Source organism: Hermetia illucens, chromosome 1, assembly GCF_905115235.1.
Source record: "Hermetia illucens chromosome 1, iHerIll2.2.curated.20191125, whole genome shotgun sequence".
Lineage (NCBI taxonomy): Eukaryota > Metazoa > Arthropoda > Insecta > Diptera > Stratiomyidae > Hermetia > Hermetia illucens.
Genome location: NC_051849.1, coordinates 189,091,774 through 189,380,131, shown reverse-complemented (window position 1 = coordinate 189,380,131; position 288,358 = coordinate 189,091,774). Strand labels below are relative to the sequence as shown.

The 288,358-nt window shown below is 42.2% G+C and overlaps 3 protein-coding genes across 6 annotated transcripts; 2 read left to right on the top strand and 1 right to left on the bottom strand.

Moving 5' to 3' along the window:
* Positions 1-56,826: 56,826 nt before the first annotated feature.
* Positions 56,827-178,274, top strand: LOC119646221 (atrial natriuretic peptide receptor 2-like). 2 transcript variants are annotated; one of them, XM_038046607.1, is made up of 8 exons: positions 56,827-57,556; positions 160,718-160,922; positions 161,030-161,305; positions 161,383-162,227; positions 166,811-167,109; positions 167,173-167,271; positions 174,999-175,118; positions 175,178-178,274. In XM_038046607.1, exons 1-8 carry the CDS (start codon positions 57,388-57,390, stop codon positions 177,179-177,181), a joined length of 4,017 nt encoding a protein of 1,338 aa, XP_037902535.1. In that variant the 5' UTR covers positions 56,827-57,387; the 3' UTR covers positions 177,182-178,274. The 2 variants fall into 2 exon arrangements, with proteins under 2 accessions (XP_037902535.1, XP_037902536.1); XM_038046608.1 differs by lacking the exon at positions 56,827-57,556 and having other exon boundaries at positions 160,822-160,926.
* Positions 178,275-184,446: 6,172 nt separating this feature from the next.
* LOC119653194 (integral membrane protein 2A) lies at positions 184,447-212,275 on the bottom strand. The gene is made up of 4 exons (XM_038057757.1): positions 211,971-212,275; positions 200,982-201,283; positions 185,627-186,045; positions 184,447-185,563 (listed from the first exon to the last, which is right to left on the bottom strand). The coding sequence occupies exons 1-4, from the start codon at positions 212,067-212,069 to the stop codon at positions 185,436-185,438; spliced, it is 948 nt and encodes a 315-aa protein (XP_037913685.1). The 5' UTR covers positions 212,070-212,275; the 3' UTR covers positions 184,447-185,435.
* Positions 212,276-220,354: 8,079 nt separating this feature from the next.
* LOC119661611 (cytoplasmic protein NCK1) lies at positions 220,355-288,119 on the top strand. 3 transcript variants are annotated; one of them, XM_038071028.1, is made up of 8 exons: positions 220,355-220,641; positions 275,962-275,969; positions 276,070-276,528; positions 276,596-276,800; positions 276,915-277,036; positions 286,197-286,420; positions 286,560-286,988; positions 287,081-288,119. In XM_038071028.1, exons 3-8 carry the CDS (start codon positions 276,198-276,200, stop codon positions 287,288-287,290), a joined length of 1,521 nt encoding a protein of 506 aa, XP_037926956.1. In that variant the 5' UTR covers positions 220,355-220,641; positions 275,962-275,969; positions 276,070-276,197; the 3' UTR covers positions 287,291-288,119. The 3 variants fall into 3 exon arrangements, with proteins under 3 accessions (XP_037926956.1, XP_037926954.1, XP_037926955.1); XM_038071026.1 differs by having other exon boundaries at positions 275,962-276,528; XM_038071027.1 differs by lacking the exon at positions 220,355-220,641 and adding an exon at positions 220,657-221,254 and having other exon boundaries at positions 275,962-276,528.
* Positions 288,120-288,358: the final 239 nt, after the last annotated feature.

Here is a 288,358-nt window from a genome sequence, read left to right as displayed (position 1 = left end):
CACAAACATCATAAACCGTGGCCAGGCGGTAATTCCTTTGGGCGAGTTTTTCGTTTTCCGTTCAAGGGAAAGCGGGCGCGAGCAGAGTTGCGCGACACAATCTGGGCTTGTGGGACTTTCCGTGGTCTTTACTGTTTTACTTCTTTGCCAGCCTGGCGAACATTAAAAGTCGGGGACGTTTCGAAGGATCCTCTCGGTGGCGACTAACAGGTTCAATTCAACACCAAGCGATCGGTTGAGCCCCGGTTCGGGTTGGTGTCAATGCGGGCGGCAGTTTCCACTTTATACTCGCTCTGATCGTGCGAGTTTCTCGGGGTCACCAGTTTAGTATTTTGTACTGCGAAAGAAATGCTCAATATCCTAGAGTGCATTAACTTACACTTAACTGTAAGGTAGGCCCCCAACGGCATACAACTGGCCTCCAAGCCTATTTTTGCTAACACCAGCCGGTTTTATGAACATTTTTACGCTACCCAGTTAGTATCCACTCCAACATAGCACTGATTAACACGTTTTCTATTCTACTTTTATTTAAAATTATTTCAATTACAAAATGTGGTCACTAGGCGTGTGTACTCGGTGAAGGTTGGAGACGAAGAGAACGGTTGGTTTTCCACACGGGCCCTCTGTCTCCAACCAACGGCACTTCTTCACCGCTGGCTCTCCACTCCTGTGGCGAGTTCTAATAAGTGCAGAGAGCGCCGGCGGCGTCATCTATCCGCTCGCATATTCGAAATGAATTTCGAATGTTGCCAATCCTGCTGCGCCACAATTTATTTACGAAATTTACTCTTTTTAAGGTTTTGTTTTGCAAACATGCAAAATCGGTTCAATATCTGTCTGCCTGTCTGTCTTTTTTTTTTGGCTGGGGGAAATCCATCATGAATACGCATCTGGAATCTAGGACACGCATCCCGGACTCTTACAGACTAAAACCTCCCATATTTTCTCCAAACTCTCCCCGCGGGACCATCGTTTCGATATTGCTTCGCGGGGCTATTCAGTTCTTAGCTGTTCAATCTAAATAAGCTGCTACTGCTTTGCGTGGCTTTAATTGCAGTAGCTTCCCTTCTATGTCTCTGCTGCTTTTAGTTGCTGGTGGATCCGTTTCACCATTGAAACTACCGCGTTCCATGCTGTATTTGATTGCACCATGTACTTTATCAGATTTTCCATCGTTAAACGGGTATATAGTTCTGTTTCAAGCTTTCTTTTTGAGCTTAAATCTGGGGCAAGCGAAGAAAACGTGTTCTGCATTTTCGGCTGAAGCTTCACACGTAGGACAATCGGACGATTCCTCTAGACTGAACCTGTAGATGTAACTTCTGTATCCACCGTGTCCGGTTAAGAATTGAGTCAGATCGTAACTCGTCTCACCGTGGTTCCGCATAGTCGACCGGCCATTCTCCGCCTGGTCCCATGCTGTTTGCCATGTAGCCAGTGACGCTCACTTACAGACGACTTGCCTCATCGGTTAGAATATCTACCGGGATCATCCCCGCAATCACGCATGTTGCCTCATAAGATGTTGTTCGGTAGGCGCAACATGTTCGGAGAGTCATTAATCGATATGTAGCTTGAAGCTGTCTACGATTTTCTCATTTGGAAGCATTGTCTGTCTGTCTGTCACACGCACTTTTCTCAGAAACGGCTATACCGATTGACACGAAACTTGGTGAGAAGGTGGGAACTGTGAACGCTCACACAAGCACTGAGTGATATCCTTCTATGTTGAGATTTAGAGGGGTCTCCATACTACATGGAAGGGGACACCCCTAAATCTAAAAGGGGGGGGTGCAACATTTTTTTCACCGAATATAGTTATGTGGGATATCAGATGAAAGGTCTCGATTAGCACTTTTCGAAGCCGGTCTTAGTTTTGAGATTTGTTAAAAAGGCGGGGAGGGGGAGGGGTGGAAAGTGATGATTTCTTTACCGGACCCATTCTCAGAAACTTCCTAACCGAAATTTGGTTTACTCGAAATTGTTTATCATAGTTTACTTGAAGTTAACAACTGAAATTTTACAGGGTAGCACAACCAGTACTGTACTAAAAGTATGTTTTAACCGATCGACAGGGTGTAGGAATACCAATTTTGTTTTGAATAAAGGAAGAAATTCTATTCCTGTTAATGCAATAGTGATCGCAGCTATTATTTCACATTGTTAGACAATTGTAGACACTGTAAGCAATAAAATTTGTGAATTTCATTTGACATATTTAGTACTAATTTCGAAGAATATCGGAAAAAGTCGTAAAATGTGTAGGGTACGAATACGGAGTTTGCATAGTGTATATGGAAAATTTCATCCATTCAATCCGCTGCGCAAATTGGTAAGATTGACACGAAAGGTGAACTAGAGCCAAAGGTCGGAGCTCTCGAAAAGGCATTCGATACCGCCTTTAAAGTTTCGTACCCTACTAAGGACAGCAAAAAGACCCTGCCACCGTGGTGGAATGAAAACCTCTTTAGCCTCAGGAAGCTGACCAGAGAAATCTTCAACATCTGCTACAGGTATAAATACTGGCAGCCATAGAAGGACTGCCTCAAGAAGTACAAGCCGGCCATCAGGAGGTCTTGATTGGACTATTGTCAGAACATCGAAAGCACAAGTGAATTCGCGAGGCTCAGTAAGATTCTGTCCAAGGAACATAAGAGTCCATCCTTTCTTAAAAAGTCGAAAGACTCCTTGACGGAATCTTCTTGCGAAATCCTGGAGCTGCTGGTTCAAACGCACTTCCCCTCCAGCGAGGCGGACTGTGAGTCGGAACCTAACTTGGAGGGTTTGCGGCAACCTCAGCTGTGCGAGACTTTCATATCGGTAATTACCGAGGATGGGATCGGCTGGACTATAAACAGCTTCTCCGCATACAAATCTCCAGGCCCAGATGGAATAATGCCAGTCATGCTACAGAAGCAGCAAGAAAGGGTTGTGCCGAAGCCTGTTGAGATTTACCGGAGCTGCATCCCTTTAGGATACGTACCACAGTCCTGGAGGCTCGCACGAGTGGTTTTAATACCGAAAGCGGGCAGGCGCGATCATAAGTCCGCGAAGGACTTTCGACCAATCAGCCTGACCTCTTTCGTGCTGAATACCCTAGAACGCGTCCTAGACATTAACTTAAGGACGATTACTGGGGCTATGCAGTCCTGCCCGGCAGATGCTCACAATGTATCCTGCATCTCCTCCCCCTAGACCTCCACATTGAATATGTTGCAGCGTGCAGTGCCGTCAGACTACGTGAGTCCGGATACTGGGCAGCGAAGTCCTACGGCCATAGCAACATCCTAGATGAAATACCTCGGGAAATCTGAGCATCCCCCACGGATTATGCCGCACGCAAACTGAACTTCACCAAAAACTTTACTGTGGACCTTCCAACCAGGGCAAAGTGGAAGACCAGCGGCGTGTTGCAAGATTATGACACAGTATTCTTTACGGACGGCCTGTGGAGTCGGCTCGGGGATTTTCTCAAATACACACGGTGTATCCAAGTCGTATGGGGTCACAGATTTCGCCAGTGTATTCCAGACGGAAGTACTGGCCATATTGGAAGTCTGTCGATGGCGAAGACAGTCGGTGTTCCCCTGGGGACTGTCGGGGGACGAGTCTACTCGGACTACCTAGCAGCCGCAGGCCAAAAATGGTGAAGGCTTACGAGCTGTGCCAAGTCAAGGAGAATTTGGCCCGCTTATAACATAGCCCAATCACGAGAGCTCCTGTGCCAGACGCGTGCAAACGCATTCAAGATTACGGCGGTCTGCACGGGGCACCGGCCCATAGGGGACCATGCCGCTAGGCTCGGCATACCCTACGATTCGCATTGCTGAAGCTGGGAAGAAGAAAGGAAAACCCTCATGCACTTTCTCTGCGATTACTGAGCTCTGGCTAGAGTCAGGCTGCGGACACTGGATAAACCATTCTTTGGGGACTTGAGAGAGATGTGGTGGGAAAGCTGCTTTCTTTCGTGAATGCTACGGGCTGGCTCTGAAGATCCGATTCGGCTGGACTCTGTTTCCCTGCTCCCATAACAACAGTCACGGTCTTAGGAGTTTGTGGCACCAAAGCGCTAATTGGGCTGCTACCTACCTACCTACCTACCCTTGAAAAAAATAAAAAATTAAAATTTGAAACCGTCACGTCCCCTTAATTTTCTTCGTATACTATCCAACGGTTGCACTTTACGTTCTTGTAAAAAAGCAATACATACAACTCGTTTAACGCCTTTCTGAGCACTTATGGCTGAATGAAATAAGCCATTACGACCATTGTATAGTATCAACTTCCGTGTATTGTATCCGATTTGTAAAGCTGCCAAGCCTTTCACGTTGTCAAAAACGATTTATTCTTCGAGCGCGCTTCGAAACGATAGGCAAGGTTTCACGGAATTCTAATCATCTCTCTTATTGTATATACTTGACTGCTTTGAATAGTCAATAAAAAAAATTACACAATCAAATTCGAAAACAACATCTTTAGTTTGGATCTGTCCAAAGCCTCGATCCTCCTTACTATCTTCGTCTCGTCTCCTACAAGATACCGTATTTGAATATGGCTGAAATCTGAATACATCAGACAATCACTGCTAGACAAAATTCCGCATTTACCAACAGGAACACCAAAGCGACATAGCCTCTTACTTCCTCATGCATAGTCTGCAACCTGATCCGCACGTTTATCCATCGTCCGAGGGTGTTTTATTGCATCTAATATTTCATTGGAGCATTTGTCTTTTGGCAACATGCACTGCGTGAGCTCTCCTACATTTGTCCTTGGTAATTTGAATAATTCAAATAGGTTTCTATGGCGGAGTCAACAGCATTCAAGAAAACCCGTGCAAAAAAATTTTTAATCGGCCAGACGGAATTCCAAGCCCCAGACGATAAATAAATAGTTTAACGCCTTGAGTTCCGTGCAAAAGAATTAGAATGGTGTGTCGGGGGCCAAAAAGATATAAATATTAATAGCTCCATGAATAACATAATTTTGAGGAGACGGCTATCATCCATTTCCAGCTATGTCTTGGCGAATGTCTAAAGAATTTTACACGATATCCGCGAATCTTTATCTTTTACTAGTAACCTTGCTCTTCCTTATTTATCTGTGTTGTGTCTGCGTAGAAGTTGCAAGAAGAGAATGGAAACCAACCAACTATAAAAGATATTTTTAAGTGATACATTCACCAATTAAAATTGCTCACTCTGTCCGCCACTTAACCTTTTTATGTTGAATGGTAGCAATTGTAAGATGCAATTCAACACAAATGGATGAATCTGGAAGATTCAGTTGAAAGCTTTCAATTAGACGTTAAATAAACCTTCGCTAAGAAAAGATTTTTGGGCAAAAAACTGGTTCTATTTTAACTATTGGAACACCTTCCGTTTATATAGCCAAAACGCAGTTCGCAGTTCCATTCGCCTCTGCTGTTGATGGAAAACCGCAATTTATAAGCGGATGTTTTCAGAAAGTGAAATCAGCAAATTAGGAGTAAACAACTTTATAGTTTTCCTTTCTTTATGCTCTTACATTTCCAGAGATATTCTTCCAAATTAATTATTTTTAATTTATGCTGGACCGTGGCGAAGTAAGTCAGATAATAATGTCCCATTTGACCGCGTCTTATATTCAATTAACAAAAGAGCAATTATTTTAAGTGTGAGCAATTTCAGTGAACTATTTGGGGAATCTAAAAATACGCTGATAAGCAAACTACGCATAATCTCGAGCGGAACCAAACATATGTATAACTTTTCCAGCAACTTAATTAATGAGATATGCTTCGCTGGGTTTTCTGTGAGAGGTCGTTTAGGTGGAAATGTTGAGATCAATTTAGAAAGGAAACAGATGGGTGAATGAGGGTATTCTGACCTCTGTCTAATGGCGATATCTTCGAACGATGTCATGACATGTCATGAAAGTTCTGAACAAAACCGGGCAAAATAGGCTGCGGTAATAATACATATATATATATATTTTTTTTATGGATTGAGGTGGTAATCTAAGAAAGACGCTGCTGCGCGAGGTTGCAGCAGTGTGTGGGATTCGCACCCACTAAAACCACCCCACTCTTCCGCCCCTCTCCGCGGGGCCACCGTGAAGTATTACTTCGCGGGGGAGTTTGCTACACCAGCTCGTCCATGTCGCATGTCCGTCGCGCCGCCTTCCCAGCTCGATCCACCTCCAGGAGTTTTGTCTGCACCACGGCTACTGCTTCATTTACCACCATCCAGCTTTCCTCCGACTTCAACATCTCTTCTACCAGGTTGGAGTGCTCGATGTCCGCCCCCAAGATGGTGTTCAACCTCCTTTTCTGCTGCAGAAATCTGGGACAATGGAATATAAATTGATCCGGGTCCTCGGGTGTAGCACTGCACTCAAGACAGTTGGGAGACTCGTCCAACTTGAAGCGATGCAAGTACTTCCTATAGTCGCCGTGTCCCTTAAGGAACTGTGTCAGATGGTAATTCAACTCTCCGTGCTTTCGGTCGACCCATTTCTCGATACACGGGATCAATGTATCAATCTTGTCGGAATTATTCCACCGTTGTTGCCACTTGCCACATAATTCTCTCCTGATGGCTTTTCGGAAATCCGCATTCACCTCGGCTAGATTTGCCTTCCGTTTTTCGTAGAACCAGTGTGCCTCGCTCGCTAGAAGATCTATAGGGATCATTCCCGCAATGACACACACTGCCTCCGTCGACGCCGTCCTAAATGCGCTGCACACCCGTAGCGCAATTGGTCGGTATGCCGAACTTATCTTCCTCTGGTTTACAGCGTGGTTCAACGCTCCCGCCCATACGCGTATAGCAGAATCGACTTCACCACTTGCGACTATACTTCGGCCCTCCCACGTTAGGCATCATCCTTGCAAGGGATGAGCTAGCATTTGCTACCTTCTCTCGCGTATAATCCAAGTGTCCCTTGAAACTCAGCTTGACATCGATCATCACTCTCAGGTATTTGACAATTGATTTTGAGACGACCTCACGATTACCAACCCGGATATTAATCGTGTTGTTCTTCCTGCGGTTGGTAATGAGGCCCGCCTCCGTCTTTTCGTCGGCCAAGTCTAGCTTGGCCATTCGTAACCATGACTTAATGGCACGAATGACTTCATTTGCACAAAGCTCCACATCCTCGGAATGCTTTGCAATTGCAACTACCGCCCGGTCGTCCGCAAAACCAATTCGCGTTGCCTCCTCGCGTAGGCCAATCACTCCATCGTTCATTATGTTCCACAGCAGTGGTCCCAATATAGAACCTTGAAACACTCCGGCTGTCACAATGTACTCCTTCGACCCGTCATCCGTATCGTACCAGAGAAGTCTGTTCGAAAGGTAACTCTTGATTACCCGAGCCATGTAACTAGGAACACCCAATTTGGCGAAAGCGCCCTTAAAAGCATTTTTGACGTCCAACGTCACCAGAGCACAGCATTTGCCCGTGGCCATTGCATTTCGAGTCAATTTCACGACCTTTGTTATTGCATCGACTGTAAAACGGGCTCGCCCAAACCCATATTGCCGCTCTGAAAGACCACCCGCAAGCTCGATGAACGAGAGCAGTCTGTTGTATATCACCCTCTCCAACATCTTCCCCATGATATGAAGAGGGCACGCCGGGTGGTAGCAACACTAGCTTCTGCCACTGGGCGGGAAATACTCCTTCCGCCATGCACGATTCGAATGTGCTTGCGATCCACCTTGGTCTGGCCTTAACCGCCAACTTCAGAGCCTTGTTTGGAATTCCGTCCAATCCCGGAGCCTTGCTTTCCCCAGTACATCCGCTGATTTCCCGAAGTTCTTCTTCGGTAACACCAGCGATCGAGAAGATGTCCTGCTGAGCTGCCAGTTGGGGTTCACTTTCATCCTGCTCCTGCTGCGGGAAAAGAGTTATAATTATTTGCAACAAGAGCCGCGGGTATGTCACTTGAAGTGATTTTTGGCCGCGGATCTTGTTCATTACAACTTGGTAGGCTGTACCCCACGGATTCGTATTCGCCTTTATGCAGAGCTCCTGGTAGCATTCCCGCTTGCTTCTTCGTATGGCCTTCTAAAGGTTGTTTCGCAATTCCCTGTATTCCTCCTCACGCTCTTGGTGCTCCAGTCTTCCCCTTGTTCTGTGGGAAAGTCTCCACGCTCGGAGACAAGAGGATCTCAAGGTAGCGATCTCCTAGTTCCGCCAGTAGTTTGTCTTCTTGCCGTGGTGCATGAGTTCCTGAATGGCCTGTCTTCTGCACGCCCAAATTACGGCGTTGCCAGACGCATCCACCGCCCAAGTCGCACTGCCGTAGTTTCTGTACGGCTCGCAAATTACCGCGACATCGACTCTCGAATGGTTTGCGAGAGCAGGTCCTAAGCTGCCTCACAGTGATTGAGATTGATTTGTATCAATCTCATTTGCCTGTGCGGTATATATATATATGGTGCCTGGCGCACCAGGTTAATCCCGGCCTGAGTGGGTTGCGGATAAGAAAACATGGCCTACCAGGTCAGCTACGAATAACCCAAGTTAATCTTGTAAATAAGTAGCCGCGGACGAACAGAACGTTTCCCTTTATATTTGTCCTCCCTTGCCGATTCTTCCCTTTCACGGGGAGTGAACTTTCTTAACAAATCCGTAATCCGGGGTAAAGGAATCGACGCGTCTATCGGATGAATTGCAGTGACGTTACACTGTATTTCACCTTTTATATTTGTACCTTCCCTACCTTTGGAGGTAACCATGGGGCATTGCAACATTGGGGCTCTGTTTCAGGGTTGACTGCCTCCCCAACACTCGTGGGAACAAAATTGGGGATAATATTTCAAATTCTTTTGATAGGACTCCAGGGACACGAAGACAGTACCCAACATGGTTAAGAGTCCCTCAACAACATCAGAGCGGCTCTTCACCCTTGGATGTTTTGACGGTTATGGCGTCAACCATCAGGGGCGGAAGACCTAGGCGTCATATGGTTTGGACGAACCAACTCAATGAATTTATGGTCCGCGCCTATTACCGTATCACTATTTTGGAACGGAATCCATCAGGGTACAGGCACATGACGCGTTCGTTACCCGATTTCCGGAGCTAAGTCATGTTCCCGAACAGAACGTCGTCAACCAGTACCGGATGACAGTGAATCACAACCGAGTTGCCCTATCAACTAGGCAACCAATATTCCAAGAGTTTCCACTTGAGCTCGTTCTGGGGTCATCAAATTACCGGACTAGTCAAAGGAGCAACACAAGTACTCCACCTGTAAGGCACTCCATGAACACAGTAGACAGAAGAAGCTTAGTAAGGGGATTTCGACCTAATTTATAATGAGACTTTCACCGCATTCCCGTTCGCATTCACGGAAAATGCTGAGATTCTACCAGACGCTAGGCCAAAAATCCCAAAACTAAATTTTACTTCTACTAAAATCACTGCTGCCGTTGTTAAAATTTTGGCTGATCGTTTGGGTAGCGAGATTACTGCTATAGAGGTTCACAACCTGATCTACGTTGCAGCTGCCACGATTATTCGCCTCCATAATCAACATCTTGGAGCGAATAGCAGGTAGAACTTTACCGTTCTGGGTATTTCGGCTCAATAAAAGAGTCGAAAAGCTGAGAAAAGAGATGGCCGTGTCACGCAAGCACTTCGTGGAAATCCATCACCAAGAGTGCACAGATGCGTTGCGAACTTGATTGGAAACTACCATCTCTTCATTGATGTGCCAATCGAAGAAATCCTCGAGGTGTTGAAGCAGAAACTTGCGGTAGGCTCAGCGAAGGACAGACAACAACTTGTTCTTCCAGAACCAACGGGGATTCTACAAAAATCTCACCAACTCACAACAATCTCACCCTGAAATGACCATGCCTGACGTAACGGAAGTCGACGCGGAAACAGCCCTTGACAAGGCAGGTAATTGGAAGGCGCCAGGAGTTAAGATTCACAACTTCTGGCTAAAGCAGTTCAAGAGCACTCACAGCCTCTTTGCAAATCATTTTAAACAGATGATTGTCGATCCGAAACTAGTTCCACAATTTTTCACCAAAGGGAAGGGAAGGGGAGGAAAGACAGCCGCATACAAGGGACTCGCCTGCTCTTTGCTGTAAAAATAAGCGCCCAGCGAGTCGACTTGACGATGATGTTGTGCCGCCATGTCAACCACGCCCCTACCTCCGATGTCACGAGGCAGCTTCAACCGCTGCACGGCAGACTGTGGATGATGCATTCGGAATTTGGATATAGTTGTCCGTATCCCCTGGACGTTTTCCAGATTGGTCTTCGTCCACGGCAATATTCCGAATGCATAAGCCAGTGAAGGGATAGCGAATACATTCAACGTGCTTATTTTATTTTTCCCGCTCCATCTCAGGCAGGGTATGCTTCGTCTTCTTTTTATATCATCTATCTATCAATATTGCCTTTATAGACTTTCCGTCCTGAATCATCCTCATCCATACGGATTAAGTGACCCGCCCACCGTAATCTATTAAGTCGGATTTTATCCACAGCCGGACGGTCATGGTATCGCTCATAGATTTCGTCGTTATGTAGGCTACGGAATCGTCCATCCTCATGGAGGGGGTCAAAAATTCTCGAACGCGGCCAAGAGCTCGCAATTTTTCTTGCTAAGAACCCAAGTCCCTGAGGAATACATGATGACTGGCAAGATTATTGTCTTGTACACTAAGAGCTGACCCTTTGGTGTCACATTTCGAGCGGAACAGTTTTTGTAAGCTGAAATAGGCTCTGTTGGCTGACAACTACCGTTTCGCGGATTTCATCGTCGTAGCTGTTATCGGTTTTGATTTTCGATCCTCGCACATTGGTCAGGGTCAGCCTAGTCAGTCTTATTAATTTCGTCGGGATACCGAATTCTCTCATGGTTGTAAACAGTTTTACCCTGGATATGCTATCATAGGCGGCTTTAAAGTCGATGAAGAGGTGGTGCAACTGGTGTCCATATTCCAACAGTTTTCCATCGCTTACCGCAGAAAGAAAATCTGATCTGTTGCTGATTTGGCTGGAGTGAAGCCTTTTTGGTAGGGCCAATGATGTTCTGGGCGTATGGGGCTATTCGGCCTAGCAAGATAGCGGAGAATATCTTGTAGATGGTACTCAGCAACGTGATACCTCTATAATTGCTGCACTGTGTGATATCTCCCTTTTTATGTATGAGACAGATAATGCCTCGTTGCCAATCGTCAGGCATTGATTCGCTGTCCCATACGTTGAGCACAAGTTGGTGAACCACTTGGTGTAACTGGTCGCCTCCATATTTAACCAATTTGGCTGTAATTCCATCGGGTCCTGGCGACTTATGATTTTTTAGCCAATGAATTGCACGGACTGTTTCTCCTATACTTGGTGGTCGCAATATTTGTCCGTCGCGTTCAGTTGGCGAGACCTCCAACTCGCCGATGTTCTATCATAGTTATTCAGTAGCTCATCAAAGTACTCAACCCATCGCTCTAATATGCCCATTCTGTCGGAAATCAGATTTTCCTCTTTGTCTCGGCAGGATGAGAATTCGAGGTGTATAAAGCTTCGTCCTGCTGACTTGTTGATAAAACTTCGGCGCCTGATGCGGTTGCTCCCTGTACTTTTCTAGTTCACAGACTTGTTGGTTCTCCCAGGCTTTCTTTTTCCGTCTGTGAAGTCGCTTCTCCGCTCGACGGAGTTCGTGATAAGCCTCTGCGCGTGCCCGCGGTTTTTGAGAATGCAACATTACTCGGTATGCGGCATTCTTCCAGCCGTTCCGACTCCTTTTGCGGCTGGGGCCAAGTATATTTGTGGCCGTATCAATCATTGTCAAAAGAGGGAATTTTACCGTTCTTCACGGTGAGCCACCTCTTTTCAGTCTTCTCCATCGCGTTTCTAGACTTACGTTCCTGAAAAAAGGGACAACAGGGATCTCTCTGGTTGATAGTGCCGTAGGAAGACGCCACGCCGAGAGTATTAGTCCATATCTTCGCACTGTAGAGCAAAACAGGCTAGGATCCCCCGAAACCCCTTTTGCAGCTTTGCCCGTTGCTGCTTCAATTTACTCGGAAAAGTTCACGTTCCAATGGAGCGTCAATCCAAGGTTTTGAGTCTATAATCAACTCGCCGATCGACATGGGAGGCACGGCCCGGATTCACCTTTTGGTCAAGATGGCTAGTTTTTTTTTCCATTTTCAAGGCTGAAACCATGTGCAGTGATCCTCATTTGCATCTGCGCAACAGTGAGTACAGCAGCAAGCAGCGTAACGTCATCAGCCACGACTTTTCTGTCATGTGGAATCTTAGCAGACTATCGTAAGAAGTATTTCAGAGATTTAGAAAATATCTGTGTTCTACTTTTGACGTTACCGCTGGGCATTTACGCTTGATGGCCTGTTCCACTTCAATCTATTCTGTTCTCGGATTTCGAGAGGGCACATATGCTCTAGGTTAGAAAACAGAACTTTCTATCTTCGGGATTCATCTTATAGAGGATCTCACTAAGAACTTCCACAAAGGTCTTGCCTTCCGTTGGTTTTATGAACAGAGGTGATGGTCTAGTCGCCCTTCCTTCACATTTTCTGTTGCTGTCCATGTCAGGAAATGCGATTCAGGAGTTTTTCCAGCTTTTTTTCTCTTTTTCAACTATTTGTCCAGAATTAGGTGAGCATAGGTTAAGCCTCAGGAAAGTGTTCGTTACATTGGCGTTTACCCTGTGAAAAAAGTTTGGGTTGAAACACCGGGAAACTTGCGACCAAATACAGAGGGAGTCTCGTATAACAATACAGCTGCAGTCCTGTGGACTGCAACTCCGGTATCCTCTAGGGATCCAGCTCCGGAAAGAAGACCAAAGGAAATTATTGAAACTGATTAGAAAAAAGTTTCCGGTTGTACTGTATATATATCGTTGAAAGTTTCGCATACATGTGTTGCGGACAAAGCCAGCACTGACGAAGGACACATGTTGTGCCACTCACGGTTCGCTCTCTACCGGTCTCAAGGCTATTGCTTTGTCATAGTACTCTAGCCCAATGTAATATAACAAAGAATTCCTCCTATATTCAGCCCTAGCACCTTCTCCCTTTCTTGTATGGTGAGACCAGATTTGGTTGATTAATAGGACACATTTTGCAATTATTACAATCGTTTTCGAAACTGTCCAAGGTTTGTCATCAAAGATTCCACTCCTAAAGTAGCGTTAACCATGCGAAAATATCGGTAGCCTCAGTCAGCTGGATTAGTCGATAAAACACCAATTTAATCGTTAAAATACAAAAGGTCGGGGTATATTTCCATTTTGTGTGTTTCTTAAAAATAGACACTTAATTTGCATGAATTCGAAGACATTTCTTGTTCAATCACTAACGCTTTCTGATGATAATTTCACTGAGTTATTGGACGTTTTAAGTGCATTCACGAATAAATCAGAATTTTACTACGCAACCTGTCAATGACTCTATTCGATCAAACAATCAGTGGAAGGATGCGCTCTCTTGGGCTTATTGAAATTCAAAAATTAAAAAGCAAAGCTGTAACCTTATGGGGACAAAGCGCTGCATTTTTTCAGCGCCATCAGGTTATCGCAAAAAGTCAAATGTCATCCTGTCCGTGGGTTGGCTTTGTTATTTCTTCTAATTTGTTTCACTGATAGAAATGACCAATTTATTGTTTCTTTATTAAGTGGAAGTCCGGGGCTTCTTGACTTTCGCAATTGGTCCGTATAATAATCACATCATCCACTCCCACATATTTCACTCAACAGTTTAACATTTGGCTCCTAAAAAACAAACATTTTGTTAAAAATAAACATTTCTGTGAATATTCTTTAAATGAGCCATTTCTCTGAGGAGTCACAGTATTTATTGAAAAATATACGGTCTTCCGAATGAGGAGACAGAGCTGGTGTTTTGAATCTGTTCTCATTTTTGCTGCGATATTTATGAATAAATATGCTAATCTGCCGGAAGTAGTAATCATATGCAAGCATTAACGAAATCTGACATAATGTAAATATAAGAAAAGATACTAGAAAAGGAAACTGGTTTGTAGACCGGATTAGCGAAGGAAACAAAACAGATTGTTCGAGTCGACAAAATGAGCATCAAAATGTATGGGTCATGGTTTAAGGATGGGCTAGTATGCAAATTTTGTTAATGACCTAACTGACCAGAAGGACCGCCGGAATCCTGAGCCTGCCTAACACAGAGGCGTGCAAACGCTTGTTGACAGAAAATTGCAATTACTACCAATCACAATAGTTTTTACAAATCGCGCCCAACGTGGGTCATATCATTCGCTAAGTTTAAGGCCAGACATTTGTTTGATCTTTAAGTGAAGATAGCTTTTCCCGGCTGACATCCTGAGTTCATTTTGGTGTGGCGGATAGATAGGCATCAGTTTCTCAATTTACGTGCACTTAACTTAGTTTTTCAAGCTTTGGGTTACACACATTTTACCCGACAGCAAGTGTTCCTGAAACTTATTGACTATCTCATCTTGTAAATTAGAGTTTCCTACCTTTTACTAAAGGGCATACCATGAAAGTTGAGTCTTTCTGGTGAGTGTGTTTAGTATTGTTTTAAGATTGAAATGTGGACTTCGCAAAAGAAGCCTCTCAAGTGTTGTTGGAGATACGTCCAAGCGCTTATAAATGTCTTGCCGTGACCTTCATTTGTGTTGCATTTGAGGCTTTAGGTCTCGCAAAGGAACCGACCTTCCTAGGTTTTCAGAATACGGCTCTTGTCGGCTGGAAGCCGAACAGTTGTACCATGTACACTTTTCGGACCTGTTCCTCCTTGCATTTATGTGAATGACGATTTTTTTTCTAGCTTTCGGTACTCCGTTTCTGATTCTTTCTTTCATATGGTGTGTCTGCAAGTATTTGACTGTAAACGAAGAATTATAGTGAAGTAAAATGGTTGGCCGTCCCTGTTACTTTGCATTTGGATAGCGTTTTGAATCTAAGCAAGAAAAATAGGCGAAAAATTAAGCGCTTCTGAGGAAGCAGGGAGAACCCGTTGAAACTGAAGGATTCTAGCGAAGTGCTATGCTTGGCCGTCTTGGTGTCTTACATGGAAGTGAAGATGTTGGTACATTGATCCTCATAATGTACGAATATTGAAGATTTGTTTTTTCTTCATTGTCGGGGTAAGGCCGTCCCCACGTACTCGAAGAGGGCAATCAGACCCAAGTCTTCTGAAGTGGCTCTGCCACGAAGCCTCACCATGGTACCATGGCAACCGGGATGGCCCTCTGAGAGCATATGCTCCAGGGGAATTTCCTTCTCGGCCCAGTTATTTGCAGTTGGCCCCCTAGTGGGAGTTTCATGGTGGTTGTGGTTATGCCTACATCGGGCAGAGCTCCTCGGATCTCAAGCGTGGAGTTGCGCTGTACAACTCGCGTGCCGTACCCCTTAGTTGCGGAAGAGGTGTTAGATAGGCCTCGCATCTACTGGTATGAATGCTGAGCCTGCACTCAGTATAAACCAGTACCGCTGTGCCAATCATGGCGGGGCTCTGATTGTGATCCCAAAATCAATCCGTGTCCGAAGAGGACCGTGGGATTATGCCTACACGGCAGGTACTTACATTAAACCCACAGGACTTTCATGTCGGGGTAAGGCTGAGTCTACCGGTTCCCAATTCTTCACTGCCGGTCAACTTTTCGACTTCAAACAACGAATCAGGTCATCTCCAATGGTCTGTTCCCGTCTCGTTGTCTGATTCCAGACAAAGAAGAGTGGATTTTCGCATTTTTCTCTCTTGAGTTTTGCTTATTCTATCCTATTATTCTTCGAAAAGATCAACTCTCGATGTTCCTTTTTAGTGTGTATTGCGTGCAATGATGAGGTTGTGATGGCACACACAGTTAATTCTCTTAAATGGTATTAGTAGAATCTTTAGAAGAATAGCTATTAACTACTACAGTCGTCTCCGGGCAAGCGATTTGTCCTGGCTGCTTGGAACTAGTGTTGGTAGAAACTCCACCGTTCACGTAGCTAATCTTTGTCTTGTCTGCCGTTCCTTGTGTACCTTTAAGGGTTTATGGGAGCATCTCACCGGAAGGACTTCTCGTGCCAGCCTAGATAGTACGTGCGGAACCAAACAGAATGATCTTCTTTATCTCTGCGCTCCCAGTAGGAAACATTGACCGCCGATACCGAAAACGTCAGTGAAGCCACGGGAGCCACGTTGACCTCGTACCTTGACTCAACTTCTCTCCTTTCACTGAGACCAGGCTAGCCTTGTATGACCGATTGAGGTTAATTTAATAGCTCAGCTGATGACCTTTTCTACACCATCCCTACCATTCACATTATCAGACTGACAGGATTATGCACATCATTGGTACCTGGAATGTGAAATTCTCGGAGCCGGGGGACACTATTCTAGCGGAGTAGTTCTTATTGCAAATCGACTCATTAGCACGATTCAGATTGGGCGGTAACATACTATTTGGCAATGCGGTCATTGACTCGTACCACCTGCGTTTAGGTTTCTGGAATCGCTACTCCCTCGTGGTCTACTTCGACCAACTCCAATGGTCTTTTGGCGATCATTCAATTCTCATAAGATATTATCAGACCTGAGCTAGCTGAAGCAGAATTGATTTTGTTTTTGTATTGACGAAATTCTGCGCTATAATCGTCATGATTGATGCATCGGGAAAGCCAATCGTTTGTTGTGAGTTCTACACTACCTGGGTTCATCTCACTTATTCTATTTCCTTTAAACTAAAAGCCGAACTAAACAACACAACATCCCCAATCATTAGTTCTTACATGTCTCTGGTGCGATGTAAGCCATAGGGTGAGAACCAAAAGCTCTTAAATATTGAAACTCTGAATGTACGCCTCTCTGTGGTAATGTGTTGAAAACATAAAAATAATTTCCTTTATGATTTGTGGACTAACTGCTCCGGCAACATCCCAAAGTCAACTTTCAAATGATGCTGATCGGATTCGGATTGAGCTTCAATATGGGTTTGAAAATTATAAAAAAAGGAACGAAAAAAAGTAATCCTTGGCGGTTCCCATCCAAGCAGATAAATGTACCGCTCGAAACATTTGAAAATAGGAAAGGAGACGCATCCAACAGAGCCTTTCTACCACAAGTTGAAAATACCGCCTGCCACCAGTCCACCATCCACCGATATCACTAATAGCTGTCTGGCGTCCTGGTCTACGCCATCATTTCACCTCAGGCAGGGTTTTGCCCCGTCTTGTTTTTCTGCCATAGATATTGCCCTTATAGACTTTCCGGGCTGGATCATCCGCATCCATACGGATTAGGTGACCCACCCACCGTAACCTATTAAGCCGGATTTTATCATGGTATCGCTCATAGATTTCGTTGTTATGTAGGCTACGGAATCCTCCATCCTCATGTAGGGGGCAACAATCCTTCGGCTAATTCTTCTCTCGAACGTGACTAATATTTCGCAATTTTTCTTGCTAAGAACCCAAGTCTCCGAGGCATACATGAGAACTAGTAAGATCATTATCTTGTACAGTAAGAACTTTGAGCCTATGATGAGACGGAACAGTTTTTCTAAGCTTAAATAGGCTCTGTTGGCTGCCAACAACCGGGTGTGGAGTTCACCGTCGTAGCTGTTATCGGTTGTGATCTTCGACCCTAGATAGGAAAAATTATCAACAGTCTCAAAGTTGTAGCCTCCTATCTTTATTCTTCCCCCCAGTGCAGTTCGATGTTGCTGGTTGGTTGATTTTTGATGCTGACATTGCCACCATGTACTTCGTCTTGCCTTCATTGATATGCAGCCCAAGATCTCACGCCGCTTGCTCGAGTAGTTGGGAGAACTTAAAGAGGATCGTACCCCTCACATTTACCTCATCATCACGAATCACTTTTTCCAAGGCCAAGTTAAAAGGGACGCATGATAGGGCATCCCCTTCATAGCCTTTTGTTGATGTTGAATGGTCTCGAGTGTGATCCTGCTGCTTTTATCTGGCCTCGCACATTCGTCAGGGTCAACCTAGTCGGTCTTATCAATTTCGTTGGGATAACCAATTCTCCCCCCATGCTATCATAAATGGCTTTAAAGTCAAGTGCAAGATGATGCAAATAATGTCCATATTCCAACAGCTTTTCTATCGCTTACCGCAGAGAGAAAATCTGATCTGTTGCTGATTTACCTGGGGCGAAGCCTCTTTAGTATGGGCCAATGATGTTCTGAGCGTATGGGACTATCCGGCCTTGCAAGATAGCGGAAAAATCTTACAGATGGTACTCAGCAACGCGATATCTCTATAATTGCTGCACTGCGTGATATCTTTCCGGCAAGGCAGAGTTTGTCTTTGCAGTAAATTTCTGCTACCGAATGCCCTCAAATCCCAGGTGATCAGAAGCACGTCCTCTTCTTGTTTTTCTTCAACTTTTGTCCCGTTCATAAGCAGGGCCGACTTCGTGATCGGTGAGAAGAAGCCCGAATAAATTGATTGTGCGGTTGGTGGTTTTGCTTTTTTTATGAATGAGGTTGGGAATCTTAATCTCACCCGTTTCCTCGTGGAATTAGTGTAAAGTATTATTTTGCAGGAAGGGATCGCGTCCGGGCTCATTCGACTTCTTTGAGTTTGTTTTGAACCGTGACTATTGCGGAATTTACTCCAATCCGATTCGGGTCACCCCTGGTCCTGACCAAAGTTTGCGTTGAGATCATCGTTCAGTCTTCATTTTTTCTCTATGAACCTCGGGCAATGGAGCATACCGTGTTCCAAGTCCTCCGATCCAGCGGGGCATTGGCAGATACATTCTTCCCATCTGAAACGGCGCAAATAATTCCGCGCGCACGTCACTTACGGTGACTTTTGCTCATTTATCTTGTTCATTACTATTCCGTAGGTAGCCAACTACGGGTTCGTGTTAGCATTGAGACACAGCTGCCGATTTCCCTTTCACTTTGGCAAAGTATACTCGTTCGCAAACACGTTGATCCCAACAGCGAGATTTTGTGGTATTATCAGTGATGAGTTTTTCTTCTCCGGTACAAACGCGGTCGATAGCTAACCTATTACTTCCATCACTATTCTTTTCGGCACGTTGCCTCCTCCTAAGGCCACAAGGAATCTTGTCCCCTGTGTTTCCAATGTCAAGAAAAATCTCTCTCGCCAACGAGGTACAGTGATATGTCAGATCGCCTATTGAACCTAACCCCTCAATGAGGATTTTACCCGTCGCTTGGCTTTCCACTCAAAGACTCACGCATTCAAATCACCAGTAATTATTTTAAGGCTATAATCCCCTCATATGGTGTTATTATGGTATTTAGAGGAGCGCAGTAGTCCTAGATATGGAATCCGTTGGTTTTTACCCTAACAATACCGATTCCCGATGGTGCTGTTGTTGACTTGTGTAGTTAGTCTTCTGCATACGGAAATTTCGATGTTACAAGACTGTCCTTCAACCAAGCCTCACTACCACAATTTCGGGGTAGGCCAAAAATTACCGACGCATCTATATCAGACCCTCGAATGGTTGCTATAGACCCCTACATGAAACATTGTATAGAGAATGCGATCTGAGGCAGCTGTCAGCAACAGTCCGATACTGGATTCACGTCAGCTATAACTTTGTGCCCCAAATATGAGCAGGCGCAATTGCGCATTTACAGGGTGTCCAAACTGGCGCCGCGCATACTAGTGTGAAGCAAACCACTCCGGCCACAAGTAATCTTCGACTGTATCTTAGGCCTCCAATGTTAGACATCATCCGCGCTAATGATACGCTGGTATTTGCCACTTTCTCACAGGCATAGTCCAGGTTTCCCTTGAAATTGATTTTAGCGTCAATCATCACCCCTAGGTATTTCATAATCGGCTTCGAACTGATGATGTACGCACCAACACGACTGCCTCCGTCTTTTGCTCCGCAAGGTCAAGCTGAACCATGTGTAGCTACGCTTTTATGGTGCTAATGGTTTCGTTAGCGTACACTTCAACGTCTTCAAGTTGTTCCGCGGCGACAACCACAACTAAATCATCTGCGAAACCGATTACCGTGACCTCCTTTCCGTCCCTGTGGTACCCCTGCAGTGACGGTGTACTGCTTGGATCCCTCATTCGTATCGTACCAAAGCGTCTTCTCCGAAAGGTAACTTTCGAGGAGCTTAGTCAAATAACTAGGGGCGCCTGTTTTAGCCAGTGAGCTTTTTATCCTCTCCCAGTTAGCGGAAGTGAACGCATTTTTGACATGGCCCATATTCGAACTGGAGGTAAATTGCCTGGCACCGCTCTTATTATTGCGATAAGGCTCGCTGATTATGACAGCTTCAATTCCCTTCTCATAGATGGTCTGTGAGAGAAGGTTGAGGTTGATTTGTATCAACCTCATTTCTTTAATACATTCAAGGCTCTCCTAAACACCAGCCATCTGCTGCTGCCTGCAACGTGCCGACAGTCGACACCCTTTTTCCCCTTACAAAGCATACATTCAGGCACAGCCTTGCGCTCCCTGAACATTTGACCTTCCCCCCATATTTTCTGGAACTTGTTGACTTCTCACAGTCATCGTGCGTTTGCGTGTCTTTCTTAGTCCTCTGATTACGGAATCTTGCAAACCAAATGGTCCGAATTGCTTTCCTAATGTATCACGGATAGCTTTCTTGGTCGTGATTTCATCAATGTCCTTACATTGTATAACAATCTCCTGCTTTCTGGCTCATATTTGTACTTCTTCTCCTAAAGACTTCTTCACTTTATCGAGGAAATTTTCTTCAGCTCCAGAATCAAATCTCCTTTTTGGTGGCGTCTGATTCGGCTGACGTTTTCTCCAAGATCCATCAGCCCAAGATCGGATTTAACCTTCCTGAGGATATTGGCATAAGTCATATCACCTTTTTTGGGGGACGATAATTAATTCGGGCCGTAATCTTTTATCTGTCGCATTTTTCTTTCCGCCAGCCTTGGTCCATGCTTCCTTGGTTCCTTTTTGGGCACATTGTGCTTGTACTTTATGAATTCGGACAACTCTATTATGTTTCCTCCGAGTAGGGCAAATGATTCGTCCGTATTCTAACACTGCTCCTCTGCTTGGTTTTTCCAATGGGCACTTCCGTGTTTATTAGCCTTCCGGGAACTTGATTTCCATCCTTCATCAACGTTGATTTCGAAAGAGATCGCAGGATCGTCAGCTTCTCCTAAATGGATCAAACACTAAGTCCTGCAACATGTTCCGACCAGGTGCAGTTACCCCACTATGGGCTAACGAATAGCCAATTTGTGGGGCATATTTCCGTGTATTTTGAACAGGCGTTCTCGGGAGTGATGTACTCCTTTTAAATGCCTGCTCCTCCTCTAATCCACCACCAAGGCACTTCAGTCGAGGGATATCAACGGCCGGGAGCCTGTTTGCGCATTCCCAAAAGCCGCCGGTACTGGGGTTCCGAGTCCCTGCACCGTAATTTTTTCTCTCCTTTCTTCTTCCACATTGGTTTCTTGTTCTGGGTGTCCTTCCAGAATCATGTAGTTGAAAGAGGCCACTTTGTCTGATAAGCGTGGTTCGAATTGTTGGGGATAACTCGTTTGGTGTCCGTCGGTTTGCTGTAGATTTCCAGGTCTACTTTCTTTTGCCTGGCCTGGTAATTGATCTTCCTTTTCCATTGTTATGGTGAATTCGATACTGCAGTTTATTGAGGAAGTCGAGCGTTTTTTTATATCATTTTTCTCGATGACAGCGCAGATAATGAATGAATGGACCATATATGTACCCATAGGCATGTTAATTAGCAAGCCAAAGTAACAGTGAATAGGTCACACATTAAAAGGGTGACTGCATGATGCAGATTGATAACTATATATAAAGTATCTCATTTTTGACATCTGTATATTACCTCCAAGCGATAATTTCAAGGGGTAAACTTTTCAACCAATCGCAATGAAAATTGTCAGCTCTAAGTGAAAGGATTAAATCGCCACATTGGACTAAAAGCGCTAAGCGAAGCGGCATCTGCTAATTTACGTAACAGTAATAAATTAGATAATAAACTGGACCGTGATAATCACATCGCTAATCTACATCTCCTATATGCAAATTCCCTTACGTAAAATAAATTTGAAAGTAGCCTGAATGGCTGATGCTTAAAAACATTTTATATTTTGAATAGAAGATCAGCTGAGGGGCTGGAATAATAGGAGACATTTTTTATTCATACAATTAAATCGATTTTAATCTCTTGTCGTGAAATCCAGCCTTTCAGTCTTCACGGATATAAACATATCATCTATGTCGTTAAATAAAATTGAATGGCTCATCATATTTGTCATCCTCCTATTCTTTCCAGGAATAAATGGTTTTTCCTCTCAGATAAATGCATTCTGTCGCACCGTCCTTGAACTAACAATTTTGCAATATTTTGAAAAACAACACTATTTGTCACATTTGCAACGCAATTAAATACATTTGCATCTAAATGCTTTGATTTAGTCCAATTTTCCGCCACTTTTATCTACAATATATCTAATTCTCCCAGAAAAAATCTGACATTCAATAGGCTAAATTGATTGAAATTGTTAAATATTTGAGAAGTTTAGTTTAGTTTTTATTTCAAGTGGTGGAAATGAAAACATTAATTTTAATAAACCGCCATGAATGCAAATGTTTGTTTGATATATGTATCAACAATTCGAATGATGAGATAAGAATTAGTTAAATATGCAATTCCCCTTTTATTATTTTCCCATAATGTCATCATAAATATTGTTGGATGCTTAAAACGGTGGCAAAAATTTAGTGGAGATTATTTCTTGGAAAATATTGAGAATTTATTATTGGCAAAAGAACATGATTTGAACGAGAAAATTTAAAAAGGTTCCCAGTTGTGCAGTCTGAGCCGCCATAGATATATGAGCAAATTAAGCCAAATAAAATTTCATAACAGTAGTTTTAGTTTGGAAAACATGAAAATGTGAAAGTCCTGAAGAGAATTTCAGGGTTGAATGCTATCAACATGAATGTAGCAGTTTAAGAAATAGCACATCACATGTCATTGGCAACACCAACGGTGTGTCATCTGTTATATTGTCACCCATTGTTCCCTTTTTCAATAAGTGTCACATGATATAATTGTAAATAGGTATACTGTCGAACCTCTCTAATCCCGAAGATTTGACACATTAGTAATTAATTAATAAATACTGCTGCAGGTAATACTTGTTAGTTCCACTTATAAAATGTATTGGAACCGCCAAGTACCTGCTAAGCGGTCGCCACATACCACACAACAAGCCTGACGTGCTGTTGACAATATGGGTCTCTCCGCATATATTATTGATGTTACTATCCCTCATAATAGCAACATTGAACCGAAATACGTGAAGAAGAAGGTGAACTATGAGCCACTGGCTCGGGAAATCAAAGAAATGTGGCACTAAACACATTGAACTTACGAGATTTAGATGGTCAAATGATTATCCTGAGTAGCCAAAATGACCTAAAGGGAAGAGCTATCCCAAAACCTAAAAGAAATTGGCTAAGTGGACCGTGAAGGTCTGCCCACAAATACTGAAGCTCCATCAAAGCATTAGCTCGACACGTTCTTGCAAGCCTCTGTGCGAGCCAGGCTCGAGAATGTGAGGTGTGGGGTGGTCCTTTGACTGCTTCGATTCATCACGTGTCATTATACAAAATCAACGTGTCTGTACCGATGCGTGCGTCTGCATCGGATCTGAAAATAGCCAAACAAACATGGTTATTCGCGACGGCCAAACGAGTTAAAACAGCTCGACCGCGCGCATGGAGCCGAAAACGTCCGAACCCGAGTGCCGGGATCGTGGTGTAAAAGACCCCCGGCGGATCACAGCCTCAATTATTGACTCCTCTGCCTCTGTTTCTCCCTCCCTTCCTCGACATCCTCAGGCCATTATTTGGAAGGAGGCCCCATATGTGTGAGATTGGGGTCCTCACATCAAGGAAGCCTAATTATACTTCCTGATCGCATATATTCTAAGTCACAAATGACAAATGATAATTAAAATAATAAAATACAAACTGAAACCGATAATCTGAAGAATTTTTCGCATACTTTACTATGAACTTGGCACCCACAGAAAGGGCGGATATAGGGGTAATTCAACATCCAAAATAGCAGTGACTTTTTCTGCCAACATCCAGTCGAAGACCAACTAATTTGCACCAAGTTATTGTTCGAATGAATTCGGACACAACTTATCGTACTCACGATTTAATGAAGTTTTACCGTCCCACCTATCTCCATCCTCCGGTTGACGTGTTCTGAAATGGTCCAATTACGTTCTGCAAATTCTGGTAAGCCCAGCGCTTAAAATTTCATGTTGGATTTCTTTTATACTTTGTTGATATCCCTATCACCTCCGTCCATATTCGCCGAGGTAAGTCATTATGGTTGCCACTCTATAGATTAATGCGGGGGGAGGGGACTAATTGTTATTTACCATCCAAAATATGAAACATGGTTGAATTTTTATAGGAGTTCTTTCTTCACTAGTGTAATAACCACTTACTTGCAATTAATTCACTTCTGTGCTTGGTTACTAGTTGAGCAACAACCCCAAATGGAAATTTGTCCTCTTATTCAGGTTGGATTTGGTTCCGATACAGATTTAATCAACGAAATCACATTTTACTCTATCAGCCAACAAAACACCCCCAAACACTTCTACTCTCTTCGACCTTCAAAACTTCACTCTCCGAAAATATTTTCACCAGTCCCCGGCAGTCACCCCTACAACGGCAGTGGACCGGCCACTGCCGTTGATCAGCTGTTCCCAATGAACAGCTCCCGGTGCCGCTCACATTGCATGAACTGTCAGAGTTCATGTTGCCAACAACAGTGCAATACATTGTCACGATTAATTCGCCCGAATGCATTCAATAGTGCGCAATATACAGCGAAATTTAAGATAATTGCACACTATAGAATGCATTATTTGATTAAATTAATTCCGAAAAAGGCAAAGAAATTCCGCTCTGGTCGCGAAGCCGCGGACACTACATATTGTCAGCTACAGATATTGTACCTAAATCCCACCTTAGATGTCCTGGAACTCTCTCACAGAGGTTCAAACAATGCAGAAATAGAACATTCTACACACGTGTTCGATGATGCGGGGAGTTCTCGGCGGATTCTCCCACTAGCCTGTCACTGGCCAACACCACCAAAGCCCCTTTATTTTTTAAGTAGGTAGGATCGTCCGAGCCTAAATGCTTGGCACTTAGTGCTAGGATTAAGTAAAATCCGGCATCCGCCTAGATTGTGATAACTCGGAAATAATCGTTGGCGCGACAATTCAATTGGGTCAGGGACTTGAAGTGTGTTAAAGCACGTCATTTGAGATCGTAACGGTCGACTATGAAATTACAGTACTCCGTAGGAGGCAACGTGGTCGGCATTGCGCCCGCCCATGATAATTAACCCGATTTGACTCAGATACTCACTCACAGTTGAGTCAACTAGTATCCGCCTTCAAGTCACGATACAAATTCCATTCATACCTTATAATTCCTTAAGTCGAGGAGTCGATCCCACGGTGCAAATCTCAAATATCTCTCTATATTCATGTATATATGTGTATGTGTACAACCCAATGGGGGACACATAAATTTCATTGGGAAAAGGGATATTAGTGGGGCCCGCATAATTTTTGCCCAAGGCCCAGTACACGATTTTCACCCTGAGCCCGGATTTTCTCTCTACGGGCCTGAATCTCTGTTTAGAGTGGTTTTATCCATAGTACCTACATGAACGACACCTACTTTAGTTTTTTGGGATAAGGAAACTTTGCTTTTTCTACAACAATGCGACCGATTGGGCAAGTTGCATGTGTCCAAAGCGCACCATAAAAGAACTTACATGTGGTCGCATATCTTTTAATGGTCCTGTGAAGAACGTTACCGTTGGACTCCTCATCAACGATGACGAGCAGCTTAAGAGGTGGAAAGAACACTTAACCTCGCTTCTTAACCGTATTACATCCGCTGAGATACTTTCTCTTGTGTGTGATATGGCTACTCACCGTAACATGTGGATTCGAACTGTTTCTCCAAGCACACGAAAAATCACCTCGGCCATCACTGCACTCAAACGGAGTAAAGTTTTTGGGCTTGACGGTTATTTATCGCTGCAGAATGCGAGACATTTCCCAGAGAGTGACAGAAGGGGATCATCGTTAAGATTCCAAAGAAGTGCACCCGTTTTGACTGTGACAATTGGAAGGCGTGAAGTTGCCGCCGCAAAGGTGATAACTAAATTAATCCTGAAACGCATCAAAAAAATATTGATAGCAGGCTGTTTTCCGCTCCGGATCCACCTGCATTGACCACCTCAACACCTTACCTTACCTTACATTTTGGATCAGCAGGAGAAATTCAGATCTACGCTTCACCTGCTATTTCAATTTCGAGAAAGCTTTCGACAATATGAACAGGGACGTTTGTTATGCTGCCTTGTTCGGAGGACGGGGAGGAATTCAATGGACGATGACATCTTTTCTCAAACGCTTCGACTACGCTGATGATTTGTATATCTAGGAAGCGTGGTTTTTGCGGACAGTGGCACGGAACTGGATGTTGTCCGACCCATAAACAGCGCTACATCCGCTTTCGCTGCATTGTCTAAAATCTGGAAATCCAATTATCTCACCACCAATATCATGTTGAGAAAGTTCTCTGCCAGAATTCTTTCTGTGTTGCTATATGGGAGTGGCAAGTGGAAAGTGAACTCGAACATTCCTCAACCTTCGTCAACACCTGTCTGCAAAGTATCATAAGAGTATGCTATCACAAACGAAGAACTTGGTCGGCGGATAAAAATGGCAGTGGATGGGACATTAAACACCAATCAATTTCCTTGCTGCAGTAGAATCCACTCTCCCAATATGGTCAATCCCATTGCCGTAAATGCAAAAGGGGAGTGCTCATATTTTTTTAACCGAATTTACATTGTGAGGCATCAAATAAAAAGTTTTGATTAGAATTTTTTCACATTAGTTGCAAGGCGGATGAGTGCGTGGGTCCGAAAGGGTGCAATTACTGTAAGGACCTAACACAAAAACTGAAAAAAAAATTATAGTGGTCTATGCACATCCACCCGGAAAGTCTATAAGGGCAATATCTATGGTAGAAAAAGAAGGCGAGGCAGACCCTGCCTAAGGTGGAGCGATGGCGTGGGTCAGGACGCCAGACAGCTTTTAGGGATATCGAATTGGTGGATGTCTGGAGTTCCTTATTAAGCCAGGCCTAGACCGGATACCGGTTGTTGCGCCGTTGATGATGATGATGCACATCGTACCTATGTCACAAAATACCTTCCACACCGATATACGTTTAAATAACGTTAGTAAATGTAAAGTTGGTTAATAGCAATATACTATATATTGCCATATTTACTATTAGTATATTTGTTAAAATCGGCACACGGTTATTGTCAGCCAGCAGAGCCTATTTCAGCTTACAAAAACTGTTCTGCTCGCCTAAATATCTCATAGGGTCAAAGCTTTTACTGTACAAGACAATGATCTTGCCAGTCCTTATGTATTCCTCGGAGACTTAGGTTCTTAGCAAGAAAAATTGCGAACTCTGGGCCGCGTTCGAGAGAAGAATCCCCTAAAGAGTTTTTGGCCTCCTACATGAGGATGGATGATTCCGTAGCCTACATAACGACGAAATCTTTGAGCGATACCACGACCATCAGGTTATGGATAAAATCCAGCTCAACAGGTTACGGTGGGCGAGTCATTTAATCCGTAAGGATGAGGATGATCCAGCCCGGAAAGTCTATAAGGGCAATATCTTTGATAAAAACAAAAGACGAAGTAGATCCTGCCTGATATGGAACGATGGCGTAGGCCAGGACGCCAGACAGCTTTTAGGGATATCGAATTGGTAGACCTCGGCGCAAAACCGGGATGTCTGGAGTTCCTTATTATTAAGGTAGGCCTAGACCGGATACCGGTTGTTGCGCCGTTGATGATGATGAAGTCAAAACTTTAAATAGCTTTGAATCACACTAAAGTCAATAGTCTGACAAACTACTATAAATTCATAAACATTACGAGCTAGGTACTAATAGGACAAACGAACACTCAAATATTCTTATATAAGGAAAATACAAAACTTTTCATACCTGAAGCATTCTTAAGCATTATTAAAATCGGTTTACTGTCGGTCTTTTTTTTATAAGAAGGTGGAAATCACAAGAAGGAGGTGGAAAGTCATTGGCCTGAACACGACAGCGTGTGGTATTCTTCCCCACTAAAACTCCATTGCAGTATGGGCAATCGGGTAAGGTATCTAGTTTAAACCTGTACAGGTATTGGCAATATTCTCCATGTCCCATGAAAAACTGGGTAAGATTATGATTAATCTCAATGTGCCGTCTCTCCAGTCGTTCCTTGATGGCAGGGATGAACCTATGTGTCCACCGATCATTTTCCAAATGTTCTCCACGCTCTTGCCATCTATTTAGAGATGTCTCCCTTTCGGCGTTCTTCGTTTGCGATAAAGAATAAATAGACTTCGCATTATCTATTTTCGTCGTCTCGTCTGCCAAGATGCAAATGGGCATCATTACCGACATGCATCATCGGAGATAGTCCTGAATACAGAGCACCTTCTTATGCCTGTTCTTCTGGAGACTGCACTCAGTTTGTTAGCCTTAAATGTAACCTACAATGCCTTTTCTCAAATTGGAGCAGGATCAAATTCACTACCCTATCCATAAGTACTGGAAGCATGATGTAGCCCTCCCATGTTCAACATCATCCTTGCCAGAGCCTCACTTGCGGTGGCTGCTTTGTCATAATCGTACCGCCCGTGCTGCTTATAGCTGAGCTTCTCATCTATCAGCACTCCCAACTATTTGATTGCAGGCTTAGAAATGATGATATGATTCTCAATTTGAATACACGCATATTTTCTTTTTCGGCACTTGGCGATGAGAACCGCTTCCGTTTTTTCCTCCGCAAGTGTCAGACCTAGACTTTCTAGCCCTCTAGCCGTTTCGCATGGGTATAGCACAGTATCTTCGAGATGCTTTGTGACTACATCCGGCGCTATATCGTCGGCGTAATCGAAAGCTTAAGAACATCGTTATACATGGTGTTCAACAGCAGTGGGCCCAATACAGAGCCCTGAGGGACACCCGCAGAGACAATGTACTCCTGGGGTTCGTCATTAGCGTCATACCAAAGCCTCCGTTCTTGTAAATAGCTGCGAAATAGACAGGAATACCAATCTTCACCAGAGATTCCCGCGCTAGGTTCCAATTGGCTGAATTGAATTCATTTCTCATGTCCGGTACTACCCTTTCCGTGAATTGCATCTACGGCCAAGCCAGTAACCATTTTAATGGCATCAATACTTGATCTGGTTTTACGGAATCCATACTGCTGATCTGAGAGGCCTCCCTGGCTCTCGACAACCGAGAAAAATCTATTCTAAATTACTCGCTCTAGCATTTTTCGCACAGTGTCCAAAAAACATGTAAGTCTGTAGGAGGTTGTCTCACCTGGAGGTTTACCAGCCTCAGGCGGCAGTACTACCTTCTGCCGCTTCCATGATGTAGGAAATATTCCCTCGAAAACGCACGCTTCGAAAAACTCAGTGGACATATCCGGTCTGCATTTCATGGCAAGCTTAAGAACCTCATCCGGTACGCCATGCAGACCCGGCGCTTTATTATCTCCGTCTGTCTGTTTGTCCGTCGCAAGGATTTTTCTCGGAGACGGTTATAGCCATTGGTACCAAATTTGGTGGAAAGGTGGAAACTATGAATGCTCACGCATACAGTGGGTTACATCATTCTATGTCGAATTTATGGGAGGTCCTCATAGATGCAAAATTAGGGTGTCATCAAATGAAAGGTCTCAATTAGAACTTTCCGAAGCCGTTTTGAGATTTGTTGGAAAGATGTGGGGTCTCGAAAGTGATCATTTCTTTCGTGGACCCATTCTCAGAAACTACCCAACTGAAAAATCTGAAAAAAATGGAGAAGCTGCCACTATATGCTGCCCAGTCTCCGAAATACCCTGCATACCGATATCTGCTTAAATAATTAATAACAGTATATTACTATTATAATTTTTAGTAATTGACTGCAGTTCCCCTAAGTTCATCCTAAAATCAACAATGTAGGCTATAATATAGAGCATGAACCAGCCAAGTTTGGTGTAAATCGCAGTATTACTAACAGAATTATCGCTTCTGCATATATTACGTGCTAGGTACTGACGGGACAAATGTGCACTCAAATATTTTAATGAAAGAAATACACAAAACCTTTCATACCTGTAAAACAAAACCTTATTAAAATCGATTCACTGTCTGTCTATCTGTCACACGCACTTTTCTCCAAAATGGCTAAAGCGATCCGAACGAAATTTCGTGGAGAGATGGAAACTATGAAATCCCACGCATATAGTGAGTGGCATAAATTTAATAATAATAATCGTTGGCGCAACAATCCACGTTGGATCAAGGCCTGGAAGTGTGTTAGAGCACTTCATTCAAGACCGTAACGGTACACTAGGAGGCAATGTGGTCAGCATTGCGCTCGTCCGAGATTACTACCCTGATTTGACTCAGGTACTCATTCACAGCTGAGTCGACTGGTATCCGACGTCAAATCACGATAAAAATTCCACTGCCACCAGTGAGATTTGAACCACGACCTTCCGTACGACAGCCTTGCGCTCTAACCACTCAGCTATCCGGACACTATCCGAAGTTTAAAGGGGGGCTCCCCATACATGCAAAAGGGGGATTCAAAAATTAGTCGTGTAGGGTATCAAATGAAAGGTCTCGATTAGTACTTTCCGTAACTGATATTGATTTAGTCGCGAATTACAAAGCGCGCGATTGAGGAACCAAAATGTACGCACCTAAAGTGAGATAGGACTCATTTTTGGAAACTACCCATCTAAAAATCCCGCTTAGATGAAAATATGTCCCATTCCGATATCTGCTTAAATAAACTTACTATTAGTATATTACCAACTTTTAGAAATTTACTGAAAAACGCCCCTTAAATTCATCCTAGGACTTCCGAATTTTGTATCAGCATAGAGGACAATATTTCGTATATACTTGCTTAAATTTCATGGAAATCTGGCTATTAACGCCAAAATTATAGCAGTTCAAACTTATCAATTTCGCGTGAATTGACTGCTTCCAAAGCCATGCAAATAAGATGCTGACGTCATAATTAACATGAATAATTGACATTCGCGAGGAATATTAAAGTCTCATTTACGATGAATCTACTTCTCCCTAGCCCTTTTTAAAGTTTTGTGTAAAACACTTATGTGATATCTAATCCTCGAGAGATGCCCCATTCCGGTATCTGCTCAAATAAATTTACTAATAGCATATTAATAACTTTTAGAAATTGACTAAAAAACTCCCGTTAAGTTCATCCTAGGTGTAGTAAATTTTGCACCGACATAGAGGACAGGCTCTTGCATACACATGCCAAGTTTCCTGAAAATCCAAAATGCAAACAAAATCTTATTAAAATCGGTTCAATGTCTTTTTGTCTGTCACACGCACTTTTCTCAGAAACAGCTGTACCGATTGACACGAAATTCGGTGAGAAGGTGGGAACTGTGATAGTCCAGGCATGCAGTGAGTGATATCCTTCTGCGTTGAGATTTAGGGGGGGAGGGTCTCTATACATGCGCAAGGGGGTGTAAATTTTTTTTCACCAAATATAGTCATGTTGGGTATCAAATGAAAGGTCTCGATTAGTACTTTACGAAACCGGTGTTAGTTTTGAGATCTGTTAGAAAAGCGGGGAGTGGGAGGGGTGTAAAGTGATGATTTCTTTAACGGACCCATTCTCAGAAACTATCCTAACTATGCTCAAATTAAGTTAATAATTGTATATTAAGTTTATCCCAAAGTCATTGGTAGTAGTATAAAATATAATATGAAGCATATTATCCCCAAGTTTAATCAAAATCATACATCATCAATGTAACCGTTTCTGGGAAAAGTGAGTGTGACAGACAGACAGTAAACCGAATTTAATAAGGTTTTGTTTTCTATGAAAGCTAGAAAATTATAGCAACACAAAGAGAAAAGCGCTCACTTATTGAATTTTATCATTTGTTTATTATCATCTTCCCAACAAATAAAAATTCAATTTAATGAAAAGGATACAAATATCGGGTTCCCTTAAAGGTGTCATCATCCTATAAACATTCATAATTATATCTTATGTAGCATTTACCTATTTGCGCTCCTTCCTAACCCGGATAGGTTTTACATCAATAAATATCTTATGAAGGGTCTTCATCATTGCTTTTCACAAGAGCCTCCTTGATCCTTATTTCTAATATCTGCACTACCCTTGGAAAGTTAAGAAGCGTAAAAAATGTTTAACTTTTTTATCACTACATGAAATTTTATGTCTTCTTCGTTTATCGAAAATATTTCATCCAGCTTTTATGAGTTTTCAACGCGACGCCATGAGCACGTGAGCTGCTTCCTTATGTCCCACATAAATTGTTAATTTATGTATGCATGGCAACTTCAAGCATTTTCATGTGAATCCAACGGATATACTTTGAAGCTTCTGCAAACACATAGTAGAGAATACAGTGTGAAATCTCTATTTACAAAACAAAAACAAAAACAAAAGTTGGATACATTAAAGCGGATACAATCTAAACCATGACATCATGTAAATTTGTTGACTTTCGTTTTGTTAGGAATTGTGAAGGCTTTGCCATTTCAGAGAAATGTTTATCTATTCATAGAGATGAAAGAATAGTTTGGACTTTTGGAAGTGTCTACGCAAGCCTACAATCAGACTAGTTTCTACCCAGCACGGCATTGACCCTCTTGATCCATAATTTGTCATCAGCGTTAAAGAAATCTTGATTCAATAGATGAAAAGAACTGTTGCGACCTGTGGTTCAAAAGTGGCGAGATCTTATCTAAACATCTTTCATAGAGTCAGACCATATTGGTTATGTAAGCAATGTCTTCATTGCTATCAAAACTAATCCAAGATGCTGGGATCAGGGAGGTGTATCTTATTGGGACAATTTTTCGCTGTCGCACAATAGCCTGGCACCCATGCTGTTTATATTGAATTCAAATCTATAATTTAAAAGCGATTTTCTCTGAGCTTTTTTCTAAAGTGGTGAATTCTTAATGATGTTTGGATATCGCAGAAAATAGCTCCAGCAAAGATGTGCAAGTCACTATGGTCAAGAAATCGGGAAACATATACATAAGCTGGTTGGCTAGCTTGTAACACCTACTATAAGTTGAGAATTAAGAACGCGATAAGCAGTATCTGAAATAAGCAGAATCACATTAATTAAAAATTTGTACTTTAGGAAGCTCTTCACAAGGCAAGGGATTACATTCATGTGGATGGTTCAAGGACCTCATGTATAAATTCCTATGCAGATTAGATTGCAAAGCATTGTATACAGTGCTGCGCACGAACGAAACCCATATTTAAGTGAACATTTATCCCATTGTACCTAGCTTGTAATGTATGTGCGTATATTATGTCAGACTATTCACTTCCATGTGATATTGAAATTCAGTTTTAGGTTGCAGTAAATTTGCACAAAGGCGACAACTTTTACCCATTATAACTTTGTTGACGATAGCGCGATTTCCACCAAACTTGGTAGTATCAGAGGAACTTAAATGGAGTTCCCAATAAATTTTTAAGAAACATGGTAATATATGCACTATTATGAAAACTTATTTGAGCAGGTGTAGATATGGAGGGTGTTTTGGAACCTGGACACCATCTAGTGGCAGCTTCCTGATTTTTCCCAGATTTTCGGTTTGGGCAGGTTCTGAGAATGAATTCGCGAAAGGAATGACCACTTTATAGCCCCGTACTCCTTCTTCTGTAAGACACTAATCTATACCTTTGATTTGAGACCCCACATGACCATATTCAATAAAAAAAATTTACACCCCGAATCCTTTCCGTCCTTAAACTTAACATAGAACGATATTACGCACTACATGCTACATGCTTTGTGGTTCACAACTCCCACTTACACCCCGTACCAATGGATGCACTCGTTTCTAAGAAAACGTATGACAGACGGACAGATGGACAGACAAACAGACAGACGGACAGAAACCCGATTTTAATAAGGTTTGCTGCACACAAAACCTTAAAAACAGACTAAAAAATATGCAACAGCAAGGAAAGGAATGTTGGCACTGAATTTAAGGATCACGAATTTTTAAGGTTTTGTTTGCAAATCGATTTACTGTCTGTCTGTCCGCCATACGCATTTTTCTCATAGACGGTTGTAGCGATTGACACCAAATTTGGTAGAAAGTTGGGAACTGTGAACGTTCACGCATATAGTGAGTTACATCCTTTGCAAAAGGTGAGTGTACATTTTTTTTCATTTAAATATAGTCATCTGAGGTATCAAATTAAAGGCCTCGGTTAGTACTTTTCGAAGCTGATCTTAGTTTTGACATTTATTTGAAAGGTGGGGAGTGTGGGGGGTTGAAAGTGATCATTTTTTTAACCAAATCATTCTCAGAAACTACCCAACCGAAAAATCTGAAAAAAATCAGGAGGCTGCCACTATATGGTGCCTAAGCTCCGAAATAACCTCCATACCAATACCTGTTCAAATAAAGTTAATAATAGTGCATTACTATAAGTTTTAGTAATTGTTTGCAAAACATCCCTGAGGTTCACCCTACAATTACGAAATTTTGCAGCAGTAGGCTGCAGTATAGAGCATGATCCTACTAAATTTGGTGAAAATCGCACAATTACTAACAAAGTTACACTAGGTCAAAGCTGTCGCTTCGCTGCAGATTCAAGACTATGAATGTCAATATCACTTGAATAGTATATTTTCGCATAATATATGCATATGTTACGTGCTACATACTAATGGGCAAATGCACACTCACATCTGTTTATAAAAGAAATACACAAAACCATTCATACCTGAAACGTCTAGCTTCCGGTTTCCCGACCTGTTTCAAAGAACATATGATCAATTCCGTTGTACGTTTGTCCATCGAGTGTTATCCACGTCATTGGAAAGCAAGTGTAGATTACGACAAAATTTAAGTTGTTGGTATAGTCAATGTCTTTAGTGATTATCTTTCATTGTATCACGCGGAGTATATCATCCAACAATGAACTTCTGAAACGGTTTATTGCCAACTTTAGCCATGAAGTCCTATTAAATTAGGTATTAGGTAATGCAATCAGACCCTAGGCGCGCAGTAATTATTGCACCAAATGTTAAAAAGCTTTACTGTAATATACATAGATTAAGTAGATTTTTTTATTGATTGGTTTGTAGGATAAAACCCCTAAGTGTTTTAAATGTTCTCTGCTTTCTGGGTCCTTGATGCCATTAGCATGGAACTATAACTTAGAACAGTTTCTATAATAGGTTTGTTCGCATATGCAACATATTCTTTTTTCATGTTTTAGACCCCTTTACCTTCTCCATTACACTCCTTTCAATTTCCTATTTCTTATCTTAACATCCACTTATGTTAAGAGTAATTTTTATTTTCAATTTTATTTCAAAAAATCTTTCACCTTTTAACTTCCCACAAAACCCTTCATTTTAAAATATTCAAGGTTAATGAAGAAAGTTTCTAACATTTCGAAAACGACCATTTACTTTTCTTTTGGTTGCACATAGATTTAATAATGTTGCATAAAATGAAATGCATTACTAACGTTTGTTTCTGGTCAAGGCGAGATCTTGTGCGAATGGGGCTTCTCGCTGAACTTCGAGTAGAATCGAATTTTGACCGGATTTCCACCTGGATTCGGAAACGATCGGAAGGAGTTCAGTGAAGTTTTGACACCTAGACAGTGTCCATCAAATGTCATTACTCCGACAAATATAATAAGAAATTGACTTTTTAATCATTTAGGGTTTAAAGTTAATCCTGTAAATAATGGGTATCAATGTACAAATCCTCCTATGAAAACATTATTAGAATCGAGTCGATGTCTGCCTGTCTGCCACACCCGATTTATTCGGAAACGGCTACACCGATTGTTACAAAAATTGGTGAGAGCATGTGGTCTGTTGTTCCCCTTACATACAGCAAGTGGCGCCATTTTGTGTTAAGTATAAGGGGGGCTTCGCATACATGTGAATGGAGGGTGCACATTTTTTTCACAGAACGTAGTCATGTGGGGTATCAACTAAGAGGCTGAATCAATACTTTTCGAAACTGGTCCCATTTTTCATATTAGGTAAAATGTAACAGGTCTCGTTTTCAGAACCTATCCAACCGATAAACCTGAAAAAAAATCACAATGGTGCATCTAAATGAAATCTAGGCCTCAAAATACATCCCGTTCCGATATCTGCATAAATAAAGTTGATAATAGTATATTAGCATATTTTTTAAATTTAGCCTCCCCCTTCGAGGTTGAGGCTCTTCTGGAGGGCCTCCCGTGGATAGTACCTTAACCTCATCAAAAGGTGGTATATGGTTCTCATTTAGACACTGATGAGGCAAAACCATTTTATGTGCGTTTTCATTGTTAAGGTTTTTTGTAAAACAAAACCTTATTAAAAGCGGGTCACTGTCTGTCTGTCTGTCTGTCACATGCACTTTTCTCCAAAACGACTAAACCGATCCGAACTAAATTTGGGGGACATATGGGAATTATGAAATCCCACGCATACATACGGCTCCCCATACGTGTAAAGGGAGGATGTACAATGTTTTTTTCATCGAATATAATCATGTGGGGTAAAAGGTCTCAATTGGAATATTCCGGATCTGATGTGAATTACAAAGCGCGTGAGTAAGGAGTCAAAATGTACACACTTAAAGTGAGACAGAACTCATTTTCGGAAACTACCCAACCCAAAAATCCGAAAATCCCAGGCAGGTACGTTTGGATGAAATCTAGGCCTCAAAATATGTCCCATTCCGATATCTGCTCAAATAAACTTACTAATAGTATATTACCAACTTTTAGAAATTAACTGAAACCCCCCTTAAGTTCGTCCTAGGAGTACTAGATTTGTCACCGGCATAGAGGGTAGTATCGCGCATACGCATGCCAAGTTTCATGAAAATTAGGCTATTAGTGTCAAAGTTATAGCAGTTCAAACTTAACAATTTCGTGCGAATTTACCACATCCTAAGCCATACAAATAAGATGCTGACGTCACAATTAACGAGCATAATTGACATTCTAGTGAAATATTAAAATTCCATTCCATTCATGAAGAATCTAGTTCTCCCCAGCCTTTTTTTGCATCTAATGTTCTTCACATTTGCTAATAATATTAAACTCAGAGTGTGAAGCGTATGAGGTTGACTATTATCAACACAGGGCTTTCCATCAAATGGTTTATTTAAATCGCTTTCTAAAAAATAGAGGGCAATAGAATTTTCAACTATGTGGACACGAAACTGTCATGCACTCGTCGCTCCTCACATTTTCTTCATTTTCTTAAGTTTTGTCCCGTTCACAAGCGGGGTCGGCTCGTCATGATCAGTTTCGCCATTTTATTTAATCAAATGCCTGATCTTGATGTAATCGCGAGGCTTTTCAATCCTCATCCAGCGTATCAAGCCGCCGTTACCATCGACTTCGATATTCAATCTTGGCAAGTGAATTATTGTTAGCGTGAATTATGTGACCATACCATCAAAGACGCCTCTCTCGCAGTTCTTCCACGATCTGTGCAACCCCATATTGATCGCGGATATCCTCATTTCGGATGTGATCAAAACGTCTTGGTCTCCATTATCGCACGGCACCGTTCATTGTCTTCTATATAATAGTTGGCCAACTCTCAGAACTATAGAGAGCGACAGGACGGACGACATTGCGGTAAATTTTAGATCTAAGACGTTCGTTGATAAGTCGATCACAAAGCACACCAGTTGTGGAACGCCACTTCATCCAGGTTACGTTAATGCGTGAAGCAATTTCATAACGCAGTTCTCCATTGGCTGATAGCATTAACCCTAGATATTTAAATTGCGCAGTTCTGGGCAGGTCACTGCTGCTGACAGAACTGAGCGATTAAAACACCTCGAGTTAATGCTATCAGCCAATGGAGAACTGCTTTATGCTCCTCGCATAGGGAAATACAAAACCATTTATACCTGAAGCGTCAAGCTTCCAGTTTCCCAACTTGTTTAAATTTGGTTTGAAGATCTTACATTCGTCATTTGGATGCAGCCTTTTTGCGGATGAGGATATGATAAATTTGAGTGAGTGATTAGCGATTTCCTTAGCGCACACCGGATATCCGGCCGTTGATAATGATATTCATCTCAACCTTGTTGTTTTTCCAGGGAGTTCTGCGTCTTCTGCATCAACAGTCAAGGATATTTGACTATTTCAAATAGTGGCGACTGTAGACATATAATTTGAGTGTAAGATGCTGACGTTATTTTCAGTGGGCGTTTCTCAGCTTTACTGCTTCATCCTACGGCTTTTAGTATTATTGACTTCACCATATTATGAAACTGAGACCTTCGTTCAAGCTAGATATTTAACCGGTTGTCTTTTAGACGGAGGTATAATTTATAACCAAGCTCATATCTGATCACAAATGAATTTATGTGTTTCCAATACATCCTGTTGGAAATTGGAACTGACATGACCAAATTTGAACCAATTCCTCAATTCTTATAACAATCAAGGCAACCAAATAGCACTTTTTTTATTGGAATTGCACAAAAACTGTAACTTCTGAAGCCAACCTTTTATCAATATGCTTTCCGAAGAGAACACACACTGTATTTCTCTCATCATCAGTGTACTCCTTTCTCAATTGGTTCCCGAAGTACAGCATTTGTAGAATTCCTATGGTGATTTTTCGCCAAAACTAGAATAGAACGAAAGCATGGGTGAAAGTGTTTTTCCTCTTTTGTCACTACCAATTGAGCCTAGTTGTCCTGTCTACAGACTACAAATAAGGCAACGCGTAGAGGAAGTAATACGACATTAATAACAAGTGAAGTAAGGACGAAGGATATTTTAATAAGATAATAATAGTAAATACAATAAATAAAATTTACTGTGCCCTAAAATAATTTCGAACCGTCCTTTTGGCAGACTTTTACGCAATGATATAGTAAAAGTGCAAAAAGCAGGGGAAAAGTCTCATTCTATGAAAGAATTTTCCCTTTATCCCAGAACACACTTTATATTGCAAATCCTCATCTCCTTGTGGTAAGACCGTACTAGTGGTACCTAGAATATTATTACCAAGGAATTCAGGCTTGAGTTAGGTCACATACCCGTCAACTGGTAATAAAAGTTAACAGACTTGTTTAACGCGATACGGTCTATAAAAAACCTATCTTTAACCTTGTCAATTGGAGTTATAATGAATTAAGCCAACATTTTTCAGTCTTCCCATATATTGATGACATTGCACTTCCAAGTGTTGACTCAGATATTACGGAACTTACATATCTGACGCTTAACTACTGAAATATTTATTATTTATTGCGGATTTATCTTTTCACAACAAAGATCTGCTCAAAAAACAAAACAATTTGGATAAGAATCATCTTAAAAGTAACTTGATTGGTTGCTAATTGATTTCAAAGGTCGGCTGAGCTTGTTATTGTTATTGAAATGAAAGATATTTGTTACCTATGTATATTTACAGATAACTTTATAAATATCATAAGCTTATCACAAAGAAAAGATTGGTAATGAAATAGATAAACATGTGAGATTGCACAAAACATCTGCTTTAAATGGTTACAGAAAAGTGATGATAACAACCAGAATATCAACTGTTCTTACGTAGGAGTTACATTATTTTCTGTTTTATCGCTCGTTTCGATTGATAAGTCAGACTATCGAGTATAGCTTCAGATTGACTATAGCGAAGCAGTATATTTGTACAATACTATTTTCATCCTTCATTATCTGAGTTATTTTTATAAATATGAGGATCAAAATAACTGAACTAAAGATTATGATCGGATAATCTTTCATAGAATCCAGTAATCATTAAATCATTGGAATTAGAAGATTATTTTTTAATTAACGGACTAGGACCGTGTATTTATCTTCTGAATAGTATGGATATTTCAGGAGCCGAATATTCTTCAATGCGTGTCCATCTAATGTTTTAAATGCGCTGAAAACGGAGCTTCTGATTCCTGAAACATCGTTATATTCTAAGAGCAAATATCTGGTGTTCGCCTCCCAATTAAAAAATTATAAATATTCGACCTTATCAGATGTATCTAATACATTCCTTTATGGAGTGCAAATCATCCAGACAGTCCCAGTTTTCAATCAGATTGTGCCTCAATTCATATATAACATATGCTGTCTGAGGCAGTACTTATCGTGAATAGAATAGTAACGAAAGGACAGGCCAAATTCCAGGAAAGACGGGTGAAAATTATGCGGAAAATGGGACCCAGAAAATTACGTGGGCACCCATTATTCCCTTTTTTCCTTGAAATTTCTAATCCGGTCCCCCGAGAAAACTTCGACTTCGAGGGGAATCCATCCTGTTCAATCCTTTTGACAGCGAAGTGTATCCAGGCAATTTTTTCTTTCTTACCAGTTTGTTTTTCATATTTCTTTGCCACTGGTTTAATCTTAGTAATCAATCACCAAAGAGAAGCCTTATTTTGAAAATAGGTACCATGCATGTTTGGTCAATAGCTCAACTGATGGATCCAGACAGGCTCCAATGCAGAATGTATGGGTATGATGGCGAAAAATTAGGTTCCGATTGAAAATGTCATCAATTGTTGAAAATGGCAAAAGAAATGTTTTCTTTTCTGATGCTGAACTGCTGGAAAAATCCATTTGATTGTACGCAGCACCCCTTCTACATTTCATTCCATTCCTTACCATTTTCATTATGTAATTTTTAGTTTCCTGAACCCCTTCCCAACTCTACCTAAATAAAAAAAATGACACATTATAATCAATATACATTTTCGATTATCGTTATAGTTTTTCTTTAAAAATTCTAATTAAAACTCATTCACCTTAAAATTTCCTACAACCCTAAACCCTATTTTATTATTCTACCATTGCGTATGCATTTCTAAAACGCTAAAAGAGTCATTAACATTTCATTCACAATCTGCATCGGAATGCTATTTCCTTTTGCACATGAACGTGCAATTAGGTGCATTTCTACCTAGCGAATCCATGCAAGCAATACATTAGCATTTTTGTATCTCATCACATGTTTTGAAGTTGAGAATGCACGCGGCATTATTTGCAAGCACCAACGGCTGCCTAAAATGGTTGTTGACATGTTAGAGTAAACTTAATTTAAGCCACACTTGTAGGGCTCACGGACGTGGTAAAGTTAACGAGCTGTGGATAAGAAAAATTAGTGAGCATATAAATCATTAAACGGTGATGAATAAGTTGGAGGCTCTGAGGTTCTGATTTTTGTAGGCAAAAGTCGTCATTAATTTATAGAGAGAACAATGTTATCTGTGCCTAAGGAAAAAAAATATTGAATGGAGGTATAGGTGCCTCGCAAGAAGCGGAGCGAAGGAAAGCTTTCGGGGAGCGGTTTTGGAGAATATCGACACCGTCCGAAATATCCGCGGAGGATAATATGAACGTTCCTTTGTGATTCCGGCCCAGGAGATTATAGAAGCGATCTTAAAATTCGATGTTCGAAAGACAAAACCATCGAAATTCGATGCTAAGCAAATGACATCGAGTTTTCCCAGTTTCGTCAGAATTGTTCCATAAGTAGATATCATGGATATTGGCATGCACACGATCCAGATGATAGAATTTCTTCCTTTATTACTTGTATCATAAAGGGGTCCATTACCGTCTACAGTTAATTTTAGCTGAAGACGTTGGATACATTTTCGTGTTCTGGCGCCATCAAGGCTATTAGTGTGACAAACCTTGTAGCGCAAGACATGTCAGCATTCCCCACGTAATCGTTGACATTGTGGTTCGTATTTGTCCGTGGAGAGTGGCAACATTAGACCCCCCCTGCCGTTGGCGAATGAATATAAGGCAAAATACGTAAAGGCAGAGTTCACATCATATTGCCTTCCCGGAGTAGACTCAATTAGAAATCCTCCTAGGTACCCTGCCTTTGTCCTGTGAAACACTCATGAAATTGTTGTTCTTCTTTTTTCAATTGCTTATCATCTTTGAAAATTTGTTAGGCTTTTATGAAAAGGCTTTCTGCGTACGTAACGATATTTATCATCATAATCAACGGCGTAACAACCGGTACCCGGTCTAGGCCTACCTTAATAAGGAACTCCAGATATCCCAGTTTTGCGCCGAGGTCCACCAATTCGATATCCCTAAAAGCTGCCTGGCATCCTGACCTACGCCACCGCTCCCTCTTAGGCAGGGTCTGCGTCATCTTCTTTTTCTACTATAGATGTTGTCCTTATAGACTTTCCGGGCTGGATCATCCTCATCCCGCATGGATGTGATTAAGTGATCCGCCCACCGTAACCTGTTGACCCGGATTGTATCCACAACCTGGTCATGGTATCGCTCATAGATTTCGTCGTTACGTAGGCTACGGAATCGTCCACCCTCATGTAGGGGGCCAAAAATTGTTCGGAGGATTCTTCTCTCGAACCCAAGTCTCCACGGAATACATGAGGATTAGCAAGATCAATGTCTTGTACAGTAAGAGCTTTGACCCTATGGTGAGACGTTTCGAGCGGAACAGTTTTTGTAAGCTAAAATAAGCTCTGTTGGCAGTCAATAAATGTGCGCGGATTTCCTCATCGTAGCTGTTATCGGTTGTAATTTTCGACCCTAGATAGGAGAAGTTATCAACGGTGTAAAAATTGTATTCTCCCATCTTTATTCTTCCTATTTGACCAGTGCGGTTTGATATTGTTGGTTGGCTGGCTTTTGGTGCTGACGTTGCCACCATTTTATTTATTTATTATTTTGTTAAGGGAAAGTCGCACCGCGTCCTTGAAGAACTATTGTGCCCCTTTTACTGGTTATAGTGTACCTGTTGATCATAGTATCTCAAGCAGGCCAGTAACCGTTAGGAACTTTAGTATGTTCCCCACTTCCAGAAGTTTCAGCTTTGCATCTGGTATTAAGTGTTCTCCCAGATGTATCGACCTACTTTGCACAAGCGCTGGACACTGTCCCAGGACGTGCATAGAGGTTTCGTCCTCCTCCTCACAGAACCTGCAGGCAGTGTCCGTAGATATCCCTAGCTTCCCTAGGTGGTAGTTCAGCCGACAATGACCAGTGAGAATTCCCACTATGATTCGGAGGTTCTTTTTGGTGAGGTTTAAGCAATCCTTTGTGCGCATGGGTTCGTATCCCCCAATAAGCACCCTGGACTGCTCCATCCCTGGTAGGCCCGCCCAATATAGTTCCCTCAACCGTTTTTCTTCGTTTCTTAGATTCATAGCCATGAAACCGTTTCCGATTCCACAGAAGGGTTCTGGCCCGTATAAAGGCATCCCTGCTCCCTTCTTGGCTAGTTCATCCGCTGCCTCATTGCCCTCCAGCCCAGCATGGCCTGGAACCCAAAGTATCCAGACCTTGTTGGACGAGCCGAGTGTATTCAGTCTCTCAAGGCATTCCCATACCAGTTTAGAGTTCACCTGGTTGGACCTAAGTGCCTTGATCGCTGCTTGGCTATCGGTGAGAATAGCTATGTTCTGCCCCCTGTACCATATACTTTGCCCAAGATCTCGCGCCCGTCGCCCCCTGCTCGATCTGGATGAAAGCAGTTTGCACGTCTTGGTTGGTTCTTCCCATGATGTCGATATCGTCAGCATAGGCCAGTAGTTGGGTGGACTTAAAGAGGATCGTACCTCTTGCATTTACCTCAGCATCACAGATCACTTTCTCCAGGGCCAGGTTAAAGAGGACGCATGATAGGGCATCCCCTTTTCATAGACCGTTGTTGATGTCAAATGGGCTTGGGAGTGATCCTGCTGCTTTTATCTGGTCTCGCACATTGGTCAGGGTCAGCCTAGTCAGTCTTATCAATTACGTCGGGATACCGAATTCTCTCATGGCCGTGTAGAGTTTTACCCTGGTTATGCTATCATAGGCGGCTTTAAAGTCGATGAACGGATGGTGCAACTGATGTCCATATTCCAACAATTTTCCCATTGCTTGCCGCAGAGAGAAAATCTGATCTGTTGCTGATTTGCTTTGTTGACTGGAGTGAAGCCTCTTTGGTATGGGCCAATGATGTTCTAGGCATATGGGGCTATCCGAACTAGAAAGATAGAGGAGAATATCTTATAGATGGTACTCAACAACGTGATACCTCTATAATTGCTCCAATGCGGATATCTCTCTTTTTATGTATGAGACAGATAATGCCTCTTTGCCAATCGTCAGGCATTGATTCGCTGTCCCACAACTTGAGCGCAAGCTGAAAAACCACTTGGTGTAATTGGTCGCCTCCACATTTAACCATTTCGGCTGTAATGCCATTGGCTCCTGGCGACTTATGATTTTTAAGCCGATGAATTGCACGGACTGTTTCCTCTATACGTGGTGGTGGCAGTATTTGTCCGTGGTCTTCAGTTGGCGAGACCTCCAACTCGCCGATGTTTTGGTTGTTCAGTAGTTCATCAAAGTACTCAACCCATCTGTCCAATATGCCCATTCTGTCGGAAATCAGATTTCCGTCTTTGTCTCGGCAGGATGAACATCGAGGTGTATAAGGCTTCATTTTGCTGACTAGTTGCTAAAACTTCCGCGCCAGGTTTCCTTTTTTTCGTCTGCGAAATCGCTTCTCCGCCCGACGGAGTTCGTGATAAGTCTCTTCGCGTTCCCGCGTCCTTTGAGAATGCAACGTTACTCGGTATGCAGCATTCTTCCGTTCCGTAGCTAGCTTACATTCATCGTTAAATCAACCGTTCCGACTCTTTTTGCGGCTGGGGCCAAGTATGTTTGTGGCCGTATTTATGATAACGTTCTTGAAGTGGTTGTGAAAATCATTTGTTGATGCTTCATCTCCAGGATCTCTGTTTACTGCGGTTATTGCGGCATCCATTTCCCTCTTAAAGGTGTTGCGGAGGGCTGTGTTGTGGATGGCTTTAGTGGTAACTCTCACCTGGTTGTCAGAGGGGATTCTGGGTGGTGTTGTTAATCTAGCTCGGAACACCATGCCAACGAGATAGTCATCCAAGTCTATATTGGCCCCCTATATGTAGTGACATTCATCAAGGCTGAGAGGTGGCGGCGTTTGATCAACACGTGGTCGATTTGGTTGAAAGTGGTCTCGTCTGGAGAGGCAAATGTATGTTTGTGGAGTGCTTTTCGCGCAAATCAGGTACTTCCAACAACCATTTCGTGTGACCCTGCTAATTGGATAATCCGCAGTCCGCTATCATTTATATTATGGTGTAAGCTATGGGAGCCAACGTATCGCTTGAATATAGGCTCCGTCCCTACTTGGCTGTTAAAATCCCCAAGTATGATTTTGATGTCATATCTCGGACAGGGTTCGTTCTACTGCCTCGTAGATGGTATCTTTCTCCGACTCTGCAGTCTCCTCTGTAGGGGCGTGAACGTTAATGAGGTTTATATTTCTAAACTTTCCTCGCAAACGCAGAGTTCATAGCCGTTCGCTTATGTTTTCAAAGCCGATAACAGCAGGTTTCATTTTTTTGGCTGACTAGGAAACCTAAACCTAAACCCCTATAATATATGGTGTAGCGTCTCTTCTCCAGGAAACTGGTCCCTGTCCAACGCGTCTCCTGCAACGCTTTTACATCAGCCCTATATTCGGACAGGGTATCGGCTAGCTGCTTGGCAGCTCCATCTCTGTAGAGGGAGCGCACGTTCCATGTGAAAATGCGCAAATTGTTAATACGTTTTCCTTGCCGAGTTCGTCGTTGTGTTATCCGTCCAGCCAGTCCGAGGCTCCTGAGGCCCCCAATCTTGAGGACCAGTTGGTACAATTTATCCCGTTGTTAGGCACCTTCATCCTTCTCCGTCTGCAGCTTTTCGTTTCGTTTTCGCTCCCAGCGGTCACCACGTGGAGGTGGAGATATGGTTTGGTATTAGAGCTGTTGGTGTTGGTTCAGCAGGCGTTTCCCAGGTTTTATGCGCCAACGTGGGTACCAATCCACGTTTCGCCTGGGACCTATACTACCTTTTGACCACCGCATTAAATTTACTTTTCTTTTAATATTCTACTGTCAGCGGAATCTTCTGTATTATTACTTCCTCTACGTTAATATGGTAACAAATTGCAACATTCTCCACGCCGGAAGATCGAAAACCTTTCAGAATTCACAACAATAAATAACAACACTCTAATATGATTTATTACAAAAAACTAGCACAATGGACAGAAAAAAATTGTTTATGTTTCCAGAATTATTTAGCATCTTACCAGCAATAGCCGCCATTGAGCATCTTGAAATTGGATCGGAAATGTCAATGCACCTGTTTTCATCGAGTCTTGCTTAACTGGGAAATTCTTTCCTTTTTCAATATTCTCGTATTATTTTACGCCGGAAAAGCAATTCACCACGGGATAGACGGAGACGTAATTTAATGCCGGCATGATATCTTCTTTCAACGTCTTAATTTTCTTCCTAAATTGTTCGAATACTTTCGGCCAAGTGGCTTATTGTCAAAGCTGTTTAGAGGAAAACGTGTTGATTATCTTTAATTTGGATAATGTGTTTTATATTGATAACCGAGACAAGAAAGAGTTTAGTGGTTCAGTGTTGAATTTCTAGTTGGGATGATGCAAGACGTGGATGGAAATGAAACCAAAGTATGGCGTCCTACATTCTGGAAAATTATGGAGATATTTCAAGTAGCATTTTCATCTGATTAATTATTTTCCTGGTAATCTCTCCAAAAGTTAAAATATTGGAGCAATATTTCACCTTTCACATACAATTCCCAAAACATCATGTTCAGGAGTTGCATATTATTCTGATTATTTGAGCGCTCACAAATATATAGGCAAACTCAACTTCACATTTTCAATCTACCAGTTCTGCAAATTCAGAATTATTTCTGAAAATAAGAATTTTCTCAATCAATTAATGGCTTTCACTTCACATTCCATTAAGTCAGAAAAATGTGGGAAATTTAAATTATTGCTTCGCTTTCAAATATATGAATGGAGTATTTATCCTCGTTTTCAACTTAGCATCCACTTGGTCTTAACATTCCTCCCTTTCCCGCTTTTTTCTGGACTGAAGACAAAGATTGAAATAAATTGATTTAAAGTAGCGTCCCCTCCTTGAAGGGCTTTATAAAAAAATAAAATGGAATGTGAAAAGGAAAAATCACAAATCTACTACATAGAAAATACTTCAAGGATTTTCCAATAAGGATTGAGGAGGAACTGAGTGTTCGATACGCTAACATCTACTATTCTTCCTTAAAAAAGAATGGCATACCTCTTCCCGGTTTAATATGAAGGCTAACCAGCTGGAACACTGGTAACAGATTATGAAATTTCACCATAAAATGATCAATCACGTGAAATTCAATTTGCTAGAAAATGATTGCAAAGGATACTATCTAAATCACAGCAGCAAAGTATATACCTCCACATGGACACGCACGGCTGGAAAAGCAAGCAATGGCTTTTATCTTTAGCCTTCACCTAAGGATACAGGCAATTTATCACGTTTTACCTATTCGTGAACCACCCACCTTCTACGAGTAGTAGTTTCCGTCATGGCAAGCAAAAGGACATTCGAGGCACAAATTGAATTTTAAAAATCTCCCCGAATAGCAAACGAATGAAAATCAATTCCCATTAGTATATAAGAAATTCTACCCCCAATGGTGTACACCGATAAGTACTTCAGAAGTAATTGGAAAAATTGCTTCATCTTTACGGATGAGGAAGGCCCTGAAATCATACTTCCTAAGAAATACGTCACATACTCAAGTAGGCACTACCACCTGTATTATGTTTTGCATATTACAGTGTTTATATTTTGGAACATCGAAGTCGATGGTAAACGACCAAAAGGCAGACCTAAGCAACGGTGGCTTGATACGCTGGACGGGGATTTGAAAGCCTCGAGATTGCACCCAGATCAGGCATTCGATAGAGCCAAATGGCGAAGCCGATCACGACGAGCCGGCCCCGCTTGTGAACGGGACAAAGGCTGAAGAAAAAGAAGAAGAAGAAGTGTTTATATTTTGGAAGTCGCACATATGGACCAGGTCAGGGCGCAAGCAGACAAGTCCGAGCCACACATACCCGTGCCTACAGGATAAATGTTAGTACACTCATTGGTAAACCGAAACAACTTACAAGAACCTTTGCGAAGAGGTGTATCAATAGCTGTACTCTGCTAAGAGCTACGACCTAGTACATGAACACGGCAAAAATGGCTATAACCTTCATTACTTTGGTAGACCACTAACTCAATATGGCATTGGTATCGTCACCTCCGCAAGATGCGACGTATCAAAAAAGTCAGAAGAGTTTATGACCTGTTGGTTAAGCTCACTATCATCCCAGCTGACTGCATTCCTGCATTCCTTTGCCATACACCCATCACAAATAGGTCGACCCAATGCCGAAAAAGACGACTTCTGGTAACTATCTACTGCGAGCGAACAAAAGGTTGCAATACCTCTACAAAAACATCAACGAACATTTCACAATTCAAAATCTACCGCTGGGTCGTTACCCCCGTCGCTCTCTATACTTCTGAGTGGCCGACTACAAAATGCAATAAATGTGACTTTTAGAAAATGAAAAACGAAGGCGGCCAAAGGTTTCGTCCAGAGCAGAGGTAAGTCATCAGACGCTGACTCACCTTCGCCATGCGAGTAGCGTAACTGAAGCGGTTCGCAGGTGTTGAGCGCTCTTTTTTATAATTAGCAAAGTATAATGTGAGCGCGAATTATATCGACTGTAAATCCGGCGTAGGGACCCTAAACCACAGAAGTGAAAGCAAATGGCTCTTCATTTGGTCCGGTCCGACATCAAGTCGATGCAAACTTAGGAACCCTCAGTCCTTAAACAAAAAAAACCTCCTCGAGGCATTGAAGATGAAAATGCTACAGGTTATGACCACACCCCCAATGAGAACATCCACGATCGATGTGGGGTTAGCGCCTCCAATTGAATGGTCATGTAAATGGGCTTGAAATTCGAACCCGATTGGAAACGATTCAAAGACTGACGGAAACAGCGATAGAACCTCTTGACTCTACCCGGACTAAACCTATGACTGACACTGAATGATACAAAGGGTGTTGAAGAAGATATTGATAAAAAATTTGAGGGTTTTTTAATGTTTAACTTTAGAGCTCAGTTTAAGTATGACCCTAGTAAAAAGATTTGATATTTCAAAGAGAAGATGTTTTCGAGTTTCCAGGAACAGGATGATCACATTTTGATATTTATTGTGTTGCTACCAAGGCGATACTTACCTACCTTACCTACTTCGGAAGGGAAATGAATTAGGAACGATGTTTTGTTTGAGTGGAGAGACATACTGGGCATAGGGATAACGGCTTGTGTAGAGGACTACTCTACTTTCACTGTAAAACAGACGGTTATCATTATAGAAAAAGATTAGGAGTTGAGGGAATTGGTTTTTACAGAGGAATTTTTCTTCAGCGATTTCAATCCCCATACTTGGTGACTAAAAGGTTGGGATGTGATAAGCACCTTTCTAGGAATTTCACTATGTATCGAGCCATGATGGTATCGATGCGCCGCGTTTGGGCGGAATCATAAAGGATTTGGTTGGCAATGTACGGATGTACGGATGTACGATGTACGGATGTACGATGTACGGATGTACGACGGTGCAATGGTGGAGGATCTCTCTCTCTCGTTGATGATCAAAGGTTTAATTAACGGCTTGTAGCAGAAAACTTTGATTTTGCTGGGTGGGTTTGTTGAAACGGATGATGGGCTGCAGTCACCGTTTACACGGCCTAAAGCCTTGTTGACAGGTTGGAGGTCATTGTAACACCTAGATAAACAACTTGTTTAACGGTGGGGATGGGAGCTGAAATGAGGGAAGAACAGATTTGTGGAGCGAAAGCCATTTTCCAAATCATCCTCATCTTGCTGCCACGAAAAACGATTGTCAGTCATTTTTGGAGATTAAAGGCAGGTTTCCACTTGGGAATGTATCGGTAAATCTCATCCAAATATGAATTTAGGCGAGCTTGACCACGTGCAATAGCCTTCGTGCAGATGTAAGCTTTGGCTTAGCTTATTTTTACAATTAAACCAAACCACTTTCACTTTTTCATAATAATTCACCTTATTTTATTACATAATTCGATTATTTTCAATTAAATTATTTCAATCTTCTCCAAATCTATTATAATTTAATTATTATTAAATTAAATTATTTTCTCTTGATAGCAGAAAATTTTTTCTTTCGTTGTTGACTGCAGACTGTCTTTCTGCCCGGTAGCTCCGCCGTCCTCGTGACTATCAACCTGCTACCAACAAGTAGGCCAGCCACTCAGGTGGGTGAGTTTTCGATCCTGGAAACTCTGAATCTCCGCGAAGCGGCTCCACACTACAGCGCCTGTTGGGTTGAGTAGGTTTGGCCCGAGATAAGGGTCGTTTTTGTGCGTTCCTTCTTGCCATAATTTGAGCAAAGGTGGGGTGGCCGCTTGCCCCGCAGTTCACGTATTTGTGACTTCCGTCCGGCGTGTTGCAGCAATCACCACACCCGTATGCGCCGTCACATTCAACCCAACGATACTGGAGCTGGCAAATGGGTGCCGCGTGATCGACCCACCCGCAGTTTTTGCACTGCAAAATTTCTTTATTCATGATCCGCCTAAAGCAAATCAAAGTGCGATTTATCGTCTTTATAAGGGCGACGTCAACGATCCCGAAAAAACGTCAAATGTCATAAGTCATAGACTCATTCTACGACTTGGTAGTGGCGTGATTGCGGCTCCTGGTGTGGCTTTGCTGCGGTTGCTGACGAGTTTATGGCACCGATAGGCCATCGGTTGCCTTCGGGATCGATCCCCCATTGCCTCCAGGGAGGCTATCGTTGCTTAGAGCCCCCAACCACCTGTTCCACTAGCTTGTGGAGGAGGCTCACGATGTTTTTTTCTATTTTTCACTATCTAAAATTTGCCCTTCATTGAGGTCAATCGCAGTTTTCTCGTAGCCTTTGCTTCCTAGAAGCCTTTTCTTTTTGGCTTTTTGCTCACTTTTTCCCACAAACCTAAGCATTTCATGTCTTAGGTACGATAGTCTACTCATTCATTAATTTCCTGAGAAAGAATAAAGATCTGCCACAATGGAAACGAACAACCTGTAAGCCACGTACGAAACGCGTGTATACCAAGAGCAAAACTTTTCAAGTCGAGCCTTGATTTGAAACTACCTCTGAATTCAATGGCTATCTTTACATCAACATCTTCAACTGTTGAATTGAATGATTGGGCTAGTTCCCTCTCGTACCATTCTGAGCAATATGTACTTCAGAGCATAAAACGATAGATGGTTCCCAATCTCAACTTACACAATATTAATAGTGTCCGGGCCCGAGTATTGGTTGGCACGACAAATTATAGGGAAGAATTCTTGGAAGTTCCGCTGAGAATCAGGTTCTGACATTTAAATTGCTTCCAATCAGGTTCTGATGTTTAAGGACTCACAAGTGTTAAGGACCCTACGAATTGACTGGTGTGCACTGTTTTGTGCCATTCGTACACACTTCCTTAACTCTTCCTTGATTGAGTTTATTATTGGCAAACTTGATACCAGGGTCGAACAGCTTTCCAATATTTTTCTACTAAAACTCCTCCTTTTCTACACTGAACTCCTAGAAAACTTTCAAATGAGATCCTGAAAAAGAATGATTTCCATAACCTTTATGTTATGTACCGCTGCTATTCTCCATTAGCACGCTGTGAAACAAATAATCTTGATTGTTTTCATCATCTGATTTGTCAGCGGCCTAGGAAGTGTGGCGCGGCAGGATAAATAAATTTCGAATGTCGCGAATACCAGCGGACTGATGACGTCACCAGCGCTCTCCACTCAGTTCAGACCTCGCTGCAAGAGTGAAGAACAGAGTAGGTGACGAGAAACGTCAGATAAAAAAATAATAATAATAAGAGAAAAGATAGTTCGCAGTCATTGTGAGAAGAGCGAGTTTCGTGCAGAAAGAAAACAGTTACAGACGGAAATTAGTATAATTTCTAATATCTCGGAGTTATAATAAGAGTACTTTCTTGAAATTGTGTATTGAACTTTGTAAAATACGAAAAACCTATTTCGAAGAATAAAAGTTCTTAAATTTGTCAGAAACCTATTTCGAAGAATAAAAGCTCCGAAATTTGTCAAAAAGGAAAGAATACAAGCTCCTAAAGGAGAATGGAGTTTTTGACATAATTTCTCAGCGTTGAATTTGCGCAACGGAAAATAGGTCTCTTTGCTGCCCATGTGTACTCCGGATGCATATCTTGATTTATCTGCATAGAGAATATTTTTTAGCGCCATTTTGTTCCTTCATTGGGGCAACCCTACCGAAAGTCTTTATTTCATTCTACAGTCTCCAGTCAAACCTACGGGAGTCAAAATATCCTCGGTAGGCAAATGAGTTAGATTGGCGACACCATAAGGAAGAGCTAAGAACTGGTATAGAGGAATTTTCCATAGAACGTTTTCCATAAAAGGTCGGAAAATTTCGACTCTGCCCGGGGACTCATCTGCAGTGGCAATAGGTCACGAAACCTTACCAGAGGTATACTGGTACCATTGGAACCGGGACAGCCCCTGAATTCACATACTTCAGGAGGATTCTTGTTGTATGTGCGTTCAGCTCGGTTGTTGCGGTTGGTCTCCTAGTGAGAACTTCTTGGGATTATGGTTACGTTCAAGCGAACAGAAACCTTCGGGCTTGGACGTGGTGTTGCATTTCAACGGGGGAGCCGTACTCCTTAGTGCGGTAGAGATTTAGGTAGGTCTTGCATCCACCGGTATGAATGATGAGTCAAGTACTCGGTATAGCCTGATACCGTTGTAGCGTGATACAATTGTAGCCTGCCGCAGCGGGGCTTTAATTGTGGTCACAAAATCAATCCGTGTCTTTAGGAGACCGTGAGATACACCATAGAGGCGTAACTGTCTGGCTATGTTATGTATGGTGTCCGACAAATATTAATAACAATAATCGTTGGCGCAAAAATCCAATTGGATCAGAACCTTGAAGAGTGTTAGAGCACTTTATTCAAGACCGTAGCGGTACACTACTATAGGAGAAAATGTGATCCGCATTGCGCTCGCCCTAGATTATTACACTGATTTGAGCAGCCTGGTCAAAGCGATTCACAGCTGTTGCTCATGTAAATCCGCCTATATTTCAGACCAAAACTTGGGCAGAGCTGAAATATTTTATTTAAGGATTGAGCGATGCTAAGTCCATTCATTTTTCCGAAACCGTAAAGCCGACTTTGCTTATTACTTTTTGAAGCTTGGGTGCTAAGCCCAAAACGAGGGGTCCGTGAACCGAAAAAAGATGGAATTATTCCCCATTTGGGCCGGTCCGGTCAAGCCGGTCAAGTAGATGCAAACTTAGCATCCCCCAGTCCTTAAACAAAGCACTTTCCTCGAAACATGATTTTTTACTTGAAAAGTGAACCACATCTTCACAACAAAATTTCGAAGAAAATGACGTACGGAATTTTCTCTAAGTTTATTGCAACTATTTTAGTCAACGGTAAGTATATGTTGCCGTACGCCATACTCTAGCTTTACTGATGTAGATTAAAGAAAATTATTTTCTTTTGTCTAGCTTTAAATTGTTACTAGTTATACTGCGTACCGCAAAGCATCTCAAATTCGACAGGCTTCAGGAGAATTCCTGCAGTGCCGTCTTTACATATATCTTTACAAAAATTTACTGCAATATACATAAATATAGCCGTGATAATCACCACCGCTTGTATTCCTCTATGGCCTTTTCTTCCACCGCAAAGAAATTTTCAAACCGCCCCTTTTTTTAGGCCTTCACAATGATGTTACCCCTTAATTCTCCCTTAATTCTACTTTCTCCCCACACTAAAGCACGGGTTTGCCGCTGTGTATTGTAGTTCCTATTTTTAACTCTCTCGTGTATAACTGAATTAAGTTCTTTCGATAGGTGTCTGCCAAAACTTGATTACTCGTCTGCATGCCGTCATCCTAAACAGTATTCTACCCAGTGAATTTTATAGTATGTAACTGCGAAGATAGGTCTTTGAAATCCAGATCAAACATGACTTCAATGTGTTGAAAAAAGGTTTGACAGACAAATATTTACAACAAAACTTAGAACTAGATATTCCAAAGTAATGATTTGGCCCTATTCATTTTGAAATTCTATGGATTAGATGACCGGTGGGGGATAAATGGCGCATTTTTCCATGGGTTCTAGTATCTACTGTCCGAAGTAAGAACTATATGCCCTTGTGGCGCCACAGGATTCGCGAAATTTATTTCGAATGTTACAATTGCGAGCGGTTAGATGACGCCACCGGTGCTCTCCACACATTTTAGAACTCGCCACAGGAGTGGAGGGCAGGCGGTGATAAAGTGCCGTGAGTTGGCGGCAGAGTGATGGAAGAAAAAACAATTGCCTTCTTCTGCCTATAGCTTTTACTGCAGTCAGACGTGTGTTTTTCCTTGTTATAATAGAAGGTTGTAATATACAATTACTTTGAAAAGCGGATGTATTCCAATTTGAATTACGAGTTGTTGAAACTTACGTTTAAGTTATAAAACGTATTTATAAAAGTTTGAAAAGAAGCATGTCAAATAAAGACGAGTTAATGCTAAATTTTGAAGCGTTTATTCGGTGTGACAAGCTATTCAAGAGGTCGATTACAGGGGCGCTTTTCGAGGCCCTTTTAGCTTAGCACTTTACTCGGTTTGGTTGTGTGATTCTGGACGTCTTACAGTTTCTTTCGAAGTACAAGCAGCGTGACAGTTTGTAGGAACATCTTGAATCGTAACTAAGTCATGAAATTACACCCTCTCCAGAAATTGTATTTTCTACCCCTTTCTAGACGGGCCTGGCGACTGCTTATTTACGGCCATATTTTTTTAACCATTGCGAATCACATCCGCCAATCTACACCTTTATAAGCAAGGTTTACCCGCTAATTAGACAGGTGAACAACCGGTTTATAATCGCAGAGTGATACTACTCCCGTCGAAACGAATTGTGCACTATGAGCATGGACTTTACTTTACTTAGCAAACCTGAGTACTACCTAACAGTTTACATGCTGTGGTAGATAAATCACTGCATTAGTTCTATACTTTTAAATTTATAAAAAATAATTCTCTGCTGAGTGTACTACTCCTTAGAATTGTTTTAGGTCTTCACAGCGGAATCAGATTTCGCTATCAACAGTTCTGATCGAAATTCTGAGTAAGGGTTTCTTCATTCTGGCCCCAAGTTTCAGAATTGTCAATTGTCAAAAGCAACTGCAGTCTGAGGCACTGATTGTCATGTATGAGCCACATTGCACAGCATGTATACCTATCTGTCTACTTTTATAGGTATGCATCACACATCAACGACCTCTGAATTTGAGATGAAGCCGTGTTCAAGCATGAAGTATGAAGTCTGTCCAATTTCTTGACCCCTACTTGTTTCGTGATTTTTTATTACCGGATACGCATGCCTCGCAATTGAGAAAATTATATTTCTAGACGGAATATATATATTATACTTATTCTTCTACACGGTTTGGAGCAGTTACGAAACCAGGTGGTAAAGGAAGCAGAAACTGAAGATTTATTACTTATGGGAATGTGTATAAAGGGTTTTGTGGTTTTCCTATACCACAAAAGAATCCGAAAAAAGTTTTAACATATCTAAGGTGTCTAGGATTACTACAAATTATCAAATGGATATGTCATGTTAATCATTTTACGGTGTCTGAATAGGGAGAGAATCCGGGCGCGGAGTAAAAATTATGCAGTCCTACTGTTATCTTTTCTTTCATAGGAATTCCCATTTCGACCACCAAAGCAACTTTGGACCGGGGGGAATCCCCTCTTTCCTCCAATTTCCTAAGACCTCTGTCTGTTAGGCTTTATACATTGAGGAAATATCGTGACTCTAGGATCAACCGGTTTATAGTAATTCATGATTAAGAAATAGTTTAAGTAACGGACATTGAATCCACTTGACATGTAGGATATTTGCGCTTCTCTACAAAACCCCAGCACATGGGAATATGAGCATGTCATTCGAACAAATGAGCGAGCATGTTATTTAAACAAACCCCATGAGTAATAACGCTCTAAATCCAACCTGCAACTGACCCCAAAGTAAGAATTAAGATTTGATAGCATATTCTAAATGAACAGTGCAAGTTGTTTTTGCCTCCTTCTTGCAATTCAAGTTTACAGACCCCAGTCCTCCATTTGTTTATTCTTTTGAATATTTTATTAGTGAAAAAACTAAGAATGACCACTTTTTATTTGGTGTCTAATTTCAGGTAGAACCGGTCACCGCTCCCTGTTATTGTTATTATTTTTACTTCGCCCTGCCTCCCCAAAAGACGGGGGTCTCGTGTCATCCACGAATAGCAAAAACAGATTATTACAAATGCGACGTCGCCGCCACAAACATCCATCGAATGGGGAATGTCAGCGAAAATACAACTGAAATGCAACAGAAAATAAAAATAATCTAAAATCATAGGGAAAACGTGTCTGGGGGGAAATAACGAAAATAAAATGAAGCAGAAAGAATAAAAAAAAAGTGCACAGGTATGCGAAAACTAAGCGTAATATAAAGAAATATAGTAAAAAAGATTATCAGTGCAGTCGCGAATGCGAGTGCATAAAAAAATGCATTTTTTCACATAACTTTGTCGATTAGTCGTAAAGCATAACGGAGACCAGCGAAAAACCCACGAAAAACGCAAAAATATTCGTAAGCAAATTGCCGCATTCGATGCGGAAAAGTGGGCGAACTTACATCAACCGCCATTAATACGCGAAACGCGCGAATATACAATGAGTGGCGCACAGTGAAAATAAAAGTGACAAATCGCGGATTTTGGTGTTTACTAGATTTTTTACGGGTGGCCGAGCCTCTGGTATTTCCAAAATATAAACTTTATTAGCGAGTGCAGCGTTCGTCAGAGCTGTAAACAGTAGCCGTGACGCACTGCAGCGGCTTCTATGCAATTTGTTTACTCAACGCTTTTCCACTTTGTCGTCACTGCACGTTGCACCGAATACCTTTTGGGCGGGAAGTGAGCTTATGTAAGTAACTGCAGTTGCACTCGTGAAATTGCACCAGCCATAAACATTCGTTGTACGATAGCTTCTATCGCGGCGGCCAGCGGAACACATAGTACAAATCTACTCATTAAGAAAGTATTTGTTATTGCATTTTACCGCGAACAATCACTCCGACGCTCATAGTACTTTCCTGTGCTTCTGGTAAACAAGATACAACGATCCGCGGTTGCGAGAGTTAATCATCGATTGTGAAGTGAATGCAAGGATATGCTGACATGAAACCTACCAAGCTGCTCGCAGTATCCATATTAGTTCTAAGTGTACTCACTGCATTTACCGGACACTGTCTACCTGAAATCGCCGAGAAACATGACACAAACGAGAGCGAGCTGTACAACTTCCGATGCTTCAATGAGAATGATCCAGGTAAGTGTTTTTGATAGTACTTACTACGATATTACACCAAAGGGACCTTGGGAATTTTCGCGGTCTGAATTTGAATCTGACTAAACATCCTCCCACGGCGCCAATAAAAGATATGAGAACCCTTAAGTGCGCAAAGCCCATATCTGGCATATCCCAAGGATGGTTCGACAACAATTTGTTTAGGAGACTAGGTTTGGTATCTAAAACCATAATATTTTTCAGCATCATCCTTTGAAGATCAAGCACGGATTCATATCCCTAGTTCCTCCCTGACATATTTGGCTCCAAGGCTATCGTCGCTAAACCTTTGTGTGTCCGTCTGAAGAAAAGAAATTAAGACGAAAAACAGGGTAAGGAGGAGCAGGACTTAAATTCCTGATGGAAAAACTACTATGTCTCAACCAGGTTAAGGTCCTTCTTCATGGTCGCTGCAGTATTCATTCCCCAATTAATTCCGCTACCTACAGCCTTTGCTGTCTCCCGCACTTTCACTCACTTATCAGTTCGTGAACTTTGCTAGTGTTATGGTTTGTTTTTGATTGTTTCCATTTAATTGCAATATTACTCCAGCCTACTCTAGGAGAATTCAAACATCGTGTCGAACTTTAATGGGGGTTCCCTTTATTTAACAACTTTTATCCATAAATTATATCAGTTCAACTGTGGGGGAGGAGAAGCTCTCGCTGTTCCATCCTTCTTTCATCATGGTGCTCAAATTCCTTGATCCTCTGCTGCTCCTTAAATTCCTTCAGGTCGATTTCCGCCCTTCGCCGGACCTTCTCACTACTGGCGTTCTCCTGAACCAGGAAGAGTACCTGTCGTTATAATCGCCTCGTAACCCTCCATCTTCCTCATGGCGAGAGACGGTAGTACAAACCTCCGTTGCAGGGGGCGGTACTTCTCAAGAGTGATTGATGATTATGTCTTCCAGGACTGTTCTACTGGTTCAACGCAACTTCTTCGACTCGTCCTGTAGTAACTGAAAGGAAAATGATCGCGGACCGTCCGTACACGCGGAAGCCGGAAAGGCTTTTAGAACTCCGTGCTCGATAGAAGATATGATGTTATCTTGAACCGGAGAGAAAATTGGCACGACCCAGACGAATGTGTGTCCGGATATACTGATGTCTTCAACATCGATGGCTCAAAAAAAGAAAATAGTTCTGGAGCAAGAGTCTACCTCTCAAATAAAAACGAGAAGCGGGCTTTTCTCTTGGGACAATACACAACGGTCTTTCAGGCAGAAGTGCATCCGTTCCTAAAGGCGGCAACCTGGATCATTGACGAGCGGTTGCTGGGCAGGCACATCGCAATCTGTAGCGATGGTCAACCTACACTGAGGGCATTGACTAGTACGTTGATCACTTCAAAAATCGTTCAGGAATATAGAAACCGATTGAACACTGTTTCTACATTCAATACGGGGGAATTAGTCCGGGTACCTGGTCACTGTGGTGTCGAGGGAAATGAAATCTCAGATGCCTTGGCAAAATAGGCTTCAACTTCCCCCATACCCGGACCGGAATCAGCAATTGGGATCTCAATAGCATTGGCTGATACTGCTATCAAAAACTGGGAACAAGCTTTCCATAATGACAGGTGGCAAAACCTTAATGCTGCTAGACTCACCAAACTTTTCGTGTCAGAACCAAACAAACATACTGTAAAGTTTATCCAGTCGAAAAGCAGGAAGACTAGCAGAAGTATTTTGGGCATTCTGACTGACCATAATTCGCTAGCTGGGCATATGTTCAAAGTAGGAATATTCCAAGATGATACGTGTCCATCCTGTAATGAGGAACCGGAATCTACAGAACATTTTCTATGTGAGTGTCCCACCCATGGATGCATCAGACATCAGACTGTTGGTACTGATGTGCTCCAACTGCAGCGAGTAGCATCACATCCACAAACGGAAATCCTGCGATACATAAACAAATCGGGGTAAATTCGTTGCTCAGAGGCTTTGCCCCTGCACCCTGTGGAAAAACAAAGGGAGAGGGATTATTTCTCCTATTCTGGGTCTTCCGGAACCCCATCGAAGTTTGGACGCTTACATGAGATATCCAATTTAAACTAGTAAAAGTACTGACGGTATCCTCCGTGACCTGAGAGAATGACAGGATGAGATTATAATTTACCTCTCTATGCGTTTTCCCCGATAAAACGGATCTGCATGTGTCGAACCACCTGACTGGCTACATCGCTGTTGCTATCTATTTATGGACCTCTTCCTTTTAGCTTTTTCGCTTGAGTATCACTCAGCGCTACCAGTGCTATGCCGTCAACGTAACCCACAACCGTGGCCTCCTCCGCAATCGAAAGATTAAAAGCATCGTTGTACATGATGCTCCACAATAGTAGACCTAGTACGGAACCCTGTGTGGACAGCTGTTAATGTGAGTTATACCGCCAGTATGCACTTTCGGACGTCTTTCCCAAAGTGCAGCAGTACATCTATGGTTTCGCTAGCTTCTCTAGCTTATAGACTTGTACGGGTAGCCCCCATTCTCATCTGGATTTTACCCTGTAGTTTCACTGTGTCTAGACCAAAGAAGAGTATATGTAATATTTCTTTTTTTTTCAGCAGAGCTCTGATGGCTAGATCTATTTGGTGTAAGGTCTAGAGATCCAGAGGCGTCACGTACGGCTCTTCTGCACCCTCGGCACCAGTTGCTTTCTAATGCCCCAACAGGTTGATTGCTCGATCAGCTCGTCGTTCTGCTTTTTCTAATTTCTGTTTCCGCTTCAATTCTCGAAAATCCCGTCCGATCCGCTGTTTCATTTTCGGCCCCCCCTCCCTATTCTCCCGGAGTAGATACAGCATGGAATAATACACATTATCATTCCGACTGTAATTTCGGGAAATAAAGGTCCTTAAGGACAGCGGGACTAACTAATTGCTGGTGTCCTAGAATCCCCGGCTGATAAACACACGAGGTCCCTCAGACAAAAGCGCAGCAACTACCCTCGGCTTAGGGCCAACTGGAGTTGCTACTTTTTTCCTAAAATAGAGTCTCCGGCATGAAGCTAGCGGAATTCTATCCTAAGGGGAGTCAGAATCAGCTTGCAACCAACTAATAACCTACCTGTCCAGTGTATTAACAGGAGACAGCCCCTTTTCCTATTCTCGACTATTTCAATGTTGTGTTTAGTAGAATCAGCAAAAATCCGTAATTACCGATTCTGCAATTGAATATGAAAAGTTCAGACATCAATCTTCCGTAGCAATAAAAAAACCCAATTCATCAATATGCAAGAAGTGCATAAAAATGTATATACAAACCACAGCTATTACTCCGAGCACATGGTGTGAAATGGTGTGCGTGATTTAGGTGGGCGTGCGAATACTCAAGGCGAAGCATCATGACAGGTTCATTCGCTGTCTATGCTGACTCAGTTCGTGATAATACTGCTGTTACGTACCAAAAGTGTTTGAAGCTTTTGGCATGAACTTTTCATATCATAACACTGCTATCAACCTAACTTGGCAATTCCCAAAGTGGTGACCCCGAGTTCAAAAGGAGAATTGCCGGATTCAAGGTAAAAGTAAAAGCAGTAAAAACAAGAATGCCAAGAACAAGCAACATGCCTGCAGACAAGAGAATGACTCCGACCGCGGAGAAATTGGGTACCAAGTTTCCAGACGTCAATCTCCACCACCCCCGTCATAATTACAGAGTCCGTATCAGGCAGCTCATATAACTGCTTACGCGAGGAATTAATAAAGCGGTTGTGTGCAAGCCAGGAGGAGAAAACAAGGCAACTCATGGAGAGCACTTCCATGGGTGGCGAGAAACGCTCCCAACTTCTCCGCCGCCTGCAGTATATCAGCGGTACTGCAGTTCCAGTGCCACTTACGCGTAGTCTATGGGTAAGACTCCTACCATCTACTCTTCAACCGATCATAGCGACAACTGATGGCCAGCTACTACAAGCTGTAGCCAACCTAGCTGACAAGGTTTACGCTGCACTTCTTTCGACACCATGCATCACGGAACGTCGTCAGTCATACAAACACAATCGCTTCCAGCAAGACAAACACGTCTAACACAGCTGGTTCAACAATTTTTAAGTCAGTTCGCGCGAAAAGTATATGTTGGTACCACTCGAAACCATCAAATGCACGAAGCCATGTAATTGAGCATCGGGAAACCATCGTAATAATGCCATCTCGAAAATCTGCCAAACTCACCTTCAACAATTTGTAATGGTAAACTCAACGCAATTTAACAGAGGAATTGGATTTACTGATGGTTACCAGGCAGAACTTGCAATTTCGAATGAGAAGCAGGATCGATATTGGATTTAAATCTTCATATCGCATAATTAAATACGGCTTTCATTCAACTTCTTCCATGAATCTAACCTGGCAATTCCCAAAGGAGGATGTCCACCTGGAGGTTTACTAGCTTTAGGCAGCAGCGCCAGCTTCTGCCGCTTCTATGATACAGGAAAGATCCTTTCGGGCATGCTGTATATCACTTCAAGTTTGATGGCCTTATTCGGTATGCCGTCCAGACCTGGGGCTTTACTGTCGCCTATTCTACGACAGATCTTCAGTAGCTCGTCTCTGGAAGATGTTTTGCTGGGAAAATAACCCCGGGATGATTTTAAACAAGGAAGTGGGGCACATGATCTACAGAATGAATCGCCTCTGAATAGTCTCGTTACGATTTTGTAGGCACGTTCCAGGGGGTTTTCGTCCTACTTAAAACATTCTTCCTTGCTCCGCTGGACTTCCTTATAGGAATGCTGCTTACCGCTCTCTGAGCCGCTTGTCTGGCTCATTGGCAAGTCGATCGAAGTTCACTATTCCATCAGTAGTTGGGTGTTTTAGTGGGGAAGGAGCATCTTCTAGGCATCGATGCGTTACATGTTTTAGCTATGCATTGTGTGGCATGGGAAGCTCTATCCATGGAGGTGCCTGCTTTATTAGGTTTTTCTAGCCACACCTCTATGGATGTTTGCTCATCCATTGCCTTTCGGCGTGTGGGTGCCTTGTCCAGTGGCTGCGTACGTCTATCTGTCTGTCATGCGCACTTTTCTGAGAAACGATTACACCTATTGACACGAAATCTAGTACAGTTGAAACTGTGAACCTCCACATATGCGATAAATTTCATTGTTTTTCTTTGAATATTGACAAGTGGGCTAACAACTGAAAGGTCTGGATTAGTATTTTCCGAAGTAGACTAGTTTTGACGTTGGTTGCAAATAGAACAAGTCCCGAAGTTGAAAGTCCCCTCCTCAGATACCATCTAACCGAAAAATCTGGCCTAGTTATGGTGGTCCATGCCCATAACATCTTCAAAATATTCTCCGTTGCGATATTTTTCCAAATAAGGTTAATAATAGTATATAATTACAGTCAAACCTGTCTAATTGGACTACTGACGGGGCCGAACAAAATTAGTTCGACTAGCCGATTAAAAAGGGATAAAAAAACAAAAATAAACTGTACATATGTATATAGATATTTATCCTTCTTAATTAATAGTGCACACATATTTTTGAAAAGTTTCCTTTAAACTTGTCAACTAAATCTGATGGGACATCTTTGGCTTCATCATTGAAAAACTCTCAAACCGAATTCGATTTGAATACGTAATTATCGACCAAACAAAACAAAACAAATGAACAGAAAAGGGAATGCTGGGAGTCCTGAATCCGCATCTACCTCATGATAGACCGGACCACTTGCAAGGCAACTTACGTCCTCTATTGTGCTCCACGGACTCCTCTTTTTGGGTTGAACACCCACAGTTTATCAAATCTTGACTGACGCATCAGGGCAGAAGTGAGGCAGCGTCTGATTTTTAACCTTAAAGATGTGATTGCTATTCACAAAAAAGGGCTTGTAAAACCTTTATCAAAAACCTGCCTCATGAGGCGTTTGTGTTCTGCGGCGATGAGAAACATCTTTATCTGTCAAGATGTGTTAATAAACAAAACATGCGATATTAGAGTGGCACGAACCCCCGAAGACTTCACGAGCAGCCCCTGTATGCAGAACGTGTGACTATTTGGTCTGTATTATCGAGAGCTGGCATTTTCGGAACCTGTTTTTTTTTAAGAAAACAACAAGGCAATTACAGTTACTTTTGACCGTATATCCAGATAATTGAGGAATTTTTCCTTCCCAAACTGCAAGAAATAAATCTGAGGGATTCACACGGTATGAACATTAATGACTCTCTTGCGGAAACATTTTCCTGATTCCTGAATGTCTTATCTCCTTCAAGGGTGATTTTGAATGGCCACCATGCTCATCAGACTTATCACACTGTCATTTTTTTAATGGGGTTATCTCAAATTCTTGGTATCTACTAATCGTCCAAAGACCCTGGTTCTGCTGAAGACCAATATTCATGCTGTTATTGCTAACACCGACCCGAATACCCTGGGCAAAGTGGGACAAAACCTTCGATTTTGACTCTTTCAATGTATTGACCATAACGGAGGTCACCTTCAAGATACTATTTTCAAAACGTAATTTGAAAAAACCTTAAATGTACTTCTATGTAAAAAAAAAAGATTAAAATGGCATTTCCAGTAATTATTGTTTCTTTTTTTTTCAAATAAAAAAGCTTCCGCGCCGCTCCCTGTATAACATATGTGCATAGTACACCATTTACTCTCCAATAGAAAAAGTCTGTTGGTCTGATTTTGGAGGCTTTCAAAGAACCATTCCAGCCACATTGTGTCGTCTACTTATGATCCATGGTCCGATTAGCAGGTGGCCCGTTTGCAAAGGCTATTTTGTATCCAAATCCAATGAAAATTAGGAATGGTGGTCCGATTATAGAGTGGTCCTATTAGGAGATTTGACTGTATATTTTAAATATTTACTGCGAACCGTCCTTAAGTTCACCCGAGATCCTAGATGCAGTAATATTGGCGTTAATATGAAGCATCACACTGGAAAGTTTGGTGGAAATCATACTATTATTAACAAAGCTATAATAGGTCAAAGTTGCCTCTTTCGCACAAAATTACTACTCCCATAAAAAATGTCAGTACCACATTGAATTAAATATTGGGTATATTCAACGTATATAGACTACGAGCTATATATAAATGGAAATATCATGTGCCCAAATATTCATACTTCATCAAAAAGGGAACATTTCAAAACTACATATCTTCAAAACCTGAGAAATGTACATAACTATGGCAATAGAAGCAAGTTAATTTCCAAGTTCGTTTCGTATCTCAATATGTATGTACTAATGTAGTCTAATTTAGTTAAATCATCTCAATCTAATTTAGTTCGCACTAAATATTTATACTGTTCTCGGTTTGTTTGAAAGTGCTGCTTCCATTTAGGAAATGATAATTAGAGGGGGTTGCTCCCAGGTGTGTTAGAAGTAAACATTTAGAAGGCCCTGGTTTCCCACAATTAATGGAACAATTTGTTTTCTAATATTTGAAGTAAATATTTCTCGCCGATTGTGGGAAGATACAGCGTACAGGTCTACGCACATCACAATGTTGACCTCTGGGGTCAATGGTAAATTCATGCTTGAGTTTTTTCTGTTATAGATCATTTTACGCACCCAAATCTTCGTAGGCAAGTACTTCATAACAATTACCAGAATGACCACCTCGTTACATACTGATTTAAAAATTACTACTCGAAATTGGGTTTGCACTGATGGGAATCAATCTGTAGAAGCCAAAGACTATGTATCTAATGTTGGTGCGCATAAGTTCATCTAGAAGGTTAATTGTCATTGCGCACTCTTTGATTTCATAATATTATTGTTGGTTCAGTCTGACCGTTGCCAATATGAAAATTGCCATCGATGCCGTTTGCAAACTGCTCAACAATTATTTATGAATAAAACCTATAAAAGATAGAACCATCCAAATATTCATTTCTTCAAGGTTAATAATTTTACACTTTCATGGATGAAATCAGCTAAATGGCGAGAAAAAAAAAGATTCGTGCAGAATTTGAAACGTACAAAGCGTAGGCACATATTGAAAGTAAATTTCGCTTGGTTAGTGTTTACGAATCGTAAATTTTTCTAATCATTGCGCCAATCAGTGCCGATTGTATTGTGAAAAGTTACGTGTAGTAGTTTACGTACGGAGCAAAGTCGAGTTTTATGGGAAAAGTGTAACATTCATTCAGATTCACATATTTAAAATGTATGTAAATGTTTAGTTTCCATTCGTACACACAGGTGCATCTGGGAATGTGTAGATACATATCTATTGCTATTACGAAACCATTTGATTTTAGCGTAAATTTTCCCATTAAGATTTGCCAGGGAGGTAATTGTGTTGACTATGGCACAGAGGAATGGATAATATTCTTCTTTTTATTTTTGGTTGAATTTTTTAGGTCACTCCCATCCTTACATTAAAGCTCATTTTCAGTTATGACCTTAGGCAATCGATTGTATGAGCAACTTAAATAAATAATTCGTATAGATTTCATTAGCGCATAAACAGCTTGCCTAGAGGGCAACTAAATAATGGACGCCTCACTGAAGAGTGTTTTCTTTTTGTGAAATAATTAGAAATTTATTGATTCTTATACTAATTCTAAAAGAATGCCATAATTAACCTCCACCAGACTATGAGATATTTACTAACCCTACCGGGAGCCAGTTTGATAAAAACGGTTGAGTCAAACCCTTAAGGGAGGGGTAGGGTCAAGCGTGCAAAAAAAAAACACTTTTTTTACAAATTTTGTTAGAAGATATAGTTAACGTAAATTTATTTTACTCTTTTGTATGTTATAAAGTAACATTTGAACTATATTCGGTAATTTTTTTATTCAAAAATATCGATAAATGAGCGAATGGCAGTGAATTTTCGATGACGTCTTTTTGAAAACTTGATTTGCGGTGTTCAACGTAATTCAATTCAGGATCATTTGAAATAAAAAAAGCAAATGAATTTCGTTAAAATATGATATTTTTCTTCCCCCAACGATGCTTTTTTTATCATTTTTTGATTTTTAAATTTTTTCTGATTGTTTTAAGTCAAAATTGCGATTTTACACGGTAAATTTCGCCATTTTGGGGGTGGAAAACACCCTTAAAGGGGAAAAAAAATAAAAAAGCATCGTTGGGGGAAATAATTTTATATGTAGAAAGCGTGTGCCAAATTTGAAAAGATTCGGTCGAGTAGTTTTTTCAGGCAATTGAACACGGGAAAAAAAAAATTATTTCGAGAAAAACGCGTTTAAAGTTTGGAACTACAAAAAACTAAACAATAATGATGGAAAATTTTTTTTTTCTTTACCTTACACCGAGTCATCGATTCCAGCACCATAAAGGACAGTTCCCTCTGCAATATACTGATCTTCCTTCATTTTCTTGTCAAGTCTTTCTTGAATTCTCGCCTCTTTTGTCTGCCTAGTTGCATTGAATTCTGCCCTTCCAATTCGTTCTGCGTCAACTTCTTTTACGTAGGCGTGTGCACTCGGTCCAAGGCCGATTCCCAAATCATGCATACAACTTAATAGAGCTCCTGAACCCTCATTGAATGTAACAGCTGCAATATTAGCTGCGAATTCAACGATTGGAAGGCTGCCAGATAAGTCGCACGAGCCGCACAAGTAAATGCCTAACGACAAACTGATGCTCCGGTTTGCTCTTTTTGCTCCGAAATGTGTACATATACTATATTATACCTATACTAATACCTACTACAATAGATTCACAGCTTCGGCTGCTTCTCTCGAATACCAAAGGAACCGTATCCCAATAGTAAAATGGAGCGAAACAGCTATACACAGTATACCTGTTCGACAGCTGCTCCGCGCGCTCAGCTACGGCAGGTACGCTGTTAGAGTAGAGGGGACTAAAACGGCTATAACTTTAAGAGTTTTGCTCCGTTTCACTTGAAATTTTGACACAATATTTTTGAAATGTTTATCTACAAGAAAATGTAAAACAAAAAAAATCGATTTTCTGACCCTACCCCTCCCTTAAGGGGTTGTTTAGTGTGAGACTACTTTTTAAGATTTTGTGTAAAACAAAACCTAATTAGAATCAAGTCGATGTATGTCTGTCTGTCTGTCATACTCGATTTAGTTGGAAATGGTTAAGGTTATTGACACGAAATTTGGTGAGAATATGTGGTCTGTGAATCCCTTTGAATACAGTAAATGGCACCATTTTCTGTTGAGTGTAAGGGGGCTCCCCATACGTGTGAAAGGCGGGTTTATTTTTTTATTTGGGAGAATATAGTCGTGTAGATGAAAGGACTCAATTAGTATTTTTCGAAATTGATAATATTTTTGATACCGGGTGAAACATAGCGGGGTGAGGGCCCAAAATGTGTGTCCCAAAAGTGTGAAAGGTATTGTTCTCGGAACCTATCCAACCAAAAAATCTAAAACAAATCACAATGGTGCATCCATTCAAAATCTGGGCGACAAAATGCGCCTTACTACAATATCTGCTTAAATAAAATTAATGATAGTATATTACCATATTTTCGAAATTTACCGGAAAACACTCTTAAGTTCTTCAGATGTACGGTTATAAGTAATAATATAATGCACAATTTTGGAAAGTTTGACAAAAATCCAACTGTTAATAACAAAGTTATAAAAGGTAAAATTGTGTATTTTACGTGAATTCATCAGACTTTAAGACGTGTATGACATCATCATCATATACAGTACTGGGCAAAAAAATCCCCCCAAAAAAATCTGATTTTTGAGAAAAAATATCGAGCTGATAAAAAAAGTACATATGAGGGTTTTTGTGTATTGATATTTTACTCTAAAAATAGTTGTTGGAGAAAAAAACTATGTAAAATTGTTCAGGCTTCTCGGCAGCTTTCCTTTTCTCCATTAGTGTCCACGAGTTTTCTATGGGGTTTAAATCCGTGCTGTTCCCGGAGCAAGTCAGCTGTTTTACTGGGTTTTCGGACAGAAACTTGCGCACCTCCAAAACAAAAAAAATTAAATAATTAGTAAACCTTCGATATTTCTTATAAAACACCTGGAGAAAATAAAACAAAAAATACTACAATATGGGACCTGTGAAAGGTCGCAGAATCGTCGTGAAAGACGACCCCACTTAAATACTGATATTGCTCCTCAATACAAGATATCAGATCCTCCTCCATTCGTTTATAGGCTGCACCATTGACTGCTCCATCAATTAATGAAAGTCCTTTCACACCATAAAACGAAAAGCAGCCCCAGATCATCCCGCTCACCGGCTAGTGTACTGTGGTCTGAATACACTCCCCATTGAATCGCTCACCTGATCTCCATACGTGGTGAATCCACTGATGCATCAATTTCTGTCCCAATGGAATCCTTGAGCTCTATTTTAATGTCCGATGAACTTTTGAACCGATCTCGCAGACAGAATCTCCGCATCGGTTGATATAGTCTTTCTCGTCCTTTCAGAACCCTGTTTTCGGGCAGTAGACCCAGTGGCCCGGAATTTTCTCAAAAAGTCAGCTACAGAGGGCTGACTAAAGCCTACAACGACCGGTATTTGTCATGTGCTATATTTTTTATGAAATAAGGTAATTATTTCTCCTTGGTCGATATCACTCATTTTACGTGTTTTTGTCATTTTTTTCAATTAGCGCACTTCAAAAGCCACTTTGAGAAACTACAATCTAACGGTACAAATACGACGATCGATGGAAAATGCTCCCCTTAAATATATTTTCAATCGATCGTCACTTTCGGTCACGCTGCTCCCAGGGCAGAGGTGAGGCAGCGTCTGATGAGTTGCCTCTGCCCTGGACGAAACCGTCTGTCAACTTTTTGTCTTTTGTTTTTGTAAACTTGGGTTTTACTCAAAAAAGAGGAGTCCGAGAACTGCAAAAGAGGGAGTAAGTTGCTCCCCAAGTGGTTCGGTCCGTCACTAAGTGGGTGCGGACTTAGGACTCCCAGCATCCTCAACAAAAAATATTATTTCATTTCAGGTTTAGCTCGCGTGATGTTATTTCGGTAGACTCGAGCGAATCCCCCTGTTTATTTCTCAGGATCTGATGCAGACCTACGCATCGGAACGTGAATTTTTGTAAAATGACATGCGAAAGATCGAAGTATTCAAAGGAAACAATAGACGACCCCTTAAGACGTTCAATCATATAGGCAGGTTCTGTAGATAATACAGAGGGAAATTCTAATATGCAAAAGTTAAAATCTTCTTTTTCTTTAGCCTTTGTCCCGTTCAGAAGCGCGAATAGTTCGTCATGTCAAGCACCTGATCTGGATGCAGTCGCGAGGCGAGGATCCAGCATATCAAGTCAATTTAAGTTGATACGTCGATCATAAAGAATACCAGCTGTGGATGAAGATCCAAGTTGCAATAATGCCTGAAGCAATTTCATAACACAGTTCTTCATTGACTGATAGTATTGACCTGAGAAATTTAAATCGGTCAGTTCTGGTCAGATCACTGTCGCTAACAGTGATAGTGCCTTTTTCATGGGGGTCAGTCGATAAGAATTCTGTTTTGTTCAGATTCAATCTAAAACCGTACTGCATAAGGCGATCATTGGATGTTGGATGTTCCGTGAGACAGTGTCCATAACAAAAAGAAAGAGAAGTTGTGAGAGGCCGTTTCGTTGATGAACACCAATAGAAAAACCAGCGGTTTTGATACACCCGCCACACTTCGAACTTTACTTTTTAGATCGTGGTAGAACAATTGAATCTAGCGCACCAGCTCTTCTGACTCTAGATATTGTCCTAGAACATACCAGATGAGTTCGTATGGCACAAGGTCAAACGCTTTTTCTAGATCCAAGAATGCAATCTAAAGAGGGCAATACGTCAGTCCGCCCAAACTTGACGCTTATGATGAGTTCCGAAACGGAAGACTTTTTCAATGCACTCCTTCAGACAACGAAAATCCCTGCAAACTCTAAGCTGTCTCTTCGGTCGCCTGTCAGCACCTCGACCCGCGTGCTGCTGAAATGCACTTCTTGAAAGGTATGCAACCCAAAGGGACAGAGAACAAGTCCAGTTCGAAGAGCTTGAAAATTGTCAACAATAAATAGTTACTGCAATGTCGGTTTTGAACTTTCCAACGATTTCCCCACTCAGCGTTTTCACAGGACATAGCATTTTAGATTTAATATCGCGGGGGAGAACGGATGCACACTACTACTGTAGTTTGATGAGGCGGCCATACTCCTTAGCAGGAGGATCGAGAAATTACGTGAGAAAAATTTCACGTGTGATATTGCTAATGAGTAATCTTTTACCAACGACAAAAGGGATGGAATCCGTCAGTACCTGCCGTGTAGGTATAATCCCATTTTCCTCTTCGGACATGGATTGAATTGGAGACCACAATCAAAGCCCCGCTATGACTAGCACAGCGGTACTGGTTTATACTGAGTGCTGCCTCTGCCACAACTAAGGGGTATGGCATCCGAGTTGTACAGCGCAACTCCACGCTTGAGCTCCGAAGAGCACTGCCCGCGATGTAGGCATAACCACAACCACCATGAAACTCCTACAATGGGGCCAACCGCAAATAACCAGGTCAAGAGCACATCCTCCAAGAATTCTCCCAGAGCACATGCTCTCAGGGGGCCATCCCAGTTCCCATGGTACCAGATAACCTCCGGTGAGGCTTCGTGGCAAGAGCCACTTCAGATGAGTCCCTTGCAGACACACGTCTCATCGCTCTCCTTGAGTACGTGGGGACGGCATACAATGACGTGACAGCACATTTTCTTTTTCACACTATTTTTCTTCTTAAATTTCTTGTCCTATTCTGTATAATTCTCCACAATACGTGCCCTCATTAAGCCTCCTTTCCTGTTATGTGTATCACAAGCGAACTATAAAGCCTTGAATACTTACGATTTTCAGGAAAATGCACTTTTAATTATTTCACGCTTTCCAACCCAGCTTTATTTCCAACCTTTATTACAATAAATCCCACAAAACATCCGAATACCACTTGGAATTATCTTAATATGTATACCGTGCAAACGATTTGTTCATGTCTGATTACCAAATACAATTCATTCATTCAGTTGGATTTGTTGATAGACTGCCAAAACAAAGAAAGTGAATAAAAATGTCTGCATTATGTCATTGAGATTTTAAAGCATTTTTGATTTTTTGTGGAATCCAGTTACCAAGCAATTTAAAAGACATTTACATGCACAAATAAATTTCGGTAACGTAGTAACTCCGTCCTAAATTGCAGTAGAAATAGCAGAAAAGTTGTTTGTCTTTCTGTTTATAGTTTACTTTATTTGAATAAAAAAAATGGAAGACAGAAAATAAAGAGAGCCGAAGCTCAACAGCTATAAATATCGTACAAATTTGTCATTTATATTCAACGTGGAGTGGAATCAAAAAAGAAAATTATGCTCGAAAATCAGTACATTTTTTCTGTATAAGGTTTTTTTTACTGTACTGTATTCATAAGCAAAATTTATCATCAGGATCATAGTGTTGGTCTTCACCTTTGACCATCAAGTCCAATTACGATTGTATGCGGGATGGCTGCATATGACCTGAACATTTTAACATAGTTGGCAGCACCCAAGTTATCGAAAAGTATATCCCCACATTAGTGCATCAACTGACAAGCTTGACGTAGCAACTGTCAAATGCGATATAAATTACTTCTTAAAGATGAAAATAAATAATAATTGAATGGAAAATGACATCTTTCGTGCCAACAACGTATTATTTTCTTATCAAGAAAAATGCAGCTGAAGCACATCGCATATGCATAGATGTTCACGACGAACATTGTGCATCAGATATGACTTGCACGAGGTTTCAAAATGGAGAATTCGGTGTGGGCGATAAAGAAAACAGAAAGCCACCAAATAGATACATTAAGGGAGGGAATTGATTGACTAGCGATTTGATTTTTATGAAAATCTCGGAAAATAGTCAGGTGAATACATTCTCTCAAGGAACAGCTCTTATTGCTCGCAGAATTTGCTTTTCGCTTGATAGTTGGGGGAATGAAATAGGTTTAGGTGATTACTACATTGGATAAATCTTTTAAAAATTAAAAAAAATGCTTCTATGTTAAAAACATTCAGATCAAGCCTATGAACTGAACGAACGATAAGTCTGTATTGTGTTCAATATAGTCACTTGGGACATAATTATCTATTATTTATTTTTGAAGGACAAGAAAGGACAAGGAGAAACGCTAAATGTAGGAAAGGAAACCTTATCAAACGAAGTAGATATCGCTACTATCTACGATTCCCGTTCAGATTTTGATTGAATTTCATTCACTTAGAATTTGATTGATTCAAAGTTGAAGAATTTTTCCAGTGTAAGTCAGACCTACCCAATTTTACTCAAGCACTTACTATACTATGTAGGAAGTAACCTATCGACCTGAACAAATGATAATCACTTAGAGCGTCTGGATTTGGGCTCTATTATTTTTTTCCCAATCGAGTTAATCAATTTTTGTCTACAATTTGGTATTATCTTGGTGGAAAAACTCGTCTGGGGTTGATGCCTTTATTAATCAATTTTTCAGAAACTTTATCAAACTTAGTTTAGTTCCGGATGGGTAAGAGGTTAAAGCACTAAGCTGAATGACGAATATGAATCAACTCAGCTGTGAATGAATGATTCAAATCAATTCTGGACAGAGTCTCGAATGAAGCGCCTGAAAAGACTTCAAGGACTCAGTTCATTGAACCTCAATTAAATGGTTGATAGTAAATGTGAGCAGGAATCATTTTATTGCGAGGAAGAACCTTTAAAGAATATGACACATTCAAATTCCTCAAATCTACATTAATTTTTTTGGAAAGTGCATCCTGCAGATAGGTTTGGAGTTAACCTCCGGGAAATCAGCTTTGTGCCAGTGAGTTTCCATGCAACTAAGCTGTGAGCATGTGAGTTCGTATTGCGTAGATGACGGGAAATGCAATAGACCGTTTGAAAGCAAGTGGCCTAAACGGCTATTACTTGCCTGCTACCAATTCCCAGAGATACCTTTTGAAATGAGTTGGCAAAACCATGAAGCCAATTTGAATCATTACTTTGTGTGTTCCTTTCTAAGGTTTAGTGTAAAATAAAACCTTATTAAAATCGGTTTACTGTCTGTCTGTCCGTCTTTTTTTTCGGCGTTGGAAGGTGCAAATGTTCAAACCCTACTGCTGGCTCCTGCCACGCAGTTATGTGAGACTTCTACTCACTAAAACCACCTCCTTCACATTCTCCCCACGGAACTTCTATAAAGTATTGCATCGCGGGGCTGGATCAGCTTTTAACTGCGGCTCATTATGGTTCTCTCCCTTCCTTGTTTTCGTCGTAGTTCTTCCTGCCTCAGCTGTTGATGAGTAGCTTGCAGATCCTTTACAACCTGGTTCCAAGCATCCGTTGACCCCAGCATGAACTCCACAATGTTTTCGGGTGTTAAGCGCCTGTCTGCGACCGTTTCCATTCTTATTCGGGGCGCGGTGAAGTTGGCCTCAGACACGTTACCCCATCTTGGCCAGCATGGTGACCCGTCGTGACCAAATCTATGTATGTAAATAAGCACGGTAACCTCCATGTCCATTTGAGAATTGCGTTAACTCGTAGCTTAATTCCCCATAGCTTCATTCAAACCATCTCCAAATATTCGGAATGATGCAGTATGTCCAACGACCAGTTTGTGACTCGTCCCATCTCTTTTGCCACTTCTCGATAGACTCCCACCGTGCCAACTTTAATTTTCACAGTTGTGTTCTTTCTTCTATTGCTAATGACAACTATTTCTGTTTTATGTTCAGCAAGTGAAAGGCCTGAGTTTCTCAACCAGGAATTGATCTCCCATATCGCTTCATTTGCATAGATCTCGATCTCGTCTTGGTGCTTTACAACCACTGTTATTCCGATATCATCGGCGAAGCCAATAGTTTTCACATTATCCGGAAGGTGTAGCGTCTACACCTCATTATATATAAGTAGCCACAGCAAGAGACCTAGAACAGACTCCTGTGGCACCCCGCAAGTTGTCGGAAATATTTTGAGCCCATCGCCCGAGTCGCAGTCTTCTCCCAAGAAGAAACTCAACAACAATGCGTACAATGTACTTCGGGGCCTGTAGCTTGTGGAGTGCTTGAATGATTTTTTTCCATTTTGTACCATTGAACGCATTTTTTACGTCGAGGGTTATTACTGCGCAGCATTTTTCTTCTTGTATTGCCGCCTGAGCCAAACCAGTCACCATGCTGATTCCGTAGACAGTTTATTTCGCCTTACGAAATCCGAATTGTTTGTCGGAAAGGCTTTCTTCCCTTTCCGCAACAGCAAGCAGTCTATTGTATAGTACTCGTTAAATTGTTTGCCAATGGTATTGACCAGACATATCGGTCTATAGGAGGAGAGGTCATCCATCGGAATGAGTATGAGCTTTTGTAGCTTCCATTGCTCGGGGAATCCTCCTTCCCTAAGACATGCCGTGAAAACTTAGGGATTCCATCCAGTCCTGGAGTCATTTTTTCAGTCAATCTTTTCGCTGCGTCTAGAGCCTCCTCATTTACCACTACCGGAACTTCGTCGGGATTTAAATATACTACAGGAAGACTTGTACACACACATGGGAACAGAGTGTTCATTATATTCTTTAACAACTCTGGACGCCTTTTAGTGATGACATCACCAACCTGTATGCGCCACGCCATGGGTCAGAGTGAGCTTCGGTACACATCTGCTTGAGATGTTCAGAAATGCTCTTTGTGATAGCTACTTGCAATTTTTGCCTCTCATTTTTATATTGCACGTGTAGCTCCCCAAACTAAGGTCGGTTTCTTTTGCGCTGGGAGCGTCTCCTAGCTTTGAGGCACTTTTCCGGGATTCCTCAATTTCTGAATGCCACCAGAAATTAGGAATCGTCTTCGGAAAGTGCTACGCCGAGTCATAGCGGCAACGCATGCCGGCTGCAGTGTTTCCACGAAACTTTTTTTGTGCTCTTCCCGATAGCAATGTATCTTCTAAAAATACCTCCTTAACATTTCTGCGTCAAATTTCTTGGTTACGTTATTCTCTTTAATTGCTTCATAATATTACTTTGCGAAGTTTGAAAGATGATAGCCTGATGATCGCTGTGTGTGTACTCTTCGCTGACACGTCACTGCGAGTCTCTGATTAGAGTATCACTAACGAAGGTGAGGTGCACCGATTGCAATTATCCCCTCCGAAATGTGTTGGCTCCCCCAGAGTTGGCAAGTACCACGTTCAAGCGCAAGAACGTCTCGAGCAATATTCGTCCTCTTGCGTTGGCTTCTCTGCTACTCCATTCTTCTGCCTATGCGTTGAAATCGCCGGCTATTTCTTTGGGATTGTAGCGACTTGCATTGAAGGATAATTTCTCCAGCAATGACGTGAATTCCTCTAATATGAAGCTCGGTGCTGCGTAACAGCTGTAGATGTATATCCCTCCTATCTTGGCACGGGTGAACCCGTCCTCTGGATGTTTTTTCGCATCTACTATAGCTTGACTTCCGCAGCTACATATCGCCGGTATGTCCGTCTGTCTGTCTGTCCGTCACGGTGCTCAGAGGTGGCGGCGAGGAAGATGGGGCGGCAACCCTTTCGGCCAAACCAAAACCAAGTGGCCGAGGAGAACCTCCATAGTGGTGGCACCGGGAGACGCTGTAATCACTTTGGTTTGCCGGCCGTGATTCAGTAGGCGAATGCTCCAAAGGCCTAATTAAGGCGATCAGACCCGAGTCTGCACGGGGACTCATCTGAAGTGGCAAATTGGTCACGAAACCTTACCAGGGGTATACTGGTACCATGGGAACCGGGAAAGCCCGTGGACTCACATACTTCGAGTGAACTCCTGTTATATGTCAGGACAGCTCGGTTATTTGCGGTTGGCCCCCCTAGTGGGAGTTTCATGGCGGTTGTGGCCTCGACGTGGTGTTGCGTATCAACACGGGTGCCGTACTCCATAGTTCGATAGAGATTTAGGTAATTCTTGCATCCACCAGTATGAATGCTAAGCCATGCGCTTGGTATAGACTGGTACCGTTGCTGGTTGTCTCAGCGGGGCTCTGATTGTGGTCACAAATCAATCCGTGTCTTAAGAGGACCGTAGGATTAAGTCTCACGACAGGTACCTACGTAAAACACCATGGGCTTCACTGTTTGTCCGTCACACGCATTTTCCTCGGAGAAGGTTGTAGCGATTGACACCAAATTTGGTGGAAAGGTGCATACAGTGAGTGACATCTTTTTACGTTGAATTTAAGGGAAGTCCCCATATATGCAAAAGGGGTGTGTACATTTTTTTCCACCAAATGTAATTATGTGGGGTATCAAATAAAAGGTCTCGATTAATACTTTCCGAAGCCGGTTTTAGTTTTGGCATTTGTTGAAAAGATGGGGGAGTTCGGAGGTTGAAAACGATCATTTCTTTAATGGGCCCATTCTCAAAAACTACCCAACCCAAAAATCTGAAAAAAATCAGGAGGCTGCCATTATATGGTACCTAAGCTCCGAAACACCCTCCATACCGATATCCTTTCAAATAAAGTTAATAATAGTATATAATAATAATATTGCCGGGCATATTGCCGACTCGGAATGTATATAATCATACACATTCCGGTATGTCAATGGCGGGCCCTAATGGGCAAATACCTTCGCATCTGCAAATGCGACGTATTTTGCTCGCCTAGTCAGGTCCCAGGACGGGTGTCAACAGGGTTTCTTTGAGGTAGATGAAAGATCTACGGGCAAATTGTCCGTAGACACCTCTTCCCTGTGTCCCATATTAAAGGGAACCGTCTTGGACGGATAGGAACTTGGTACCCACCGAATCGGCAGGTATAAGTCCCTCCCCTCCTGGGAATCCAAGAGATGGCTTGGGCTGTTGTTATAGCCTTGTCCGTGGGGGACTAATCCCTCACGAGACCACCCCTAACACTATACACGAAATAACTCCGCAACTTGCTGAGGTCTCGGTATAGGTAAGAGCAAAGCCATCGCGACAATACTCCCTCGATATTATTGAGGGAGTGGCCCGCTGCGAGCCGGTGAGTTCGCAGCAGATGCCTTGTCCTTGGCAGGAGTCTTGATCTGTCGATGTTCTGATAGATCAGGTCGACCTCCATATACAGAATTTCTGTTTATGGTGGCCATGTCGCCTGATCCCAAAGGCATGGCCTTTGCGAATACAGGACCCAGCCTGGAGGGGCAATGCCCCACCAGGCCGGGAGGACCGTTCGGTAATCTATCCTAATAGGATTCTTTACCGTTTCGGTCCTCGACGCGACCTAAGACTCAGACACTCCTGACTGTGTCGTTGACCGACTGTCATACGACGACCGTCATCCGGCCCATAACAATGGTAATCCGGACGCGATCCTCGGACACTCGGTCTACTCGTAGCGTTACGAGGAAATTCCTCGCGAACGGCGAGTATTTGGTCAGAGCCGATGGTATGGCTCTACCCGTCCGGGGGCTGCATCGGTTCGATTAGCCTCAATGCAGCCTGCGGCCGAACTCCGCCGAAGCCAGTCCCAAGCCCGGTTGTGAAAGGAGGAGGGATGGATAGTTTCAGTATGAATGGCTGTACGCCACCGCAGCGTCTCAGGGGGTAGGTAAGGAAAGTGCAGGAACTTTGCAGTCTTGTAGATTACTCACTAAGGAAGCTATCTCAACACCTGGCAACTAGGGATAAAATGCACTACCAAAAATGAGAAGAAGGAGAAATTTAAGGTCCGGTACGGATAACCGGCGGGAGTCGTCTGACTTGGTGACTGGGTCGGGCTCTCGTAATGGACAGCACGGCGTCGAAACCGCTAGTCGTGGAGCGGTTCGACGTCTAGGCGCCACGATGACCAGGAGCACAGCTCCGCCTGCTGCAGCTGTTTCGCCACAATCTGTGGCGACCACTTCAGCAGGTTCGCGTAGGAAGCGGATGAAATGGACTGAAGAAATGAAGTTCTTCATCATCCGCTCCTACTACGAAATAACGGCGGGGGCGGGTACAACATCTTACCGCCCCTTGTTGCACCAGAGATTCGTCGAGCGCTTCCCGCAATTCGCGCACGTGACTGTGCAGCGAGTCGCAGACCAGTACCGCTTTATTACTCGCAGCGACACAATCCCGGCCACCATCAGGGAGCGTGTTCGACTTGAAGTCATTGGGGAAACTGGTGACCGAGAGTTGATGGGGGCAGAAGCGGCGGCATCAACAACACCACGCCGCACTGCAGGTAATAGTTTCATTACTCGCCGAAGCACTCTGCTCCACCGTCCAGCTGAGGTTTCCGCTGGGGTTCGGGACGAATTCCAAGAGCGTGTATGGAATTCTCGGATATGGATCCTTTGCATAGACCAGGTATTCCCAGGCTCTATGCATCTCCAGCAACTCCGGGAATTCTATCTGAAATCAATGATGGGATTGCATCTCGACTGTGTGCTGATATGTCGCTGCTGCAACTACAATCACTTGTGAATTGTGGTGCAGTTGCGGCTATCAGATTGCACGGTCAGAAGATTCGCTTTCGTGTTATTGGTTTGAGTGACAAAAGAAATCCACCATGGAAAATTCGTCTGGAACGTCGGCGGGACTCACTAAGGCAGGACATTGCCAGACTGATTCAGATCAGCACTGGCAATGCCAGCCGACGGGTGAGAAATAAAGTGCAGAGGGTTTACCGGAACTATGCCATCCCCTATGAGACACCCGTTGTTGAAATTCTGGACACACTAAAACAGAAACTTTCTGTCATATGCAGTCGGTTACGACGGTATGGCGAAAGTTATTCCAGACATCTCCAGAATGCAACATACGCGAGGAACCAGCGGAGCTTTTTCAGATCTCTCAACAAATCCCAGCAGAGCGCCTAGACAATACAGTTCTCGGTGACGGAAGCGAAAGAGTATTGGGGTGGACTTTGGGGGTTACCTGCCCAGCATGCTGAGCATACTGAGTGGATCACCGGCGAAGGCACCCGCCACACCTATACACCTAGCATGAATTTTGCGGATGTTACCGAAGAGGAAGTTCGACGAGCCATAAACATCTCGAAGAACTGGAGGGGCCCAGGTCAGGATCAGGTGCAGAATTTCTGGTATAAGAAATTTACCAGCGTACACAGTCGATTGGCATGCAGTATAAATGAGGTCATGAGTCGGCCGGAGGAATTTCCACCTTTCCTCACTGCGCGGATTACCAACCTTATCCCTAAGAAGGACACGGTGCAGGACCCCGCAGACACAAGACCGATCACTTGCTTACCAACCCTCTACAAATTCATCACGTCCATTATTAGTGGAATGCGCACCTCGAGACCAACAACATTCTGTTCGAGGAGCAGAAGGGCTGCCGAGTTGGGTCAAGGGGTTGCAAAGAGCAACTCATCATCGACTCGGTAGTTGTAGGACAAGCAACTGGAGGCCAAAGAAACCTCTTCAGTTGCTATATCGATTATGCCAAGGCTTTCGACAGCGTTCCGCATACCTGGCTAATTGATATCCTACATCTGTATCGCATTGATCCGAAACTAATAAAGTTTTTGGCGACAGTCATGGAAGGGTGGCATACCACCTTATCAGTCCGTACATCTGAGGGTGCTAATACCTCAGAGCCCATCCGTATACGGAGGGGCATCTTCCAGGGGGATTCGTTGAGTCCCCTCTGGTTTTGTATGGCACTGAACCCCCTTTCATGGCTACTGAATTATGCTAGAGGGCATGGTTTTGCAATAAAGTATGGCCTTCGTGCTAAGTGCGAACTGACACACTTGATGTACTTAGATCACATCAAGTTGTATGCTGGTACTAACGACCATCTTAGAAGTCTGTTGCGAATAATAGACATGTTCCGCAGCGATATTCCGATGGAGTTTGGATTAGACAAGTGTCGAATCCAAGCCATCCGCAAAGGTCATCACGAGCCGCATGCCGGACATAGCATTGGTGACCTCCACATGGAAGCTATGACCGAGACAGACTTCTACAAGTACCTAGGAATTCTACAAGGAACCCATGCTCAAGTTGGTGATCTGAAGGATGCTCTGTTGTCCGAATTACTGCTACATGTAAAAATAGTACTGAAATCGTATCTCTCGGGGAAGAATAAAATAAGCGCGTTGAATGTATTCGCTATCCCTTCACTGGCTTATGCATTCGGAATATTGCCGTGGACGAAGACCGATCTGGAAAACGTCCAGCGGCGGATACGAGCAACTATGTCCAAATTTCGAAGGCATCACCCAAAGTCTGCCGTGGAGCGGATGAACCTGCCTCGTGACATCGGAGGTAGGGGCGTGGTTGACGTGGCGGCACAACATCATCGCCAAGTCGACTCGCTGCGCGCTTATTTTTACAGCAAAGAGCAGGCGAGTCCCTTGCATGCGGCTGTCTGTAAGGCGGACTGTGGACTGACTCCACTTAACTTGAAGGATCGATCTTTCAATCCTCTGAGTGGGGTGAATTCGGACCAAGAACGGATCGATGAATGGAAGTCGAAGGCAATGCACGGTAAACACGTGAATTGTCTTTGGCAACCATTTGTCGATTTGCATTTGTCGAACAGATGGCTGTGTGCTGGGGAGCTCTTTGCTGAGACGGAGGGGTTCATGTCTGCTATTCAGGATGACGTGGTCGCCACCCGAGCTTATAAAAAGCTCATCATGAAAGAACGGGTGGAAAACGACCAGTGCAGAATGTGTCGTTCGGCGTTAGAGACGTTGGACCATCTCATTTCTGGCTGTACTGTTATGGCACCGGTACAATACATCACCAGGCGTAATGCTGTATGTAAGGTTATCCATCAAAACCTTGCATACAAGCATGGGCTGATCACGGGGACATGTCCGGTTTACCGATATGAGCCGCAAGCAGTACTTGATAGTTCTGCTTACAGCATGTATTGGGACCGGCAAGTTCTCACTGATCGCCACACTCTACACAACCAACCTGACGTACTGTTAGTTGACAAGACGGGTCGCTCCGCTTATATTATTGATGTTGCTATCCCCCATAATAGCAACATTGAACGGAAATACTTGGAGAAGAAGGTGAACTATGAGCCATTGGCTCGGGAAATCAAAGAAATTTGGCGTCTCGAGCGGGTGGTTGTAGTTCCCATAATATTGTCAGGTACAGGTATTGTACCTAAATCTCTCACGGCTTCCCTTGATGTCCTGGGACTTTCGCACAGTCTGGTTCAAACCATGCAGAAGTACACCATTCTGCATACGTGCTCGATGTTGCGGGGAGTACACGACGGATTCTCCCACTGACCTACCACCGGCCACCAGCACCAGCGCCCCTTTAGTTTTTAAGTAGGTAGGATCGTCCGAGCCTAAATGCTTGGCACTTAGTGCTAGTATTAGGTAAATTCCGGCATCTGCCGAGATTGTGATAACTCGGAAAATAATAATATAATAATTTCAAAATCATCTTAGTACCACGAAAGTAGTAATATAGGCTATAACATAGAGCATGTTTCTATCAAGTTTGATGGAAATCGAACTATTACTAGCAAAGTTTTAATAGGTAAAATTTTTGTCGTTTCTTTGCAAATTCACGACTATAAATGTCAATAGCATCCAAAAGTGGATAATCTAACATATGCATATGCATATATTACGGGCTACGTACTAATGGGGCAAAGGCACACTTAAATGTCTTTATATAAGGAATACACAAAACCTTTCATACCCCAGTTTCCCGAATTGTTTCGTACTAGACCCCCCACAGTGAGGTCCTAACGTATGTAAACGGGCACTTCAGGCGAGCCTTATCAATTGTTTGTCTAAAATCACGATTGAACCACTTGCAGACCATAGAATTATTCAACAATTCCGAACCTTATTAAATTAATATACATTTCTTTATATTAAGTTCCCTGAGACATCTGGCTTATAATTGATTTCTTGTCTTATTCGTGCATTGTTCTGTCATTGTTTAGTTGAGTAAACTGCAGTTGGTTGCAACACCTGTAAAAAATAAAGATAATATGTCAAGAAACTCAAAAGTTCACACAGAACATCCATTATACAGATACTCGCACAGATATACATATCTGGATATGTGCCACGGTTCATTGACCATTCCCGAGAAAATATTTTATAAATTGAGTTATTGGGATTATTTACCTTTCATAAATTCTACGTTAAATAAAAAATAATTTCAACTAAATAACAAAGTCAATAACATGTTTTGATTCATTCGTAAAATTGAATATTCCGTCAATGTCGAAACCAGTTCAAGGAATTTGTTTTTGAAAGGACGTGAATACGGTCATTATCCGGCGTCATTTTTTTGAATAGCGAAAACAACATTTTGATCTGCTCATAAAGAAGTATCATCCATAAATTAAATTAAAAAGAATTATAAGATAAAAATCTTTTATGGGGAGAATCCATTTTTGTCGATTTTTATAAATTGGAACCAATTAAAAATGTCAGACTGCATTAACTAAATATTAACTAATAATTCAACAGAACAGATGGGGAGCACTGAACAGGTTTATAGCTTTTAGCAACAGTGCTTTCATGCGACTATGATACGTTTGACAGTAGCCCCAGATCGCAGATAAAACCGTGCGTACGTAAGGATGTAGGATGGCAAAATAATTAAAAATAAAAGTATGATCCCACAAATGGACCCGAACCCCTATGTAAACCCGGACCCCTTGGCCAATATAAGTGCACACACGGCGGATTGGAACCTCATTTGATTCACCCTTAAGTTCGCCATCCACGTTCAGTTAGGCCTGTCAGTTACCCCTGAAGGGCCCGCATTGATCAGTGGTTGTAACATGGGTGAGGTGCAGTTGGTCTGTCAGTCTTGACGGTTCAGGCGGCCGACAATTCAATAAAAAATGATTCGGAATTCCTCAATGTAAGAAAATGGATCTCTTTGGACAAATTAAACTTGTACCAAACGCATTTCACATCGGCAAAGCAAAAGGTCCCATCTCTATTTTTGGTGATGTGGATAGAGATAATGCTGAACATAATTTCTTCAGGTGCGAGAAATGGAAAAAAGAGAGAATAACACTCGAATCATAAATAAGCGCATACAATGCTAGCAACATTATTGGAAAGGTGACTCTAATCGTAAAGCGCAACTAAGTCAACTAAACCAAGATTTCGGAGAAGAAAATTGAAATCGAAGACTTCAACAAAGCTTTGAAAGCCTTCATGCGGGGTTGGGCCTAGATGCGTTAGATTCGAAGACATAATGATAACCTGGCAAATGGTGATTTGGTTAACGGTCCTTCAAGCACTTCACCGGCCTCATGCGTAACCCAAAAATGTTGCTTGTATACAGGCCATATCTTACTAAGACGAAAATAAAACCATTCCATTACCATCGATATATATGCGTCCAACAGGAACTGCCAGTCCCCCGTTTGTTTGAAACGGGCATCGGGTATTTTCCTCAACCTACTTTGCGCTAGTACCGGACACTGTCCCAGAACAGGTATGGAGGTTTCCTCACATTCCTCACAAAGTCTGCAGATAATGTCCGTAGATCTCCGTAGCTCCCCCCGGTGATAATTAAGCCTGCAGTGACCAGCGAATATTTCCACTATGATCCGGACTCTCTTCCCCGTGAGATTTAAACAGTCTTTCGTGCGCTTGGGCTCGTATCTCCCCATGAGTACCGTACACTATTCCATTCCTCATAAGTTTGTGCAATGCATTTCCCTCAGCGCCGTAGTCATGAACCCATTTCAGATTCTACAGAGAAACTCCCTACCACGTAGCCTCTGCTTCGTTCCTAGCCATCCGCTGCCTCATTGCCTTTTAACTGAACGTGGCTTCCAACCCAGAGTATTCAGATCTTATTGAGCGAGCCGAACATATTCAGTCTGCTAAGGCTTTTCCACACCAGTTTAGAATTCACTGTTTTGGATCTATGTGCGTTCATCGCCACTTTGCTGTTGGTTATAGTAGCAATGTTCTGCCCTATATAGTTCCTTCGGGATTAAAAGAGGCAATGTTACCTATGCCCTATACTTCCGTCCGGGATATACTAGTGTGCTCACCTATTGGCTCAAAGTACCTTTTCCCTGGACAAATGACCTCTGCTGTCTGCAAGTAATCAGTTGCTGGTTTTAGACGTAGGTCACTGTCACGTTCTTCCAGTTTACCTTGCTACTCTCACTTGCTTTAAATTTCTTGCCGAAATGAAACCTTGCCATGCCAATAGTTTGGAATATTGCCTAGAAAGAATATCCATCTTTCATCTATTTAGGCAGCTTCCCGCCTCACTGACATTCCCGAAAAACGTTCCTCAAAAACATCTTTCTTACCAGCATGGAAAGGACTCAATCTGAGAAGAACCTCTAGGATTATCGTTGAGGATACCCTCATTGCCTCACTGATACTCCCTCTCTGTTGTACAGAGTTCATATCTTTCTGCCCAGATTACCACCCTTGACCTTACTATGGCAGTGTATAGTATATCCACTGCAGCGTTTCCGGGGTTCATCTCCATTTTTTCCCTTCTATATACCTACAAGTCATTAAAGCCCTTATCGCTCTCCAACATATGCTTACAATATGTGTCTCCCAGAGTAACTTTTGGTCTAGTGTAATTCCCAAATACTTTACCCTCTATTACTCGTTTTGCACCTATATTTCAGGGTTTCTCGGCTAGGAGTTCGTCAACTGTCATACTCCATATTAGCAGAAATAGTACTTCACTCTGTGGGCAGCCTTGAGTGGTATTCATGGCAAAAGATTTTGTACTTGTCTGCAGGCACGCATCTTGTCCTCCTCATCCTAGGTGAATGTCCCATATTCCATCTTGGTACAGACTGACGATATTGCCCTGTCTTTAGCTATAGCTTTATCTAGCCTGGATACTTCTGTGATTTGTTTGATTTCTTCATAGAATTCCGTAAACATGTTTCGTTTTGCTTCCTGATCGCGTTGCTATATGTTGTCAGTGCTTTTTTTGTACCTCTGCCAGGCCTCGGTTTGCTTCGCCGGTTAAACAGTTTTCGGATCTCCGCCGTTCTCATTTTGACTAGGTTCTTGTTCTACCAACTTACATCTCTTGATGATGTGACTGGCTTAGTCGGACTGGGGACTTTATATGCATCAATGACAACTTTGTGGTGATTTCGCACTGCTGTTTCCAGCCTCAGTTCGTTCCTGATATCCGCCTGTATATGAGCCATGTTGTCACTCAAATATTTATATAGGAGTCCCAATCCTCTCTCCGTGGATTCCTAACTACTCATTCTACTTCTGATTTGAAGGCAGGCGTGGATTCCTAACTACTCTTTCTACTCCCGATTTGAAGGCAAATATCGAGTCTGATTATTGTTTGATCCAACATAGAAGACTCATCTGGCAATTCTGGACCAGTCCATTCATCGAAGCGTTCCCTAGAGTTATGTCTCTTGCCTGGTGCTGATCACAAATATTGGTTTGGTGGTATTCCCTACATTATATTTTTCTAGCTTGTTGCCAAGGATAAATTCAAGAAAGTACTCACTCGATTGGTATCGCTGCCTTCTCATGGCCGTTAGTATAATCGCCGGGGAGAAGTGGTAAATTTTCCTCTCGCAGTCTAACAACGAATTCTAATGCCATCTCCTGGGAAACATCCGGATTCCACAACTGCTTCCGGCATTTTCCCCACGACCCCGGTAAGACTTGGACACCCACGGGGTCTCAGAAACTCTAAAAGCAAGCTCTTGGTTTCTCGCAAGAGAAATTTCAAATTACCTGCATACTTCCTCTATGCAGATCGAAAATCTGTTTCCGGTACACGCAGGGTTCTTAAAACAGCATTATTTCAGTGTTATCCTGGAAAATCGCCCTTGTAATTACTGTTGATGCATGTATAGGCTTACCTGAGTTATCTTAGTGCTAGCCATTGGCTTCATTAGTGCTTGGAGCCTCCTCCGATATGGCGTTCTTGCACATCGCTGTCCGCCTTAAGTCTTCGAAGATCTCGGTCTAGGTCGTTCAATTTTTCCTCTTCTGTGGGCAGCAGGCCACTTCCCTGCTTGGTCCTACCCTTTCCCCCTCTATGGACTTTCGGATTCCTTCTGCGATCTCGGTAAGCTTTCCACCTGATATGTTCTCCAAAGTATTTTTCCTCGGTTTGTCCTTGTACACATGCCCAAGTACTCGTATGTTGCAAATATGTAATTGATGGGCAGTTACGTCGTTTACTGGCTTCCATCGGTCATCTACCCCCATCGTGAGGAGTTTGGCTTTGCGCTCCTCGTTGCTTCTAAAAACTCTACTTAATGGTGTGTGAAGATATTTTGAGTGACTAGAAAGTGCAGAAGCTTCTCTGTCTCAATCGCTTCGTCTTTAGGATACAGTCACCATATATACCCCCGATATATCTCCCTAGCACATGTCGACAGTTCTGTTCACTTCCAGCCTGGCAATTTAGGGGCTTGCACATTTTCATGACGATGATGTCTTCGATAATTCTCTGCTCCTCACGAGTGAGTCTTCTTTTTCTTTTTCTTCAGCCTTTGTCCCGTTCACAAGCGGGGTCGGCTCGTCGTGATCGGTTTCGCCATTTGGCTCTACCCAATGCCTGATCTGGGTGCCATCTCGAGGCTTTTAAATCCCCATCCAGCGTATCAAGCCCCCGTTGTTTCAGCCTGCCTTTTGGTCGTTTACCATTGACTTCGATGCTCAGACCACTCTTGGCAAGTGAATTCTCGTTAGCACGAATTGTGTGACCATACCATCGAAGACGCCTCTCTCACAATTTTTCCACGATCGGTGCAACTCCATAAAAACCGCGGATATCTTCATTTCGGATGTGATCAAAACGTGTCACGCCACTAGTCCAACGCAACATCTTCGTCTCCATTACCGCAAGATGCCGTTCATTGTCTTTAATAGTTGGCCAACACTCAGAACCATAGAGGGCAACAGGACAGACGACATTGCGGTAAATTTTAGATTTGAGACATTCGTTGATACGTCGAGCACAAAGAACACCAGTTGTGGAATGCCACTTTATCCAGGTTGTGTTAATGCGTGAAGCAATTTCATAACGCAGTTGTCCATTGACGGATAGCGTTGATGCAAGGTATTTAAATCGTTCAGTTTTGGGCAGATCACTGCCGTTGACAGTAATTTTGCCTGTTTCATGGGGATCGGTCGTCAACAATTTAATTTTGTTTAGATTCAATCTGAGACCGTATTACATGAGGCGATCATTCCATTTTTGGATAAGTTATCCCGTCTGACGGTGTCCATAACAAGAATAAAGAGGAGTGGTGAGAGGGCGCTCCCTTGATGAACACCAACAGAGATATGAAACGGTTTTGATACACCCGCCATACTTCGAACTTTAGTTTTCGGATCGTGGTAGAGTAATTGAACCCAGTGCACGAGTTCTTCTGGCACTAAGTGTTGTCGTAAAGCATACCAGATGAGTTCGTATGGCACACGGTCAAACGCTTTCCCTAGATGCAGAAATTCAATGTAAAGAGGGCGATGCTTCTCACGGTGTTTCTCCATGAATAACCGCGCAGCATGTATTGTGTCAGTAGTTGCGCAGTTTTTGACAAATCCGGCTTGATTCATGGTTATTTCAACGATTTCGCGAGTACGGTTGTCAAGAATGCGTTCAAAAATCTTCATGGTATAGGAAAGTAACCGGATCGGACGGTAATTTGAACATTCTGCTGGATTACCTTTCTTTTTCCATATTGTAACAGTGGTACTTTTTTGCCAGTCAGATGGTGTTCTTCCTTCCTGAATGACCCGATTAAAGAATTCACTGAGACACAGTGTTGGGTCCCACCTCTTCGCTTTCCAGAGCTCCTCACGAGTGATTATTTACTATGGAAATACTCTCGGCGCTTTAGCCAGTCGAATCCGCGTCACCGCATTAGCGTAGCTAACGACGGGCCTCTTACCCGTGATTTCCTTGAGCGTATTTCTCTCTTATGGGTTGGTCTCCCCTGACCCCCGCTTCCTTGGCTCTGCTGTTGAAGGCTTAGGTATATCTTGAGCCTTCTTCAGGGACGCTTCTTGCCTCAAAATTTCCTTCAGATAGCTCAGAGACCATTTAGCACCTGCGCCACTGAGGCCTGCCTCCTTCCTGACCCCTGATACATTGACCTCGGACGTACTTTTGTTGGTTCTTGCTATTTGAGTAAGCACCTTTGTTGGTTGCTTACTGTGAAGCCAATTTTGACCTTGACTCTACTGATTGACTACCCTCTTTTTGGGTATAATCACCTGGTTCTGAATATTGCGGAGACGTGCCTCCGCCTGATGAACTAATTTGTTTGCGGTACGGGGTTCGGCTTGTTTGATTCCCACGAGTATGGAAGTTAGCAGCTCCGTCATCCCACAGCCCTACGAAGCATGCCAAGGTCAAGCCTACTCATTGAGGCGAACATGCATCAGTGAAGATCCATTCGAATACAGTTAGTTACCCCAGACTGCAAAATATCCAATGAACACGGTTCGCAATACACCCTGGATTTGGAGAGGACTCTATCGACTCCTGAGTCTTGATCCCTAGCGTTTTGTTAATAGTAGAGTCACCTTGTCCAGGGTGTGGCTCTCACCACCCACTAACGGTTTTGGTAGACGAGTGGTTTGACACAGGGAGAGCCACACATCTATCCTACAGAAAGAGAGGTTGGCTCCCAGGGGGCTATATTCTCCCTAGCGTTTTGTTAATAGTAGAGTCACCTTGTCCAGGGTGTGGCTCTCACCACCCACTAACGGTTTTGGTAGACGAGTGGTTTGACACAGGGAGAGCCACACATCTATCCTACAGAAAGGGAGGTTGGCTCCCAGGGGGCTATATTCTGCATCAATCTATTGTGCAGTCCACTGCCTGACTCCTTCGTTATGTATGGAGTTTGTTTGTTCACCAGCCTTCCTTTTTTTGCATTACCAAATATACCGTTATAATGAAATTCCCTTGGTATACCCAAACCTCCTTTTAAAGCATATTTGAAAGCCGCATGCTCTTATGGATTGATATTTTCGAAATTAGCACACCTTAGAAGGACCTCATTTCCTTAAAATATCACCCGTATCCATACATAGATACTATGTGTCATACTGCCCATATATGCGTATATATCTTATAAAAATTGTATCAGCAGAGTTGGATTAAGAAACGTAATAATTCTCGTCCTTTTCTTCTTTTCGCACCCCCGCACAAAATCATAAAATCACACCATTCCCTATATGAAGGACGTTTCATAGTCCCGACATTTCCGCTAAGTGTCCTTGTATGTAACACTTGGTGCAGCCATTTCGAAATAACATAAATTAGTTGGCTGGCAAGCAAACAAACAACCGGAGGCAAACAGAAAGGTTGCCCTTGGAAGCAAAAAAAAATGTGGCCACCAAATGCGACATAATATTGAGGGAAAAGATAATGTTTATAAGGTCCAAGTTTAGGTTTGCCATTAAGTAAGCCAAAACATCTCATTAGCGACCCGCAGTTGTTCACTTGTATGAAGCAACATTATTCAACATTGTCGGGAGATATGTAACAAACGATGTTCATATTGCTGAAAGCATGAATACCACATGAAAAGGTGTGTCTAATTTGGTGGAAAAATTGGTCCTGGAGTAATCTCTCCGGAGATATTCAAGACATACATACGAATACTCGTATCTCATGTATATTTGCACGTTATCTCAAAGGATTATTATTATTAAGGTCCTGCTGGACAGTATATTCCACTGAGCATGTCAGCACCGCTGCTGAACGAAGCAAACAGAAGAGAAACATTAAAATAATGAAATAAAATTCCACAGAGCTCTCCTCCCAGCATCAAAGGACTCCCGACGGGTGCTGAAAGGATTGCTTGCAAATGGCTCAATTGAAAGTCGGGAAGCCTAGAACTTGATCCTTTCAAATTTGCATGGTACATTAATTTGTAATTACGTTCAACAACTGCATGGCGCAAATAAGTTGAGTGAGTTATTCAAGAAAATATGTGGCCTTCCTAAAGATTTCAAGTTGAAATAAGGAACTAAGGAAGTAAGGAAAGTTCATTATGTTAATGGTTTCTTTGGAAGAGAGTTGAGTTCGGTGAGGATTTAATTAATTTTATAGTGAAATGAAATTTGATCCAGGAAAATATAGCCATGGACCTCTTGGGGTAGTAGAATTGTATTATATAACACAGTCACGTGGAACCGATTGAGCTACTGCTGCTATGATAGGCACAATGGAAGCAAGTACTCTCGACTGAAACCCATTAGGATGAATGTCTGTAAATACTAAATTGAAATCCTATGAAATCGTGTACAAGTAGCGAATACCCAGATTAGGAATAGCTCGCTGAGTCTCTCCGAATTTGTCACTGACCGGAATTTGACAAGGGTGTAATTGAGGCCTACAAAGCGGGTTGGTTAAGCGTTGAAAAAGTTCACCTTCACTTACTCTGACGGTAACATTTCAGCATTCATCATCATTGCCTGAACTGCGTCATTAGAACATAAACATGAATGACCTTCATCATGCCATCCATTTTCCTTGGCTTTCCGGCTTGCTTAATATGAGGAAACAGGAAACATGAACTCACCTATGTAAATACCTGCAGACCACATTCTCGGCAACAAAGTGACGATGGTTCCTTTTGAAAAATATTATTCATTTCCTTCATACTTGGCTTTTATTATGCTTTAGGCAGATTTTATGCTTTTTGCGAGATAAGAGTCTGCTGTAGATTGGTGCCTCCTAGGACACGTAAACAATCTAAATATTCATCCGGCTGAATCTTAGCTAGTATTAAGAATGGTGTTGCACTGGATTTGTATTTTTCGCGGAATTTCAGTAAAACCACGAACATAATATTTGATATCCTTCCTGCAATATTTCCTTGTTCTGTTTTTCGTGTCCTTCAATTTTATTACATTGATCTTCTCAAATCCTTACCTCAAGCTCTAAATAGTAAGTAAGTAGCTTTGTACTGAAGAAGGGTCGGCTGTCGCTCTCGAAATACATAATTATACATTAAAAAAAATTGTAGTTTAAGGAAAGCTACTCCTTGTCTATTAATTTGAGCCTGGACTGCAAGTAGCAGTCAAATAGGGTTGACAATTCTTCTCTTTTGCAGTCTGTGGGGTTCGAAGGATAATATCACACGGTGAGTTTTTTTAAGCAGGATTTTGTGTGAACCATAACCGTCCGTCTGTCCATCTGTCCGTCTTTCATTGTTTTTTTTATGAAGGTAGAAATCTTCGAAAGACTCTGGCCTGGGCTCGCCAAAGTGTGGAATTTTTACCCATTAAAAGCAACCCCACTCCCCCCTACCCCGTGGCACCACCTTTAGGTGTTACATGACGGAGCGAAGTTAGCCAGATTTAGTCAGGTCTCCCTCCGTCCACCCGGGGAGTTCGTAGCCGCGCCTTCCTAACTCCTTCTGTTTTTCGCAGTTTATCCTGGATTGTTGCGATCATGGAATTGTTCGCATTCCAAACCTCCTGGAAAACTACTATTCTCCGGACAAAATTTTCTGGTACTAGCACTTCACCTAGAATTTCCTCTAGGTTCCTTATTTTTTCCACGACCCTGGCACCTCGAAAGAATACGTTCGCTGCGTCCCCTTCGCAGTCTGGACAACTAGGTGAGATGTCCAATTTAAACCTGGCCTCCAATTTAAACTTCTCCTATAAGTCCAACGACCCTTTTCTGACTGGTCCCATCGCTGTTGCCATCTGCTTATGAATCTCTCCTTTTCACCTTTTTAAGGTTTTATGTAAAAAAAACCTTATTAAAATCGGTTTACTGTCTGTCTGTCTGTCTGTCCGTCTGTCTTTTTTTGCCAATGGAAGGTGGAAAGCTTCGAAAGCTACCGCAGGCTCCTGCCACACGGTTATGTGGGACTCTTACCCACTAAAACCACCTCTTTTTCCTTCCACTCTCCCCGCGGGACTCCCATTTAGTATTATGGTATTACTTTCGGATGAGTTCTTCCTGCCTAAGCTTTTTTCCGATGGCTGAAATCACCTTTTCGATTTCGGTCCATATCCCCTTTGCTTTCACCATAAGTTCCATTCTATTTTCGGGTGTAAAATGCTCTCCGGTTGTAGCTTCTAATGTAACCCTTCGAATCTGGGGCAATGAAAAAATACGTGTTCTGCGTCCTCTGCAATGTATGGGCACTTTGGGCAATATGGCGAATCATCATGCCCTAATCGATACGAATATGCTCGATAGACTCCGTATCCGCTCAAGAATTGAATTAGGTCGAAACCTACTTCGTCGTGGGGTCGCTCGATCCATTTCCGGATATCTCATATGATTTTGTGAGTCCAGCGACTTTTTTCACACTCATCCCACTTCTCTTGCCATTCCGTGACAGTTTTAGTTCATGCGAACTGTCGCCGACGGGCAGGGCATTTTCCGGGAAGAAACGTTCGATCGTAAAGTCATTGTATTTCTTTCGCCAGAATTTCCATTCCATTCCTGCTATCACGTAGGCTGCTTCATTGGATATTGTTCTGTAAGCGCAACATATTCGGAGTACACTTATGCGATTTCCAGCTCCAATATTTCTCTTATTTGCTATATTTTTCAGTGCATCTGCCCATACTGGGGCTGTATACAGTAGGATCGAACTGACCACCTTCGAAATAAGGAGTCGACGGCACGGCCTTGGGCCACCTATATAGCATTCTCGCAACCAGCGCTCCGATCTTATATGCCTTGTTTGCTACACCTTCCACATGCAATCTGGAGTTTAGCCTCTGGCCAATCATTACGCCTAAGTACTTAAGCGCAGGCTTCGAATAAATTGTTTGCGTTCCAACTTTGATCATCATGGAAGTTCACTTTCTCCGCTTAGAAATTACTACTACTTCCGTCTTATGCGAACTGTAGACCAACATTCTCTAACCAGGATTTAATCTCATAGACTACTTCATTTGCATAAAGCTCGACTTCTTCAAGAAGGCGTGCAACAACCGTCACACCAATATCGTCCACGAAACCAATGGAGGCCACACCAGTAGGAAGGTCTAGGGTCAGTATCCTGTTATACATAATAATCCACAAGAGTGGCCCTAGGACAGACCCTTGTGGAACTCCGCATTTCATTTGGTATGATTTCATTCCTTCATCTGATTCGCAGCACAGAATCCTATCGATTAGGAAGTCGGCAACGATACGCACCAGGTACTTGGCCACGACTAAGTTGATTAGGGACTCAAGAATCTTGCTCCATCTAGCGGAAATAAAGGCGTTCTTCACATCAAGTGTAATCACTGCACAACATTTGCAATCGTCAAGTGCGGTCTTAGTCGTGTTAGCTACTAGGACAACTGATTTTCGGAGATACCGCCATCCTTTTCGGCAACTGGAAGTAATCTGTTACAGATCACTGGTTCGAATAGTTTGTCCGTCTGTCTGTCCGTCACACGCATTTTTCTTGGCGACTGTAGCAGCGATTGACACCAAATTTGGTGGAAAGGTGGGAACTGTGAACACTCACGTATGCAGTAAGTTACATTCTGTTATGTCGAATTTAATGGAAAGTCCCCATATATGTAAAAGAGGGTGTAAATTTTGATGTGAGGTATCAAATGAAAGGTCTCGATTAGCACTTTTCGAAGCCAGTCTTAGTTTTGACATTTGTTGGAAAGGCGGGGACTTCGGGGGGTCGAAAGTGATCACTTATTGAGCGGGGCCATTCTTAGAAACCAAACAACTGAAAAATCTGAAAAAAATCAAGAGGCTGGCACTATATTTTGACTAGGCTTCGAAATACCTTCTATGCAGATATTCCTTAAAATAAAGTTAATAATAATCCCTTAAAATAAATAATAATAAAGTTAATAAAAGGTGAGATGGGCCTAGTATTATATATGTTCAACACGTCGGTTGCCAGGATGTCAAAGTGATGAACGATTCCCAATTTTAATAAACGCGTAATTTCTCTTGCGGCGCCTAATGAGGGCCGCTTCCGCCTTTTCCTCCACGATTGTCAAAAATGTGGAAACCGTATGAACTCTATTTCTAGGTTCAATACGGTAGAGAGAAGAACGATATATTGGACTATAAAGGGTTTAATTTCTCCTATGCCAGGACTGGTAGCAGCTATTGAAGTTCCAGTAGCTTGGAAAGTGGGGTCTTCTGCCGATTGTACCTCTCTTTTCCAGTAAGTGTTGACTTCTTCAGAGCTCGGAATAAGCAAATTCAAGCATCATAATATTTCTACCAATATCCATCCTCTTGTATTGTTTCTTTTCTGCCCCATTTTTCTGCCGATGCGTTAAATTCACCGGTTATTATGTTGGAGTTGTAGCATTTGATGTAAATTCCTCTAACTTGGGGCTCGTTGCTGCGTAACGATTGTAAATATCTACACCTTATATCTTGGCATCCGTGAATCCTTGCTCATTTTGACCACCGCAGCATCACCTAATGACACTTCGATGCCTCTTCCCAAATCTCCACCTTCATCTTTACCCAATTTATGGTCAAATAACAGGTCGCATTTCAGTGGTCATTCTATACGCGTGACGTGTCCACTCACATCCATCAGGGAGGTAGCTGCTTTGACTTTACGTGAGATCTCTTTATACATCTCTTTTACAATCGTTTCTTACTTTCTACCCTAGTCCACATATAATCGGTGCGTCTACTGGCTCTTTCGATTGAGTGGTTGGATCAATTTAGCGATCCTTCTAAATAGACTATTCGTATTAAAAGCCACCGGTGGGATTGGGGGGGTTTTCATCAAATGTAGCCTTGAGTGATTTCAAATGAAAGGCCTCGTTTTGAACCGTTTCAAGCAGTTTTTAGTTTCGACATTGGCTGGGGAAGGTGAGAAATAAGTCACATAAATTAAAGAACCCTTTCGGAAAAATCTAAAAAATTCATTCTGATGCCTGTATATTACATCTAGGCCTCAAAATAGAACCCATTTCGATCAGCGTATTACTATTTTCCGTAAATCCACTGAAGATACATTTAAGTTAACCATAGAATGATACACGATATCAAGCACGATACTGGAAAATTTGGTGGAAATCGTACCATTATTAACAAAGTTATAGTAGATTAAACCTATCTCCTCCGCGCAAATTTGCTGCATTCTAAGATATCATGTGTTAAATGACAAAATCACGTACATGGTATACTTTTTGCACCGAAATATTCATATCTAAGAAATTCACAAAACCATTCGCGCCGATCTTTCCGACTTGTTTCAATAATTTTTTGGAGAAGACTACAAAAGATACGTGCTTCCATTCTATATGCTCTAAGTTTCATTTTTCCCCGAAACCAGTAGAAATATCGTCATTTTATATTAAATGATTCGTTAGAAAAATATTGTGTCAGTGGAGCGTAACATCTGCAGAAGTATCTCTCTAAATCCTCTCCACTAAGTTAAAATCAAAGCCGAAATACGCTATTTAATTCATAATTATTTACAAATTTTCAACGTTGATTATTTCCACCGGCAAAAAAAAAATAATCTAGGTCCTACTCTTCTTCATTTATGTTATGTACATTATTCCTGTAAATTCTATACAAATTGTTTACAGACCTTGAAATAAAATCTATCCTTGGCCGCCTTCCTGCTTTCCTTGTTTGCATTTTCAATTTCGGCCAAGAATATGGTGAACCATTTTTTTACTTCTACGCTTGATTTATTACCAAATTATGTTAAACATTTGCCTAATTGACAAGAAACATTAGAAAAACAAAAGATCGGAACACCTAATCCATTCTATCTTTGGTACCAACGTGATTGATGAAGTCTTCGCCTACCACTTTCATGCCAGCACTCCTCGATGAGTGCTCCACATTTTCAAACGATGTTTTAACTAAAAATTAGCATAAATATATCCAAGATAGAGCAATGATATCATATTCATGCTAGTTAGGTTTAGTTTGTATAAAGTTGTCGTATTTTATCTAAACGAAAAGCGAATCTATTAATACTTATTACCTCTGTCAATCAGAGGGTTTCAATCCTCAGAGCTGTTGCCATCGCATTTCTCGCTTTACGTAATGGTGGACTGTTTTGATACGGAACTTTGCCAAATATTTTCCAAAGACGCACGGCAAGATTGCTGAAAGATCATACGAATGATATTATAATATTCCTGGGATATTGGGTGAGAATGGAGCTGATTATTCAGTTGATGTCTTTTATAAACAAATGCATCATAAATTGTGTGGAACGGTGAAAACCGTCAAGGAAAATCTCAAATCTCTAAAAAAATATAAACTTTGAATCTTTAAAATACGACAAAATGTATAAATAATTACTTTGTTTCTATTTTTATTCCTTTCCGTCTTTATTTCTGAACAGCCTTTCAGATTTATCTGACCATGAAAATGCTCGCTATTGCCACTTTGCTATTGAAAACTAAATCAATATTACTGATTAGTCTTGTGGAATAAATGATAAATAATTAAGACGAATAAAAGTGGCACCATTAAAAATAAATAAAAGCAACAGATTTTTTATTCCATACAAATAAAAAATGTTGCCTTTTGTTAAAGACAGATCCTACGAAAATAGTCAAGTAAGAAATAAAAGTCAAAAAGAAAAGATAAAAGATATTTTTTTCTATAAATAGTAATTAAATACCAAACATCAATTTCTCTCCACGCATTTTCGACCGCATTTGTTAACTCTTCAATATTTATTCATTTATTTAAAACAGAATAATATACGTCCAGAATTCAGTTACATAAGGCCCCAAAAAGGAGATAAGAAAAAACAAGTCGGGAAACCGGAAACTGGACGCTTCTTATATTTCTTATATGAAAATTTAGAGCCTAGCACGTAATATATCAGAGTGAAATTATGCGGTATTTCCAACGATTAATTAATTGAAATAATAAAAGTTCGAACTTGTTTGCACTGATGAAGGGAACAAGTGGTTCCCGAAATATCGGTATTTGCAAGAATAAATGCCCACACCAACGAAAAAGAAACAACAAGTTTTTATCATTTCAACGTAATATATGCATAAATTATCTGAGAATACCTACTTTCGCATGATACTGACTTTCAAAGTCTTGGATTTGTACGCGTACGTAGTGCGATTTCCACCAAACTTGACAGGATCATGCTATAGCCTACATTGCTGCAAATTTTCATGGTGCTAGGAGTTTTGCAGCGAATTACTAAAAATTATAATAAAATACTATTATTATGTAACTTTATTTGATAGATATCGGTATGGAGGGCATTTCGGAGCCCAGGTGCCACATAGTGACAGCCTTCTGATTTTTTTCAGATTTTTCAGTTTGGTAATTTCTAAGAATGCGCCCGTCAAAGAAATGATTACTTTCGGCCCGCCGCACTCACCACTTTCCCACCAGATGTCAAAACTAATACTGGCATCGGAAAGTACTAATCAAGACCTTTCATTTGATACCCCACATGACTATAGTCGGGGAAAGAAGCATTTACACCCCCCTTTTGCATATATGGAGACCCCCCCCCCTCCCCCCTTAAAGAACGACCTAGAATGATGTATGGCATCCGTCAGAGAGCTAGCCTGGAACCGTTTGTCACATTACTTCGGGCTAGTCCCCGAATTCTCTCGCCTTGCTGCTGCTTTTATTCGCTCAAAAAAATTATCTTTGAGTAAAGAGTCAGCCCGAGGTACTTTACCTCTGGATTTAACTCGATTATCGACTCGCCGAACGATATGTGACGCCGGGTTGGAATACTCATTTTAGTCAAGATGACTACTTCGGTTCGGCTTACCCGTCGCATCAATATGTCGAGTCTGGTTTGCGTCTGTTCGACAATGCGTCCAGCAATAAGCACCCCGACATCATCTGCATAACCGACTCTTCTGGCATGTGGAGTTTAAGTAGACTATCGCAGGTAGCGTTCCAGGGGTCCGGCCCTAGGATGGATCCCTGTGCTACCCCCGAAGTGACCTCAATCCTCCTCTAACCCTCTTACGTTTCATAGATCAGGTAGCGGTTCCTTAGATTCGGCACGTGGAAAGTATTGTCTAGTGTACCTAAAATGTCTTTCCATTTTACGGAATTAAAAGCGTTTCTGACGTCAAGCGTTACGAGGAGCACGATCCGTCAAGTTCGGTGGCTATGTGCCTCCGCTCGTCGAACGGCATCCACCACTTGCATGACAACATCAACTGTGCATCTCCCTGCTCTAAAACCAAACTGCCGAGGAAATAAATCTCCAACAGCGAATATCGCTTCAGCAGGTCTACTTCTGATGAGCTTCTCGTGCACTTTTCCAGCAGTGTCAAGCATACATAGTGGGCGGTATGAAGACGGCAACTCGGGGTCGCCTTTCCCTTTGCTGATCAGCGCAAGCCTCGCCACCTTCCAACGAGCAGGGAAACTGCCCTCTTTCAGGCAAGCATTGAATGCGCCGAGCAGTAGGTCTGACCAGTATTGGAATACCAATTTTTATATGTCTGCTGGAATACCATCGGATCCTGGCGCCTTCTTGCTTTTAATAGAGAGGCCTGCCTGTTCCAACTCTTTTATAGAGAAAATTTGACAGTCCTCCACGCTGCCCACGCCGACGTAATCATCCTATACAGGGTGCGCAGAGAATAGTGCCCCTACAATGCGGTCCATCTGCTCGGCCTTAAGTGAACAGGATTTTCGCAGAGCCCCGATTTTTCGGGCTACCAGTTTATAAGCGTGTCGCCACGTCGTTGTCGACCAGATCCTGCCAGCAGCGAGCTTTGCTCTTATTTATTGCGCTGCGGAGTCTCTGATGGCTGGCTGATTTGTACTCCGTCATTATGGTACATGCCTCCTCCCGGTCGCTTAGACGTTGTGTTCAGCGGCGGAGCCTGTGTATCGACTAGTGAATACAATTAAGAATGGTTATCAATCCAGGACTAGCCTCTGTAAAGACAAAAATGAAAACATCATCAGCGAAGCCGACGGCATCAACAAACACTAGGCGTCCTACTTTGAAGAGGTTGTAAGTCCGACATCTGACGCCCCCAAATCGATAATGGTATTGGTGATCCTAGCCCCACTACACATCCTCCAGCAGCAAAAAAAATTGATCTCGCCATGCGATGAAATAAAACCAAGTTCCGGGCGCGAAAGAGATTCCGGCAGAGCTGGTAAATTCCGGCAAAACGGATCTACCAAATGCGATACACCAACTACTGCTATGAATCTGGGAGGAGATACCAGATGACTTGCACAGGAGCATCATCTGCCCCATCCACAAAAAGAGAGATAGATTGCATTGTGAAAACCTCAGAATCATCTCACTAGTCTCTTCGTCCTGTTACTGACGAAAATGCAAGAAAAAGTTTCAGGCCGAGTCGCTCCACAACCGACCAACTTTTTACTGTTAAACTAATCCTGCAAAAGCGCTGAAAATCTAATGTTGACGTGTACCAAATCTTTGCCGACTTCAAGCAGGCATTGTCGTATGCCTGCTTGAAGTCGTAGATCGTGGAGTACTGTACAACATAATGCTGCAATTTGGTATACTAAATAAACTACTACGACTGACGAAGATGACTATGACCAACTCCATCTCACAGGTCAGAATCTAAAACTGGTTAACACATCCTTTTGAAACAGTGCATCAATGAGGACAAAACGAAAGTAATGATACAATCAAGAAGCAGGACGCCAGCTCATTCAAGCATCAATTTCGGGGACTTCAACATAGAATTCGTAGGCAGCTCTATATATCTGGGTAGCAGCCAGGACGCCAATGAGGCGGACGAGTGAAGTGATACAAGTAGCGAATGAGACGTTCTTCTCGATCCTTCCCATCATGAAATCGAAACATGTGCACAGAAACACGAACCACTGCGTATACAAAACCATCATACGACCAGTGCTACGCTATGGGTGCGAAATTTGGACCCTAACTCAAGCCTCCGAAAATTTGCTAAACACATTCGAAAGGAAAGTCCTTCAGCGAATATTCGAAGCAGTTCGCGACCATGCTGGATGCCGCATCCGGTACAACCATGCCTAAAAAGGTTATGACCGGGCGACTTGTCGACGAAGCGAGACTACGAGGAAGATTGAGAGGAAGGTGGGAGAACACAATATATATGGACGCCAAGCAGCTGCTGGGCTTCCAACATTGCAGGATGCATTCACGTGACCGAGACAATTGGAGGATAATGACCCAGGCGACCAGGGGCCGACGTCAGGCTGTAGTGCCTCGATGATGACGATGGTACCGTAGGTGACTTTTCGAAGATGTTAACAGAATGTATATGAACCATCTTTGCATATGAAAAAACACATTTTCTCATTAGCGATCAAAAATAGAACAATATTATGAAGAGATTGAATGATAAAATAAAAATAAACTCACGGCACATGAAGAAAAGAAAGCGCTCCATGACCCCATAATGAACCAACTCATACATCTGGAAAAATAAAGGCAAAACTGGATGGCCACAAGTACGAAAATCTTGCCCAACCACCATACAGCCCAGATAAGACACCTTCGAGCCCACTGAAGAGCTCATTAGAGTCATAAAAATTAAGTACATTCTGTGGGTGAAATGTGGGTGTGTGGGTGAATGAATGAGACCTGCAAATGCGTTGCAGCACTGTTGCAACTGCAGCCAAGCTAGCCAACCTGCGAGTTATCGTGAGTGCTCAGCCTACAAAGAGATCGTTGACACAAGGGAGGCTGCCTAAAATCTAAAAACAACCGAAGCCTCCCGTATCAAGCAACTGTTCCAAAGCGTGACAAGTCTCGAAGTCTCTTACGCCCAAGTCGTAAAACGAGCCCCGGTTCTATTGAAAAATGGACATAAGGAACGTAAGGACGTAAGGAAGTTAGTCCGCGCAAAACATTCTGGCGCCCAAACTAGAAAGACCGAGTAACTCACAAAAGCCCTTCGGAAAAGGGGCATTGATATTTGCGCTTTACGAGAAACCTAATGGTCTGGTGCCAAAAACTGCGACCTGGAACGCGAATGCGGTTACAATGGCTATAAACTTCTCTATTTTGGTAACCCACACACTTAATACAGTGTTGACACTGCCATCTCAGAGGGTTGCCGTGATGCCATTAAAGAAGTCGAACGATTTGAAGAACGGCTGATAAAGCTCACCATTATATCAGCTGATCGCACTATTCACTTCTTCACCACGTACGCGCCACAGACAAGTCGCCTTGATCCAAGAAAGATACCTTCTAGCAACTTCCCGACGCAAATACCTGCAACGTACCTTAGTAGTCATGTTGGTGAAAAGGGAAATGGTAACAGGAAAAGGGTTTAGAGCGCGCAATCATGGTGGCGAGCGTATAGTCGATTTTGAGGACACCCATGACCTTCTATTTATGAGCAGATGCTTCATCAAACGATTGCCTCATCTTCCTACATTTTGTAGTGCGAATAATAAAACGCAAATCGACAATATTGTCCTAAGAGAAGAAAGAAGAAAAGATCTCACTTACGCGATTACCAACCTTTACGAATGTGGAAGAATCGTGGAACCAAATTAAAGACACGATCCACAAAGCGGCCTCTCCAACCCCTCAGGGTCACCAAGCCAGGTAAGTAGTTCATAAACCGAGATACTTAGCTTTGGAAAGACGATGTTGAAATGAAGGTCTGTGAAAAGAAGCGCCTTTACCACAAGTTTCTCGACGATAAAATACTCGCCAATTGACAAATAAAGCGATCGCTGTCACCCGAGCGGCTCATTACAAAGATTTTTACGATAAACTCAGGGATACTCGGGATGGCGAGAGAGATCTATATCGACTTGCCAAAAGCCGATAAAAACGCACACAGGATATCGAATACTTCTGTTAAGTAAATGAAAAGATCGGTACTTTGCTTATCCACTGCCGAGCCGCGACGGATAGATCATCGTCATCAACGGCGCAACAACCGGTATCCGGTCTAGGCTTGCCTTGATAAGGAACTCCAGACACCACGGTTTTGCGCCGAGGTCCATCAATTCGATACTCCCAAAAGCTGTCTGGCAACCTTACCTACGCCATCGCTCCATCTCGTCTTTTTCTTCTAAAATAGATGTTGTACTTATAAACTTTCCGGGCTGGATCATCCTCATCCATACGGATTAAGTGACTCGCCCACCGCAACCTGTTGAGCCGGATTTTATCCACAACCAGATGGTCGTGGTATCGCTCATAGATTTCGTCGTTATGTAAGCTAGGGAATCGTCCATCCTCATGTAGGGGGCCAAAAATTCTTCGGAGGATTCTTCTTTCGACCACGCCAAGAGTTCGCAATCTAAGAACCCAAGTCTCCGAGGAATACATGAGTACTGGCAAGATCATAGTCTTGTACAGTAAGAGCTTTGACCCTATGGTGGAAACAGTTTGACCCTATGGTGGAAACAGTTTTTGTAAGCTGAAATAGGCTCTGTTGGCTACCAACCACTGTGCGCGGATTTCATCGTCATAGGTGTTATCGGTTGTGATTTTCGACCGTAAATAGGAGAAATTATCAACGGTCTCAAAGTACTAGTCTCCTATCTTTTTTCTTCCCGTTTGACCAGTGCGATTTGATGTTGTTGGTTGGTTGATTTTCGTTGGTGACATTGCCACCGCGCTACCGCGTTCGAGAGAAGAATCCTCCGAAGAATTTTTGCCCCCTGCATGAGGATGGACGATTCCGTAGCCTACACAATGACGAAATCTATGAGCGATACCATGACCGTCCGGTTGTGGATAAAATCGGGCTCAATAGGTTACGGTGGGCGGGTCACTTAATCCGTATGGATGAAGATGATCCCACCCGGAAAGTCTATAAGGGCAATATCTATGGTAGGAAAAGAAGACGAGGCAGACCCTGCCTAAGATGGAGCGATGGCGTGGGCCAGGACGCCAGACAGCTTTTAGGGATATCGAATTGGTGGACCTCGGCGCAAAACCGGGATGTCTGGAGTTCCTTATTAAGGCAGGCCTAGACCGGATACCGGTTGTTGCGCCGTTGATGATGATGATGATGATGACATTGCCACCATATATTTTGTCGTAGACCGTTGTTGATGTCGAATGGTCTTGAGAGTCATCCTGCTGCTTTTATCTGGCCTCGCACATTGGTCAGGGTCAGCCTAGTCAGTCTTATCAATTTCGTCGGGATACCGAATTCTCTCATGGCCGTGTACAGTTTTACCCTGGCTATGCTATCAAAGTCGATGAAAAGATGGGGCAGCTGATGTCCATATTCCAACAGTTTTTCCATCGCTTGCTGCAGAGAGGAAATCTGATCTGTTGCTGATTTCCCTGGAGTGAAGCCTCTTTGGTATGGGCGAATGATGTTGTGGGCATATGGGGCTATCCGGCCTAGCAAGATAGAGGAGAATATCTTATAGATGGTACTCAGCAACGTGATACCTCTATAATTGCTGCACTATGCCAACGAGATAGTGATCCGAGTCTATATTGGGCCCCCTATATGTTCTGACATTCATCAAGGCAGGTGGCGGCGTTCGATCAGCACGGGGTCAAATTGGTTGAAAGTGGTCCCGTCGGGAGAGTCCCACGTTTGTTTATGGGCCGCTTTCCGCGCAAACTAGGTACTTCCAACAACCATTTCGTGTGACCCTGCTAGTTGAATAATCCGCAGTCCGTTATCATTTATATTTTGACGTAAAATATCAGAGCCAACGTATCGCCTGAATGCGGGCTCCGTCCCTACTTGGCTGTTAAAATCCCCAAGTATGATTTTAATATCATATCTGGGACAGGCTTCGAGGGTTTGTTCTACTGCCTCCTAGAAGGTATCCTTCTCCGAACCTGCAGTCTCCTCTGTAGGGGCGTGAACGTTAATGAGGCTTATATTTCTAAACTTGCCTCGCAATCGCAGAGTGCATAGCCGTCCGCTTATGTTTTCAAAGCCGATAATAGCAGATTTCATTTTTTGGCTGACTAAAAAACCTACTCCCAGCACATGGTTTACTGGATGGCGGCTATAATATATGGTGTAGCGACTCTTCGCCAGGAAACCGGTCTCTGTCCAACGCATCTCCTGCAATGCTGTTACATCAGCCCTGTATTGGGACAGGGTATCGGCTAGCTTGGCAGCTCCATCTCTTTACAGGGAGCGCATGTTCCATGAAAAAATGCGCACATCGTTATTCCTCCTTCGTTGTTGGGTTCGCCGTTGTAAAATCCATCCAGTCCGGGGCTCCTATTTTGGCTTCGTAATAAGTTTTTTCCGTTTAGGATTGTCAGCCCTACCCAACCCTCAACCTGGAGGACCAGTTGGTACAATTTGTCCCATTTTTAGACGCGGGAGACTCGCTTTCATCCTTCTCCGTCTGCAGCTTTTCGTTAAGAAAGAGCTCCCATCGGTCACCAGGTGGAGATGGAGATAGGTGTTAATTCAGCAGGCATTTCCCAGATTTTATGCTCCATCGTGGGTACCAATCCATGTTTTGCCCTGGGACCTATACTACCCTTTGACCACTTATCAATAAACATATGGTGAAAAATTTGCATCATCAATAAACTTATGGTGGAGAATTTGCATTTGTATCTTTAACCAGTTCTTCACAAATTCCCAGAAAAGCGAAAAAACGACCTTCATACGAGATGACCCCTTCGCACGTCGCTGAAAGTATATCAAAGACCGTTTTTCTTAGAATTTTTTTATGAATGTAATATTTCTTTTCCCTAGAAACCTTAATAAATGTATATATATCTTTTTATCTACGAAATACGGTCCCTTGAACATTTCAATTCAAGGATTTTTTTCTAAAATCACAAAGATAAAAAGATAGGAATGTCATTTCATTAAAAAATAGGCTGCTTTTAAGTACGTCCTTTTCTACTAACTATCTCTAATTACACAAAGGAATATTTTTTTTAATTTGCTAATTCAGATTGTTTTTTTAAGCACTGAAATTTTCACTTCAGATTTTTCAATCTTCTTTCCGTGGTAGCCAAGGAACTTTAAAAAGAAACATTGGTTCATTTTTAAGAAAATCGCATAAGGAGGGCAGTGATGATTTCGAGAGAAAGTACGCCAAAACAGCCAAGGTTTGTTTAGCTATTTTTTCGTGGTCTAAATTAGTGCTCTAACTTCTCTTGCATAATTTCCACTAAAAAGCAAAGAAGTTTCTATTTTTACTTTGTCTGATAATACATAATAATCTGTCAAAATATTCGGCGCTAAGAAAACTAAATCATTGTTCCATATCCCAAACGCGTGAGGAAATACATCTGTTTCTTTGAACTATGTTGACATAATTCAATTTTTATGACTTTCCTTAATATTATAGAACTAATCAATCAGCCACACTTGTCTTTCTCTCCTTCTGTATGTTGAAAGTTATGTTTCGTTACTTTGTAAATAGATACAACCTGTTGATAACGAAACTGTACATTGTACCACGCATTCGTCAGTTTTATTATGATTTATAAAATTTGGATGTAATTTATTTGTTCTTTCTTTGCGAGGGCGTAGATACATAGATTACTGGGGGCCTTTTTCATAGGCAACAAGACTAGCCTCGTTGAAGATTATTTGTGTTTATTCAAAATATGAAAGTATCTAGCCAACGATAGCTAAGGCTCGGCATCAGTTCGTTACCCGGTTTTAGGTTTCGATTATACTCAAATAGAAAAACTTTCTCCTTCTCCTGACAAAAAGTTTTAAATTAAATTGGTACATCCGAGAGTGAGAACCGCCGTAATCCCAAGCATAATATGTCCAAGTGGGTCAACAGAACGTTGTCTGACTTAAAAGTATTCGTATTCAAGATGAATGATAATTGACGAAAAAAATAGAATGCGACTTCATTTTGTATTTTCATCCATATTTTAAACATCAACTAACAAGAGACACGGGTTGAAAAGGAAAAAAAGATTTAAAATTTCATTAATTCGGGGGCTAGTCATAGAACAGCTTCAAAATAAGCCGCTAGGTGCGTCCCAACGTATTTACTAAAGTTGCTACCAAATTCGATTTACAGATGCATTTACAAATATGTTAAGAGCTAAGAATAATTACGTTGCAAAAATTCGACCGCCCATCATCCCTTCTTCATTAGGTGACACTTTCCCCCGCCTTTTCTGAAGCGATCAATAGCGCTTGTACATGCTCTTACAAAATAACTATACACCTAGGACCTCTCTTACTAGAGCTCTGATCAAAAAGATAGGGGACGACCCATCCAATGCAAACTTCTCCTCTCTCTTGTAAATTATATTATATTTTACTCTTAGGCTATGCCTCTGCATCACCATACGAATTTTTTATGCTCACAATAATAAACGCCTCTTGTGCATCTGCCAATTTCTTGCCTTAGATATCAACTAGCCTAAATAAACGCTCCTGTGCATACACATCAGAATACTATGTAAATTATAATATTTTTTTAACTTCGCTGGGAGAACCTTCAACCTTTCCCTCACTAGACCTTTTCAACTCAAACAGAATATCGCCTTAACGACACCCTTCCTCCTCCTCTCTCTCCTTATTATAAATTGGATTTAACTTTCACTTTTTATAGTATGAACGTATTTATACGTTTACGTAAAACAAACAGCTTCCACTGTAAGTGATAATGCGTCATAGCATTTCTTAATCCTTTCCATCTTTCTGTTGCCTTATTTTGGCTGAACAAGCATGAAATGAATAAATCATGGCTATCTGGCCCACAGAAACACCCGACGTCTTCGTGACAAAACTTCGCTTCCGACCATTGATGAAAATACCAAAGTCGACCACCACGTGTTCCGACAAAACATTGACGAGCCTAGGGTACTCTTCTGGATCTACAGCTCTTCATATGATTGCTATTTACCCCTTGGTGGAGTATAGCGTGTTAACCAAACCTATACGTCATCGTTCGCGGTTACCTGAAATGTTCTTCAGCTTCCCTTAGAACTTCCCGAACCGCCCGCACTTCTCCTCTACTGTACTGCGCCAAGTGCCCTAGGGCGACCTACTCATCAGCCATCTTAGGAGACTAGATTCCACTGCGTGGCGTAGTCCGAAATGTAATTGTCGCCCCTCCTTAATGTGCGACCTATCCACTGCCACTTTCGTCTTGCGATCACAGTGCATACGTGCCAAGCCTGTGCGCCGATCAAGTTATTCGTTCGTGATAGTATCAAATTAGCTCTTAATACGAAGCAGACAGGTATTGACGAAGGCTTGGGGACTTTGAGTGACAGTAGGAGTCACTCTCCATGTGCTACTTCCATATAGCAACACAGAAAGAACACTAGCACAGAACAATCCCAACTTGATTTTCAGAGAGAGCAGCGAAAGCAAATGTTAATGCATCAGGCGACATCCAGCTCGGTGCCACCGTCGGCAGAAACCACACTTTCTATATATACAAGTTGGTTGCCGCCTTCGATGCTCTGCCCATGAATGCAGATGGGGAGATTACGATGATCCGGTACCCTAAGAACCTTGGTTTTGTTGGTGTTTATCTTCAGTCTAACTGCACTTGCCTCTCTTTCCAAATCCAGTGCTGTTTGTCAGCCATTTGTGTCATTTTGCGCCATCATATGTCACTCTAATAATGACTTCGGAATGTCCCTCCTGCATAGAGAACCTCAGATGAACTTCACGTTCACACCATCGATCGCTGCCTCGAAATCGCTGAAGAGCATGTGCAGCGAAGAGTTCCGGGTGTTGATGTAGTCAATGCAGGAGCATATCCCTCCAATTGTCAGAGTCAAAACGGGTCCCTTCTTTCCTCCACTCCCTGGGAAAGGTTTCGGGTTCCCGAGATTTCCGTATGAGTTTCGAAAGCAGATACAGCGATAAATAACTCTGCGGAGAGACCATCAAGCGCAGCACCTTTACTTCATTTGAGTGCATTGATGGCTGAAATGATTTCTCTTCTGCATCTGCATGCTACGATAACTTACCATTTCATCCCGAAGAGGAGGAATCTCACCGAATGTCATACTGTTAAGAACCATGGTGAAGTGTTCTTTTCACCTCTTCAGTTCATCATCATGGATGAGAAGTCGACCATAGACGTCCTTCACAGGACCATCAAAAGATTTGCGACCACATGCAAGCTCTTTCGTGATGTGGTATACACTTCTGAAATCATTGTTATCTGCGACATCTTCCGCTTCCCTGACCAGCACAAGAGCAAACTCTCTTTGGTCGCAGCATACACTATGCTGAATTTCTCGGGATTTCGCTCGGTTTCGGAGTTTGAGCAAGCGGTCAGTTAAAACCTAACTTATCTTTTCACATTCTCTGTACTCGAACAATGTGCCACCAATCACCAGGCGGTGGAAGTTGCAGAAATCCAAAAACCTCCCACCATTACCGTTACGGTTGCCAAAACCGGGTTTCCTCATCACATATCCGAACAAGGTGTTGTCAAATTCCACCTTGGCATTCAGATCATCCAGCACGATCAAAATCATAATGTCAGTTTTAGAAAGCTCTTTGGCAATGTAGAATAGAAAATTTTACCGCACAACAGACTGGCCGGTCTAGGATTTCATTCTCAATCCGTTGGATTACTACAATAACTGCGGCCGATTGTTGAAAATTGTATAATGTCTTCTTGACTCTATATTCGGGCGGGCATGACCACTTCGAAATGGCGATTTGTCGGCCTAACTGATAACCTACTCGGTCGACTACCCACAATGACGAAATCCAGGGTACCTCTCCGGAGTGCTGTGTGTTATGTACAGCATATCGGTCAACGCCTAGCGGCGACAGAAAAACTGCGGCACTTAGAAGTTTCATACGGATGGAAAGAGAACAGAAGTGAAAGGAATGAACCCCGCTTCAACCTCCTGTCTCTCCGGGACTCAATTAGCAAAACAATCATCACCATGATGTTAAATATTAAATGAGATGCCATAACTTTTTAAGCGGAGTTGGTCTTCGCGAATTTTCAACGGGGTTAGATAGAAAGGAGGCTTCTTTCTCTATACCCTTCGTACCTTCTCCGGGGCCCATTTTCAAGACAGATGACCGCCGAAATTCTTTCTTCATAACCTACCCTGAATTCTCCCAAATACCCCAATTCCTAGTCTCTGCGTTTCTTATTTGCATGATTTAACCAAATGAACATAGCCAGCATTTTCGTTAACGTTGCTGTTTTGCTAGCGTGCTGAAAAAAACAGTGAATTTCGTTACAAAATAAAAAATTGTGAAGTTAATCCTCTTGGATATAATTTAGTTATGCCAAAGTTTATCTACTCCCCGAAGTATACTAAAAAGTAATGTCCAGGTATAGCCTTCAAAGCACTAAGCGATTCGCGTTCAATTTCTCCTGTAGATTCAAAACGATGTCCTCGGTTTGGTTAGTTGAGTTTGGGAAACAGCCAGAAGATACACGGAGCTAAGCCAGGTGAAGAAGACGGTTGCGGAACGATATGAGTGGAATTTTGGATGGAAAATTCGCTAAGAATCGACGCTCTTTTTCGAAAATATTGAAAGTTTTTGGCACAACGAGAATTCTTTCTTTTGGAGCCGAAATGATCCTTCAAAGTTGTTTCACTTCATCCACTTAATTCTCCACGCATCGTGAACTTAATTTCACCTGCCCTTCAATCAGGTGCGTTGGAACAGCACCCGAAAATATGTCCTCGAAAACCCTGGAGAAGTTTCGAAAAGAGGAAAATTTATATGCGAATGAGGAAAACTTACATATATGTTATGTACATATATCCGCTGCGAAAACATTACACGGCAACGATACTTGGATTTCATTTGATTTCTACGTCAAATTGGAAAATTGATATTAAAGACTCCCAAGAAATATGTCTTGACGTTCATAAAAAAATCTGCTCGATACAATCGCAACGGTTCCTTTCTCTTTTTTCTTCTCACCGAAAACCTACTATCAGATCAGAATGTTCACAGCCTTCTCATACGTGCTTCTTCTGCTTCTAGCCCCAATCTACAAGATGTCAAAAATACAACTACCCGGTCAAGTTATCTTATGACCACCCGAGAACCAAAACGCCTGTTTCCTCGAACAACAGGCCGAAAATTTTCAATTCCCACGCCCAAAAGAAAATCCAGAATGCACTCATCATCATACGAAGATTGCAGCGGACCTTTGTAATCCTTGTAGCACGTAGAAATTTCTCCATTGCCTACATCAACCCGTTACGCAGACTGCATATATTTGCATGCTGACATGGGCATGCATTGCGATGCTAAATGTGTAAAATAACCATCAATGATCACCTTTATTTCGTAAAGTACGTTCATAAACATATGCACATATAATCGTTTAATGATTAAATAGGGTTTAGGATCGTGGGAGATTTAATGTTGGTGGACTATCCTAAGTTAACTTAAAATGTAAAATGAATATTCAAAAAACATGAATTTTTAAAATTTAACGGATTTAAGGGATGGAGTACAGGAAATTGCAAATAGGATAATTAAAGTGACGAGCTCTCTATTTATCTATAGAAGCATTCTTTCCAGATTCCGAATGATAAAATCCTTATCTTGGGAAGGTAACTTTTTAGACCGGGTCTTCCTTGACTTGACTTTAAAAAACACAAAATTATTCCATAAACAGTACTTCACCTTGGCTTACTCAATCGAATATGATTAACATATTTATGCGGCTAATTTCATCATGATTCAAACCTTTTTTTGCTGCTACATTTCACATCTCCTGTCTTCCTAGAAACGTGGCCATACGTAGAGAATACCTATAGAGTTAAATATCTATAAACTTTTTTTTGCGTTTCAATTTTTAGGCGTTTAGATTTACCAAGGCCGCATTTATTTCTTTTTTTTTTTGTGCCGATTTTACCTACGTGTTCGTTCAAGTTAACATCAAAAATTATATTTTTCCCTTGCTTTGTATCTTATTTTTCTCTGCGATATCTACTTACATATTTTGCTCATTAACAGTACAACTATTTCTGATATTTCATAATAGCTAAGAAATAGGGAAGGATTTTGTTTTCTTTGCAGAAGTTATATCCTTTTGATGGACGTTTTCTCTTTCCGATCGGAATTACTTTTGTTTATTTTGGCTTTACTCGAACACTCGTGTATTTTACATATTTGTATCACTTACATATATTCTGTAATACTCTATCTTATCTTTTTATCAATTATTCTTATCAGACATAATCGAACGTCTTCGATAATAGTCAATTCGGATTATCATCCAGCAAACACCTGGTTCATTACATACCCATTTTTACTTTTTTGAATTTTACTAAATTATAAAATTTAAGTTATGTATATCCGTTATTTTGGAACACCCTCCAGTTTTTATTAAGGTTTTATGCAAAACAAAAAAGGGGAGTCCCCATACATGCAAAAGGGGGGTGTAAAATTTCTTTCCCCGAATATAGTCATGTGGAGTATCAAATGAAAGGTCGATAAGTACTTTCTAAAACCGATATTAGTTTTGACGTTAGTTGCAAAAGGTGAGTGCAGGGGTCCGAAAAGGAAAGGTGACTTCAAGGACCCGTTCGCAGAAAGTATGCGGCCCAAATATCTGAAAAAAATATGGTGGTCCATGGTCCGATACCTGTTTAAATAAAGTTAATAACAGTGTATTACCATATTTAATTGTCCGAATAGCTCAATAGTTAGAGCACAAGGCTGTCGTATGGAAGGTCGCGGTTCGTAATTTGGCGTCGGATACCAGTCGACTCAGCTGTGAGTACCTGAGTCAAATCAGGGTAATAATTTCGGGCGAGCGCAGTGCTGACTACATGCTTCCTACACACTATCCTGTAGTGTACTGTTACGGTCTTGAATGAAGTGCTCTAACACACTTCAAGGCCCTGATCCAATTGGATTGCTGCACCAACGATCATTATTTCCCAAGTTGTCACAATCTCGGCAGATGCCGGATTTTACTACTAGCGCTAAGTGCTTGGACGATCCTACCTACTTAAAAACTAAACGAGCGCTGGTAGTGGTGGCCGGCGGTAGGTCAATGGGAGAATCCGTCGAGAACTGCCCGGAACATCGAGCAGGTATGCAGAATGGGGTACTTCTGCATGGTTTGAACCAGACTGTGCGAAAGTCCCAGGGAAGCCGTGAGGGATTTAGGTACAATACCTGCAGCTGACAATATTATGGGAACTACAACCACCCACTAGAGACGCCTAATTTCTTTGATTTCCCGAGCCAATGGCTCATAATTCACCTTCTTCTCTACGTATTTCCGTTCAATGTTGCTATTATGGGGGATAGCAACATCAATAATATACGCGGAGCGACCCGTCTTGTCAACTAACAGTACGTCCGGCTTGTTGTGTGCAGTATGGCGATCAGTCAGAACTTGCCGGTCCCAATACATACTGTAAGCAGAACAAAAGTACTTGTTTAGGATATGCGGGATCCTAAGCCCACATCTACATGATGGTGGACCGGACCAAATGAGGAGCAACTTACTCCCACGTTTTATAGTCCATGGATCCATAGTTTGGGGCATAGCACCCAAGCAGGATGTGCACTTAGGATCCCGCATATCCTAAACAACTACCCAGGTTTAGTCTGTTCGACAAATGCAAATCGACAAATGGCTGCCAAAGACAATTCATCAATTTGGATCAATGTGATACAGATGTAGGACATCGATTAACCAGGTATGCGGGAAACTATCAAAAGCCTTGGCATAATCGATATAGCAACTAAAGAGATTTCGTTGGCTTCTAGTTGCTCGTCCTACAACTACCGAATCGATAATGAGTTGTTCTTTGCAACCCCTTGAACCAACTCGGCAGCCCTTCTGCTCCTCGGACAGAATGTTGTTGGTCTCGAGGTGCGTATTGACACTTACACAAATAATCGACGTTATGAATTTCTAGAGGGTTGATAAGCAAGTAATCGGTCGCGTGTCTGCGGGGTCCTGCACCGTGTCCTTCTTAGGGATAAGGTAGGTAATCCCCGCGGTTAGGTAGGGTGGAAATTCCTCAGGCAGACTGATGACCTGATTTATGCTGGGTGTAAACTGACTGTGTACGCTAGTAAATTTCTTATACTAGAAATTCTGCACCCGATCCAGACCTGGGCCCCTCCAGTTCTTTGAGCTGTTTATGGCTCGTTGAACTTCCTCTTCCATAACATCCGCAAAATTCATGCCAGCCGTATTGGCATGACAGGTGCCTTCGGCGTTGATCCACTCAGCATGCTCAGCAACAATTGGTAACCCCCAAAGTCTATCCCAGTAATCTTTCGCTTCCGTTACCGAAAACTGCACTCTCTGGACGCTCTGTTGGGATTCGTCATCAAGTTGATGGGGACTTAGGATCCCACAGATCCTAAACAACAGACTATATTAGAACTAACGTTCTAAAGCGTGATCCCTTACATCACTGTCAACAGGCTTGCCGGGAAGGACGGTCAACTGAAACTGCTCTGTATCTGCTGGCGGATATACTACGGGCTGCCATAGAAACAAAAGAAATAGCACTGTGTACGTTTTTGGATATCGAAGGAGCATTCAACAACACATCACACACAGAGATATAAGATGCCCTGAGCCGCCGCAAGGCAGTGGGAAACAGCCCGGCATTCTGGATGGGCAAAATGCTAGAAAGCAGGCAAATAGAAGTACTGACAGGAAAAAATTCCATTCTCATCAACACTACTCAAGGTTGTCCACAGGGCGGGATACTATCGCCGCTTATGTGGAGTATGGTAGGAGATGAACTCCTCGACGTGCTAACTAATACTGGAATTCAAGTCCAGGGTTACGCGGACGACATTGTTTTAATCTGTAGGAGCAAATATGAAGATACCCTATGTGATTGAATCGTAACTGGACTAAGGGTTACTAGTGTCTGGTGCAGGAAGGTGGGACTGCAGATCAATCTAGCCAAAAGCACCATAGTACCATTCACTAGGAGACGTAAGCTTGATCACCTGAGAGCCATAAGGTTACATGACACGGAGGTGTAACGAGAGACAGAGGTTAAATATTTAGGAATTACGCTAGACCAAAAATTACTCTCGAAAACCCATGCCGGAAACACTTGTCGAAAAGGCACGAGGGCTCTGATGAGCAAGAAAAAAGTGGGGTTGACGGCTTTTCACGGGCCAGATCCTTTCTGTAGAATCGGAAACGGTTTCATGGCTATGACGTTAATAGATGAAGAGGAACGATTAAGGCAACTATACTAGGCGGGCCTACCAGGAATGAAGCAGTCCAGGGTGCTTATTGAGGAATACGAACGGATGCGCACAAAGGATTGCTTACACCTCACCAAAAGAACCTCCGAATCATAGCGGGAATTCTCACTAGTCACTGTCGGCTAAACTATCAACTAGGGAAGCTAGGGATATCTACGGACACTGCCTGCAGGTTTTGTGAGGAGTGTGATGAAACCTCTATACACGTCCTGGGACAGTGTCCGGCACTTGCGCAAAGTAGGCGGAAGTATCTGGGAAAGGTCTCGAAGTAGGGAGTATACTATACTTCCTGACGGTTATAAGGTTGCTTGAGACACTATGATTAATATGTACACTAGAACCGGCAAAAGGGGCACAACAGTTCTTTAAGGGAGCAGTGTAACTTTCCATACTGCATGGACGTTACGAGCTAGGTACAAATGGGGCAAATGGCCACTTAAATATACTTATACGGAAAATATACAAAACCTGAAGCGCTTAGTTTCCGGTTTCCTGACTTGTTAGTAAACAGCTTCCACCAACAAAATACCTCAAGAATGCTTGGAAGCTGAAAACAGAAATCACATGTACAAATACTCAAGTTCAGATTTCCCTTACTAAAAGTAAATGGCTAAATAGAAGATGATGATGATTCGTTGTTGACTTTAGTATTTTTCTGTATCTTTTGTTCCTTTATAAACAGTAGCTAGTTAAAGATGAGATAAAGATTATCACAAAAGTTTCATACTCATATAATTCAAACCCAAGCCATTTGCAACGAATCATAAACAAACTCATTATGAAGTTTAAAGATACAAACAGTATCTGAGATTCAAGACTAAACTCTGGAAATATCAAAATATTTTGACGGGAAAATTATTCAAACAATAGAAGAAAACCGTATATCAGAATTTGACCTTTGGAAATTAACCGCCTAATCGTTTCGTTTTATCTTGAATCTAAGAAATCGTGGAAAAGAAACTTCGTGCAGACGCAACCAACATTAGCACGTGTATAATTTATTGGAGAAGTGATAATTATACGCAACAAAGGCCTCTCTCCTCTAAAATATGTTTGTTAAGTGGTTTTTTAATTTAGAGTAAGCATGTAAAGTATTTTCACGCGATCTCTTCCCCATGGGAAATGTAAAATTATGGCAGCTTAGCTAAAAGGTCTTTAGGCTTTTAGATAATTTTTTTGGGCAATCTGTTACTTTACATTTTTATGCAATAATCTAGACAAAAAAGAGCACTAAATTAATGAAAGCAGTCATTGAGCGGATGAAATGAGAAGGTATCAGGAAAACATAGAAGCGTTTAAATAAATTCCACGCCAACGCTAGACTATCGTCGGAAATATCGTTGTGGCAGGAACTTGTTTTCAGTGTGTAACAAATATGTTTTTCGTCACTAATCAAAAGCGACCAACGCCGCCAAAAATGTAAACAAAATAATATCAATGTCGTTGCGAAGTGAGAGGCGTAAATTGCTTGGACAGATAAAACTTGGAATTTAGTTCTAGTCAGTGGCAACGCAGAACCTAGCATGGTGTAATGACGGTCCCAAAGTTGAGTTTATTTTGGGGATGTTTGTCAGAGCTTACGCCCCCAACAATACCAAATTCCTGCAGAAAATCTATAATTCTAGCCATATTCTCAGGAAATACTACTTCACTGACCTCTCCAAATTTTAAATAGTTTTTTTTTCCATATTATGTATTTCCTACAAATTGCAGCCACAAGCCGGAATATTCGAAGAGAAATCCATTTATGTCTACCATCGAAAATAATTTAGCAAATATTTATGCGTAGACACGACGAATCAAATGAACTTTTAAGTTGAATACTCTCATTCTATGCAGTTTCCATTATTATTATTCGTATTATTGCAGCCACTATTGTTGTCTAGCTTCCCCGCCATTTAAATGAAGCTGTTTTGAATGCTCGAAACGTACTATTTTTGCCGGACAAATACTATTCGTTATTCGAGTTCATTAGCACCCAAAACAATAACGTTTCCAATTCAATTACATCGAAATTATGTCTAATGATTGATATCAATCGGCTCGTGATTGAAATTGAAAATGAAATATCATAAGTGAATCAATAATTTAATGTGAAGTGAGAGATATGGTCGAGAATTGTCCATTCAACCATTCTATTGACTCAGTGAGTCTTTATTGAATGAAAGACAAATTATTCAACTAACCATTTATTAGATTCAATGTACAGCTGTCGACAAAAACGGATCATACTAAATAAAGTTAAAAGTTGTTTGATTCTATTTGGAGCTGAAGGAAATCATCAATTAATGAGAGTAAAATTCCTTTTTATTAAAAAAAATTGAATTTGGATACAATGATTGAACATTCTGCATTTGGAAAATTTGACGATTGGAAGGACAACTATATGAGGGGTATCATAAATGCCATTTTATTTCACTGAGATTTTATTAGTCATAATAGGATTCGCACTAAAACTCTCAATTTTATTTATTTGAAATTTTGTCAGCCGATCGTTCGCCTTAAACTCTTTCAGAGATTTTGTATTATTAGGGTGAAACTTCTCTCCTTTGTAAGGGATTAGGCCTCCACACTACTATTTTCAAAAAATATTTCTGTTTTTTGGCGAAAAGGTGACGGAAGCTCGCGCTTGGGATATAAAAGTTTTGTGTTCATCTTATGTGAGAAACTTCTACGCACATTTTTACATCCGTATATAGCTACATATCCAAAATATTCCTTCATATTTTTCCAAACTACAAGGCATACGTACATATTACAGGCATAGATATTATCCTTATTCTAAACAAACAAACTGCCTATTTCTGAATACTGTACATATGCATGCACGTTTTGTACTCATATTTCCGATTTACTTCGTGCACAAAAGTATACATATGTACACATATAGTACACGTATTAAATATGGCTGGTATAATGCATAAATATATCTATCTGAATTAGACACTACCCGCAAAATTCATTAGCACGCATATACTATATACCCACATACACACATCTGTGTTTGTTTGGAATATTTGATATTCATATACAAATTACTAAAAATATAAAACAAAATAATTCTTTGCGACACCATTCATATGAACTCCCTTCGTTGTGGTATTGATAAATTGATATATAATGAAGCCGTCATACACCTCGAAGAATGCAGGGAATTCACAAAAAATGGCAAAGTTTCACTTCCTATAACTTTGTTAATAATTGTTGAATTTTCTTCAAACTTATTATATAAATTGTGCCTTACGTTATTCCTTACACCTGTGCCAAATTTTGTACTTCTGGGATGAAAATAAGGGAGTTTGCTGGGTAAATTTCTGAAATGTGGAGATATACTATTATTAACTTTATTTGCGCAGATATCGGAACCGGATGTATTTTGAGGTCTAGCTTTCATAGAGATGCACCGCTGTATTTTTTTTCAAATTTTTCGGTTGAATAGGTTCTTAGAACGAGACCTGTTACACTTTCTGATGGTCATATTTTGAGCGCTCCCTACGTTTCACCCGATATCAAATATGGGATCAGTTTCGAAAAGTACTAATTGAGCCCCTTTATTTGATTCCTCGCATGACCACATACTGCGAAAAAAATATTGCACCCTCCATTCACACGCGTGGGGAGCCCCCCTTCAACTCAACACAAAACGAAGCCCCTTGCTATATGTAAAGCGAACAACTGACTACACACTCTCACCAATTTTCGTCGCAATTGGTCCAGCCGTCTTTGAATAATTCGGGTGTGACAGACAGACAGATGCCAAATGTGAAAGACTATTTAAAAGTACTAATCCAGTTGGGACTCATGGAGAGCAGAGGCCTGAAGCAGAGGAATCACCCTTCACACAGCTTGGTGCAAAAATGGGTGAGCTATCAAGGACAAGCATAACGTGCACCAAGCCATAAAAATATGGTTAGAGCTTTTAGAGTGCTCTACAACAAATCACAGTAGGAGGAACGAAATTCCAAGGGCAAATGGAAATCTGCTGACGCAACGATGTCACGGGCAACCCAAATGACACCTAATCATACTGCAATCAACCTGCCACCAAACAAGAGAGTGCGGGAAAAAGATGTGGATCCTCTGGGAAATCCGCAGTCGCCTAAGAGGAAAAAGACCATGCAAATAGTTCCGAAAAACGGAACTAAATGCACCGAAGAGAGAAAGCAGTGCGATTTCCGGCAATCGAATCGGCAAAATCCAAGGGGAATGAAAACGGTACAAGGACCAAGGTAGTTAATAAAAAGGCGAAGAAAAAGGCAAAAGTGCGATTTCGCCCAGAAGCAATTGTGATCTCATTGGAAGTTTATCCTACGCGGAGATATTGAAAAAGGTCAAAACTGACCCCGACCTAAAAGATCTAGGTGAAAATGTCTCATATTTGAGCTGAAAAAAACTAGCTTTGGAAAAAGTGATAACTTCCGAACTCAAGTTGACAATTCACTTGGGGAAAATGTCAAAGTACGGACCCAAAAACATGAGGTCTATATACAGTGCAAGGATCTCGATGAAGTGACATCGAATGGAGAAATTTGCACTGCCTTGATGGAACAGTTCAAGTTGGAGAAACTTGCCGAGGCATGCTACCAGATTGCTTATAGCTAGGGTAGTGAATTCGATCCTGCTCTATGCAGCTCCAGTTTGGGGAAATGCATTGCAGGCCACTTTTAACGCTATCAAACTGCGTGCAGTCTACAGAAGAATTGCCTTAAGGGTATGCTCGGCATTTAGGACTATCTCAGATGCAGATGCTTCGTCATCTCGAGAATGATGCCCATTGAGATCTTGGCAGATGAGATGACGAACATACACAAGGCGAAGTCTACGTCTCTTTTATCGCAGACGAAGAATGCCGAAATATCTCTAAATAGATGGCAAGAGCGTTGGAAACGCTCGGGAAAGAGTCGGTGGACACACAGGTTCATCCCTACCATCAAGGAATGGTTGGAGTGACGGCACGGTGAAATTAATTATAATCTTACCCAGTTTCTTATCGGGCATTGAGGATTGAGGATTATCTAAACTGCAATGGAGTCCCGGAGGATGCAGAGCATATATTCTTCCATTTTCCATATACCAGCTGGGCTGAAAAGTTTGTAGACCAACATTGAAAAAAAAAATTTCAAAAAATTTGATTTGATTATTCAATATAGCTGCCTTCAAAGGCAATACAACGATTATAGCGGTGATACAATTCTTCGATAGCATTTTTATAGTACGATTTGTCTTTAGCCTCAAAATAGACCTCAATTTCGACGATTACCTCTTCATCGGCGCTAAATTTCTTTCCAGCGAGCATTCTCGTCAGATCTGCGAACAGGAAAAACTCGATGGGCCCATCTCTGGAGAATACGGTGGATACGGAAGCAATTCGAAGCCCAATTCATGCAATTTTCCGTCATTTCCACCGATTTGAGACACTGAAATAGCACTTTCTTTTTATTCAAAACCGTTTTCCGCGATTTCATCCTTTAAACGTTCCAATAACGTTGTGTAATAGTCATTGTTGACAGTTTTTCCCTTCTCAAGTTAGTCCATGAATATTATACCATGCGCATCCCAAAATACTAATATCATAGCCTTGTCAGAACTCAGATGACGATCGTTTTGATTCTTATGTGAAATAATAGACCTATGTTTTATCCATTGTCACATATCCACGCATAAATTCGGGTTTTTATGGAGGCAGAGCTTCAAACATTGTTCAGAATCGTCAACTGTTGTTGTTCTTGGTCGATTGTGTGCTCGTGCGGCACCCACTTCGAACAGAGCTTTCGCATGTTTTTCGGACAAGATTTTGTTATAAGTTATCGTAAGGGGAAGGGAGATGTTCGATTTACATTTTTTTAGAAAGAGATTCGGAATAACATCGGGACCGCAACCACCACTAACGTCGATATTTCCAAAAAGGAATTCTACAATAGAAAGATTCAGAAGTGGAATGGAGGGTATACTAGCTGAAAAGGAATCAAATGTGTAGGAAGAGAGGTAAGATGAATGAGAGTAAAACCGGAGGAGAAAAATAAAAAATAAATTGCGGACGTGTGACCAGAAAAGTTTGAATTCCCCTCGTTCAAGAGAGACTTCGATACTATTTAATTATTGCGACATTCCCTTATTATTATATATATTTAACCCCTTTTTAACAGAATTTTCCCAGACAAACATAGAGTTACAAACTTTACCCTGCCTTCAGCATTACCGAAACTTTTAAACCTTAGACGTGCTTTGCGTTTCTCACGAGGAGTATTAGAGACCCCTACAGTGAATCAAGTAGTATATGCGCAATCTAGGATGAGGGAGGGGAACGAACGGGGAAGACGGTTTCCCAAAATATCATTTCAGTCAACTGCTTTAAGAAAATCATTCAGTTCTCGAAAATCCCCCTTGTGAAAGTTGAATTTGGGCGCCTTGTGAAGCGGATGGTAAGCATCAATTTTAAGGTAAAGCGAATCGCTAGGAAATAACATGAACCCATTGTCCGGAATGTTGGTCAATATCAAATCGAGAATGTGTTGATTGCGATTAACATTGAATTGGGAGACGGAACAGGAATTCATGAACGCGATCAGAGGATATCCGAAAGTACCTCGTGAAATTCCTTGATATGATAGGCTGGGCATGAACAAGGAAAGTAGATACATTATATTATAAACGGAGCACTTTTTGGAGGAGAAATTAGGGAAATGAACGACTCGTAAGGAGGAGCACTTAGGGATATGATTGGAGTAATAGAAAGATTTTGCCAAACGGCAATTAAAACAGCACTCGCCGTGAGTTTACTTGAAACTTGGAAATCGCGATCGTAATGAATCAGAGTATCCATTGAAGAACTCTCGATTGTGTACACTAGATTTCAATTTCAATCGCTATAACCGTTTCCGAGAAAAAAAAGCGTGTGACAGACAGATCGACAGACAGTAAACCGATTTTAATAAGGTTTTATCTCATGCAAAACCTTTAAAAGGTAATCACTGCAACGATGATTGCGGCGAGTTTTCCGAAAATTTACAGGGTAAGTTTGTCGCTGAAAATCCTTGATGAAAACGCCAGGAAGCCAAAACGACAGATGAGTTAATCCCTTCAAGTAATGCGGGTAGGTAATTTTGAATGACGCTATGATTCGGCCAGGATTGTTATCCCTCGTTAACTTAGTACAAGCAAACGCTGTCGGCAAGTATCCTAGTATATCTTTAACATAGTTAAAGATGTCATCCGAGAAGGTGTCGAAAGTAAACCTCGAGACAAATAATTGTTTGGGAGCTATAACGATGCGTAAAGGTAAATCAGGGGCGGACGTAGGAATAGGATAATATCTTGCCAACTTATCCTTTGAAGACTGCTACACCGGTAGTGTAAAACAAATTGAAACATGATTTAAGTAAGGGGTTATTGGGGTCTACGCCAAGCAGTAGGTCTAGTCGATGATGAAACTGTCGTGAACCGGTGCCTCTTCCAGCTTCTTTATGGTAAAAAATTAGCAACCCTCTGCAATTTCCACGCATGCGTGAGAAGTAATGCCCGTATAATGGCCATTTAGCTCCGGCACTGTTCGCTGATATCAATAAATAAGACTTCGCTGCGAATTGCACTAGCAACACGTGAGCAGTTGCATGCCCGTGTATGTGGATGTGTAAGTTGTCTAAGATACGGATCATATTGGCCATTTCCGGTTCCCAGAAGTGCAAAGTAATGTATACCGTGACAAGAAAGAATTTGCTATTGCAGTGGTCAGCGAAGCGAAAGATGCCGCAGAACACAGTGATTTCAGAAGTGTACACCGCATCACGAAAGAGCTTGCATGTGGTCGCAAATCTTTCGATGGTCCTGTGAAGAACGCGAACGGCCGACTTCTCATCCACGATGAGGAGCAACTGAAGAGGTGAAAAAACACTTCACCATGGCTCTTAACCGTATCATATATCACACCCGGTGAGGTTCCTCCTCTTATCGCTGAAATGACTAGTCACCTTAACATGCGGTTACGGACTATTTCTCCAAGCAGAAGATAATTCGACCATCAACACACTCAAACAGAGTGAAGCCGCTGGTTCTCCCCGCAGGGTTATTTATCAATAATAGGAGGGATAATAACTAAAATAATCACCGAACGGTTGCTTTCCGCTCCGGATCCTCCTGTATTGACCACTTCAACACCTTACGGATCATTTTGGGACAATGCGCGGAATTTAGATCTTCGCTTCACCTACTCTCCATCGATTTCGAGGACGCTTTCGATAGTATGACCGGGGAGTGTGTCTGGAATGCTCTACGTCGGAATGGCATTCCGGGGAAATTTATAGCTTTTATCTGAGCGACAGATGATGGCACGAAGTGTCGCGTGATGCACCGAGGTAAAATCTCGGAGGATTTTGAAGTTCAAAGCGGCTCAACCTGTCAGGGTTGGATCCTGTCGCCAATACTATTTCTTTTTAATATCGGTGACGTTCTTTATGCTGGCTCGTCCGGAGCAAATGACGCTGGATTTGGAAAGAGAGGCAAGCAGATTTGAACTGAAGATTAACCCCTACAAAACCAAGATTCTCAGTCTCAAAGGTCATCGCAATCTCCCTGTCTGCATTAATGAGCAGAGCATCGAAGACATCGAGCAATTTGTATATCTAGAAGGCGTGATTTCTGCCGGCAGTGGTACCGAACTGGATGTTTCCCGATGCATTAAGAGCGCTAGATCCGCTTTCGCTGCCCTGTCTTAAATCTGGAAATGCAGTTATCTCAACACCAAGGTCAAATTGAGACTGTTCTGTACTAGTGTTCTTTTGCGTTGCTATATGGAACTAGCACATTTAAAGTGAACTCCACTATTACTCCCAACCTTCAAGTCTTCGTCAACACCTGTTTGCATCGTATGATCGGAGTACGCTGGCCTGACATTATCTCAAACCAAGAACTTGGGCAGCGCACAGGTCTGGTACTCATACGCCCTGTGATCGGAAGAGGGAAGTAGCAGTGGATAGGTCACACGTTAAGGAGGGGCGACAACTGCATTGATGGATATGCCATTTAGTGGAATCCGCTCTTCCAAGATGGCCGACGAATGGGTAGTCCCAAGAGCACTTGGCGCAGAACAGTAAAGGAGGAGTGCGATCATCTCGGGAAGTTGTAGGGGGAGCTAAAGGGCATTTCAAGTAACACGAAGCGATGGCACGTATACCGATAAGGTCGCCACCACCACTTCTCATATACGTGAAAATAATGCTTCCCACGGCACAACTACAATCAACCTAGTGTGAAAAACCGCTGCTAAACTGTTATAGAAGGAATGTTCCACTCGCACCCGGAATAGTCACTATGCAAGAGGGCATGAAGTCCTTGGCCTTAAAACCAACTTCCAGTAAGTATATATATCCTTTAAAAGTACTAAACCAAACCACAACCACCGCACTTCACACAAGGAATTTAGATTTCATTAAGAATTCGAAAACACCATTTTGGCAAACACTAAAATGTAAATTAAAATTCCTTTGTTTCTCTCTTTTCGCTATCTAACCTAACCTTTGAATTATAATAATTTCCCAAAAAAACGTTGACAGATGAGAACGGTAGATGTTGGGTAGATGAAAATATTAATTCCACTTCCAATACCTCGAAAAAGTTAGAGATGATTTTTATGTAGAAATTGTGATATCACATAATCGTTCAATGCATAATAAATGCATATGCAGGTGCCATTGGTTAAGTCAAAATCGGCAATAAACTCACCATTAAAGAGCAATATACTGTCATCTAAAACGTCCATCTTACTTAGCTACTATCTTATCGTAAAGTATCTTTTCATATTCACTTGCATGTTTCAATCGAAAGTGTATCCATGCTCGTGTCTATAAATAATACTCATTATTACCCTTATTTCACATTCAATTTGACCTGATACAAATTGGCTCTCGTGTTTTTTAAACTGAAATACAAATATTTGAATAATTTTCTATTAAAATATTCCGTTATTCATTGAGGACGAAGCAAACGAGACTGAATGAGTATCTACTGGGCATTTAGTCTGTAGAAAATATGTTAATTGCTAGGCAGTTAAGTTTTGGGCTATTGATTATTTATTCTGAAGGAATAAGTTAATTAATTACATTCTCATGAACGGAATTAAAATATTCAAAGTGTCTGACGTTCGAAATCAAATTTAGAGTTCTCAGTATCTTAATTGCTTTACTTTAGATATTGTTAAATGTTATGGCTTCATTAAAGGTGAAAGGATCAAAGTAGTTTTGGGATTGGATACATCTTACATATAATTGCCATAATTCCACTCGATATATCCAGTTGAAAAAGATGAATCAGGAGCTTGTATAGTATAAACTAACAAGCAGAAAAACGCAAGAATGGTGCAGTATGAAAGCTTCTGTCGATTTCAGATTTAGAATATTTGGGTTCAACATGATTCCACTTGCACAGGCGGTAGGGTATTTGCACTGACTATGTCCGGCTATGCACGTTACTGATATCATGAATCAAGCTTCAGCTTGCAATAGAATTACACGGAGGAGACCATATACCGAACCGGGGGAGAACTAGGATCCTTACCAATTGAATAAATCTTGTGAGACTGCCTGCATCAGCTGGTATCACAGGTAGCAACAAAGAACTAACAGATAAATATCGTAGTCCTGATAGATGTAGCAAGAGCTTTCGATAACACCTGCTTTGGATCAATGACCGCCAGGCACGGTATAGAAGGCTAGCTCAACCGCAACTTTATCGTGAAAATTTGTATGCCGTCATATACAGGGGCACACGTCCCATCACCTCCACTACTGTCATCATCAACATCATCAACGGCGCAACAACCGGTATCCGGTCTAGACCTACCTTAGTAAGAAACTCCAGACATCCCGGGTTTGCGCCGAGGTCCACCAATTCGATATCTCTAAAAGCTGTCTGGCGTTCTGATGCATGGTCTGCCACATCTTCTTCCTCTATCATAGATATTTCACTTATATACTTTCCAAGCTGGATCATCCTCATCCATACGGATTAAGTGCCCGCCCACCGCAACCTGTTCAGATGGATTTTATCCACAACCAGACGGTCGTGGTATCGCTCATAGATTTCGTCATTATGTAGACTACGGAATCGTCCATCCTCGTTTCGAGCGAAGCAGGTTTTGTAAGCTGAAATAGGTTCTGTTGGCTGCCGACAACCGTGCGCAGATTTCATCGTCATGACTGTTACCGGTTGTGATTTTCGACCCCACATAGGAGAAATTTTCTACGGTCTCAAAAGTGTAGTCTCCTATTTTTATTCCTCCCGTTGCGGTTTGATGTTGTTGGTTGGGTAGTTTTCGGTGCTGACGTTGCCACCATATATTTCGTCTTGACTCCATTAACGTTCAGCCCAAGATCTCGCGTCGCCTGCTCGATCTGGATAAAGGTAGACTGTACATCTCGGGTTGTTCTTCCCATGATATCGATATCGTCAGCGTAGGCCAATAGTTGGGTGGACTTGAAGAGGATGGTACCTCTCGCATTTACATCGGTTGAAGAGGACGCATGATAGGCCATCCCCTTGTCGTAGACCGTTGTTGATGTTGAATGGTCTTGAGAGTAATCCTTATTGCTTTTTTCTGGTCTCGCACATTGGTCAGGGTTACCCTAGTCAATCTTATCAATTTCGTTGGGATACCGAACTCTCTCATGGCCGTGTAGAGTTTTACCCTGGCTATGCTATCATAGGCGGCTTAAAAGTCGATGAAAAAATGGTGCAACTGATGTCCATATTCCAACAGTTTTTCCATCGCTTACAGCAGAGATAAAATCTGATCTGTTGCTGATTTGCCTGGAGTGGAGCCTCTTTGGTATGGGCCAATGATGTTATGAGCATAGGACTATCCGGCCTAGCAAGATAGCGGAGAATATCCTATAGATGGTACTCAGCAGATAATGCCTCGTTGCTAGTCGCCAGGCATTGATTCACTGTCCATACTTTGAACATCAGTTGATGAACCATTTGGTGTAATTGGTCGCCTCCATATTTAACCAATTCGGCTGTAATTCTATCGACTCCTGGCGATTTATGGTTTTTAAGCCGATGAATTCCATGGACGGTTTCTTCTATACTTGGTGGTGGCAGCATTTGTCCATCGTCTTCAGTTGACGGGACCTCCAACTCGCAGATATTTTGGTTGTTAAGCAGTTCATCAAAATATTCAACTCATCGCTCCAATATGCCCATTCTGTCGGAAATCAGATTTCCCTCTTTGTCTCGGCAGGATGAGCATCGAGGTGTATAAGGCTTCATCCTGTTGGTAAAACTTCCGCGCCTGGTGTGGTTGCCCCCTGTACTTTTCTAGTTCACAGACTTCCATTTTCCGTCTGTGAAGTCGCTTCTCCGCTCGACGTGATAAGTCGCTGCGCATGCACGGGTTCTTTGAGAATGCAACATTACTCGATATGCAGCATTCTTCCGTTCCGTCGCTAGTTTACATTCATCGTCAAACCAGCCGTTCCGACTTTTCTGAAAATCATTTGTTGACGCTTCATTTCCAGGACATCTGTTAGCTGCGGTTATTACGGCATCCATTTCCCCCTTATAGGTGTTACGGAGGGCTGTGTTGTGAATGGCTTCTGTATTCACTCTCACCTGATTATCATGTAGGTGGTGTCGTAATTCGAGCTCGGAGCACCATGCCAACGAGTTAGTGGTCCGAGTCTATATTGACTGAGGGGTGGCGGTGTTCGAACAGCACGTGGTCAATTTGGTTGAAAATGGTCGCGTCTGGAGAGGGCCACGTATGTTTGTGGACCGCTTTCCGTGCAAACCAGGTACTTCCAACAACCATTTCGTGCTAACTGAATAATCCGCAGTCCGTTATCATTGGTATCCCTATGTAAGCTATGGGAGCCGACGTATCGCCTGAATACGGGCCCCATCCGTACTTGACTGATGAAAGCTCCAAGTATGATTTTAATATCATACTTGGCTTCAAGGGTGCGCTCAACTACCTCGTAGAAGGTATCCTTCTCCGACTCTGCACTCTTCTCTGTAGGGGCGTGAACGTTTAGGAGGCTTATATTTCGAAATTTGCCTCGCAAACGCAGAGTGCAGAGCCTTTCGCTTATATTTTCAAAGCCGATAACAGCAAATTTCATTTTTTGGCTGACTTTCTTAGTCATCATATATTACAGCAGCTATCCAGTAAACCATGTGCTCGGAGTAGGTAAGAAACCTACTCCGAGCACATGGTTTACTGGATAGCTGCTGTAATATATGATGTAGCGACTTTCGTCCAAGAAACCGGTCCCTGTCCAGCGTTACACGTCTGAGACTTCTCCCATAGCTTCGTAACTTTGGTTTTCCGTGTAAGGTTGTCAGCTGTACCCAACCCCCAACCTGCAGCACCAGTTTGTACATTTTGTCTCATTTTCAGGCGCGGGAAACTCGCCTTCATCCTTCGCCGTCTGCAGTTTTTCATGAAGAAAGAATTAAGTTGAAAAAAGAGAACTAGGGTTTTTTCCTTATCCTGTAAATATTTTTATTTTTTCCCCGCATACGATCATTTCGAGGCTGATTGTCGTATAATATCAATTTTTCATCACATGTCACTATTCTGTGCAAAAAGGGATCGCTTCTGTTGTTGGAGAATAAAAAACGGCAAATTTCCATTCGAAGTACCATGTTTTGCTCTGTAAGGGCATGCCCATTTGTCGAGCTTTTTCACCTTTCCAAGTTGTTGCAAGTGCCAGCTCGTCATTGTCAATCGGTGGTCTTGGATATCTACGTGGCTCACTTTAAAGGTTTACGTCGCCTGACCGGAATTTTTCAAACCACCGCCGTGTGGTTCGTTCGTTTAACGTATCAGCTCCAAATGCGCTGTTAATGTTCCTGATCGCCTCCGCTGCTTTCTGACCGAGTTTGAACTCATACAGAAAAAATATACGTTCTTGGCTCTTTTCCATCCTTTTTTCCTTTTTATTCACTGTTATCACAACGATGGTCAAAACTGAAATGGCTCCTTGATTAAATGTAGGAGTATTTATACTTCATTATCCGACGCCAACAGCGCCAACTAGTTGTGGTTTGATACAGCAAAATCGCAACTAACTTCACTTGATTGCCAAATCGTCCATTTCATGTGCAACAACCTAATACTAGCTACGTGCAAACTTAAGTGGTCAACCAATATTATCCTTTCATATGGAATATATCAAACCTGTTATACCTGAAACACCTAGCTTAATCTGAACGCATTTTATAAAATTCGTCACTACAAGACAATGAATTCTCTAATGCTGCTTTACGGTTAACTTCGAAACTTTCAATTTAGTTCTAGTCTAGTTTTAGTACCGCTTTTGTTCAATATGAATCAATTTTGCAGTTACTGAGTCCATGGCCCTCAGCATTGAGCTCCCTGAAAAGAGAGACTTTAAGGATTGGAATATTTCCAATCTACAACATTCACTTTTCTCGGCAACCACCAAGGATCTACGCAATAACTTCGTCCTTTTTAAGGTTTTGTGTGAAACAAAACCTTATTAGAATGGTGACGGTGTCCGTCTGTCCGTCTGTCCGTCTGTCTGTCTGTCTGTCTGTCTGTCTGTCTGTCTGTCTGTCTGTCTGTCACACCCGATTTATTCGGAAACGGCTAGACCGATTGTCACGAAAATTGGTGAGAGTATGTAATCTGGTGATCCCTTTACATGCAGTAAGTGGCGCCATCTTGCGTTAAGTTTAAGGGGGGGCTCTCCGTACATGTGAATGGAGGGTGCAAATTTTTTTTTCACAGAATGTAGCCAAGTAGGGTATCAAATGAAAGGTCTCAATTAGTAATTTTCGAATCTGGTTCAATATTTGATATTAGATGAAACATAGGGGAGTGAGGGTTCAAAATATGACCCACAAAAAGTGTAACAGGTCTCGTTCTCAGAACCTATCCAACCGAAAAATCTGAAAAAAATCACAGTGGTGCATCTCTACGAAATCTAGGCCTCAAAATATATCCGGTTCCGATATCTGCACAAATAAAGTTAATAATAGTATATTTCCACATTTTAGAAATTTACCCGGCTCCTCCCCTTATGTTCATCCCAGAAATACAAAATTTGGCATGAGTGTAACGAAGAATATAATGCACAGTTTGGTCAAGTTTGAAGAAAATCCAACTATTATTAACAAAGTTATTGGGGGTGAAACTTTACAATTTTTTGTGAATTTCGTGCACTCTACAACCCGCATGACGTCATCATCACATATCAATTCGTCAATACCACAACGAAATGAATTCTTATGAATTGGGTCGCAGACAATTATTTTGTTTTAGTTTTTTAGTTATTTGTCAACCAGACATGTGTATATGTAGGTATATAATATATGCGTGCTAATGAACTTTGCGGCTAGTGCCTAATTCAGATAGATATAAGACGTAAATCGGAAATATGGGTACGATAAATTTAGATACGTGCATATATGTGTACAGCAGGTAATAGGCAGTTTGTTTGTTTAGGGTGTGCATGATATCTATGGCTCTAATATGTACGTATGTCTCGTAGTTTGGAAAAATATGAAGGATTATGTTGGATTTGTAGCTATATACGGACAGAGAAATGTGCGTCTCTTACATAAGATGAACACAAAACCTTTATACCCGAAGCGCGAGCTTCCGGTATTCCGACTTGTTTTATTTCGTAACAAATTAATTTAATTTTTCCTCATTTGCCTTTTTCCCCTTCTCCGAACATAATATTTCTCTTGTTCTAATAGTCCTAGTTCCCTGATTCCATGTAATAAAAACAGTAGAAAGTAATACTTCTTGCATAATTACTTGCACATGCAATTACAAGTTAATAACCGGATTTAATTTCCACCATATTCTCTTGCATTTGCTCCTGGCGATTCCGGTCGGCAGACCGATGGCTAAGCGGGGAGTAATTACGCGGAATTGGCTCTATTTGAAAATGGGGTCATGTGAAATTATCTACATATTTTCGAGAGGCTTGCAGTGCATACAGGAAAATCAAATCCAACACTCGATTGGGAAATAAACGAATTTGGGATATTTGTTACGGGTGTTACCTTTGGCCTACGTGAAATGAATCAGAATTGAATTATTAAATTATTCACGATATATTGATAACTGGGGTAATATAGTAATATGGAAACACCCTGTGAAATTGGAATTTTTCATGTTGGATTTAAAATCGGTACAGGTACTTTCTGTAATCACGTCATCCTGACAGGAATTGTCGCAAGTGGTAGTTAATCTCATCGGGTCATAGCTTAATCCACTCTTTAATACGGGGAATCAGTTTGTGGGCCCAGCGCTAGGTGTCATCGCATGATTACCGCCACTTTTCCAGTGACTTGCCGCTCTTCGGTATTCTGTCCTCTTTTCTCATACAAACAACGCACCTCACTTGCCAGAATGTCCGCCGGACTAATCCCGCAAAAACACATTCCGCTTCATCGGAGATTGTCCTGAAAGCGCCGGTAGTAAGCGGTAAGTCATGTTCACCCCCTCTGATTGCTCTCATACGCCCCAGACCAACTTTGGATATGATAATAAGAGCAAATCATTCCGGTAACAAGTAATTTACAGCTGTATCTCGGGTCTCGAATATTAGACACCATCTATGTTAAAGTCACGTGCGCCGCAAGATCTAACTGACAGGTGGAATTGTCGAGGCGGACCGATAAACGAAGGGGATTGAAGGCTTTATTGACAGCTGCAAGTGAAGTCAAGTGTGACGCGCTCAAAACCCCAAGAAGTTCAACGTAGTTTGCGCCATGACAGAAAGGAATTTGTTATTGCGCTGGTCGGGGAAGCGGAAGATGCCGTATAACGCAATAACTTCAGAAGTGTATACCGCATCACGAAAGAACTTGCATACGATGGCAAATCTGTCGATGGTCCTATAAAGGACGTTAATGGTTGAATCTTCATCGACGATGACGAGCAGCTGAATAGGTTGAAGGTACGCTTCACCACGGTTTTTAACCGTATCACATCCGGTGAAGTTCCGTCCGCTGGCCACCGTAACATGCGGATACGGACTGTTACTCCAAACAGCATCCAAGTCATTCCCCAGACAATGGAAAAAGGGGATGAAGGCTAAGATTCCAAAGAAGGAGACCCGTTTTGGTGTGACAATTAGAGAGGTATCTACGTGGTCCCTGCCGTTGCAAAGATAATAATTAAAATAATTCTGGAACATATCAAAGAACATCTCGAAAGCTTGATTGACAGAGAGCAGGATGGTTTCCGCTCCGGAACCTCCTGCGTGGTCAATGCACCAACACCATACGGATCATTTTGGAACAGTGCGCGTAGTTGAGATCTTCGCTTCACCTGTTCTTCATCGATTTCGAGAAAGCTTTCGAGAACAGGAAGTGGGAGTGTATCTTGAGTACTTTACGCAGGAGGGCCCTTCTTTCCTCATTCACCTCGACTACGCTCATGATGACCCGGGATTTGGAAAGAGGGGCAAGTAGAGTTGGACTGAAGAAATACTAATTCTCAGTCTGACGAGCCATCACACCCTCCCTATCTGGAGCGCAGATCAATTTGTCTATCTAGAAAGCGTTGTTTCCACTGACGCTAGCACCGAACTTTCGTTGCCTTGTCGAAAATCTGGAAAAGCTGTTGTCTCAACACCAAGATCAAATTGAGACTGTTCTGTGCTGGTGCTCTTTCTTCCTTTCGTCTCACTGTCACTCCAAGGCCATAAGCATTCGTCAACACCGGTCTGCGTAGTATGATCGGAGTACGCTGGCCTGATATTATCACAAACGAAGAACTTGGTCGGAAAGGGCGTGGCACTCGTACGCACTGCGATTGGGAGACGGAAGTGGCAGCGGATATGCCACACATTAAGGATAGGCGAATATTGCATTGATGGCTATGCTATGCAGTGGAATCCACTCTCCCAAGATGATGACGGTTCGGTCCCCCAAGGGCACATAGCGCCGAGCTGAAGAGAAGAAGTGTAGGTGTCTTAGGAAATCGTGGGGGAACTGAAGCGCATTTCAAGTAACCGCAGGTGTAGGTGTGGTTGACGCCACCAAGAAGTAAATGGCAACCATATCATTATTATAACCTTTCAACGAGGAATGACCGCTACAATTCTTCAACGGCATTATAAACGGGTGACTTCTTTCTTCCTGCATGCCTCTTCATTGGCCCCCTCCAGGATGGAGCCCCCATTTGAAGCCCCGTAACTTTTAGGATAGGGAAGGGTGAAGTTCAAAGTTAAATTCTACCCTTTTGGTATGAAAATAGTCCCATTTTGGGACACCCTAACTTTTTAAGTGGGATGGCCGCAACAATTTTTGAACGGGGTTAGAGAGAAGCACCCTTCTCTTTTCCCCCCTATCCTCTCTCCTTTGGTGGGTAGGGGAGCTCCTCCTCCTCCTCTAAAAACTACTCACTCCGTCCGAGGATGGGGTTTGACATTCAACCTTAACCAAAGAAATTATGTGGTATATAACCGAATCTGAAATATTCCATTAGACATAGGAGTCGAGTACAATAGGTTACAACAGTCTGAGTGTTCAGAGCCTATATCTTTCTCGTACCCCATACACACCCTTGTAATTTCTCACGAAGCAAATCAGACTTGCCGGGAGTTCTGGCGATTGCTATCCGAATTGCAACATCACATGCCCTCACAACCTACGGTCCCTTGAGCCAACGCAACTACCTGGTTGATACAGGTGTTGAAGTTCTTCCCGTATCCCGGCACCATAAGTTAACACCGCAATCGTTTAAGCTCGCGCCAGCAAACTCTTCGTCGATCCACACGTATAGCCACACCCAGGTAAACTTGAGTTTAGGACTTCGACGAGCGTTTTCTTGGCGTTCCATTATCGCGGACATCAGCATTTTCATATTAAGCGCAGATTTTCTGTGCCACTATGGTGTACTAGTAGATAATCAAAATATTATAGATCCCTCATTGACCCCACAACTTCCCTTAGGTCATCTGAAAAAAAATCATCCTGCCCACCCAACACTCTTTCCATTGTTTTTGAAGGCGTTACCGACGCAAGTATTCGTGCACTATTTCAAAACTACCGCAACATCACTACCGAGCGTAGTCTCCCCGAGCCCGTTAAGCATGATGTTCAGCTGCACATCAACACTACTGGCTTCTCATTTTTCTTTAAATTGCATCCATTATCACCACGAAAACTCGCAGTTTTTGCAGACCTTCATACAGTTGTTGGTCTTCGCTACTTCATGTGGTCCCTAAATCCAATGGCGAATGGAGACCTTGTGGCGACTACGATTCCAGAGCGTTATCCCGATTAGTCAAGGCATTACATCAGATTACTATAGCTCCCAAAGACATTCCGAAAACGGCAATATGCACACCTTTCGGACTCTTCGAATTCACCAGGATGACTTTTGGACTGCGCAACGCAGCGCAAACTTTTCAAAGATTTACCCACTCTGTGCTGCGAGGCCCAGATGATGTCCTGGTCGCGTCTTCCTCTGAGTTTGAGCATTTAGAACACCTGGAGTGCATTTTTCAACGTCTCCTTGAGGCCGGTCTAGTACTCAACGTTGAGAAGTGCAAATTTCTACTATGGCAGGTGAGATTCCTCGGCCACCTGATTACCACTGAGGGTATCGACCTGGACCCAGTCAAGGTGCAAGAGATTTCCAGCTTCCCGCTTCCAAAAACTGCTAAGGATCTCAGAAGGTTCTTGGGCATGTTAAACCTCTATCGTCGTTTCTTGCCCAAGGCCGCCCACCATCAATGGATCCTTAAGGCCTTCTTAACTAGGCCGAATCCCCAAAGATTGCCGTCTGATTGTGTGGTTCCCAGAGGCTGTCCAGGCATTTGAGACTATCAATCAACAGTTGGTGGATGCTAAACTTCTGGCATTTCCTCAGCAAGATGCACCCCTAGCCGTATTCTTCGATGGCTCAGACATTATCGTAGGTGCTGCTCTTCACAAAAAGTGTCCTCTCGCCAACTTCGGCACTTGAGCTTTATCAGCCAGTTCATTTCCGACATCCAACATGTGTCTGGAAAAAATAATTTCGTTGCTTACACTTTTAATTTTCCGGCAATCACCGACGCGCAGTTCTTCAGAGCTTGAACTCTAAATCCACTTTTAGGGAATTTCCTATCTTCGACTCAACATCCAGTATATACTGCGAGATTTCAAACAAGAGGCCAAAGCTATATATTCCGGCCAATTTCCAAATGGAAGTATTTCACGCCGTTCATAATCTACCGCTTCCAGTCATTCAGACAACGAATCAGTCAATCACTGTAAAGTATTTCTGACCATCCATGAATAAGGACATTAATTCTTGGGCCAGACAGTGTATCGCATGCCAGAAGTGCAAAACAACAAAGCATGTCAGGAAAGAGGTGGGAGTGTTCGTTCGGTCCACCAAGCGTTCCCACACAATCCACCTCGAAATTATTGAACCGCTGCGAGACTCGCACGGTTTCAAGTATTGCTACACAGGATGGCCTGAGACAATACCTCTGAAAAACATTACTGCATAATCCTGCGCAGAGGTCCTCTTTCGAGAGTGGACCTGAGACTCCCCAGCGATCCTGTTCTCGACATCAGGTCGGGACTCAACGGTACCGGTCTGTTACGTCTGCTCAAGGGCGTAATGCCAAAACTAAAGCCGCCACTACCCACCAACCACGCGAAAACCGTGGCTGATATGCGCAGGGATTTCGAATCCTGTACGCTGCAGCCGCCTTATGAACACCTGTTCGAAGTCCTCAAGCGACGCCGGCATCATTTTAGCCTCGACATCGAGAGACCGTGTTGCTTGAGGCGATCATTCCATTTTTGGAAGTTGCTCGGGATCATTTTTGCTATCAGATGCTAGGAAAACATCATCTGCATACAGCAGTGTGTAGGCCGCTGGACATTGGATACCCCGTGTGACGGTGTCCATAACAAGAGAAGTGGTGAGAGGGCACTTCCTTGATGAACACCAATAGAGACAGGAAGCGGTTTTGATACACCCGCCATACTTCGAACTTTACTTTTCGGATCGTGGTAAAGCAATTGAACCCAGCGCACGAGCTCTTCTGGCACTAAGTGTTGTCGTAAAGCATACCAGATGAGTTCGTGTGGCACACGGTCAAACGCTTTCTCTAGATCCAGAAAGGCAATGTAAACAGGGCGATGCTTCTCACTGTGTTTCTCCATGAGTAACCGCGCAGCGTGTATTGCGTCAGTAGTTCCGCAGTTCTTGACAAATCCGGCTTGATTCACGGTTATTTCAACGATTTGGTTGTCAGGAATGCGTTCAAAAATCTTCATGGTATGCGAAAGTAACCAGATTTGACGATAATTTGAACATTCCCCTGGACTACCTTTCTTTTTCCATATTGGAACTGTGGTACTTTCTTGCCAGTCAGATGGTGTTCTTTCTTCCTGAATAACCCGGTTAGAGAATTCACTGAGCCACAGTGTTGGGTCCCAGCTCTTCGTTTTCCAGAGCTCAGATGCGATGTCGTCAGATCCTGTTGCTTTCCCCGATTGGATTCGTTTTATTGCCTCCTAGACTTCAATTGCGCTGACAGTTAAGCCCTGTTTGACGTGGATACCTGTCGTGGAGACTTAATCCTACGGTCCTCTTCAGACACGGATTGATTTTGTGACCATAATCAGAGCCCCGCTGAGACAAGCAACAACGGTACCAGTCTATACCAAGTGCATGGCTTAGCATTCATGCTGGTGGATGCAAGAATTACCTAAATCTCTACCGAACTATGGAGTACGGCACCCGTGTTGATACGCAACACCACGTCGCGGCCCGAAGGTCTCTTCTCGCTTGAGCATAACCACAACCACCATGAAACTCCCACTAGGGGGCCTACCGCAAATAACCGAGCTGTACTCACATACAACGGGAGTTCACCCGAAGTATGAAAGTCCAGGGACTATCCCGGTTCCCATGGTAGCAGTATACCCCTGGTAAGGTTTCGTGACCAATTTGCCACTTCAGATGAGTCCCCGTGCAGACTCGGGTCTGATCGCCCTAATTAGGCCTTTGGAGCATTCGCCTACTGAATCACGGCCGGCAAACCAAAGTGATTACAACGTCTCCCGGTGCCACGGCTATGGAGGTTCTCCTCGGCCACTTGGTTTTGGTTTGGCCGACAGGGTTGTCACCTCTGAGCACCAATTGCGCTGACAGGTGGAACTGCTCCAAATGTCGGGAATGATTGTGGAAGTGGAGGATGAGCAAATTCTTCAGTTGAAATCTGCTCGAAGTATTCTCGCCATCTATCCGTTGCGGCTCGACGGTTGGTAAGCAAAATACCGTCCTTGTCATTAACGCAACAGAAGCGATCGACATCCTGTGTGCGTTCATTGCGGCTTTTAGCAAGTCGATACAGATCTCTCTCGCCATCCCGAGTGTCCAGTTTATCGTAAAGCAATTACAGATCAAAAAAGAAAATGTCTACAGATGGAAACAACTAAAAAAAAAAGATTTTCTATTTAACATAATAACAACAGTATGACGTGATATATTCAAAAGGATCAACAAATGGAAATTATATTTGATGAGTGGAACACTGAAACCTTTCGACAACACTAGGTCCAAAGGTCAACAAAAATAGTGTCCATTGAAAGAATTAACATTGAAATGGAAATGGAAAGCCAGAAATTAGTCATCATTGAAAGTGAATTATAGCTTACACATCCATAAAATACAATTCGATAATAAAGTCCTTGGAAATTGGATTGCCGAGTCAATACCATATATTCCAAGTGGCAACCTTAATCATCTATGAAAGTAAGAGTATTGATCAGATAGTAGAATGGAATATATCACTTCCAGTAATAGGATTGTTTGGGTGTAGATTCATTTGAATATTTCAACCCAGACCAATCTAATTACAGGTGATTTATTTTGATAGATATTGTTCCCGTCTGCAGTAAATTATAATACCGTAGCACCACTTACATAATTTGTTTGCAATAGACGGTTCGAGGGCTTTGTTCAAACAGTTCATACATATAAATGGGAACCAGGACGCATATTTCATAAGCCACAAACTATACAAAATGTATTTCCTTAGAAACATCCAACCTAACAAACGACAGTCTATGAATCGTTCGGCAAACATGACGCTAACAGGATCAATATATTTCCGTCTATTATTATCCTTGGCAAGTATAAAATACACATCCAAGACATCGTAAATTCCTCATAAATAGTCTCAAGAACATACCCTCGTGCATTGACATATGGGAAGATAATAAAAATTCCAATAAATCGCCCAGCAAATTTGCTAAGGCTGCATATGTAGAAAATTTCACCATGGCTTATTGGGCAAGCATAACGATTAGGACTAAGAGTCCTTTTGTAGACGCGACATCATAAGAGAACAGTCTGGTATCGAATCCATGTAACAACCGAATTGAGGATATTTGGTATTCACTTATTGTGAGTCTTTTATCCAATTATTTCGGTTTTCGGCTTGGAATAGTAACAAACCCTTAGCATGCTAGATGGAAAGTTGTTGAATCGAGCCTGATCCCACATATAAATGAAAAGTATTAAAGTTAGACCATGGGAAGTTTTGCGGAAATTTTATTACATATATGAGTCGTTTTATTTGGGGGATGTGATGTTCTTGTTATTCACTCTCACGTACAAAAAGTGGAGAAAAGGCACAATCATTTAATTAATGCTTGCCATGATGTAAGAAATATAAGTTTAGGCAGCGTTCAAGGTCCTTGCCCACTCATGTCTCTCATATCCCGCATCGCATTTCCGCAAAGTTGTATGTCTAACATTGTCAATGAGGTATACTGAACTTAGACACAAGAATGAATGAATAAATGAAGAGAGAAAAAATCGGGGTATTCACATAGGAAATGCTCCGTGGATTCCGCTTCCTCATTACAGGAGGGACACGTATCATCTTGAGTAATTCCTACTCTGAACATATGCCCAGCTAGTGAATTATGGCCTGTCAGAATGCCCACAATACACCTGCTTTTCAGAATGCCTTCTGCTCTTCGACAGGATAAACTTTGCTGAGTGGTCAAAGGGTAGTATAGGTCCCAGGGCGAAACGTGGATTGGTACCCACGATGGAACATAAATAGCTCTACTACCAAACCCTATCTCCACCTCCACGTGGTGACCGCTGGAAGCTCTTTCATAACGAAAAGCTGCAGACGGAGAAGGATGAAGGCGAGTCTCACGCGCCTAAAAACGGGACAAATTGTACCAACTGATCCTCCAGGTTGGGGGTTGGGTAGGGCTGACAACCCTACACGGAAAACCGATGTTACGAAGCCACGAAAGGAGCCTCGGACAGGATGGATCTTACAACGACGAATCCGGCAACGACAACGGATTAACGATTTGCGCATTTTCTCATGGAACGTGCGCTCCCTGTACAGAGATAAAGCTGACGAGCAGCTAGCCGATACCCTGTCCTAATCTAGGGCTGATGTAACAGCGTTACAGGAGATGCATTGGACAAGGACCAGTTTCCTGGAGAAAAGCCGCTACACCATATATTATAGTGGCCATCCAGTAAACCATGTGCTCGGAGTAGGTTTCTTAGTCAGCCAAAAAATGAGACCTCCTGTTATCGGCTTTGAAAACATAAGCGAATGGCTATGCACTCTGCACTTGCGAGGCAAGTTTAGAAATATAAACCTCATTAACGTTCACGCCCCTACAGAGGAGACTGCAGAGTTGGAGAAGGATACCTTCTACGAGGCAGTAGAACGAACCTTCGAACCCTGTCACAGATTAGATATTAAAATCATACTTGGGGATTTTAACAGCCAAGTAGGGAAGGAGCCCGTATTCAGGCGATACGTTGGCTCCCATAGCTTACACGAAAGTACTAATGATAACGGTCTGCGGATTATTCAATTAGGAGTGTCACACGAAATGGTTGTTGGAAGTAAATGGTTTGCGCTGAAAGCGTTCCACAAACATACGTGGGCCTCTCCAGACAGGACCACTTTCAACCAAATTGACCATGTGTTGATCGAACGCCGCCACCTCTCAGCCTCGATGAATGTCAGAACATATAGGGGGGCCAATATAAACTCGGATTACTATCTCGTTGGCATGGTGCTCCGAGCTCGAATAACAATACCACCTAGAATCCCCTCTGACAATCAGGTGAGAGTGAACACTGAAGCCATCCACAACACAGTCCTCCGCGACACCTATAAGAGGGAAATGGATGCCGCAATAACCGCAGTCAACAGAGGACCTGGAGATGAAGCATCAACAAATGATCTTCACAATCACCTGAAGAACGTTATCATGGATACAGCCACAAACATACTCAGCCCCAGCAGCAAAAGGAGTCGGAACGGCTGGTTTGACGATGAATGTAAGCTAGCAACGGAACAGAAGAATGCCGCATACCGAGTAATGTTGCATTCTCAAAGAACGCGGGCACGTACAAAGACTTATCACGAACTCCGGCGAGCGGAGAAGCGACTTCACAGACGGAAAAAGGAAGCCTGGGAGAACCAACAGGTCTGTGAACTAGAAAAGTACCGGGAGCAACCGCACCAGGCGCGAAAGTTTTACCAGCAAGTCAGCAGGATGAAGTCTTATACACCTCGATGCTCATCTTGCCGAGACAAAGAGGGAAATCTGATTTCCGACAGAATGGGCATATTAGAGCGATGGGTTGAGTACTTTAATGAGCTACTGAACAACCAGAACATCGGCGAGTTGGAGGTCCCGCCAACTGAAGACGACGGACAAATACTGCCACCACCAAGTTTAGGAGAAACAGTCCGTGCGATTTATCGGCTAAAAAATCATAAGTCGCCAGGAGCTGATGGAATTACAGCCGAATTGGTTAAATATGGAGGCGACCAGTTACACCAAGTGATTCATCAACTTGTGCTCAAGGTATGGGACAGCGAATCAATGCCTGACGATTGGCAACGAGGCATTATCTGTCTCATACATAAAAAGGGAGATATCACCAGTGCAGCAATTATAGAGGTATTACGTTGCTGAGTACCATCTATAAGATATTCTCCACTATCTTGATAGGCCGGATAGCCCCATACGTCAAGAGGCTTCATTCCAGAAAAATCAGATCAGACAGACAGATCAGATTTTCTCTGTGCGGCAAGCGATGGAAAAACTGTTGGAATATGGACATCAGTTGCACCATCTTTCCATCGACTTTAAAGCCGCCAGTGATAGCATAGCCAGGGTAAAACTGTACACGGCCATGAGAGAATTCGGTATTCCGACGAAATTAATAAGACTGACTAGGCTGACCCTGACCAATGTGCGAGGCCAGATAAAAGCAGCAGGATCACTCTCAAGACCATTCAACATCAAAAACGGTCTACGACAAGGGGATGCCCTATCATGCGTCCTCTTTAACCTGGCCCTCGAGAAAGTGATCCGTGATGCTGAGGTAAATGCAAGAGGTACGATCCTCTTCAAGTCCACCCAACTACTATCCTATGCTGACGATATCGACATCATGGGAAGAACCACCCGAGACGTACAAACTGCCTTCATCCAGATCGAGCAGGCGGCAATCGGGGCGAGATCTTGGGCTGCACATCAATGAAGGCAAGACAAAATATATGGTGGCAACGTCAGCACCGAAGACGAATCAACCAACAACATCAAACCGCACTGGTCAAACACAAAGACGAGGAAGAATAAGGATAGGAGAATACAACTTTGAGACCGTTGACAATTTCTCCTATCTAGGGTCAAAAATCACACCCGATAACAGCTACGATAATGAAATCCGCGCACGGTTGTTGTCAGCCAACAGAGCCCATTTCAGCTTACAAAGACTGTTCCGCTCGAAACGTCTCACCACAGGGTCAAAGCTCTTACTGTACAAGACTATGATCTTGCCAGTCCTCATGTATTCCTCGGAAACTTGGGTTCTTAGCAAGAAAAATTGCGAACTCTTGGCCGCGTTCGAGAGAAGAATCCTCCGAAGAATTTTTGGCCTCCTACATGAGGATGGACGATTCCGTAGCCTACATAACGATGAAATCTATGGACGATACCATGACCATCAGGTTGTGGATAAAATCCGGCACAATAGGTTACGGTGGGCGGGTCACTTAATCCGTATGGATGAGGATGATCCCACCCGGAAAGTCTATAAGGGCAATATCTCTGGTAGGAAAAGAAGACGAGGCAGACCCTGCCTAAGATGGAGCAATGGCGTAAGTCAGGACGCCAGACAGCTTTTAGGGATATCGAATTGGTGGACCTCGGCGCAAAACCGGGATGTCTGGAGTTCCTTATTAAGGCAGACCTAGACCGGATACCGGTTGTTGCGCCGTTGATGATGATGATGATGAGAATGCCTACAATACACCTGCAAGTCCTCCTCTTTTTCGACAGGATAAACTTTGCGGTACGGATGTTCAGTTCTGGCAGGAAAAGTTTGGTGTGTCGAGCAGCCACCTGTCATTGTGGGAAGCTTGTTCCCAGTTTTTGAAAACAGACTTAGCCAATGCTACTGATACTCCAATTGCTTGTTCCGGTCCCGGCATAGGGAAGATCGCTTTCGCTAAAGCATCCGACATTTCACTTCCCTCTACGCCACAGTGACCAGGTACCCAGAGTAGTTCCACCGTATTGAATCGAGAGATAGAGTTCAAATGGTTTCTGCATTCCTGAATGACTACTCAACGCCCCCCATGCAGCTTGGCTATCACGGCAGATTGCGATGCGCCTGCTCTTCAACCGCTCGTCAATCACCCAGTTCGCCACCCTTAGGATCGCATAAACTTCGGCTTGAAAAACCGTTGCATATTGTCCCAAAGGAAAAGCCCACTTCTCGTTTTTATTCGAGACGTAGACTCCGGCTCCAGAACCCTCTTCTGTTTTTCAGCCATCTGTTTAGAAGACCCCCCAATATCTCGCCACGCATTCCTCTGGGACTTCCCAGTTCTCTCTACGCTTCAGGGTAACTTCGTATCTTCTACGAAACAGATGTATGGGGACACGAGAATCGGAAGGCATTGTAAGAACTGGTTTCAGTCCTCCCAGTAACTCTTCCAATGCTCTGTGCACCCCACATCCATTGTTACCCCATAGATCTAATTAAATTAGTCTATCAGCTGCTCTCATTTCAGTGCTTTGAACAAATATCATATATCCAGGGGGCTGCAAATTGAGTAGCGCATTCAGAGCTGCGCCGGATGTCGTGCTCATGACACCAGTAATACCCAGACACACAGTTATTTGCAGTGCGGCCAGTTTACGGTGAAAACCTTATTGTCTCACCTTAACCCACCACACTACGGATGCATATACGAACATCGGCCTAATGATGGCAACGTATATCCACATTACCACATGAGGCCTGAGTCATGTTGAGGCAAAGGTCCGTCTGCACAGCCCATAAGTTGTGAGAGCTCGTTTCATCTTTACCTCTACATGTTTGTTCCAAAGAAGTTTTTGATCTAGAATGACCCAGATATTTCACTTCTTCAGAGAGTTGAAGGGTAGTATCCCTCATCTCAGGGAGGCAAAGTCCATCCAGTTTTCTACTTTTTGTAAATAATAACATTGTGGTTTTATTTGAATTAGCTGAAAGACCATGTCAGAGGCACCAACTGTCTATCAAATCAACGGCACGTTGTATATTCCTACACACCGTTTCAAGATCCCGATCAACAGCAAGCATAGCCACGTCATCAGCATAAGCTTAAGCGTGTATTGGCCAATTTTGCAGTTCGCATAGTAGTGAGTCGATCAGCATACTCCACAGAAGTTGTGAAAGCACACCTCCTTGGAGGCAGCCCTTCGTTGCTTCTGCAGTCACATAGCGATCGACACCCGCCTCAGCGCACAGCAATCTCTACGTTAGCATAACATGGATCCCCTTAATTAAAGCATCATCATCACCTTCAATGTCCACGAACACTCCCATCGCGTACTCACCATTCAATGTTGCGTCCTCTATCTTTGTGACCAAAGAATGAAGAGCAGACTCACAGGACTTTCCACGCTGGTAAGCATGTTGGTTCGCATTAAGTGGGTGTGACCTAAGTGCGTTTCCACGAATGTGACGCTCCACCAGTCTCCCCAAACCTTTCAGCAAGAATGAAGTCAAGGTGATCTGTCTGAAGTTCTTCGGATTAAAATAGTCATTTTTTCCAGGTTTCGGTATAAAGACTACCTTCACCTTTTGCCAAGAGGAAGGCACGTAGCCCAGAGAAAGACATTCTCGAAAAATATTTCTTAGAGGTCACTCTAAGTGTTCCATACCCTCCTTTAGCCTTGCCGGATAGATGCCATCCATGCCAGGTGCTTTCAAATGTTCAAAGGATAGTAGCTCTCACCTTTTCATGAGTAGCAACCGCTTTCGCAGTGTTCCAGTTGCCCTTGCAGCACTTGCATGTTAAAGGGGTTGCAAGAACCGTCAACCCTTCTCTCCTCCGTTCTCCCGGGTGGTGTACTTCCAGGAGGGTTTGTACTGAATCCAGTCTGCAGCTCGTGAAAGTACCGTCGGGTTTTCTAAGAGAGTCCAACTTGACCGACTTATCCCTTTTGAGGACTCTGCACAGCCTTGAAGTCTCTCTTTCGCCTTCCAGTTCCTCACAATACGCTCTAAAGGAGTCTCGTTTCGAACACCTAACGAGCGTCTTATATTCACACCGTGAGTTCCTGAAATTTAACCAGTCTTCGTTCTTATTACTCTTGCAAGCACGGTTCAGAAGTCGCCTCGTTGATTTCCTGAGTTTTTTCAGTTCTCGGTTAAACCAATGAACCGTTTTATCGCTTTGGTTTCGGGAAATAGGACAAGCACTCTAAAAGTGTGCAGTTCAAAGTTTTCAATTCATCTTCCAGCGCCAAAGGAGTCCTTAGTCGGTTAGGGAACTGTACTTTTTTGCCAAGAAGTTTATTGAACTTTGTCCAATCCATTTTCCTAGGGTTCCGTCTTTGTACTACAGACTGTTCGCCCGCAATAATCATATTGAATTCTAGGTATCGATGATCTGAGAGTGAGACCTCTTCTAGCACTCGCCACTCTAACAGTTTAGAGGTACAGATTGTTAGATCAATTACTTCGTTTCTTCTCGGTCCCATGAACGTAGGGACGCACCCTACGTTTGAAGTCATAAGACCAGCTGAAGTGATGAAATCAAATAGCTTGTCTCCTCTTGGATTGCATTTGCCCCAACAAATATGTTGAGCATTCGCATCGCAACCTATTAAGAGCTCGAGACTACTTGATTTTGCATACGCCACTAGATTCCTAAGCTCTTGCGCCGGTGGAGGATACAAAAAATCATAAGCAGGAGCAACTATGATGTTTTTCCTCTCGCCATTTATCTAGCATTGTATGACGACCGTGACTAAGTCACAACAATACTGTCTCAGCTTGGTTGCCTCTAACCGTCTTGACATCAGGACACAAGCTCTCGGCCTTATGGATTTTTCACTGTAGAAGATCCTAGCTCCCTTTACTGATCCAATGCCACAGATTCTGTTACATCGAACCCACGGCTCTTGCAGCAGAAAAATATAGGGAAGATCCTACAGCTTTGCCATTCTCGCTGCCAACAAGTTGATTTGACCAATCTTTATGTTTTTCGACATAAAATTAGTCTATTGTGTTATGGAAAACAGTTAGAAGTGTATGCGGCAGTCCGCGTGTTACGGGGCTTCCCTTACACCGTATCGCGAGAGACTCGATCCCCTCGTATTTTATTTCTTTGAGAAAAGCCGCACTTGGAGGTACCGCAGTTCCCATGTTCTCATCCATGAAAAGTCTCATCTCATCCCGTAGAGCATTCGTCTGTTTTCCACTTGGCACCTTAATTGGTTTGTGGTGTCCGGTTTGCATAGATTCGATCACTCGAATGGCGATCAAGTCAGCTCCGTTCACGTCTCTGGCTTCCCGTTCTTCCGCCTGTTCCTTGGAAGGTGTAGGAGAAATTAATAGCAGGTAAGATTCACTCTGTTTTTCCTTCATTAGTGCGAATCTCCATACAGGAGTTCCGCCCCTATATGCGCTATCTTCCGCGCGCAGCTCCATTCTGGGAGAGTGCACCGAAGATGCTGCAATTTGCTCTATATTGTTTGAGTCAAAGACCATCATTGTTCTTGGCTCTCAAAATGGAGATGATGCCCTACAGTTTCCTGATATGACTGAATTTCAGTCTATCTAGGAAAAAGTGGAGCACCATATGATGACTTCCCCTGAGAACATTCAGACACTTTTGGTCTAGTTCGAATACCAAGTTGAAACCCTCCACGTTTGTAGATTTGTCCTTCCTGGCATTCATGAACCTTACCCTCCAGTATCCAAAGTCCATGCCCGGGTTCTGTTCAACCAACATGCGGATTATGTCCTCTGCCTTCCTTCGAGGATCCAGTAACCAACATCCAGACATATTCTGTCCTGCGTAGCTCAGTGTTCACAATAGTGAACTTGTGCCGACCGCCGAAACTCAAAGCCGGAATTGCCTGCTGAAGCCACTTTAAGGCAGCGTCGTCAGTGCACTCCAAATGGAGAAGCCCATCGCGAAAACCTTGATTCTTAAATCGTGGCTTCGTTCCAAACTCCAGCATCTTTTTCCACAGGTATTCCCGGAGGACGGTAAATTGTCCCTCTGACATTTTGCCATCCTTGGAGGAAACTCCCACGGCAGCAGTCAGAAGAGAGGCTACAGCTTGCACATACGTCCTCTTTCTTGCCGCCTTCCTGTCCGCATTCCTATGGGAGGGACCAGCTTGATCAAAATCTCTCTTGCTGATTTAATCACCTCCCGGCACACCGGTCCTAATCCCCTGAAGATGCGTAGATTTAAGCCCTGGTACGGAGTACAATAAAGCGTTGGCCACAGCATATGTGTTGGTCTTATGCTTCTTGCGCGCATTACCGCTGACAGAAGAGTCTGGTGCCTCCAGTTTGGATCTTACCGGGGTTTCGAGTTTATCCCCACCTTCCGCCGGAGATTCCGCTTCCTTGTGTCCGATTTCTCTGAACATTACCACACCTAGAATTACAGCCTCGTGTATGTCCGCATTCCCGAGGTACTTCATTTTCCTTCGAAGTGGTCTCTTCTGTCGCCGGGTTGGGACCCGGCCACGGTGTCCAGGCCGCTTGGATCCATTTCCACATACTGGCGTTAAACCAGTAGCGTCCACGTTACCATGTTCCCGTTCTTCCGCTCCTCCCGGTAAGGATGAAGGAGAAGGTTCTGACAGGCAGGATTCAGCCTGTAGTCCCCCTTCCTTAGTGGCCGAAGTTCCCTTCTGCAAGCCGTCCTCTTCCGTTTGCGGGTAGATTTGGGCTGTAGCATCGCGGACGGGCCGGCCGTAACCAGATTTCCAGTTCCTCCCAAGTTGAGAATTACCGTACTTTCCTTTTTGGCTAACTTCACCGTAGTTCCTAAATGCAACCTTTCCACTGAGTCGGAAAGCATGCCTTCTACAGATTTATCTATAGGCGGGTATGAATGTGGTGAGGCCTCCAAAATCCGCGGCATGCTCATGGTCGATTCGAAGTCTGTTACTTCTTACCACTTCGAGAGTATCCTTCGTTTCCATATTCATATTTTGGACACCCTTAGTGTACTAGTAAACTACTACAGGGTCCCCCACCACGACAATGGGGTGTCCGAGGGGGATACTTAATATACCCATAGATAAACAGAGATGAATGTAAAACTTTCAGATACTCATTATAATTTTCTTTTTACTGAAGGCTAATTTCAGCCAACACAATCCATCGGAGGACAGAATTCTTGGAAATTTAAAAAAAAATTCCTCGAGCTCTGTTATACTGTGATAAGCTTTAATTTTCATAACTGACTAACAACAATTCTACATTAAAAGTATGGTAATAGCTAAACCCAGATAAATCGCCTTGGTTTCAAGAAGAGTATCGTGGTCGCAATAAGCCTAAAATATAGAGAAATATAAAATGATTTTAATGAAAATCAAGTCTACTGTGAGATATAAAATGTAATTCCATGTCCATATCTAAAATTAAGGTGAGAAATAGTACTTCCAAATAATAACGATGAAATACTACTTAGCTTACAGCGACAAAGGATCAGATTCCAGCTTAAAACCGTACCAGGATTGTACTTCTTTCTAATATAAAATTCTGTGACTACATAAAAAAAAACTTTTCATAGAACTGAGTACATAAGAAAAGCCCCAAGGGCTACTTTGGGACACATTTTGTTTTCCTTCGTTTTGGAGATAAAAAAAAACAATATCATGAAAATAATGACCTACACTTTCGGTGACTTAAGACTCAGGAGAGATTTTCAGTCCATAGATTGCGTGGATGCATGCCATAGCTGAAATTTAGATTCACAATTCTTTCGCCAGTTTTCCCCGTATTTTTGAAATGGATGACTTTTGCACCAATTGAATATAAACTTGACACCCTCGCTACTCGGGCAATATCTTGATCAACAAAGGATAATCAATAAAATTGTCAAACCATATATTAATATGTCCTGTGAATTGAGGTTTAGGAATATACTCATGCTGTTCCCTTCTTGCCGTAAAAGACGATTAAAAGGGATAGTAATTGTGGGTTAGCAACCTGCAAATTTCGAAACGTCGGCTATTGAAAAAGGTTTATGAGTGGATACGGTGCCTGCTGGAAGTAGAACAGACCGTCAGTCACCCAAATTCAATACGAACCACCTCCGTCATCCGCTGTCGTATAGTAGTAGAAAAATTTTCTTGTTGCACAAACGACACAAATACTAGACAACCCGCCACATGAGCACTAAAGCGCCATCAAAAGTGCCTTTATCTCTGTGGTGCGGATGGCGTTGTCGCAGCAGGCATAACGTGCAATTCACCGGGTATAATATTATCCGGAATGACAACAACACTGGCGCTGCCCTTTTAGTCAGGAAAGACTATGAATTTGAGAAAGTCGTCATTGAAAACCTGCTGACCTCTTCCGCCGCGGCGGCAATAGTAAAAACCACTGATGGTAGACGGATTTTGGTAGTTTCCGTCTACATCAAATGCAACTCTCGAAATGAGCAACTGGGACAAGATCTTAAGATCTTGAGCAATCTCCAGTTAAAACACAAGTACCTCATTTTCGGTAGCGACTTCAACTCTAGGCACACCTCCTGGGGCGATACGGCAGTCAATAAAAATGAGGAAACCCTGCTTAAATGGATCCAAGACCCTTACTCGCCAGCCTATGTCGATTTGGTCTTGCCAGACTCTCCGACAAGACCCAGTAGTCAATCAACCATTGACTACTTCCTCCTTTCGGAGGAAACTTCACTGAACTTTCAAGTGATATCGTGCACTACTCTACCAGGCATGTCTGACCATCTCACAGTACTACTTAAACTTTCCTCGTCCTCCCAACTGCGAAAGCGAGTGATGACCACCGTAAGGTCCTTCGCCCACACTGACTTGCACCAAGGCTGAACTTGAAAAAACTCGCAACTGACCGCAATCTATCGGACATAGAGATCGACGAAGCCATCACCTTGGCCACTGATGCCATTAATACTGCTACACGCAGAAACACAAGGCTTATCAAAGTCGACGAGTTACAATATAACTCAGTCCCTCACGATATCATGCTCCACTTGAAAGTCAGGCAAATATGGCGTAGGCAACTCAAACGGATTTTCCACAAACACGGAAATAAAGTTAATGCTGAGTATAAAGCATTACTTTCCCGGATTAATTGTCTGAGTACAATAATTCGGCAAATAGTGGCAATTTTCCGCAACAAAGAACTAACAAGGAAACTAGCAGATATTAAGCCCGGCCCAGATATGTTTCAGCATATCAATAGGCTAGCCGGCAGACACAAATCCCGTAATATCGCTCTCTCCAAGAGAGACTCAGCTCAATTCCCCTCCGCCTCAAAACAACCCGGCTATATCATCGATTGTTGATTCAACAATCAAGGCCTTCGTCTCTGAGAACTCCCAGACACTCACTAAATTCACCACAACCAACACCTCAGTCAAACCAACGGAATCGCAACATTTTCTGAGTTTACCACAACTCATCCTTAACCCAAAACCTCAACGGTAAAAGGTCAGCGGGACCTAATGAAATCCCGAACTTTGTAATAAAGAATCTGCCCAGAGCCTCATTGAAATTCTTATTAGCAGTTTTCAACAACTGTATTAATAATGGCTACTTTCCATCCACGTGGAAAGTTGCAAAAATAATAGCGATCCGTAAAAAAAGGCATTTCCAACGAGCCAAGCAATTTTAGGCCCATTTCTCTATTATCCAACCTTGGCAAACTGTTTGAGAAAGCATGGACTAGTCCAGCACTGCAACCTCAACAAAATTATCCCTGACCACCAGTTCAGATTCCGCCCCAAACACGGAACCCAGCACGCACTGAGCTACCTTCACGACACTGTTGTCTCAAGACTTAACGTCAACAACAAACCCACAATAGCATGTGCGTTAGATTTAGAAAAGGCCTTCGACTCCGTATGGGTAAACGGACTTATATACAAATTAATAGACAATGAATTCCCAGTCCCGATAATTAGACTTCCGTTAAGTTTTTTCGAAGATAGGCACTTTTATGTCAGCGTGGGGAATGAATTCTCCGATCTCTTGCCGGTAACGTCGGGTGTACCGCAAGGATCCATTTCTGGGCCAACATTCTACAACATCTTCACGGCTGACATTCCGATCCCCGATGATGGCGACCTCATCCAATTCGCCGATGATACGCTTATCTTCACTTCAAACCTCCACCCCAACAGGGCAGCCAAAGCGGTTGAGAACTACATTGTAGTCCTCTGCAGGTACTACCGTAGTCGGGGAATCAAGATAAACGAGGGAAAAACGCAAATCTGCACTTTTAGGAGAATATCTAGATACTTAGGTTCTAAAAGCATCCACAGGAAAGCTAAACGCTTGAAAGTGAGAATCGGGAACACCACAGTGAGCAGATCTAGTTCAATCAAATACTTGGGAGTAACCCTGCATGAACTCCTCAAGTTCAAACCCCACCTCCAGCTCGCTATCAGCAAGGCACGCGGTGCAGTCAGTGGCATCTACTCTCTTCTTCGCAAGACAGTAGGTCTCAGCACCAAAACCAAACTGACACTGTATAAGACCCTGATTAGACCCGTTATCTGTTACGGAGCACCAACTTGGATCTCATGCTCCAACCAAGCCATGGCAAAATGCGAGTCATTCGAACGCCGAATCCTTAGACATTGCACAGGCTTGTCTTACAACTGGAAAACCAGAAAGATCGGCAAAAACTCCGAAGTGTATAGGCGAGCCAAAGTCAAACCACTTCGAGAACACGTTCTCACAATAATGGAAAGGTTCTTCGAAAGAATGGAGGACCACCCCAACCCATTAATTCGACATCTCTACCAACAGGGTAAAACCTACCCATTGGCCACATTCTTAAGGCCCTGCCAAATCGTGAGTTCATCCCACAGACCGAAAATCCGCACCCTTTTTGAAACTCCCTGCCTGGTAGGAGTGGATAGAGGCTAAGCACAGTCATTTGTAAGTGCTTACTGTATGTATTAGATTAAGCTAGATTAAGTTAAAATAAGTTAGGTTAAGTAAGTAAAATTCAACATTCTCGCGTCTTTAGTCTTTTTCTTCAGCCTTTGTCCCGTTCACAAGCGGGGTCGGCTCGTCGTGATCGGCTTCGCCATTTGGCTCTATCGAATGCCTGATCTGGGTGCAATCTCGAGGCTTTCAAATCCCCATCCAGCGTATCAAGCCACCGTTGCTTAGGTCTGCCTTTTGGTCGTTTACCATCGACTTTGATGTTCAGACCAATCTTTGCAAGTGAATTCTCGTTTGCACGAATTGCGTGACCATACCATCGAAGACGCCTCTCTCGCAACTTTTCCACGATCGGTGCAACCCCATAACGATCGCGGATATCCTCATTTCGGATGTGATCTAAACGTGTGACGCCACTAGTCCAACGTAGCATCTTCGTCTCCATTACCGCGAGACGCCGTTCATTGTCTTTTATGGTCGGCCAACACTCAGAACCATAGAGAGCGACTGGACGGACAACATTGCGGTAAATTTTAGATTTGAGACGTTCGTTGATACGCCGATCACAAAGGACACCAGTTGTGGAACGCCACTTCATCCAGGTTGCGTTAATGCGTGAAGCAATTTCATAACGCAGCTCTCCATTGGCTGATAGCGTTGACCCGAGGTATTTAAATCGCTCAGATCTGGGCAGATCACTGCCGCTGACAGTGATTGTGCCTGTTTCATGGGGATCGGTCGTCAAAAATTCAGTTTTGTTTAAATTCAATCTGAGACCGTGTTGCATGAGGCGATCATTCCATTTTTGAACAAGTTGCTCGAGATCATTTTTGCTATCAGATGCTAGGAAAACATCATCTGCATAAAGCAGTGTGTAGGGCGCTGGACTTTGGATATCCCGTGTGACGGTGTCCATAACAAGGACAAAGAGGAGTGGTGAGATGGCACTTCCTTGATGAACACCAACAGAGACACGAAGAGGTTTTGATACACCCGCCATACTTCGAACTTTACTTTTCGGATCGTGGTAGAGCAATTGAACCCAGCGCACGAGTTCTTCTGGCACGAAGTGTTGTCGTAAAGCATACCAGATGAGTTCGTGTGGTACACGGTCAAACGCTTTCTCTAGATCCAGAAAGGCAATGTAAAGAGGGCGATGCTTCTCACGGTGTTTCTCCATGAGTAACCGCGCAGCGTGTATTGCGTCAGTAGTTCCGCAGTTCTTGACAAATCCGGCTTGATCCACGGTTATTTCAACGATTTCGCGAATACGGTTGTCAAGAATGCGTTCAAAAATCTTCATGGTATGGGAAAGCAACCGGATCGGACGGTAATTTGAACATTCTGCTGGACTACCTTTCTTTTTCCATATTGGAACAGTGGTACTTTCTTGCCAGTCAGATGGTGTTCTTCCTTCCTGAATAACCCGGTTAAAGAATTCACTCAGCCACGGTGTTGGGTCCCAGCTCTTTGCTTTCCAGAGCTCAGATGCGATGTCGTCAGGTCCTGTTGCTTTCCCCGATTTCATTTGTTTTATTGCCTCCTCGACTTCAGTTGCGCTGACTGGTGGAACTGCTCCAAATGTCGGCAATGATTGTGGAAGTGGAGGATGAGCGCGTCTTTAGTGTAGGCGCAGTATTGAAAAGTCAAGATTGTACAACAAATTGTCAAGATCCATGTATGTAAAAAATTATATACTAAGTAAAGTAAATTACAGAGAAGGTCGGGTTGGCCAAACAATGTAATAGTCACCCGTTTGATAGAGTTAAGATCAATTAGCCATTATTTAAGCTAGCATTAAGTAACCATTGTCTAGTTGTAAGTCACTATTTAAATAAATGAATAGAATTGATTTGAATTGGAGTTGTCGGCCACACTTCAAAAGGACATCACCACTCCTGGATGCCTGGAGAAATCTGGAAGCAGATCAACGAATGTAAAAACTTCTGTTAACAGCTACGAGCCGGGATGGACGCACCGCCTTGGAGATCCGTTATCGTAAATAATTGTGAAAAGTGAAGCACAGTGTATCCCCTGGCAAAAGGAATTCCACCATTGCGCTAGTGAAGGAAAGAAAAGTTACCGCAGATAGTAACTTATAATAGCGTGCCATCGCAGCAGGTGCATCATTTCGTTTGCTTTATCCTGTGATAAAATGATGAGAGAATTCATTTGCTTGTTTTTTTTTAAGAACTGGAAATATTCAAAAGATTAGCCCCAAGGTTCACGATCCCTGTGAATGTGAAATTTCTGCCCACTAAAACCACGTCTCGCCAAGCTACGACTGAGTTTTCCCCATCCAGTAGCCTTTTTAGCGTATTTAAGTTTCATTTTTATTGGGAGAAGACCCAGCCCTTTGGTTGGCTTCGCTGAAAAGCTGGCTGTTCCGCAGTAGCTTATATTACTTGGTATCCTTTATGTCAGTAAGCCATTTGGTTTTACTCGTTTCAATCGTCTCATTATATTAGAGATATCAATCAATTTTCGAATTTGATTATTTTCGTGCGATCCTAGTCAGTGACTATGCTTGATTGCTTGGTGTTTGATGACTTCACTAACCAACTGTACTTCTAAGTTCCTATGCAGATCCTCGTTACGAGTGAACCAGGAAGCGTCTTCTGTGCTTCTAAGCACTTTATTTTGGAACAATTGCATGAGCTTCAAGTTTGATTCTTTGGCACAGCCTCAGAGCTGGACGCCGTACATCCATGTGGGCCTTAGGATCTGCTTGCGAGCAACATGTTGTTGGCGGTCAACTGAGAATTCCTCCAAAAAAAAAAACAGCCAGAACATCTATCTTTATCTGGAATTTTGCTCGTCTTTCTTTCTTAAAATGTGTCTTTACCAGCTGAGTTTAACATCGAGTGTCAGACCTAAATATTTTACCCTAATCGTCTGTAACGCAACTTTTGTTTGTGTAGTTAATGTAGGTTGACTTTGATTTTCCATTTTTTGGTCCATTCTACAATATTGTCAATAGCTGTTTGTAGCTTTATTTTTGCTTCTTCCGTAGTTTTACCCGTGGGTAAGGAAGGATAGCAGTGTCGTCCACAAATATCACTATTTTGGCTTCTTCACAGCAAGGCATATCATTGGTATACAACAGAAATAGTGTTGGGCCCAACACACACCCCCGAGGTATACCAGTTGCAATTTTTTCAGTTCAGAGTAGGTTTCGTCGTATTCCACTCTGAATAGACGCTCTGATATATATGATTTAAAGATATCGAAGGAAGGTCCTTATGCAAATTATACAACAGACCTTCATGCCACACTTTGTCAAACGCCTGGGTGACATCAAGAAAAATGGCTGAGCACAGGTGCTTGTTTCCCATTGCATTTTCTATTGGATTCGTGATCCTGTGCACCTGTTGGATTGTGGAATGCTTTTCGCGGAAGCCGAATTGGTGAGGTGGTATTAAATTTCGACCCACAATGATAAGATCCTTTTTTCTAGCAATTTGTTTAATATTCTCCCTGCAATAAGTGCATAGGTAAGAGCTTTGTTAGGAGGCGCATTTGTTTTAATTTCTGTCCTCAACTCATTTAGTCTTGGTCCAATTTTCTAACTGGCGTTATGCATGTAAACGCTTGTGTATCTAGAGGCTGAAGGTGATCCTGTGCGGAACGATCATCCTCTTTGCAAGAATGAGCAAAATACGGGCGCGTCAAACAGTTTGTATATCTGGGATGTGTTGTTCCTGCCAGCGGCAATATTGAACCTGGCATTGCTCGATGGAATGTCATTTCGTCGATAGAGCCGCATGTGCTGTTTTCTCCAAAATGTTGAAATGCACCTATCGCAAAACCAAGATCAAGTTCAAGCCATTCCCGACAATGTTTTCTCAGTGCCGCTATATCAAACGCCACTGATCCCTGATGGTGATCTTGGTCATGGTTCGGGCCAGATACCCGTGAATATGTTGATCAGAGAGCAAAAGTACCATTCCCATTACGTCATGTAATAGAATCCACTATCTCAGGAAAAGAGTGTAAGCTTCTTCATTGTGAAGACATCTGGACAATAAATATATATATAAACTGAAGTTGAAAATATGCCCCGCTTGCTAACTTCAATGCAGTCCAGTATCAAGTTCGCCTTGAAGATTGAAAAAAAAAGTCAATTACCTTTCTTTAAAGCTGATACCAAACGAATTATCCCCAGAACTTTGAATCGTCGCTCATCAGCATAAAGTCGTCTTTCCCATTTCCTCCGAAGACGTAGTAAAAGAAACAAAGTACATTTTTGAAGTCGCCTCACCGGATAGGTACACCGACCCTGACCATCGGCAACTTGACTCCGGACCTACAAGCCAGACAGAGAATAGCTTTGGAACTTAACGAAATCTCCCTTTCGTTGAAAGAAAAACATGATTGTGATATCGTTTTCACAAGTAGGAACAGCAAGCACAAAACCTTTCTGGGATCAAGCAAGGATCCACTCGACAAAATGGCCTAGTCCAGGATATATGAAATTTCGTACCCAGATTGCAAAAGATTTGCTGGTAATAATGTGAGTTACAGACTTCAAATCGAGGGTAGCGGAACAAATCATCTTGAGTAACCACATCGTTTTCCAAGGAGAACGTGAGGTCGGTGAAACACATAAGAGATATAAGAAAGGTAGACGTGACTGAAAGTCTAGGAATTCATAGAGCCCCGAAAGATACACCTCTCAACAAGGATCAAGGCAACAGATACTCCTGGCTTTTCTAATTGGTTAGGAGGCGTGAGGACGACTGTAATATCCATGGTCCATTAGAGATCAGATTTTTTCAATATATTCACAGCATCTAGGATCTTCAAACCTTCTACAATGTCGTCTTTTTAACACGTGGGTGTGGTCGCCCAACCATAGCATTGAATTTGTTTCATGTCCAGCTTTTTCGAGACGGCTCTGTAGTCATCTGCGTTCACAGTATGTACTTTCCAAACAATGTTGTTTAGCGCAATTATTGAGTACTTCTTTACCATGGCTGCCGACAGTAGGAATTTTTAACCAACCAAAAATAATCATTAACCTTTTTTTTTAAAAATTTATTAAAATCAATTCAATGTCTGACTGTCCGTCCATCTGTCATCCGATTTACTTGGAAACGGCCGAACTTATAGTCACGAAGTTTGGTGTTCTCTGAATCCCTTCTCAGATCTCAGAACCTGTCAAAATGGAAAATCTGAAAAAACTCACAGTTATGCATCTGTAGCAAATCAGTTTCAAAATACAACCAGTTCCGATATATGCTCAAATAAAGTTAATAATAGTATAATACCATATCTTAGAAATCTACCCGAAAATCCCCGTTAAATTCATCCTAGAAATCTATATATACGGCGAAGGACCTACTCTTTCAAACCATCTGCGAGAAAAAAAATGTATGTCGCTATAATTAAAGAAACTCTACCGAAATAAAGATGGTGGCATTTGGGTCAAAGGCCAAACAGGCCAAGCAGACTTGAGGCGAACAATCTGCAACAAGGAGATTGAGAGTCAGAGCAAAAGTGAAGGGAATCCACATACAACAGTTGGGCTGAAAACTTTGTTAGCTAACATAGACAACAATTTTTTGGAGAAAATTTGATTTTATTATTCAATATAGTTGCCTTCGAGGGCGATGCAACGATTATAGGGTTCATATAATTTTATTTATTATGATTTCTCTTAAACCTCAGAATAGGCCAAAATTATTTTGGGGACTTTTTGATGTTTTCATCAGTAACAGCCTCGTTGAGACGTCCACTGCAGGTATCGTTCTCGGTGCTCATTTTGCCTCGTTTAAACTTAGTAAATCACTTCTCCATGGTTGCTTTTTCTGGTGCAAAGTCCGAGTCACGTTTATCAATCCAAGCCTTGGCTTCGACAGAATTTTTTTTTTGTCAAAAAGCAATGCTTTTTTACCACAAGAAATTCTTTTCTATCCATTTTTTTTCAAACAAACAAAAGCTGCTTCACTCAAAATGCTCTATCCCACAAACTAATAGTCCGACTTCTGCCAAATTTATACACGTTCCCTTTAAAGGTTAGAGTTAACTAGAAATCATATGGATTTACTACTAGTAGCGACATCTACATGTCTTCGAAGTTTTCAGCCCAACTGTTATTGTTGCTATGCTCCACCCAACGCAAGACTTGCCGAGCGCTCTGCTTCTGGGCGCAAGAGGACGTTAGCTGAAAGTCATAGCCGGTAATTTTAATGCGTGGGCTCTTAAATGTAGCAGTCCGACAACCAATGTGAGAAAACGTGTTCTGCTTGAAGGGTTCGCGGAGCTAGACGTTGTACTCGTGAATATCGGATCCTCATACACTTTGATGGGAAGAGGCCGAGGGTCTATAGTGCATTTAATTCCGCCTTAGCCAATAGAGTTGCTTGGCAAGTCAGTGCGTACTAATCTCACAGTGACAGACAATCTGCATGGAAACCAAATGCGGATCGAGCTCGATAAATACAGAATGCCGAATGGTTTGCTTAAAAGAGGAAATTCGGAGGAGTAAAAAGAACTGCTCCGAGCAGTTATGCAACCATGCCGATATAAACCTGAGGTGAGCTACCTGCCCCTCCTGAAAAAGATTGGTGCCACTCTGGTTCCTCACCACGAAAACAGCAGAAGGCAAATGGCGATCCATTCAGCGAGGCTGGTTGAAATTTATCTCTCAGAAAAGATCCTCTGGTACAGGACGAATGAGGGCCACAGAGAGTACATCGTCACAGCGGGAGTACCATAGGACTCGGTGCTGGGTCCCGTGCTTCGCCTGACAGAAGGACCCACCATTATCTGCTTTACGGATAACCTGGCTGCAGCTGTTACAGCAAAGCATCCAAAGGATGTGGAGGTCTACGCGACGGAAACAGTGAGAGCGGTAAAGTCCTGACTAGAAAGTCGGGTTGACCTTAGCGGATGAGAAACCGGAAGCGGTCTCAAAATCATAGAGGAACACTGTGACGGTGGAAGTCAGTGGACATTCGACCGGAAGGAAATGAAATGGTTAAGGGAGCTATACTAAACGAGCTTACCAGGAATGAAGCAGTCCAGGGTACTCATGGAGAGATTTAGGGAGATCTTAGAATCATAGTAGGGGTATCCACGGGATACTGCAGGCTAAATTACTATCTGACGAAGCTAAGGTTGTGCAAAATAGGTTAATGCACTTTTTTTAATGAGGTCGAAATCTTCAAAAGACACTAACTTGGGCACGTACGTGTGTAGAATTTTTTCCCACTAAAACTACCTCAAATTCTCCCCTGCCCGTAGAAGCACCTCTAGGTGTAACATCAAAGGGTAAAATTAGCTTACTTTACCTAGGTCTAGGGTAAGTAGCATTTCACCTAAAGCTTCCCCTAAATTCTTCCTTTCTTTCACGAACCTCAAGCATCGGAAGAATATATGCGCTGGGTCCTTCGACATCCCATCGCAATTTGCACAATCAGGTGGAGGTGGAAAAATGTACACCTATACAGTTTGGGATCTGTGTGTCCAACGACCTTTTCTAACTGTTTTCACCTACGATAGGAGAGATATGGACTTCGTGTTATATACGTCCCCATCTCATCTGCCAAGATATCAATCGGTAACAGTCCCGAAATAACGAACGCGGCACCATTTAAGACGGTCCTGATGGCAGAATATACCCTGAGAGTTGTTCTTCTGTAGATCTAGCTCAGTTGATGTGCTTGTGAGTTTTGCATTAACTAGTGTTATGTCGTCGGCGTAACCTATTACCGCGGCCTCTTCCGGGACACTCGGGGAGGCAAAATTCTTTTGGGGTCCACTATGGGTGTCATACCAGGACCTCCATTCTTAGCTATCAACAATGACAGCGAGATAGGACACCAGTCGTCGCAAGGGACTTCTGTATAAGGCTCTAATTGGCCGAATTGAATGCATTATTCACGTCCAGGGTTACTCATCATCATCATCATCAAAGGCGCAACAACCGGTATCCGGTCTAGGCCTGCCTTAATAAGGAACTCCAGACATCCGAGGTTCACCAATTCGGCGTCAAGGTTTACTACCACACAAAATTTTTGTTGGTATTACCCATTCCGTGAATTGCATTTTCGGCCAAGCTAGTAGCCAATTTGGTACATTATAGCCACCAAAGGGGCACAATAATTATTGTAGGACGCAGTGCTTCTTCCATTGATACCCTTATTATTATTGTCTTCGATTTTCATTCATCAATCCGCTCCTGGTCTACCCCATGCAGAAATTTAACGTTAAGTCAAGGCAGCCTGTAATCTATCTCTGTTTTTTTTGCAACAAATCGACTCAACGCAACGCCAATCACGCCCCCTCCAACGTTACGAGGCAGGTTCATCCGCTTCGTGGCAGAATTTGTGGGATACTTTCGAAAATTGGGCATTGTAATCCGTATCCGCCGCTAGATGTTTTCCAAATCGATTTTCGGCCACGACAGTACTCCGAATGCATATGCCAGTACACGCTAGGTAAAGTTTTATATGTAACAGGACTTCGGATAGAAGAGCATCCTTCAAATTATCCACTCAAGCATGGGTTCCTTGCAGAATTCGTAGGTACTTGTAGAAGTCTCTCCTGGTCAAAACTTGGATGCGGAGGTTAACAATACTATATCTGGCATGGGGTTCGTAATAATCCCTGCGAATGGCTTGGATTAGACACTCGTCTAGACCAAATTCCAACCAAATCTCACGCTAGAATATATCAACTATGCCCAATAGATTTAAGATTTAAGATGGGCACCAGTACCAGCATACAACTTTATATCATTTAAGCACATCAAGTGTGCGAGCTCGCAATTAGATTCATTGCACTTCCATTATTAGCTCCTTTTTAAGTTTTGTATAAACAAAAAACCTTATTAAAATCGGTTTACTGTCTGTCTGTCCGTCACACGCATTTTTCTCGGAGACTGTTGTAGCGATTGGCACCAAATTTTGTAGAAAGGTGGGAACTGTGAACGTTCACGAATATAGTGAGTTACATCCTTTTACGTCGAATTTAAGGGGGGTCCCCATACATGCAAAAGGGGGGGAGGGGGAGGAAATTTTTTTTCATAAAATATAGTCATGTGCGGTATCAAATTAAAGGTCTCGGTTAGTACTTTTAAAAGCTGTTCTTAGTTTTGAGATTTGTTAAAAAGGTGGGGAGTGCGGGGGGTTGAAAATGACCATTTTTTTTAACCAACCAATTGTCAGAAACTACCCAACCGAAAAATCTGAAAAAAAATCCGGGGGCTGCCACTATATGGTGCCTAGGCTCCGAAATACCCTCCATATCGATACCTGCTCAAATAAAGTTAATAATAGTACATTACTATAATTTTTAGTAATTGGCAGGAAAACCCCCCTTAAGTTCACCCTAGAATCACACAATTTTGCAGCAATATAGGCTACAGCATAGAGCATGCCAAATTTGGTGAAAATCGCACTATTACTAAAAAAGTTATACTAGGTCACTCGTACCGAGTGAAAGGACTCGACTAAATTCATAATGAAGCATTAATCGCTCCCGAATTTTTTTTTGTTACTAGGTCCAATTAATAGTCCAGGTTCAAGACTTACGGCTATTCTAATAGACTTACGGCTATTCTAATAGACCTCTGGCTCTCCTCAATTTAACTTGTTATTTTCAAATTGGTAGCAAGTGTTGAACGCTGATAAAACCAGATCTGAGAACAAGTTAGACTATTGCTACCCTCTTGCTTTTCAACCCCATAAATGAAGTTATTCGTTCATGTCTTTGCCATCAATTCTAACTCCTTGTTTTTCTTTTTTCCAGTTCGATATTACAACTTTATGGGAACATCAAATGACATTGTTGGCATTCAAGTATCAAAAAGACCTACACATCAGTTGATGTCACGGATATTTGCAATCTTTCTCCGTGAGATTCTTGGCTACAGAAATGTAAAACTAGTTGATCTTCATGTTCCAGGGAAAATTGCATATGATAACTTGCTCACTACTATGTATAATTTAGTTGCGTAAGTATGCATGCATAAAATATAACTTCTAAAAGATAATAGATATTTTTTGCTGAATTTTTCCAATTTCCTTAGTTCATATAACTCACTGTTATCTTTTCATGCAGACCCTTTGCTACGTGGCAAGTGCCAATATTGGATCTCGAAGTTTGGGTGCCACCTGATTTTCTGGTCACACGGCCACCTCGAATAGCTGATGCAGGCCAGGCAACCAGTCCTGGACGATTCGGACTCTTTGTACCTGTAAATTTACTCAATGACATTGATCCAGTCAATGTACAAAGTATCATGCACTACAGTACCTTCAAAAATACCTCATCGCAATATTATAAGCAATTCAGAATAGATGGATTCATACTGACTCAACTGGAGAAAAAATTCGGGTAAGTGTGGTTTCAGCTTCACATTGAAACTGTATCTTTTCTTCTAGAAAAATGAAGATATACTACTCCCTTTTCAGTACCGAACAGAAATTCATCGCGAGCGACTGCCAAAGTATAAACTGTGTCACTTTCCTATCTGGTCACTATATCGACACTGCCTTTATCGAAAACCACATTCAAGAATTGCATTTATACGCCAATGTATTTTGGTTTGGTGATAAACTGGACGAAGCTATAGATTGGCTTCTCGAGAATGTCTACCAAAATCACTCCCGACACTACAGAAAAAGCATGAAATTTGCGGTATTACATTGGACTCCGTCTGAGATCATAAACGCAAAAGTCGAATACAAAGCTTTAACTATGCCACGTTGTGAAGAGATGCAGACAACACAAACTACCCTCTGTAAATACGAACTAACCCCATTATATAAGTATTACTCTGTAGCCTTACGCGACGCTAATAAAGCCCATTTTGCTCTCGATAAATTCTACGTTGAGCAATATGATCTCTATCGAATGCTTAGCGATATCAAGGATCTAAGGATTAACTCTACGGAGTCCAGTGAAGCTGAAATTTATGACCGCGTAGCTTGCAGTTGGTTGCATGACAATAGGAAAACTTACTCTGAATGGCTTATTAAGGATAAAATGGAACTGTTGATTGGGGGAATATTTCCTTTCACTGGAACAGGCGACGCTTATAAGAACCTGGAACCTGCAGCTCAGAAAGCCGTCGAAGCTGTGAATGCAAATTCTACTATTCTGCCCAATGTTAAACTCAGGATTCGAATAAGTGACGGTCAATGCCGATCTGATATTGTAATGAAGTATTTCATACACTATTTTAATTTGCTGACTGAAAACCCGTTTTTGGGAGTACTTGGACCAGCCTGTAGTGAAACAGTGGAACCTATAGCAGGTAAGCACCTTTACATTTGTTTATTAGCATAGAACACCTTTTAGGTCCTCCTATTTAAATCCAAGCTTCCTCATTAGTCAACGTCATTTAATGAGTGGGTTCATTAGCCAATTTTTGCACGTATACCGAGAAAAAGAGCTCCTTTTTTGACTAAAAAATTTTTGTTGGCCATATACTGTATTTATGTGTCCGGATAGCTCAGTGGTTAGAGCACTAGGCTGTCATACGGAAGGTCGCGGTTCAAATCTCACTGGTGGCAGTGGAATTTGCATCGTGATTTGACGTCGGATACCAGTCGACTCAGCTGTGAATGAGTACCTGAGTCAAATCAGGGTAATAATCTCGGGCGAGCGCAATGCTGACCACATTGCCTCCTAGTGTACCGTTACGGTCTTGAATGAAGTGCTCTAACACACTTCAAGGCCCTGATCCAATATGGATTGTTGCGCCAACGATTATTATTATTATTATTATATACTGTATTTGGAGCACCACTTATTCTCTTCTTCATTGCAAAATCTTCTGAATTTTTAGGCTTATTTTCATGAATATAATTATTATTATTATAATATATTTATGAAAATGAGGCGAGAGACATCACACTGAATAGAGGAACAAATGGTTCCCGAAATACTGTAGATGCGATTAATACAAATAAAAATATCGAAATTTCGTAGTTTCCGATTTAGACTTATTGTTAATTTTGAAATTACCCAAGCCATGTTCTTGGGTACAAAAATAATACCCCCATTTGGCCACTTTTATGTCTCCACCAGAACAAAATGTTTTGATTTCGTTTTCTTTCTACAAATTGGAAACCAATTAACACATGAGTTTAAGTTTTAAGTTTTTTATTTTCAATAGTGTCTTACTTTCTAATACATTATTAATTACATTCTAGCTTAAATATTTAGCTTAACTAACTTAACTTTATTTCAATGGGTGGCTATTACAATTGTTTGGCCTACCCGACCTTCTGTATAATTATTACTTGTCTTGTATTACTTTTAATACATTGATCTTGACATTTTTTAAGCTGTACTGAATTACTTCAAACTGCGCTTGCACTAAAAGCGCCAGAAGGCATTACTTACTTACTTAAAATAATTAAAACTAACTAAGCCTAAACTTAATCTAACTTAATCTAACTACAATAGCACATTATATTACTTGTGCTTAGCCTCGGTGTACCCCTACCAGACAGGGAGAATCATGGAGGGAAAGGATGGCGGGTTTAAGAGATTCGCTCACTATTTGGCAGGGCCTTAGGAAGTTGACCAATCGGAAGGTGCTACCCTGTCGGTAGAGTTGCCGGATCACATTTGGACATGGTTCGGGTGGAGCAAGTGATCCACGTGGGCGCTCCATAGCAGATAATGGGTCTGATCAGAGTCTTGTAGAGAGTCAGTTTGGCCTTGGTGCTGAGTCCTACCTTCTTACCAAGAAGAAATAAGATCCTACTGAGTGCACCCCGTGCCTTACCGATAGCGAGCTCAAGATGTGGCTTGAACTTAAGGAGTTCGTGAAGTTTAACTCTTAAGTACTTAATGGTCTGGGAATTGCTCACTATAGTGTTTCCGATCTTCATTTTTAAGCGTTTAGCTTTTCTGTGGATTCCTCTAGAACCTAGGTATCTAGCTCTCCTCCGAAACGTGCAGAATTGCGTTTTGGCCTCATTAATTTTAATGCCCCATGTCAGGTAATATTTGCAGAGGTCTTTCAAGTATTTCTCGAACGCTTTAGCTGCCCTGTTGGGGTGGAGGCTTTAAGCGAAGATAAGAGTATCATCGGCATATTGAATAAGTTCGGTGCCGGTCTCGGGAGTTGGAAAGTCAGCGGTGAAGATATTGTAAAAGGTGGGTCCAGAAATGGATCCTTGCGGTACTCCCGATGTTACCGACAAGAGATCGGAGAATTCATTTACCACGCTGACGTAGAAATACCTATCTTCGAAGAAGCGTAGTGCAATTCTAATGATCGGAATTGGGAACTCAAGATCGATTAGTTTAGTCCGTTAACCCATACGGAATGGAAGGCCTTTTCTAAGTCTAATGCACATGCTACGGTCAGTTTATTAATGACGCTAAGTCTTGCTACGACAGTGTCGTGAAGGTAGCTAAGTGCATGTTGAGTTCCGTGCTTGCTGCGGAACCCGAACTGATGGTTGGGTATAATCTCGTTGAGATTGCAATATTGGACTAGCCCGATTGTCCATGCTCTCTCAAAGAGTTTGCCTAGATTGGACAATAATGATACGGGTCTAAAGTTTTTAGGCTCACTAGAGCCGGCTTTTTTCCGGATCGCAATTATTTTATCTACTTTCCAGGTGGTGGGAAAGTAGTCATTATTTATGCAGTTATTAAATACTGCCAGCAAAAATTTGATGGAGATTCGGGGAAGTTGCCTAATTACGTAATTAGGGATTTCGTCAGGTCCGGCTTTTTACCGTTTAGGTTTGAGGTCAAGGCGGTGAGTTGCGATAAACTCGGGAAATGTTGCGAATCCGTTGGTTTTACCGAGGAGTTCGTTTGGGAGAATGTCACTAGCTTATTTGAATGCCGGGAGGCGATAGTTGTTTCAATCATCGACACTATTGCCGGGTTACTTTGAGGCGAAGGGGTATTGAGCTGAGACTCAAATGATTCCGCAAGGACATGCACCTTCCTGGCGTCTCCGCAGATTGGTTCATTGTTCCTGGTAAGAACGAAATTACGGGACTTATTTTTGCCCACTAGCCTATTTATATGTTGAAACATATCTGGCCCGGGCTTAATATCTGCGAGATTACGGGTTAATTTTTTATTGCGGAATTGCGCCACCATTTGCCGGATAATTGTACTCAGGCAATTAATCCGGGAAAGCAATGCTTTGTATTCAGCATTAACTTTATTTCCATTTTTATGGAAGTTGCGCTTGAGGTTCCTGCGCCAAATCTGTCTGACCTTTATGTGCAACATGATGTCATGCGGGAGTTTGTTGTATACAAATTCATAGACTTTGATCAGCCTGGTATTTCTGCGTGTAGCAGTATAGATGGCGTCTGTAGCCAAAATGATTGCTTCGTCGATTTCTTTGTCCGACGGATTGCGATCTGTAGCGAGTTTTTTCAAGTTCAGCATTGGTGCTAAATCTGACTTGAATTTGTCCCAATCAGTGTGGGCGAATGATCTGATGGTTACCTTAACTCGCTTCTGCAGTTGTGAAGTTGAGGTCATTTTGAGTACAACTTTAAAATGGTCGGACATGCCTGACAAAGTTTTACCGGAAGTTACCTGAAAACTTTGCTTGGTTTCATCAGACAGCAGGAAAAAGTCAATGATGGATTGACTAGCGGACCTTGTCGGCGAATCCGGCGAAACCACCTCAAGGTTGGCTGGCGTGAAAGGGTCGTGGATCCAGTTGTACAGGGTTTTCCCATTTAAATTTTCTGCTTTATCGCCCCAGGATTTGTGCCGTGGGTTAAAGTCACCACCGAGGATAAGATATTTTGATTTTAACTGGAGATCACCCAAGACTTTTAAGTCATGGCCCAGTTGCTCACTTCGGGAATTGCATTTGATATAAACGGAAACTACCAAAACCCACTTATTATCGTTAGTTTTCACTATTGCCCCTGCAACGGAACAGACTAGTAACTCATCGATGACGACTTCCTAAAAATGGTAGTCTTTTTTGACTAGAAGGGCAGCGCCCGTGTTGCTGTTATGCCGAATAGTGCTGTATCCGGTGAAATTGACATTATGTCTATGGTTTATATGAGTCTCCGCAAACGCAAAATATGTCTGCTTTCAGAGTGTCAACCAACGCTTGGGCAGCGGCTCGTTGAACGTATGAGACCAGGGGCACGGAGTTAAATGTGTTTAACTCTATAGATTCATTAACAGTTGGATTGCGGCAATCTTCCGCTGTTCATTCGACTGGGCGGAAGCGAGACTTTCGACCAAGTTCCTGAAGGCCAGTTTGTTGCCTTGTGGAGCTTGAGCTTCTGCAGCTCTAGGAAGAGTATTCCTAGCTGCTTGCGCGTACGATACGCCCGGCCGGGACAAGTTTTGTGACATCTGTGTCACCGTTTGCTTGGTCTTTTCGGTTTCCGCATTATTTTTTGCCCTCCCCGCATCCCTTCTAGTAACCATATCTTTGTATGCCGGGCATCCGTGGTAGTTGGCAGGATGTCCGGTCTGGCCGCAATTGCAGCAATGCGGCGTCTCCGCCGGTGGTGTGGGGCATTCCCTGCGGAAATGTTTTTTTTTCACACTTCACGCACCTATGCACAATAGAACAGTTGATGGCGATATGTCCGAGATTTTGGCAGTTGTAGCACTGCACTTCTTGGATTGGCTTGACTTGCTCAAGCGAAATATTTTGGTGAAGTATATATTTAACTTTATATACTTCACTGAGCTCTTGGGAGGGCTCGAAAGTAGCTATAAAAAGTCCCGATTGCGGTTTTCGGGACCGTGTGATTTTGGCTATGCAGAAGCTTGTCTTAACATATGACAAGCATCTATGCATTTATATCAGTTCCTAGACGTGAAAATACAACCAGTTTAACACCCTCAAACCTCACAAACTCCCATTCTCAGGTATTTCAAAGCACGTTCGCATGCCGGTGGTGTCTTATTCCGCTGAAGGAGCGACCTTTACCGATCGCGCTAATTACCCCTACTTCTTTCGAACGATTGGGTCAAATCGCCAATACGAAGCAGTTTATGTGAAACTAATGCAACATCTCAAGTGGAAACGAGTGGCTGCACTAACTGAAGACGGACAAAAATACACAGATTACATACCACATTTGGAAACACAATTGAAACAATTCAACATGGAATTGATTTTGAACAAAAAATTTCCCAAAGATATATCAACTGCTGAGATGAGAAGGGTAAGTTGAGTTAATTCTATCTGAAATCGATGAGGAATTAATTATTCTTTTGATTATTTTCAGCATCTTCTTGATATGAAACGAAAAAATGCAAAAATTATCATTGGTGATATTTACAACGATATCGCACAGGTGGTAATGTGTGAAGCATATCATTTGAAGGTAAGTAAACTTATGCTACTATATCACTTCATTTTCAGACTAGCTCATTGAGCTGGGGTTGAAGAATACGCTCAAAATATACGATTGCATGTCTCTATGCTAGTCAGGTCCGTGTCGACGGACACTTCAGTGGAATTACCTTTAGAAACTAGCGGAGGTGTGCAATCAACTAATTCCTAGAGTGTTAAGTAGAGCAGTCACTCGGTAAAAGAGGGAGTCTATATACAGCACAGGTCCTATGTTTTATTCAAATAAACACATTAAGTTTATCAAAAAAGGCTGTCATTAAATTTCTGCTTTCATCTATTCCACCAAACTATTCCAGCTGAAGAGAGTTCACAGCAGCTAGGTACCACGTACATTTGATTTCACCTTCTCAGTTTTGGGTTATAGCAGGTGTTCACTCGCCTCACTCCTATCTCTCCTTATAATGTAGAAACTTACTTTTTCTTCCATTGTTTCTTTTGTTGTCCATTTTAGGACCCTCATAGGGGGTGTCCTGGAAATGTGGACGCTTGTAGCTATATGCTGGAACTTCTGAAAAATGCATGCCGTGCCTTTACATGACATAACAATCTTTTCTTTAAACTATTTACAATCTTTCCTATCTTTTCATCTTCACCGGCAAGAAAGGACATCCTTTTCCTCTTTCTAAAGTGGAAAAATTTATTTTCATATTTGGTTCGATGTGTTTTCTGTACGATTGCCTTAGGCGCCTGACCCAGGTTTCATCAGCAGTCACAATGGGGTTGCAAAATTTCATCCAAATTAGTCTCATAAAAACTCCAAAAAATCTTTGCAATTCTCCAATCGTCGTTGCTTGTCAAGTGGTGCAAACATTCAAAGAAACGAATATGTACTATATTTTCTTAGGTAAATATTCGCTTAAAATATTTCAAATTTATTCTTTGCTAACTTATAGTCCCATTATTTAATTCTTCGATCCGCCAGTACTACTTTTTCAGCTGATTGGACTTTTTCTTTTGATAAAGCCTGCAGCAGTGGATTAACACTAAAACGAACATAAACATGCATAATGAACCGGAATTAAAACCCAGAGCAACAAAATTGAGGGACTGGCGTCTGTTTCTTTAATATATTGTGGAGGCACGAACCAATTAGCGAAGGTTCGTGCGGACTCCGCACGGGAATGATGCAATTCACCACGGAGAGAAACTCACCCGCCTGAGTGGCTCGCCTATCTGTGGGTAGCGAGGTGAAAGTCACGAGGCTGACGGAGCAGTTGAGTTTTAGAGAAAAGTCAGTGATTAGTGATGGGTGAAAAATAGTTAAATTTTTCTCATTTTGAATAAAAAATACTAAAATTACTTTGTTTTATAATTGATAAATGTTCTTAAATTGAGTTGTTATAAGTCATCAACGTTTATAATGGTGGCCGCACTTTAATTGTGAACTTCACAATATAAGACCATTGAATACTGGGACTTGGAACAGTGATTTACATTAAGACCATTTCTCATTGTCTTTCGTTGTTTCCCCCCGCTTTTGGTGTTTTATTTAGTTTCGTCATGGAACCGCCAGAAAGGAAAGGATGCTTAAATCTCCGTGAGAATATCCTTGGCAGCAGCTCACTCTTAGTTTCAATCCGAAGCTGACTGCAATTTGCGCGGTATACAATGCTCCGTGCTCCCGCCTACGGGATGTTTTTTTCGGAGAAATACACAACTCAGCCTCAACAGCAGGAGGTGTGCTAAATCCAGAGTGAAATTCTGCAAATAATCAGATGCTATTTTGACTGGTTCATTTTTAGGTAGTAAGACTCTCACCTTGTCCGCGAGGTGCAATTTAGAATTATTGCATATTTGGTCATAAAGTTCTAAACTCATATTGCAGACCACACTGGTAGGTAGCATGAATTCGAAAGATTGAGGGGCAGTTTTACCAGATGCCCCAAAGCTCTAGGGGCTTTAAAGCATTCTATGAAGGGGTCCAGAAAATGAAGACGCTCCTGGAACATTATCGGAGGCAAATGAAGCTACGTTACAGAAAGACCTACCATACCTATCATACCAAAGACCTACCATATGTCATTCTCCATTTTACTGCCCATGAATTAACGGTCACCATAGATCGTGCCTCACCATCATCTCAAACAAAAGCAGCATCAGATAGGGATATGATCTGTCGCGGTATTTCCATTGGGATGATTTTGATGATAACTTTATTGTATATATACAGGGTGCGGCAGCATAACTTCCTTTTTTCAAAACTCTATAAAAACTATCGTATGCATCGGAAAATATTTATTTATTTTTTATAATGTAGGTACATGTCTAAAGTTTTTATTTACATTGTTTTGAAGATCAAATCTGTTAGGTGACGTCCCCCATTCTCCATACATTGCGTAAACCGATTTCTGGCGTTTGTCATGACTCTTGTTAGCATAGCAGGTGTTATGTTGGCAATTTCTTCTTGGATGTTGGTCTTCAAACCTTGTAGGGTTCTTGGACGGTTCACATAAACACGGGATTTCAAAAAACCCCATAGAAAAAAATCACAAGTGGACAGATCGGGAGAGCGTGCCGGCCATTCCAAATCGCCTCTAATTGAGATAAGGCGCTCTGGAAAGTGTTCCCTCAAAACAGCCATCGATGCTCTTGAAGTGTGTGCTGTTTCACCGTCTTGTTGGAACCAAGTGTCCCCCAAATCCAAATTTTCTAGCCGTGGGAAAAAAAATTCTGTAGCATGTTTACATACCGGTCCGAATTCACTGTCACTGTAACCTCATTTTCCTCAAAAAACCAGGGACCAATAATTCCAGCTGAGGAAATTGCACACCACACTGTGACTTTGGGTGAATGCAAAGGCTTTTGATGCAATTCTCGAGTTTTGGTGTCAGCCCAGTAGCGCATGTTTTGTTTGTTAACCGACCCACACAAATGAAAATGGGCTTCATCGCTAAAAAAACATTAGCACCCTCGGGAACGGCATCAAGAAGAAGCTCATATGCGTTCATCCGAGAATTGAAGTCACGTTCTGAAAGTTCCTGCACTATCGCCATCTTATAGGGATGGAAATGAAGATCATCAAGAATTCTTCTCACAGAACGATCGGATAGTCCAAGGGCGGATGCGTGTTTGCGCGCAGAACGCCGTGGCGATCGCAACATTGACGCTCTCACTGCTTCAAGGCTCTCAGGTGATCTAACGGGCCGAGGGACCCCAGTTCTTCCTTTTGTCGCACTTGCAGATTGTCTGAATGTAGTGACCCATGTAACAATTGATTTGCGGTCTGGGACGGGAGCCAACGGGGCTAAATTAAAGCGATTCCGAAAAGCACACTGTGTTGCAATAACCGAACATCCACTTGAAAAGTAAACCTCAACGGCAAAGGCACGCTCCCCACTATTCCAACGCATGATGGCGACTGAACCGTGGCGGGACAAAATTTTACAATATCCCTTCTTGAACGAGACCACTAGCGCTCCGCTATGACATCAACTAACTGAGTGGCGCGCATTTTAAAAAAGGAAGTTATGCTGCCGCACCCTGTATATACATGTCTCCTCACAGCATGAAGTGTTCAACAAAGCTGATCCTCCTTCTCAGCATGCATTGCTACTCGAGAGGGTAACCGCATCTATTCACATCAATAGGACTTTACTCCAGAAAATTCAATAGCCAATGACTGCCGCAAACTTCTGGAATTCGAACAGAATTTCTATCTTCATCTTTTCATAGGTTAAAACTTTCTACAGACATGAGAAAATTCAACGTCTCACCAAAGTTAATTAGACCGACTAGGCTCACCATGACTAATGTACGAAGGCATGAAAGTCGCGGGGACTCAGGAGAAGTGCCACCCATCTACCAGGAGTTAAAGCGTACCAGCGGAATGTTGGCGATTATTTAAGTTAGTAAAGTGTGTGATTTTAAAACGATTTCAAGGTCGTATGGACGAAATGTAAGTCTGGGGTGAACTTGATGAAATTCATCGAAGCCGGAATGAACCGCATCGTTCTCCCTCCTCTCTCGATGGGCCTGGGGACTAATGAAGTTGGAACAAAAAAACTGTTAAGTAAAATGTCCATCGCTCAGGATCTTGAACGGAGGGGAAGCAAACAATGTCTTCTCTACGGCCTTCCCTACAAATGTTTCTGAACATTTCCTCAGCTAATCCTTATTGTCACTATTTATTGTTTCTCTGGGGAAATTCAAGTGGGACAGTCTACCAAGAGTAGTGAGCGTCTCCGTTCCCTCTAACTGATGAAGCGGCTGAAATTACGGTATCTATCTTCTTCATTTCGAATTAAGGGTTTGCAATGAATTGCTGTTTATCGAATGGATTTATTTTCGATGTTCAATTATGAGAAGAGTCATTATGTCGCGGTGTACTAGACCGGCTGTATTATTCTGGGCTTCCTCTCCAAGAGTGAACGCAATCCCGTCATAGTCATGCATATTCCTGAATAATTTTTGAGATCCAGTAATGATCGATTTCTGTGAGAATAAATGCATTTAGTGGTTAGAGGGAATTGTCTTTTTACGTAAAGCACTATTCTGTTTTCCGTTAAGATCCTTCACTGGTTCCCTGCATCGGATCAACACAAATGTGACTTCACAAAATCCCATCAAGGTAGCTGCGCTCCTGTCTCTAGCGTCCCTTTCTTCCGCTTCTTCCATTGGAAGCTGAAAGGAATCTTTTAATAGGTAGGATTTAGTCGTTCCACCAGTGCGAACCTCAAAGCAGGGGCTCTCCCACTATAGAATAGTAAGTTGTCTCTGTGAAATTTTAAGACCCGTATTCAGAAAACTTTCACAGCAACACCAGCGGTCAGAAATGAGACTGCTGTTTGCACACACGCCCTTTTCATTCCCACCTCCGTGTTATTATTCCTATGGGAGGGACCAGCTGCACTGAGATTTCTCTCGCTGATTTGACCACCTAACAAACAACCCTAACCCCCATGGAAACCGTAGAAGTTGGTCCTAGTTAAGAGCTCTTTAAAGTGGTTTTGCGCCTTTCGCACATTTTCGCTAATCGAAGAACCTGCTACGTCCATTGTGGGTTTCCTTGGGGTTGTCCTTACTTTCTGCTGAAGATTCCGCTTAGGTTCGACATCTCGGGATATTGCCACACCTGCAGCAATACAGATATTCTCATCCCCACGGAAAATCACTTTCTTTCAGAGTGCCCTACTTTGCCGTCGGCTAGAAGCCATGCCAGTTTCACAGGTAAAAGCGGAAGTTCTGGCAGGTAAAATTTAACCTATTTTCCTTATTTCAAATTTCCCCTCCTTAATGGTTGAAGTTTCCTCCTGGGATGCCTTCCTCTTGCCATTTCTGGATGATTCAGACAACAAACCGAGACGGATCAAATTTTCAATTCCCCCGGTCATACTAGTGGCCAGAAGAAAGAAGACCTACCTAGTGAACTAACTGCACCCCGTGATGTAATCCCTAATGGCAGGTCGACAAGGCGGGGATGTTGAGGGTGGAGCCGAGTTGTAATTTTAGTGGGTAAAAATCCCACACTCTGACGTCAGAGTCTTTTGAAGATGTCCACTTCCTTAAAAAACGAACAGACAGACTGACTATGCCAGATCTCCCATCATGTACAACACCATGTAGCGGATAGGGGCATACCTATTACTGTATAAATATGTGTTCATGTACTTTCTTTTCTGACTGTGCATGAGTACGTGTTTGCTCTTCTCTAGTACTTGATTCGAAGTGGCTATGGAAAGGATACTCAGAAAATAAAACCAACATTGAAGATGAGAGAAGGAATAAATCTACCGTGTAGGAGCTCGAAACCCCACTACCGGCGGCTTTAGGAGTGAGCAAGCAGGCTCACGATCGTCGGTATCTTCTTCCACAGTGCCGGAGTGATGGATATCTTGGCCCCGTGGAATGAAATGTTCAAGTGAAACAAGACCTTGCCAACAGCACCATTAATGAAAGCGAAACATAATCGACTGAAAGGAAATCGCTGGCCGATGAAGCCGATTTCGACAACCACCACGTCTGTTCAAGAAGGACGACCGCAGGAAATACTCCAAGATGAAGGGATTGACACATTCAGGAGAAGCCTCCAAAATCCGCCAAGCAAATGACTTATACAGAAAAGAAAAGTGAATTTTGTATATTGCGACGATAATTAGATGAGTTAGGGAGAAAATAACAGATACTTTTCCCTTAAATTTTGGCTTGTTTGGTTAGGTAGGGCACAGCAAACAAATTTCGAATGTTGCTAACCCTGCTGCGCCACATCTCGATCGGGTAGCAGGTCGTCAAGACACCATACGGACCCAAGCGTTTGTTGGTACCATCGTAGAAAGCTACCAGATATACGCTCCCGTATAAATTCGCGCCTATCTCAAAAACTAGGTCCATCGCCAGGACCCCCCATCCTGGCGACGGCCACCCACGTAGCGCCACGTCGCCTAACAATTTATGACCCTTTCAGCAGGCGCAGTTATCTTGTTGATACTGGTGCGGAGGTTTCGGTTTTTCCCGTGCCCCGGCACCACCGGCTATTCCCACAATCTTTAAAACTTCCGGCAGCAAATTCAGCAGTTACAGGCAAGTGGACGTAAGTCTTGGCTTGCGTAGGACGTTCCCTTGGCGATTCATCTTGGCGGATGTCAACTTCCCCATTTTAGGCGCAGACTTCTTGTGTCACTATGGGTTGCCAGGGGACTTGCAAAACAGGTCCCTTATAGACTCCACAACTAACCTTAATTCGTCAGGAAGAATCTTATGTCACCCCAACAACAATCTTTCCGTGCTTTTGGAGGACATTAGTGACTCTCGTGCTCGGGCACTCCTCCAAGAATTCAGCCAGATTACTACCAAATGTAGTCCCTCTAAACCAGTGTCAGACACAGGTGAGATTCCTCTGGCACTTCATTTCCCCTGACGGAATACAGCCCGATCCAGACAAGGTGCAAGCGATCACAAGCTTCCCGCGTCCGAAAACTGTGAAGAAGTTACAGAGGTTCTTTGGCATGCTAAACTTCTATCGTCGTTTCCTGCCCAAGACCACCCAACACCAGTCCGTTTTGAACGCGTACTTGTCTGGCCCGAAAACAAAAGACACACGAGAGATTGTGTGGTCTGAAGAGGCTGTCCGCTCGTTTGACAAATCCCGACAACAACTGGCTGATGCTACACTCTTAGCTTTCCCTCGACAAGATGCACCCCTAGCCGTTTTTGTTGATGCCCCTGACATCGCAGTAGGTGCAGCACCCAAAAAGTGAATCAAGTCTGGCAGCTGTTGAGCTTTTTCTCTAAACAGTTGAACCCCGGGAGTGATGTGGCGCAGCAGGGTTAGCAACATTCGAAATTTATTATAACCCTGTTGCGGCACTAATCCGCCATTGATAATCTCCTTGAGATTTGGGGGTACAGTTTAGACTAAGCGAGTTGTTTGGAAGAAAAGTAGGTCTCACATTGAAAGGGGCCAATGATTCTATCCATGGCTACGTTGTATTGTGCAAAACAACTATTAATTAGGCCCGTGAGTAGTTACCCCACAGCTACGTGATATAGAATGTAAATTTTTCGGCACATTCTGAACTAGCCACAAGAAAATACCACTTAGACGAGTAAATAAAGCTGGGGCTCTGTATCCACCTAGGTGCAATCATATGAAGGGATTTCCCTGTTTCGAAAACCAGAATGCCTTATTTTTAAGGGAGTTTTTTACTATATTTACAAGAAGATACAATTATTAAAAACTTTTCTATGCGATTTTTTTTTTAGATGACTTCTAAGGACGGATACGTTTGGTTTTTGCCTGTTTGGCTATCGAAAATTTGGATAGTCAATAATGAACTGAAACTAATGCAAAACGTGAGCTGCACAGCTGAACAACTTTACACGGTATGTTATAAACAATACATATTCTCCTCCACCTCACCTTTATCTTATCTATCTTTCAGGCTATTAATGGTCATTTCTCCCTGGCTCACTCAGCTTTTGCTTCAAACGACACTATCATGCAGGAAAATCGCAACGTTAGCCAATGGTTGGACGATTTTTCGAAAACAGTGAATTCAACTGAACTTTCTGACTACACAGGCTTTGCATATGATGCAGTTTGGGTTTATGCCTTGGCAGCAGACAAACTTCTCAGGGAGGATCCCAGCGCGACGGATGATTTACGAGCGCCGGACGTGGTCAATAGATTTGTCGACATAATATGGAAGACGGACTTCAACGGTGTCTCCGGTCGAATAAGATTCGGGGAAGGCGGTTCACGCATTAGTACCATCAACATTTTGCAATGGGCTTACGGCCAGTTTCGTAAAATTGGCCAATATGTTCCACATGTTGATGAGAAAGGATTCAAAATTATTGGTGGCAACTTAGAGCTCAATGAGAGCAAAATCGTTTGGCTACAGAACCATGAAAAACCAACCGATGGAGCGTTTGTTTGCAAAATGCAAGCTTTGGCGGATCTTCTCGATACCGATTGTGATAATGTGACTCTTATCATAATTACTATTAGCTGCCTTTTATTTGTGACCATAGTATCAATGGCATCTTTTATGTTCTGGAAGCGACAGTACGACATGAAACTAAAGCAATCAGCGAAAGTCATGAAAAACTTTGGAATCGATCTTCTATCTCCATCGGCCAACATGACTAACACTCTCGACAAATGGGAGATACCCAAAGAGAAGGTAGTTATAAATCGACGACTGGGAGAAGGTGCATTTGGGACAGTATATGGAGGTGAAGCGCAGTTTAACGATGGTGGTTGGACTGCAGTTGCCGTGAAAACACTGAAATCAGGAGCTTCAACCGAAGACCGATTAGACTTTTTGTCTGAAGCAGAAGCTATGAAACGATTCGATCACAAGAATATCATTAAACTTCTTGGAGTATGTCTACAATCAGAACCCATTTACACAATCATGGAATTCATGTTGTATGGAGATTTAAAGACGTTTCTATTAGCTCGTCGCCATTTAGTTTACGAAAAAACTACTGAAGATTCGGATATAAGTCCTAAAAGATTAACTATGATGGCATTAGATGTGGTACGAGGTCTCTCTTATCTTGCCGATATGAAATATGTACATCGCGACATTGCTTGCAGAAATTGTTTGGTTAATGCCCAAAAAGTTGTTAAGCTAGGAGACTTCGGAATGGCTCGACCAATGTTTGAAAGTGACTACTATCGATTCAACCGTAAAGGAATGTTACCTGTTCGTTGGATGGCACCTGAATCACTTGCATTAGGCGTGTTTACACCAGCTTCAGATGTATGGTCCTTCGGGGTCCTCCTCTACGAAATTATAACCTTTGGATCGTTCCCATATCAGGGCCTCACAAATAATGAAGTATTGGACTATATTAAAAATGGGAAAACCATTCAAATTCCAGCTGGAATTAAACCTCATCTGGAAGGCCTAATGAAAGCTTGCTGGAGCCAAGATTATAAGAAACGGCCATCTCCTTCTGAAATAGTCGAATATATCTCGAACTATCCTCGTCTCCTTACTCCGTGTCTGGATGTACCAATATCATCAGTCGAAATGCCAGAAACCGAGAGCGATCAAATGGAATTGCTTCCACGTCTCCGCAAAAGAATTAATAGCGGCCAACAAACATTGGACATCCTAACACGTTCGGCTGCTATCAACAACTTCGATCAACCAACTGCAAACGATATTCGGCCTCCTGAAAACTCAATCTCTGTGAAGAATCTCAATGTACCACCAGACTCCATGTCTACCGATGACACCAACATTAACATCTACAGTCCTATGGAGCCTCTTTTGCGCAGCAACCCGGAAGTATCGAGCAGTAATTTAAGCCTAAAACGTTACGTTCCAATGTATGTTATTGGAAAGAAGGCGAGCAATAGTCCCAAGAATAGTCCAAAGAATAGCCCAATCGACATCGAAAATCCGTGCCAAGACAACACAATTTTATAGGATTAGTAGAATAAGTTCCATTAACTAATTAGTGTATTTTTTTCCTATATGGTCAATATTCAAATATCTATGTCAAAATGTGTGAAGTGTCGTTGAAATAAGGCTATAATCAGTAAGAAAGGTTATGACCGATAATATCTGTTCTAAACTCGCAAATCATTCCGTTTGGCCGCTCATAAAAGTGAATGGTACATGGAGTGATGCGATGCTATCATCTCTTCCCACTAAGACATTTGTGTCCGTCCATAGTGCTACCCATGCTTCTATATCTCTCACGATTGTTAAGTTTAATGTTGCATTTAGAATATTACTAAGTCTTTACTTTCACCTTCACTTTCACAATCGAACTCTAACACCCCTAGCCCCCAAAGTGACTCCTTCTTGCAAGAGGAACTGAACTCTAATTCAACCCTTCTATTTATTCGGCATAACTCACCCCAGAAAATAATACAGAGCACAATTGCAATCATATCAAACATCAAAATCCACAAAGCAACGCCAATGAACAATTACTACTAACTTAGCGCTCCCGCATACAACATAATCTCGTTTGCTATTTATCTTTTAATTGAATTTCGAATTGAATTGCGAATTGAAGTTATAATAGCGTAATAATTAGCTAACCTAGTGTGTAGTCCCTATCTGAATCGAGTATTGTATATGAGCATCCATTTGAAAGCAATCAAATACGAAGCCAAAAAACAAAATATGTAAAAATTTAACCCGCAGCAGTACCTTTTTAATCTTTAAATGTATGAATATGAAGTAAGTCAATAAAACAAATCTCTATATTACGGAGCATGGATGAAAAAAGCGTTTAGTAGAAAAACGAGTGTAAAAAACATGTTCAAAGGATTGTTCTCTACATTTATGTATTTGCAGGAAGTTGTTGAATTCTATGCATATATCAAAAGACTGGTATGTTTCCTACTTTTTAAGATTTCAATGTTAATGTTTATAACAAAACCGATATATTCGCAAAGATTTTTATTTATTTATGATAATTATAATAAATTTATATCTATGTTATACGCACTTTTATAACTGTAAGCTCTAAACAAAGAAAATTATAATATATTCTGTGAATGATCAATTGAATTGCCTCAATGTTAGAAACTAACTCCCTTCAACCATTGTCAACTACTAGTGAGACAGCACGCCTTTACAGATTTCATCTAGTTGTTTTTTTTTTGGGGTAGGGTAGGTTAATGCATTTACGCACAGAGTGTTGGACTCCCGGTTCGGTACGTCGTCGGACTGCCAACTAAACACCTCCCCATCGTCAGAGAGCTAGCCTGGAACTGTTTGTCACACTACAACATTTCGGGAAGTCCCCGAACTCTCCCGCCTTGCGGAGCCTTCAAATCAGGGAATTCTTTTCACCAACAGGAGGGGAGAGGAGGAAGGGGACTATCAGTTTAAGGAACCCCCTGCCATCCGGCTCCTCCACCGGTCAAGCTCTATCTTCTTAACAACGAGAAAGACCCGAACGTAATGGACAACACGGCTCCACCTGTCAGCACGCCGCAGCATCTCCTCGACTATGTTATTTGGAGAGATTTCCCCTGTGTTTAGATAGAGCTGTTGACGAACCCCAACCCACCTTCCACAAAAAACAAGTCGGAATACCGGAAGTTCGCGCTTCGGGTATAAAGGTTTTGTGTTCATCTTATGTAATAATAATAATAATCATTGGCGCAACAATCCATGTTGGATCAGGGCCTTGAAATGTGTTAGAGCACTTCATTCAAGACCGTAACGGTACACTAGGAGGCAATGTGGTCAGCATTGCGCTCGACCGAGATTATTACCCTGATTTGACTCAGGTACTCATTCACAGCTGAGTCGACTGGTGTCCGACGTCAAATCACGATACAAATCCCACTGCCACCAGCGAGATTTGAACCGCGACCTTCCGTACGATAGCCTTGCGCTCTAACCACTCAGCTATCCGGACACTATCATCTTATGTAATATAGCTACAAATCCAACATAATCCTTCATATTTTTCCAAACTACAAGACTTTGTTAATAATAGTGGGATTTTCTTCAAACTTGACCATGTTGTGCATCATGTTATCCCTCATCCCCATATCGAATTTTGTATTTCTGGGATGAACATAAAGGGGGTTGCCGGATGAATTTCTAAAATGTGCAAATATGCTATTATTAACTTTGTTTGTAAAGATATCGGAACCGGATGTATTTTGAGGCCTAGATTTCGTAGAGATGCACCACTGTGATTTTTTTCAGATTTTTCGGTTGAATAGGTTCTGAGACCGAGACCTGTTACACTTTTGGGGGTCATATTTTGACCCCTCACTCCCACTGGGTGAAACCAATATCAAATATGGAACCAGTTTCGAAAAGTACTAATTAAGTCCTTCCGTTTGATATCCCACATGGCCACATATTATTTGCACCCTCCATTCACATGTATAGGGAGCCCCCCCCCCCTTTAAGCTTGACACAAAATGCCGCCACTTGCTGTATGTAAAGGGAACAACAGATCACACGCCCTCACCAATTTTCGTGACAATCGGTCTAGCCGTTTCCGAATAAATCGAGTGTGGCAGACAGACAGATAGACAGAGAGACAGACGAAATGTAGACCAGATATGTTCTCGGAGCTGTGCATGTCCGAGAGTATCTTTCCTGCACCGTGGAAGCGGCAGAAGCTGGTGCGGTTGCCTAAGGCTGGCAAACCGCCAGGGGAACCGTCCTCCTATAGACCCATATGTCTTCTAGACACTATGGGGAAAATGTTGAAGCGGGTTATTTATAATAGATTACTTCCAGTCGTCGAGGGCCAAGGGGGCCTTTCATATAGGCAGTATGGGTTCCGTAAAGCCACATCAACCATTGATGCCATCAAAATGGTTACTGGCTTGACCGAAAATGCAATTCACGGAAAGGGTTATACCAGCAAATATTGTGTGGTGGTGACCCTGGATTCGAGGAATGCATTCAACTTGGCCAATTGGAAGCTTATACGAAAGTCTCTGGCGACGATTGGTGTTCCCACCTACCTCGCGGCAATTATTGATAGCTACTTGCAAAGAGCGAACACTCTGGTATAATACCGATGATGGACCCAAGGAGTATGTTGTCTCGGCGGGTGTCCCACATGGCTCTGTACTGGACCCACTATTATGGAATATCATGTATAATGATGTACTTAACCTTCCGGTTCCGGAGGAGGCCACGGTGGTGGGTTACACCGTTGCTATAGCACTGCTTGTAGTCGCAAAGCATCTCGAGGATGCTGAGTTGTACTCAAGCGAAACAATCAGTGTTGTTAAGGGTTGGTTAGAGACTGCCGGACTGGCACTCGCGGAGGAAAAGACGGAAGCGGTCCTCATCACTAAGCGCCGCAAAAGAAATTACGCCTGCATTAGAATCAGGAATCGTATCATCACTTCGAAACCGGCAATCAAATACTTGGGGGTGATGATAGACGAAGGACTCAATTTTAAACAGCACATAGAGCATACTTGTAAAAGAACATCCACCACGAGTATGGCTCTGGCAAGGATGATGCCGAACATAGGAGGACCGCGGCATACTTACAGGCTGTTCATAGCCAGATTGGTGAGTTCTATCATGCTGTGTGCAGTCCCAGTTTGGGGAAAAGCGCTGCAGGTTTTAGGCAATACACACAAACTGAGTAGGGCTTACAGAAGAACATCCTTAAGGGTGTGTTTTGCCTTTAGGACCGTCTCAGACGATGCCGCGTTCGTCATCTCGGTAATGAAGCCGATTGACATCCTCGCAACCAAAATTATGAACATTTGTAACTCCAGGTCCATCTCTCCCTTATCGCAGGTGAGAAAAGCCGAAAGGGAGAGATCCATAAGCAGATGGCAAAAGCGATGGGACCAGTCAGAAAAGGTTCGTTGGACTTACAGGTTAATCCCTTCCATCGGGGAGTGGCTCGAGCGAAAGCATGGGGAGACCAATTATAATCTCACCCAGTTTCTCACCGGCCATGAAGCATACCATCAATACCTGTACAGGTTTAAATTGGACACCGGACCTAATTGTCCAAACTGCGACGACCCACGTATTCTTCCAGTGTCCTGGGTTCGTGGAAGAAAGGGGGAACCTAGAGGAAACTCTAGGTGAAGTGCTATCACCAGAAAATTTTGTCCGAAGAATGGTAGCTTGTCAGGAAGACTGGAATGCCATCATTTCAATGATCGCAGTAATCCAGGATAAACTGCGAAAAGCAGAAGAAGTGAGGAAGGCGCGGTTGCGAACCCCACTAAAGTAAGCTAACTCCGCCTCGTGGTGTAATTCCTAAATATGGTTCCATGGGGTAGGAGGGGGGGGCGGGGGAGTCGGGAGTGGTTTTAGTGGGAAAAAATCCCACACTCTGGCGTGCCCAGCACAGAGTCTTTTGAAGATTTCCATCTCCTTAAAAAAAAAGACAGACAGACGGAAAGACAGACATCGACTCGATTCTAATAAGGTTTCGTGTCACACAAAACCTTAAAAAAAGTGTGACGGGCGTCGTCCACAACTCCATTGCAAAACACAATCTTTTGCAGGTACGACTGAAAACCTCCATGCTTACTTAAAAATTGGGTAAGGAAATAGTCAGTTTCACCATGCTTCCGATTCAGCCACGCACCTAATTTGGCGATGAGCCGCGCAGTCCATCTACCTCTAGTTTCATTTTGTCAAGAGAGCTGCCACTCGTCGTGATTCTTCACGAGCAACAACCTCCCTTGGCTCATCTCCCTTGCACTTATATATGGCTTGACGCTCCTGAGCAAGAAGAGCAACGGGGATCACTCCCGCGATCACCATCACAGCCAGGTCAGAGAGAGTGCGGTACGCAGACGTCACCCGCAAAGCTCCCCGTCTCTGTACTTGCGCGAGACGTTTATGATATACCTTCTTGCCAAGAGCGTCAGCCCATACCTCTGCGCCGCGCAGGACAGACTGAGTTGGACTCATCAGTAGACGTCATCTGCTATCCGTAAGACCCCCAATGTTTACCATTATCCTACTTAACGCCGAAACTCCAGCTGCAGCCTTGTTCGCTGCTGCTTTGATTTGCTCAAAAACCTCATCTTTGAGTTAAGAGTTAGCCCGAGGTACTTTACCGATGGTTTTAACTCGATTATCGACTCGCCGAACGATATGGGACGCAGGGTCGGGATTCTCTTTTTAGTTAGGATGACTACTTCGGTTTTTCCCAGTGATAGGTTGAAACCATGAGTAGTCGTCCATCCGCTTACCCGTCGCATCAATATGTTGAATCTGCTTTGCGCCTGTTCGACAGTGCGTCCAGCAACAAGCGCCGCGACATCATCTGCATAGCCGACCAGGCGCGACTCTTCTGGCATGTCGAGTTTAAGTAGATTATCATAGATCGCGTTCCAAAGGACCGGCCCTAGGATGAATCCCTGTGCTATCCCCGACGTGACCTCCATCCTCCTTTGACCCTCTAGCATTTCATAGAGCAGGGAGCGGTTCCTCAGATAGTCCCTCAATATCCGTAAGAGATAGTTCGGCACGTAGAAAGTATTGTCTAGTGTGTCTAGAATGTCTTTTCATCTTACGGAATTAAAGACGTTTCTGAGGCAGCACCACCCGTCGAGTTCGGCGACTATATGTCGGCAGCGCGTATCGCTTCAGCGAGTCTACTTCTGATGAGCTTTTCGAGCACTTTTCCAGCAGTGTCAAGCATACATAGTGGCCGGTATGAAGACGGTAACTCGCGCTCGGCTTTCCCTTTGTGGATCAGCCCAAGCCTCGCCACCTTCCAGCGAGCAGGGAAACTGCCCTCTTTCAGCCGAGCAGTAAGTACCTCTGCTGAAATACCATCGGGTCCTGGCGCCTTGTTGCTTTTCATAGAGAGGCCTGCCTGTTCCAACTCGCGCTGTCCGCGCCGACGTCATCATCCTATAAAGGGTCCGCAGGGAATAGTGCCCGTACAATCCGGTCCATCTGCTCGGCTTTAAGTGGGGGGGTTTCCGCAGAGCTCCGATTTTTCGGGTTACCAGTTTGTAACCGAGTCCCCACGGGTCCCCATTCATCTCGTCGACCAGATCCTCCTGGACCTTGGCGCAAAACCGAGGTGTCTGAAGTTCCTTATTAAGACAGGCCTAGATCGGATACCGGTTGCTGCGCCGTTGATGATGATGAAAAGGGACAGAAATTTGGGAACTAGCAACCTACAAATTTCGAAACTTTACTACGTTACCGAAACAACAACAATTATAACTAAAATAATCCTGGAATGCATCAAACAACATCACAAAAGCTTGATCGACAGTGAGCAGGCTAGTTTCCACCCTAGTTCGTCCTGCATTGAGAACAGGAAGCGTATTTTGGAGTTTTCTACACACGAGGGGTATTCAAGAAAAACTAATAGCTATTATCAGAGCGAGATATAATGACGCGCAATGTCACCTGCACGGATGTAAAATTTCAAAGGATTTTGAGGTCCAAAGCGGAGTCTGCAGAGTTGCAATGTGTCTTCTTGTTATCGGCGATGTTCTTCCTGCTGCGCTATCCGGACGACGTGGGCTACGGACTATGACATCTTTCCTCAAACACCAAGACTACGCTCATGATATCTGTTTGCTCTCTCGCCGGGTCATGGACCTTGAAGAAGCTGCTCTGGATTTGGAAAGAGAGGCAGAGTTGGACTGAAGATAAACGAAGAAGCAAAACCAACCTGATAGGTCATCACACTCTCCCTATCTGCCTTAATGGACAGAGCATCGAAGTCGTCGATCAATTTGTATACCTAGGAACCGTGGTTTCTACCGAATGGCATCGAACTAAGTGTCGTCCAAAGCATTAACAGCACTAAATCCAAGATCAAGTTGAGACTGTTCTGTGCTAGTGCTATATAAAAGTAGCACATGGAAACTGAACTCTACTGTCACTCGAAAGCTCCAAGCTTCCGTGAACACTTGTCTGCGAAGTACGCTGGCCTGATACTATTTCAAATTAAAAACTTAGTCAGCTCGGGTGACAAGCCTACCCGTACACTATGTGAGCGGAAGTGGATAGGTCGCACATTGCATTGCTGGCTACGCCATGTAATGGCCGCCCCAAGAGTATTTAGCGCAAACCAGTGGTAGAGGAGTGCGGACTTCTCCGGAAGCTCCAAAGGAGCTGAAGGGATATTAGCGAACCGCGAACGATGGCGCGTGAATATGGTTGACGCGCTATACCCCACCAAGGGGCACATGCAATTATGTATAAATCTCTTCCGTAAACATTCAAGCCAATGAAAAAATGCATTAAATTTCCAGATAAATTTATTGTTCTTTCCTCATATGACAAAATAGTAATCATTTCTAATGCTGTAAATTTCTTTGTGTTCTCTCGAAATAAACGACAACCATAATCAGCACAATAAACTGATTGAGCTGTGCAGAATCTATTTTGCATTCTATAAAATTAGTCAAGGAAAGAATTCATTATTGGTATTGTTGCTGCCTTAAAAATATGTCCACTATATAACCTAGATCAATTTTATATTGTTAAACACATATCACTTACTAAAATGCCACTAACTGAAATCAAATCCGATTGCATACTTTCGTATTTTGCACAAAAACAATTTCTCGTTATAATTAAGCCTTTTATTGATAAATCTTTTCGATTTTCCTTCATTCAAGGCTATAAAAATAGTTTCATTGTGTATTTCTTATACAAGTAATTGTAGAATTTATTGTATTGTTTATTATTTAGGAATGATTTAAACGCAACTCACTAATTTTTGGTTTGCTTGCTTTGCAACATGATGATGTGATTTCAAAAACCAAATCTTGCCTTTGTCAATGTTTGCTAAAACATGTCGCTAAAAATATCAGTTTTTTCACTCTTGCCAAAATGGTCTTGAGAAAGTGATATGAAATTGTTAAAATAATTTAGAACAGCTAAAGTTTGTAAAGGAAAGGCTATTATGCAATGCAACGGATACTAATAGATTCAATGGCCTGATCCAGCATAGAGTGAACAACAAAATCGTCATCCGCCTCAGCTTTAAAATAATAAACAGATCAAAGAGAAATTTTCAAGTCTAGTATAATTTCGTGGGTGATTAATTATCTTTCACTAAGATTTTGTATCATTTACGCACTAGTTATTTGTATTATATGATGCCTTTTGAAACAGTAACAATGTAGAGAAAAAGAGAAAAAATATATCATTTTGTGATGCTGGCTACAATCATCTTTTTTCATTCCTCCCCAGAATAAAAATTTATTTGAAATTATTATCACTTCTACTTCTTAGATTCCTTCTCGAGGTTATCAACTTCGTTGATGTTGACTAAATCAACTTCGACTATGTGCTTGCCGGCAAAACCACCAAATTTACCAGAGTCGGTGATATGTGCATCTCGCTTGAAAACTAAGAAAGAAAGAGTTCATTTTTAAAATCATCAATGCAGCAATGATAAGACAATAAACTTACCTCCCGAAGTGAATTTCTCTAACCAGTAGACCTTCATATTTTTACATTCATTAGCAATCTTTGGTGACACGTTCGATAAGTCAGGAAGTTCAGGTAAAACCACGCGGAAATTCTTGCGAACCCGTTCAGTATCAATGTTGTAGTATCCATCCCACATCTTAATGAGCAAATCGTAGAGACTTTTTGGGGGTAAAACTGTCTCTCTATCCAACGGCATGATGAAGCAACGCCCAGCATCACCGTCAATGATGCCAGTTTGATTAATCTTGAAGTCATGGATGAAACGGCCTCGTCTTCCTCCTTTGAAGAGTGGGACATTGATTTTCGAGTAGCTTTCATCATCACTCAGATCCAATTCAAATTCTTCGGGGAAGAAACTGTTCTTAACTTGATCGTCTTGAAGAATGCTAGCTAAATCTCTGAAAAATTGTGTAATTTTTTGTGAGTTGTTCTAATAAATTATGAAAAGTGAATGAAGAACAAAGCTATTGTGCGCCTCTAGCGAAAAGTGAGAAGAGATTTAAATTTTCAGCTTAATTTGTGGCTATATGTGCTGCCACCTTTATAATCAATTTATAGCTTATGGTCTATCTAAATAAATTTCGAATGTTGTTAACCCTGCTGCCCCACATCACCCGCCCCCAAATGAAACCTAGGGGTTTCAGCGACTGAACGCGGAACTGCATTCCCCAACATTCCGCGAAGCGAACGCGATGTTGTTTTGGGGCGCACGCAGGCTTCAACCTAGATAAGGAAACCGCCTTTTTGTGTCCTCCGATCTCGAGCTGGAAGAAATGTCCCCCCGCTCGAGAACACGGTACGGGCCTTCATATGGAGGCTGCAGCGACTTCCGGACGGCATCCGTCCTGACTAGGACGTGCGTGCACGTATCCAGTTCTTTGGGCGCACAGGCAAGTGCGGACGAGTGTCGGGTAGGAGGTGTGGCTTTCATGCGTCGAAGATTGCCCCTCAGCAGGCGCAGCAATCCCGACTCTGTGAGGCCCGATCTCTTGTCGAAGACGGGATCACTTAGGAGCCTTGGATTCTCCCCGTATACCAGCTCCGCTGGCAGCAAACTCCTCTCGGCGGGTTGTTCGTAAGCCGTGTAGGACAAGAGGCAAGACTTGAGTCCAGGACGGATCGTCGCGTGCCATAATGGCGGCTTTCAGCTTCTGGCATCCCATTGGATTGCGGGTGGTATGCGGTAGTCCGCTGGCGTTTGAAACCCAGGAGTTTGCCTAACTCCGAGAAAAGGGTGGACTCAAATTGCATTCCCTGGTCAATGATGACCACTGCAGGGACGCCAAAGCGAGGTATCAACTCTCGACAGAGGGCTTCGGCACAAGATTGCGCCGTAATTTCCTTCAGAGGTACTACGTAACCCTGTCGATGATTGTAAGGCAATACTTGAAACCGTGGGAGTCTCGCAAAGGGCCTACGGTGTCGAGGTGTATAGTGTGGAACTGCGTAATGCGGGGGAATAAGCCCACTTCTTTTCTTACAGGCCTGCTGACTTTACACTTCTGGCATGCGATGCACTCTCTAGCCCAGGAGTTGACATCCTTATTCATGGAGGGCCAGAAGTTGAATTTGAGGCTCTCCTGCGCTAGGGGTGCATCTTGTAGAGGAAATGCCAAGAGTGTAGCGTCAGCCAGTTGTTGGCGGGATTTATCAAACACGCGGACAGCCTCTTCAGACCAAACAATCTCTCGTATGTTTTGGGGCTAGACAAGTACGCGTTCAAAATGGACTGGTGTTGGGCGGCCTTGGGCAGGAAACGACGATAGAAGTTAAGCATGCCCAAGAGCCTCCTCAACTCCTTCACTGTTTTCGGACGCGGGAAGCTTCCACCTTGTCTGGGTCGGACTGTATTCCTTCAGGGGAAATGGAGTGGCCGAGGAATCTCACCTGTGATTGAAGAAATTTGCATTTCTCGACGTTTAGTACTAAACCTGCCTCAAGAAGACATTGAAAAATGCACTCGAGGTGGGCTAAGTGCTCAGACTCAGTGGAGAAAGCGACAAAAACATCATCCAAGTACACGAAACAGAAGTCGAGGTTTCGCAGGACCGAATAAATGAACCTTTGAAAGATTTGCGCCGTATTGCACAACCCAAAAGTCATTCGGGTGAACTCGAAGAGTTCAAAGGGTGTATGTATTGCCGTCTTTGGGATATCTTCTGGAGCTGCAGGGATTTGGTGATATGCCTTGGCTAAATCCAAGGTCGAAAAAATGCGGCAATTTGCGAGATGATGCGGAAAGTCGTGGATGAGTGGAATTGGATATCGGTCTGGAACAGTCTGAGCATTTAGCCTACTATAATCCCCACAGAGGCGCCATTCGCCGTTTGACTTAGGGATCATATGAAGTGGGAAATACCAACAGCTGTTTGAAGGTGTATGATACCCTGTTGAACAAGTTGCTCAAATTCTTTCCGCGCAATAGCCAGCTTCTGGGGTGGTAGAGGACGCACCTTCGAGAAAATCGGGGGACCAGTGGTGTTAATGTGGTGCTGCACATTGTGCTTCACTGGTTTTGAGAGACTATATTCGGTAGTAATGTGACTGAACTTTTGGAGGAGTGTCCGAACACGGGAGTCGGTAATGTCCTCTAAAAGTACGGAAAAATTGTTATTTGGGTGAGATGCAATTTGGCCCGACGAATTAAGTCTGGCCGTGGGATCTAGAAGAGACTTGTTCTGCAAGTTCTCTAGCAACCCATAGTGACACAAGAGGTCTGCGCCTAGTATCGGGAAGCTCGCCAGGATGAATCGCCACGAAAACGTCCTACGCAAGACTCACGTCGACTTGCCTATACCCGTAGGTGTTAATTCGGGGGGAATTTTCTGCCGCAAATTTCAGGGGTACAGGAAGAATCGAAACCTCCACACCAGTATCTACGAAGTAATTGCGCCTGCTGAGGGGTCAAAATTTGGTAGGCGACGTGGCGCCGCGTTCTGAGTGTCCATCGTCAAGACCCACCGCGGACCTAGTTTTTAGGTAGGCGCTAATTTACACGGGAGCGTACATCTGGTAGCTTTATCGCCGAATCTACGATGGTACCAACAAATGCTTCGGTCCTGACGACCTGCTACCCGATCGCCCTTTTCGAGCAGTAGACCGCGAGCGACGTCGCAACCTGCCGCCCGAACGCTGAGCGTCCAGCGGCGCCCTCAGTTCAGGCATACTGGCCACTAGCGCGGCCATCTCGCACTTCAGCTCGCCAACTTCATCAGAAGGTTGCGGAACGGCCGCTATGGTTGGCCGCGCGTGCACCTCGTGCACCTTATCGACCGCAGCTGCCAGCGCCTCCAACGAACCGGAGACGCACGCGAGGACCGCCCATGTGCCCTCCGGGAGTCGACGCAGCCAAAGCGATTTCAGCCCGCTCGATCGAAACAGAAACACCACCGACGCACCCCCAAGCGGACGCTTGATGCGCAGACCACAAAAAAAAAATAACTCGCCAAAAGAGTGGAAATCCAACGATGAAAATTTCACAAAGTGAGAAATCAAGAGGAAGTTTCAATTAAATTAAAAGAGAGAAACACTTTGTTAACTTTAATTGAACGACATAATTATATATTTACGGAAAGAAGCCCAAAAGTGGATTAAAATAAATAAAGTTCCTTCTTAGCAAAAAGGAGAATTTCGAATGTTGTTAGCCCTGCTGCGCCACACATTAATGGCAATTGTGTAAGCTAATAAAATACGCCAACAAGCTGTGAAAAAGATAAAGACTCAATCCATCCAATAGAAATTTGTGGGATAGTAACCTACAAATTTCCAAACGGTACTGAAACTAAAAGTCAACAATGCTTCCGATAGGGACTATCTCAGGCCGAACACATTACATTTCTGGAATGTGCGCACGGATAGGTAAGTAGGTATCACAAACTCCTTAGACCGTGACCGTTGTTATGAGGGCAAGGATATTCAGATATTCTGAGCCAGGCCATAGCATTTACGAAGGAAAGCAGCTCTCCCAAAGAATGGTTCACCTATGCTTTGTGCTCGGATCATGCCCCAGCCATCGACAGGCTTCCAGTACCGCCAGTACTTTCGCTTGGAATACACTGGCGAAACCTGAAAGACAATACGAATCGAATACACTATGTATATTCGAGAAAACCCTCGCCACAACTCCACACCTTTGATCCGTTGGTGAACAATTCTGTCTCGTAGCCCTGCAACACTCCGCTGGTCTTCACTCTGCCCTGGTTGAAAGTCCACAGCAAAGTTTCTCGTGCAGTTCAGCTTCCGTGTGGCATAGTCCGTGGGGAATGCCCAGATTCACAGATGTACCTCGCCTAGGATATTACTATGGCCGTAGGGCTTCAATGTCCACCATTCCGGACTCACGTAGTCTGACGGCACTGCACACTACATTTTGGGATTAGTTTTTCTCAAATATGCACATTAAAAAAAAACATTTTTTTATTTCTTACGTTTATTTCTTCTGCCACGACTATCTCCACGAGAGTCGCTTTTTTCCTTCCTGTCATTCTGACATCTCTCGCCTCGGTCTCCTGCTAGGCCGTCAACTGTTTCCACGACCGTTCAGTACGGCGGCAGAGGGGAATTCGCGATGGTGCTCAGGTTCGCGCCTCTGATGTGCGGCCACATCACTACGCCGCTAGCTGAAGCCCCGCGGGTTCAGCGAAGCAAACCGTCCGCGCGATCCCGCCAATGGAGACAACCGGGCGAATCTAACGCTTTGAGGTTTTTTTCGAAGTGGCCGCCGACTCATTGAAAGCCTTCAACCTCGACAAGGACAGTCTCTTGGGCCCGCCCCGGACGTCGAACTTGAACGAGTGCTCGGCTCGTTCCAGAACTCCAAAGGTGCCTTCGTATGATGGTTGCTCAGAGGAGCATCCACCCAAATAAACACGTCTCGAGGTGACTGAGTCGCCTAACACTGTTCTAATGTCCAATACAGGGTCAGCGGGGCGCGCAGATTTTGTCCATACATCAACTCCTCGGGGCTAGCCGTGAAGCCGAAGAGGACGAAAGGCAAGAACCACTACTACGACGGATGATAACGACTGGAACACCAAACGCGGAATCCACCCTCGACGAAGGGCCTCGGCACATGATTGCGCCGTAATGTCAGACAGAGGTATTACTTCAGGCCACCACGTAAAGCTGTCGATGATTGTGAGGCAATACTTGAATCCGCGCGAGTCTCGCAAAGGGCCGACTATATCGAGATGGATGGTCTGGAAGCGCTTGGTTGACTTAGGAAATACACTTACTTCCTTTCGAACGTGCTTGTTGATCTTGCACTTCTGGCACGCGATGAACTGTCTGGCCCAAAAGTTTACGTCCTTGTTCAATTCGGCCAGAAATTTTTATCAGTGACTAACCGGTTCGTCGTCCTGATGCTTGAATGTGCAAGATCGTGTATTGCTTTAAATACTTCCCTGCGAAAAACGGCCGGAATGAATGGCTTGGGTCCCTTATCTGAGGACCCGCAGAGTAAATAAGAATTTAAGCCGAAAATAGAAAATTCCTTGAATTTATATTTGGAGTTTGCCTTCTGGCTCTGAGTATACTGCTTGTACTGCAGTCACTGCTCAACCCTGCCAATTACCTCGTGGAGAGCGGTTTCTGTGATTCTGATTTGCCTTTGAAGTACGCATGTTGGGACTTAGAAAAAGGCGTTCTCTCAATAATCGTCCTTAAGTGGACATCCATCCGCTCTAGGGTCTTCAACACGAAAGGCTGATTGGTCGAAAGTCCTTCGCGGGCTCATGGCCGGACCTGCCTGCTTGCGGCATGAAAACCGCTCGTTCGCGTCTCCAAGACTGGTACGTATTCCAAAAAGATGTAGCTCCGGTAAATCTCAACAAGCCACGGCACAACCCTTTCCTGCTGCTTCTGTAGCAAGACTGTCATTATGACATCTAGACCCGGAGACTTTAATTACATGATTTGGTAGTCTCGCACGGTTGGGTCGGCTGCATACCCACCAAGCAAGGCTTTGACTCACATTCCTTCTCGCGGAAAGTGCGTCTGAACAAACAGCCCCAAGAGATCACTAGAAGATTCTGTTCAGGAGCCTTCCGGTCCCCGGAAATTCTCGCTTTCTCCGAAGCAAGCGAAAATTCGAACGATAAAAGCTGGAGATTTTAGGCCTAAGCGAAATAAGATGGTGAAACTCTGGAAAGAACGCCTCTTGCCGCAATGTGTTTTCGTCTTCTGGAAAGCCGAATGGTAAAAGACGCGAATCCGATGTCGGCTTTCGACTGCTAGATTCCGGTCCAGGTTAAAGAGCAACACAATTGTACAGTGCTATGCACTAACAAAGAAGGATGCTTTTGAAAATGTTTCCTAAAGGTGACATTGTAATGGTGATGGATGATCTAAATTCCAAAGTGGGCTCTGACAACACCTTGGTCGGAATTGTGATAGGGAAGCACTGTCTTGGTAATAATGTTGGGAGGTGAATTTCTATAGTTTCCACTGCCTCGTCATTGGTGGTACATTGTTCGAGCACAGAAATTGTCATAACGCCAATTGGGTTTCGACTGACCGACACCGTAAGAGCAATCAGATTGACCATTGAAAGGAACTACCATTTGATGGCCGATTACGTGTTGCATCCGCCACTTCTCGAATTGAATACTAGTAGCGCCATCTATGTGCTAGCCCACGAACTTTTCAGCCCACCTGGTAGAACCGACAATGCTTTTAAAGGGGTGAACGATGGGATTTGAAAAAACTACAAAAAACTTACAGACACACATTTTGTTACATTGCAATAGAAAATGATAATCCTCGTTTTGGCTATAGCCACATTAATACAAATTAAAGATATTTTTACATGCATAGTTTTAGGTGATCTGAGGAGCGCAAACATTTTAACATTTGCACAATGACACTTGTTTTCTATTCTCTCTATTTTCAAAAGCAGTCCGCTAAGGTTCAATACGATCATGAACTAAGCCCTATCCGCGAAAGATGCTCATTTTGATTGCCTACACGTGTAGGTGCATCATATCTCTGATTCGTACTTCCTTGAACGCAAATCCAATGCACTTCAGTTTATAGCTCAATCGAGATTGCTGGACAGCTGTACAGTCAGCAAATTGAAAGTAGATAATGGACGTTTAAAGGGCTGAATAGATGTAGCAAAACCTAAGCATTGGAAACTTGATCCATAACAGAAAAGTAAACACAATTGCAAAACACGCTATTTCTTGAAATACGACCAATGTAGCAGCTGGAAAGGAGCTAAGTTCATATAAACGAAATCATTGACAATGCTTATAAAAATACAGGCAATGTAATGTTCCTAGCAAGATCGGGTTTTTGGATTAGGATGGTGGAGTCTCTCTTGTATATATTACATGAATACGCAATATATGCAATAAGAAGAAACAGTAAGTGGACTTAGATCGCCCTGCGTCAGCATTCACACTAATCTATGTTTTGGACAATATAAGATAGCGATAATCGAGTTGCTATTCATTCTTTGCTATAAAAGAAACAACGAGGCCGGCGAGCGATTAACACCTAAATTTCATGACGTAACACAAATGTGAAATGATTTGGAGTCTTTAACGTTATATCTCATCTAGAAGTTTTTAGCAACAATTCATCATAACCGTTTCTGGTTTCACAGTTGAGTGCGACATGCATTGAAATTTTTACTTAGTAAAATCTAACAATTGTCAAATTGATGGCAACAGTTTGATCATGAAAGTGGAAAATTTCTAGTAGGCCTTCTCTTTTTTAGCCTTTATCCCATTTGGCACCGCGTTACTTTATTTGGCCATGGCTATTCAAACTTTAATCCCTCAAAACTATATTAAACAAAAGTAGCGAAGAATTGGTTCAATTGTTCAAGGAAAATTTAAAGTTGAATTCATCAATGAAGTTATGTTAAAACGTATTGATATTCTACAAAAAACCATGACTCCATCCATGCAGTAAGATATAATATGATGGAAACTGTTAAATTTCCCACAGTTAGAACTTTTGCAATGAAGAACGTTCGAATAGCTCCAATTATTAATTCATGTAGCGGCATATAAAACTCCTGAATGTTTCCTATACCCTTATGGCGATGGGAATTACTAAAGCTTGAAAGCCCTTCATCAAGACAATTCCGAAGGGTACAAACAACAGTGAAAATCTCAATGACTTCTTTTAGACGATAGGTCCGCAGCAAGATCCCAATTGCTTGTTGTATGTCTCAACCTTAAAAATATTCTATATTACGACATAATATACATATGTAAAGGCCAGTGTTAGATAGGATTATCATCAGCACCGATAACATGACCATATAATTGGAAATATTTTTCCCGCAACTTCTCCACAATAGGTGCAACGCCATATCGCTATTTCCCCATTTCGGACCTGGTCATATCGAAATATGCCACTTTTCCAGTGCAACATCTTCATCCTCATAACTTCAAGGCTAGACTCATTGTCCTTGATTCGTATCCAAAGAAGTCGACAAGACAAACATTAAGACAGCCATCCACGATCAGGACAGGTCAGTTACACTCAACAGTCCACAGTCGATCGACAGCCGGAACATGGGAGAAATCCGGCTGGCCTGTCAGTTCGGACGGTTCAAATGGCCCGCGACCGATTGAAAAACAATTCGGCCATCCATCCCGGCGGAAAGGAAATAGGACAAATCCGTTTTTGTGCGTACATTTAGACAGTGAACAATTTATGAATGCTCGAACACAAAAATATCTCAAATTTGCGTCTCAATATCTTTTGCGGCCAGTATTGTACTGATGATGCCGTCCAACTTGCCGGTACGTGGATGGTGTTTTCACTCCAACAGGCGTGGCTAACACTCACTGCTAGGTTGTGGATGACAGGCTTTACATTTTAGATTTGAAACATTCGTTGGCGCATCCATCGGAAAAGCCACCAATTATAGAGCTCCACAGTAACCAGGTTGCAATTTTACGAGATCATTTTCATGGCGCAGTCTACCACTGACTGAGAGCGCCGATCGGATGCCTCTTATCTTAAAAATCACTCAATTCTATGCAGGTCGTTATCAGCATTCCCGTCGACTTTTTTAAGGTAGAGCATCGAAAACTATATTTTCTTCAAATTTAGCCGTAGACAATGCGGTATGAAGCGATAATTCCACATTTGTACAAGTTACTTGAGGTAACCTACATTCTGAGACGTTATGAAAACATAATTTTTATAAAACGGCGTGTATTGCGCTTACGTTTAATGTCTTGTTGAGTTACCTATTTTGTTCAGCACAATTACCATTTCTTCAACCTTTGTTGACCTCTTTCTGGAACCCATCGCTTTTAGATTAGAAAATTTCCCTTACCTCACCTCTTAATAAAAATGGATATCTTAATGAAATTTCTGAACTCGCATTTTTTTATATTGTAATATTACTTAGAATTACTCATAAAAATATATAAAATTTGTTGAAATTGGTTAACCACATGCCGAATCAATTTATTCGCATTTATCGGTTGCTCCTAAATGATAAGACTTTTTTAACACAAAACAAAAAATATAGTAAAAAAGATTCGATGTCCAGTTGGTTTTCCTAAAGCTTCTGATAAACACATTACTGGCTTTTGGCATATTGAAAACACGAATTCTATGCTACACACTCTGGAACTGCCATATAATCTCTTCAATGACATAATAGCCGCAACGATTACAAATCTCTAGAACCATGATGCCCTTACAGATTATTTAAGTATCCTCGCAGTGAGAAAGGGTGGAAATTCCTCCGGCCGACTCATGACCTGGTTTATGCTGTGTGCCAACCGACAATTTCTTATATCAGAAATTCTGCACCTGATCCAGACCTGGGCCCCCCAGTTCTTCGAGCTGTTTATGGCTTGTCGAACTTCCTGTTCGGTAACATCCATAAAAATCATGCCTTCGGCGGTGATCCACTCAGCAAGCTCAGCATGCTAGGCGGGTAATCCCCAGAGTTCACCCCAATACTCTTTCGCACTATGCGCACTATGTGGACGCTCTGATAGGATTCGTTGAGAGATCATTCTGGACACGTCTGGAGCGACTTTCGTCATACCGTCGTAACCGACTGCATACAACAGAAACTTTCTGCTTTAGTGTGGCCGTCTCACTGGGGATGACATAGTTCTTGTAAACCCTCTGCACTTTATTCTTCACCCATCTTCTGGCATTACCAGAGCTGAGTTGAGTCAGCCTAGCAATGTCCTGCTTTAGTGAGTCCCGCCGACGTTCCAGACGTCACTCAAACCAATAACGAGAAAGCGAATCTTCTGACCGTGCAATCTGACAGCCACAACCGCACCACAATACACAAGTGATTGTACTTGCAGCAACAACATATCAGCACACAGTCGAGATACAATTTCATCATTAATTTGAAATAAAATTCTCGGATTTGCCGGAGATGCGTAGAGCCTGGTCTATGCAAAGAATCCATTTCCGAGAATTCAATACACGCTCTTTGGAATTCGTCTCGAACATCAGTGGAAACCTCAGTTGGACGGTGGAGAAGAGTGCTTCGGCGAGTACTGAAACTGTTGCCGCCTCTGCTCCCATCGACTTTCGGTCACCAGTCTCCTCGATGACTTCAAGTCGAACACGCTCCCTAATGATGGCCGGGATTGCGTCGCTGCGAGTTATAAAGCGGTACTGGGCTGTGATTCGTTGCACATTCACTTGCGTGAATTGCGGGAAACAGTCGACGAATCTCTGGTGCAACAAGGGATGTTGTACCCGCCGCAGCCTTTATTTCGTAGTAGGAGCGGATAATGAAGAGGTTTATTTCCTCACTCCACTTCGCTGCTGAAGCGGCCACCACAGATTGCGGCGAAACAACTGCAGTAGGCGGAGCAATGCCCCTGGACGTCGTGGCGCCTAGTCATCAACCCTCCCGCTCCACAACTGGCGATTTCGATGCCGTGCTGTACATTATAGGAGCCCGACCCAGTCACCAAGTTAGACGACTCCCGCCGATTATCCGTACCGGACCTCGAAGTTCTCCTTCCTCCTGACGTAATCTCAGTTAACAGAACCGCTTGCTCTACATGTACCAGGTGTACAAGCTTAAATCCGCTGTTTGCTCACAGATGGCGTCAATGAGCGTATCAAGCTGCTATGAGCACGCTATATTTTTTTTTTTAGTTCGACATTTATCCACAATTGTCAGTGCATATCATGAGCAATTTCATGCAAAAACATATTTTCTCTCTTTAATAATCACGTCCAGTTTTGTTCCCGGAAAGAAGCATTTGCGGGAGGCTCTGCTTTTTTGCTTGATTTTGAAGAAATCAGCCGCTGAATTGCATCGAATGCTTATGGAGACTTACGGCGACAAGGCTCTATCGGAAACAAAGTAGACTGGTCCCGTCTTTTCAAAGATGGCGATTTCGATCTGAACGAAAAGGAGCATGAACCCGGGAAAGTTGAGAACCACTAATTGGAGGCTCTTTTGGACGAGGACGATACTCAAACGCAGAAAATGCTCGCCAAGCAATTAGTTGTCCCTCAACAAGCCGTTTTCAAACATCTACGTGAAATGGGTAAGGTTCAAAAGATCGGAAAATGGGTGCCGCATAAATTGAACGATAGGTAGATGGAGCAGCGCCAAAACAAACAGACAAAAAAAAGATGTTTTTGCATCGGATTGTGACTGGCGACAAAAAATGGATTTATTTTGAGAATCCTAAACGAACAAAATTGTAGATTAATGCCGGCCAACCAGCGACATCTCCTACAGGATCAAATCGCTTCGGACGGAAGACGATGCTGTGCGTTTGGTGGGATCAGCGGCGTATTGTCTACTATGAACTGTTGAATCCTGGTGAAACTGTTGATGCCTACCGTTATCACCAACAACTCATCAAATTGCATCGTGCTCTGAGTGAAAAACGGCCGGAAAATCAACAAAGACATGAAAAGCCAATTTTCCTCCATGATAATGCTCCGGCACACACGTCGAAAAAAGTTCGAAATTACTTAGAAACGCTCAACTGGAGCTTATTCACCACACCAGGCCCCATCCGACTAACATTTGTTTCTATCGATGGGCCACTCGCTCGCTGGGCAACACTCCGATTTTTACGCGAACGTCCGCAAATGGCTTGTTGGCGTGGTTTAAAGAAAGATCAATTTGATTGGCATGGTATCCATAAATTAACCGAGAGGTGGAAAAAATGTGTAGATAGCAAGAGCCAGCATTTTGAATAAGTTTTCTTTGGTTCCTATAAAAAAAAAACGTATTTTTCTTGGTAAAAAACAGCGGATTTCACCTTGTATCCCTGGTAGTACAGAAAAATACCATAGATAAACCATGAATAGCTGACCGAATGAAATTATTCATCTACAACATCCCATAAGTCAAGCAGCATTTCGAAATCTTCCAATAAATAAATGACAACTCATACTTTGGATCAAGTATGAATTTCCTTCCCGTGGTGATTTTGCATCTAACTTCCATTTAAAATCTGCAGCTTTAATCAGCTGGATTAAAATGATATTTTATTCCTTCCACAACAAAAATCAAAAGTAAAAATAACTTTTTATTGCTCATGAGTAGATATGAATAATTACCGCCTCACTCAGCAAATAAATTGTATACTAACTTCCTAGTATGGTGACGTTTTTGACACAGTATGACATACATAAAAAATTCCAAAATCTTACGTCACGGTGCTAGTCTTCATTTCTCTTGCATTCCTCTTGTCCAGAATGATTCATTACTGAATATCAAGTGACCTCTTTGAAGAAGCCTAACATGCATATAATGATTGGTAATGGTCATCAGGCAACCTCAAAGTTGAAGCAGATTCTGGTCAAGGAACGTAGCCAGAAACTGGGTTATTTACGTTTAAAGAACGGGATCTAAAATCTAATCTCGGGGCCAACAGACGCATACAGCCCTCAACCGAGAGACTGGAATCTGGCATGCAAAGTAGTATCACTGGAGCGAGTAAAATGGGCAGTTAACTCGTTCCATAGATACAAGTCTACAGGTCCGGATGGCATCATTCTTGCGCTAGTAATAGAGGAAATGGATACCCTGGGTCTACATATTCGGAATATATATCGCGGATGTCTAGCACACGCTTATATTCCAATTAAATGGCGTGATGTGAAGGTGTTATCCATTCCCGAACCAGGAACACCCAAAAGACTAGAAAGACCAGTAGATCGGTTCATAAGGGATACGCACATTCCTAAGTGGCCACTTCACCAAAGGCAACACGCCTACCAGAAAGAACAGGCCTACCGAAAAAGAATACGCCTTAGGCGCATTCATGGACATCGAAGATGCCTTCAATTATGCCTCATTCGCGACAATTTGTCATGCGGCAAGACAGCATGCAATCGAACTGCTGCTAATCAGTTGGATCCTTCACATGCTAGAGTGGAGAAAAATCCACATATCGGTCGGCCAGAAGTTTATTGAAGCAGGATGTCTCAGGGGCTGCCCACAGAGAGGGGTTCTCTCTCCACTGTTATGGCTCTTGGTAATGGATACCCTGCTGTGGCTCCTGGAGGACAAAAAAACGTCTTCGCGCAAGCATTTGCGGACGACCTAACTGTAATAATTACCGGCAAGTTTGCGGACACAGTATGTGTCCGCTTGAATGCAACTCTGCATGAAAACTACAGCTGGTGCCTCCGCAATGGACTCACGGTGAGCGCTAGGAAGACTGGACTAGTTATGTTCACTAGGAACGCCAGGTGGGGCAGCTACATGTTACCCACCTTAGCAGGGGCGGAAATCCAGCTGGCACAAACAGTCAAGTACTTAAGAGTACATTTCGACTCCAAGTTACTCCAAATGGAAGCATCATATCCAGGAATAATATCAGAAATCTTGCAGATTGCTCTGGTGCTGTAAGAATGCGATAGGTAAGACCTGGGGACTTTCACCCAAACGAATATACTCGATGTATACATCCATAATAAAACCCATTTTGATGTATGCATGCATCGTCTGGTGGCCAAGACTGAACTTTGCTAACAGCAGGAAGCTGCTAACGCAGATTCAGATACTAGGTTGCCTAAGTATAACTGGAGCAATGAGTACTACGCCAACTGCGACACTTGAAGCTATCCTAAATTTACACCCCGTTCACTTGGAGGTGAAACGGAAAGCAACCAACGACGCACATAGGCTCGATACTATTGGGGCGTGGAAATGCGGCCAATCACACGGTCATGCGTCTATCTGGAAATTCTTCGAAAAACATCCGGTAGCCCTGATGCCGACCGATCTTATGGTTTCCAGATTCGTCTTGCAAAGACATACACTGTCGTAATCACCGAAAGAGAAAAATGGTCGACAAATAGTCATGAGTCTTTTCAGATTACAGACCTAATAATCTTCACCAACGGATCAGTCATGGAGGATCGATCGGGCGCAGGGGTGTTCTCCGAGAATCCGATTATAGAACTGGCCCGACCTCTCGAAAAAATAACGATCATATTCCAGGCGGAGATATATGCCATTTCATTAACAGCAGAAGAATATCTGCGACAAAAGTGGAGGGGTCGCACCATTCGAATCTGTTCCGACAGTCGGGCGGCATTATCAGCACTAAATGGCAACGGCATATCAAGCCAGTTGGTGTGGAGTTGTCATCAGGTGCTGCTGAAACTTGGCCGACTGAACGAGACATTCCTGATGTGGGTGTCGGGGCACTCTAACATCGCCGGTAATGAGGAGGCTGACAGACTGGCTCGCCGAGGGTCTGGATCCACAAAGATGGGTCCAGAACCAGCTCTTGGTATCCGACCATCTACTGTCAAGTCTACTCTGAAGGGTGAAATTGCAAGGATTCACGCAGCCGAGTGAAGAAATTTGGACTCTTGTCGGCAGGCGAAAATCCTTGTGAAAGAGCCTAGGGCCACTAGAGCGGCATTTTTGTTCTCCCTTGAGAAGTGGGACATGAAAACCCTAGTAGGGCTTTTAACGGGACACTGCTCCCAAAATTACCATATGGAAAAGATTGGGGTAGTGGTTTCGGCCATGAGCAGCCAATGTGAGGAGGAGAAGGAGACGGCCCTGCACTTGTTATGCAGCTGCCCGGCATCCTCAGATCTCAGACGAAGACACCTTGGCAAGGTTTTCTTCAATGAAGAATCTGCACACTCTCTGCCTCTGGAGAATGTTCTCAGATTCGCTAAAGCTTGCGAACACTGTAGGCGGGAAACCATTGAATAGGCAATTTACGAGGATAGTACAATGGCATGAGTGCTTGGAGCTGCGGCTCCCGCCAGTAAACTAAACTAAAATGATCATCATCTCAATAGAACAAAAAATTAATGTAAGCGCAAAAATTAAAATGTGACTACTTCTTAAATTAACTACATCTTTACGCTTCTCATCACCCACCTGTACATATTGAAATCCTCTAAGCCCAGCGGATAGTTGTTTGCACCAGTGCGAAGATTGTTATTGACACGAAGCATTTCTGCATCATTCACAGCTTGGCTATCATATGGGACACCGCAATATCCATGGAAACGCATCCTCTCGGCCTGAGAGGGTACATACAATCGATAGATAGCGATTCCGCCAAGTATTCCCATGCACATAACAGCTAACGCGGACAAAAATAGGAAAATTGTCGTTGCCGATGATTTTCGTTGACGCGGTATGGCGCTCGTTGTATCCACATCGTCTATCATTGAGAGCTGCAAGTAAACCATTTTCGGAAAAAATAGAATCATCTTTTAGTTTATTTTTAGATTTCAAGCGAACGCAAATACAAATTGCGATTAACATTTGCATCTTTTCAAATAGAGGGAAAACGCCATGGAATTATGACTAATTGAGATAAGGAAAGTCGTGAAAGAGAAATACGCGATAGCAACTGCAAAGCAAATCTGTTTTTCCATGACGAATTGCATTACATATGTACTTTTGCATCAATGCATTTAGAATATTTAAAAACAATCGAATAAGGGCGCAAAATTAATTGTAAGATTATGAATTTGACGGACTGAAAACTGCTCCATCAAACAAACAAACATTAATTTGTATAACACTCTCAATCATTTTCTAAAAAGAAATTAAATTGAATGAGGGCGTCGAAAATGAAGCAGAAAATTAATTACTTACAAGGGCACAAGTTAATCAATGTGGAGCCCTACATTGGTTGGGCGAGCATTCATTACTTGTGTAAATGTTGAGATATTATTGCCTAAGACATTTCTTCCCCTTTCAGAAAGAATTTTATCACTCATTAAATACGACTTGACAGAGAAAATTTCAAGTCATGATAATTGTAGTTATAACTTGCTGCTATTGAGCAATCAACGAGCAAGAGGCTGTAAACATGGTGTCTGTGACGAATCCATTCCAAGTGCCAACCACACATCCAATATTAGACAATTACCGGGCATTACCCGCCATGTACTGTTTATTGTTCTTTGTTTACAACAGGCAAGCAAGCAGAGCTTTCCCAACCTCATTTATTTATGGGAAGGACGCATAGTGCTCGACAAATGCCTTGACTAATGATGGATGCTATTTGGGCAAACGACGACTAATTGCCTTGTTATGTCCACGCGAAGGAGCCTGGCTTATAGTGATATTTCAAGGGGTTTGAAGGAGCAACAGAAGTAATTATTCGGAATTTTCTGAATGAAGCACGTTCATACGTGCTAGAAAGAAGGAAAGAAAATCTATGCGAAATTTTGAAACATCGATCCCCTACAATCTCTTTTGAACTCTTCCACGTTCCTAGATATTTGGTGAAAATGCGTGTGATTTTTGTCCAATTTTCTGCGTCTGAATGCGATGTGAATGAATATCTTGAAATCGATTTATTTTCTAATTGGCACAAATTCAATTTTCTTCACAAAGAAATAATAAGTGTTAAATATCACTATGTATGAACTTGCTAATTTTTATCGTAGATTTTATGCTCTATAAACAAATTTTGTTATTTGATTCGTTTATCAGATACAGGCACGTTTTATGAAAGTGCTCTAATGCGTTAGGAAGGGAAATACTCAGATCTAAAAACAAAACTCGAAACAACAGAATAGCAGAAAGGCATGCTTTCATTGCTTTTAACATCATACATACATTTGTAGGCATCTAATATCACGTATCCTTTTTACGTTAAAACAAGTCGGGAAACCGGAATCTGGACACTTCAGGTATGAAAGGTTTTGTGTATTTCTTTTATAAAGACATTTGAGTGTGAATTTGTCCCATTAGCACTTAACACGTAATATACGCATATATTGTATTACGTGAGAATATTCACTTTCGGGGGATATTGACATTCAAAATCTTGAATTTTCAAAGAAATGACAACTTTGACCCATTATAACTTTGTTGGTAATAGTGCGATTTCCGCCAAGGTCGGATCAAGTTCTACATTATAGCCTGCATCGCTGCAAAATGTTCGTGGATGAACTTAAGATTTTTCGGTTGGGCAGTTTCTGAGAATAGCCCCGTTAAATAAATGATCACTTTCGACCCCCCGAAATCTACGCGTTTCCAACAAATATCAAAACTAAGCAGCTTTGGAAAGTACTAACCGAGACCTTTCATTTGATACCCCACATGACTATATTTGGTGAAAAAAAAATGTACACCCCCCTTTTGCATATAAGCGGAACCCCCTTAAATTCGACGTAAAAGGATGTAACTCACTGTATGCGTGAGCGTTCACAGTTCCCACCTTTCCACCAAATTTGGTGTGAATCGGTGTAACTTTAACTTTCTTTACAGTTAATTCCTATGAGAATTATTAAGCCAAACATTGTGAACATGAATCATTTTAATAGAATTTCTTTAAGTGAACTTTGATCATTTGCATGCGCGTAGGTCAGGAAATAAATTTCGAATGCTGCGAATCCTGCCGCGCCACACATCTCCGAAAATAATGCGTGCGAAAGACAGACAGACAGATGAAATCACGACCAAGGAGAATATCCGCGACGCCTTAGAAAAGCAATTCGGACCACTTGGCCTGCAAGATTCCGCAATCAGGGGACTGCGGAAGACATACGGAGGCACGCAAACGGCAACTATAAGTTTACCAGCTGAAGCAGCGTTCAAACTGCTGACGGCTGGTAAAGTAAAAATAAGTTGGGTCGTTTGCCGACTCAGGGAGCAGGTGTCCTTCAACTGCTGCTGTAGATGCCTGGAATTTGGCCACATAGCGGCGAAATGCACCGGTGACTGTGACAGGTCAAAAAATTACAGAAAATGTGGGGGAGAAGGTCATACGTTCAGGGAGTGCAAAGCTGAGCCTGAATGTATGCTTTGCAAGGAGAAAGAGGGCGTCAACTGTCGGCACGAGGAGAATGGCATGGTTTGTCAGTGAGCATTATATTCACAGCGACCACCAGCCAATTTTCCTTCAGATCGAATATGGGCCATGCGGCGATGTGCGTTCCCGCGGAGCTGGAAACCAGGGTTGGTCCGTGAAAAAAATTTGAAGAGGATGCATTCATAGAGATGCTTTTGGAAGACCAAAATACCGGTGGTGCGGCTACAGAAAAGGTAGAACAAATTATGTATATATGAACCTTCGAGGTAGGCTTAAGCAGGCTATACGGACCAGCAAGTGAGAATGCTTCAAAGAACTTTGCACAAAATCAGGCCAAAGGCCCTGGGGAACATCGTACAGGATGATTATGAAGAAGATGAAATGGCGAACACCACAGCTACCGTGCCCGCATCTTCTGCTCGATATCATGATGGCGTTCTTCCCCCCGGATAAAGGGGAGCGCAAACAACACAAGCAAACATTGGATATCTACACCATCGCTGCGGTACCTGAGGAGGGACTTGCGGAAATTTGCTGGAGAATTGGTGATAACAAAACACCCGGTCTGGATGCCGTTCCCGATAGAGATCTTAAACTCGTTGTTAAGACTAGACCCGACTGGTTTATCAGCATTTTTGAAACATGCATGATAGAAGGAGTTTTCCCCGACCGGTGGAAGAGGCAAAAACTAGTTTTGCTCCCGAAGCCGAATAAGCACCCAGGACACTCATCATCATACCGACCGATTTGCCCCATCGCCACCGTAGGAAAGATGCCTGAAAGGGTCATCTACAATAGACTACTCCCTATCATTGAATATAAGGATGGACTATCGGAGCGACAATTTGGATTTCAAGAAGCCCACTCAACGATCGACGCTGCTGGCTCGAGACATGATGTCGTCTAAAAAGTGCTAAAACGGGTGTCTCTAGTTGTTTGCCTAAGCTCCTCGACAGTTACCTTTCGGAGAGGACACTCTGGTACGATACGTATGATGAATCCAAGCAGTACACCGTCATCGTAGGAGTACCACAGGACTCAGTGTTGGCTTCTCTCATGTGGAAGATCTAGCTGTGGTTGTCGTCGCGACACCTGGACTATGCCTGTGAGAAAGCGGCAAATACCAGCGTATCATTAGCGCGAATGATGCCTAACATTTGAGGCCCAAGATACAGTCGCAGATTATTTGTGGCCGGAGTGGTTCGCTCCACACTATTATACGCAGCACCAGTTTGGGAGGAAGCACTAGCGTGTGAGAGTGATCGGAGGAGGGTAAATATGATTTATCGCTTAGTGGCCCTAAGGGGGTGCAGCACCTTCAGAACAATATCAGGCGACGTAGCGTGTGTTATTGCGGAAATGATCCCGATAGACATTCTGGCGAGTAAGATACGCTGCCTGTACGAGAAAAGGAAAATGAATCCTCCTGAAAAGAATGCAAAATACCCAAAGACGGCAAGGCGAGAGACGCTGGGGAAGTGGCAGCAACGGTGGGACCACTCGCAAAGGGGTCGCTGGGCCCACACTTTGATGCCACGTATTGAGGAGTGGATCCAGCGACGACACGGCGCAATTAACTACCATCTGACGCAATTCCTCTCAAGACATGGTGGTTACAGGAAATATCTGCACCAATTCAGGCTGGATGATTCTCCCTTTTGTCCTGCATGTGGTTGCATACCTGAGGGCCCGAAGCATTCTATGTTCACGTTTTTTCTCAGAGAGGAGGAGTCTGGAAGACTCCCTGAAAACCAAACTAAGCCCGCAGAACATCGTCGTGGAAATGTTGAAGTCGGAGGGAAACTGGTGTACCGCAATCAAAAGAATACATGAGGAACTTGAAAAAGCGGAGCGCGCAAGGAGGACGCGAAGAACGGAAGGCTTGGTCGCTTAAAGCGCAATCCGAGATGTAGACTCTGCCTTCATCCAGATCGGGCAAGCGGCATGAGACCAACGGCTGCAAATTAATGAAGGCAAGACAAAGTACATGGGGGCAACGTCAGCGACAAAGAAGCGACAACTTCAAATCGCACTGATCAAACAAGAACAATAAATATGGGAGAACACAGCTTTGATATTGATATTGACAATTTTTCTTATCTAGGTTCGAAAATCACAACCAATAACAACTACGACGATAAAATCCGCACACAGTTGGTGACTGCCAACAGAGCCTATTTCAGCTTACAAAAAATGTTCCGCTCGAAACGTCTCACCATAGGGTCAACGCTCTTACTGTACAAGACAATGGTCTTGCCAGTCCTCGCGTATTCGTCGGAGACTTGGGTTCTTAGCAAGAAAAATTGCGAACTCTTGACCGCGTTCGAGAAAAGAATCCTCCGCACATTCATCCTAAGACAGACCTAGACTGAATACCGGTTATTGCGCCGTTGATGATGATGATAATTAACCTTATATGGAATTTCTTTGAAATGTGATCACGGACCTCGTTTTTATCATTATTAAAAACGCTTGGAAATTAGAAAATGTTAGGAGTGTGAATTAAAAACCAGAGTTTTTTGGAAAATGTTTGCCCATCTTTCGGCAGCTCAGGGATTCTTTTGCAATAGAACTTGTCATCTTTGGATGCAATCCATAAATTGAACCATTTTTTTACATCGTCATACGATATGAAGTGCTGATCTGCCTTCTTCATTACAATCTGATAAGGTAATAGTCGGACGAAGTGATGGCAGGCGAGTATGGCGGGTGGGATAGAACTTCCCATTTGAGCGTTCCTAAGTACCGATTACCGGTTTGGCAACATTAGCCGAGCATTATTAGAAGAAGAATAACTTTATCATGTTTCTGCTCAAATTGCGGTCGTTTTTCGCCAATGCTTGTCTCAAACACATCAATTGAAGTTTTTGTAACGATTTTGGTTTGCCAAGCTTTATCCGCGACTTTCTACGGTTAGGGTTATCGTACAAGCTCCATTTCTTTTCACCAGTCACGATACGATGCAAGAAACCTTTTCATTGCTACCTAGTAAGCAGTTTCAACTCATCATCATCATTAACGGCACAACAACCGGTATCCGGTCTAGGCCTGCCTTAATAGGGAACTCCCAGGCATCCCGGTTTTACGCCGAGGTCCACCAATTCGATATCCCTAAAAGCTGTCTGGCGTTCTGACCTACGCCATCGCTCCATCTCAGGCAGGGTCTGCCTCATCTTCTTTTTCTACCATAGATATTATAGATTTATAGACTTTCCGGATTGAATCATCATCCATACAGATTAAGTGACCCGCCCACCATAACCTATTGAGTCGGATTTTATCCACAACCGGTCGGTCATGGTATCACTCATAGATTTCGTCGTTACGTAGGCTACGGAATTCGGCTTCGTAGGAGTCTTCTCTCGAACGCGGCCAGAGTTCAAGCAATTTTTTGCTAAGAAACCAGGTCTCTGAGGAATACACAAAGACTGGCAAGATCATAGTCTTGTGCAGTCAGAGCTTTGACCCTATGGTGAGACGTTTCGAGCGGAACAGATTTTGTAAGCTGAAATAGGCTCTGTTGCCAGCCAACCGTGTGCGGATTTCATCGTCGATTCGATGTTGTTTGTTCTTTAGTTTTTGGCGCTGACATTGTCACCATGTACTTCGTCTTGCCTTCATCTCGCGCCACTTGCTCGATCTAGATGAAGGTAGACTATCAACTCGGGTTGTTCTTCTCTTAATGTCAATACCGTCAGTGTAGGCCAGTAACTGGGTGGACTTGAAGATGATGGTGCCTCTCGCATTTACGTCTGTATCGCGAATCACTTTCTCCAGGGCCAGGTAAAATAGGACGCATGATAGGGCATCACCCCGTCTTAGACCGTTATGATGCTGAATGATCTCGAGAGTGATTTGGCTGCTTTTATCTAGCCTCGCACATTGGCCGGGGTCATCCTAGTCAGTCTCATTATTTTCGTCGGGTTACCGAACTCTCTCATGGCCAGTTTTACACTTGCTATGCTATCATAGGCGGTTTTAAAGTCGATGATAAGATGGTGCAACTGATGTTCACATTTCAACAATTTTTCCATCGCTTGCCATAGAGCGAAAATCAGATCTGTTGCTGATTTGCCTTGAATGAAGTCTCTTTGGTATAGGCCAATGATGTTCTGGGCATATGGGGCTATCCGGCCTAGCATGGTAGAGGAGAATACCTTATACAGGGTGCGGCAGTGTGAGGAGCGTGCCTTTGCCGTTGAGGTTTACTTTTCAAGCGGATGTTCGGTTATTGCAACACAGCGTGCATTTCGGAATCGCTTTAATTTAGCCCCGTTGGCTCCCGTCCCAGACCGCAAATCAATTGTTACATGGGTCACTACATTCAGACAAACTGCAAGTGCGACAAAAGGAAGAACTGGAGTCCCTCGGCCCGTTAGATCACCTGAGAACATTGAAGCAGTGAGAACGTCAATGTTACGATCGCCACGGCGTTCTGCGAGCAAACACGCATCTGCTCTTGAACTATCCGATCGTTCTGTGAGAAGAATTCTTCGTGATGATCTTCATTTTCATCCCTATAAGATGGCGATAGTGCAGGAACTTTCAGAAAGTGACTTCAATTCTCGGATGAACGCGTGTGAGCTTCTTCTTGATGTTGTTCCCGAGGGTGCTATTGTTTTTTTAGCGATGAAGCCCATTTTCATTTGTGTGGGTCGGTTAACAAACAAAACATGCGCTACTGGGCTGACACCAACCCTCGAGAATTGCATCAAAAGCCTTTGCATTCACCCAAAGTCACAGTGTGGTGTGCAATTTCCTCAGCTGGAATTATTGGTCCCTGGTTTTTTGAGGAAAATGAGGTTACAGTGACAGTGAATTCGGACCGGTATGTAAACATGCTACAGAATTTTTTTTTCCCACGGCTAGAAAATTTGAATTTGGGGGACACTTGGTCCCAACAAGACGGTGCAACAGCACACACTTCAAGAGCATCGATGGCTGTTTTGAGGGAACACTTTCCAGAGCGCCTTATCTCAATTAGAGGCGATTTGGAATGGCCGGCACGCTCTCCCGATCTGTCCCCTTGTGATTTTTTTCTATGGGGTTTTTTGAAATCCCGTGTTAATGTGAACCGTCCAAGAACCCTACAAGATTTGAAGACCAACATTCAAGAAGAAATTGCCAACATAACACCTGCTATGCTAACAGGAGTCATGACAAACGCCAGAAATCGGTTTACGCAATGTATGGAGAATGGGGGACGTCACCTAACAGATTTGATCTTCAAAACAATGTAAATAAAAACTTTAGACATGTACCTACATTATAAAAAATAAATAAATATTTTCCGATGCATACAATAGTTTTTATTGAGTTTTGAAAAAAGGAAGTTATGCTGCCGCACCCTGTAGATGGTAGTCAGCAACGTAATATCTCTATAATTGCTACACTGTGTGATATCCTCCTTTTTATGTATGAGATAGATACTGCCTCTTTGGTCAAGTGGTCAAGCATTGAATCGCTGTCCCTAACCTTGAGCACAAGTTGATGAACTACTTGATGTAATTGGTCGCCTCCATATTTAACCAATTCGGCTGTAATTCTATCGGCTCCTAGAGACTTATGATTTTTAAGTCGATGAGTTGCACGGACTGTTTCTTCTATGCTTGGTGGTGGCAGTATTTGTCCGTCGTCTTCAGTTGGCGGGACCTCCAACTCGCCGAGGTTCTGGTTGTTCAGTAGTTCACCAAAGTACTCAGCCCATTGCTCCAATATGCCCATTCTGTCGGAAATCAGATTTCCCTCTTTATCTCGGCAGGATGAGCATCGAGGTGTATAAGGTTTCATCCTGCTGACTTGTTGGTAAAACTTCCGCGCCTGGTGCGGGTGCACCTTGTAACTTTCAAGTTCACAGACTTGTTGGTTCTCCCAGGCTTCCTTTTTCCGGCTGTGAAATCGCTTCTCCGCTCGACGGAGTTCGTAATAAATCTCTGCGCGTGCCGGCGTTCTTTGGGAATGCAACATTACTCGGTATGCAGCATTCTTCCGTTCTGTTACAACCTTACATTCATGGTCGAATCAGCCGTTCTGACTTTTTTTTGGGACTTTTTGTCTATGACCGCATCAATGGTAACGTTCTTCAGGTGGTTGTGAAGTACCATGTCAACGAGATAGTGGTCCGAATCTATATTGGCCCCCCTATATGTTCTGACATTCATCAAGGCTTAGAGGTGGTGGCGTTCAATCAGCATGTGGTCAATTTGGTTGAAAGTGGTCCAGTCTGGAGAGGCCCATGTATGTTTGTGGACCGCTTTCCGCGCAAACCAGGTACTTCCAACAACCATTTCGTGTGACACTACTAATTGAATAATGCGCAGTCCATTATCATTTGTATTTGGACGTAAGCTATGGGAGCCAACGTATCGCCTAAATACGGTTTCCGTCCCTACTTGGCTATTAAAATCCAACAAGTATGATTTTGATACCATATCCGGGACAGGCTTCGAGGGTTCGTTCTACTGTTCTCCAGGGAACCGGTCCCTGTTCAACGCATCTCCTGCGATGCTATTACATTAGCCCTACATTAGGACAGGGTATCGGCTAGCTGCTTGGCAGCGCAAATTGTTATTCCGTTTTCGTTGCCGGGTTCGTCGTTGTCAAATTCATCCAGCCCGAGGCACCTGTTGTGGCTTCGTAACAAGTTCTTTTCCGTGTAGGGTTGTCAGCCCTACCCAACCCCCAACCTGGAGGACCAGTTGGTACAATTTGTCACGTTTTTAGTCCCGGGAGACTCGCCTTCATCCTTCTCCGTATAAAGCTTTTCGTTAACAAAGAGCTCCCAGCGGTAGAGGTAGGGTTTTGGTAGTAGAGCTGTTGGTGTTGCTTCCGCAGGCGTTTCCCAGGTTTATGTTCCATCGTGGATACCAATCCACGTTTGGCTCTGGGACCTATTCTACTTTTGACCACCAGTTTCAACTCATACGGCACCCAATGTCCTTCCTTCTGGATCATTCCATGTGCATGTCAAAGCTTGGCAGTGGACCACAAAAGTGGGGATGTTTCTCATCAAATGGTCCTGTCCGTCACCAAAAGGGTACGGAGTGAAGATTCCATCAATCTGGAGAAGTCTAAAAACTTTCGATCTTCGCCAACAGTTGTAACTTTCCTATACAAATGAAATTGCGAAAAAATTCACTGAAGTGGCTTTCCCCTGGTTTTCCTTTATCGTCTTTCAGAATAAATAGAATGCCAAGTCACGGGGTCATTCTACTTCGCCATTATAGCCTACACATGTTGATTAAGTCGCGAGACAAAACACCAACCATGGGCAGGAAATTAATCATGAAATTAAGTGTCTCAGAACACTTGCTTGGTACGAAATTTCCCCAGTGCGCTCGTTTCGCATCCTACAATCTAATCTCAGATCATTTAAGTGGAAAATGCTTTTATTAATAACGCAGTTAGGGCTGTGCCGCGATATTTAACCACAAATGAATAAGATAAAGCTTAAAAGGCAATTGATGACTAAAAACTAGACTCATATCGCTCAGAGGCATATTCGGAAAGAGAAGATTCAAAGCTTGTGGATTCCCCTGTATTTACTCATATGAAATTATGCGTGTTCATAAAGCAAAAGCAATTTAGGGAGGAATAGAAAAATAATGTCAGGAGTTTGTTCGTAGAATTCCCACTTTCCGGATAAGTTGGGTGATGAGAGCACTCCCGCTGACCCCTCAAAGAATTTTCAGCGCTGTCGCTAATCAAAGTGCAATATTAGCTGCAGTAGACGTTTCAGCCGATGTAGGCGTATCTTATCGCGAAAATAGCACTTTCTCGAAGAGATTTCTTTCCGATCACAGAACAGTCGCCAGCACTAAACCCCCACCTCACGCCACCTTGGATTCTTCTAAGACGGAAGGGCCACCGTTTCCGCTAAAGTGCGCAATACATTCCAATCGGGTCGATCGTCACCGCGGATATCGCCAAGGAAAAAACCAAAGCGCAGAAACATTATAATTGCATAAGAACGAAAACAATTCGCTTGCACTGATAACAGGCGCCCATTGTGTGAGCAATGCTATTTCCTCCAATTAATTACGAATTATTTCCGCCAGTCAGGCAAATTAAGGACGTAGAGAAAAACTTACAGACGGTGCGGTGGCATGTCCTTGTCCACCATCGGTAAACAAAGGAAGCACCAACTTTTCGGCATTTTTATCGTTTGATGGTTTGGTGATGATCGTCATCTTCTCGCCTGGTTAACACTTCACAAAACTTATATATTTGTTCTTTAAGATTCTTACACGCTACTTTTAAACACAAAAATTTCGCACTGTTTTTCTTTTGCACCAAATTAAAAATATGTTTGTATTTCCGCCTCCGATAAAAAAGAACTCTTGCGCAGAACAATACAGATCCCAATTGACTTTTGATATGTGACTGAAGTCGAATGAAGTAGGCAGCAAGTTTTTGTTTCTCTGCTTGGATTTAGTACACGAACTGAGTATCCTAAATTTTTCCGTCAAGTACATTGCGAAAGAAAAGTTACTCAAATTAGTGTGAATAATTATTTGAGATTCTTTTTACAAAATAACAAATTAAAGATTTCAAATTATGACAGAATTTCTGAGTCGAATCATTACAGATAAAGGCATGAAAAAATAGAGGTTGTTCAACAGTATTAAGCTTATCGTGCTCCTGGTAAAAAACGAAAGAAAATATTTTAGGTAAGTGTGCATATTAGAAGGTTCAAGCTAATCAAAAGTAAGAACTTTAGTGTTGCATGGATGGATAAAAGAAGATAACTTTTATAGGATCAGATTTCATGGGATCATACTGGACCCTGTTGACTTATTTTGTCCACCAGACCAGACCAGTTATCAGACCCTCAGTTTGATTTTGTATAGTTCCAGGATTTCAGCTGCTTTGATTTGCCTGCTTTCTTCTGCATAAGGCGTTTAGATATATTCATTATGCCGCCATTTTTCCATCACGTAGCGTAAAACACTCCTTTTTATAAACTTTGATGTGAATCAAAGAAATATTAAACGCCACTCTGTGTCCTTACGACAATCGCAAATGGTATACGTAAAACATTACGTGACACCGCGGGAAACAGAGTGATCAAATATAAAAAAAAGATATCCAGTAAAGAAGATCGTTGGCAAAGCGGGTACTTTAAGAATTCTGGGAGAAGTTTTTAATCAAGCAAGTTATCAAACATCATTCGCAAGTTATCTGCAAGAGGCCAGTAAGGCCGAAGAGTCAGTAACCGATAAAGAAGGAGCTACTCAAAGAAGAACAGCTGGCGAAGAACATCTACATTCGTGATCAAGCTAACACTACAGACGTTGAGGTGTTCTGTCTATATTGGGTTGGGGAAAAAAGTAATGTCGTATTTGTGATCGAATTTTAACGCTTTATTTAACATACTTACTGTTGCCATTTAGAAGGCAACTCCATTATCCACCTTATTGGCAAAAAACTCATACAGCCAGTTTTCGCAAGCAGGCCAACTTAGTAGCACCAAGAGCGTTTTGCATGAATCGGAAGAGATGGTAATCACTTGGTGCCAGGTCCAGACTATACGGTGCGTGCGATAGGACATCCCATCCGAGCTCCCGTAGCTTCTGGCGAGTCATCAAAGATGTGTGAGGCCGAGCGTTGTCCTGGTGGAACAGAACACCATTCCTATTTACCAATCCTGGCCGCTTCTGGTCAATCGCCTGCTTCAAACGGTCGAGTTCCTCACAGTAGAAGACCGAATTGAGGGTCTGGCCATAGTTGAGCAGCTCATAGTGGATGACTCCCTTCCAATCCCACCAAACACACAGCAAAACCTTCCTGGCCGTCAATCCGGGCTTGGCGATTATTTGGGCCGGCTCGCCACACTTCGACCACAATCTTTTTCGCTTGAGATTTTCGTACGTGATCCACTTTTCATCACCAGTCACCATCCGCTTCAAAAATGAGTCGAATTTATTCCGTTTCAGCAGTGCATCGCAGGCGTTGATTCGGTCCAAAAGATTTTTTTGCATCAACTCGTGTGGTACCCAAACATCCAGCTTTTTTTGGAATCCAATCTTCTGCAAATGGTTCCAAACGGTTTTATGGTCCTTACCCAGTTCCTGGCCAATCGAGCGAATGCTCACATGCCGGTCTACTTAGATGATTTCGACGATTTTATCGGTTTCTATGACGATTAGCCTACCAAAATGGGGTGTATCTTCGACATCCACTACACCAGAACGAAATCGATCGAACAAACGCTGTGCTGTGCGAATCGTTACAGTATCGGACCCATAAACTTCACAAATTTTTTTTTGGCCGCCTTCGATGCATTTTTACCTCTCAGGTAGTAAAAATGTAAAATATGACGAATTTCTTGCTTGGTGGACTCCATCTTTGACGCGCTATAACTTGAGACTGAAACGTACGATCATAAAACTGTCAAAGAGACACCTGTAGCCCAGATTGTCGTCTTCAAATCGCCGTACAGTATGACCCGATGCGATAAGTGCAACACAAGCTATGTTTAAGTGTCCCCATCTATTGACAAAATACGACATTACTTTTTCCCCAACCTAATATAATCCTCAGTTTGTTTTTGTAATTAATATCCATTGTGTTGAGTTTAGTTTGTGTATTCACTTTGCTCTTTGGGATTGATTTAACCTTATTGTTGGGTTTGTTCCGCTGCGGCGTTCCACGCAAGTCTTTTCGTATAACGTATGTCACGTGATCCACGTATGTCACGTGAAGGAGGTCACTGACCATCTGCCGCCCTAACCGTCGTTTCGGTTAAGGTGCCAGCTAAGTTGAATCACTTTCTGACGATCTAACGTGAGATCATAGAGTGTTTTTAAATAATTTTCACAAATGCTCATATGGCAGTTACTATTTTTTTGGTTCAAAACAGAAATGGATGACAAAGTCGAAGATAGCAATCTTCTTGTCTGGGTACTGTATGTCTTTTTTTTTTGTATATACAGCCAGGAAATAATCGGGTCACAAGTAATTTAGCCAGAGACCCCAGCTGCAGATTATCAACTACTTTTCACATAAACCTGAATGAACGTTAATAGCGAAGAGAACGATGCTTAGTACAATATTGCCAGTGCAAAGGCTTGCCACGACTTTAAGGTAATTGAATTCCTCGCAACAGGCGGCTCTCAGCAATGGCTAAGTATTTCTTTCCGCTATACTCAATCTACAGTATCAGCCGTAATAAGCAAAACAATAGGTGCCCTCATTTATTTTTTGAAGCCCGTCTAGGGAAACAGAATGGGAACCGTTCACAGCAGGTTGATGGAACTCACACTTGCAGCACTGTCGACGGGAAAAACGTAAGGAGGAGTCTTTCTTCCTCCTTCCTCTCGAATATTGTCTCTGAAAATTTCACTTTTTTGTTACTGGAATGAATAAATATAATAATTCGATAACAATTGCGAAAAAGTTGTCTAATTGAGAAAACAAAAATACAACACAAAGCACTTGGATCTAGGCAGCGGTTTTAATTGTTGTGTTTTTAAATCCAAAGTTTTTTCATAAATCATTTTTTCAATTTTTAGAAGTTTTTCTTGTTAGTAGTAGGTTTGAAAGGCATGTTAGTAATAATGATCTATCTGGGAAGGGGCACCAAAGCACAGGGAAAGGCCATTACCGCGTTGTTCACGATATCACGACTGAAGCAAAAGGAAAGTTACGAAAAAAGAACGTTGAGGTGCCATTAAACACAATCAGGAAAGTGTGTTTCCACAAGAGAACGTCATGAAAACCTGTACTGTCAGGGAAGCATATCTAGGGCCAAATAAAACATCGATAAGATTGACCTAATGTTTTTTATATGTATCATGGGAAGAATGACCCGAGACGTACAAACTGTCTTCATCCAGATCGAGCAGGCGGCTTGTGGTGCGAGATCTAGGGCTGCACATCAATGAAGGCAAGACAAATTATAAAGTGGCAACATCAGCACCAAAAACCAACCAATCAACAACATCAAACCGCACTGGTCAAACGATAAGAACAAAGATGGGAGAGTACAACTTTGAGACCGTTGATAATTTCTCCTATCTAGGATCCAAAATGACAACCGATAACAGCTATGACGATGAAATCCGCGCACGATTGTCGGCAGCCAACAGAGCCTATTTCAGCCTACAAAAACTGTTCCGCTCCAAACGTCTCACCATAGGGTCAAAGCTCTTACTGGACAAGACAATGATCTTGCCAGTCCTCATGTATTCCTCGGAAACTTGGGTTCTTAGCAAGAAAAATTGCGAACTCTTGGCCGCGTTCGAGAGAAGAATCCTCCGAAGAATTTTTGGCCCCTTACATGAAGATGGACGATTCCGTAGCCTACATAACGACGAAATCTTTGAGCGATACCATGACCGTCAGATTGTGGATAAAATCCGGCTCAATAGGTTACTGTAGGCGGGTCACTTAATGCGTATGGATGAGGATGATCCAGCCCGGAAAGAATATAAGGGCAATATCTATGGTAGAAAAAGAAGACGAGGCAGACCCCACCTGAGATGGAGCGATGGCGTAAGTCAGGACGCTAGACAGCTTTTAGGGATATCGAATTGGTGGACCTTTGCGAAACCAAGATGTCTGGAGTTCCTTATTAAGGCAAGCCTAGACCGGATACCGGTTGTTGCGCCGTTGATGATGATGAAATTGAAATCCGGACAGCTAAAAAATCATAATATTGGAGACGTTTAGCATCAGCAGCCTTCATTGGCCGGTGGCATGGATTCGACCAAACGATGGACATATTTGGCTAAGGTTTTTCTCCATTATGCAAGAAGACATTGTATCAAGTACTTTTCGCTCGAAGGGGGACCTTCACGAAGCCTATCATCGATATAATCCCGCAGGTTCTTACTAGAATTGCAGTCCGAGGATTGTGGAACGATTTCGAGTAGTTTCAGACAGTTGAATACTACCACATGCGTGTTTTTACGCTTCATGTTTCACTGTCGCTGTCTCGTTATATCTTGAATATTTGACAACTCTTTGTGCTGGCATGCAGAATTTTTTAAAATATGGATGCACATATTCGCATCCATATTTCCCTCCATGAATACCCCATTAGCCAAGCCTCCATACGCGGTGTTAACTAGTCATTTTTTGAGCTTTTAATGTCATTATTACGATTTTTTAGCTCTGTCCGGATTTCAGTTTTGCCTACGAAAAAAGAGTTTCTTTTATTTCTCACCATCAACAAGGGTTTTATTTTATCTTTTTTCGGTTGATTTACTTTGCATTGTATCCAGCAGACTACGTTACGTTCTTGTAAAAAACCAAAACATACAATTCCATTTACCCCCTTTCTGAATTCTTTTGTATTTCACTTCACTCCACCAGCCGCATAAAAGCAGATCCTACAATCTGATAAACTGGGACAACGTAACTTAGCAAGTCGACTGGGCCCACCCCTGGGCAAATTGCGCATCCACTCTAATGTTGAGCTAGATACATGCATCCGGAAAGACAACTCTGCATTCCAAACTACAATTAGCAAACACGCTCCAGTTAAGAAACCTGGTTACTACAAATACGGGTGCCTTTCCCCCACAACCCTCTTTTTAGTCCGCTATAGAAACAGACTACTGCAGCGCAGGAAACAATTATTTCATCGATTAACTGATGCAACGCTGACTACCGTCTGCTCTCCGAGATCAGCAAACATCTGTCCAGCAAAATCAATGGAGCTATTCGGTCCGAACTGAATACATCTTAGAAGAGCTCCTCAAATCTCTCAAACCTGGTCCATAAGTTTTCTCAATAATTAATCGATTGTCTGGAAGAAAAAAAATCTTCTATTAACGTCAACCACATCCCGATAAAAATAGGTAACCTCCAGTGTCACTCCCCTGAGGAAAAAATATTAGCCTCTGTAGACTATTTCAGTCACTTACTCAGAGCCAAATTGCCAGCGGACCCCATTTGGAATTCGGTGGTCGCACTACTGCCAGCGATAAAAGGTTGAGCTTGGAAGGATCTTACCTTTGCTCCTTTTCCCCCAGCTGCGCGGTTGATATAGTTCGCCTCCTTCTTTACCTCCCTAGAAGAAGTCGAATTTGGAATCTCCCAGTCCAACAATAAAAAATCTTCGAGCCCCGACGGCATCTCTAACTTTGTTCTGCGGAAGTGTGCGCCTATCATCAGTGAACATCTCGCCATACTCTTTAACAACTGCCTGAACAACGGCCACTTCCCGGTATCTTGAAAATCAGCCCTCCTCATGCCTATCCCTAAGAAGGGATGCTCGGGCGATCTCAAAGCATGAGGCCTATCTCTCTTCTTTCCAATATTGGAAGAATTTTCGAACGAATCCTACTAAGTCACCTTAATAGGCACTCCTCCCCTATCATTCCCTCTAATCAATTCGGCTTCAAAACCTCAGATTCACCGAGCAGGCAATCCTGTACCTGCAAGACCATATCCTCAATCACCCGAAAAATAGGCATTGCACCGCAGCCTGCGCCTTAGACCTCGAAAAGGCTTTTGATTCAGTTTTGAAAGAGGGCTTGCTCTACAAACAAATTCAGTCCAATTGCCCCCTTCCCTTGTCCAGAATCCTCGGAGACTTCATCAACTTGCCAAGTGCACTTTGATGGACTCTGCCCCATCGACTTCCCGGTAAACTCAGGAGTTCCTCAGGGATCTATTCTAGGCCCCAAACTTTTTAATATCTTCCTCCACGATATTCCCCTCCCTCCCATAAACTTATCCCCCACACCAACGGCAACTCAGGCAGCCCTTTACCCGCCCTTTTCCCACAACGACAATGGTCCTCCCGCGTCAGGAGGAATCCTCTTCGCTGATGACACCATCCTATATGCGAGTGGTCTCACGCCCTCTCTAGCCTCTCTCTCTCACAATCTCCTAAACAATAGGGTCATCGCTTATTTCAACTGCCCGCTAACCGTTAATTCCTTTAAGTCTGAGTTTATTTGCTTCAGAAACCCCAGTGGGAAGTGCCACTGGTGCACAGTGCCAGAAAGAAAAAAACTTGCATTTACGCATTGCCAACTACACGCTCAAGCTGAAACCGTGTAAGGTCATGGGTTTGCACCGATCGTGGAAAAACTGCGAGAGAGGCGTTTTCGATGGTGTGGTCACGTAATTCACTCTAACGAGAATTCAATAACCAGTATTGGTCAGAACATCGAAGTCAATGGTAAGCGACCAAAAAGCCGGCCAAAACAACAACAACAACAAAAACAAAACAATGGTGGCTACACTGGATGGGGATTTAAAGGTCTCGCGATTACATCGTGATCAGGCATTTGATAAAATAAAATGACGAAACCGATCACGACGAGCCGACCCCGCTTGTGAACTGAAGGCTGAAGAAAAAGAAAAAGATGTGAGGAGTGATGAGTGCACGACAGCTCCTTGTCACATAGCTGAAAATTCCATTGCCCTCTATTTTCTAGAACGCGATTTAAATAAATCATTCGATGGAAAGCCCTGTATTGATAATACTCAACCTCATACGCTTCACACACTGAGTTTAATATTATTAGCAAATGCCAAGAATTTAACCAACATTAAATATAAAAAAGGGCTAGGAACAATTAGATTATTCTTGAATGGGATTTTAATATTTCACTCGAATATCAATTATTCTCGTTAATTATGACGTCAGCATTAGCATGGCTTTGGAAGCAGTAAATTTGGCGTTAATGGCCAGATTTCCACGGAATTTAGCACGTATATACGAAATACTGTCCTCTATGCGGGTACAAAATTCGGAAGTCCTAGGATGAATTTAAGGGTTTTTTTTTAGTAATTTTCTAAAAAGTAGTAATATACTATTAGTAAGTTTATTTGAGCAGATATCAAAATGGAACATATTTTGAGGCCTAGATTTCATCTAAGCGCACCGCCCTGATTTTTTCCAGATTTTTAGGCTGGGTAGTTTTTGAAAATGAGTCCTGTCTCACTTTATGTGCGTACATTTTGACTCCTTACTCACGCGCTTTGCAATTCAAGCCAAAACTAATGTCAGTTTCGGAAAGTACAAATCGAGACCTTTCATTTGATATCCTACACGACTATATCCGGTGAAAAAATGTTTCAATCCCCCCTTTGCAGGTATGGGGAGCCCCCCTTTAAACTCCACCTAAATTTATGTCACTCGCTGTATGCGTGGGATTTCATAGTTCCCATCTGTCCACCAAATTTAGTTCGGATCGGTTTAGTCTTGTTGGAGAAAAATGCGTGTAACAGGCAGACAGACAGACAAACAGACATTGAATCGATTTTAATAAGATGTTGTTTTACACAAAACCTTAAAAAGCGACTTAAATTCTGTAAATCGAGCAAGATCTAATGTGGGGTGTGGTTTCTTCTTCAAATAATTTCATTTTATGGTTTTGGCAATAAATAGCAAGTGAAATTATATATTAGTTCTTAAATGATTGTTTGAAAAATTCAAATTCTATTGAAATAAAAATATTCTGTTGATTTTCCTTCAGATTTTCCGGCAGCTACACGAACTGTACTAACTTCACGTCGTTGCACTAGAAATTCATTCATCAACAATGAACCAAACGAAATGAACTCCGGCTCATATTGTGAATGTACGCCGAACAGAACATCAAAAGGGAGGGAGAGAAGAAAAGTGTCTTAAGATTCGAGAAGTCGGGCGTGCAATTTCCTCGGATTGTCTTTTTGTCGGTAATTTCCAATAGTAAAATATCGAAATATTGAATCCGGTGAAAGGTATTAGAGTGAAGTGAAGCTAGGGTAGGCAGTGTAAGGAGTTTGTGCGGAATTCGACGGAAAAAGAGTTAAAAGGTTGGCTCAGTGAAAATTTCACTTGCGACGGGCGTTTCGAGGGCTTAGCTGGTCGTTTGTGCACACGTTATCGGGTGAAAGGCGGGCGGGGGTGCGAGTGCAGCAAACACACCCCAAAGGACGAAGGACAGCAACGGGAACGAGAGCGGGGTCGTCACCCGTCACTCCTCGAAATTGAAATCTCCCTAAGGATCCCATAGTTGCGTTCGTAGACGCCTGCGCCCTGAGTGCGGGGCTCCCGGTCTGAAAATTGTCGTCGAGTTGTGCATTTTCAAGCGAAACAGCGACTCCTTTTTTGACGAGGGTGGATTCAATTCCGGAGTTTTTGTCGGAAGCCGTGAAAAGCGAGTGAAATGTCGTTTCTTGTGACCGTACTGTAAAGTCTTTGGAGTTTTTGAAGCAGCTTTGGGTTTTCCCTGGATTACGGTGCCACTCACGTCTGTTCCGGGTGCGGAAGGTATTAAAGTCGAAAAGTGTGAGACTCCTTGTGGATTTGGGGACACGGTCGCATCAAACGAGGCGTACGCGGTGACGGATTGCCTCCGGGGGCGATTCTGTGATTGTGCAAAGTGCGGCACTTGACGACGTCGTCGCGAATTGATGTCACGGACGGGTATGTAATGGCTTTTTTCGGCATAGGAGGTGATGCACTTCAACCAGTAATTAACAATGCCTTTGGTGGTTGGAGCGCCTAATTGGAATCGGCGCAAGATTTCACGCGGAAGCCGGTCCTGGACGAGCGGTATGTCTTTCCGGCCTGTACTTGTACAAAATATGAGCCTTGTTTCCCATATGCTGTGCGGTTCCGCCTGCAGCCTCCTGCCCTTGTCGCCGAGTATCGATTGGCTGCGGTACCTGCAGCAGAACTGATTAGCTTGCCTCCGAATGGGAAAGCTCTAATCATCTTTTGCGCAAACAATTGTTAGTGAATACCAAGGAAGGCATTGTCTTCCCCTGTGTTGATTTGTTTATAACTCGGGGCAGTGACTCCGCAGGTTGTGCATCAGCGGTCGCATCTTGCGAACAGCTCTTGAAGCTGCTCTGATTCTGTGGAAAACGAGTGGATAGCAAACATTCCGGAGAAAATACGGAAAATGTGTACCTGTGCAAATATGTTTAATCAATAAATGCTTGTCGTGGGTAGTTTATTGGGTATTTCCTGGTCTGAATTTCGAATTTCTGCATATCCGTGTGAGGCTTCTGACATGGTTGATATTTTATGTGAATGACTGTACAAAGAGATAAATAAAAAAAATATATATGAAAGAGTGGCGGACTTCGGGATTCACAAGTTCATTGATTTACTCAGAGACGTCGTAGCAGATGGAATTCAGGAGTAAACGGTTTTCAAGGGCGGGACCCTTAGGGAGGCAAATGATTATTAAGGTCTGCTCTTGATACATCTACACAGGTTTCTTTATGGAATTACATGAAATAACATTGTCTCAACCACCCGGTAATCGAGCAGAATAATTGTAGAAAAAGCCGGCAAGACTGCATTGGCAATTAGAGTCCCAAGAACAACAGGTTCTCCTTGAAATTTCCTTGCGGTCCAGGAATTCTACACGAACAGTCACATAACGAGTCTGGCGTCAATTATTCAGGAAATATTCCTTCCTTCATGCATGATTCAAATGTGCTTGTGATCCACTCGGGCTTGATCTTAACAGCCTTGACAGCCTTTTCCGGAATCCCGTCCAACCCCGAGACCAATATTTCCGCAGATTTACTGGAATTCCTTCTCAATAAACTCAGGAATCAAAAAGATATCCTGATGCATCATCGGGTGCCTTCTCCCTTCCTGTTGTAGAAAAGGGGTTGTAATTATTCCCAACAAAAACCGCCTACGTATCTTGTTCATTAGAATCCTGTCGGCAGGGCCCCACGGATTAATATTAGCATCGACGCAGCAACCCTCCTTTCTCCAAAGATTCCATATTATCCCTTTAATTCCGGATATTTCGGCTTACCTCTTGCCCTTCTGCAAAGTCTCCTTACTCGATATGATGATATCAACGTCGGAACTTCATGTTTCCACTAGCAATCCGGTTTTCTATTGCGAAGCCAACCCTGTTATATGCTGACACAGTTGACCCATCATTTCCATAGCTATTATTCCATTCGAACTATGATCTCCTTTTAAGGCCCCAAGGAATGTCTCTTCATCGAAATTCCAAGTAAAGCCGCCAATCGTTCCGCCTATTTCACTGGAAGTGCGCTTTCGGTTGTCGCTTCCTACTTTTCCAGTGTCGAGACAGATGGAATGATGATCACTTTGGATGTAGCTCTCACTCACTCCCAGACCATCCCTCCCACCTACTAGGTGTTCAGTTATGTCAGATCGAGAATCAAGTCTAAATTCCTACCTCGAAAGGTTGGTGCGCAACCAGTATACTAGTACGATGCCCAGCTTCGCAAAATTCTCGATGAGGATTTTGTCCCTGGTGATCGTCACCCTGTTCCCCTAACCCGGACCACGCAATTATTTTAGGCCTACAATCTGCAGCGTCTGACATTGAACTCTCTGTCGTGCTATTGTGAAACTGGGAGGAACGTAGGACCTGCAGATAAGGACGCCGTTGATTTTTGCGCTTTTCATATGGTCATATCGCGACTTTACCAGGCACATCCGTAATCCAGGTTGTACTGTTGTAATTTCAGCATTGTTCACAAATAACCGGAACATTCGATTCTCGAACGGTCTGTCAAAGCAAGTCCTGGGCAACGGTTAAGGTTGATTTTTATCAACCTTATTTCCCGGGCACTGTTCAGTTCCTTCGCTGCCATAGTACCGGTCATCCATATTTTTGGCACTAACCTATCTCCGCCAACACCTCTTTCACTTTGCCGCAAAAACTATCCACACATTTCCCGCCGTATATACTAAATTCTGACGTGCTTACACTATCACGAAAGTCCGTAAGTTTCAGATCTGCTGTTAACTTTCAGAGGATAACTGTGAAGGGCATATCCCCCTTCTAGGAAATAAGTATTATTTCCGTTTTTTTTTTCTCCTGTCCTTTTTCCTCCTTTATAGGTAGCCCTTATCAATTTTTCGAGCTGCAAGTGTTGATTTCTTCCACTATTGCAGGCGCTGGGGTCTCATGTTTCAACCTTATTTTCGCCACTCAGCTTACCTAAGTGAAGAGATGTTTCCTTTTTGCTTGCTTCCTGGAGCCACGAGGGCTCACTGAGAGCTTCCCTACTTCGTTTCCTCGCTTTCTCACTTGCTTTATGGAGGAGGTGTCGGCTACGTTTCTCACGTGACTTTACCTCTTGACAGTTCGGCATTTTTCTCTTCCCGCTCTTCAGGTGCTCTAATTTAGGACAAGTTTAAGCTCCTTATCAAGGCCTGGATGTTTTGGTGGATATTCTCGTTGATGAGCTTACACAGTTCAGTTATACTATCCCCAAGTGCTGGAACGGTTGGTTCAATTATTTCTATGCGGGAACTATTTGCATTCCTTTCCTAGCTAGGCGACGATTTTTGACTACCGAAGATCATCGCTACCTCTGGTGGTTACCTTCTAAGCTTTGAAGTTTTCTTAAAAAGATCCATTGCAGATATAATTTCCACTTCACTTCTGACTGGTGAGGTACTACGGTCACGATATCCATTACCGGAATATCGGAAGCTTGCGCTTCGGGTATAAAGGTTTTGTGTTCATCTTATGTAAGAAACTTCTACGTTCATTTTTCCAATACATATGTAGTACGTTTAGTATGTGTAGTTTTATGTTTACACAAAATTAATAAAAGGCATCGCCATGTAGTTAAACCGGGAGATGGGACTACATAAATATGTTGCGCCTCCATAACAATTGAGATAGAAAGACCTATCAGAAAATTTCGTCCGAATCGTGTGAACATCTAGCGCCATATTGGTTAATGATTGGCTTCTCATGGTCATTCTGGTGATACACTCGATCTAAGGCATTTGATTTTGACAATGAAAAGTTTAAAATAATGAAATGCCACAGACCCGCCTTGTAAAGAGGCAAGCTAACACAAGTCAGCAGGTGCTTCTTTGATGTTTGTCTTTATGGTCAAAATCCGCCAATCTTTTGTAATATTTCAGGTTGTTGAATAGTGTTCCCTTTATCGTTGACAGTAAACCAGTTGGATATTCATAGTTCATTTCCTTTCTAACATTTGTTCTCAATGTAGATGACACGCAGCTTTGCAATAAGATATGCTTAAATAAAGCAGACAGATTATACAAAAATTATGAGTAGCATCCATTTCATATAAATTAAAATAAAAAACTAACATTTTGGGGTCCCACAAATAAAATCCCCTTTTCGCTATCTAGTGTATCCAATCCAAGAAGACCGCATACAGGAGGAGCAAATCGAGTTTTTAGGCAGCGAGGAATGTCATTGCATATACGCGAGTTAGGTACGAGGTAGCTAACTGGTGCGTATATCAATGACGCCTAGAGGGTTTGCTTACATCCCATGTATCACACGTGTAACAGCCTCTCGATCTTGTTATCCCAGGTTCGAATTTCGCTTGATAGACATTTTTTTGATGCGGAATTTTGGGGAGTAATTCCCGTTTAAAATCACTTTGAGGAGCTGCAAAAACTCAGAAAATCAATAAAATAACAATAAAAGCATTAAGAATGGAGACTAGTCTACTATAGGAACTTCCAATGTCAATAGGTATAAGAGGTTTGGGAGAATTCCAGAAATAAACTCCAGAAAATACTATGTGGAACTGGAAAGCGAAAGAGAAAAGTCAAGACTGTTGAGCTCTTTATTTCGAGATGAGCCGGCTAAGCTCTATTAGAAAACGGGATCATACCATCACAAATTTCAAAATTGAATTAGTGTATTATCCGATGGGATAGGTAATGGAACTGCTGGGAGAGAATTTGCAATTTTTGCATTCTTGATAAAGCCAAACTGCTATACTATCCTTTGATAATTTCGTAGTCTCATGGAAAGTACCCAACTCGAAATGCTGAAGGCCGGTATAGTGTACCTGAATTTGGAAATATTTTTCTTAGGTTAGGTGCCTACGTTCTTGCAAAAGTCATTATTGTTGTGTTTTTAGTTGTCCCACGATGTCCTGGAAAGTTACAGAAGAGAGGGCAACTTCCTTGGTCTGGCTTACGGTGACCATACGTGAAGACGTAAAATGACTAGGCTTTCGGCATATACATGCCAGCTGTCGCTCGGTCGTATCAGCAATTTGATTTTTATAGCTGAGATTGCTAAAACCAAGGCGGTCTTTCTAGTCAAGTCAGAAAGGTGTGACTATTCAAACGTCAGAAGCAGACAAATAATTTAGAGGGAGTTACGGTCGTACCCACAAGTTGTTGTTGTTTTTGTGTTTTTAGTTGTCCCACGATGTCTCGGTAAGTTATATTAGAAATAGCTAAATTCCCTGGTCCGGCTTGCGATGGCCATACCTGAAGACGAAAGATGGCTCTATGTATGCCAGCTGTCACTCGGTCGTATAGGCAATTTGCCCTTTATAGCTGCACTTACAAGTGAAAACTAACATTGTTATAAGCGTGCAAAGTCCTGCCATCTATCATTCCTTGCTTCTCAAATTTGAGACCTAACTATGAAAGGCGTCTACGTGGTTAGGGTGCCTATGGTGCCGAAGACTTGTGATTACTCGCCGTTCCGAAAACTTTCTGATGTTGCTAGAAAGCGCGGTGTTAAATCAACTTTTGTTAAGGGTGCCGTATTATCATAGACTCTGTACTGTACTTATACTCCCCAAAGGAGTAAGCAGGCAATATACAAATCTTCTTTCGCATCTTATGCGAGCAGATCAATAGGGACGACGCTGTTAAGACCTGGCACTGGGGCTTCAGGGACTGCGATATGCTGAGGCTACTCGTAAGTGCAGATGACCGCTTTCCAGAGAGAAGAATTCTTTGAACTTAGTCTATATTCCGCTGCCATAAATCAATCCCAAATCGTATTTGTCATAGGAAGCTTTGGTCGTTTTGCATAGGACGGGGGTCATCAGCTTGCTTAGCATGAAGGCATTTTCGATGCCTTATTTGCGGCAATTCTGAAAGCCCAGAAATTTAGTTTGGGATCAAATATTATGCGTGTCTTGTATTTGCATCTCAATTCAACAAGCGGTGTTTATCGTTTCGATGAAGATATAAATATAATTATAAGTTTAAACTTGTGGTCCTCCTTCGTATTGCGCATTCGACGCAGATACTACAGCTCTACTATCATTGACATATCCCCTAGATGGGTCTTTTCTGGCATTTCTATGCATAGGATCTGGTCATACCATTTATTCCAGAATATACCTCTAGTGTGCCCCAGACTTTATTTCTTTTCTTCGTAAACCATCGTTTACCTCAAATATAAGCTCACGATCGTTCAAATAAATCTGCAGGATCTTTAGCAAATATCCTGGGACTTCAATTGCTAACTATAATATATTATATCAACTCACCTGATGCTATTAAAGGCGTTGCGTCTGTTGAACATTGCAAGTAGGACTACTCGCTTTGAGGGTAGTCTCGACGGAGCTTGTTCTACATTAGCTATTACATCTTCGATTGCTCTGAGTCGATTTTCCCGGTCTGGAACCGTGTTGCATCTCAGAGCAAATAGATTTTAGTATAAATAACCTTTTAATAATTAGGTAAATACTTTCGCTGAAAAGTTATTTTCATTGGAACATAATAAATAAAAAAAAGCAAAATAATTCTTCCGGAATTCCTTATCAAATTATATGGTATTAGCTATTTTTTGCCGGCTAAGACTTAATTTCCGTCAGTCTGTGACACGCTAGCTACTTAGAAACAATTGAACTGAATTGTCATGAAATTGAGTGAAAGTTTAAGAATTGTGAAATATGATGCATGCAATGTGTAAACGAGGTTTAAACTATTTTTTTTCTAATTATTATGTGAGATACTACATCGTGAAGCGTGTGTGGTCGTCTTTAACGCGAATGATAATAATAATAATAATCGTTGGCGCAACAATCCATATTGGATCAGGGCCTTGAAGTGTGTTAGAGCACTTCATTCAAGACCGTAACGGTACACTACAGTAGACTGTAGGAGGCAATGTGGTCAGCATTGCGCTCGCCCGAGATTATTACCCTGATTTGACTCAGGTACTCATTCACAGCTGAGTGGACTGGCATCCGACGTCAAGTCACGATACAAATCCCACTGCCACCAGCGAGATTTGAACCGCGGCCTTCCGTTTGACAACCCAGTGCTCTAACCACTGAGCTATCCGGACACACAACGCGAATGATGGCGTCTTAATTCGCGGCGGTCATAAGTGCGTCACACGCTGCGCGCTAGTGATATTTTAGCCCATTCCCTAAGAATAGTTTACTTGAAGTGATCCACCCATCGATATTTTATAATGCCAACCACGTTATTTCCAATATGTGTAAGATAAACAAATCCAAAAGATTTGTTTCCAAAAAATCCGGTAGCCATTATGTCAAAGAATTAAAGGGTGGAACATTGTTTCGCAGTCGCTTTTAATTGTCGCACGCTTATAGATGGTACTGAGTCTCGTTGATGTGGGATACAGCGCGTCTAATGTACCTACATGTCATCGCTGTCGGTTCTCAGCAGAGGGCTTCGGCTTTCCTCACGATTTTCTGAGAAGCTTGTACTTCGATGTCGGATACCAGTCGACTCACCTGTGAATGAGCACCTAAGTCATCCTTGTGTACCATTCCGGTCTGAAATGAATTGCTTAAACAAGCTTTAAGGCGCAGAATTAGTTGGATTGTTTTGGCAACGACTATTATTGCACTCCAAAAATACGAATTGAGAGAGGACATCGACTGTTATGGTAGACTAAACCAACACCATGACTCCTGCTTTCATATAAACTTTCCGCTAATAAAACCCGATCATTTGTTCGTCGACATGTTGCTCGATACCAAATACGGTCTCACCAGAGAAGACGATATTTGACAACTTTTGGAACTGCAAACGAAACCACATCTAAGCTCTTTCCATTCAAACTTTTTTATTAAGGTATGAGATCACGCACATTTTGGAACTTCAAGGGCTTGGGTCTAAGCTAGCTTTCCAAGATACGTACCAGACTTCGTGCTGATATGTTCACTTTGGCAGCTGCCAGTATCGTTGTAACGTGAATGGGGCGCGACCAAATGATTTATTCACATCGAGGTAGGAGGACAATAGCCGCTTGTAGTTTTCCAACAAAATATAGTGCAATATAGAATAATAGAATGGGCTGTCATTGATATAATTTCGAGTGCTCTGGGACTATTGGTTTGATCTATGCAGTGGTGTGATATAGTTTATATTTGAACAAAGTTTTGTTAAAATTAATTAGGACTAAAGACCTCAATTAACATTGGAAAAATTCATGACTGGAGTGAATTTAGACCTCAGAATAGCTTTAACCTAAATATTCTTTTAGTTTAGTTAGTTAAAGGAATGATGATTTAAAACCTTCAATTAAGTTCACATCACAAAATTTAACAGCAGCTTAGAACATAATCTTCTCATGAAGACCTCAAGCTGTTGGTGCAGACGCACTTCCCCGTCAACGAGGAGTACTGTGAGTCAGAGCCTTACTTGGAGGATATGAAACCGCGCAGCGGTGCGAGACTATCATATCAGTAATTACCGAGGATGAGATTGGCTGGGCTATAAATAGCTTCCCCACAAATAAATTTCCGGGTCCAGATGATAGAAGCTGCCAGAAAAGGTTGTACCGTGGCTTGGCGGGATTGACCGGAGCTGTATCTCTTTCGGATGCGTACCACAGTCTTGGAGACGCACATAAGAGGTTTTTATACCGAACGTGGGTAGGTTCGGCCATGAGTCCGCGAATGACTTTCGAGCAATCAACCTCACCTCTTTCGTGTTGAAGACCCTGTTCATCCTGGACATCCAACGCCGTGCAAGTACCGGCACGCTCCCGCATTAAGGTCAACGGTATCAAAGGCTATCATGTACCTCCTGGCGTGAATTAAAGCATTTAGAAACGAAGTTGGTAAAGACCATAAGGTTTGAAGCCATAGATCTACGTTTCACAGGTCGCAGGATTATTGTGGGGAGTTGGCATTGGAAAACTAATAGAAGAAGGGAGAGATTGAATGGGATTACGAGAATTGCGTGTGTGACACCAAAAGGGTTTTAAGCTACCCCGGGCAAGGGCGGTTTCGACACTTAATAACACCTTTTATGGGCTTTTTGATCATTGACTTCACAGAAGAGCGCATGGCCTTAAACGAGGTCAGCGTCATTCTTATAAGCACGAAACTTCTTCCGCAGTGCATGTTTCAGGCGAATGTTATTAAGAATCTCCGTTGTGAACCAAGCTGGATACGAACGTAGGCAAGCAGGGGAAAAGGGGACATAATTGGAGAGGAAATGGGACAGGATGTTGTAAAAGGTGTTTAGGCTTGATCAGTTGAAAGATGCTAAAGCTGAGTTTAGACTGTCAAAGTTGGATTTGCGCACAGATCAAAGATAGACTGTGGAGTCGATGCGAGAGTTTTCTCGAATACATACAGTGTATTCCAGTGGTACGGTCTCCCAGGATTCGCTAGTATATTCCCAGTGGAATTACTGGCGGTACTGGAGTCTCTCTAAGGTAAAATTTTACAACTTTTTGAATAATTCGTTTAGCTTGACTGAAAATTCATTGTCAGCTCAACTTTTAAAACTTCAATTCTTTTTCACATTTCATTTCCAAGCCTACTCCGCCGAAATAAATTTCGAATATTGTTAATCCTGCTACGCCACATCACTCCGCCCCCAGATGAAACCTAGGGGTTTCAGTCACTGAACCCAGAACTACGTTCGCCATCATTTTGCGAAGCGATCGCGACGTTGATTTGGTGCGCACACAGGCTTCAGCCTGGATAAGGAGACAGCCTTTTTGTGACCTCCGATATCGAGCTGGAAGAAATGCTCTCCCCCCTTGAGAATACGGTGCGGGCCTTCGAATGGAGGCTGCAGCGGCTTCCGGACATCATCCGTCCTGATCAGAACGTGCGTGCACGTGTCCAGCTTCTTGGGAGCGCAGGCAGGTACGGATATGTCTCGGGTGGGAGGTGTAATTTTAAGGCGGTGGAAATTGTCTTTCAGCAGGCGCAGCAATCCCGAGTCTATGAGACCAGATCTCTTGTCGAAGACCGGATCACTTGGGAGCCTTGGGTTCTCCCCTTATACCAGCTCCGTGGGGCTGGCAACAAATTCCTCTCGGCAAATTGTTCGGAGGCCAAGTAGGATGAGAGGCAAGACCTGAGTCCAGGACGGATCGTCGAGGGCCATAATGGCGGCTTTCAGCGTCCGGTGTCAATGCTGTAGCATCCCATTGGATTGCGGGTGGTATGCCATAGTTCGCTGGCGTTTGAATCCCAGGAGTTTGCTTGACTCCGAGAAAAGGGTGGACTCAAATTGCATTCCCTGGTCAGTGATGACCACTGCAGGGACACCAAAGCGAGGGATCCACTCTCGACAGAGAGCTTCGGGAGAAGATTGCGCCGTAATGTCCTTCAGTGGTATTACCTTAGGCCACCGCGTAAACATGTCGATGATTGTGAGGCAATACCTGAAACCATGCGAGTCTCTCAAAGGGCCTACGATGTCCAGGTGTAAGGTGTGGAACCGCTTGGTAGTGGGGGGAAATGAGCCCACTTCTTTTCTTACATGCCTGGTAATCCTACACTTCTGGCATGTGATACACTCTCTGGCCCAGGAGTTGATGTTCTTATTCATGAAGGGTCAGAAGTATTTCTCGGTGACTAACCGATTTGTCGTCCTGATGCCTAGTTGCGCTACGTCGTGAACAGGGTGGAATATTTCCTTGTGAAAGGTGGCCGGAATGTATGCCCGGGGTCCCTTTTCGGAGTAATCGCATCAAAGAGGGAGGTTCAAGCCAAAGATGGACAACTCCCGAAATTTGTATTTGGGGTTGGATTTGAGGCTCTGAAATACTGCGTCATCCTCCTGCGCCTTGGCGATAGCCACTTTTTCACATTTCATTTCCAAGCCTACTCCGCCACGGAGGACACCAGTGGTGGCATCTGACAGTGGAATTAACAACATTCGAAATAAATTTCGAATGTTGTTAACCCTGCTGCGCCACACTGTCACTGTGCTAAGTCAAGGAGGATTTGGTCCGCTTATAACAGAACCCGATCGCGAGAGCTCTTGTGTCAGATACGTACAAATGCATACAAGATTACGACGGTCTGCACGGGGCACTGGGCTAATAGGGCCATGCCGCCAGAATCGGCATACTCTACAATTCGCATTGCCGAAGCTGCGGAGAAGGAGGGGGACACTGAGGCGATTGCTCAACTCGAGTTAGAGCCAGGCTACGGACACTGCGTAAACCATTCTTTGAGGAGAGATCCCTAGTTGCAGGGTGGGAGAGCTGCATTCCTTCGTGAATGCTGCGGGCTGACTCTGAAGATCTGAACCGGCTGGAGTTTGCCGCCTTAGGAGTTTTTGGCATCAAGCCGGCGCACCACAGTGCTATTTGGGCACCTCAGAGTGGCCGCTGATACTTACCTACTTGGAAAATAATATAGACCGCAATAAATTACTGTAATAACTCTGATGCAAATCCTACTAGTAATAGTATTGGGTTGGGCAAAAAGAAATGTCGTATTTTGTCAACAGATGGCGCCACTTAAACATATCTTGTGTTGTACTTATCGTATCGGGTCACACTATACGGCAATTTGAAGACGACAATCTCTGCTACAAGTGTCTCTTTGACAGTGTTGTGATCGTACGTTTCAGTCTCAAGTTATAGCGCGTCAAAGATGGAGTCCACCAAGCAAGAAATTCGTCATATTTTACATTTTTACTACCTGAAAGGTAAAAATGCAAGAAAGGCGGCCAAAAAAATTTGTGAAGTTTATGGGTCCGATACTGTAACGATTCGCACAGCACAGCGTTGGTTCGATCGATTTCGTTCTGGTGTAGTGGATGTCGAAGATACACCTCGTACTGGTAGGCCAATCGTCATAGAAACCGATAAAATCGTCGAAATCATCCAAGTAGACCGGCATGTGAGCATTCGCTCGATTGACCAGGAACTGGGTATAGACCATAAAATCGAAGATTGGATCCAAAAAAAGTGGATGTTTGGGTGCCATACGAGTTGACGCAAAAAAATCTCTTGGATCGAATCAACGCCTGCGATGCACTGCTGAAACGGAACGAATTCGACTCATTTTTGAAGCGAGAAAGATCGTGGTCGAAGCGCAGCGAGCCGGCCCGAACCATCCCCAAGCCCGGATTGATGGCCAAAAAGGTGTTGCTGGGTGTTTGGTGGGATTGGAAGGGAATCATCCACTATGAGCTGCTCAACTATAGCCAGACGCTCAATTCGGTCCTCTACTGTGAGCAACTCGACCGTTTAAAGCAGGCGATTGACCAGAAGCGGCCAGAATTGGTCAATAGGAATAGTGTTGTGTTCTCCCAGGACAACGCTCGACCTCGCACATTTTTGATGACCCGCCAGAAGCTACGGGAGCTCGGATGGGTTGTCCTATCGCACCCACCGTATGGTCCGGACCTGGCAGCAAGTGATTACCAGCTCTTCCGGTCTATGCAAAACCCTCTTGATGCTACTGAGTTGGTCTCAAAAGAGGCTTGCGAAAACTGGCTGTCTGAATTTTTTGCAAATAAGGAGGGGGGTTTTATAAGAGGGGATAAAGAAGTTGCCTTCTAAATGGCAACAAGTTTGCGAACAAAACGGCTCATATTTGACTTAAATCAGATAATTCTAAGTATGTTAAATAAAGTGTCAAATTTCGATCACAAATACGACATTTTTTTCCCCAACCCTATATTTGGCCCGACTCTGATTCGACTAGTAAGAAGGTAGCACTGGGAATTCCTCATATAAATCACAAAACTTTTCATTCCTTCTTAGATACCGTTTCTAACGTAAAATTTGTAGTATCTACAAGAGTGAAATATCTATTGTGATTTTGAACAATTCTTCGGTTAATGATATCTCATTTTGTAATATTTTCCTGAAACACTTACTAGACTATGACCATTAGTTTTCTTGAATTGCAAAGTTCAGTTGCGGAAATTATTACCCTCTTCACGCGATACCGTAACATTCGCTTACTGAAATGAGTGTTATTATGACTCATTAGCATTTTTCATTCACTTTTCAGTTGTGATTTTTTCTTTTCTTTTCATTGGCTTCGTTGTTTTTCTAGCTTTGCTGAAAGTCAGTCTAAATATATGCGGTGAACCACAACACGAAGCACTTTCATCTGAACCTTCACTTGATCTCAATTTATGTTCAATATTTGCCATTTGGCAATCTACACTTAGAAATTGATTTTTTTGCGTAAAAGGTTAACCTACTAAGGTTTGAGTGTGTGGATATGAAGATTTATACATACAGAACCCATTTGACCATGAATATTTCATACCATGCCGAGGGAACATTGCTAGCACCAGGCGTTCACACCGTCTTGGAGGCAGCGATGTGAAACCTCAATGTTGGATTGAGTCATGCCACTATGTACCAGCAACAACTGCTCGTGAGATATATGATTCGGTAGGCATAAATGACAACATTCATCCTAAATTACCTCCGCGCTAACGAACGCAAGAAAATCTCAGCGAGCCACTAATGGCAAGCGACTTCTATTTTCCAATGGCGCACCATTGACAATAGTATCTGAGGGATTTTATCTGAAATAGGATCATTCGTGGGAGTATAAATTGAATGCAAACTCTAATTGAGTGTTTTGAAATTTTTTACGGTGAGATGTTAACAGTTTGCGCTTTAGTGAACAACCTTGGTTGGTATGTATCATGGGGATACAGTGGCGTTTGCTCAATTACTGTGAATGTTGGTCAGTAGAGTTCTGATTATGATTTGGCATCTAATTGTATGTCGAGGTTTTTGGTCATACAAGCACAGATCCTATAGGTCTTTGGCAGTGTTCCCAAGAAATCATTGAATTGGACACAGTCGTTCATTTCACGAGTGATCTGTTTTCCCCGAATTATTATCGATTAATTCATGTCATCATTCATCGCGCATCTTCCACATAATTACATCGTAATATCGCTCGCCACCAACCAGAAAATTCATTCCATAGTTCCGCTAGCTAAATTAAAAATTCCAATTTAAACGAATAATATGTAAATTAAATATGCGGTCACTTTGTGTTTTTACTCAACTTAGTCAACAATAACTAATGCAATTTTCAGAGAAAGTCTTGCAGAGTCTTATCGCAGATTGAGTGGTATGCGATTATCGTCATAAGTAGAGTATCAATTTGATTTCTAGGTCAATTGTTATAAGAGTGGTTGCTCTCATAAACTGGTAGGCAGCGGCCCAGCAAACCAGTATGTGCGTGCACGCTCAATGACCGATAACATATGTCATACATGCTCTATTTCGAATGCTTACATAGTTGAAATTATTTCATTTCCTATACTCATCACACTTAGCCTTAAGTGTCTTTCAAGACAGAGTGATCACTTCTCAGACAGTGTGTAAAGAAAAAAACATCAGGTTTAGCGCATTACCGACATTTCGGAGGGTATTGACTGTTTGGAAATGGCGGGGATACTTGGAAATACTTTTTAAAAAGCGTTATTCTGCTTTTATGGAATCTAGTGAATTGTATTTTTCTAATTTAGAAGTCATTACCTATATACTAAAATTAAAAAAGAATCGCACTAAATATGGGCATCACTGGTTGCCTGTGAGATTCGAATACCTTATTTAAGTCGCACGTTCCAGCCCCAAAAATGGCTTAAGTTTACTACTATTGTAGGTTACTTCGCGGTCATGTAGTATTACGCATGCAAAAAGGAAACAGAAATTGTATAAGAGGAAGTCAATAAGCCTCAGAGTAGTAATCATGTAGTGGGTGTATCTTTATTATTTTAGCCAGATTAGATATATGAGTTCTGACTGTTTTGCGAAGCTTCGATTGAAATCATCATCCGGTGTTACATATCAATTAATCATTTAAGGGGTTATTCTAGTCTTAACAATTTTTTCCGTTTTTAAAGTTTTGTGCAAAACACCCGCAATCGTAGCTAACAGTTGAATTGTCACCACTCCTTTATATGTGACCTATCCATTGCCACTTCCGCTTTCTGATCACATAGCCCACGCCACCAAGTTTTTTGTTCAAAATAGTACCAGGTCAGTGACTGATCGCTGACAAGTAGGTTTGAAGCTTTCAAGTAACAGTGAAGGTCGCTTTTCATGTACTCCTTCCATATAGCAATCAAAAAAGAACGTTAGCACAGAACAGTCTCACCTTGATCTTGCTGTAGAGATAGCTGTATTTACATATTTGCATCAAGGTCATGAAGGTGGATCTAACGCTGTTAATATGTCGAGAGATATCCAGTTCGTTGCCACCGTTGTCAGAACGACGCCCCCAGATATACAAATTAATCGACGCCTTCAATTATCTGTCCATTAATGCAGATAGGTAGAGTGCGATGACTTATCAGAATGAGTACCTTGGTTTTGTTAGTGTTTATCTTCAATCCAAATCCACTTGCCTCTCTTTCCAAATCCAGAGCTATTTAATCAAAGTCCTTCGACCTGGTGTAAACAAACAGATGTCATCATTCAAGGTGTTTGAGGAAAGATATCATAGTCCATTGAGCTTCTTCACATCCCCCCGACAAGGCAACATAAAGAACGTCACCGATTGCAAAAAGAAATAATATCGGTGACAAGATGCAACCCCGGCGGACTCCGCTTTGGACCTTAAATTCCTTTGAAATTTTACCTTGATGCAGCACTTGATATATTGCCCCATCGTATGTCGCTCTTATAATAACTATTAGCTTTTTCGGAATGTCCCTCTTGTGAAGAGCATGTCAAATGCATTCCCTGTTCACAATATCGAAAGTTTTCTCGAAATCGGTGAAGAGCAGATGTAGCGAAGATCTAAGCTACGCGCACTGTTCCAGAATGATCCGTAGGGTGTTTATGTGATCTATGCAGGAGGATTCGGAGCGAAAACTAGCTTTCAAGATGTTCTTTGATGCGCTCCAGGATTATTTTAGCTATTATATTTGCAACGACAGGGAGCACGCAGATATTCCTCCAATTGTCCCACTCAAAACGAGTGCCCTTCTTTGGAATCTTAACGATCACCCCCTTCTTCCACTCCCTGGGGAAGGTTTCGAATTCCCAGTATATCCATACGAATGGAAGTAGCAGATCTGCAGTAACTGTAGGTGTAGCAATAAAAAACTTTGCGGAGAAATCGTCGGGGGTTTACCTCGTTTGAGTGCATTGATGGCCGAAATGATTTCTGTTTTGCTTGAAGAAACAGTCCGTATCCGCATGTTAAGATGAATGACTCCACTGGATGTTCCTTCTACCTTTGTGTGAATTGTCGCGGATGAAGGGTCGATAGTCAAAGTCCTTCACAGGAACATCGAAGGATTTGCTACCAGATGCATTTTTTTCGTGTTGCGGTATACACTTCTGAAATCATTGCGTTCTACATCATCTTCCTTTCCCTGACCAGCGCAATAACATATTCCTTTTTGTCAGGACGCATACTAAATTGAATTTCCGGGGATTTCGCAAGGCGCTGAGTGTACGAGCGCGTCATTCCTGCCATCACTCGCAACGGTCAATAAAGTCTTCAACTCTTTCCGTTTATTGATCCGCTTCCACAATTTCACTATCAGCCAGGTCTTCTGACGCCCGTTCGGTACGTGGCCGAACGACCTGCATAGCACCTGAGAAAAGAGCATTTGATGGCAGCTCAATGGAAGCTCAATCTATATTCTCAGGCAGGTTACTCAGTGTATCTGGTTTTGTTCCCTCGATTTCATATAGTTTAGTTTTAAGGAAAAACCACTAGCTCTTCTACTATAGCGATTTGCTCCATTCTTCACTACAACCCCTACTTCAATAGTAATTGTAGTAGAAGAACTATTTTGATCAACAACTGGATCCTATAAGCTGATGATGTTGACTAATGAGGCCAAATGGCAGTACTTTGGAAAAGGGAATAATAATATTCAGCTGTTAAGGGAATTAGATTCGTCCACTCAAAAATATCCTTTGGTAAATCATATAAATATCAATAGTGAAACTTATCGCAGTACATCATATTCTCAGGTCTCGAGGGAACGGTTAACACCCTCAGGGCGAACACAATATTCTCCATATTACTATCTTGACAGAAGTGTCCTGAGGAGAATAGCATGCCTCACTCAAGCTCTTTAGAAGGACGAGAACTTTAAGTGGCGTTAAATAATGACGACTTATGTGAATTCTTTTAGCTCGACAGGATATTGAAGCGAGGTAAAACGATGACACGATCGGCTGAAGGGAAATGGATTCCATTTATTCTCCTGGAAGACATTGACAATGAAAATGACACAGTCTCATTAGCACATACATATGCACGGAGCTACAGAAAACAAATTAGACCAATTTATCACATGTGCATAACAAGTCACATTGAGAATTATTGAGAAAACTAAGTATGTACATAAAAAACAATATCCGAAATAGTAGCCCGTCAAAAACGAAAGGGGAATTTGGAGTTCAACCTCAACTACCTCAGTAGCATTATCATCAGAAGATGATAGGATAGCGTTTGGTAGACTTCAACAGTATAGAGATTCTTTCAACTAACAAGAAATATCAAGCACCGAGAGTTAAGGATTGGAAATGATGTGATACATTTTTAAAAGAACATACCATCAAGGACTGGTCGCGGAATATTTGCATGTGGCTTGCTGAACGGAAGAAAGATATGACTCACAGAGGGACTATTCTTCATAATCTACAACTTTTGGTAAAAAATTGGCAGCGTGGTATTTCCCAAACAAATTATGCTTTATCATGATTTTATTAATTCACATGTGAATGATTATGAATATCCTCCCTTTTGTTAAAAGTTGGTAAAAATTCATATCAAGTCAATCCCCTAATTCTCATCCTCCGACGTAATCTTTTTAGGTAATCTACTGTAATTTCTCTCGAAGTACCATCCACACTCTCGACAAGGCTATATCTGTTAGGGGTAAATTTAATCATGACTACACTTCAATAAAAAAATTTTTGCTAAATGTTTTTGCCACAAATATTTTCTGCGGAAATAAAGAAATATTTCGCATCTGTGTGAGCTAGTAGGTGTAGTAGTTCCATATTGTCTCCCAATATAAACCGCGCCAATGGCGGGATCTTAAATAAGAAGCGTTCCGTAGGAATAGCACTTCCTGCTGCGAGAATTTCATGTTTCAAGAGTTAACTTTTGGAACAATCCTATCTGCGGAAGTATAACTCCGGCGGGCTGCTCCCGTAAACTAGGCAAAGTACATGAGGACCGGTAGGCACTGACATGCGCAAATTTTATGCAGCACTTGGTCACACTGGGATGTGGACCGTGGAATTTCTATCGGTACGGATTTCAGGCAGCCAGGGAAAAACAGTTGCTTGGGGACGTCCGTTTAGACAAAAGTTATCCCTACGTTGAATATCGACAGAATTTCCTAGTCACGGAAATGAGCCTACCTTCAGAAAGGGGGAAAAGAAACAAAAAGAGGATCCTTCTTGGTGTTTCATAAAAATTTCAAATCAGCCTACGCTCAACACAAAAAATAATAATAATCGTTAGCGCAACAATCCATGTTGGATCAGGGCCTTGAAGTGTGTTAGAGCACTTCATTCAAGACCGTAACGGTACACTAGGAGGCAATGTGGTCAGCATTGCGCTCGCCCGAGATTATTACCCTGATTTGACTCAGGTACTCATTTACAGCTGAGTCGATTGGTATCCGACGTCAAATCACGATACAAATTCCACTGCCACCAATGAGATTTGAACCGCGATCTTCCGTACGACAGCCTTACGCTCTAACCACTCAGCTATCCGGACACAAAAAAAGCAAATGAAAATATGCCGAAAATTTTAGGGGACTTCCCCACCAAAAAACTTCCAAATCTCCCACAAAACTTACTTACCGCCAAATGCATATCAGTGTTACGCTGGTAAGAAAATCATCAAAAGGGTCGCTACCTGTCGTAGAGGGGAGTAAAGAAAACTTAAAAGGAGAAGTCTTCCTTGTGCGGAATCAGGCAACGTGATACAAATTCGGCCTGGCCTCTAGCCTCTTTTATGTGTTTCATTATCCAGGTGTGGGTCAATTATTTGGTTTGCGCTATGTAAACCATTTGACAGTCTGGCCAGGAGATTTGATACACTCCACTTTTTAGGGTCGGTGAGTGGGCTAGCGTTACCCATTTTCCTGATTCTATGTTCTTTTTCAAGAATGTAAAATAGTGTAGTCTCGAAATCTAGTGCATTTATGTATGAAGATATCTCTACTGTGCTTAGTTTTCGTTGTGTCGAGGATGTACTTTATTTCCTTTTACCTCCTTTCCTTTTTATGCGGGGTAGTATGGGTCATAGAATTCCATGCCGCCATTTTGTGTTAAAAATCGTAGTTCGGGGTGTATGGAATGGTTCCTTAAGTTTGGGGTAATTTCTTATAGAGATCGAATTCTAACTGTCCATGTTTTCGTTTTTTTTTTAAATATAAATCTAATATAATTTAGTTGCAATTCTTTTTTCACTCCCTTGGTGAATTGATTTGCCAAAAATTAGTCCTATTAGTTTTGTGGATTATCAGCACATCGTCTACATATCTGATCCAGAATCTCGGGTAGATGCCAGGCTCTGCAAATTCATTATTCGGGTTCCCTAAAAATATTTTACATAAAATTGGGGAGAGGGATTGCCTATTGATGTCCCAGAAGTTGTTTTGTAGAATTTATTACTGAATGTGAAATAAGACTCATGAGTTCCAGTCCTGGCGTTCGTCCGTTGAATCATTGAATCCAAGACGTTTTTGACTTCTTTCAAGGATATTTTTCCCGACAGTATTTAAGTTTAAGTTAAGTTTGATGAACCAATAAATTTGGATCCTATCCAAGTGTTTCTTAGGTTAAACTTGCTCACCACTTGCTTTAGGTCTAAGTAGATAATCGCCCATTGTTGTTACTTTAAAACCAGGCGACTAGTCATAGCTTCCGGAGCTCTTCTGATCCATGCCTTGTTGAAGCTCCGTCTGTCTTCATCTTCTTTTTCTCCTCCTACCTCTCCACTCTTCCCTCTTTCGCTTTCCAGATGAAATAAATTCTTTCCATTGTGGCAACCCACAACATAAAAAAAAATAATTGCTTCAATTTTCTAGATTAGCCATTCCCTCATTCTTTGTGGAGTTCTGGATTCTTTTCAAAGCCTCTGGTTCGCATCAGATTTCATTCTTTTATTTGCGAAACGGCAGGATCGGCGATATGAAGAGCACTGACAACACTTTATACGGACGACAAAAATACTACGGCTATTGGACAGAAGACTTCTGTATGCCATGATTTAAGGAACGCCCTCTTATGCCGTAAGACTTTTTAAGATTCGATACACTGAGTGGTAGTGGTTCTTCTGAACAAAAGTAATACAAGGGATCAGAGGTGTGGAAATTATTCCAGTTTTTGGGAAAAAAATTTAAAAGTATTTTTAAGGACCGATTAACACTGAATGACACTTTTGTAGTGTTTTTACAACGAAACAATTACAGAAATGCTGGAACTTCGAAAGCTGTGTGCAAAATGGATACCAAAAAAATTATCAGAACAGAGCAAACGTAAATTCCTTACGTGATTCGAATCGGAAGGCTCGAATGTAATAATGACAGTTATCACAGTGACGGGACAGCAGACTGGATTTGCCAAAAAATTAAAAAATCCAATTGCATCATTGCAATTGCAATCCAATTGATGGCAAAAAAATCACGGCTATTTCGCTTTGAAGCCGGAAAAGGATCATTTTGGTTGAAATTCTGCTTTCGAAAGACTGATTAATATAGTGCGATATTGTGAGGCCTTAACAAAGCTCAAAACGGCAGATCAAAATGTTGATGAAGGGAGAGTTCCATGTTGTTCTTATACGACCAAGGCGCCTTTCGGTTAGGACATTTTGAACTACCACGTCCGCCCAAACGCCGGAGCTACAACGGACGCATGTGGAATTCGCACCCACTGAAAACCACCCCCGGTCGCTCCAGCCCCAGCCGCGTGGGACCACCATTTAGGTATTACTTCGTGAGGTGGGTTTGCCCTTAGGCACTCGTCCTTCTCCTATCTGCCGCTTTCCTTCTTCTTTGTTCCTACAGCAACTCCTCTTGCATTTGCATGATTGCGGAGCAAACCGTAAGCAACTTCTCCTCGGAACTGAGCATCTCCGCAACTAAGTTCTCCGGGGCCATGTTCCTGTTCAGCACCTGGTTTAAGTTCCTTCTCTCCATTGCAAATCTTGGGCAGTGAAACATCACATGCTCAGGATCCTCCGACATGCCATCGCATTTGAGACAATTCGGAGAATCATTCAACCCAAAGCGGGGAAGATACTGCCTGTAGCAATCACCGTGTCTCGTGAGGAACTGGGTAATGTGGTAATTGGTCTCCCCATTTTTCCGCTGAAGCCACACTCTAATGATAGGAATGAGCCTGCGCGTCCTCCGACCTTTCGTAGACTCGTCCCATTTGCGTTGCCAGAGAGCATGCAACTCTGACCTTGCCACATTTCTACGCTCTGTGTGCCCTTCTATACATCTTGCATGGTACAGCACACTGATTTCTTTAACCAGAATGTCGGCAGGGATCATATCTGCCACCACCAATACTGGCTCATCTGATGTGGTTCTAAAAGCACTGCAAACCCTCAAAGCCATCAGCCGGTAAACCGAGTTCACTTGCCTCCACTTCTGAAAGTTTGCAAGCGCCTCTGCCCACACAGGTAACGAGTCGAGCAGGAAGGAGCGCACCACTCCGGCTAGCACCAACCTCCGGCAGTGTTTCGGCCCAAAAATATTCGGCAACATTTTTGCAAGTGCCGTGGTGGCACTGGCTGCCTTTTGACATGCTTATTCTAGGTGTTCCCTAAAGCTCAATCTCTCACTGTTTTCGTCGTCACATCTTCTGGGTGTTTTACTGCAACAACCACAGCTAGGTCATCAGCAAAGCTAACCCGGGTGTGACAATGTACTTTTTGGGGCCCTCATCTGTCCCGTACCAGAGGGTCCTCTCTGAGAGGTAGCTTTCCTTCTTCGCTAAATATCCGGGAACACCTATGTCAGCCAACGCCCCCTTAATTCTGTTCCAGTTGGCCGAGTTGAATGCGTTTTTGACATCCAGCGCCAACAAGACACAGTAGCCGCCAGAAATCAGTGCACCTTTTGCCAAGTATACCACAATGTCCACCATGCTATAATAATTGCGTCCACCGTAGAGTGGGAACGTCGAAAACGAAACTGGTATTCCGACAAAGCGTTGCTGGCTTCTACGATGGGTAGGAGCCTGTTGTAGATGACTCTCTCCATCATCTTCCCCATTATATCCAGCAGGTATTATGGATAGAATGATACGATGCTGGATTTCTAGGTGGCTTGCCAGGTTTTGGAAGCAACACCAACTTTTGCTTTTTCCACTGGGCATGAAAAATTCATTCTTTCAGGCACGCCTCGAAGGTGTTGGCGAAAAGATCGGACCTAGTCTTCACTGCCAGTTTCAAAGCTCGCATATCTGCTAACAAACCCCTGTAATTTAATAGAAAAATCTTTTTGGATGTCTCTCGTTAATCCAGAAATTCAGCTGTCAACCAAATTTGTTTTTGGAGATATGAGTACATCAAAAAGGAGGTTATCAGTTACTGCAGTGGCCTTAATGTCTTCGGAGGTAACTAAAATCACAAAATTCCCCTTTTGATATTCTGTGATAAGATGTGACAACACATCAGATGTTCCAAATTACAAAAATTCACATGAAATCCCATTTACATTAATGAATGTGATTGACTTCTTCTCGCAATAATTCACTAAAATTAAATAGATTTTGCTCCTTCTGGTATAGAAGAGGTCTCCATTCGACTAAGCCGTCCAAATTTCTTAACGAACTCATTAAAGCAACAAACCATTGAGTTTGTCTTATTTCATAATCACAGTTCAAGACAAATAAAAGAAAAGTAAAAATGCAATCATTTTTTTCAATTGCACACAATGTTCACTCAAATTCCTAATAGTATTCGAAATTTGAAAAGTCAGAGTATCTCATAAACCACTCTGAAGTGTTTTTTGACGCCCCAAAAACGGCCACAATTGTGTAATACTCGTAGATGCTTGAAATAGCTTTTATCTATATTATATACTCGTTCCAGTGCATACAACTTTCGTTCATTTTATTAACTTTGTGATTGTTATACGTAAGTACGTATGTACAGATTAAATTGAGCTAAGCGAGTGGCATTGAAATATTTTTGTCAGGAAAAAAATTCTTTATCTTTACTGTCTCCGTTAGGAAAACTACTTGGCGTTGTTTACACGACTATCTTATTAAATTTTCAAAAAAATGTATCTTTTAGAAAGTTTTGCAATGTAAGTGTACAAACTTATTGAAATGCTAGACGAGAGACTTGTACGTGTTTTCTATTAGTTTTCAAACTGAGTTGGGGATACATTTTGGCATTTAAATCAATGAGGTGTGTAGTGTGAAAAATCACAAGCATAGTCGACATTTGGTTTTCCTTTTAGCTTGTTGGGAAGAAAGCAAAGTAGAACTTTGATATGGAATCAGTGGATTTGTTGCAAAGTATTTGTTAATTGTATAAACGAGATAAATTAAAAAGGAAGTTCGCTACGAGAGTTCATTAAAGCTCAAGGTGTTGAATTGATTGAACAGCTGCAATACAAATTGGAAATCTAAATATTTGGAATGACACAACAAGATCATTTGGGTCTTCTGCTCAGTTTTCTCTCAAGTTCCCTTCCACTTGCTTTCTTAGCTTGTACTATCCCCGTAAATTGCCTATTCAATGGCTTCCCGCCTACGCCAGAGGCAGACAGTGTTCAGATTCTTCATTGAAGAAAACCTTGCCAAGGTGTCTTCGTCTAAGATCTGAGGATGCCGGCAGCTGCATAAAAAGTGCAGGGCCGTCTCCTCCGCCTCACCTACTGTGTCCGCAAACTTGCCGGTAATTATTACGGTTAGGTCGTCCGCAAATGCTTGCGCGAAGACTTTTTTGTCCTCCAGGAGCCACAGCAGGGTATCCATTACCAAGAACCATAACAGTGGAGAGAGAACTCCTCCCTGTGGACTTCTGGCCGACCGATATGTGGATTTTTCTCGACTCTAGCATGTGAAGGATCCAACTGATTAGCAGCGGTTCGATTCCATGCTGTCTTGCCGCATCACAAATTGCCGCGAATGAGGCATACTTGAAGGCAACTTCGATGTCCATGAATGCGCCTAAGGCGTATTCTTTTTCGAACATCGCCTTTTCAATTTTTGCTGTAAGTTCATGGAGTGTCTCCGTGGATTTGCCTTTCTGGTAGGCGTGTTGCCTATGGTGAAGTGGCTACTTAGGAATGTGGGTATCCGTTATGAACCGATCTACTACTCTTTCTAGTTCTTTTAGCAGAAAGGACGTTAGACTGATCGGTCGGAAGCTTTTTGAGTCTATGTAGGTGGGTTTCCCTGGTTTGGAAATGAATAACACCTTCACATCACGCCATTTAATTGGAATATATTCCGAATATGTAGAACCAGGGCATTTATTCCTTCTATTACGAGCACAGGAATGATGCCATCTGCACCTGCAGACTTATATCTATGGAACGGGTTAAATGCCCATTTTAGTCGCTCCGGTGATATTACTTGGCATGCCAGATTCCAGTCTCTCGGTTGAGGGCCCGAGATTAGATTTTGGATGTTGTGTGGGAAGTGCACTTCAAGCAAATAGTTCGCCATTTCTCCATCGCTTTCTGTGCACCTCCCGTTCTGAAAACGTAAATAATCCAGTTTCTGGCTACGTTCTTTAACCAGAATCCGCTTCAGCTTTGTGGTTGCCTCAAGAGAGTTAGCCTCTTTGCAAAAGCGTCTCCAAGATGATCGTTTAGCCGATCTTATGCTTTTAGATCCTTCTGTGCCTCTTTATAGCGATTCCCCCTGGATTTGATGCGCTACCCAGGGATCGTGATTCGGGCGCTCAATTCTATTTTATACATCACCCAATCTGTCTTCCGCGGATTCTGAAATGAAGTGGATGGAAGTGGATCCATGCCCATTACGAAATCAATGCGTCTGTGATCCGAGGGTGTGATATCGTTGGATACTCTCCACTCTCCGATCAGAGCCGCAATGTCAGGAGATGCCACCGTGATGTTGATGCCTCTCGCCTGACCGCTTTGAAGAAAGTGGGTTCATTATCCAAATTGAGGATCTGCAAATCAGTTCCTATTAGATACTCCCGTAGTCTCGATTCTCTTGCATTTATGTTGGAACTTCTCCAGCATATATGGTGAGCGTTGACAGCACATCCTGCTATTAACCCCATGACTCTACTTTTGGCATATTGGATAGCTCTGATGAATTTTCCACTGGGAACGTCTTTTGCGTCATAGGGAAAATATGCAGAACACCATAGTATCTCTTTATTTCTCTGTTGACTTTATATGGTTAGCTTAGCCGATATGGTATCGCTATCACATAGGTCGTTAATCAAATTAGCCTGGAAGTCTTTTGTCAGGTCAGCATGTTGGAAGTTTAGGCCCCTGACTACCCCACCAACAACCCATATAAATGTAGGTTAGAGGTTAAAATTGTCGCTTCTAAACCTTTGAATGTCATTATGACGCAAAACTGGATATTCTCATATAAAATATGCATATATTACGTGCTAGGTTCTAATCGGACAAATGTCCACTGAAATATTTTTAGATGAGAAAAACACAATACCTTTCATATCTGAAGCGTCCAGCTTCCGATATCCCGACTTGTTAAAATTGATGCGGGGGTTCGCCCGTCCATATGACAGTATCCTTAACGTTAACATCACCAATTTTGTATCTTAAATGTTTACCAATCCAATAATGAACAAGTCGGGAAACCGGAAGCTGGACGCTTCAGGTACGAAAGGTTTTGTGTATTTCTTAGTACGTAGCACGTAATATATCCATATATTATGTGTGAGTATCCACTTTCGAGTGATATTGACATTCATAGTCTTCAATTTTCAAAGAAGCAACAAATTTAAGGTATTATAACTTTGTTAGTAATAGTGCAATTTCCACCAAACTTGGTAAGATCATCTATATTATAGTCTATATTACTGCATTACTTCATGGTACTAGAATGAACTTAAGGGGGGTTTCTAACCAATTACAAAAAATTATAGTAATATACTATTATTAACGTTATTTAAACAGATATCGGCATGGAAGGTATTTCGGAGCCCAGGCACCATATAGTGGCAGCCTTCTGATTTTTTTCAGATTTTTCGGTATGGTAGTTTCTGAGAATGGCCCCTTAAAGAAGTTATCACTTTCAACCCCCCGCGCTCCCCAATGTCAAAACTAAGATCGGCTTTGAAAAGTACTAATCGAGACCTTTAATTTGATACTCCACATGACTATATTTGATGAAAAAGAATTTTACACCCTCCTTTTGCATGTATGGGGACCCCCCCCTTAAATTCGACGTAAAAGGATGTAATTCACTGTATGCGTGAGCGTTCATAGTTCCCACTTTTCTACCAAATTTGGTGTCAATCGCTATAACCGTCTCCGAGAAAAATGCGTGTGACGGACAGACAGACAGGCAGTAAACCGATTTGAATAAGGTTTTGTGTTTACAAAAAACCTTAAAAAGCAAAGATGCAAACATTGGACTATTCCTAGTGCGGCATTTCGAAGCCGGTGGCTGTAAACAATGTGAATGAGTGCGCCATGACTAATATAACCGTTGGTGAAGAGGATATTACCAACGTGAAAACACTGTTACATATCGATCAAGAGTTATAAATTATTTTTAAGTTTTTAAGATATTCTGGCTTGACTATATGAGTCTTGACTTGTTTGCACTGATGAAGGGAGCAAGTGTTTTCCGAAATATGGCTATTTGCAAGAATAAATATCTACACCAGTGAAAAAGCAAAAAACAAGTTTTTTATTATTTCAAATAATTAATCGCTGGAACCACCGCATAATTACACTCAGATTCCTTTATCAATTCTTAATCGCTTATGGGCCCGATTTCCGCATAATTTTTGTTATCGCGTAATTGAGAAATTGCATTTAATTCTGTTCAGATGTAAATTCATATGATTTTTAGCGGTCATGAATAATGTCAAGATAAGATCGAGTTCGGCGTCAAGTTCCACATTACAGCTTGAGTTATTCTCAAAGGATATTCATGAAATTTGAACTATGCAAGTGGAAGCGCCATGCGAATAAAAGTATCCTTTTAGACTTTTTACTATTATTGGCAGGGGGAACCCCTGCTCTCTAGTCTTGTTAGGTCTGGGTGGACAAGTTCTAGAGCATTCAATCTTATGAAAACTTCAGATGTACGGATTGGAAAATGCTTGACTTTCGATCGGAGGTACGCAATGGATATGGCTAATGGTGCTTGAAAGTTTTTTTTTATATCATCATCAATTTTCAGCCCTACTTCGAAGAGGAGGTTGGGAGGGTATGCAGGAAGAAGACATCTCCTTTTGAACCCAACTTTTGGAGGGAATAGGAATGATTTGGAATTACTCAAAAAGTTGCCCCCTTAATGATAATAAAGTATGAACATTGTACATATTATATAAGGATTTACACTGCACAAATTAGTTATTATACTTAGAGCTGAAGTGTCCTGAGGAGTGCTTGTTGCGCCAACGATTGTTATTATTATTGTAGATAAAACTCCGGAGAGTTTTTATGGCTCTGCTTCTCGTTGAGATATTTCCAAAAGATCCTCATTGGTCCAAGGTTGCAACGTGGGATTTAACTAAGTATAATTTCTCGGTGTTTCTAGCAATTAAATTATGTGAAATAATTAAGACTTGTCTTTTTCTATTCGCTAGTGATATTTATTGGTCTTGCAAATACCGATATTTCGCGAACTACTTGTTCCCCTCATCAGTGCTAACAAGTCTTGTTGCAAGACCAATAAATATCACTAGAGAATAGAAAAAAGCATGTCTTAACTATTTCGTCGGATTTAATTAATTCGATGCTATTTTCCTTCACATGGTCTCCTTGTGTTCATCAGTTGTGTTATATCATGCATCAAATTTGAGATCATTTAAACATTATCATTATTTTTGATCACTTCGGGCCACAGTTTTTTTTTTGTAACAACTATTCATAAATATGAATTTTTTCCGTAACTTTTTTCCATGACAGATCAATATTCCTAATGGCTTTCGATTTCCACCATTCTCTCATTGACGGCTTGTCTGAATTAGTTCCACGAGTTGGCTGACTGTGCGCCGCAAATAATACGGAGGGGGGGGTTCAAACAGAAACTTATTTTTGGCCATAATTGCAACTTGGTTTAAAGTCATTCGTCGCTAGTGCATATCTTCAATCCAAATTGATATTAGTTAGTTTGTCCTTTTTCTTCGAGAACGGAAACCGATTCCGAGTTAACTTTGTAGCAGCAGTAGATGTGCCTGCTGAGCACCAATTAGTTTTTATCCCTGTGGCACACGCAGCCAAACCTCAACAAGCCATCACAAATTTGGGTGTTTGCTTTTTGGCACAAATGAAATAAAATTTGCCACAAGGACTTGCAACGCAGGTTTGTCCATAAGATAGCAAGTAGCGATGCTTGGAGTCGCCTTAACAAAGGTTGCCCGTCATGTTTGCCTGTTCAGAAAACATTTACGGGTGTGCAAGCGTGTAGTTGGCGATGTTTGGTTTCCAAAATCCAGTTAAACGTTACAATTCAACACATGGTTGATTCCGATATATTCATTCTATTACCACACGTTCTTTAAGATACACTGTACATTAAAACAAATTGACGGGTGCTGAGATTTTTTTCAAAAAATACCAGCTACATCCTTATCCAAATAAAAAATATTGAAAAAATCTGATTTTGAAAAAGGAAAGTTTGAATTTGCAAAGAAAAATTCTGATTTTGAATTGGAATAATCCGAATTTGAAATAGAAAAGTCTGAAATTAAATGGGAAAATTCTGAATTTGATTTGAAAAATTCTGAATCAGGGTTGGAAAACTTATATTTCGAACCTAAGACTTCACCAATCTGAAAAGAGTTAAGTACATAATCTAAAATAAATCAGATCTTATGTCTGCCCAACACTATCAGCCCGTCCTGTCAGTTATACCTGAATACTTCGCAATTGACCGGTGGCCGGAACGTGTGAGGTCCAGTTCACCTGTTAGTTTGAACTGATTGCAAAACTATTTAGTTATTTGACTAATCGGGAAGTAGATCAGGCAAACCGGTGGGTTATGGGTTATTGTGCTCGATCAACGGTCGCCGCACAGGCTGTTTGGTCTGAACGAGAATTACGGGAAGGAAATTATACAAACTGGTACTTGTTTACCGTTTAGGCAGTGAGTGAGAGTTATATGCGCGCCTTCATCCCTGGGAAACATTTTTTGCCGCTCAAACAAAACAATATCTCCAATTTGCGTCTCAAGGCCTTTCACGGACAGAGTTGAACTGATCGTGCCATCCCGAAAAAAAAAAATAAAAAAAGTTGTATTTTAACAAATCTGCGTTCTACAGGATATCATTATGGAAAATTTTGATCTGCCAACAACTAACCTGACCAAAACAAGGAACAAACTATAAAGACGTTCAGAGACTCGTTTCGTTTTCCAGTCTATTAAAATTTTATTCAATCTTATGTTTAATTCAGTGACGATTTGTCAAGTAACTCCTATTGTTTGAAAAATTATTAAGCAAGTGATTCGTTTTGATCAACCATATTCAAAGGATTTTGTAAATAGTGGAACAAACCGTAGTCCAATTGTGCAGCATTTGCTGAATCGGCGGGTGCGGTAAATCGTGTTACCTTATATGAGGTCTACCTTAATCAAAATGAAATACAACGCCTTTCTGAGTTATTAAATCTGAACGCTTTTCTTTTACAGCACTTTAAAACTGATCGAAGTGATTACAGTAGGTTTAAAACTAATCATTTAGTTGCTGGTTACTAATTAAAACTAAAAGATTTCGTTGTAATCCCACCAAAGCTTTAAGGGCTCATCCCGTGTGTCGGATTCGAGGAATCGAATTTTTTTTCTGGCATCAATTGTATCACACAGTAAGAAGAATAAGGATAGGAGAATACAACTTTGAGACCGTTGACAATTTCTCCTGTACAAGACAATGATCTTGCCACTCCTCATGTATTCCTCGGAAACTTGGGTTCTTAGCAACAAAAATTGCGAACTCTTGGCCGCGTTCGAAAGAAGAATTCTCCGAAGAATTTTTGGCCTCCTACATGAGGATGGACGATTCCGTAGCGTACATAAGGACGAAATCTATGAGCGATACCATGACCGTCCGGTTGTGGATAAAATCTGGCTCAATAGGTTACGGTGGGCGGGTCACTTAATCCGTATGGATGAGGATGATCCAGCCTGGAAAGTCTATAAAGGCAATATCTATGGTAGGAAAAGAAGACGAGGCAGACCCTGCCTGAGATGGAGCGATGGCGTAGATCAGGACGCCCAACAGCTTTTAGGTATATCGAATTGGTGGACCTCGGCACAAAACCGGGATGTCTGGAGTTCCTTATTCAGGCAGGCCTAGACCGGATACCGGTTGTTGCACCGTTGATGATGATGATCAATTGTATCTGGACATAGTGTAGAATATATGGGCAAAGTGATTTTTTGATATTCGGAGTCGTTCGGGAATTCTAGTGATAAGTTACATGCCAGATTTATGTCGATCGCCATAATAAATCTCGTATTTATCGGTCCGAATCACGTTCGAATGACTTCGCTAAAAGGACAAGAATTGAAGCCAAGGCTGTACATGTCTTTCTTAAAGAAACTTAAGGTTTAGGGACCAGGCAGCAGATTAATGGTCAGTTAAGGTTAAGCGTCGCAGCAGAACAACACCTTTTTTTGGAGAACTAACGAACTATGATACCGGGCTGGAAAAATTACTATGCACGCTCAAGATATTAGTAAATCTATAGTGGAAAATTCATATTTGTATCTTTATCCAGTTCTTCCGAAAAAATTTCTAAAAAAAGCCAAAAAACGGCCTTCACGCGGGATGAAACCTTAAAGGAGCATCGCGTTTGCCCCAAAGATTTTTTTCGTTCGAAACGTCACGAAAAGCCACTTTTCATCGCCCAGTATCATCCGTGTCGTTTTTTTTCATAGGCAATTGCAAATATCTCATTGTTTGGTGAGGTGTGTAACTCAAATATCCAGAAAATTGTCACTGACGATTTTGCCCAGGACAGAGGCAACTCATCAGACGCTTCCTCACCTCTGTCCTGGGAACACCACGACCGAAGTTATTAGCACTGCTTGATTTCTACGGGCTGAGAACATCCGCAGTTTGCTATCCGCTTATATTATCCGATACGACTTATGGTATTGAGCCATAGTTAACTTAAACTGCCCTACCTGTTGAAGACGGATCCTTAGAATGAAATCAGGGAACCGGAGCTTAGCAAACTAGTCACAATTTGAACATATGCACCTCACTTCTGACAACCTTTGATATGTCTCCTCGGCATTTCTGCATTTTTGGAAGTAAACAAGTGAAATATTTTGCTGATAGTCCTTGCAGATCTCCATTTTAAAATCTACATAAAATTACCAATTAATGATGCACCTTTTTTTCATAAGGAAGCTAAAATTGTTTGCTACTTATCTTGTGAGTTAGAATGAAGTTGGTTGTATTTCGAGACCTGTGTTTTCATTGAGTAAAAACAAAAAGACAATGATTTCTTGGACAGCCTTCTAATCGAATATTCGTCGTGTTTAACGATCACAAGATAAAAGATATTCTTGATTTGTCCCGTTGAGAGTGGGAGGTTATGGAGGGATTTTTATCGGGTTCTGACTTTTCTCAAGATTCCGCAATAGAGGAACTTTAACAAAATTAATTCGGCTATGCAAAAGGAGGGGTGGTTTTGCCTCCTTACGATCCTAATGATGATTATTCATTTACAGTAGAGATACTTTAGACACAGTCAGCCATAACACGAATAGAAACACGGCTCTTGCCAAATGTTTTATGAAAGATCAGTTGTCATTACTTCATTACAGCTTTATGTCAAGTACTGATCATCGTAAGCTACAGTGTATCCCTCTACCGTGATATTAACATTAATTGGAAAAAATTAAATTAATTAAAAGAATTTGAAATCAGATACTTTTGAAAATCAGCAAAATATCATACATGTCTTCCATTCAGCCCCTGCAGATCGAGAGAGCATTCATACATATGATTTCTTTAAAATCATTCATCTTTACAAATCTGTTTATAATTTCTGTAGAACTGCGTTAAATATTCAATAATTTTCAGTGAAATCAAATAGAATACTAACAGACAAATTGTACTTAGTTATTTTGAACCGTCACAGATTTTCTGGAAGAAAATTCTCTAAACAAATCGCATAAAATTCGTCCGCTTCATTAATGAACGCCCTTTACGGATGAATATAAAACATTTCCACAGTCTAGCCCATATGCCATGAATTTGCAGACACCAAACAAAACTAGGAAAATTTAAATCGAGACGAAAACGATCTAAAAATATGATGAAAACCTACATATATTTCGCCGCAGACATAATAAATTTTCACATGTGCGAGGAAAAATATACCATAAACATATTTTATGTGTAATACGTGAATTGGCTTAAACACGTCATTAATACTAACAACATAAAATGTAAATATGTTTTTGGTGGAGTTTTATTTCCAGTTTCTGTTGAATTAGAGATTCGTTTTCTCCGATGATTTAATCAAGATTGACAGAGAAATTTTTTTTAATAATTTCCCTACTTTTTATTGAAATATATGTCAAATTCATTATTTGAGGCGGAGACCTAAAAAGGCTGATAATAGAAATGATCATCCTTTAACGTTGAGGCGTTTATTATGTTAACCGTTATACTATATGCCTGCTGTGGAGAATCCTTTATGTTAAGGGGGGGGGACCAATGGGCGTTCAAATACTCATAATGTCGTCAATTTTACTCCGATCGGTTTTGGAATTCTGACACAATGTTCTCGAAATAAAAAAAAAAAACAAGTCGGGAAACCGGAAGCTGGACGCTTCAGGTACGAAAGGTTTTGTACATTTCTTAGTACGTAGCACGTAATATATGCATATACAATATTATGTGAGAATATCTACTTTCAGATGATATTGACATTTATAGCCTTGAATTTGCAAAGAAGCGACAACTTTGACGTATTATAACTTTGTCAGCAATAGTGCGATTTCCACCAAACTTGGTAACATCATGCTCTATGTTACACCCTATATTGTTGCGAAATTTCGTGGTCCTAGCTTGAATTTAAGGGGGGTTTTGCAGCGAATTACTAAAAATTATAGTAATATACTATTATTAACTTTATTTGTGCAGATATCAGTGCGGAAGGTATTTCGGAGCCCAGGCACCATATAGTGGCAGCCTCTTGATTTTTTTCAAATTTTTCGGTTGGGTAGTTTCTGAGAATGGCCCCCGTAAAGGAATGGTCACTTTCAACCCCCCGCACTCCCCACCTTTCCAACAAATGTCAAAACTAAGACCGTTTTCGAAAAGTACTAACTGAGACCTTTAATTTGATGCCCCACATGACTATATTTGAAGAAAAAAAAAATTACACCCCCCTTTTGGATGTATGGGGACCCCCCTTAAATTCGACGTAAGAGGATGTAACTCACTGTATGCGTGAGCGTTCACAGTTCCCACCTTTTTACCAAATTTGGTGTCAATCGCTGTAACCGTTTCCGAGAAAAATGCGTGTGACGGACAGACAGACGGTAAACCGATTTTAATAAGGTTTTGTGTTTTTTAAATCGTTATAAATTGTGAATGCATGACCGATTCCATTGACAATCAATTTGAAAACTAATAACATATTTTTTTATATAATTTCACATGTGTGTGTGTATTTGAAGTGGGGGAGAGGCAAAGCCTCTGAGCACGCAGACCTTAGTGGTCCATTGTACTCTCGTCTAGCGGAATATCCCGTATTCGTTTATGATTCGCAGGATTTCCGTTAGTGTGATGCTACCCGCTACAGTACCAAAAAGCTGGTGTCTGATGCGCCCATAGGCGAGGCACTGACACAGAAAATGTTCCGCGGATTCTGCTTCCTCATTACAGGATGGACACGTATCATCTTGGATAACTCCTATTCTGATCATATGACCTAGCTAGTGAATTATGACCAGTTAGAATGCCCACAATACTTCTGCAAGTCTTCCTGCTTTTCAACAGGATAAACTTTGCAGTGTTTGTTTGGTTCTGACAGGAAAAGTCTGGTGTGTCTAGCGGCATTAAGGCTTCGCCATCTGTCATTATGGAAAGCTTGTTCCAAGCTTTTGATCGCAGCATCAGCCAATGCTACCGACGCTCCAATTGCTAGTTCCGGTCCGGGCATAGCAAAGTTGAAGCCTGTTTTGCTAAAGCATCCGAGATTTCATTTCCCTCTACACCACAATAACCAGGACGCGCCAGGCCTTCAACCGCTCGTCAATCATCCAGGTTGCCGCCCTTAGGATCGCATACACTTCAGCTTGAAAGACTGTTGTGTATTATCCCAAAAGAAAAGCCCATTTCTCGTTTTTATTCGAGAGGTAGATTCCTGCTCCAGAACCATTTTCTATTTTTGAGCCATCGGTGTAAAAGACGTCAGTATAGCCAGACACGTATTCTTCTGGTTCGTCCCAGTTTTCCCTTCGTTTCACGATAACATCATATCTCCTACCAAACAGATGTATGGGGATCTGAGAATAGGAAGGCATTGCGAAAACTAGATTCAGTTCTCCCAATGACTCTTCCAATGCTTTGTGCACCCCATATCGATTGTTTTCCCATAGATCTAATCGAATTAGTCTATGAGCTGCTCTCAATGCAGTGCTCTGAATAAAGAAATCCAAGGGCTGCAAACTGAGTAATGGATCCAGAGCTGCGCCGGATGTGGTGCTCATGGCACCGGTGACATCCCGACACAGTTCTTTGCAGTGTGGCAAGTTTACACCGAAAACCCTTTTGTTTCACCCTAACCCACCCCACTATGGATACGTAAGCGAACATTGGCCTAATGATACCAACATATATCCACATTACTACCTGAGGCCTAAGTCTCCATATCGAGGCAACGATCCGCCTACACAGCCCACAAGCTGTGAGAGCTCATAATTTCTCATACTAGGCTCTTAAATTTCACTCTCTTCATATCTCTGAAAAGGCAGGTAAACTATTTGTCACGGATGCAATAAGTAAATCATGGAAACTTGCCACATCACTCCGCTCCCCGTCGGAACATTGCAGTTTCAATGATAATTGATTCCGCTGTATTGCTCGAGCCTTCTGCTGTGGTCGGGATTATCATTTGAGCTGAATACCACTTTTGCATTCGTTTGATATTTCCTAACGATGGTAATGTTTCATAAAATCGTTTAAGGGTGGACAGAGAAGCGGGCGCGCTTTTTCACTTGTGGCGCAAGGAGATCGGGAGTTCGCAGAAATTTTCTTAAAGCCCAACTTCTTAGCAAAATCTGGGGACAAGTACGACCATTACAATAATCTTTTGTTTCAGCGGATTCAAATTTACCATAGATGACGCATCGCACAGCTAACGGACTTGCTAGTATGGTGCCAGTATCCCATTGGATTGGAGACGATATGCTTTTACATATATCAAGAGGTTTTCCACTTTTGACCCGCAATGGACTGTTTGTCCCAAATATTAATATGAGCCAAACATATTTGTTTCTCATCAGCTTATTTGTTGCCCGATTGCCTGAGTATACTAGAAAGATAACTCCCTCAAAATATTGCTTTTTAAGGTGTTGTTTGCAAAACGAAACCTTATTAAAATCGGTTCAATGTAAGTCTGTCTGTCCGTCGCACGCACTTTTCTCAAAAGCGGCTATTCCGATTGACACGAAGTTTGGTGAGAAGGTGGGAACTGTGAACGGCCAGACATGCAGTGAGTGATATTCTTCTACGTTAAGATTTAGGGGGGTTTCCATACATGCAAAAGGGAGGGGTAATATTTTTTCCACCGAATATAGTCATGTTGGGTATCAAATGAAAGGTCGCCATTAGTGCTTTTCGAAGCCGGTATTAGTTTTGAGATTTGCCAAAAAGGCGGAGAGTGGGAGGGGTGGAAAGTGATGATTTCTTTAACGGATTTTGAGAAACTACCCAACCGAAAAATCTGAAAAGAATCACGTAGTTGCCTCAAAATGCTCTCCATATCGATATCTGTGTCTTAAGTCGACGAGAAGATGCTTTGCCAGGATTTCGTTTCAAAGCCATAGTAGAAGGGTGAACAGCGAGGACTTGAAATATATCTTACCTTGATAACCAGCTAAAAATTCTCGATCATAAGTGTTGTAATTACTTTGGAGTGAACTTAACTACCCCTAATAGAAATTCAACGGCTGCCAGCAAATGTTTGTCTTTTGTTTTTCTATCTGAGGTCTGAACGAGTAAAGTTAAGGGTGCATCGGCGCAAGCAGCAGCGAACAAGGCCGCGGCTGGAGTTTCGGCATTAAGTAGGCTAATGGCAAACATTGGGGGTCCTACGTCTAGTAGGCGACGTCTCCTGATGAGCTCAACGCAGTCTGTCCTGCTCTACGGTGAAGAGGTATGGGCTGGCGCTCTTAACAAGGAGGTATATCGTAAACGCCTCGCGCAAGTACAGAGACGGGGAGCTTTACGGGTGGCGTCTGCGTACCGCACTGTCTCTGAACCGGCCGTGATGGTGATCGCGGGAGTTATCCCCGTTGCCCTTCTTGCTAGGGAGCGTCAGGCCATATACAAGCGCAAAGGAGGTGGTTGCTCGCGAAGAACGGCAACACAGTCTAGACGAGTGGCAGCTCTCTTGGGAAAATGAAACTAGAGGCAGATGGACTGCGCGGCTCATCGGCAACTTAGGTGCGTGGCTGAATCGGAAGCATGGTGAGACTGACTATTTCCTTACCCAATTTTTAAGTGGACATGGAGGTTTTCAGTCTTACCTGCACAAGATTGGAAAGGCGCGTTCTCCGGAATGTGTGTTTTGCAATGGAGTTGTGGACGATGCCCACCACACTTTTTTTTCTTGTGGAAGGTGGGATGGGGTTCGTCAGCAGCTCTATTTAAACACAGGGGATCTCTCTCCAGACAACATTGTCGAAGAGATGCTGAGGACAGGTGACAGGTGGAACCGTGTTGCCATTACGTTCTGGCCCTTCTCGTTGCTAAGAAGATAGAACTCGACCGGTGGAGGAGCCGGATGGCAGGGGGTTCCTTGAACTGACAGTTCCCTTCCTCCTCTGCCCTCCCCTCCCGTTGGTGAAAGGAATTCCCTGATTTGAAGGCTCCGCAAGGCGGGAGAGTTCGGGGACTAGCCCGAAGTAATGTGACAAATAGTTCCAGGCTAGCTCTCTGACGATGGGGAGGTGTTTAGTTGGTAGTCCGACGACCTACCGAATCGGGAGTCCAACACTGTGTGCGTGAATGCATTCACCTACCCTATCCCAAAAAAAAACAAGGGTGCATCGGCTTGAGGAATAGTCGAGAGTGCAAATCCTGGAGACCCCTCAATTAAATAGGAATTTTTAGTTTTTAACTCTCTGCAGCTCTCTCATTCTCAATAACTTTATAAGATCCATTCAATTTGGTTTGGGATTACATTTTTCAAAACTGAGAATTAGGTTTAAATCAAAGAGTGGTTGAAAAATGGAGTAAATATACCAAATTTCTAAAAGCTCGGGAACAAGCGACCAAAATATCATTGAAATAAACGAAACAGAAAAGTAGTTTTCGTAGTACAGAGTAAATAAATTCTTGAAAAGTTTTCAGTTCACTTCAGTCCGAAATTCATTTGTGTGAACTTCAAGAGTTGAGAAGCTAAGCAGTTTGCCGTGCATGGAATGCCTTGAGGAGCTTAATGGTAGGACTTAGCTAGATCTTAAGGCGAAAATATTCCATTTTATTGTGCTCAAAATCGTGGATGAAAGGTAGTAGCGATCTGGAGTAATCTGTGGAACTATGATAGCCTCGGTAAGGTCTCCTCTCTCCACTTTGTTTAGGGGGCACATATGAAGACCAGTACCTAACAGGAGGAACTGAAACTTTAATTACGGCTACGTTTACAAATGCTGGCAGCGGAGCATCCTGGTATTTTGGACATAACACCTTTATTTACATAAATAAACGATTGGAAACTTTACGCTAAATTAAACATACAAACCATTATGAAGTATCAATGGCGAACTGGTTATAACAGGAAAGTATCTTTTAACAGCCTGGCTTCCGTTAGGAAAGATATGAAATAAATGAATAATACATTCGGTTTTTCCGCAACGTAAGTTACTCACTTTTAAAAAAAAGAAATATAAATAACTGGTGATTGCAGCTTTCTACTATATAAAAAATTCGTTCTGAATGATTGTAAGAATAGTAAATATTTTAATAAAGTACACTCACGAACTGACTCGAACAAATATTTTCATACTTTAATCGTTTTCTGGATAGATAACCGTTGCCATTGGCTATAAATTTCCAAAAACTGATGAAAAGTATTGCATTTTCCGTGGCAAGTAAAAGAGTAAGTATTTGTGACGGATGCAACGAGCAATTTACCCAGATCGTACACAGTTTCATATGATTAGGTAAACTCTATTCGGCGACTATCACAAACTTTTCTCAGCTCATTTTCTTATTCATAACTTGATGCGCCATCAGGACCATTGTAATAAAGTGAAAAATTGTGTAGCAATCTTTTTTCGTCACGGATCCTAGATCACATGACATTTTTTAGTTTAGTCTAGTGGGGGAGCCACAGCTCCAAGCACTCAGGTCTTTTATTAAGCCCTTTGTCTGTGGCGTTTGCAGGCGTTGGCAAAGCTGAGAACATTCTGCACAGGCAGAAAATCCGCAGATTCTTTCTTAAAGAGAACCTTACCGAGTTATCTTCATCTGAGATGGCCCAACAGCTATATATGAAGATCAGGGCCGTCTCCTCCTTGCATTGGCTGCATATAGCAGAGGTAAGCACCCCACTTTTTCCATGTAGTAATTTAAGGAGCAGGGTCCGTTAAAACCCTGCTAAGGTTTTCATGTCCCTCTTCATAAGAAACAACAAAAATGTCGTTCTAGCAGACTCTTTGGTCAGTCTGCCAGCAGCTTACTTATTATCAGCCATTTACGAGTGCGCTGACACCCACATCAGAAATATTCGGTTCAGTCGGCCAAGTTTCAACAGCAACTGGTGGCAACTCCAAACCAACTGGCTTGATATTTAGTTGCTGTGTAGTGCTGCCCGACTGTCAGAACAGATTCGAATGATACGATCCAGCCATTTTTGTCGATCCTTCTGTTTCCAATAAAATCTGCGCCGTTGTCAGTTTTCCAAGAGGTCAGTTCTGTAATCGGATTTTCCGAGATCACCCCTGCACCCAATCTGTCTTCATGACTCGTCGGTGGAGATTATTAGGTCTGTAATTCCAAAAGACTCGTGGCGAATTATCGACCAACTCTTCTCTGGTGGTTATTACAATGGAGTATGTCTTTGCAAAGATGAATCTGGAAACCACATGATCGGCAGGCATGAGAACCACCTGATGTTTGTCAAGAAATTTTCAGATGGACGCATGGCCGTATGATTGGCTGCCTTTTTACGCTCCAATGGTATCAAGCCTATATGTTCGTTAACTGCTTTCTGTTTCATCTCCAAATGAAGTGGAGAAGAATAGATTTCGAATAGCTTCGGGTACGTAACGTTCCTGGTAAACATATCTAGTCCAGTTTCTTCATAGCGTTAGCGTGAGTCCGTTACGGAAGCACCAACTGTGAATTAGATGCTGAGTTGCATTCAAGCGGTCACACATTGTAGCTGCAAATTTGTCGATAATTATAACGGCTAGATCAACCCAAATACTTGGGAAAAAAACTTTGCGTCCTTCAAAAGCTACAGCCCAGGAGAGAGAACTCCTCCCTGCGGACAGCCGCTGAGACATCTTGTCTCAATAGACTTCTGTTCGACCAATATGTGTTACCACTCTAGTATGTGTTCTCAATTTTTGCCGTGAGCTCATTTGCCTTTCTGGTAGACAGGTTGACGTGGAAACCTAGGAATGTATGTATCATTTAAGAACCGATCTACAAACCTTTCCAGTTACTTTACAAGAAATTTTTTTTAAATCAATCCGCATAACCGGTAAAATGGAACACGTGAATATTTTTTCACGGGAATTAACCAACCATTTTTACCAATTATTTTACATGTCAGGTGAGAAAAACCTAAGAGGTCCTGTGGGACACTATACCGGTTTAGGTTAAAAATATGTAAAAGTTGTTATGGTATACAAAATTGGATTTTATTCAAGAAAAAAAAAACAATGAAAAATGTAAGAAATGAATACAAAAATTGTGTTGATTATTGGTCACGGTGATGGTAATCGTAAAAACAATTTTTGGCAGTGGGATTACATAAATGCAGACTAAGTTTTTCATAGTAATATTGTGTTTTCGACATTTTACAAAATATGCATGACCATTTACCGGCAGTTTTCGGCAACCAAATTCCAAAATGATCATGCAAATCCAATCGAATGTCTTGAACGGGATGTTTGGCTTTCGAAGCAACTGCACCAGTAAAACCTGCCTCCGTTCCGGCTGACGTTGATGGCTGTGTTGGTGGTCGATCTACTGCCCCTTTATCTTTATAACTGACAAGAGCACCAGCAATTTCTTCACGAAACATTGGCAATATCAATACCATCAATCTTTCTTCACCTTTTGTTTCTTTTTCTGTAGGAAGTTTACAGTGTGGAACACGATTAGGTCTGAACGTACCTAAACCGTATATTCCACGTGCCCGTAAGTAAACGAGAAGAGGCAAACTTATGTAAACATTATCAAAATAAACAATATGGTGAGCAAAATTGAGTATACTTTTCGATAAGCGTACGACTTCGTTGGATGTGGCTCCCAAATCCGGTGCACCGTCCAGAATTACGTTGTCACCCGCACCGTTATAAATGTCAAACTGATAAGCATATCCGGCAGAATCACAAAGTACGAACAACATGATGCCCCACCTATGCGGCTTATTTGGGATGTATTGTCGTATGTGATGGCGTATTTTTGTGGAACACATTTGCTCATCCACGCATAAATGAGCACTTTTGGGAATCGAATCAAGACGATCATTCAAACTGTCAACAGATCATAACCAGACTGTTCTTTTCTCTTGCGGTTGGCTTCATCTTCAAATGAATTGGGCGAAATCGATGTAAGATCTTCAAAGGGAAAAAAATGGTCATCGGAGGAAATGAAAATAATAGCGAAAATTACCTTCGCCAATAAATCCACCAGTAGAAGAAATGATAGATGGGCCGGCAGCCTCTACTGCTGGTAGTGGCGATCATGGACTCTTAGATGGCTTTCCCCAACCGGCTGAAGTGGATGGCTGTGGTTGTTCAACAAAAGGAGTGCCAGTCGTTTTATCAATTGATGAATTCACAGACAAATTTATCGGATCAATCAATGCTGCTGTTGTATCACCACATTTATCAAGGTGTTGTGAAATAGCATCGTCTTCTGGAGCGATTTCATCCCAATTTGGTCCGGAATCTGGATAACGGACGCTATCATCACTGCTATAATCTTCGCTTTCCACTGAATTTAATAATTCTTCCACTTCTTTGGCGGTTAAGCCTCGTAGTTTGATGTTTTTCCGTTTAGTCCAATCCATTTTCTACGTTTAGTCCAACAACAAGTCGGAATACCGGAAGCTCGCGCTTCGAGTATAAAGGTTTTGTGTTCATCTTATGTGAAAAACTTCAAGGCACATTTTTCTGTCCGTATATAGCTACAAATCCAACATAATCCTTCATATTTTTCCAAACTACGAGACATACGTACATATTACAGCCATAGATATCACGCTCACCCTAAACAAACAAACTGCCTATTACCGAATACTGTACACATATATGCACGTATATAAATTGATCGTACCCATATTTCCGATTTACTTCTTATATCTATTTGAATTAGGCACTACCCGCAAAGTTCATTTGCACGCATATATTATATACCTACATGCACACATGTCTGGCTGGCAAATAACTAAAAAAACTAAAACAAAATAATTCTCTGCGACCCAATTCATAAGAATTCATTTCGTTGTGGTATTGACGAATTGATATGTGATGATGACGTCATGCAGGTTGTAGAGTGCACGAAATTCACAAAAAATTGTAAAGTTTCACCCCCTATAACTTTGTTAATAATAGTTGGATTTTCTTCAAACTTGACCAAACCGTGCATTATGTTCTTCATTACACGCATGCCAAATTTTGTACTTCTGGGATGAACATAAGGGGGGTTGCCGGGTAAATTTCTAAAATGTGGAAATATACTATTATTAACTTTATTTGTGCAGATATCGGAACCGGATATATTTTGAGGCCTAGATTTCGTAGAGATGCACCACTGTGATTTTTTTCAGATTTTTCGGTTGGATAGGTTCTGAGAACGAGACCTGTTACACTTTTTGGGGGTCATATTTTGAACCCTCACTCCCCTATATTTCATCTAATATCAAATATTGAACCAGTTTCGAAAAGTACTAATTGAGACCTTTCATTTGATACCCTACATGGCTACATTCTGTGAAAAAAAAATTTACACCCTCCATTCACATGTATGGAGAGCCCCCCCTTAAACTTAACACAAGAGGGCGCCACTTACTGCATGTAAAGGGATCACCAGATTACATACTCTCACCAATTTTCGTGACAATCGGTCTAGTCGTTTCCGAATAAATCGGGTGTGACAGACAGACAGACAGACAGACAGACGGACAGACAGACACCGTTTCGATTCTAATAAGGTTTTGTTTCACACAAAACCTTAAAAAGTAGCAAAAAGGTGAGAAAAGAATACACATACATGAAAAAGTGCAGCAAAAAAAAAAAAAAAACAAAAAAAGCCCTTTGTGCGGCATAAGGTCCCTGAGGATACTATCAGTTTTACTCACTTGGCAGGTAAATTATAAGACCAGATCACAAAATTTTACTTTTATTTGGTTCCTCATCGAGCAGTCACTGATATATAAATGTTTCGTTCCATTTGCAAAGTTAGAAACAATTATTTTAAAATTTGGTAAATTTGATGGAAAAAGCAACAACTATGTACAGCGGCTGGTGAACATTAGTGAAGTGGCGGTCTCCAAGCCTTTTTTCCAAAATACTCCATACATGCTCAATTGGGTTGAGATCGAGGATTTGGGCTGGTATTTTAATGACATTTGGGCAATTGTAAAGAAGCCAAAGCTTTGTGTTGTGAGCTGTGTGCTTTGGGTCGTTATCCTGATAAAATTTATAGCTTCGTTCGATTCCGAGTTGCATGGCACTGGCACACACATTTTTTTTTTAAATGTTAATATAGTATCGGTGGTCCATAGTCCCTATATTCCCCACCCACGACGCCGCCGTACACCCCCAAACCATCTCGGCCACGCTTCAAAGTGGAAACCATATTTCGTTCTGTACAAAATGTGTAATTCTACCTAACGGTACTTTGTGTTTTTGTTTTCCAAAATTCTTACAACTTAGCGATGACGAATACCTTTTTGTTCGCTAATGTGTGCATACGCAGATAATAACGGCTCCCCTTTGCTATGGTATTTTGTTTTTGTAATTACCAAAAATGTTAGAGGAGAAGGTAAGAGGTGGCTTGTGACAAATCGACAAGCATTTTGTTATTGCCGCATTTAGTTTTTGATATTTTAAAGGATATTTGCCAACATAATAATATGTGGAATACTTTTTTGGGCCGCTGTATGTTGTTTCATCGAAATTTGGCCCAAAACATAACAGAATCGAAACGAAACGTAAGAGTGTGTTCGTAAGCCAAAAAAATTCTTACCTGCGCTATAAGGTCCCTTAGGATGACTTACCGGTTAGAGGGTTAAAATCGATAAGTTTCAGATAGGCTACGGAGCATTATAATATAACAAAGTTGGGTACCAATGTAGGCTTGTGGTTTGCAGATAATGAAAGGATGATTTTGAAAGTGAATTGAAAAGCCGTGTAGATGGGCGTTGTCACAGAACCTTCGTTTTGTGTTGGTCCTTCTTTCACCACAACAGACAGACAGTTTTCTATTTACTGGGCGTCATCCTTCCGATCTATCAAATTACTTGTCTCGTGCCCTGATTTCATATCTTGATTCAATTATAGTTTTGAGGTTTTTTGTCTTGTTGAAACTAAGTCCTTGAAAAAAAAACAACTAATCAGGATAGTAACTCTATCACAATGTCACTTCAGTACAATCGCTTCCCATTATAATCCCTTTATGCCCCCCGCACGCCAATTGATTAATGCCATTAATATTAGGTTGTTCAATAAGGTTTGCGGTTTGATAAGAGAGGGCGTTGCTACTAGTCCAATTTTTTTTATTATATTGGTACACTCTTCATATGAAGGTATGTGAAGTTTCATTTCAATCTGTCAATTCATTCTTTGTTTGCAAGCCATTTAGTATCGACGTGTCACAGTATTTTTTTTCAATGGAAAAAATCAAGTATCGTACAATGCAAGGTTTAAAGGCAAAGGAAATTTATGACCGAATGTTCAAAATGTATAAAGACTCTTTGCCTTCAATTAGTACAGTATAAAGATGGTTGCTGCATTTAGACATGGTCGTAAAAGACGATCTACGTCAAGGACGTCCAAAAACAGCAACAACACTAGAAATCGTACAAAAAAAATCGTCGAGTGACTGAAAGAAATTCAGTAGAAGGCCTAGGCATCTCATTGGGCAATCTAAGCAATATTTTGACTGAAGAATTGGGTTTTAAAAACTGTGTGCACGATGAGTGCCGCATTCGCTAACAATGGAACAAAAACACATCCGAATGCGACTTCTCAGTAACATTTAGAACGTTTTCAAAGGGATAAAGTGAATTTCGTGGGTCGATTAAACACTATGGATGAGACTTGTGTCTATCAGCATGATCCTGAATCAAAACAAGAGGCAAAGAATGGAGTGAACCTGGTTCTTTGGATCCGAAACGAGTTCGTGTCCAGAAATTGGCCAAAAAGGTGTTAGCATCAGTTTTTTTGGGATGCAAAAGGAACAACAACAAATTCTGAATATTAATGTAATCTTTTAGGCCAGATAGCTGAGTGGTTAGAGCACAAGGCTGTCGTACGGAAGGTTGCGGTTCAAATCTCGAGTACTTGAGTCAAATCAGGGTAACAATCTCGGGCGAGTGCAATGCCGACCACATTGCCTCCTATAGGGTATCCTGTAGTCTACCGTTACGGTCTTGAATGAAGTGCTCTAACACACTTCAAGACCCTTATCCAATATGGATTGTTGCGCCAACGATTATTATAGGTTTGCAGAAGAAAAAAATTACAAAGTTGATAGATATCGTTAACTGTGGCAGTTTTACAGTAACGAATTTGTTAAAACTTGATGGAATTTTTTTTTCCCTGTCATCTTAGAGAACTAGCCTGGAATCATTTGACACATTACTTCGGGCTAGCCCTCCCGCTCTCCCGGCTTTGGGAGCCTTCAAGTCAGGGAATTCCTTTCACCAACGGGAGGGGAGGAAGAGAGTTGATCGAAAATTTTTGACACAACCAGAAACGTAGGAGGAAATAATGTACCGATTAAGTTTGTTTCTTGAATAAAAGTTTAACATAAAAATATCTGCAAACTCTACAACTAGTTGTAGAAAATGAATACCACTTACAGAACTTAAAAATGGAGGTGGTATTACTATATATAAAATAATGAAAACTCAATCGATTCGAAAGAAGTACGTTTTTCTCATTAAAAGGCAAAGTTATGTGCTCCAAATATAGAAATGATGTGGACATGGTCATCAATATTTCCGCATAATTCTATACCTTCCACCAATGGACATTACCATTGCAAAAAACAGGCGGAATAAGATGAAATGGAAATATACACACAAGCGTGCTGAGTTTATTAAAAATGTCAAGAGTATTATGATACGTAGTACGTAGTCCATGTGCTTCCATCATAAAATCGTTTAATTTCAACGATGGTGGGCATTAATGTGCCTATATGCAATCCATATGTGCATGTGACTTGGTAGTTTTCAACACTATCCTCTCCATTTACTTTTTATATATTTTAATTCAACATAATATCTCCTCGTACATATCGTATAGTAGAAGGAATGGAAACCATTTCAAGTCTATCTTTAATAGCAAATGAGTTCAAGTCACTTTGCCCCAATGAATCTAGAACTCAACCGACGACATTTAGCTTAGAATCTTCTCAACATTGTTAAGATTCTTCCCCTAATCTAAAGCGTTAAATTATTATCTTTCATTCATATTTGATACACATTTCATTGTCGTTTTAGATTCAGTTTTTCCGAAAAGCTTGGGCGTTGCAATAACCGGCAACAAATATGTAGAGGCAACTAGCAAGCGGCTCGATTAGGCAATGTTTTGGTTTGAGGGAAATCATGGGGGCAAACATAATGAAGTAGAATCCGGTCGTGTTTATTTTCGTTCGGCACAACTCAGGGAGTTAGCTGGGGAGACCAAGACCAGTTCATACTATAAGTGGAAAATGTTGACATTCGAATTTATGCCATAGTTAGAAGAAGCCAATGTGGTGCTGATGATTTATGGCCAACTATGAATGAAAGAACCAGAAGAGTGGTACTCGGGTTTAAGCTGTACTTATGCGAACATATACGTTCTCTGTGAGTAAATGGAAGTTTGTTTTTCGACTTTGAAGTGGTTGTACATATAGAAAACGTACTCGTTATTTTATGAGTACGTTCATACATCGTTCGTTTTGTAGACATGATCGATTTAGTTCTTCGCTTAAGCTTATGAAATGTTTAAAGCATGGGACTTTTGGCATGCATAGAAAACCGGATAGAATGCGATGGAAGTATGCCTCATTTAAGCAGTTACAAGGCCGGAGGACATGAAAGAATGAGGTGATTTCACTGTAGGTAATTTCAGCTTCAAAGTGGAAGTGACCTCGATGAATATTCAATTTTATTTCGAAAATTAATTAGAAACTATCGCAATTTACTCTAGAGTGCCGATTTCATTAAGGTCTTTCAAATTCACCAAGCCTTACCTTTTGAGATGTTTTACTATAGAGTAAAGCACAATGTACAAATGCTCCCCAAGTAAAATTCTGTTTTGCGAATAATGAGGAATATCCTGTATAGTATATTGGTGGCGACTTCTAAGACATAACTAGCAGGCCATCAACGAAAACATCGACTCCTGCTTAGATAGCCATATACCAGCCAGTTGAAAATTTGCGTGGTATTCCTCTCCGTCGTTGTCTCCCCGATGAACTGAAGAATTTGTTAGGTGTTTGCCGGAAAAACCAAGATGCAGTAAAATATACTACTGACGCCTAACAATTTGATAATTTTCAAATGTAAATAATGCCACTTAGACTTCAAATAGGGATTTCCCGAAAAATTGTTTTTCTTTGATTTTATTCATAAAGGTTTCTTGACAAATTAAGTAAAAAAAAAGAATTTAAATATAAACAAGTCGGGAAACCGGAAGCTTGATCCTTCAGGTATCAAAGGTTTTGTGTATTTCTTATATAATGACATTTGATTGTAAATTTGCCGCATTAATACGTAGCACGTAATATATGCATATATTATGCGAGAGTATCCACTTTCGGGTGATATTCGGGTGACATTCATAGTCTTAAATTTGTAAAGAAACGACAACTTTGACCTATTATAACTTTGTTAATAATAGTGCGATTTCCACCAAACTTGGTGAAATCATGCTCTATATTGTAGCCACTCCCGACCTTTCCAACAAATGTGAAAACTAAGACCGTCTTCGGAAAGTACTAACCGAGAGCATTCATTTGATACCTCACATGGCTATATTTGATGAAAAAAAATTTACACACCCCTTTGCATGTATGGAGACCCCCCTTAAATTAAAATAAAGGATGTTACTCACGTGCGTTCACAGTTCCCTTTCCACCAAGTTTGGTGTCAATCGCTATATCCGCTTCTGAGAAAAATACGTGTGACGGACAGACAGACAGAGTGGAAACCGATTTTAATAAGGTTTTGTTTTACACAAAATCTTAAAAAAGGCTTTTTCAATCAATAATGTATTACAATCATTATACCGTTGTATTTACTCGTATATGTTTCACTTAACAGTATCAGCGTTATAGCAATAAGAGGACTTTCGAATATTAGTTTTAATAATCTTTAGGATTCACGCGCGTTTCCGATCTCCGCTGAATTTTAATAGCTATCAAGCCGGATAAATTTTAAATTTACACCAAGACATTTATACTTCATTCCTACTTTTTCTTTTTCTTCTTCGTCATTTATCCCATTCAGAAGCGGGATCGGCTCGTCTTGATCGGTTGCGGCATTTTGCTTGGTCAAAGGCCTGATCGGGATGCAGTTGACAGACTCTCAAATCACCATCCCCTGCTTGGTCGGGCAGCCTTTGGTCGTTTTCCATCGACTTGGATGTTCGAACCAATTTTAGCAAGTGAATTCTCGTAAGCGCGAGTTACATGACCATACCACGGAAGACGCCGCTCCCGCAATTTTTCCACGATCGGTGTAACCCTATATCGATCGAGGTCCACCAATTCGATATCCCTAAAAGCTAGCTGGCGTCCTGACCTACGCCATCGCTCCATATCAGGCACGGTCTGCCTCTTCTTCTTTTTCTACCATAGATATTCCCCCCCCCCCTTTCGTGATCACTACTACCTGAGGAGGGTCTAAGCTTCAAAATGGTATTTAGGTTGGGGGGTCTGTGTGCCAAGAAAATTGCTGAAATTTGGAGGAATCTTGGGAAAAACTTTAAACGCTTATATCTCCATTAATATTGAGCATTTGCAGAAAAAGAGCTTAATTCGTGATCACTACTATCGGGGGAGGGTCTGAGCTTCAAAATGGTATATAGGTAGTGGGGTCTGGGAGCCAAGAAAATTGCTGAAATTTGGAGGAATCTTGGGAAAAACTTTAAACGCTTATATCTCCGTTAATATCGAGAATTTCAAGAAAAGGAGCTTAATTCGTGATCACTACTATTGCGATCGGCCATCAGAAACTTTGTTTTATTCACATCCAATCTGAGATTGTGTTGCATGAGGCGATCATTCCATTTTGGACAAGTGCTCGCAGTCACCTTTGCTATGAAAATATCATCTGCATAAAGTAAGGTAAGGGCGCGTGTGACAGTGTCCATACCAAAGACAGTGCACCAGTTCCTCTGCTTGTATTTTTTTTTTATTCAACACAACAACAACATAATAGGCAAAAGTATCCCCATACAAAGCATTTCCGACATTTCTGCTTGACGGATACGTCATGGCTTTCTTTAAATAATTTTTAATTGCCTTTTCGGACACTCGAACTATTAAACTAGGTTCACACCGTACGACAAATTTAGTTCCCGCAAAGTGCCTCTACGATCCTTAAAATATACGAAAGTCCCCCTCCTTCCTAAAGATTACTGATTAGTTTGGCTCAATTTTGAAAGGATAGAGTATGCAATTTCTCCACCAGATCCACATAACATAACAAATGATCCTATAAAGCAATGATTGAGGTCTTTCGGAAGTAACAATCAACCATTATTTGACATTTATCGTTCCTCCCTTTTTAAGGTTTCGTGTAAAACAAAACCTTATTAAAATCGGTTTACTGTCTGTCTGTCCGTCACATGCATTTTTCTCGGAGACTGTCCAAATTTGATGGAATGGTGCAAACTATGAACGTTCACGCATACAGTTAGTTACATCCTTTTACGGCGAATTTAAGGGGAGGTCCCCATACTAGCAAAAGGTGGGTGTACATTTTCTTTCATCAAATATAGTCATGAGGGGTATCAAATGAAAGGTATCGGTTAGTACTTTCCAAAGCTAGTCTTAGTTTTGACATTCGTTGGAAAAGCGGAGACTTCGAGGGGTCGAAATTGATCATTTATTTAGGCAGCGTTAACTGTTTGTCCTTGAGGAATAAAACGGCCGGAGTCCAACAATCGTCCAACAACCAAGTGTTGTTCGTCTTGAACCTTTTCCCGCCCCCCTTTAAGAGCCTTTAATCAATTTGAAACTTGTGAGTAGGACAGAGCGCATGCCTCACGAATCATTTTGTTAGCCTCCTCAAGACATTCTTTCAGTTTAGCACAAAACTTCATTGATTCATTGTTTTTGTGACACGGCCGCGCAGAAATTTATAATAACTGACGTCCTTTCGTTTCCACAGCTTGGAAAACACTGAGACCGATTTCAAGGCAAAGGTAAAAGCCCCCCCTCACCTACTCCGAGTGGTTCGATCTCACTCCGAACATTGTATTTTAGATATACTTTGTTTTTGAAGCATCTCCAGGGGCAAAAGTTCTTGTTGGTGATTTTGTTAGAAATCAAATTCCAACGATTAAGGTTATAGATTCTTTTAAGAAATTATTACAAAATTACTCACAATGATTCTTCTGCTGACCCGTTAAGTACCTTCTTGTCAAAATTTAGGGATTTATCGATTATTATAGCGCCAACACCGTTTTTTTTTCGGAACGAAACCGGGATTGAATTCGCTTCATGCAGCCGTGGCCTGTAAACAGTTCGAAATAGTTTGTAGCGATTTGAAGGAGGTGTAGTGGGTTGCTACATCATAACTCAGCAATCTGGAAAATTAATTTCTAAAATTAAGAAATTGTTAATTGCACTGATGTACCATCAATTTCCACATTACTTATGTTGATGCACGTAATAGCTTTCATGTTTAGTTTGTGGGATAGACCCCTGGCGGAATGACTTCAATCTGTTGGTTTCGATTTTGCAGTTGTTAGAACAATTTTTAATTTGCGAAAAAGGTGAATATCGAGTGTTTACATCGTTATGAAGTTAATGTAGATCACTTCTGATCTGGAAAACTGGCATACATTGGACTACATACATAAATACTGCAAATTGCCCGGGAACAAGGCAAGCTATGAGCCATAAATCATCCCAATTAATTTCCTTCCTCTATCCGACGTGTGAAGGTTAATTAAAAGTATATTCTCTGCAGCAGTATGCCACTCCACACCAGATAAAGAGTAATGATATCAAAAGATATTCTTATGACGAGGTATTACACCATAAGTACTTTCCACTATGAGTTTTTTTTTATAGCTCCAAGCTTCATTTACTATCTCCAGCTCTCAACCTTGGGACTGGTGCCACTTAATAAGGTCCCCCCTTTTGTCTAGCTTGATCTTTCGCGTCATTTTTGAGTTGCTGCCCCGCAGGCTGTCTAGTCACTACATCGAAGGGTTGATCCGAATGATGATTGCGAATATATACAGTTTTCTTAGTATCACTGCTACTGCTAAATACAAAACTTATCAAGTTTTCATGACTCTAGAAAATATGTTGGATCTACCTTAATTAAATTAAGACTGCTCTAAGACAACGATCCCCGATTCCGTCCTGAATAGGATGAGCATCTGAAACGTCGTTATCATTCAGAAGATATGCATTTTGGCGATATTTCGCGAACCTTTCAGAAGAAAACGACCGGGTCCATGGAGCCGTGAATCTTCGGACACGGGTACCGCGATCCAAAACAGATCACATCTTCAATCTTCTGTTTCAGATATTCAGCCATAATATTGGAGGATGCCACTTAATGTGCACAGTGTATTCTAGTAAGAGAATCACCGAAAGAGTCGGTCCCCGTCGTAGAGTAAGAGAAACAACAAGTAAAAATCAAAAGAAGAAGCACAAGAATCTACGCTTCTTTGTTTGGAATCTGATAACGAGATAAGAATTTTTGTGCTGGCCGGACTCCGCGCCTAGTTGCGACCCGCAGGCAACATTGTTTTCCCGAAGGAAAGACATCTCCTTAATCATCATGAGAGGAACGCAAACTTTTCTAATTCCATGTATTAGGTTTTTGCACATCAAATGGCCGATTTGGCAATCAAATAAAGTTAGTTGCGATTTTGCTGTATCAAACCACCACCAGTTGGCGCTATTGATGTCGGCTAATGAACTATAAAGACTCCTACATTTAATCAAAGAGTCATTTCAGTTTTGAGCATTGTTGTGATAACAGTGAATAGACAGGAAAAATGGATGGAAAAGAGCTAAAAACGTATACTTTTTCTGTATGAGTTCAAATTTGGTCATAAAACAGCGGAGGCGACCAAGAACATTAACAGCGTATTTGGAGCTGATACGGTAAGCGAACGAACCACACGGCGGTGGTTCGAAAAATTGCGGTCAGGCGACGGAAACCTTCAAAGTGAGCCACGTGGACATCCAGGATCATCGATTGGCAACGACGAGCTGCGTTTGCTAGTCGAATCCGAGACACGTCAGTCTGTGAGAGACATTGCAGAGAAACTGGGAGTACAGTATTCGACAGTTTCCCGGCACTTGCAACAATCTGGAAAGGTGAAAAAGCTCGACAAATGGGTTCCACATGCCCTTACGGAGCAAAACATGGTGCTTCGAATGGAAATTTGTAGTTCTTTACTCACCCGCAACAGAAGCGATCCCTTTTTGCACAGAATAGCGACATGTGATGAAAAGTGGATATTATACGACAATCGTCACCGATCAGCACAATGGCTAGATGCTGATGAGCCACCGAGGCCTATGCCGAAACCGAGCCTCCATCCGAAGAAGGTAATGGTGATTGTTTGGTGGTCTACAGCTGGAGTTATCCTCTATTCTTTCTTGGCACTTGGAGAAACGATAAATGCACAGATATACTGTGCCAAACCCGAGAAAATGCACGAAAAAATTGAGTATTTAATGTCCGAGATTGGCCTACAGAGATGATGTGATACTCCTTCACGACAATGCATAATCTCATGTTTCCAGAACAACGATTCAAAAGCTGAACGAATTGCAGTATGAGACTCTTACTCATCCACTATATTCACCGGACCTTTCGCCAACCGACTACCACTTTTTTAAGCATTTGGATCATTTTTTGGCGGAAACACAATTTAGGAATGAAGAGGCTGTCAAAATTGCCTTCAACGAATTTATCAACGAAACTGGCATAAATGCTCTTGAATCTCGCTGGAAGAAGTGTTTTGAATCGACTGGCACCTATTTTGATTAAATAAATAAATTTTTGTATGCTTTACAGTCGTTTCAAATTTTAGGACCAAAACGGCCATTTCATTTGCAACAACCTAATATAATATCAGAAGTGAGAGAGAGCGAAATGTTGGCGGCGGGGTTCCTCCATTTCCAACCTAATTTGCGTTTACTCCGCTTCCTCTTCTCCTCTTTGTTTCGAACTCGCAAAGCTCACAATAATAGGAACATCTCTACGCTTGCAATGATTTTTTTCTATTTCCAGTTTTAGCTGGGATGTTTCCCTCCGATGGGCTCCTGCTATATTTCTGTTTGTTTTTAAGGTTTCGGTGCTGATCGATGCATCGGTTTAAGGATACATGAAGTTTTGTATAATAACACATGAGGAACTGTAGCGTTCAAAGGATCCCCTCCTACATTCCAGAGCCCAGCTAGCGCAGAGACGTGCAAGCTCGTATCGACGGAACACTTCAATGGAAAAAAAAACGTCAGGCGATGACGGCTTTGCGGTTTGTTACCAGGGCAGAGGTCACGCTGCTCCCAGGGCAGAGGTGAGGCAGGGTCTGACGATTTGCCTCTGCCGTGGTAAGAAACCGTAAAGCCGTCATCGCCTGACGTTTTGTAAAGTTTGGGTGCTAAGCCCTAAACGAGGAGCTCGTGGACCAAAAAAAAAAAAAAAGAGGGAGTAAGTTGCTCCCCATTTGGTCCGGTCCAGCATTAAGTTGATGCGGACTTAGGAATCTCATTCTCAAAAAAAAAATACTTCAATGGAGCTTCAATATTTGTGGGCGGAATTTCGCGGTCAATTTTTTAAGTTTTTTTGGGTAGCCCACTTCTCTAGGTCGACTCCGGCCAACCAGGATGGCCTTTGACCATCATCTAATCCCATAGAGGCATTACAGTAAAACAATCAGAAGTCGAAACGGTTGAACCATCATTAGTTAGATTTACAAAGGGAGTGTATCCCATTTGTTTACGGTTTTTTTTTTCAAAAAACGTAGAACAGAATCGTAAAGAACGATCTGAAAATGTTGTTGCCAAGAATTGATTCATGGATCTTTTTCTGGGATTATTATTGAACAAACCAAAATGCCTATATTGAGTTTGTTTCCCAACTGCCTCATGAGATTGAAGTGAGGTTATCGCACTATAACATTGGACAGCCTTTTCTTTAGACGATTCGTTGACTTTTTTGTAATAAGAAATTGTGCTTGGAGAGGAACTAAGTTTGTATTACTCAAATTTCAAAAAAAAATCTTATTGAAGTTAAACCATGATGGATTCCTTTATGCTCCATTTAACTGCTCACAAGAAAATCCAATTTTCAAATGCCTATGATTCTGCACCAACAATTGGTCTACAACCTACAAACTTTTCAATTTAGTTTGACATGCACCGGATATTAAACACAGCACATTTTTATTCAGACGTTTCTATGACATGGAGCGTTAGGTTACTACGGTGGTAGGTCAACGTCCTCACACGCAACGACGCTTACGACCAATTGTTTCTTCAATTGCAATCTAACAGTTTCGTTAAACTGAAAAAATTGTTTAATTGAATATCATCGCTGGAACACTGTGAGAATGATTTGATGCGTGCATACTCACACTAACAGTAAAGTCGCTGGTTGTTCATGCTTCTTACTTAACCAGTGTCATTGAAGCCATGTTTGTTGATACATAAATTAAAATTACGATGCGAAAATTATTAACAGTATCTGCACTGTGTGAAATGCGATGGGTGCAAGTATTATTTATGTCTGTCGGTGTTATGCAACAATTTAAAGTGCATAACAGACCTGCAGTACAGAATGCCAATCCTGGTCGGAGGGAGCGATGTTTTTTGAAAAAGAGTCAAAATGGATCGAAGAAGTCCTGGAATTACACTTTGTAGAATTAAAGTCAAAATTCGAAATGACTAACTACACTCTCCAATTTCAATATTCTTATATCGATTTCCTGATAATCTTGAGTTGGTAGCGCATCTAAATTTTAGAAATACGGTTGAAGTGCATCAGAGAATAAATTTCACTAAAATATCGATTAATATTTTTACATTACGTCGGTCGTCGCTGCTTCCAAACCGATCAATGTTCTGAACCGAGGAAAACACCAGCTATGCCCGTTGCAATCGCTCCTAAATTTATTTTGTGCATACATGAATCAATTCTTATTCTTACAACTTTCATTACAGTTATGAGTGTGAGTGGAAAATATTCGTTCAACTTTTGGACTGACCCCATCTACTCAGAATAGTATTTAACGTCGTGCCAAATCCATTAATCTAAAAACGGTATTGTAGTTGATCGATTCGTTACACATCGGCAAAAATGGCGTATTAGTGACTAAGCACAGCGCCACCTACTGAAGCCAGCAAGAAAATCTCGCTAAGAAACCTATTTCCACAAAAAAGAACATCCTCTTGTTGGAATGTTGGAACATCCCCAACGATTCACACGCAGCATCCCCGATTCCTCCTCAGCAGCGGTAAATCGTTCACAAGCAGACATTAACAATTTCTCGTCGTCCTATGGTCCTACTTGCAACAGTGGCGGCTTAGCATCTAGTTCATGGCAGCAATCACATCATCAAGGAGCACCTGGATCGCCAGCAGCACATCATCGTAATCTATCGACTTCATCTAATTATAGCACACAGAAAAGTGTGACGTTTAGCAGTAGTACGAATAATTCAAACGGAGATTGCAGTAACGGTTTGATTGGTTGTGGTGGACAACTAATGGCGGGAAATATGAAGCACGGTAAGCTAGACCTTGTTTTATGTCCTCACTGTAAGGTTTCTCAATGCCTTCTCAATATTTCTTTCAGGCAAATCACAAGAAGATGTTTGCTATGTTGTAGCCAAATACGATTATGCAGCACAAGGCGCACAAGAATTAGATTTAAGGAAAAATGAAAGATATCTTCTACTCGATGATTCCAAACATTGGTGGCGTGTTCAAAATAATCGAAATCAATCGGGTTATGTCCCAAGTAATTATGTTAAAAAAGAAAAGCCATCCCTTTTCGATAGGTAAATTTCTGATCCAAAAAAATTATCGTTTCATTGATTATGCGGCGATATTTAATTTTAATTTATTTTGTTTTGCAAACTTTTGACCTTAATTTAAATTTCTTTTGTTTTTAGTATTAAGAAAAAAGTGAAAAAAGGTTCCGGTTCTAAAACATTGCCAAATATTTCACCGTCTAGGCAAATTGAAAGTCCAACAATGTCTAGGAGATTACCTCCGGATCCTTCTGAAGCAATTGGTAAGTTGAGTATATTTTTTTATGAATGTATTAAACAATGAATTATGCCAATTGGGTAGCTTTCATTTTTATTTTTATTAAGATACGAAAATTTCAAATAATAAGGTTACATTGCAAGCAATTCCAAACTTATTTGTATTCATACTCTCATTGGAATCGCCTGATTAAAAGAAAATCCGTGTTACCCGGAATTTTAATTGGTATTTATAGTCAATCGATGTATCATTTTTGATATGATAGATTACTTTGAATTTACAACCTCCATGATCTTGAAGGGTAGGTAGGTATCAGTGGCCGTTCTGATGAGCCCAGTTAGAGGTTTGGTGCGCCGTTTTGATGCCACAAACCGTATCCATTTACAGTTCTATGCGTCAACAACATATGTGAATCCTGGCATGTGTAGGTAGGTATCAGCGGCAGCTCCGAGGAGACCAATTATCGCTGTTGTGCGCCGCTTTAATGCCACAAACTCCTAAGACCGTGACTGCTGTTATGGGAGCATGGAGGCAGAGTCTAGCCGGCTTGGATCTTCATAGTCAGCCCGTAGCATTCACGAAAGAAAGCAACTCTCCCACCCTGCAACTAGAAATCTCTCTGAGGTTCCCAAAGAATGGTTTACTCAGTGTCCGTAGCCTGACTCTAACTAGAGCTGCAAATTGTAGGGTATGCAGAGCCTAGCGGTATGGTCTCCTATGGGCCATTGCCGCGTGCAGACCGCCGTAATCTTGAATGCATTTGCACGCGTCTGGCACAGGAGCTCTCATGATCGGGCTATGTTATAAGCGGGCCAAATTCTCCTTGACTTGGCAAAGCTCGTGAACCTTCGCCATCTTAAGCCCGCGACAGCTAGGTAGTGCGAGTAGACACGACCCGCGACAGCCGCCAGCGGAACACCGACTGTATTCGCCGAAGAACTGCCAAGAGCAAACCCTCGCCTGGCCAATCCGTCAGCCCGCTCATTCCTCTCTATGTTCCTATGCCCCGGAATCCAGAGGAGGGTGATCTTTAGCGTGCCGCCCAGACGGTTCATCGCGTCTCTGCACTGCCCCTGGAAAATGTCGCTGAGTACGAGGCCTTGATGGCCGCTTGGCAGTCGGTCAGAATGGCTATGTTATGATCTTGAAAGAAAGCAGTTATTTTAAAAATAATTCCGAATCAATCCACTTTCTCGTATCTTAAGTGTGAAAACGTTGTTTAGGTAGAGCATGAGTCGTCTATTTAAATTGGAACCGATTGGAAAGGATAGTAACGAAAGATCTAGATACTACTACTGGTGTGGCAAGTAGTTTTAATGTCTTTTAAAATGCGTTGTTTAGTTGGAAAAGCAACTTCATTGTCTCCTTTGACTTTTTTCTTCAGATTTCAACTCACCACGTACGAGATTAGACAATTAAGTAATGAGACTGATTCCATAAAAACCGTATATTTAAAAATTATTCTACAACTCTGCCATCCCCTACAAAGTAGTCGCCTTGGGCAGCTGTACAGCGATTTCAGCGCGTTTTCCACTCTTCGTAACATTTTTGGAACGCTTCGACTGAGATGTCTGCGAATACCCTCGTCACGGCCGCTTGGATGTCCGTAATTGATTGAAAATGGGTTCCTTTGACCACCGATTTTGTTCTAGGGTACAAAAAAAGTCAGAGGGTGACATATCGGGCAAATAAGGCGACTGTTGCAACACGGTAATCCCTTTAGAGGCTAAAATACTGGGACACGCTGAGGGCGGTGTTGCATGGAGCGTTGTCGTGATGAAGGAGCGATGTCTGGGCGCACTTTGTTGACTCGTTTTCGCAATCTTTCGAGTACTTGGCGATAGTAGACTTGGTTTACGGTTTGCCTTGGTGGAACAAATTCTTTATGTACGATTCCATGGCTATTAAAAAAAATAATAAACATCGTTTTCACCTTCGACTTGCTCATGCACACAACTTTTTCACCCCGAAATCGCCTGTTAAAATTTGTCCGACTGTTTCACGGTTCATACCCAGTTCCGAGATCAACATTCGAACTGCTAAACGCCGATCTTCACGGATTAGGGCGCGCACACGCTGCGCATTCGCATCAGTCCGCACTTCGACTGATCTCCCACTCCGCGCCTCGTCTTCCACGCTTTCACGCCCCTCTTTAAACTCTATGCCATCGAAACACCCAGGCACGACTAAGAGCACTATCACCATGCACTTTAATAATTTTAGCATACATTTCCGAAGCTGTTTCGCCCAATCTGGCGCAAAATTTTATCGCGACTCGTTGCTCTAGATTTCGTTTCTCCATTTTCATAACGAGCACCACCAACACACGTCTACTCAACACGACACAGCAGACGAACTAAACAAGCTAGAGCGACGGTGAATATATCAATGGAGAGCAGAATGATGCCGGGGAAGGGGAAGGGAATTTGAAGGTTGCAGTTTTACCACAAGGGCGGCAATAAAATCAGTTAATTGTTTAACCTCGTATTCTTCGTACGGATAGTGTGCCTTGGCGATTCTCTCTCTGTATTATTTTATAACATACTACATACTGTTAGCTCAAATTCTCTCGGAAATGTAGAATTTGTGCTTCACATCATGAATATTTGATACTGACTTGCAGTTTTTATTCATTGGCCGTTACGATACGATACATACAAGTTCTGCTTTTGCGTCACTGAGACAACAAACGGTACAATATCCCACTTCATTTCTTTCGATTTTTTTTTGGATGGCTTTAAATGTCTAAATATCGCCGAATGAACGTTTTCTGATTCTGCAAATGTTCGATTCGGGTATTGAATAAGTAACGCTTCCAATTTCTTATCTTCACACTTTCCCGCGGGCAAATCACCCTGTTTATTACCTTAGAGCTAGTATAGGAACGAACTTCCGCCATCACTGTCAGCGTTGCGTATCTTCCAATGGAAGAACGAAGGCAAAATTAATCACAAATGACATTTTGTTGGCACGATTTTCGACATATATATGTATTTAATGATAGAAAAATACCATAATATACTTTGGCGAAATGTCAAATATGGAATACAGAAGTAACGTGATTGAGATTCAACACGAAGTTAACAATTTTTCCCATGCGATATATAGAATAGCTTTGCGATATAGTGAACAAAATAAAACAGGGTCTGTTCGCTGTTTCGAACTTGTTCGTTATTTCGAAACATAACTTTGAAAGATATGTCGCAAAATGGATATAAGGAAAATGCAACGCATGTAAATTTCATCTTTTTTCAATATAACAATTTTTTATAATAAAATCTGCAGTGTCTCTTCAAGAAGGTTGCTAGTTTTCGTAAGCAGGAGGATAGCCTGAGGCGTTATCCAGAGCCATTCTTGGTTGTTTGGCCTATCGTAAAGTTGTTTGTTTTAAAAAGGTGCTATACCTTCACTCATCATCAACGGCGCAACAACCGGTATCCGGTCTAGGCCTGCCTTAATAAGGAACTCCAGACATCCGGGTTTCGCGCCGAGGTCCACCAATTCGATATCCCTAAAAGCTGTCTCGCGTCCTGACCTACGCCATCGTTCCACCTCAGGCAGGGTCTGCATAGTCTTCTTTTTCTACCATAGATATTGTCCTTCTAGACTTTCCGGACCGATTTTATCCACAACCGTCGTGGTATTGCTCATAGATTTCGTCGTTATCTAGGCTACGGAATCATCCATCCTTATGTAGGGGCCAAAAATTCTTCGGATGATTTTTCTCGAACGGGGCCAAGAGTTCGCAGTTTTCTTGCTAAGAACCCAAGTCTCCGAGGAATACATGAGGACTGGCAAGATCATTGTCTTGTACAGTAAGAGCTTTGACCCTATAGTGAGACGTTTCGAGCGAAACAGTTTTTGTAAGCTGAAATAGGCTCTGTTGGCTGACAACAACCGCGCGCGGATTTCATCATCGTAGTTGTTATCGATTGTGATTTTCGATTCTAGATAGGAGGAATGGTCAACGGTCTCAAAGTTGTATTCTCCTATCCTTATTCTTCCTATTCGACCAGTGCGGTTTGATGTTGTTGGTTGGTTGGTTTTCGGTGCTGACGTTGCCACCATATACTTTGTCCTGTCTTCATTGATGTGTAGCCCAAGATCTCGCGCCGATAGCCGCCTCCTCGATATGGATGAAGGCAGTTTGTACATCTCGGATCGTTCTTCTCATGATGTCGATATCGTCAGCATAGGCCAGTAGTTGGGTGGACTTAAAGAGGATCGTACCTTTTGCATTTACCTCAGCATCACGGATCACTTTCTCGAGGGCCAGGTTAAAGAGGACACATGATAGGGCATCCCCTTGTCTTAGACCGTCGTTGATATCGAATGGTCTCGAGAGTGATCCTACTGCTTTTATCTGGCCTCGTGCAGGGTCAACCTAGTCAGTCTTATCAATTTCGTTGGGATACCGCATTTTCTCATGCCCGTGTACAGTTTTACCCTGGCTATCATAGGCGGCTTTAAAATCAATGAAAAGATGGTGCAGCTGATGTCCATATTCTAACAGTTTTTCCATCACTTGCCGCAAAGAGAAAATCTGATCAGTTACTGATTTTCCTGGAGTGAAGCCTCTTTGGTATGGGCCAATAATGCTCTGGGCGTATGGGGCTATCCGGCCTAGCAAGATAGGGGACAATATCTTATAGATGGTACTCAACAACGTGATACCTCTATAATTGCTGCACTGCGTGACATCTCCCTTTTTATGTATGGGACAGGTAAAGCCTCTTTACCAATCGTCAGGCATTGATTCGCTGTCCCACACCTTGAGTACAAGTTGATAAACCACTTGGTGTAATTAGTCGCCTCCATATTTAACCAATTCGTCTGTAATTCCATCGGCTCCTGGTAAACCGATGAATTGCACGGACTGTTTCTTCTATATTTGGTGGTGGCAATGTTTGTCCATCGTCTTCAGTTGGTGGGACCTCCAACTCGCCAATGTTCTGGTTGTTCAGTAGCTCATCAAAGTTCTCAACCCATCGCTCCAATATGCCGCGTCTGTCAAAAATCAGATTTCCCTCTTTGTCTCGGCAGGCTGAGAATTCGAGGTGTATAAGGCTTCATCCTGCTGACTTGTTGGTAAAACTTCCGCGCCTGGTGCGGTTGCTCCCTGTATTTTTCTAGTTCACAGACATGTTGGTTCTCCCAGGCTTCCTGTTTCCGTCTGTGAAGTCGCTTCTCCGCTCGACGGAGTTCGTGATAAGTCTCTGCGCGTGGCCGCGTTCTTTGAGAGTGCAACATTACTCGGTATGCGGCATTCTTCCGTTCCGTTGCTAGTTTACATTCATCGTCAAACCAGCCGTTCCGACTCTTTTTGCGGCTGGGGCCAAGAATGTTTGTGGCCGCATCAATGGTAACGTTCTTCAGTTGGTTGTGAAAATCATTTGTTGATGCTTCATTGCCAGGTTCTCTGTTGACTGCGGTTATTGCGGCATCCATTTCCCTCTTACAGATGTCGCGGAGGGCTGTGTTGTGGATGGCTTCAGTGTTAACTCTCACTTGATTGTCAGAGGGGAATGGATGGAATGGATCGCATCCTGTAAATTTCACGATTTAAAGAAGCATAGACAGATTCTGGATTTGGATAATATAGAAAATTGAGAGAGAACCCCAGCAATGGACATTAATGAGGATTGAGGCTGCATACTGGATTCTATGCCAAACAGGATAAAACATTTAAAAGAAGCAAATAGGTATTCCGCTAAGTACTAAATTTCCTAATCACCAAAGGTTGGTGCAAAACTGGACCAATGCCCGATTGCTCGGGGACTATTGTAGCAATGAAAATCGTAGAAAGAAACCTAACAATTTCGCCCAAGGTAGAGGCAAATCATCAGACGCTGCCGCATATCTGCCCTCGGAGCAGCGTGATTTAAAGTGACAGTAAATGGAAATTGTTCCTTTTTATGTAATCGCAAACACTACAAGGTTGCGAATTATATCCAACTTAAAATCGCCAGTATTTTATTACTAAGTCAGGCTAAACCTAATTTTTTTTTGGGGATATGAGGTATCGAGTGGTGAAACAGCCTCTCTGCCCTGGACGAAACCGTCAGTCATTCTTTCTGTTTTTTTGAATACTTGGGTGCTATGCTCAAAATGAGGAGTCCGTGGACCAAAAATGTAAGAGTAAGTTGTTCTCCATCTGGTCCGCTCCAAATTCAAGTATATATGGACTCAGAATCCCTCCTGTTTTTGGCTGCGACCTGATTTCGTGACACACATTTGAGACGATTCCGGTAAATTGGATGTCAGAGGCAGACCGACCGACAGACATAAATTCGACCATTTTGCTTTACGCCAGTGCAAAACTTTAAAAGTGGCTCTTCCTCCAATTTGCAGAAAAAATCAGTTCCAATTAGCAAACTCTGCTCATTGCATCAATCCACTAATTTGTTTTTAATTCAAAGTTTAAATTGGTTGATCATCATTGCATGATTACAATTACATGTTTAAAATCGGAATCATGATCTGTGATTACGATTATAATCGGGTTATCATGAAACTAAATCCATTTACTGATTATAATCGTCATTACGTTTACTCAACTGTGATTTGAACCATCATATCAACGTCATCTGAAATAGATTAAGATCAAAATACCACCATGATCAGTATGTTTCCGGAATTACCGTCGCGTGGCGTTCCAAATTGTCCGATTTAAGAGGTCTCTACTAGAGACGAGGAAAGCGTTTCTAAACCAATGTGAAATTCGATAGAAGGTTTGGACCTGTGAACTCATATGTATGCGGTGAATGACCTCGTTCTACACTGAGTTTAAGCGGGCATGGGAATCCCCAAAGGGAGCGAGGCGTAACATTTTCTCCCTGAATATAGCCAATGTTGGGCATCAAATAAAATGTATCGATTATTACTTTTCAAGAGTGGTTTAAATTTGCAAAGTGGGCAGTGGGGGTATTAGAAATCAAAGGAACAACAAAACGACGTAGTAAAGCAGACCATCACATGAAGCATCATATTGGGAAGTTTAGCGGAAATCCCCTAATATAGTGTAAAAGCTGTTAAAAACGGTGTATAGCCTACTTACACTCTGTGGTTTGTGCAAATGGAACCATTGAACATCTAAATGTTCCTACGTACAGAATCCACGAAACCTTCCATACTTTGTAGTTAGTTTGAAATAATTAAGACTTGCCTTTTCTTTTTGGGAACCATTTGTCCTCTTCATCAATGCTACAAGTCCTGTAGTAAATTTCAATCCAACCGTCATTGCCCTTTAATTCCAATTCAGGGACGAATGGGTTCCATTGACAACAAACTAAACAAGTCGGGAAAAGGGAAGCTTGACGCTTCAGGTATAAAAGGCTTTGTGTTTCCCTATGTGAGGTTGATAACGCAGTTTTCCAATGGCTGATAGCATTGAGCCGAGATATTTAAATCGTTCAGTTCTGGGCAGGTTACTGCCATTGCCAGAACTGAGCGATTTAAATATCTCGAATCAATGCTATCAGCTAATGGAGAACAGCGTAATGAAATGCTTTACGCATCAGCGCAACCTGGATGAAGTAGCATTCTACAACTGGTGTTCTTTGAGATCGACGTATCAGCGCACGTCTCAAATCTAAAATTTACTTCAATGTTGTCCGTCTGCCGCTCTCTATAGTTCTGAGTGTTGGCCGATTATAAAAGACAATGAACGGCGTCTTGGTAATGGAAACGAAGATGTTGCATTGCACTGGTGGCATGAGACGTTTCGATCACGTCTGAAATAATAATATCCGCGATCGATATGGGTTTGCATCGATTGTGGAAAAAATCCGAATGAGGCGTTTTCGATGGTGTAGTCACGTAATTCACACTAACGAGAGTTCACTTGCCAATATTGGTCTGAACATCGAAGTCAATGGTAAGCAACCAAAAAGTCGGCTGGAACAACGGTGGTTTGATACGCTGGATGGGGATTTAAAGGCTTCGCGATTACATCCTGATCAGGCATTTGATAGAATAAAATGACGAAATCGATCACGATGAACCGACCCCACTTGTGAAAGGGACAACGACTGAAGAAAAAGAAAAGGATGTGAGGAGCGACGAGTGCGCGACAGCTCCGTGTCACATAGCTAAAAATTCCATTGCCCTCTATTTTTTAGGAAGCGATTTAAATAAATCATTTGATGGAAAGTCCTGTATTGATAATACTCAACCTCATACGCTTCACACACTAAGTTTAATATTATTAGCAAATGGCAAGAATTTAACCAACATCAAATATAAAAAAGGGCTGGGGAGAATTAGATTCTTCTTGAATGGAATTTTAATATTTCACTCGAATGTTAATTATTCTCGTTAATTATGACGTCAGTATCTTATTTGTATGGCTTAGGATGCTGTTAATTCCAACGAAATTGTTAAGTTTGAACTGCTATAACTTTGACACTAATAGTTGAATTTTCATGAAACTTGGCATGTGTATGCACGAGGATATGCATCTAAGTTAAACTTAAGGGGAGTCTTTTAGGCAATTTCTAAAAGTTGGTAATATACTATTAGTAAATTTATTTAAGCAGATATCGGAATGGGTCATATTTTGAGGCCTAGAATACATCTAAGCGCACCAAACTGATTTTTTTTCGAATTTTTAGGTTGGGTAGTTTCCGAAAATGAGTCCTGTTTCACTTTAAGTGTGTACATTTTGACTGCTCATTCGCGCACTTAGCAATTCACGACTAAAATAATATCAGTTATGGAAAGTACTAACCGAAACCTTTCATGTGATACCCTACACGACTATATCCGGTGAAAAGAAATGTTGAATCCCCCCTTTGCATGTATGGAGAGCCCCCCCACCCTTTAAACTCCATCTAAATTTATGCGCTGTATGCGTGGGATTAGCCGTTTGGAGAAAAGCTCGTTTGACAGACAAATAGAGACTGAATCGATTTTAATAAGATTTTGTTTTACACAAAACCTTAAAAACTGCACTTTGGGAAAGTTGTCTTCGCAGGTTTAGATTCAGCGAACAATATTAAGAGCGAAGTTGCTTGTAATGTAACCGTAAAAAAGGGTTAGAATTAACATTCAAGATTTGAAACTTATCGCTCACTTATTATTTTCATTTTCGTTATTTTGCTCAGAGAAACTAAAATCTTATTTATTATATTTGAAACCATAGTCGTTGTGAACAAGTGATTTCCACTGAATATTTTCTCATTTAGGTACGGCAATTGTAAAATATAACTATCAGGCCCAGCAACCTGATGAACTCTCACTCACAAAAGGCACTCGGATTCTAATTCTTGAAAAGTCAAATGATGGCTGGTGGCGTGGACAAAGTGGAAATGCTGTTGGTTGGTTTCCGAGCAACTATACGACTGAAGAATGTGATAATGATGAACAAGTTCATACATATGCTATGGCCGAAAACGTTTTAGATATTGTGGTACGTACTAAATGTGGATATAATCATATTTTATAAGAAGAAAAGAATTAATCCCAACTGAATCTCTGTCTCAAATGACTACATTCTCTATTTTAGACAGTCTTAGTCTTTGAAAGGTTATTTATCTATTATTTTTCAGGTTGCCCTTTATAGTTTCGTTTCCAATAACGACCAAGAACTCTCATTTGAAAAGGGTGATCGTCTCGAAATTCTCGATAGACCGTCTTCAGATCCTGATTGGTATAAGGCGCGCAATCAATCTGGTCAAATTGGTTTAGTTCCACGCAATTATCTTCAAGAATTATCTGAATATTTAGCACAACCATATCGTGGCGGTACCATACCCGGAAGCGGTAGTGGTAGCGCTGGAGGAGATTCAATTGATCGACGGAACGATTCTATGTCGACATCCATGCAACAACAGCAACAGCAGTCTGTACCTCTAGAAAGACCTAATTTGGCGGGTAAAAGCTGGTATTATGGAGCCATAACACGAAATCAATGTGATACTGTACTCAATCAACACGGTCACGACGGTGACTTTTTGATACGAGATAGTGAAACTAATGTAAGTGACTTTTTTTGGAACAATACTATATTATCTTCCCATCACAATTACGGAGGAATTTGACTGTAACAATCGCTTTTCCTCTTCTCCAGATCGGCGACTATTCCGTTTCGTTGAAGGCGCCTGGTCGAAACAAACATTTTCGTGTTCACGTTGAAAACGGCATGTACTGCATCGGTCAACGTAAATTTCATACTTTAGATCAATTAGTGGATCATTACCAAAGAGCACCAATCTACACAAATAAGCAAGGTGAAAAGTTATACTTAGTACGGTCATTACCGAAAGCGAACGGCACTTAAGTCAACAAGTGAATTTTCTTCTTTTCTTTATACATATATTTCCAATTTTCTCTCAAAGTGAAACTAAAACTTTATTTATATTAATATAATACAGTAATAATTGCAAACACACAAAAATAATTTATATGAAATATAAATATCGAGTAAAGTGAAATCCCTCATGTGAAACAAGAAAACTAAATGCAAATTAATTGTTAAGCAATCGTTTTGGATATAAAACATGTGAATCTTCGTTTTTGATTTGCGACTTCATTCTTCCTCCGACCACTCCGCGTTTCCTTTTTTTTATCTACTCCCTTTGCTGAACTGCGTTCGAGATGAAGAAGAGAAAACTACGAAAATCATGAACTTACTGAATACTAAGCGATATCTGTAATACGAAATACTGCATTATAACAAATGCTACGCGCTCATTTATTTTCTAAATGAAATGGAAACTACTCATCGTATATTTACTATGAATAGATTAAAGAAATAAACAAATAGTCATGATATAATGATATCAACGTAAAATGATAATTAATAACGAATCTGTAAATATATGAGAAAATCGCTTACTATAATTTCTAGGTGTTTACTTCTGAAGATAATTTTCAAATTTAAATAAATTTATTTAATAGCGAAATAGAAGAAAAAAAAAACAAACGAAGAAATCTAAGATAATTATAATTTAATTAAATGCTTAGTATGGAAATTTTTTGTGTATTTTGTATGAATATTATATTTTAAGATTTTTTATACATATGCGAAATATTGATTGAATTGATGATTGTTGAGAGAGAAAAAGTGTGCGGAGCATTTTCATAAAAACTGAGAAGTTCTAATTAAATGTGTTTTTATTGTTGAATAATAGTAAAAGCTCCACTGAAGGTATCGAGGGCTTCAATAAGAAATTTTCTATGACATGATTGCTGTTCTCACATTGAACTGGAGTCTCAATTGTGTGATTTCAATTATTCATGAATTGTAATTTGGATTACTATTGAATTTATTTGAAAAAAATCTGATATTGCTGATAAGTCATACTAAAATGTTGATTGATTATGGATTTGGATAAACAATCTTGGA

Bases quoted from the DNA above. Each gene is read 5' to 3' on its own strand.
- LOC119646221 (XM_038046607.1), top strand. From the start codon at position 57,388: ATGCAAGGATATGCTGACATGAAACCTACCAAGCTGCTCGCAGTATCC. The intron at 57,557-160,717 runs GTAAGTGTTTTT...TCTTTTTTCCAG, and splicing joins CTTCAATGAGAATGATCCAG to TTCGATATTACAACTTTATG. The intron at 161,306-161,382 runs GTAAGTGTGGTT...CTCCCTTTTCAG, and splicing joins CAACTGGAGAAAAAATTCGG to TACCGAACAGAAATTCATCG.
- LOC119653194 (XM_038057757.1), bottom strand. From the start codon at position 212,069: ATGACGATCATCACCAAACCATCAAACGATAAAAATGCCGAAAAGTTG. The intron at 186,046-200,981 runs GTGGGTGATGAG...ACAATTTTTCAG, and splicing joins GAGGATTTCAATATGTACAG to AGATTTAGCTAGCATTCTTC. The intron at 185,564-185,626 runs GTAAGTTTATTG...TTTCTTTCTTAG, and splicing joins AGAGAAATTCACTTCGGGAG to TTTTCAAGCGAGATGCACAT.
- LOC119661611 (XM_038071028.1), top strand. From the start codon at position 276,198: ATGTTGGAACATCCCCAACGATTCACACGCAGCATCCCCGATTCCTCC. The intron at 276,801-276,914 runs GTAAATTTCTGA...TTTTGTTTTTAG, and splicing joins AAGCCATCCCTTTTCGATAG to TATTAAGAAAAAAGTGAAAA. The intron at 277,037-286,196 runs GTAAGTTGAGTA...TTTCTCATTTAG, and splicing joins GGATCCTTCTGAAGCAATTG to GTACGGCAATTGTAAAATAT.